The following is a 273,634-nucleotide window of genomic DNA, read 5'->3' on the forward strand; positions in this document are numbered from 1 at the left end:
ATACCCAGCTGGGGCAGGGCTCTTGGGAGCGGGAGTCTCAGCTGAGTCTTGGGCACCTGGGTCCTGGGCAGGAGGGGCAGACAGTGAATGTGAGTCACCTGTGTCTAAGCCTGTCATGTGAGCAGCTCAAACCCGTTCCCCGAGGCAGTGAGGGTCAGAGATCGCACACGAGTGTGTGTGTTTGTGGGGTGTTATGTAAAACCCTTAGCCCGAGCCAGGAGAAGGCAGGAAGTTGAGGCACAGTTGGGTGCTCCTTTCTCCCACCTGGGTGCTTACGTCATCAGCTGGGATCTCTGCAAGTGGACGAGGTCTGCCCTAACGCCTTGTCTGGCAGCCTTTGCTTTTCATCTCTTTTAAATAAGCCACATCACGTCTTCTGGCTGCCACACACTGGCTCCTACAGTCCTTGAAGTTCCCAACACCCTGCCCGGGTAGGAAAGGCCCCTCCGTGGCAGAATCTGAAGCTGTTCTCCTAGCGTCTGTTCTCTCCTCCTTGGTGTCCCATATCCCTCGGAAAGTGGTCCATTCATCAAAATCAGTGACCTGACTGTGCTCTTTCGCACCCTGTAAAATCTTCCATTTTCCTTTAAACATGTCAAAGCCAAAGCAAAACCTGGAAGCTAGAAATGGTGTCCTCGTTAACCTAGAATGACCAGTAAACACCCCACAGCTCTGGATTGATGCAGTTGTCCTGTTGCCAAGGTGGAAGCACTGCAGACCCCTCAATCTTCACAAATCCTCTCTAAAAAACATTCAATCTCATTTTAAATCTCTTAACCCCCAAAGCCAGTGATGGGGACCCGTGCATGATTGATAAAGGGTATTCCAAGAAACCCAGGTCAGCTGAGAGTCTCCTGCTGGCCCCACCCCCTGAGGGTTAGGCTCCTGCTGCAGCCTCGTAGGGAAGGAGGAGGGAAGCTGCTGGCTGAGGAGTTGCTGGAGCCTCTGCCTGCTCTGCCCGCCCTGGATCTGGAAGGTTCGTCTCATGGGAGACATCCTGAATATAGAGTCCTGAGAGACCACCCGGCTCCCAGCTCCCACTTCCAACTGGGACACCTGCCTGGCTTCTAATCCAGTGGCCACGGAGCAGTCCGAGCAGCCCTTTCACTGAGCCTTGCTGTACAGAGAGGGGTTGGACCACATCCTACCCTTTTCACCCCAAAGATGCCTTTTATTATTTCTTTTATGGACTCTGTGTTTTGAAAGATTTTTGTCACCCAAAAACTTCAGGTATGAGTGTGGCCAGAGCTGTTCATCACAGACAGAGATGCTCTCTCCATGACGTTCCTTGACATTTGAAAATAGCCTGCAAATCCCATTACCTGCTTTGGGGCCCAGATAGGAAGCGGAGCTGTTGTGTGTCAGGATTACCTGGGGCGCCCCGAGGCCTGGGAGCGGGGCCGGGGAAGGCCTGAGAGGTCTCCGAGAGCCCTCCCACCGTGTCCCTCTGTGCACGTGACCCTCCTCCCACAAACTCCGCCCCCTCCCCACCCAGCAGCTCACATCCCACAACCCAGGCACCTCAGCACTCATCACCACCCACATCCACCCACCACACAAGGCTGAGTCCGCATCAGGGGCTACATGAGGAGGTGCCCGGGCTGCTCGGTCCCACCATGTCTTGGTGGGACACCTGCGATTTGGGCCTGGCTCTCATCACTTCGGACACATAGCATCTTGCTGGGCAGCTGCTGCCACAGCCCCTGGCTCCCCAGGAGCTGCACAGAAGCTGGGGAAGCAGAAGCCCTGGAGATACAAGTGAGGGGCAAGGGCCTCAGAAGTTATGCCCTGGTTTCGAGGGTCACGTCTGAGCCTCTGCTTCAGGCACAGAGCAGCACGTGAACAAAAACACACGTGAGCAGTCCCAGGAATTTTCACGGAGGTCTGGGGAGGCAATCCTCGGACAAAGACTCAGATTCCTGCTGGTACCATGGGGGGACGGCTCAGAGCCATTTAATTTAGGCGCAGATGTTCCTGTGTCCCTGTGGCCAGGGAGGGTTGGGGACATTCGGTTACGCAGACCCAGAGGACGCCTTGTGCTCGTCCTGTCGGGAGGGCCCGGGACAGGTCCCGTCCGAGGCTGCAAGCCTCTCCTGCCCCTCAGTGCCACCCAGTAGTAGGAAGGCACTAATGCATCCTCGGGCAAGCAGCCTTATGATTCAGTTTGCACCTTCTCCCCTCTCCGTGTAACTCAGTGGGTAAATAGACACTTGAGGAAAATCAGTCTGTCTTCCCGGCTAATCTCAGGGCTCGGAGCCGCGGACTCAACCCAGGCGCACTCTCTGTCGCTCCCTGCTGGCAGCCCGCTGGGAAGGGGCTCTTTCGTGGTCACCGAGAGTCTGCCACAAGGACATCGATAGGAAAATAAAATGCTTCAGGGACACATCGTCATTAAAGCCTGTCCTAGTAAACTCAAACCAGACTGCCCACAAATCCTTGCTAATAGGAACATGACGGGCCCCAGGGATGGGGGCCCCGTGCCCAGAGGACTGGGGGTGGCAGCCACACTTGAAGGCCTGGGTTCATTTTGGATGAGCTAGAATGAAGGGCCAAGACACATGTCATCTGAGGAGGAGTCCAAGAGAAGTGGAGACATTTAGACTAGAGAAGGCTCACAGGGCTGTGGGGATACCTTCAGTTCCTAAGGGGCCGTTACGTGGCAGAAGGAGCAGACTTTAAATAGTTCCCAGGGGGCAACTAAGGAGCAGGTGTCAGTTAATACGAAGACTCTTCTAGCACTTGTGTGTTTCCACGGTGGAATTCATCTGCTTTGAGACATAGGGAACCCGTCCGTCCCAGGGAGCGTGTCCTCTGAGGCTGCAGGTGGGGATCCCTCCCCTGGGGGAGAGTTGGGCAGAAGAAATAGTGCAGATAGTCCATGATTCTGCAAATTTGGGCTTCAGGAAAGTATCTGGTCCATCATTTTCTCATTTACTGCTGATGGGAGGCTATCGAATGATGATTTAGCTATTGAGGGTGTTACCTATCACTATCCAGATTCGCTTAATCAAGCTATAAGGAGGTTTGGCCACATCTCCTAGGGATACTTCTCCAAATGGCATTCGTCATCCCACTCCATTCTCATCCTTGTTCTTGCCAAGGCACAGTCACTGCCCAGTTCTTGAGTGAGGGACACAGGCTGCTGTGTAACCAAGATGGTGCCTTGATGCCTGGGTTTCCCTTGGGCCCTGGGTTCTTTGACCCCTGCCCAGTGTCCAGAAGCCCTTGTGCAAAACTCACGATTAACTCTGGGTCTCTCTTCGCATGCTTTCTCTCCTCTAGGCCACTTTCCCCTCTCTCCATCCACCTTGATCCACTCCAGACTTTAAGTCCATCTCAAGCAGCCATCTTCACTTCAAGGTCTGATGGCATCTCAACTTAGCCCTCTTTGGTCCACTGCCACCCCTGACTTGGTCTTCCTCAGTGAGTGAAACCACCATCAGTCTGGTTACTGAAGCCAGAAGTCATTCTTGACCCCCTGCCCCCTTTTCTTCACACTTCACATCTACTCATCATTTGATCCCATCAATTCTATCTCCAAAACATATTTCATATCCACCTACTTCTCTCCATCTTCTCTGCCACCATCTTACTCAATGTCCTCTAACCAATCTCCCACCTCTTGCTCCACTTGAGTCATTTGTTACAGAGAAGGCACAGAGATCCTTTAATCAGATGCCATTCCCCAGGTGAAAACTTGTTGATGGTTTTCTGCTGTGTTGAGAATAAACAGGTTCCTTCCCGTGGCCCCTGAAGTCCTGCAGCACCTGGCCCCTGCCTCTCCCTCACCCCTGTTGTTCTGGCCTTTGGACCAAGTCCTAGAACCCAACAGGCTCTTTCCCCTTTCCTTCTGCCTAAAGCATTCTTCCCTTTAGCCTTCAAGCATCCTCAGAATTGCTCTCAGATAAGGTTTCTATTCTGTTATTCTCTATTACATTACTCTTTCCTTTATTGCTCTAATCACAATACATAACTATTCTACTATTTGTATAGGTCTCAGTCATCTTTCCCTCCCTCCTCCAAGACTGCAAGCTCCTTAAGGGCAATGACCTTGACAGTCTTTTACATCATTTTCTGTCCAGTGCCTGTCACAGTGCCCGGCCCATAGTAGATGGTCAATAAATACTTCTTGGATGAAGGACTGAGTCTCTCAATCCAATTCTACTGAGTTCTTTGTGCAACTCCTGGTCCTTCATGCTGGTGCTGCAGAGTGTGGTGCTGGTCACCCTGGAGGATAAAGGAGACGTGGGCAGTGGTCAGACGGCTCTTCCCCTCCAGGCAAGCAGAGTGTACGGAGGGCAAGACATCCCTGCCGAGATTGAATATGGGGGTGGGGGACCCAACAATGGTTCATGTTCAGGGACTGTATTAAAAAAACAGTCAGCTGAAAGTTGCTATAAAATTCAAGTGGCTGAACGACTAAGTTCTCTACTGATGGGAGGAAGGATGTCAAGCTACAACCAGGTAACTGCTTCTGGAGGGAAAACAACTCTTGTAAAAAATTACCCATTTCAATGGGCTTTGGGATCTTTTCCATTAGCAGCCCTTTCTATCAAAGTTCCAAAACAGCAATGAGGATCCTGCGTAAGAACTCCCTCGCTCCTCCGGGGACCAGCCGCAGGCAGCAGACTCAGAGATGGGCGGCGGCTGGCAGGTGGCACCACCCTTAGCTGCGGGGCTTCATTCCAGAGCAGATGTTTGCCTCATCCTGTACCCCAGAAGGGGTCCGAGCCTTCAGAAACAGTCTGTGCTCCCTGAAGCAGGGAGCTGTCTGTATGACGAGGAAAATCATCACTCCACCTCGCATTATCTTAAAGTGGTAAGTGATGGCAAATGCTAGAGATACTGGAGAAGGGCGAGGTGGAGAAATGGTCCAGCAGCTGACTTCTGAACTCCATATTTTCAGCTGCACAGCTACACACACTACCTGATGAAGAAATATGGGAAATCAAAACATTTATAGTGATTCTTAACCCCCACTGCCCTGCGATGGGAATTACAGCACTTGGCTCCTGGGAAGCATCAATCTATCATGTTTGCACAGACAGGGCGGCTTGCGTGAATTCCTGAGGAGGCAAAGGAGCCCCTTTTCTTTCTTCTGTCAAAAACATATCCAAAGGCTTCTAAAGACTGTTCCTGACAATGACCTGTTAGAGCATTTAGAACTTATTTTTATTATGCAAAGTCCTGCAGAATGCAGCGCTCCCTGGGTGCGGTTGGGTCTTACTCAAATTTATTAGCATGCAAAATAATCCTACTCTGTTCCGAAACCTCAAGGCCCAAACTTCACAAAATTACCTGGACTTTTGCTGGAAGACAGAGTGTTCATGAACCACTTGGCCTTTTGGAACTCTGAGATTGAACTTTACAGCAGTCTCAGGCCTGAACTACAAATGCCTGGAGACACACTTGAGCCTGCTGCCTACGTTCAAATCTTGGTTCTGCTACTTCTTAGCTGTGTGACCTTGGAAAAATTTCTCAACCTCTCTGTGCCTTAATTTATTCCTCTTTAGAGATAAAAGAACCAACTTCAGGCTGTTATAAGGATTAAAAGAATACATGTAAAGGGCTCAGGATGGTGTCTGGCATGGGGCAAGTGCTCTGTAGATGTTGCTGCTATTATTACATTATGACCCTGAAGAGGGGCTTTAGTTAAGAGACAGTGATTGCTTCCACTAATACAGCTCAAAGTCCAGCTAACAAGGCGACGCTGATCTCTAGTAAACTCAGTGTGAACCAGTGCCTGGACCAGGAAATACTGGCTGCCACCTCCACACAAGAGCTTCCCCCTCAGGGGCCAGGGAGGGTGTCAGCTGCTCATCTTCCACCTGCCTTGCCCCTGGTCAGACTGGAAATGCTGACTCCTGGGACGGTACAGTTGCCCCGGGGATGGAGACAGCTTTCTGTGCTGATGAGAAGAGTCTCTCCTAAACAACAGGGTGATGTCAGGATCTTGTCTACAGACCCCGCCGTGGGTGAGAGGGTCAAAGCTGTCTCAGTCCCCCGAGGGCAGGGAGATTTATGTAACCTCTGTATCAATGCCAAGGATATGTCTGGTCTGGAGATGCTGCAGAGTCCACTTAGGAGAAGTTCATACTGGGGGGAGGGGTCCGCACTGCATCTGTGGGTCTGTCCTCTGTGCCAGGCCAGGAACCACTGCATGTTTTGCGGAGAAGGTCCTCTGAGGTCTTCACCCTGAGTTCACTGGGTCCCTCAAAGATGTCTGGGGTGGCACCAGGCAACCAAGAGGGGAAGGCTCTAAGAGAGCCAGTGGTGACACTGCCATGGGCCTATTAATCTTCCCAGTGTTCCACTGTCCCTTGTGTGTTGCTGCTTGAAGTGAGGCCACTGGGGCAGTGGTGGGAATCCCCATGGCTCCGGCTGAGGGCTGCTCCGGATAATTTAGGGAACAGAGAGAGAACAGAGAGAGCTGATTATACCAGCAACTGAGGAAGGCAGCCACAAAAAAGCAAGACGGACACTGCATATGGTCTTCCTTTGAAGAACAAAAGCAAAGAAAATTGGCTCACCAATGAGAATGAAGTGAGAACCATGTACTGAGCAGAAATCACAAGCCTAAGCCTGCTCACTCAGGAAAGTACAGGATCCTGAAGAATAAAACTGAACTATGTGAGACCTCTGAATAGTGAAAATTTTTACTTTAAAATGCTTTGTAAAGTGATGTTAGCACTTGTAGAGAAGAAACAAATGCACAGCCCAGGGAGACGTCTTGTCTTCAGGCTGCCTGTGCTTGCCCTGGAAGCCTCTGCCGAGCCCCGAGTCCACAGCCAGGAGACGGCGAGGGTGGCTCCCGTCCCAGCCTGTAGGTCCTCTTGGCTGTTACAAGTCAAGTGTGGTTTTCTTTTAGGCTCCCAGAGGCCATGGTTGGAATTTAAGACCTAAATTTCAGCCTTCTGCGTCCACACAATCTCAGATCCAGCTGGGCAATGCTAGATTTATCTCACTGGGTCTAGGTTCCAACCTCAGGAATATCTCCCTTGCCACCCCCTCGCTCAAGCCCCAGTGACCACCCAAGGGCATCAGTCTGTTTCAGGAAGAACCCATTTACGCTCTGTGCTCTTCACCTTACTGTCATTTGGTAGGAGTTTGGCAACCACAGACAAAGCTGCCCCAGGTCAAAACAATGCAGAACTGACAAGGGTCTGGATCACCTTGGGTGTCAGGAGGAGACAGATGGTACTCACTCAAATGGGGTAGTTGAGAATCTAACAAAGAGGCTACTTGTAAAGGTACGAGAGAGTTTAGGGAAACCCATGAAGGAAGACACAGTCCCCAGGGCAATAGCCCTGGTCTTAGCCCGAAGGGGCGGGGAACACAGCTGTGAGGGAGCGCTGCTGGCAGGAGCTGAGGTCTATAGAAAGAGAATGCAGTGACTTCCCAGTGGCCCAGCACTAGGGGACTCAAGGCCTAGACCTCTCCCCTCCCTGAGTGCCTGTTGGTGTCCCCCACTGACAGAATCCCAGCGAACCCAGAGGCCAAGGGAGCCTGTTGATTCATTCCTGAAAGATCACTTCTCTGAGTGGAGAGGGCAGAGCAGGGCAGAGTGGTTCTGGAGGGGCAGATGGAAAATCTCCAGCCCAGGGTCATTTCCCAGAGGCCACAGCTTCTTGGTCTCCAGCCAAGTGCAGCCATTATGGAACACAACTTCCCTGGCCAATTTCAAAGCTCTGCTTACTGCTGGGAATGCATGTTTGAACAAAGCCTTTATTCTCTATTCCAACAGCAGGGCTGGAATTTAAAAAGCTTCATTTTCAAGACTGGCTGCTTTCAATCTTTCTAACCTGGAACTTACATTTTGGAGTCAAATAGAATTATTTAAACAAAGCATTTCAGTGATAAGCACAAAGTGTTTTGAATTTTTTCTCCTTTCCCCTCCCTACGCCGCATTAACATTCCTACTCAAAATGTCAGGACTATTCTGTGGCCACCTCTTACAACCGGCCTCTCTCAGCTTCCATTTCCCCAGGTCTTTGTTTCTTCAGCCTGTGTCCTCACCCAGGTGTGCTGTTGTCCAGGCCACGAGAGGCCAGTCCTAATGCAGACTGGCCGAGGACAGGGACCTCTCTAACTACCCCAGGAGCACTTTCGTCCTCTGACTCCTGCTTCCGGGTTTGGCAGAACCAGGTGTTGTTATCCAACCAGTCTTCCTTATTAATTATACTTTGTTATCTTTTTGCTCCCCTGACCCCAACCCATTTTCCTGTCTTCTGCGATTTAAGTCCGTCTCTGACATCCTCTTGTTCTCCTCAGCTGAACTTCTCCCCAGCCCCCGGCTGGCATTTATCTTTTATCATATTCCTACTGCCTTGACCTGTCTGTTATTCAAGTCAGAGTGTTGACTGGCATTTGCATTCCTTGGAAATAACACCTGCTCTGCACTGTCCTGGGCAGACCGTGTCCCTGTGTGTCATAACGAAGCCCAGCCCTCCATGCCGTGGTGCACAGGAGGTGTCAGAGTGATTATCAGTGCCTTGGAGTGGGCCTATCAGTCACTGAAAACACATCTGAAACAGAAGAGTAACTATTTTCACAGTCATGAAAGTAAATGGAGAAAGCAAGGCCACAGATCCCCAGATAGTAAAGAGGTACACAGTTGGAAAACAAAGCTCAGATATGGCCTGGCCCAAGTGTGTTCCATACAAATAAATAACAAATAGAAATAATACGAAAATTCTCTTTAGAAAGAGTGAGCTAAGTCCCGGTCAAAATGGTTCTATGTAAATCAAGTGAAGTGAGCTAAGTCCCGGTCAAAATGATTCTATGTAAATCAAGTGAAGGTCTGGACAGAGGACAGCTAATAGAATGCATTTTCTGGTAGATGGACAGTTGGCCTGGCCTGGTGCTGGGGTGGGAAAAGGTACAGATGTACTAAAAGGTTATAAAATGACTTCACCTTTCACTTAGTGCTTAGTTCTGGACCTCTGCTCAAGTTTACTGAGCAGAATCACTAATTTAAGACTGAAGAGAATGGTACAGATGAACCGGTTTGCAAGGCAGAAATAGACACAGATGTAGAGAACAAACCTATGGACACCAAGGGGGGAAAGTGGGGGCGGGATGAACTGGGAGATTGGGATTGACATATACACACTAATATAAGAGATAACTTATGTAAAAGAGATAACTAATGAGAACCTGCTGTATAGCACAGGGAACTCCACTTCATTATACAGAAGAAATTAACACAACATTGTAAAACAACTATACCCCAATTAAAAAAAAAAAAGACTGAAATATGGATAGAAATTTGGATACTATTCAATTTAACAAGAGTTCTCCAATACATGATACAGAAGAAGGTATCACCATGAAAGTAAGAGCATTTTTGAACACAGGGACTATCCCATTTTCAGGCCCAGGGGAAGGACAGAATCCAAGCCACTGTCTCGGTTGGCTTTTCTGCTGGGAGACCAGTCACCTCACCTCTGCCTCTGGAAGCACTTCTGGGAAAGGTAAATCTCCACTCAGCTGAGACTGGCTTCTCTGCAGGTGAAAAGAATACGCTCCTCAAAGATGGCTCACTAATCCCGGAGAGATGGTTTATGGGCTCCTGGCAGGACTGGAAGTAATAGGAAGGAGAAAGACCTTGAAGAAGCTTCAACTCCAGTTTTAAAGTAAAGCTGGCAGATTCCCCCGGGGAAGCACATTGAAGGCACTGAGAAAATACTGGCCAAACTACTCAGCCAGGGGCAACATACATCAGTGTTACCTCTGACCCATTTGGAGGCTCGACGGTGTCTTCCAAATTTATCACTAGAAGCACGTCTACTACCTTCAGCCATTGAGGGGATTTATATGCAACTAGTACCTGCTCAGCTGGCCAGGTGTGGGGCATTTTGGAGGCCTAAGTGACAATCCCATGAGGAGCTGGAATGAAACTAGGTTACTACTTTATAAAGCAAAAGCAGATGCAAATTGCTTCCTCAGAGTTTGTCTGTGAGGCCAAGGGAAGCATCTCTTCACCCAGTGTGACCTAGAATGACAAAACTATTTGTCCAGCTGCAAAGGAGAGACCTATAATACTAAGAGGAATGATGTACCTTCCCCTGTGTCCAGCCTCATGACCATCCCCAAAGATGTGTGCCTACCTTTGCAGCAGCAAGCCAAGCTCAAAATTTGCTTTTTAGGGCTTACAGGACCTGATTATAGTCACCTCTTGTTCACGTAAAAATTAACGTGCATGGGTAACATCTGGTTTTTTATTGATTCAATCGATACATTGGGAATTTAGCAGCATGTTAATGGCAAACAGTTACAAAATCTATTCTTCTACATTTAAAATAAACTGTCTTAAACAATCTACAGCAACCTAAAATCACAAGAACACACGTGAATGGCTGAAGCACTTCTGCTGTTACGCTTATAAACAAGTTTATTAGTAATTTCCTAACAAATCTTCTAGTGCAAAGTGCACATAATCATTTGGAACCTCCATTACCATATCTGGCTCTCAGTTTCCCCTATAAATAATTGTGCCTAAATGTAAGAATTTGAAGTACAACTGGGCAAGTGTGCCCACAGCCTTGCTTTGAGGGCATCCACTCCTCTGAACAACTCTCGAAAACACCTTGAGTTGATTTCAGCTGCACAAGCCGTCAAGCCTGTTGCTGGCTGTCCTTTAACCCCACTTTGGAGTTGACTGCTTCAATTTTAAAACAGGTGCAAACACTTGGCAGGGCTCAGAGCAGCTGAAACGCTAAAAGCTCGGCATACTATTGTCCTTTTCCCCTCCTAAACCCTCATTGCACTAGAAAGAGCAGCTCTGTTTCTGTACTGTTCAGCGTTGTTAGAGTTTCTTTTTGGTTCTAGGCAGGGCAATGGATTTAGCAGTGCCTTTGCTTGCTGTTCCTTGGCTTGAAGTCGCGGGGGGTTTCTCTGTTTCTCCCTTGAGTTCAACTGAAGGGAGCCTGCTAGATATGTGACTTGAGTAACTCATGTCCAAGTCGTCCATGTTTTCCTTCTTACTGGGCACAGAAGTCTTCTCATAAGCAGTGGACTAGAAATTAAAAAAAAAAAGGCTTGGATTAATTTTGCAGACACAAAGCAATCCACATCAATTCAAAGAAGCAAGGGGCTACAAAGTTGTCTAGGATGTGCAAGTTGGAGCTCTCTTCCGATGTGAGATATAAACTAATCACACTGTGAAACTGTTATTGAATGCCAAAGAAAGCTCCTTTAGCACCTTCAAGAAAACTGAATTGTTTAGTGTCTGGGGTAGAGCAAACTACAGGCACAACTTCAAATCCACTGCCCTGAAAACTGAAAGTAAATACCTGGTACCATTCACACAGGCAAGTCCATCTGGACATAGTTGTAATCATTCATCTTTACGGATTTCTAGATGAGCTTTGACATTTGTATGGATTCCCTGACAAGCACATCATGATTATTCTTTCTAACCTGGGTATAAAGTTACTGCATGTGGCCCACTCCTCACATGCTCACCATTCTCTACATTGATTCCAGGGACTCGCTTCTAACCCCAGTCACACCACTTGGGCAGGTCTGAAGACCTTTTGTAGTCTTGATGCCTCACTGTTAAATGAGGAAAATGGTATTTGCACATTTACTACATGGGCTTATTATGAGAATGAACTAAGGTGGTGGCCACGAAAGTACTCTGTGAGCTTTAAAGCACGAAACAAGTAGAAGGAATTTTAACAGGCAATTGTGTTTTCTCAGGTCACTGCACCCCACAGTAGAGGAAATGGTCTCTAATCCTGCTGTTGTGAGGGAAGCAGAGTCCATTTTGACCTTAGACCCATTTTAAAAATGCTCACTTCCCATTAAATGAAGCTGGGCATAGAGTTCTAAAACAGCAGAGAACGTCTCAGGAGACCTGCACAAGCAGGATGGGGGATGAGACATGGAGCTATAGATGCAGCGAGTTCTCATTTACACAGAATGAGCTGGGAAAGGGCTCGTAAGTTTAATACTCTGGTTAACTGAAAGCATACACATGAGTTAATAATCAGGTTAACAATTTTCAAAGAATGTGAAAAGATTACATGTAACACAAAACAAATAAACCTGGTGTGTGTGTGTATTGTTGTTTTTTGATCACTCTTGTGATACAAGTGACCATGTTTTATACACAGTAGCAGTACATATTTGTCCAATGAATAAATGAACTCCCAGGGCTGCAGCAAAATCTCAGATCATTTATGGATTTTTGGTACCTATATTTCTAGAAAAGAGATGTTTGCTTACTGCAGACAGTCCTTAAATATGTGCCTCTTCAGACTATCATTTTTGTATGACTTTATAACAGTATATGCTAATTCTTGAGCTGGTAATTTTGCACATTGAAAAATTAATTTGTGTAAATTTGGAAATGTAAAAAGGTCCTTTTCTGTATAGATTCATTTTCTCAGGAAAATTTCTGGGTTGATTCTCTGTGTATTCTTTCAAGAAACAGAAAACAAAATGCGTTAGCCTTCAGTAATACAGGTTGTGTCTTCTCCTTGAAAACTCCTTACGTTTAGCAACAGGGTGAGAGTACAACACCCCTGATGTTCCAGTGTCTGGCTGAAGACAAGCTGCTTTGTTTAGTACAGAACTGGTCCCTAGCTTGGACATTTCAATTCATAAAAATTTAAGTCACTTGACAAACAAATCCTTTTACAAGGTGAATCTAAGTTTAACCTTCTCTCTTTTGACATTTCCACCTCTTGAGTTATCATCTGAGTAGTTGAGGAAATGCTTTTCGTCATGTCCACTACAACAAATAATCTATAGAATGGGAATAGAGACTCAGTCATTTTCTTTTTAACGTGTTCATATTCATATCTGGTTTAACATTTCCATTCTTCTTCACTGTTCCATTTGCTAATTAATGTACTTGAGTCGTTAAAGTAGACTCAGAAGTTGACGTCATTGGGAAGAAATACTCAGAAAGTCTCTATGGGTAGGATTAGTGATATAGATATTGTCTTCTATTTTTTCAAAAACACTAAAGGCTCTGATTTCTTCCTGGATAAGATATCTTAAGATAATTCGCAGAATCTTCTGGCAAAGTGGAAGGAAAAAGGAAACTAAACTAAACTGTATGGTTGCTTCAGTGTAGGAACATGATATTTCTCAGTCTCATTCTAGAGCAAGATGAGAAAATGATATTACTCAGCCACATTTATCTATTTTATTTACTTATATATAATTTTTAAGTGAATCAGTTTTTAAATAGGTAGTACATCCCCATGATTTAATATTCACAGTGTTCAAAATCTCCTCCTTGCCCCCTAGTTAACTCAGCTCTGCCTCCCATCCAAGACAATGAATACTACCAGTTTACAGTGCACATTTCCGAAGAGATTTTATGTAACTTCAAGCAAATATTAGGTGGAACCAAATGGAAGTGGTCATCATTTTTGCAGGTCAAAACAGCCTAATAATGGCAATTTTATATGGTTCAATCTAATCCATACACTGACGCACTTTCCTCTCACTTTTTTACACAAATGGTAGCCCACTGTAAACACTCTTTTACACCTTGATTTTTTTAAACTAACAATTATCTTGAACATCATTCCATGTCAATACATAAAAGAGTTCTCATTCTTCTTTCAGCTATGCAGTGTTCCCTTGTTTGAATGTACCATAATTTATGCAGCCAGTTCCTTGATAATGGACATTCAGGTTGTTTCCAATCTTAACTAGTAAAAAGAATGCTGCTGTGAATAACCTTGTACTTGTGTCATCGTGTACATGTGTAAATATATCTACAGGATATATATTTTAGAAGTAGAACTTCTAAGTTAAAAGTTGTATGGATTTGTGATTTTGAAAGACATCACCGTATTGCCTTCTACTGCAGTTGTACCAACTTATACTCTTACCAGCAACATTATGAGTACCTATTTTCTTATTTCTTTTTCAGTTTGGTATTTAATACATATTAAAACTAATATAGTCAAACATTTTTTTGGTTATCATGAATCTATTTTTTTTAATTGAAGTATAGTTAATTTACAATGTGTTACTTTTATGTGTACAGCAAAGTGATTCAGTTATATATTCTTTTTCAGATTCTTTTCCATTATAGGTTATTACAAGATATGAGTATGGTTCCTTGTGCTATATAGTAGGTCCTTGTTGTTTACCTATTTTATACATAGTAGCATGTATATGTTAATCCGAAACTCCTAATTTGTCTCTCCCCCTGCTCCGAGTATCCCCTTTGGTAACCCTAAGTTTGTTTTCTATGTCTGTGAGTCTATTTCTGCTTTGTAAATAAGTTCACTTGTATCATTTTTTTAGATTCCACATATAAGTGATATTACATATTTACCTTTCTCTGTCTGACTTACTTCACTTAATATGATAATCTCTAGGTCCATCCATGTTGCTGCAAATGGCATTATTTCATTCTTTTTTTATGGCTGAGTAATATTCCATCGTGTGTGTGTGTGTGTGTGTGTGTGTGTGTACCACATCTTCTTTATCCATTCATCTGTTGATGGACATTTAGGTTGCTTCCACGTCTTGGCTATTTTAAATAGTGCTGCTATGAACATAGGGGTGCATGCATCTCTTCGAATTATGGTTTTCTCTGGATATATGCCCAGCAGTGGGATTGCTGGATCATATGATAGCTCTATTTTTAGTTTTTTAAGGAATCTCCATACTGTTCTCCATAATGGCTGCACCAATTTACATTCCTACAAACAGTGTGGGAGGGCTCCTTTTTATCCACACCCTCTCCAGCATTTATTATTTGTACACTTTTTAATGATGGCCATTATGACTGGTATGAGGTGATATCTCATTGTGGTTTTGATTTGCATTTCTCTAATAATTATTAGTGATACTGAGTATCTTTTCCTGTGTCTTTGGCCATCTATATGTCTTCTTTGGAGAAATGTCTATTTAGGTCTTCTGCCCATTTTTTTTTTTTTTAGTAAATTTATTTATTTATTTACGTATTTTTGGCTGTGTTGGGTCTTCGTTTCTGTGTGAGGGCTTTCTCTAGTTGTGGTGAGTGGGGGCCACTCTTCATTGCGGTGCGTGGGCCTCTCACTGTCGCAGCCTCTCTTATTGCAGAGCACAAGCTCCAGATGCGCAGGCTCAGTAGTTGTGGCTCACGGGCCCAGTTGTTCCGCGCCATGTGGGATCTTCCCAGACCAGGGCTCGAACCCGTGTCCCCTGCATTGGCAGGCAGATTCTCAACCACTGCACCACCAGGGAAGCCCCTGCCCATTTTTTGATTGGGTTCTTTGGGGTTTTTTTTGTATTAAGCTGTATGAGCTGTTTGTATATTTTGGAAATTAATCCCTTGTTGGTAGTATTGTTTGCAAATATTTTTAGTCAACCATATTTTAATTGAGCTTCAAAATCAGCCTAAAACTGGCTGCATGGAAACAAATCACAATGTTCTTTCCTTAACTCCCTGGTAACATCAATGCAAGTCTATTTACCTATATGCAAATATTTATTGCAAATGCTTAAAAGCTTCTGTGTATATGTGTGTACCTTGTAAAATATTATGTGTGTATGTACTTTACCATTTCTCTTTGCTAATTTGCAGTTTCGTTAAGTTTAGGATGCCATTATTTAGGAATCAGAATCCTAAGAGCTTTCCTAAAGACTGAGTCTCCCTTCTTAAATATCCCCTCACTAAAACTGTTCTCTGATGCTAATAAAACATGGATGCAGGCTGGCCCACACGGTGCCCTTCAAGCCAAGTTACAGCTTTCTTCACCAAGAGCAAGCCTCTCATCTCCTTGGAATATAAACAGCCAAGGCAAATTCCAACTTCTAGGCTTTTCTCTAGGATTTTTAAAAGGATTTCCTCTGTAGGTTATAGGTTACCTAAATTTTAAGTTTCTATTTTTCTTCTCTCATAGTTGACGGGATTCTTCAGGGATCTATGCTGTAACTGATGCAATTTTACAGTTTTGTAAGTAATAGAACAGAGAAATGGAAAGTGAAATTGCCAAGGCTATAGAAGTTACTAAGATCTTCCAGGTCATGAAAGGCGTATAGAAGGTGATGAGCTCCCATAAGATTGTACAAAGGGGGAGAAAGATGAGAGAGGAATTTCAATATTCAGTTCTAGGGGGAAAGAGTCTATCTAAATGATCATTATGAGACTGTTGGTCATAATTATCGGTCCAAAAGAGGATCTAAAAAACACTGTAGACTGTTTTCCAAGAGAGGATCTAAAAATCATTGTAAACTGTTCTCTAAAGATACTGGTGTAATATACCATTTCACAGTGACCAAGAGAACCTGGCTATCATCAGAAAGCATCTTAGAAATCAAAGAAAAAAATTCTTCTATCCTTATTTATCATGAAGAATTCATATCTGAAATACTGCAACCAGTCTGAATAGATATAAAGGGACCAGAGAAGGTTTACAGACAGGCTACTGATGTGCTAATGGGTGGAGGTTCTTTATGAGAGAGTTCTTCAACCTAAAAATATAAAGAATAAGACGATATATATACATATATATTTATATGTATATATACACACACATACACACATATATATATATATATATATAAAATCACAATTTTAAAATGCAGAAGGGGTAAGATTTCAGCACTGTGAAGCTAGACAGCATCTCTGAGTGCTGCAGTCAGGATGGTTACACCAGGGGCTCCCCCAAGCACCATTTCAGTTGTTCCTCATCTTTGACAGACTCTTACCATTTGGGACTGCTGAAGAATAGTCATTCCTACTAGAGGCACAATGATAGAAAAGATGACCTTACAAGGTTCCCTCTGCTTCCATCTTTTTGTAGTTCAGCACCCTGGGCCTGATTTCTCCAGATGATATTATTAATCTTGAAAAGGGGGCTCCATGTGTGCAAGGGGAGATATAGAACCAGAAAAAATGGGCTAAATACACATATTTCATTATTCACTGGCATAACTTTAACTTGATGAACTCATCTGGTGATAACGGATGCAAAACCTGTAAGCTCTAGGCATATCCCTGCAAGTTAATACCAGTGCACAATTACTAGAAACTGTTACCATTTCTCTGAATTTTGAGTAAAATACATGCTATTTAAGTCAAGTGGTTTATCACCATAGCAACCATTTCTAGAGTCACACATTCAAATTATAGGCCTGCACAAGGTCCAAGTGACAGAATATTCGGATGTAAGTTTTCAGCTATAGTTTTACTTGCAATGGTCACCCACTTTCTCTCACATTCCTGTGGTTTTCAGAAGGAAGAGGAAGGGGGAAAAAAAAGCAAAGGGAAGAAGAGAAATTGACTTCCAAACATAGATTTCTTATATAAGCCTACCCACATAAAGAGCAGGGCCTTCTATGGCGTTAATGAAAATAAAATCTAACTTGTAAATTAGAGAAAGATATAAATATCTCTCTTTTCTTTTTAATTAAAGTATAATTTACATACAGTAGAATGTGCAAATCTCAAAAATATAGTTTGATGAGTTTTGATAATGAATAGAGCTATATAACCAACACCCCAATCAAGAAATAAAACAATTCACCAAGAAGTTCCCTCATGCCACATCCCAGTCAACTCCCTCCCATCCTGGGGCTATAAGTGTTCTGACATTTTTCAACATAAATTACTTTTGTTTTTTCTAAAACTTCATATAAACAAAATAACATACAGTATGTACTCTTTTGTGCCTTGTTTCTTTTGCTTAACATGCTTTTTTTAATTGAAATTTTTATTGAGATAATTATAGATTCTCATAGTATTATACCATTTTTGAGATTCATCTGTGTATTAGTAGTTCATTCCTTTTTATTGTCAAGCAGTATTCCATTGTATGAATATGTCACTATTTGTTTATCCATTCTTCTATTAACGAATATTTGGGCTGTTCCAGCTTGGGGCTCTTTTTTTATATAAAGCTGCTATAAACATATTCTACTAATCCTTTTTTGAACTTACATTTGGAATTGCTGGGTAAATGGTAAGTAAATGCTTAACTTTATAAGTAACTGCCCAACTGTATTCCAAAAGGACTGCACCATTTTGTATTCCCACCAGCAATGTAGGAAAATTCCAGTTGCTCCAATATTTGCTAAAATTTCGAGTTGTCAGTCCTTTTAAATTTTGGGCATTCTAGAAAGAGTGTAATGATATGTCATTGTAACTTTTCCTGATATCATTTGCATTTTCCTGATAACTAATGATGTTGCCCTTTTTTTTCATATGCTTATTGACTACTTACATATCTTTCTATCTGAAGTGTCTGTTCAAGTCTTAACGGCCATTTAAAAAAATGAGTTGTCTTTTTATTATTGAGTTGTAGGAATTGTCTTTATATTCTGGATACAAGTCCTTTGTCAGATATGTTTATTGCAAATGTTTTTTCCCTGTCTGTGGCTTGCCTATTTCTTTTCTTAATATGCTTTAGATGAGCTAATATGTTTACTTTTGCTGAAGTCTATTTTATCCATTTTTAAAGGGCTTTCTGTGTTTTAAGAAATCTTTGACTACTCTCTGACTGGAAGATATTATCCTATGTTTTCTCATAAGAGCTTTATAGTTTAGCTTTTAAACTAATTTCTGTATACAGTGTAAGCTAGGGGGGTCAAAGTTATTATTTTCCCATATAGATGTACTATTATTCTAGCACCATTTATTGAAAAAACTATCCTTTCTCCATTGAATGGCTTTGAAATATCTGTAAAAAATCAATTGACCTCATAAGTGTAGGTCTCTTTCTAGACTCTCGATTTTGTTTCATTGATCTATTTATCTACTCTTAAACCAATATCACACTGTATTGATTACTGAAGCTACACAGTAAATGTTGAAATCAGATCATATAAGTTCTCCAACTTTGTTCTTTTCATGTTATTTCGGCTGTTCTAAGTCTTACATATTCCCAAATAAATTTTAGAATCAACTTGTCAATTTCTATCAGAAAAGCAGGGCTTCCCTGGTGGCGCAGTGGTTGAGAATCTGCCTGCCAATGCAGGGGACACGGGTTCGAGCCCTGGTCTGGGAAGATCCCACATGCCGCGGAGCAACTAAGCCAGTGAGCCACAACTACTGAGCCTGCGCGTCTGGAGCCTGTGCTCCGCAACAAGAGAGGCCGTGACAGTGAGAGGCCCGTGCACCGCGATCAAGAGTGGCCCCCGCTTGCCACAACTAGAGAAAGCCCTTGCACAGAAACGGAGACCCAACACAGCCAAAAATAAATAAATAAATAAATAAATAAATAAATTTATAAAAAAAAAAAAAAAGAAAAGCAAAAGCCCTAGATTTCACTTGGGGTTGCTTTAAAGTTATAAATCAGTTTGGGGAGACATCTTAATAGTATCAAATCTTCCAATCCATGAACATGGTATATCTCTCCATATATGTCAGCCTTCTTCAATTTTACTCAGCAACATGGTGTGGGGGTTGATATATATATTTCACATATATTTTGTTAGATCTATCACTAATATTTTATGTTTTACAATAATATTTTAAATGGTTTAAAAAGCTTTGTTTTCCAATTGTTCATTGCTAGTATATAAAAATACAATTAATTTTTTTGTATACAAATCTTGCATCTTACACTTTAAGTTCAATTTCTGAAGATTCCTGGGGATTTTCTATGTACACAACCATGGCATTTGCAGGTAGCCACAGTTTTATTCTTCCTTTCCAATCTATATAATTTTATTTCTTTTACTTGCCTTGTTGCATTGGCTAAGACCTGTAGTACAATGTTAAAAAGAAGTAGAAAGGACATCCTTGTCTATCTCCTATCTTCAGTGGAAAAGTGTTCAATATTTCACCATTAAGAATTATATTAGCTTTAGAGGGGTTTTCTTTTCTTTTCTTTTCTTTTGGTAAAAATCCCTTAGTACGTAAAAGAAAGTTCCCATCTGTCCCTAATCTGCTGAGGGTTTTTCTCATGCTTGAGTGTTGTATTTTATCAAATGCTTTTTTCACAATTATTGAGATAACTATATGGCTTTTCTCCTTTACTTATTAATATGGTGAATTACATTGATGGATTTTTGGATGTTAATCCAAACTTACATTCCTGGAATATACTATACACTTGATCATAATGTTATGCCTTCCTTATAAATGAATTGGGAAATAGTCTCAAGAGTTTGTGTCATAAGCTTTCTCCTCTTTCCTTCTTAAATATTTGGAAGAACTACCCAGTGAAATCATTTGGGACTGGAGTTTTCTACACCAGCAAGTTCTTAATTACAAATTCAGTTTTTTAAAAATAAGAATAGAACTATTTAAATTTTCTATTTTTGTGTATTTTAAAGGAATTTGACCATTTCATATAAATTTTCCAATGTATTAGCATTAAATCATTCATAATATGTTCTTTTTAAAATTATTTCCTTCCTACTATTTTTGTTAGGAGGGTGCTTAATTTGATGTTCTTTTTCTAGCTTATTGAGATGAAAGCTTAGTTCTTATTATTATTGCTACTGTTTTAAACAGTCAACATTATTTTATATTTATTCACATATTCACTCTTGCCAATGCCCTTCATATTTTCCTACAGTTACTTTCATCTGGGATCATTTTCTTTCACCTTGAAACTTTTCTTTTAGTATTTCTTATAGTAAGATAGGCTGGTAAAAATTCTCTCATCTTTTACATACTTGAAAACCTTTTTATTTTTATCTTTGAAGGAAATTATCACCAGATACAGAATTCCAAGTTGGCAGGTTTTTTGTTTTGTATTGTTTTCCATTTAGCAGTTTAACAATATAATTCCTTTGTCTTCTGGCTTCCATTATTTCTGTTGGGATGTCAAAAGTTGCTCCTTTGATGGCAACGTGCCCCCACCCTCTACCCCAGATGCTTTCACAATTCTCTCTCTCTGATCTAAAGAACTAAAGGATGGAATTCAAAGCAACCACAGACACCAAAGAATAGTGAGGGAATTCCTTAAAGGAGATAGCCAGAAAGGGGGACTCCTAAATTCTGCTCAGCTAAAGATAAATGAACCAACCTAAGATTTGAACTGTTGGCTAAGAGGCAATTTTCAGTTTTTATCCAATCAACTAATTGCCTGCTAAAACAGAAAGGTCAACACTTTTTGGAGGAACATAGTCAAATCAAGAGCCGGTACAACACAACATTCCCAATGTCTAGGATACAATCCAAAATTCCTCAAATTCCTCAACAGAAATAACAATCAATAGAGACAGACCCTGAGATGACCCAGATATTGGAATTAGCAAACAAGGATTTTAAAGCAGTTATGATCACTATTATCAATGATGTAAAGTGAAAATTTATTTGATGAATAAAGCAGCTCTCCATAAAGAAAAATAATAAAAAGAACCAAATGAAAATTTTAGAATAAAATATAATATCTGAAATTAAATATTCACCAGATAGGTTTAACAGGAACATGGAGACAACAGAGCAAAGAGTAAAACTGAAGATAGATCAATAGAATGTATCCAATTTAAAGAACAGATAGAAAAAAATCAATACAGCCTCAGGGACTTATTGAACAATATCAAATGGTCTAACATATGAGTAATTAAGAGTCTCAGGAAAAAATAGGAAAAAGTAATCACAAGATTTCCCAAACTTAGCAAAACACAGAAATACAGATTCAAGAAGTTCAGCAAATCCCAAGCAAGATAAATGTGAAATACATTCCTAGCAATATGATTGTCAAACTGCTGAAAACCAAAGATAAAGAGAGAATCTCGAAAACATTCAGAGAAAAGTGACACATTACATATACGAAAAGAACACTTCAAATTATCAGTGACTTCTTATCAGAGAATCTGGATTCCAGAAGGCAGAAGAATAACATCTTTAAAGTGTGGACCAAAATTACCTGTCAAACCAGAACTGTGTAAACAGAGAAAACGTCCTTCAAAAATTAAGACAGGGCTTCCCTGGTGGCACAGTGGTTGAGAATCTGCCTGCCAATGCAGGGGACACAGGTTCGAGCCCTAGTCTGGGAAGATTCCACATGCCGCGGAGCAACTAGACCCGTGAGCCACAACTACTGAGCCTACGCGTCTGGAGCCTGTGCTCTGCAACAAGAGAGGCTGCGACAGTGAGAGGCCCACGCACCGCAGTGAAGAGTGGTCCCCACTCGCCGCAACTAGAGAAAGCCCTCGCACAGAAACGAAGACCCAACATGGCCAAAAATAATAAATAAATAAATAAATAAAAATTTTAAAAAAATTAAGACAAAATAAAGACATTTTTAGATAAAAGAAAACTGAGAGAATTCATCACTAGCAGACATGCAATACAAGAAATGCAAAGGAAGTTCATCAGGCTGAAGGGAAATGATACAAAATGGAAGCTTAGATTTTCAGAAAGGAAAGAAGAGCATCAGAAATGGTAAATATCTGGGTAAATATAAAAGACAATTTTCCTTTTAATTTCTTGGAAATACAACTATTTAGGGCAAAAATTAAAACATTGTTTTGTAGGGTTTATAATTACATAGATGTAATACATGTGACAATTATAGCATAAAGGCAGGATAAGAGATGAGTGGAACCAAATTAATACATTTGAAACTGAAGCAATATTTTTTATAACCCAACCCAATGGGTTGGTTCTCCACAGGGGAAAATATACATAGCATATACTAGAAGCTATAATCTCTAAGGGGAGCTGAGCAGAAGCCAGGCTTGGGAGAGTAGGGAAATGATTGGAAAGGATTCACTAATATATCCCTTCAACCATGGACGTCTGGCTAAACCCATGGTGAAACCTAAGCCTTACACAGGAGATTCTACTGGGAATAGAAGTACAGACAAAAGCCTTATTGTTTATGGAAGCCTATGAATCCAAACTAGCAACTGGAACTGCCAATAGCATTAGATCAAACAACAACAGGTCAAAATTCATGTTAGCACAATGAATAACTAGTACCTGTATTAGTCAGCTATTGCTGCAGCTATGCTACTGTGTTTGGGAGGTCCCCAGGTTCCATTATTCACTAGGAGGACTCACAGAACTCAGCATATAGTTGTACTCATTGCTATGATTTATTATAGTGAAAGGATGCAGAGCACAATTAGCAAAGTGAAAAGACACTTGAGGAGAAGTCCAGTGGAAACCATGTTTAAGCTTCTAAGAGTCCTCTCCCAGGAGTCACATAGGATGCACTTAATTACCCCAGCAACAAGTTGTGACAACACATGTGAAATGCTGTCAACCAGGGAAGCTTGAAGAGACTCAGCACCCAGGGTTTTTATTGGGAGCTGGTCATGTAGGCAACCTCTGCCTAGCACCTAGCAAAATCCCAGACTCCCAGAAGGAAAGCAGGTGTTCAGCATAAACCATATTGTTTGCACAGTTTAGGCACAATTAATCATTCTTATCAGTTAATGGTAGCAACTGTCCCAAAATCTAAGTTCCCAAAAGCCAGCCAAGGGCCAACCTGGCAAGCAGGCCTTTTCAAGGATAGCAGTTTAGGCCTACTATGTTAACTCTTTTCTGTACAACTACCTAACAAAGAACTATAAGAGTCTCAGTATGTTATAACAATAAACATTAATTTTTGCTTGGTGGTGCTAGGCTAGACTTCAGGCTTTGTATTGGGTTCAAGTCTGTCCACAGATCTTCATAATTCCAGGAACTGTGGCTTCTGCAGTCATGTTCTTCTCATGGCAGGTGGCAGAAATACAAGAGAGCAAGCTAAATCATGCAAACATTTTTAAGGTCTCTGCTTACATCACACCTCTTAACATTTCATTTGCTAAAGTCAGTCATATAGCTAAGATCAACATTAGTGAGGTGAGAAAATATACATCTACTCTAATAGGGAGAAAAACCACATGGCAAAGGGTATGAATGTACAGATCCCTTACAGAGATTTTAAATAATTGGGAAAAATAATCCAATCTACCACAGTGCCCTAGGGATCTCACCAAACTCAGAGGGCAAATGAGGTTGGAAGCATCGTCTTCCCACTTTTGAAAATGATATTTCTTTGTTTGTTCATTAGTTTATTCCCACACCTATGCCCAAAGGAGCCTTAAAACAGACAGGAAAGAACATGCAATTTTAGCAATATTCTATGCAAGTTCTTTAGCAATATAATAATAAAATTAATAATAGCTAACATTAATGAGTGCTTACTATATGTCAAGAGTGTTACATGCATGATTTCATTTAGTCCTTGGTTGATGTCATTATTTTTCCCATTTTAGATATGAGGAAACAGAGGCCTAGAGACTTGCCCAAGGTCCTAAGGCTTATAAGTGGTGAAGCCAGGATTAGAATCCAGGCAGCCTAGATCTGGAGCTTGTGCTTTTAACCAGTAGGATATTTTAAATGGAATGCTTGGGCATATATGCTAGATTACAATGCTTCAATATTGGAGTATAAAAGTGTGCCATAAACATGGAAGCACCACCAAATTTTCACATGATTCACATGGGCTCAGGGAACTAAGATTTAATATGTTAAGAAAAGAAAATTTTTATCTTACTCAACTAAAATACTAAGAAAACTTGACTTTTTCCTCACAGCAACAGGTCAATATACCACATAGTTCAACCGTTTAATTTCAATCTTATTTAAATTCAAATATTCCTTGACTTTGAAGAACTGCTAATGAATACATTTCATTGATCAAAATAACTTTTCAAAGTTTCTAAGCCAGCTTGCCTTTCTACTTTCTAGACTAGATAAAGTATCTGCTACACGTACCATCTCCTATGATTCTGTAAAGGCCATGTTTTTTCAGTCAAGAAAAATGATCACAAAAATCTTCCATTTTCACTAAACAAGTATATTCAAGACTGTGTTCAATAAACAATTTAACAACTAAGAAGTTTTTCCTTTATGAAGCAAGAATTCTGTAATGCAAATATGCTTCTATCACATCCAGAGTTGCTAGTCCCTCCCTCTATGGTTATGGGGGGGGTGCATTTTAATTACAGACATTCATTTCTCTTCAATTGTTTTCTGAGCTTAATGAACAATGAAAGTACTGTACTACTTATCAGAAATCACTAAGAATCGAACGTTGAAAGGCATGTTCCTGCAATAAGCAATGGTCTGCTAAGTGTCTCATTTGAAGATGAGTAAATGCTGCTGTAGGAATTAAGTCTTGGGTCTGTCTGACAGAATAGATTAAGAACCCATTGTAGGGAATTTAGAGGGTTACCAATAACACAAAACGTTATCTAGATGTACTCAGCCTGTAAAATACAAGATATATAAGAGAGAACACTTCTATCCTCAAAAAACACAATTACCTAAAACAGACTAAAGGTTGAGAATGAAAAGAAAAAAAAAGGATATTAACAAATGTCAACTAGTCAAAAATAAGTTTGAAAAAGTGAAGTGTGATACCTTAGTCCAAACATGAACAATGAGGAGATACACACTGTATTTTTCCATAATGCCCAGGGCATTTGGAACTAAGGAACAGTTACTCAGAGAAAGAGGAAGGTGCTTGGTTCAACTGTTTTTGTTTTTAATAATTCCTCACTTTCTCTGCTGGTTTTCAAGTGCTTTGCCACTTATCTAAAAATTATGATGACACTGGCTGTGAGAAATACAAAATCAGGAGCTCTAAATGGATTTATGAGATTCTTCAGAAGAGAGAACAATGATACAATGGAAAGCAGGGACTGCTGGCAGATTTCCATTTAAAGTAAAGCCAAATGTCAAATATTTTAATGGAAAAAGAATCATATACATCTCTTTAATTTCATAAGTGTAAATTATTTATCATATCAAATTATCCATATAATCTAATTTTAACAAATAAATTTTTCCCGTGGGAAATATTTCAATATTCATAGAGTGATTTTTTTCTCTTTTTTAAATATTTATTTATTTATTTATTTATTTTTGGCTGTGTTGGGTCTTTGTTGCTGTGCTTGGGCTTTCTCTAGTTGCGGCGAGCGGGGGCTACTCTTCATTGTGGTGAGTCGGCTTCTCATTGCGGTGGCTTCTCTTGTTGTGGAGCACGGGCTCTAGGTGCATGGGCTCAGTAGTTGTGGCTTGCAGGCTCTAGAGTGCAGGCCCAGTAGTTGTGGCACACGGGCTTAGCTGCTCCGCGGCATGTGGGATCTTCCCGGACCAGGGCTCGAACCCATGTCCCCTGCATTGGCAGGTGGATTCTTAACCACTGAGCCACCAGGGAAACCCTTCATAGAATGATTTTTAATAAAATTAAAATTTCACTCTTAAGAATATTAGTTACTATATGAATCCTGTGTGGACTCAAGACTAAATGGCCTACGCTCTTTTCAGTTATCACGTTAGGCCTTATACTCCACTATTTACTGTTAAGGAAGATTTGAAAAAAATAAAAGAAGTAATTTCTTAACATAAACTCAACTTCAATATAATTAACAAAGTAACATATTTATTCATAAAAATCAGTGAAAAATTTAATATGGATGAGAAGTCTTTCTTTTAAGGGGTAACACTTTTCAGAAAAATTCCCAAATAAGGTAAGGTATTCCTCCCAAGATACCACAGCCAAAACCTAAGCATAGGAAAGTCCCTTAGAGGACATCCAGGGCAAACTCCTACCCATCTTGGAGAAATTCCTGCTACAGCATTTATAACAAGTAGCTTTCCAGAGTCTGCATGAATGCTTCCAATGATTGAAAGGTAGGGTTTACTATCCATGGCCCAGCCTGTGCTACTGCAGGTGAGCTCTGATTGTGGAAAGGTTCTTCTTGTTGATGAGTAGAAAACTATATTCTTAAATTTTCAATCCACTGAGTATAGTTCTAGCATCCACAAGAGCCTCAAATTCCAATTCTTCTGTTCCCTAATTGGAAGTAGCTGAGAACAGCATGGCAAGTCCCATCACTCTGTGACTTGCAGGGGTAAGAGGAGGAGGATAGTGGAGACAAGTGACAGAGCAATGAAAAAGGAGATGGAAGACAACCAAACATTTGGTTCACAAGGATATTTTATGTCAGATTCAGTGCCAAACAGAATCCAAGACTACAAAAGATAATGTGCGTATGCATGTGTATGTATGGATTTGTGTTTGTATATATGTGAGTATACAGTAGATGCATGTATGTAATACGTGTAATGTATGTGTATGCATGTGTGAGTATATATACATGTGTATGTATATGTGTGTGAGTATGTGTACGTATGTGTGCGTGTGCACATGTATATGTGTGTATAAAATGCCAAGTCAGCTAACAGGAAAATTTTCAAACTATAAATGAGGAAATGCAAACACTGGGTTTTTAGGATATTTTTAACAAGAATATAAAATACACACATCTGCTAAGCACTGGAGGAGTTGTTAACAGACTAGAGAGGATGAAAGGGAGTCAATAAACTTATGTTTATATTATGGTAAAAATATGGTTACTTCAAAATATCTGAATAATTAAATGTCCAGCTTATTATCTAGACATTTGCTATCAAGTAGACAAAGAAGTTCCCAATGAGTAAATAAAACTCAGCCAGATCACTCTACTGGGTCCCTTTCCGCAAATTTCTGACAGGATTCTTAGCATGGCAGGGTGTGGGCCAGGCACGCTGCACCTTCTTGGCTGTGGGTCAGGATTTACCCTCTCTGTTCCTTTCTCCACTTGCCTGTCTCTAGGCCTTGGAGAACTGAAAGGCAGCACCTCCTCACAAGAAGTCTGGGCTCTCCGGAGGTAAATACAGCCCCCACTGGCAGCATGTTCAATCATTAAAGAAGAGCTAAAATATGCTGATTAGATCTCAAGACAAGAAAGAGAACAAACATACAGAAAATTTTTCCTCAAACACAGAAACGAAAGAAAAAAAGGGTTTGGGTAAATTGTCACGATATCAGTTTAGCAGAACACAATCTAGAATTAATCAAAATGTTACTAAATTTTATTCACCAAAAATAATAAAACTATATTCAGATCTAATAAGGTAAAATAATAAAACTATACAAACAGTTTTAGCTACCATAAAATTGGAAACGACTAACTGGATAATTTAGTAAGTCTTTTTCTAGGTAATACATAAACCCATTCCAAATTGTGTAGCCTGGTAAAATACAAAAATTATTCATCGTGACTCATTAGCCAAAACTGGCACACCACCTGTCTTTGTAAATAAAGTTTCATTGGAACATGGCCATGCTCATTCATTTGTTGTCTATGCCTATTTTCATGCTATCACATCAGAGTTGAGAAGCTGTGACAGAGACTATTATGGCCCACAAAGCCTAAAATATGTACTATCTGTTCCTTTACAGGAAAAGTTTGCAGACACCTGCCCTATATAATCATGGATCCTAAAATAAGCATGTAGGCCACATTGCTAAATCATGATAGTTTCAAGGGAGGAAAGAACTTTACTGTCTTTATCATGCAGGTCTCCTTTGTTACAAACCATTAAAAACCAACAACAAAAAAGAGTTGCAAAAAAATGTTCCAAGTGTTGTGAAGGTATTTTACAGTTTGGAGAAATGGAACAATTGGTTCTTCCTACTTGTTTTGTTGGTTCTTCCTACCTGTTTTCCTTCCTCTTCATCTGAAGAGTTACTGACATGGATACTTCTGCTGGGTTGGTAACCTTTCAACTTTTCTTGACCGGACCAGTTGTTCTTTTGGTCTGTTGTACTTTCCTCATCACTTCCTGGGTTATTTTTCCATTCTTTCATCATTTCTAACACATTGGTTGGTCTCGCCGAAGAAAGTATATTGCCCTAATATTAACAATGAATTTTTGGTGTTATAAACAGTTTAGAAAACTGAAGGCTCTTACATATTTTAGTAATATAGTCTCACAAATTCAGTAAGTCACATGGAAAAATTATAATGCTGAATAAATAGCAAAACTTTGGATGCCCTTTTGAGCATACTCTTTGTACTGGCATGTCTCAGACCTCTTCACTAATACTTTTACAATATGCTAAAATTTAGGGATGGGAGAATATTCTGGTTTAAAAGAATAATGCAGCATGCTTGTGTGAAAGAACCACTAGATAGGGCAAGTTCCTGGAATCCAAATACCCCCTTACAGTGCTGTTCCTAGAAAATTAATAGGGAAGTTGAAAGAATGAAAGAAGTTGCCCAAAGTCTACTGGGTCCAACACTAAGGGTAAGCCTATATAACATCAAAATGGCTAGGTAAAAAACCTAAATTCAGTTGATTAGTCCGGTGTCGTGTCCAAGAATATAGATGTTTGACTTGAAAGCTCTTCGTTGACTGGAAGATTTCGATATAATGTGGTCATTTGATTGTAATGGATTCCGTGCACTGTTTTAACCCCAGATGTGGCTATACCATACTAAAATTGACCATTTTATATTAACTATATTTGTCTCAAATCTAATATTCCATTTAATGCCAAGAAATGTATGAATGCATTCTTAAATGCCTCCTGCTAGACTAGGTATGCCTTAAATAGTTTTGCTCCTAACTCAGACTAGTAGAGAAAGTTTGGACAAGAAGTTTGGGTCACATTTAGATTAAAACAGGACGTTTAGGTGTGGGAACAACTATGGAGTGATCTAAGTTAATTTGATATGTGGGTGGATTGAAGCATTAAGCAACAGTGATACAGAATAGTATGAGGCCAGGCATCTTAAGGGCAGCCATCTGAGTACACTGTTGAGGATTTGTAGAGTTTAATATATTCGTGGTTAAAGACACAGACAAATATTAAGCATGGAATAGTAATAATTAAGTGAGGATCATTATGCTATTCATTCCCTGTGGTTCTTCTACATCGTCCTGTTTTAAGAAGGTCTATATTCTTACTACTTTCATAGCATCCTACTTTTGGTCGCACTTCTGCAGCCTCTACCCATTTACTCCCAGAATGCCCTTACTATGCCTTCTGCCAACCCGTAGCCTACATTTCCGTCAAGGCTCAAGTTGACAGTCATCTCCGTCAAGTATCCCAGAACTTCCAAAGATGTTGTCAACTTAAATGAAGCACAGATGAAGTCTCAGAGAGCAAAAAGGAGTTGAAATTGTTTAAAACGGCAGATAGTCTCAGAGCTCTCATCTGAATGAGTTCTGATCTTCAGGGCTCTGTCAACAGCCCTGCTTGACCCCAGTGATTCATCTAGCCTCTATTACAACTTCCTGGCTTCATCATGACCTTGAACACTAACCCACAGCGTCCAGGCTCCTGGAATACTAGTACACACAACTTTGCCTCAACTTAATTCTTTCATTAGAAAACAGAGACAATCTGACATCTATGTCTGTAATCCCAGTCCTCAATTGCTCTTCCCTGATAAACTCTCTACAAGTTAACTCTTTGGATCTAGAGTCATTTCTTCTAGGCACATAGTAGAATTTTGCTTCTCCACCTCTTTTGGAACATGATGATATGACTTGTTTTGACCAGTAAAATGTGATTTGAAATAGTGTGTATCACTTCTGGGCAGAAACTTGAAGAGCGAGCATGTAATTTACATGTTCTTAATTTCTGCCTTAGTAACTACAGAAGCACAGAGATGGAGCCTCCCTCAGCCTGGGTCCCTGAGTGAAGACAAAGTAAAACAGAGCTTGCTCCCCTCCTCCCAGCCAATGTGCAATGGAAGGCATAAAGAGCACTGAGATTTGGGGGTCACTTGTTACCACAGCATCATCTAGCCTGTCCTGATATAGACAGATTAAATATTTACACTCTGTAAGTCACCTCCAAAAAGCCTTATAAAGAGTGAGCCCACTATATAATCAGCATACCCAACAAAATTGTAATTACTACACAGATCATATGCAATCAGTGCCATGTGATAGCCAATTTATTTAGGCAGTCTTTGCTTTGCACAGTCCTGATATGCATGAACTTTAGTCATCATGACTTAAATAATATCAGTCCCTCAGCAACACAGTTCAAATTTCAGTCACCATGGTACATTAACTATAATTGCATAAAGTTCAAACTTCACTGCTAGCTCTTCAATCCATGATCACCAGGTAAATTACAGATTTGCATCATGATCAGTGACCAATCACGTCATTTCTTTCACAGTCTGTTGGTGATTGGACACTGTGCATCTGCTATTCAGTTCACACACAGACAGCAATGTGTGCAGTTGTGTTGCCTCCTTGTCTCGCAGGGAATTTGCCAACAAAAATGAAACTGCAACAAAGAAATTAAAAGTGATAATACTGGGAGTAAAATCTGAATCAAATGTAAATGGAGTAATAGAAGAAACAGCTGACTATGGGAATGCTGCCACTGCCACTGTGAGAATCTAGATGCGCAACCAAAGGAACTTAGTGAAGGCAAACTTATCAATATAAATGAGGAAGGATGAAGATGCTTCAGAGAAAATGACACTCACAAAAAACTTGACATTTAAAGAATTTTCAGAGATATTCAAGACATTGAAAAGACAAAGGATACAATGTTGGAAATTGATCCAAACTTGTAAAACAGTATGACAATTCACCAAGGCATAAAAAAGATGCTCCCCTCTGTATGTATGCTAAGAAGAAGGCAAGCACTGTTTAAACTAATCTTGATAAGTTTTTAACCCCAAAATAAGACACTTTAACTCTCAATATTTCTAATGTTTTAAATTACAGTGCAAAAAATTTAGCTTTACTTTTGTTTCATTCTCTCTATATATTTAGAACCAACAGTTAGGGAGTTTTTAATGTTTAACAAAAAATTTTAAAGGGCATGGAAAAAGCACAATTTTTCCCATTGATTATTAAAATCATTTTGCACAGCTTCAATCTGCACTATTTTTATGGTTCTGCACTACTGTGCAAAGCAAGGATTATCTGTGCTATCTTGAATCTGCATTTCTAGCCAGCTTTCAAGTGCTTGGTTCACATATATCAATATATACACCCAAAAGCATGGTGACTGACACGCTACAAATGACTCTATTTCTTATTGCAAAGAGACTGGGGAGAAGAGCAAAAGATCTAGAATAGGGTCATTATCCCATCAAAAACACTCTACCATTTATAAATTTTTAACTATATGCTTCCTATATTCCCTTGTGATATCAAACAGGGCACAAATGTTGGTATAGATTCCAGACTTTCCCTCTTGTCTAAAGTCCAGCCAGTAACTTACTAGACTAGCCCCTTCTTGCCTGCTAACAGTTGGAGGAGGAATTGCATCAGATACTTGGACTGACCAATGAATAAGTGACCCAGAGCTGTGTGTCATGAGCCTTCTAGGCTCAAGAGAAATTACACATGAACCAACCAAACAAAAATGGGTGGAATTGTTAGGGCAGACACTAGAGATTGTGGAGACACCTCACCATCAGAACAGTAACCTCTGAACTCCCTTTACCGGCTGTATTAAGAGGGGTCACACCCTGAACTCATCAACCATGAAGCAGCAAATGGCAAGAAGGAGCAGTAATAGGCTGATAATCTGAGGCTACCATAAGTAGAAAACCAACCTTTTTGTTAATAAATTTCCACTTGTTTAACTAACAGTTTGAGACTACTTTATTTTGAAAAACTGGAAAAATGAACACTCACAGAGGAGAAGCATTGGTCAAATACTAAGATTTGGATTTAATCTTAGTAGACAGGTCCTGCAAATAGGAACCCAAACATACATCCTCATCTAACAAAATTTGCCTTTTCAAGGACAGTGCCTATCAGTATTCTGCAAACAATAAGTCTTTAACAAGTATTTTTTAATGAACGAATGAATGATATGTATGAGTTGGGATAAGAGAGTATGAAACATAAAATCAGCAAAACGAAAAGGAAACATTCTGGGTCTTTAACTTACGGTCATCATTTTCTACTTTTCGTAAATAGCTAGAACTCTTTATTTTGTAATGTTCCAAGGAATAAATTGTTTTAATTAGAAAAATTTTTTATATCTTTATAAAAAAGATATAAAAGGATGCTCAACTTCACAAAATTAATAAAATCCAAATCAAAAACAATGAGTTGGCAATTTTCACCTAATAGATGGACATAAATTTAAGTTTGATAAAACTCTGTGTTGGTGAGGGTATGGGGAAACAGGCTCTCTCATTTACTTGCTTTTTATGGGAGGATAAATTGGCAATAAACTATCAAAATATGTAATGCACATTCTCACAAACCAGTAATTCAACTTTTAAGAATTTATTTTATAGATATGCTGACACAGTATGCAAACATATACTTACAAGAACATTTGTTGCACCATTGTTTGTAACAGAAAAGACCTGAAACAATTTAAATATTCCATATTCATAGGGGCAAAATAACAGTGTATCCATAGTTTTGGATACAATACTGCTTTTTAAAAAAATAAGCATATCTTCCCAAAATACATTAGATGAAAAAGAATAGTCTCCGTAATATAAACCCATTTGTGAAAAGTGAATAATAAAAATGTTCAGAATGATTTGAAAGAATACATAAGAGACTTAACAATGGTTATCTTTAGTAAGAGGGAATGAGAGAATAGAGGGAGAAAGTTATTTTTCCTGCCTTGTTTTCCATTTAAATCATTTACTAAGGGTAATGGCAACTATTATATGACTAAAAATTAATATAAACTATGTAGGAAAAGAAATAATGTAAGTTGCAGATACTCAAAAAGGACTGATAGCACCCAGTAAGATCACCAAACATGCTCTCATGGGTCTCAGTGAGGCCAAGGCAGCAGCATAGAAAGGTAGTAAGGGCTGCTGAAGTAAGCAACTCTGCACCACTTTAAAATTTTTCCTAACAAAGTCATCTCAGTGATTTTGTTTTCACAAGTATAGCAAATAATGAGAGTAGAGAAAGTTGGTGTTGATATTCCTATTCTTTAAGAGGAAACAAACTGAGAAATTGAGTAATTTACCCTTATTCCAGAAGTGCATTTCCAATTGTCTGCTAAGAATTTCTAGGTAGAGGTGTTGCTGAGCCTTCAATACTGTAATGTATATTTGAAAACTGCTCAGAGAGTTTTTCCCACCACAAGAAAAAAAATTTAAACTATGTGAGGTGATGGATATAGTAACTAAATTTATTGTGGTAATCATTTCATAATATATACCTATGTTAAATCACTATGTTGCACATCTTAAATTTATACAATGTTATATGTCAAATTATGTCTCAATAAAGCTGGAAAAATAAAAACAAAATATATTCCAAACCAACATTCTTCAAACGGTTATGTGTACACCTCGCTGTACATGAAGACTTCCTAAGGGCTGTATGGGCAGGGATGGTTTGCAGGGAGTCAGTTTCAAGACCCTCAATTTCCAATGACCTATTCTTTTTCAAAAGCCACCTGCTTGAGCAAGGATTTGTAGTAATTCTTTCCATGTTCTTTTCTTAAGTCAGCTTCTTACAATGCTTGTTATTGTACATATATTTATTTTTGTGTGTGTGTGAGAGACAGAAGGCTCATATCTAGAATATACAACTTCTACAAATCAATAAATTAAAAAAAAACTAATAGAAAAATGGAGGAAAGACTTGAACAGACATTTCATAAAAGAAGATATCCAAAAGGCCAATAAGGATAAGTAAAGTAAAAGTGACCAATTTCATTTGTCATTCAGGAAATGCAGATTAAAACCACAATGAGATACCATTATATATTACCAGAGTATCTAAATTAAAAATATTGATAATAACAAGCACTGGAGAGGATGGGGAGCAAAACTAGAACTCTTACACATTGCTGGTGAGTGGCACAAAGTGAACGGTGGAAAAGGGAACAAAGGAACTTTCTTGTGGGGGGTGGAAATGTTCTGTATTTTGTTCTGGGTGGTGGTTACACAAATGCATAAATTCATAAAAATTCATCAAGCTATACACTTAAAATCTGTGCATTTTACATTAAGTAAATTATATCTTAACAAAACTATGATTAATTTAAAATTAAATTTCATAGATTTGTACATATTATTACATGTAGCTTAATCATTTTCATGGCTGTATAATATTCCATTTTAAGACGATACCACAATTTATTCATTCTCTAGTCAGAGGGAATTTGGGTTGATTCTGGGTTTTTGCTCCTATATACACTTCCACAAACATTATTGTGTATATATCCACATGTATATGTGCAAGAGTTCCTCGGGTATATTCTTAGAAGTGAAATTTCTTGGTTATAAAGTATGCGAGTGGTTAACTTTAAAAGATAATGTCAATCCCTTTTTCCAAAGTAGTTGTACCAATTAATACTCTCACCAGCAATGATTAAACTTAAAAGCTTTTGCACACCAAAGGAACCATAAACAAAACAAAAAGACAACCCACAGAATGGGAGAAAACATTTGCAAATGAAGTGACCAACAAGGGATTAATCTCCAAAATATACAAACAGCTCATGGAGCTCAATATCAAAAAAACAAACAACCCAATCAAAAAATGGGCAGAAGATCTAAATAGACATTTCTCCAAAGAAGACATACAGACTGCCAAGAGTCACATGAAAAGATGCTCAACATCACTAATTATTAGAGAAATGCAAATCAAAACTATAATGAGATATCACCTCACACTGGTCAGAATGGCCATCATCAAAAAATCTACAAACAATAAATGCTTGAGAGGGTGTGGAGAAAACGGAACCCTCCTACACTGTTGGTGGGAATGTAAATTGGTACGGCCACTGTGGAAAACGGTATGGAGGTTCCTTAAAAAATTAAAAATAGAACTACCATATGATCCAGCAATCCCACTCCTGGGCACATATCTGGAGAAAACCATAATTCAAAAGGTACATACACCTCAATGTTCATTGCAGCACAATTTACAATAGCCAAGACCTGGAAGCAACCTAAATGTCCATCAACAGAGGAATGGATAAAGAAGATGTGGTACATATATAGAATGGAATATTACTCAGCCATAAAAAAGAATGAAATAGTGCCATTTGCAGCAACATGGATGGACGTAGAGATTGTCATACTGAGTAAAGTCAGTCAGACAGAGAAAGACAAATATCATATGATAATGCTTATATGTGGAATCTTAAAAAATGGTACAAATGAACTTATTTACAAAACAGAAACAGAGTCACAGATGTAGAAAACAAACTCATGGTTACCAAGGGGGAAATGGGGGGGAGGGATAAATTGGGAGACTGTTATTGACAGTACACACTACTATATATAAAATAGATAACTAATAAGGACCTACTATATAGCACAGGGAAATCTGCTCAACACTCTGTAATGACCTATATTGGAATAGAATCTAAAAAAGAGTGGATATATGTATATGTAAAACTCATTCACTTTGCTGTACAGCAAAAACTAATGCAACACTGTAAATCAACTATACTCCAATAAAAATTAATTTAAAAAAAAGATACTCTTTACCCACATCTATTCCAACACCGGCTACTGTCAGACTTCTTAATTTTTGGTTTATCTCACTGAGGTCTTGGTTTGTATTTCCCCGATCACTAATGCGACTGAACATCTTGTCACGTGTTCATCAGCCAAATGTGGGTCCTCTTCTGTAAAAATGCCTGGCCCTAAAGCAACTATACTCCAATAAAAATTAATTTTAAAAAATGCCTGGCCCTGTCTCTTTGTACATTCTCTACTAGGTTGTTTGTCCGCTTTGTATTGATTTGTAAGAATTATTGAGATTTCATGATATTAACCCTTTTTTGGTTTTTTGGGTTACAAAAGCCTTCTCCTAGTTTATAACCTATCCCTAAAGTGTTGTTTTATGAACAGAAGTTCTAAAAATTAATATTAAGTCAAGTTTATCCACCATTTCTTTTATGTTAGTGCCTTTGGTATCTAGCTTATAAAATCCTTTTCTATACACTCCAAGGTCCAAAAGATTTTCACCTATATTTTCTACTAAAAGTTAAATATAAATTTTTATTATTTAAGTCCTTGATTTGCAGTTGACTCTTGTCTGCAGTGTGAGATAGGAACCCAATTTCTCTCTCTCTTTTTTTTTTCATATGGACAACCATTTATTCCAGCTCCAGTTATTGAATAGTCTCTCCTTTTCCCACTGATCTGCCATACTACCACTGTCATAAGAGTTCCAGATATGCATGGATATGTTTCTGCACCTTCTATTTTATTCTACTGGTCAATTTGCTTATTACTGCAAATGATCACACTATGCTAACTAATACAGCTTCATAAGTCTTAATATCTGGTAGAGCAAAACATTTAGAAATGTCTTGGCTATTTTCGACCCTTTAAGCTTCGATACAAATTTTAGGGTCAGGAAAGCTTGTGGAATTTTGATTGGATTTGCATCGTGTATGTACATCAACATGAGGAAATCAGTTTTTATGATATTAAGTCTCCTGACCTATGATTATGGTATATCTTTACACTTAAGTTTTCTTCAATGTTTTCCAATAAAATTTCATAATTTTCCCCAAATCTTATGTTGAATTTATTTCTAGAAATTATATATTCTTGAATATTATTTTACGTCTTCATTTTTTTACATTTTATATTGTTGCTTGCTAGTGAAAAGAAATACAATGTCAATCTTTTTTTTCCAGGTTTACTGAGATATAATTGATATATAACATTGTGTAAGTTTAAAGTGGACAATGTGTTGATTTGATACACTTACATATCGATGAGTATCAACCTTAAATCCAGCTACCTTACTCAGCTCTTTTATTATTTCAAATAGTTTGTCTAATAATTTGTATATTACTGCAAATAATAAAAGTTTTATTTCTGTTTTCCAATTCTCATGACTTTAATTTATTTTCCTTGTCTTAAGTTGACTAAGATCAACAATGTTGGGAAAAACTATTGAAAGCTGATTTCCTTGACTAGCTCTTTATTTTAAAGAAATGCTTCTCACGTTTCCCATTTAAAACGGTATTTGCTGTAAACTTTTATCAGGTTAAGGAAGTTTTCTTCTATTCCTAATTAAATTATGAATGTATACTGAGTCTTATTACAAGTGTTTCCTTTAAATTATCATATGCTTTTTCTCCTTTAATATATTAATGTGTGAATTTATATTTACAGATTTTTTTTCCAAAATTAAACTATCATTGTATTTTTAGGGAAAATCCAACTAGATCATGATCTTTTTTATAAACACAGTTGGATCCAACTTGCTAATATGTTGGTTAAGGTTTTACATCTATATTAATAAGTAATATGGATCATTTTCCTTTTTCATAGGTTTGGTTTACAATGGTCTAGTTTTGTTATACTAGAGTATACAGAATTAATACTAGACTCAGAATAAATTAGGAAAATTCTCTCTTTGGGGGCACAGGAGGAGAGTTATAAATTTGACATAAAAGTTTGGTAGAACTAATCTGTAAAATCATCTAGGCTTGGTGTTTTCCTGGTGGAAGATTTTAAACTACTGCTTCAATTTCCTTAGTAATTATATAGGACAATTCAAGTTTTCTATTTATTCTTTTTTTTTTTTAGTTTTTTTTTGAGGTGGACCATTTTTTAAAGTCTTTATTGAATTTGTTACAATATTGCTTCTCTTTCATGTTTTGGTTTTTTGGCCGTGAGGCATGTGGGATCTTAGCTCCCCAACCAGGGATTGAACCTGCACCCCCTGCATTGCAAGGCAAAGTCTTAACCACTGGACCGCCAGGGAAGTCCCTTCTATTTATTCTTGAGACAATTTTATGAAGCTGTATTTTTTGAGGAAAATTTTTTTTTGGGGGAAAATATTTTTTATGAAAAGAAATTTTGTCCATTTTTCCTAAGTTTTCAGATTTATTAGTATACAGTTGGTGGTGGTATTCCCTTACCTTTTTAATATTTATCCTTTTAATTTCTGCTTTATCTGTGCCTGTATTCCCTTTTTCCTATTAATAGTATTTTTGTCTTCTCTATTTCTTTCTTATTTTTGTCAAAAATGTATCTATTTGTTGGTCTTTTCAAAGAATCAAGTGTTGGTCTCATTGATCTTCTCTTTTCTACCTTTCCTTTACATTTAATTTATTTTCACTCTTAGTTTTATTTTTCCTACTACTTTATTTGGGTATATTCTGTTGGGATTTTTTCCTGAGATTTTAAGTTGGATATGTAGTTCCTTTTTAGCCTTTCTTCTTTCTAATGTGAATATTCCAGGTGATAAATTTCTGCTGAAACACATTCTACTGCATCTCACAGGTTTTGATATGTTGTATTTTTATTACCATTCAGTTCTACAAATTAAAAATTTGTCCTCATTAGTATTTATTCTTTAACCCATGACTTATCTAGAAGCATGTGATTTAATTTCCAAATATATCTAGATATTTAATCTTATTGGCCTTGACTTTTAACTTAATTGTGTATTGTTAGAGAACATAATCTGTGTGAAATTTATTGAGACTTGCTTTCTTCCTGGCCAGATCAATTTTGGTAAATGTTCCTTCCACATGTGGTTAAGAAAAATGTATATTCTCTAATTGTTGGGTGCAGAATTGTATACATGTCCACTAAAATAAGCTTGTTAATTGTGTTGTTAAAATACCCTTGTTTCTGTTTTCATTTGCTTCACATATCAATAATTGAGAGAAGTGCATTAAAATCTCCCACTATGATGGTGAATTTTCCAATTTCTCCTTGTAATTTTGTCATTTTTGATGTATATTTTTGAGGTTATCTTAGTAGTTGCATACATGTTTAAACTTATATATTTTGTTTGGATTGAACTTTTATCATTATAAAGTGACCTTCATTATCTCTAACGATGATTTGTTTGTGGCAAGGTATATTTAATTGATATTAATTCAGTTACTCAGGCTTTTTTTGGTTAGTGTTTGCCTGGTATGTTCTTTTCCATTCTTTTTCTTTCAGTATTTGTGTCCTTATGCTTCAAATGTGCTTCTTGTAAATAGCACTTAGCTAGATTTTTAAAAAGTCAACCTGACCTTATGTCTTTTAACAGGTATTTCTTTTTTTAAAATATTATTTTTTTCATGTTTATTTTTATTTATTTATTATTTTTGGCTGTGTTGGATCTTAGTTGTGGCACGTGGGATCTTTTGTTGTGGCGCGTGGGCTTCTCTCTAGTTGTGGCACACAGGTTTTCTCTCTCTAGTTGTGGCACGCAGGCTCCAGAGCGCGTGGGCTCAGTAGTTGTGGCACGTGGGTTTAGATGCCCTGCAGCATGTGGGATTTTAGTTCCCCAACCAGGGATCAAACCCACATCCCCTGCATTTGAAGGTGGATTCTTTACCACTGCACCACCAGGAAAATCCCTTAACAGGTATTTCTAACCCATTAACTTATTTGAAACTGTTTCTATTATTTAAGTTTATTACTACAACTGTCTCACTCTTTGTATCTTTTTTAATCCTTTACTATTTGAAAATCCATTGTCTACATCTTCCATTTTAGCCCCCTCTCGTGTACCCATGTTCTCTCTCCGTTCTCAACGCTTGTCATGTGTATATTATCACACATTTTAAGTCTGGGTTATTATGAATATACTTTCTCCTCTTCTTCTTAGGTCTTTTTCTTTTTTTTTGGACACCAACACACTTTACTAAGGTATTTGAAGACTCTTGGTACACATAGCTCTTGCAGTATCTACTGGATTTCTTTGACCTCCTATTTAATTACTTCTATCAAGTGTTTTAAATCTAGGACTTGTGTGGCAAACCTGAAGCCTTGTATATTTGAAAATATTTTTATCATTCCCTTTCACTTGAATGACAATTTGGATGGATATAAAATTCTAAGTTTAAAGTTGTTTTCCCTTTAACACATTTAGAATTATTACTCCATTTACACTTGCATCCAATGTTGCTGCTGAAAAGTAAGATGTCAATGTGACTCTTGTTCTTTTTTATATGATATTGCTCTTTCTCTCTGGGAACATTTAGAATTTCCTCTTTGTTTTTGATGTTCTTAAATCTCATTATGTCTATTTTGTCAGTTTTTCCTTCTCTCTCCTATTTGGTAGTCTATCATCTATTTAGAGCTGAAGTCTTTCTTCTTTCTTTAACTCTGACAAATTATCTCTATTATTTTTTAAAAGATTTCCTTCTCCCTCTTTTTACTTTTTTTCCTGAGACTCCTATTATATGGATTTTGTAACTTTTACTTTCAATTCCTTATAGCTTAACTTTTCTTTATTTTTTCAATTTGTTTATCTTCACCTGTTCCCTTCTATAAAGTTCTATTAAAGTTCCATAATCTGATCATCTAGTTTTTTAAATTCATTCTTCAGCTTCACCCATTTCACTACTTATCCTATATAACTGCATCTCTATTTTAACTATTATACCTAAATGGTTCTACCTGGTTTTGCTTTATCATTTCATTTCTTGCTTCATATTATTAACATCTTCCCTTATCTCTTGTAGCATGTTTACTTTGTTGACTTCTAAATTCTTGAACTGCCTATTCTAAACTCTCCTAATGGTGTGTGAAATGTGGCCTGTTAGCTCATACTCCGCAGGGAGTACTGGCTCCTCAGGAGGACAGACCAGAACCAGGCCTTCAGCCCCAGGAGCTCAAAATCCCTAGGCACCAAAGATCTGCCCCCAGCAAGCAACTCCTCAGTTCAGGGTTTCAACCTTATCAAACTTCTCCTCCAAGAAGAAACAACCCAAGGAGGAGGCACTTCTAAAAGTATAACCCACCTGTCCTAGGGTGTGGAGGCCAACAGGTAAGTCAATGCCTAAATCCAATTCCCACCCATTTTCCTTAGCTTCTCACTCATGCAGGGCCTCAGTGCTGCTCTGATTTTATTACTTCCTACTCCTGTGAGAGGACAGGCATCAGTGTCCCGAGGCAAAGGGGAACTTGGGTTGTTTTTGTCTTCCTATTTTTACTTCCTTCCCTGGCTGTAACCTTACCCACCATACATGCCAGCTCAGAATATCCCCTTATCTTCCCAGGGGTTTCGCACACTATTCTCTGAATCCTGGTATCATGAGGTTTCTCTCTAAAGTTACTCTAGGTTTCATCTTCAGAGAACATGCAGAAGTCTGTGCTAATTCAGTATCTTGTCAGGAACCAGAGCCTCCTCCAGCTGGCCTTTCACTAGGTGGTTTTTGACATATAACTCAAACAGATTTAAAGAAATGAGTGACACTGCTACATCAAAACTCTTTCTACTTGTTTGTAAGGTTCTCAGTGCTTACATCTATGAAAACTGACAACAATAATACAATTGATGCTGAACACTGTCTCTCTCTAACATTAAGTAACATTCAATCATGGATGGATAGCTATTTGGGGGGAAAATGTAGCCCTATCCATCCACTAAAGAGATATTTTTCCAATATAATTTGACTTATGTTTGATAATTATTAACAATTATAATTACATTCCCTTGATCAATTATAAAAGAATAATTAAAGTCACTCAAATAATTTTAAAAAATTTAGAGCCCTAAGGTCACGAGAAATAAAAACAAAAGTATAAATATATATTTGAGCTTTTTTTTGCAAAATGAGACAAATGATAGGGTGATTAGTAAGAAGTCTTTCATGCAAAAATATATATTACATTGGGATAAATGCGGTAGAAGAAATGCAATACAAAAACAAATTCAAAGAAATGAACAAATAATCTAAAGTTTCTTTTTTTAAAAAATTTTTAAAATTTTATTTATTTCTTTATACAGCAGGTTCTTATTAGTTATTCATTTTATACATATGAGTGTATATGTGTCAATCCCAATCTCCCAATTCATCACACCACCTCCCTCCCTGCCACTTTCCCCCCTTGGTGTCCATATGTTTGTTCTCTATGTCTGTGTCTCTATTTCTGCCCTGCAAACTGGTTCATCTATACCATTTTCCTAGGTTCCACATATATGCGTTAATATACGATATTTGTTTTTCTCTTTCTGACTTACTTTACTCTGTATGACGGTCTCTAGATCCATCCACATCGCTACAAATGACCCAATTTCGTTCCTTTTTATGGCTCAGTAATATTCCATTGCATATATGTGCCACATCTTCTTTATCCATTCATCTGTCGATGGGCATTTAGGTTGCTTCCATGACCTGGCTATTGTAAACAGTGCTGCAATGAACATTGGGGTGCATGTGTCTTTTTGAACTATGGTTTTCTCTGGGTATATATGCCCAGTAGTGGGATGGCTGGGTCATATGGTAATTCTATTTTTACTTTTTTAAGGAACCTCCATACTGTTCTCCATAGTGGCTGTATCAATTTACATTCCCACCAATAGTGCAAGAGGGTTCCCTTTTCTCCACACCCTCTTCAGCATTTGCTGTTCGTAGATTTTCTGATGATGCCCATTCTAACTGGTGTGAGGTGATACCTCATTGTAGTTTTGATTTGCATTTCTCTAATAATTAGTGATGTTGAGCAGCTTTTCATGTGCTTCCTGGCCATCTGTAGGTCTTCTTTGGAAAAATGTCTATTTAGGTCTACTGCCCATTTTTTGATTGGGTTGTTTGTTTTTTTGATATTGAGCTGCATGAGCTGTTTATAAATTTTGGAGATTAATCCGTTGTCAGTTGCTTCATTTGCAAATAGTTTCTCCCATTCTGAGGGTTGTTTTTTCGTCTTGTTTATGGTTTCCTTTACTGTGCAAAAGCTTTTAAGTTTCATTAGGTCCTGTTTGTTTATTTTTGTTTTTATTTCCATTTCTCTAGGAGGTGGGTCAAAAAGGATCTTGCTGTGATTTATGTCATGGAGTGTTCTGCCTATGTTTTCCTCTAAGAGTTTGATAGTGTCTGGCCTTACATTTAGGTCTTCAATCCATTTTGAGTTTTTTTTTTTTTTAATTTATTTATGGCTGTGCTGGGTCTTCGTTTCTGTGAGAGGGCTTTCTCTAGTTGTGGCAAGCGGGGGCCACTCTTCATCGCGGTGCACAGGCCTCTCACTATCGCGGCCTCTCTTGTTGGGAGCACAGGCTCCAGACGTGCAGGCTCAGTAATTGTGGCTCACGGGCTTAGCTGCTCCGTGGCATGTGGGATCTTCCCAGACCAGGGCTTGAACCCGTGTCCCCTGCATTGGCAGGCAGATTCTCAACCACTGCGCCACCAGGGAAGCCCTTGAGTTTATTTTTGTGTATGGTGTTAGGGAGTGTTCTAATTTCATTCCTTTACATGTACCTGTCCAGTTTTCCCAGCACCACTTATTAAAGAGGCTGTCTTTTCTCCATTGTATATTCCTGCCTCCTTTATCAAAGATAAGGTGATCATATGTGCGTGGGTTTATCTCTGGGCTTTCTATCCTGTTCCATTGATGTATATTTCTGTTTTTGTGCCAGTACCATACTGTCTTGATTACTGTAGCTTTGTAGTATAGTCTGAAGTCAGGGAGCCTGATTCCTCCAGCTCCGTTTTGCTTTCTCAAGACTGCTTTGGCTCTTTGGGGTCTTTTGTGTCTCCATACAAATTTTAAGATTTTTTATCCTAGTTCTGTAAAAAATGCCATTGGTAATTTGATAGGGATTGCATTGAATCTGTAGATTGCTTTGGGTAGTACAGTCATTTTCACAATATTGATTCTTCCAATCCAAGAACATGGTATATCTCTCCATCTGTTTGTATTGTCTTTAATTTCTTTCATCAGTGTCTTATAGTTTTCTGCATACAGGTCTTTTGTCTCCCTAGGTAGGTTTATTCCTAGGTATTTTATTCTTTTTGTTGCAAAGGTAAATGGGAGTGTTTCCTTAATTTCTTTTTCAGATTTTTCATCATTAGTATATAGGAATGCAAGATATTTCTGTGCATTAATTTTGTATCCTGCAACTTTACCAAATTCATTGATTAGCTCTAGTAGTTTTCTGGTGACATCTTTAGGATCCTCTATGTATAGTATCATGTCATCTGCAAACAGTGACAGTTTTACTTCTTCTTTTCCAATTTGTATTCCTTTTATTTCTTGTTCTTCTCTGATTGCTGTGGTTAGGACGTCCAAAACTATGTTGAATAATAGTGGCGAGAGTGGGCATCCTTGCCTTGTTCCTGATCTTAGAGGAAATGCTTTCAGTTTTTCACCATTGAGAATGATGTTTGCTGTGCGTTTGTCATATATGGCCTTTCTTATGTTGAGGTAGGTTCTCTCTACGCCCACCTTCTGGAGAGTTTTTATCATAAATGGGTGTTGAATTTTGTCAAAAGCTTTTTCTGCATCTGTTGAGATGATCAAGTATGGTTTTTATTCTTCAATTTGTTAATATGGTGTATCACATTGATTGATATGCGTATACTGAAGAATCCTTGCATCCCTGGGATAAATCCCACTTGATTATGGTGTATGATCCTTTTAATGTGTTGTTGGATTCTGTTTGCTACTATTTTGTTGAGGATTTTTGCATCTATGTTCATCAGTGATATTGGTCTGTAATTTTCTTTTTTTGTAGTATCTTTGTCTGGTTTTGGTATCAGGGTGATGGTGGCCTCATAGAATGAGTTTGGGAGTGTTCCTTCCTCTGCAATTTTTTGGAAGAGTTTGAGAAGGATAGGTGTTAGCTCTTCTCTAAATGTGATAGAATTCACCTGTGAAGCCATCTGATCCTAGACTTTGCTTGTTGGAAGATTTTTAATCACAGTTTCAATTTCATTACTTGTGATTGGTCTGTTTATATTTTCTATTTCTTCCTGGTTCAGTCTTGGAAGGTTATACCTTTCTAAGAATTTGTCCATTTCTTCCAGGTTGTCCATTTTATTGGCATAGAGTTGCTTGTAGTAGTCTCTTAGGATGCTTTGCATTTCTGTGGTGTCTGTAGTAACCTCTCCTTTTTCATTTCTAATTTTATTGATTTGAGTCCTCTCTTTTTCTTGATGAGTCTGGCTAATGGTTTATCAATTTTGTTTATCTTCTCAAAGAACCAGCTTTTAGTTTTATTGATCTTTGCTATTGTTTTCTTTGTTTCTATTTCATTTATTTCTGCTCTGATCTTTATGATTTCTTTCCTTCTGCTATCTTTGGGTTTTGTTCGTTCTTCTTTCTCTAGTCCCTTGAGGTGTAAGGTTAGATTGTTTATTTGAGATTTTTATTGTTTCTTGAGGTAGGCTTGTATTGCTATAAACTTCCCTCTGAGAACTGCTTTTGCTGCACACCATAGGTTTGGATCGTTGTGTTTTCATTGTCATTTGTCTCTAGGTATTTTTTGATTTCCTCTTTGATTTCTTCAGTGATCTCTTGGTTATTTAGTAACGTATTGTTTAGCCTCCATGTGTTTGTCTTTTTTACGTTTTTTTCCCTGTAACTGATTTCTAATCTCATAGCGTTGTGGTCAGAAAAGATGCTTGATATGATTTGGATTTTCTTAAATTTACCGAGGCTTGATTTGTGACCCAAGATGTGATCTATCCTGGAGAATGTTCCATGCACACTTGAGAAGAAAGTGTAATCTGCTGTTTTGGGATGCAATGTCCTATAAATATCAATTAAATCTATCTGGTCTATTGTGTCATTTAAAGCTAGTGTTTACTTATTAATTTTCTGTTTCGATGATCTGTCCATTGGTATAAGTGAGGTGTTAAAGTCCCCCACTATTACTGTGTTACTGTCGATTTCCTCTTTTATAGCTGTTAGCAGTTGCCTTATGTATTGAGATGCTCCTATGTTGGGTGCATATATATTTATAATTGTTATATCTTCTTCTTGGATTGAGCCCTTGATCATTATGTAGTGTCCTTCCTTGTCTCTTGTAACATTCTTTATTTTAAAGTCTATTTTACCTGATATGAGTATTGCTGCTCCAGCTTTCTTTTGATTTTCATTTTCTTGGAATATCTTTTTCCATCTCCTCACGTTCAGTCTGTATGTGTCCCTAGGTCTGAAGTGGGTCTCTTGTAGACAGCATATATATGGGTCTTGTTTTTGTATCCATTCAGCGAGCCTGTGGTTTTTGGTTGGAGCATTAAATTCATTCACGTTTAAGGTAATTATCCATATGTATGTTCCTGTTACCATTTTCTTAATTGTTATGGGTTTGGTTTTGTTGGCCCTTTTCTTCTCTTGTGTTTCCCACTGAGAGAAGTTCCTCTAGCATTTGTTGTAGAGCTGGTTTGGTGGTGCTGAATTCTCTTAGCTTTTGCTTGTCTGTAAAGCTTTTAATTTCTCCATCGAATCTGAATGAGATCCTTGCCGGGTAGAGTAATCTTGGTTGTAGGTTCTTCCCTTTCATCACTTTAAATATATCGTGCCTCTCCCTTCTGGCTTGTAGAGTTTCTGCTGAGAAATCAGCTGTTAACCTTATGGGAGTTCCCTTGTATGTTATTTGTCATTTTTCCCTTGTTGCTTTCAATAATTTTTCTTTGTCTTTAATTTTTGTCAATTTGATTACTATGTGTCTCGGCATGTTTCTCCTTGGGTTTATCCTGCCTGGGACTCTCTGTGCTTCCTGGACTTGGGTGGCTATTTCCTTTCCCATGTTAGGGAAGTTTTCGACTATAATCTCTTCAAATATTTTCTCGGGTCCTTTCTCTCTCTCTTCTCCTTCTGTGACCCCTATAATGCGAATGTTGTTGCGTGTAATGTTGTCCCTGAGGTCTCTTAGGCTGTCTTCATTTCTTTTCATTCTTTTTTCTTTATTCTGTTCCACAGCAGTGAATTCCACCATTCTGTCTTCCAGGTCACTTATCTGTTCTTCTGCGTCAGTTATTCTGCTATTGATTCCTTCTAGTGTGTTTTTCATTTCAGTTCTTGTATTGGTCATCTCTGTTTGTTCCTTAATTCTTCTAGGTCTTTGTTAAACATTTCTTGCATCTTCTCGATCTTTGCCTCCATTCTTTTTACGAGGTCCTGGATCATCTTCACTATCATTATTCTGAATTCTTTTTCTGAAAGGTTGCCTATCTCCACTTCATTTAGTTGTTTTTCTGGGGTTTTATGTTGTTCCTTCATCTGGTACATAGCCCTCTGCATTTTCATCTTGTGTATCTTTCTGTGAATGTGGTTTTTGTTCTACGGGCTGCAGGATTGTAGTTCTTCTTGCTTCTGCTGTCTGCCCTCTGGTGGATGAGGCTATCTAAGAGGCTTGTGCAAGCTTCCTGATGGGACGGACTGGTGGTGGATAGAGCTGGCTTTTGCTCTGGTGGGCAGAGCTCAGTAAAACTTTAATCTGCTTTTCTGCCCATGAGTGGGGCTGAGTTCCCTCCCTGTTGGTTGTTTGGCCTGAGGTGACCCAGCACTGGAGGTTACAGGCTCTTTGGTGGGGCTAATGGAGGACTCTGGGAGGGCTCACGCCAAGGAGTACTTCCCAGAACTTCTGCTTCCAGTGTCCTTGTCTTCCCGGTGAGCCACAGCCACACCCCACCTCTGCAGGAGACCCTCCAACACTAGCAGGTATATCTGGTCAGTCTCCTATGGGGTCACTGCTCCTTCCCCTGGGTCCCGATGTGCACACTACTTTGTGTGTGCCCTCCAAGAGTGGAGTCTCTGTTTCCCCCAGTCCTGTCGAAGCCCTGCAATCAAATCCCACTAGCCTTCAAAGTCTGATTCTCTATGAATTCCTCCTCCCGTTGCTGGACCCCCAGGTTGGTAAGCCTGACATAGGGCTCAGAACCTTCACTGCAGCGGGTGGACTTCTGCGGTATAAGTGTTCTCCAGTTTGTGAATCACCCACCCATCAGTTATGGGATTTGATTTTATTGTGATTGCGCCTCTCTTACCGTCTCATTGTGGTTTCTCTTTTGTCTTTGGATGTGGGGTATCTTTTTTGGTGAGTTCCAGTGTCTTCCTGTCGATGATTGTTCAGCAGTTAGTTGTGATTTTGATGCTCTCACAAGAGGGAGTGAGCGCACATCCTTCTACTCCGCCATCTTGAGCCAATCTCTCAACTGCATTTCTAAACACTTCAACTCCTGGCTGTGCCTCCCTGGGAGGATCCTGAGCCATCCCAGGTCCTGTCCACATGGATGTAGCCCCAGGTTGTCCTGAAGTCCAAATCCCAGTGAGTCCTATGGAGACTGAACTCCTGTTGCAAGGACGCTGGCCCTTCAAGTCCCAAAGCGGAGGACCTGGCAGTGCTAGAGGAGACAGAACTCTAAAGTTTCTGTTAAAGGAGAATTTGTTCATAAATTTTTAAAATTGGATGAGATGGAGGTGTTATACATGTAAAAAAAGTTATATTTATTTTTAATTACCAACATTTACAATATATAGGAAATTATATCCCTTGTAATTATTTACATTTATGATGAAAACCTTCTAAGCTCAACCTAAAAATATCTGAAGAGATTCATTACTTTTCAGTCTTTCTGAAATTATTCAAGCACAAACGTTTGAATATACTGTTCCAAAAAGCACCTCACTCTTCTTCCAATCTACAAAACCAGTAATTGTTCTAGACTTTCATCTTACCCCATTTTCCTAGTCACCTGAAAAATAGTTTTTATTCCTTTTACTCTTTTATCTAACATTTCTACTTAGTTGAAAAATTGTGTTGATTCTCTTTATAATGTCTATTTCTCCCCTCTCCTCTGTTCCATTCTCACTGCCCTCGTTCCAATCTTTATTATCTCACCTGAGTCCTATTTCAGTTCTCCAACTTTGCTTGCCACTCTGCAAACCATATCACACACACTGTTGCCAGATTATTCTTCCTGAAGTTCTGTCTGCCCTGGCCAGCAATACATCCACCAACCCACTAACTGAGAGAGTTGACCTGTGAAGAATCTTAGACACTTGCTACTTGTTCCCAACCTGCTCCAATGCCTATCCTGTTCTATCTCCCCATTAAGATCCTGTTTCTGCCCTTCAGCCATGATCTGTGCATAAGGATCCCTCAAATTTATTCCTAGGGCTCTTCTGGCTTCACACTATTTCAGCCAGGATACTTCATTAGAAGAGGAGCTCCCCCCTCAGAATAGCCCACAGACCCCATCCAAGTCCACCCAAATCACTCCACAAGGGTTGAAAGGACAAAGCAGAAAACAAAACTCACATAAGTTCAGCTATGATCTGGTACTTCAGTGCCTTTCAGTAGCAATCCATTGTCAAACAAGTCAGATACAAAGTCTTCTCTATGTAGGTCAAGGTCTAGAGCAAAATAGCCCTAATCTGCCTTTACAGCTTTATTTCCCACTACTTCCCTACATGTCTTCTATGATTCTAAAAAAACAGAACTACTAATATACTTCATTTTTTCTTTCTCTATATCTTTGTAAAGTTCTTTCTATCTAGAATCCCCTGCCTTCTTACCATGACTCCAACTTTAATATCTACTTTTACCCATTCATTTAGAGTCAGATCACATATTACCTTCACTTTAAGTGGTTTTTGTAACCCCCTAAAGGGAATAATAGCTCTCTTCTTAAAAACCTAATAGTACTACCACTATACTATATACTATATAAATACATGTTTTATATATTAAATATAATATATATTTAATATACATTAATAAGTACAAATATGATATAAATATATAATACGTATTTTATAGAATATATATTTTATACAGTATATTTTATATATATATATATATTATATGTATACACACACACACACACACATCATATACTCATTCTCTGCCTGTGTTTTTGTTTTAAACTCTCCACTATGCTGTGGGCAACCTGTAGGAAGGGACTATGCCAGACTCATCCTTGTGTCCTCCATAGCACATAGTAGTTATTCAATAAATATTTGTTTGAATTATTAAGTATATATCAATCACTGAATTTTGAGTAAATGCCCAAGGTTCCTGGTTCATGAGCTTCCAAACATAATTCTTATTTATAAAAAAACCTTCATTAAAGAGGGCTTCCAAAGCATATTCATACACGTAAGATAATTCAGAATTTAAGAATAACTAAATATATCAATAGTAAAATAAAGGTAAGAGCCTTAATATATTTAGGAAGAAAATATACAGTAGGAAAAAATTAGTTAGGTATCAGAATAATTACCAATAATTAGTTAGGTATCAGAAAATTTCAATTCTTTTACATAGAGTTTACAGGGTAAAGGTTAAAAGCTAATGACCAAAGCCTAAATAACAGTTTGTGAATTAGTGAACAAGGACCCTGTTCACACATAGGAAAGAGTGTTCTGAAGTTAGACCCTACAGTTCATTACAAGAGCATTTGTAAAGTGTGACTAAAAAGCAAAGTACACTGTAATTTGTGGTAAATTACTCAATGGGAGAGACTGTGTTTTATTCATCTTTGTACCCATATAGTGCCTGATGAATTAAAATCAAAAGACACTTGTTAAAATCAACATAGACGTTTAAATGACTGTTGTCCCATTTAAAATAAGCCACCCTACAAGACTGACGCACTATAATAATAATTTCCTTCCGTCAAACAGCTTGCAATTGTTCCCCACTATCTATGGCAGGAAGTTAAAACTCTTTAGCCTGGGATTCAAGTGCCCTCACAATTTTCTTTCCTTTTCTAAACGGCTTATTTCCCACTTCTTTCCTTCAGGCATCTTATTCGTCAGTCAAATTGAACTTCCTGATTTCACACTTGCTTGCCTCTGTATCTCTCTGTTCATCTGGCAATTTCTTATGTCATTTATCATCTTCTTCCTTGCTTTGTATCTTATACATAGCTTGTTTTCCTTATTATATTGTAAGTTTCTCATGTCAGAGACTAGGTCCTATATGTCTTTAACTATATTTTATTACCTACCACAGGGCCTGGCACATGGTAGGCACCAAAAAAAAAATCTGTTGAAGGAATTACTGAATAATACCAGTAGAGCTCAAATCCGGAAACTACTTTTTGACAAGCCGTAAAAGAAAAATGCTTTGTTAATTTATGGCAGAGTTCTTAAATATAAGCAGGCATTAAAAATACTGGGGAAACTTGTTAAATATGCAAATTCTTGGTGTTAGTTGTTACCAGGGGACTTAATACCAAGGGGCAACTGTAACTATCTAATAAGGAATGAAGTCCTGAACCACTGTTGAGAATGAAAAGGGCAAAAAAGAAGAAAAGGATAGAGAGGATAACAGGCACACTCTTGGCAGTGGGAGTCATCATCAAACTCTTCCTTTGTAGTAAAGTCATTATTGGCTGTTTTTCCTTGCATCTGATCTTCGACTTTTTTTTTTTAAATACCTGGTTTTTTGTTTTGTTTTGTTTTTTATAAATTTATTTATTTATTTATTTATTTTTGGCTGTCTTGGGTCTTCGTTGCTGCACACAGGCTTTCTCTAGTTGCAGCGAGCAGGGGCTACTCTTCGTTGCGGTGCGCAGGCTTCTCACTGCAGTGGCTTCTCTTGTTGCAGAGCACGGGCTCTAGGTGCGCAGGCTTCAGTAGTTGTGGTGCACGGGCTCAGTAGTTGTGGCTCGCAGGCTCTAGAGTGCAGGCTCAGTAGTTGTGGCGCACGGGTTTAGTTGCTCCGCAGCATGTGGGATCTTCCCGGACCAGGGATCGAACCTGTGTCCCCTGCATTGGCAGGCGGATTCTCAACCACTGTGCCACCAGGGAAGTCCTGATCTTTGACTTTTTAAATCAGGATGACAATATCTGTTTTAGACCCATTCACTTAAATGTACATAGGGAAGCAATGATTATTTTTCTCAGAATACTTTTCAGATATGTACTGTATTTCAAAATGCACAATATATAGGTAAACCGTAGAAACTTTTTATCCAATAAAGCTCTTTGAAAAGAATGTTACTATTTGTTCAGTATTGGAAGATCAGCTCTGGTTATAAAGCAGTAAGGCACTGAGAGAACTAACGTGTTCTCTTTAGATTATTTCAAACAGAGGATATGAATTACAGGAAGCAAGACTTCAAGTGGTTAAGAAGAAAAGAGTTTTGCCTTTCAGAAGTTTACAAAATGCCAGTATTCTAAACTTCATACACTGAACTCCTTAGGATAGTCTGATATAGTACACGCTATCTGTCACTTCTCTATCCATTTGGCAAAGACTACATAGAGACAAATGTTACAGAGGCTCAAAAATGGAGACTTCTGGAAAAATGACCAAAGCCAGAAATAAAGTTGTACTAATTAGAAAACAAATAATTAAATGGCCAAACCCGAATGTTGTGTGATGCTGAAAAGAGATAGATTTCTAAAGCATACCATCTGTTTTACAGTTTTTATTTTGCTGTACTGCAAATCTACTCAGTAGTTTTGCAATGATCTAGCTGCTAACTCATTTGCACAATTACTTTAGGCCAGAAATACTTATTGCACAGAATCATTTGAGAGTTCAACACATTCACAGAAGAGGGCAGATATAAACCATTTTTGAGTGAAGACAATTTCTTTAGCCCTTAAAGAAAAAAAAATGTTATTCAAAAAAATGATTAGAAATTGCCAAAAGAAAATCAGAATGCTATCACTATAAATTTATGGTATCTAAACCTATCTAGGCCTTCAGGGTCACCATCAACCCCTCTGTTGGCCATTCTAATGAAAACTCATTCTCATCTCGACCCCTCGGCAGCATTTACCTGGGAGCTGACTGCTCCTGCTTTCTCAAACACTTTTCTCACTTAACTTCCTTGGTACCACCCTCCTGACTTTCCTTCTTCCTCATCAGCTATTCCTTTTCAGCCTCCACTGCTAGCTTCTCCTCTTCTAAATGTTGTAGTGTTTAAGGCAGGGTGCTGAGGCCTCTTGTCCTTTCTATCTGTATTTTCTTCCTAACTTATCTCTTCAGCCCAATGGCTTTACATGGCATCTATATACTCAGGATTCACAGATTTATATCTCCAGCTCATTCTTCTCGAGTTCTAGGCTCATACATTCAATGATCTATTTGAAATCTCCACTTGAACGCTACATAGGCATCTCAAATTTAGCATGTCTCATATGGAACTCTTGACTCACCACTCTTGCCCCAGAAAAAAAAAATCTATTTCTCCTGCAGTCTTCCACATCTCAGTAAATGGCACTACCATCCAACCAGTTGTTAAAGCAAAATCTAAAAATCATCCTGATTTCTCCCTTATCCTTATCCCTTATCTGATCCATCACCAAGCCCTATCAAATATACCGAAAAAATATATTACATTTATTTCTCTTCAACTCTATTGCTACCACCCTGTCCAAGCCACCATCATCTCTCAACATTACTACTGCATTGTAAGCATATCATGTATCTTCAGTACCTAACACAGTGTCTAGCAAGTCATAGATGTAAAATAACTTTCTGCATAGATAAATATTACTTAGCAATATTCCTATGTCTCTAAGAGAATCTCCAATTTCCATTCTCAGACATTTTCTGACATACCTACAGACATTCATTTACTGAATCATCTACTCATTCAGCAATTATTTATTATTGTATTAATTGGTATTAGGTTTAACTGCATATTTCACAGTATCTCAAAGATGACAGACGTTTGTTTCCTGCTCATATAAAAACGTCTGGAGGTAGGCAGTCAAGGGCTGGCATAGCAGCTCTATATGCTAAGAGCCCTGGTTCCTTGCATCTTGTTGCTCTGCTATCCCGTTTATAAATTCCACTTTATGATCTAATATGGCTACTTAAACTCCACCCATCACAGCTGCATTTCAGTCACCAGGGAAGAAGATGGATGTGAGGAAGGCCATACCCCCTCCATTTAAGGACACTTCCCAGAAATTGCTCCTACCTCCACTTATATCTCATTGACCAGCACCATAACTAGCAACGATGGGGAAGAACTAGCAAGGAAGACTAGATAGCAATGTTACCAGCTAAAAGTCAGGATCCTCATTTCCATAGAAGAAAGAGAAAATAAATATTGAGAGGTAGCAGCATCCTCTTCCAAAGTTCCTGTTGTGACCAGATAATGTTCTGGGTACAGGGATACAAAGATGAGTAGGACATAGGGTCACTGCTCAAGGCGTTAGTCCAATGGGGGAAAGCAATATGTTAATGAATAATTACTCAAGATTTCAAGCCAGGCAACAGACACTGTTAGAAGACCTTGGCTTTTCTGAATCCCTGAAGATTCCTTGCATCCAAAGAGTTGAAAGAGAAGTAGATGGTTCCAGTGCTTTACATCACTAAATTATATAGACTGTTTCAATATTCCACAGCTTTAATAATGGACATTTCTCAGCTCTATTTTACTGGATTTGATACAAAAGAAAAGTTCATTTAAACCTCTATAAACATATATAAACAACTGTGGTAGTACTTTTAACAGTTTGAAAATACCCATTTCAGAAATGTGGCAACACTCAATAATTTTTTTAACTTGTCAGAAGATGAAACTAAATGACTGTTTTAAGAAGACTATATATAAACTACAAGGCCAGATGAGAAGAAATAAGCAATGACAGCATGCCAAAAAGAAAAAAAAGAAGTAATACTGTAACTTACTGTTAACCACTGGTTATCTAGTAGTTCCTTAGCTGTGATTCTATGAGCAGGATCTACTTTCATAAGTTGTTTCAAAACACTTTTAGCTGCAAATAAGGGAAAAACCCTGAAAGTCTGATTTATCTCAACTATAATTAGTACCACACATTTTCCAGTTTATTTAGGATTAGGTCTGTATAATATGAAGGAAACTTGTCAGTTATAAAATAAATATCATCAATACAAATGGCTAATATTAAATAAAGTTTAAGGCCTAAAGTGAGGTTTTATTGCCTGGATTACCTGGTTTATGGTCTATAGTAAAAATTAGCTAGATGATCAGCAAATTTCCTCTTCAATTTTTATTACGCATTTTCTGTTTTTGCTGAAAGTTTCAACTATAACAAGCACAGTGAAGATATCACTATTACCACAAGTAAATAGTGTATTTCTACAAGCAAATTTAATGACTAACCAGAGATCTAAAGTATCTGAATTACTGGCCGCCTTTCTTATATTATGTATACTTGCTTTAGTAAATAATAACAAATCTATACTTACCAGAATCACTTATGGAATCCCAGACTGAATCTTTAAAATGTAGTTCTCCCTTTCTTATTAACTCAAAAAGCTTCTCTTCTGAGCTTGCCATAAAGGGTGCTTCTCCACATAATCTACAACAAAGACAGTCATTTTGTTAAGATTTTTTTTTAAATAATCAGAATAAGGCTATTAAAAATTAAGTTTCCACAGGACTTGGAAGTAGTGGTGCTTCATATTTAGGTAAAGGAGAGAAAGAGGTGGGAACTTCTCTGGATGTAGAAATGGAAGCGAAGGGTTTTTGCAAGATCTGTGCTAGGCTCTTGTATACATTGGAACTTCCACATTTGCAAATGACCCAAAGCTCTTCCAGGTGGAGAAACACTAAGGGGTTAAAATACAGAAAGGTGTGTGAGTTTAAGTGCACAGTAATAGTGGTGGATAATAGAGGAGAAACACTTCAATGTGAGCAAAGGTAAGGTAACGCCTTAAGGTACATAATTCACATTGGACTTACAGAAAGATATACAGAGTTATCAGAGTCCAACAAGAGTTATCAGACTCTAATGACCATGTAAGAGTTTTATCCGTGGTAAAATGCTACACGAATGTTAGTGATAGTAAGAATAACCCTGGGGTCTACAGGCTCTGAGTCAAAACCAAAAATCCATTAAAATGGCCACAACCCTTCAAAAATGATACATAAAATGAAGAAAATCTGAATGAGGAAAATCAGATGAATTTGACCCTTCAGTCTGGAAGGGTGAAAGCTGAGTACATGTAACGACCAACATCAATAAAGCCATGTGTATACAGTAAACATGGGCTTATTTGTAAATTCTGTAGTCCAGGGACTATGAGTCTTTAGAGTCTTTTAAAGGAAGTACTGTGCTATACTTTACAAAGAGCATGGCAAGCCTATGCTTCAATAGGTGATCTAGTCCAAAACTACAAGAACATGCTTAAAAGTTGCAAACGTTAGCCATCATCTTTATCATCAACCCCAACATCTGAGGGCAACCCTGCAGACAACAACCAGATTTTCCCAATGACAACCAGAGAGAAGTTGGACCTGGACTCATCACAGAGGCCACTCTAACTCTGTACGTCTATTCTTCAACTCTCAGGATTATACTTTTCCACTTTATTATGGAAACAATAAAACGGCAGAATTCCATTACACTTCCCAAATGCTGGTCTATTATGTACATAAGTATAATGTACAATGATCTCCAGGTCTCTTAACAGATTTTTAATGATTTTTGTTTTTAGTCATATTTTTCTTAAAGTTCTTCAAAAATCTTTCCCATGAATATTTTTTGAATAAGTCTAAATTTGGTAAATATCTTACACGACAATGATTTTCTGGGGGGGGTGGTGTGGGAGGGGAGAGCTGTATTCATCCTAGTAATTTATCAAACTAGGCTGGACAACACAGCTTTTCATTTACCAATAGGTTCTTGTTAAGCGATAAACATTTATTAACTTGTTCTGCAAACTCTCATTTTAATACTTTTTATTTCTCCAGCTCATTCTGACCCTCCTCTCTCTGATCTTACTTGCCTTACTACTGTTTAGTTTTAAAATGCAATTAAAAAAAGCCAAAAAAATGGTCTTATGGGCAATTACAATCTATTATATCAAGTACAGGCCAGCAAAAGCCCGGCTCATTGAGTCTGTTAACAACCAGTGATATGCACATTCACCAATTTCTTAGCTGCTCCCGCACTGCCTGACTAGCGTGCAACTATATAGCTCAAGGGCTACATTTTAAAAATTCCACTTTTTTCTGTCCTTTACAATTTTACTCACACAAAATGTATCTAATGGTTGGTCAATCAGCAGCATATGAAATTTTATGACAGCAATTTTCTGCACATCCAGAAAAGGGAATCCAAGACATGAAAAATGCCTTTTAAAGCCTTCCTATTATTTTGCTTCATAGGAATCAAAACAGCAAAAGATAGTGTCCATAAAGAGTATTTATGCTAATTTCACCTTGAGAAAGTATGTTATCATCGTCCAATTAAGTAGCCATGAAACAGGGGTAAATGATAAACAAGAAAATAACCCCCCTGGAGAAGATAATATGTTTGTGCCCTTGTTGAAGGAAATTATCTATAAGACCACTGGGCTCAGGCAGATTAATGAATAGGCACTGATTAGCTAAGTAAGAGTCTCCTGTAAAGAAAAAATATGTCATTATTATGATATGCAGTCATGCTCAGAAGCAGAAAAATTAAAATTACATCTTTAAGTAGGAGAAAAAAATTTAAGGTATGTAATACACTATCACTTCCCTTAACACCAAATTCAAACTAAGAAGGCAGCAAATACCACATGAATGGTGTAATAATAGATCACATATATTATGTTTGACCTGTGTTGTCCAGAAAGTCGTGAGAGTATAAAACACTAATTTTAAATAGTTGTATTTTTAATTTAAAACTAAGGCTCAGAATTTTAATATGATTCTAATCAGCACAGAACAATGATCAAAAACTTTGTGAATACATTTATACTTTATGCAATCTAAGCAGTGATATGTCAGCTATCTGAGTTACAACGACGATCACAACATCCAATTTCTACTGCCTGTGTATTCCATTTCACAGGACTGTGAAAATGTAACTACTGTGATGTCAATATTTAGAAACGATCTGGAAGAGGTAGTGCACAGTGAAATCTTCAATATGACCATAAAACTAATGTTGCATCAACATAAAAATGTTCATATTCACCAACAGGCAGAACAGTAACCACTAACTTTTCAGAACATCTCTTAGACAATTCACTTTAATTCAATTTAACAAACATATATTGAGCACTGACTACATGTCTACTATTGTACCAGATACCAGGGATGCAAAGATGAATCATCGCTCTGTCCTTCATGGAACTTAGAGCAAGAAAAACAGGTACAATACATAATACAATAATTATATTCCATTATAATCTAGCTTTTAAAAGTGCAATGAGAACACAGAAAAGTGAACAATTTATTCTATCATATTTACACACGTGCAAACTTTCCTGATTAAATATTCTTATTATTTTGTTTTTCTTTCAACACTACTGTTTTACATGCATCTTTGTCTATTGCCTTAAATTCCAAAAAGTATACACATAATGAATGTAGTAACTCTGCTGGGGTAGAGTAGGACTTAGGGAAATAGAAGTCTTTACTGTGTGAGCTGGACACACCCAGGAAAGAGGTTAGTAGAGAAGAAAAAAGAACATCTAGGCAGAATGAACTGCATGAGCAAAGACCCAGAAGCATGCAATACAGGGTGCCTGAGTCATAAGGAGTGGCCTAGAGTGGCCACCAGCACAGGGTAAGTGAATGGGAACACATATGCAGACCAAGATTAGAAAGGCACTCTGGAGCCAGGCCGTGGAAGCTTTGTGTCACGCCATGCGGGGATGCTCTGAGATTTTTCTACAGCAAGGGAGAATTACCAGAGGTTGTTAATCAGTAAAGTAGTACAATCAGATTTGTGATTCAGAAAGACAACTCTGACAACTGTGTGAAGGATGAACCCGAGGCAGGAGAACTGACAGAAAGACACTGTAATCTTCTAGAAAGGGATCGTAAGGAGACAAGTGAAGAGAAGTGAAATAATAGGTGAGGACACTTCAAAGGAAAAATACAGGCCATGGGGTTTGACTGAATCTTGAGAGTGAGACAGAAGAGAGATCAAGAAAGGCCAACGTTTTCAGTAGCATGAAGAGAAGTAGAAACAACAGAATACTCCCTGGACCCTGGGCTGAACATTTATCTGGTTACTGCCCGCTCCTCACATGTGCCCTGTCCATCAGGTGGCTCTAGTGCCAGGTCCCAGGACCTCCCTCTACCTGATGCTCTATAAGTGAATCTCTTGAGAAAATACAAAGAAGCTTTTGTTTTGTAGCAAAGGATCAGGGAGGTGCTGAGGCAAGTTTTTCATGTTGCTCAGATCATGCAGTGCATTGTAGCATTTATAGATCAATGAAAAGCAAAGCTGAAAGTTATAAATTGATTGTATTAAAAAAATACCTAATGGATGTACCTGACAGCTAATAAGACACCTTTTAGAATGACTTCCCAACTGTTTCTTTAGTCGCTTTCTTAAAACTATATTGTTTAGTTTTAATTTAAAGTCTATGTAATTCTACTGTTAGGGATCATCCATTCATTTTAAGTTGTACATTTAGCAGGGTACTTACAAAATGTACATTATGACACCTATGCTCCAAATGTCACACTGCTGGCTATAGTCGTGGGCATTGATAACTTCAGGAGCTGCCAAACAAGCAGAAATAAAATAATATTAATAATACAATAAATGACTTTTAAATGCTTAAACACAAAGCATGAAAAATGTGCTGATGTGCTGTAATTTATTCCCCCACAGGGAAAAAGAGAAGCAACAGCAGATGTTAAGTGAATAATGTACAGGCCTTAACAATTGATGTCGCTGTATCCTCACCCCTGTTATTTAGCTTCTAATGGAACAATGGCACACACTGTATAGCTAAATGCACAACTCTTCATCTCTTTCAAATTGTTAAGAAATGATTTTACAAAGATTGTGTAGTTATAGTAGAAGACAACAATATCTCAGTTCTTTGCCAAAAATAGAATTGAAAACATGCCTTAAGTAGATTCAATTTTAAAAAGCCCAATATGTAGAAACCTAGATTTACAGAGAAACTAAGATAAACGGTTCTAAATCACTTCAGTAAAATAACAGTAGTAATAATAACATCATAGCACTCCTATGACAGTATGAATTATCTTCCACATTTTCTAAATGAGAAAACTAAGACAGAGAGCTCCTATAACATAACTTGATCAAAAAGCCAATTAGTCCCAGGGTGATGACTAGGATGCAGGCACTCCTGACTCCCCAGCTCTGGGCTACTTACTTACAATGTGTCCACAATAGGGCTCCTTTAAACAATCTTCTCAAAGTAGAACTTTTTTTTTACTTTGAGGTAGCACATTTTTTAATGATTAGCTTTTTTATAATGGCTGGCTTTGTAAAAAGTCACATATGATATTCCAGGAATATGTCTACTATACTTCTACAGCTAGGTAGCACCACACAGGGCCGACTGTAAGTTATACGTGGATTCACCCCTGCGTCGTTCAAGGGTCAACTGCGTGTATTTGAATAGAACTTTAAAATTTACAAAGTACTTTTGTATAGATGATGTTATTTGTATAAATTATGTTAAGAATCATGTGAGACAGGTATGTAGCCATGACTTACTTTGCCAGCGAGGAAATTAAGGTTCAGGTACACATATGAAGCGACTCACCTAAAGTGACACCGTTACACAGCGCCTCCCATGTAAAAGGTGTTTTTACTTTAGAAAACAGTTTCAATCACCCCCCCAACACACACACAGCTTTTATAACTACTAAAAGCAAATGAAATTTCATTTCCTCTGCCTATTGTTAAAGGAACTAAAAAGCAACAACAAAGGAGTTAAAAGGTAAACAGAAGAAAGAGAACAGGCTCAACCGGAGATAATTAACAAACTGAGTAATTCTTCTCCAAATCACTGAAAATTAACTAATTAATATTCTCCTTAAGCAATTACTTGTACTCTTTAACTCTACTTAAACTTTTAAAGTATGCAATCATTAAAGCTCAAGCTGCTCTATGGCTGCATGTCTACGACAAGGGCAGATTCCGTGATCCGATTCCCTGACAGATCTCCATGTAGGTGCATCACACAGCAGGGGCCCGGAATTTGGAGCCCTCACTCCCTCTTTCGGAGCCACCTTAATTATCAGGGGCATTTCTACTTGCACTGGCATCGCAGCTCTCACAGGGAGGCAGAGGCCAGACTGGCTGGGCCAAGAAGCCATTTAGGAAGTCAGCAAAGCTCCACAAACCATCTGCCTTCTCTCTTGCTCTCTCACTTGTCTCACAGTACAGAAAACTAATAAGCAGGCATAAAACTCAGGGTGCTTGGATATATTTTCCCCATGTAACTACAGACCAGATGTCTTTTGCCAACAGGAGGATATGAACAGAATCTAAAGTAGCCTCTTCCCAAATAAGATAAAACAATTTAGAAACTTTATGCATCAAGTAGACAAAAAAACAATGAACTAGGTATACTGCTCAGCCATAAAAATGAATAAACTACTGATATAACAACATGGGTAAGTCTCAAAATCATTACATGGAACAGACGAAGACAGACACAAAAGAATATATACTTACGATTCAATTTATATAAATTCTAGACAAGCAAAACTAAGCTAAGGTAACGGAAATCATCAGTGGTTGCTGGGGTCTGGGTGGGGGATCGACTGAGAGGGACACAAAGGAAATTTCTGGGCTGATGGAAATGTTCTATATATTCACTGGGGTGGTAATTGTACAAGTATACGTATTTGTCAAAACTCATTAAACTTTACACTTAAAATCTGTGCATTTTATTATATGTAAATTATGTTTCAATAAAGTATATTTTTAAGAAATCTACCAAAAGTACAAAAAGAATCTATCAAAGCCCTATGCTGGTGAGTGACTTTAATAACTCTCTTAGAAATCAACAGAGGAAGCAAGCAAGATTAAATAAAAAATATTGACTAGGTGGCCAAGATGGCAGAGCAGGAAGACCGTGAACTTCCACAGACACACCAAAATCACCACCACTTACAGAACAACTGTCTACAAGAATGACCTGAAAACCAGCAGAAAAGAATTTCCACAACTAAAGACATAAGTAGGAACTACAAGAAGATGGATAGGAGGGGCGCAGACACAGTAGAGTTAGCACCTACGCTCTCAGGTTGGCGAGCCACACACAGGAGGAATGTCACGGTCTTGAGGTCCTCCCCAGGGAGTGAGGGCTCTTGGTCCCACATCAGGCTCCCCAGCCCAGGGGGTCCTGCACCAGGAATACAAAGCCCCCAGAACGTCTCCCTCTGAAAACCAGCAGGGCTTATGTCTGGGAGAGCTGGAGCGCTACAGCAAACAAGAGACTCCACTCTTCAAGGGTGCACACAAAATCTCACCCACTCTGAATCCCAGCTCAGAGGCGGTACTTTGAAAATGGGTCAGACCCACTTACTGATCTTGGAAAACCTCCCAGAGAGGGAGGGAGCAACCAGGACTCCCCCTGCAGACTGGCAGCAGCCATTTTGGGGAGTTCATTGTAACACGTGGACACTGGTGCTGGTAAGCACCATTTTGGATGCCTCCCCCTAGCTTATTAGCACCAGGACCTGCCCCACCTGCCAGCGGGCACACACCAGCCCCACACCCCCTGGTAGACAGCTGCCAAGACCTGGCCCGCCCACCAGCAGGCTTACACCAGCACTAAGCCCCCCATACCATTCAGACGCCATGTGGGAACCCAGCGTTGCCCACCAGCAGGCCAGCAGCAGCCCCATGCAGTTAACCCTGCAGTAAGCCTACCCCACCTTCTAGCAGGCCCAGAGCCACTGACGTGACACAGCCTCAAAGCCAACCAGGCTGGGGGCCAGTCCCACCTACCAGTGTGCTCACAGTAGTCAGCCCCACCACAGCAGAAGGGTGCATGCAGCCCACATAGGAGTTGCCCCAAGAACATATAGCTCCAGTGACCAGAGGGGAGCATGCTGCTGGGCCCCACAGGACATCTCCTATATAAGGCCACTTCTCCAAGATCAGAAAATGCAACCAACATACCTAATACATAGAAATAGACACAGAGAATTGGGCAAAATGAAAAAAAAAAAAACCCAAAAAACTGCAAAAAGCACAAACACATGAAGTCTAAATAATATACTACTAAACAACCAGTGGGCCATTGAAGAAGTCAAAGAGGAAATCAAAAATACCTAAAGAGGAATAAAAATGGGAATACAATGATCTAAAATCTGTGGGACACAGCAAAAGTAGTTCTAAGAGGGAAGTTTATGGAGACACAAGCCTTACCTCAGGAAACAAGAAAAACCTCAAATAAACAATCTAGCCTTACCCCTAAAGGAACTAGAAAAAGAAGAACAAAACCCAAAATTAGTAGAAGGAAAGAAAAAATAAAGATCAGATCGGAAATAAAAGAAATAGAGACTAAAATGATATAGAAAAGAACAATGAAACTAAGAGCTAGTTCTTCAAAAAGGTAAAATTGATAAACCTTTAGCAAGACTCATCAAGAAAAAAGAAGACACAAATAAAATCAGAATGAAAGAGAAGTTACACCCAACACCACAGAAATACAAAGTATCCTAAGAGATTACTATGAACAATTATATAACAATAAAATGGAGAATTTAGAAGGAACAGATAAATTCCTTGAAATGTACAATCTCCCAAGACTGAATCAGGAAGAAATAGAAAATATGAAGAGACCAATTACCAGTAATAAAATTGGATCAGTAATTTAAAAACTCCCAACAAACAAAAGTCCAAGACCAGATAGCTTCACAGGTAAATTCTATAAAACACTTAAGAAGAATTAACACCTATCCTTATCAAGCTATTCCAAAAAGTTGAAGAGGAAGGAGGATTTCTAAACTTATTCTACAAGGCCAGTGTCAGCCTGCTATCAAAACCAGGTAAAGATACCACAAGAAAGAAAATTATAGGCCAATATCACTGATGAACACAGATGTAAAAAAAACCTCAACAAAATCTTAGCAAACCAAATTCAATAATACATTAAAAGAATCATACACCATGAGTAAGTGGGATTTAGTCCAGGAACTCAAGGATGGTTCAATATCTTCAAATGAATCAATGTGATACACCACATTAACAAATTGAAGGGTAAAAACCATATGATCATCCTAATAGATGCAAAAAAAGCTTTTGACAAAATTCAACATCCATTTATGACAAAAACTCTACAGAAAGTCGGTATAGAGGGAACATACCTCAATATAATAAAGGCCAAAATGACAAACCCACAGTGAACATCATACTCAATGGTAAAAAGCTGAAAGCATATCCTCTAAGGGCAGGAACAAGACAAGGATGTCCACTCTCACCACTTTTATTCAATATAGTATTGGAAGTTCTGGCCATGGCCATCAGATAAGAAAAAGAAATAAAAGGAATCCAAATTGGAAAGGAAGAATTAAAACCATCACTGTTTGCAGATGACATGACACTGTATACAGAAAATCCTAAAAATGCCAACAAAGAACTATTAGAATAAATGAATTCAGTAAAGTTGCCGGATACAGAATTAATATTTAGATATTTATTGCATTTCTACACACTAACAACAAATTATCAGAAAGAGAAATTAAGAAAACAATCCCACATATGGATCAATGGAACAGAATAGTGAGCCCAGAAATAAACCTACACACCTAAAGTCAATTCGTCTTTGACAAAGGAGGCAAGAATGTACAATGGAAAGAAGACAGTCTCTTCAACAAGTGGTGGTGGGAAAGTTGGACAGCCACATGTAAATCAATGAAGTTAGAACACACCCTCACACCACACACAAAAATAAACTCAAAATGGCTCAAAGACTCCAATATAAGACATGACATCATAAAACTCCTAGAAGAGAACATAGGCAAGACATTCTCTAACATAAATCATACCAAACTGTTCTTAAGTCAGTCGGCCAAGGCAACAGAAATAAAAGCAAAAATAAACAAATGGGACCTGATCAAACTTACAAGCTTCTGTACAGCAAAGGAAACCATAAACAAAATGAAAAGATAACCTACAGACTGGGAGAAAATATTTGCAAATGATGCGACCAACAAGGGCTTAATTTCCAAAATATACAAACAGCTCATACAACACAACAACAAAAAAACAAACAACCCAATCAAAAAATGGACAGAAGACCTAAATAGACATTTCTCCAAAGAAGAGAGACAGACGGCCAACAGGCACATGAAAAGATGCTCAACATCGTTGATTATTAGAGAAATGAAAATCAAAACTACAATGAGGTACCACCTCACACAGGTCAGAATGACCATCATTAAAAAGTCTACAAATAACAAATGCTGGAGAGGGTGTGGAGAAAAAGGAACCCTCCTACACTGTTAATGGGAATGTAAATTGGTGCAGCCACTATGGAAAACAGTATGTAGGTTTCTCAAAAAACTAAAAATAGAGCTGCCATATGATCCAGCAATCCTACTGCCAGGCATATATCTGGACAAAACTCTAATTCAAAAGGCTACATGCACCCCTATGTTCATACTAGCACTATTCACAATAGCAAAGACATGGAAACAACCTAAATGTCCATTGACAGATGAATGCATAAAGAAGATGTGATACATATATACAATGGAATACTACGCAGCAGTAAAAAAAAAGAATGAAATAATGCCATTTGCAGCAATATGGACGGACTTAGAGACTATCATACTAAGTGAAGTAAGTGAGAAAGAGAAAGACAAATACCATATGATATCACCTATATGTGGAATCTAAAATATGACACAAATGAACCTATCTACAAAACAGAAACAGACTCACAGACATAGAGAAGAGACTTGTGGTTTCCAAGAGGGAAGGGGAGCAGGGGAGGGGTGGATTGGGAGTTTGGGGTTAGCAGATGCAAACTATTATATATAGAATGAATAAACAACAAGGTCCTACTGCATAGCACAGGGAACTATATTCAATATCTTGTGATAAACTATAAAGGAAACAATATAAAAAAGAATGTATACATATGTATAACTGAATCACTTTGCTGTACAGCAGAAATTAACACAACATTGTAAATCAACTATACGTCAATTTAAAAAAAAAGACAACAATCCCATTTACAATTGCATCAAAAAGAATAAAATACCTAGGAATAAATCTAACTAAGGAGGTAAAAGACCTGTGCTCAGAAAACTACAAGACAATGATGAAAGAAATTGAAGATGACACAAATGGAAAGATATACCATGCTCATGGACTGGAAGAATTAATATTATTTAAATGACCATACTGCCCAAGGCAATCTAGAGATTCAGTGCAATCCCTACCAAAATAACAATGGTATTTTTCACAGACTAGAACAAATAATTCTAAAATTTGTATGGAAACACTAAAGACCTTCCTGAATACCCAAAATAATATTGAGAAAGAACAGAGCTAGAGATATCATGCTGCTCAATTTCAAACTATAATACAAAGTGACAGTAATCAAAACAGTATGGTACTGGCACAAAAACAGACACATAGATCAATGGAGCACAATAGAGAGCCAGAAATGAACCCACACTTATATGGTCAATTAATCTATGACAAAGGAGGCGAGAATATACAATGGAGAAATGACAGCCTCTTCAATAAATGATGTTGGGAAAACTGGACAGCTACATGCAAAAGACTCAAAATGGACTAGTTTCTCATACCATATACAATTTAAATAATCTCAAAATTGATAAAAGACTTAAATGTAACACCTGAAACCATAAACCCCCTAGAAGAAAACATAGGCAGTATGCTCTTTGACACAGGTCTTAGCAATATTTTTTGGATGTGTCTCCTCAGGCAAGGGAAACAAAAGCAAAAATAAACAAATGGGACTACAACAAATTAAAAAGCTTTTGCACAGAGAAGGAAACTATCAACAAAGCGAAAAGGCCACCTGCTAAATGGGAAAAGATATTTGCAAATGATATATCTGATAACGGTTAATAACCAAAATATACCAAGAATCATACAACTCAACATCAAAAAACCAAACAACCCAATTTAAAAATGGGCAGAGGACCTGAATAGACATTTTCCAAAGAAGATATACAGAGGGCCAACAGGCACGTGAAAAGGTGCTCAACATCTCTAACCATCAGGGAAATGCAAATTAAAGCTACAATGAGATACCACCTCCCACCTGTCAGAATGCCTACCACCAAAAAGACAACAAGTAGCAGGTGTTGGTGAGGATGTGGAGAAAAGGGAACCCTCATGCACTGGTTGGTAGGAATGGAAATTGGTGCAGCCACTCTGGAAGATAGTATGAAGATTCTTCAAACAGTTAAAAATAAAACTGCCATATGAGCCAGCAATTCCACTTCTGGGTATTTTTCTGGAAAAAACCCCAAAAAAACAAAAATACAAATTTGAAAAGATGTCTGCACCCCTATGTTCAATGCAGCATTATTTACAATCGCCAAGATATGGAAGCAACCTAAGTGCCCATTGATAGACGAATGGATAAAGAAGATGTGGTTTACATATACAATAGAATACTACTCAGCCATAAAAAATTCAATCTTGCCATTTGCAACAACATGGATGGTTCTTGAGGTTATTATGCCAAGTGAAATAAGCTAGAAAGAGAAAGACAAATACTGTATGATCTCACTTATATGTGGAATCTAAAAAACAAAACAAACAAACAACATAATACAAAATGGACACAGGTTCATAGATATAGAGAACAAATGGGTGGTTGCCAGGGGAGTGGCGGGGTTAAATTTTCTAGGTGGTTGGGATGTGTTTGATGCTCATGTGAATGTGTGTTAATTTATCTAGCCTTTTGGTTTTTCTGTCTGGCTTTCTTCATTATACTAGGTAATTGTGACTTAAAGGTTTCCAACTTTTAGGAATTTTCTCTGTGATTGAACACAGGACTCATTTTTGCAAATGTTACACTGGATATTTTGAAATTTTCTGAAAAAAATAAATTATCAAAATGATTCAAGAAGATGTGAAAAACTTGAATAACCTAATATAAATTGATAATAGAAACTTTATTCCCCAAAGGGTATCAGGACCAAAAAATTTTAAGGGGAAATTTCATCAAATAATTAATGAATAGGTAATTTCTATTACTTAAGTGGTTCATGAGCATACAAAAAGAGAAAATATTTTATTTTTAAAATGAGGATATTATAATCCTAACATCAAAAAAGACAAGGGCAGCTGAAAGAAAGAAAGCTACACTCAAAGTTCCTAAATAAAGTGGTGACAAATTGAATATGGCAGTACATTAAACCAAGTGGGGTTTAATCCAAAAGTACAAGGATGGTTCAACATTTTAAAAATCTATTAATGTAATTATTTCATCAATAAATTTAAAGAGAAAAAATATATGATCATCTCAACAGGTATAGATTTGAATAGACATTTCATCAGAGAAGATATATGAATGACTAATAAGTACATGAAAAGATACTCAACATCATTGGTCATTAAGGTAATGCAAATTAAAAATCACAATGAGATACTACTTCATAACCACTAGAATGGCTATAATTAAAAAGATAGATAATATAAAGAGTTAGCAAGGATGTGAAGAAACTGGAACTCTCATACATTGCTAGTGCAAAGGTAAAATATTAGAGTCACTTTGGAAAATTGTTTGGCAGTTTCTTACAAAGTATAAACATAAATATATGACCCAGCAATTTCACTCCTCGGTAGCTACCCAAGGAAAATGAAACCACATGTCCACATAAAAACTTGTACACAAGGGACTTCCCTAGTGGCGCAGTGGTTAAGAATCCGCCTGCCAATGCATGGGTCACGGGTTCGAGCCCTGGTCCGGGAAAATCCCACATGCCATGGAGCAACTAAGCCCATGCACCACAACTACTGAGCCTGTTCTCTAGAGCCTGCGAGCCACAACTACTGAGCCCGCGAGCCACAACTACTGAAGCCCGCATGCCTAGAGCCCGTGCTCTGCAACAAGAGAAGACAACGCAATGAGAAGCCTGCGCACCGCAACAAAGAGTAGCCCCCACTCGCCACAACTAGAGAGGGCCTGCGCACAGCAACGAAGACCCAACATAGCCAAAAATAAATAAAATAAAATAAATAAATTTTTTAAAAAGCTTAAAAAAAAAAAACTTGTACACGAATGTCCATAGCAGGATTATTCATAATAGCTCCAAACTGGAAACAATCCACATGCCCATCAGCTAATAAATATATAAACAACATACAACGGACAACTGTTCAGCAATATAAAGAAACAGACTGCAACAGGGATGTACCTCAAAAACGCCATGCTATGTGAAAGAAGCCAGGCGTATAAGCCTACATATTGCACGATCCCATTTATATGAAATGTCCAGAAACAGCAAATCTAGAGAGATAAGGATTAGTGGTTACCTGGGGTTGGGATGGGAATGAGATTGAGTGCAAACGGGCATGAGGCAACTTTTGGGGGTAGAACTGTTCTAAAACTGGATTGTGGTGATGTTGCACAACTCTGTGGATGTATGAAAAAATCACTGAATGGTACATTTTTATGGTATTTAAATTATACTTCAGGAAAGCTGAAGTATAAAAATCACATTTAGAAAAATAGGCAACTTGGTTTATAAAATATATTTAATCAGTACTCGATGAAAAACCACTGGATGGCAATGAAATTGGATAAAAAATGGAAAGAAGCAAAACATACTCATGATTTTAGCATGAATTAATAAAACAATAATTAAGTTTGGGTGTATGATTACCTAAGAGACATAAACAGCTATAAGAAGAGCCCAGAGAAATAATGAAAACTATAATCTTTGAAGATAAGAACTATGAGAAATCTGCTAAAACAACTAAAATTATTTGACCTAAGAAAAGGTAGCTTGATCAGGGCCATTAAGTCATGATGTGAAACTGAACTGCTCAAGTTTTAATCCATACCAGTTGTTCTACTTTTTCATATAGAAAAAAAATCATTTTAAGTCTACTAACTTACCCATATAGATAGGTGTCCCACATGTGGTCTGCAGCATGGCTTCACTCCTTCCTTGCTTCTTCACCGCTAAACCAAAATCAGTCACCTACAAGAAGAAACTCATACGGAGTCACCTGTGTTCCAGTCCCAGAATTCACTCATTCTGCAAATGGGACTTTCACCGCATTGTATTGCATTTAATTCAGGGATTCTTGAGGACGGAGGGGCTTTACTTGTATTACTAATAAGGACCTTGCTTCCCCTCCCCACCCACCCCTCCTTGTGAAGAAGAAACTTAGTAAAGAGAAGCTTGGTTTGTCAAATCTTGAGAAAACACCCATGATGTTGATTGTTCATTCCTTCTAATTAAATTCACCAGTTCAACATAGGAAGTTGTTCTTGCAAGAAGGCGTTTAACTTTTTTTCAAATGAAAAAGTTATTTTTATAAAGTTCTTTCACTGTAAAATACATTCTGGCCTTAGTAAGTTTATCATCTATTTTTCTGATGCTCAAGCTATGTTCCAGTTTAAAGCGCTGTTATAAATGCAAATCATTATCCTTGTCAGCACTCAAGGAAACTCCCCCCTTTAATAATTATTTATAAGACATTATCTCTAGTAAATGCTATCTTTTCTTTACTATTATTTCCTTTGTGTTTCTAGAGTATATTAATTCAAAAAATTATTACACTATTAAAAACTACGAGAAGCAAATTAACAGGAAAAAAACCACAATATAGCTACAAATACACAGGAGGCCTACTGCTGTAACTGCAGGCTTTCTGCTCAGTTCTAAATCTTGGTCATTAAACATCTGGTTATTAAATATTCAGTACGTGCCCTTGGTCTTGTCTCCCAAGTTGGAACAGCCTTGGGCTGAAAGCAGAAAAACAGGCACATTTATTGATCACACAACCAAAGATAGGCTTTTGGTCCACAGACGCTGAATGGAAAGTTTCCAGTACCTTATGGAGTAAGAAAATATTCCTATCAACAATGTGATATCACTATTTTTCTAAAGAGATTAATAAATTTCTCCAGGAGTGTTCACAATGATCCTACTTGGAGCATTATGATACATATCTTCCTCCACAGAAAATTTATACAGATATCAAATATATAAAAGCTTTCATGATCCAATTCAGTTCTTTGGAGAGCATTTATTCCTTTATGCACCAAATATTAATTGAGCACATACTATGCTTCAGGCACTACACCAGGTACCAACAGCAAATAAGACACACAGAATTCCTGCTCTCGTAGAGTTTACAGTGGAAATATTTAAGAACATTTACTTTACTTGGGTAAAACAACAGTGCTGTTAAACCTATTTAAATGCAACAGAGCAAGTTATTCACAGACATTTTATTCCTAAATTAACACATTCATATATTTTGAAAGCAGCCACTTTTAAAGTGCTAAGTAATAAATAATGTATCCTATCATTTATTTGACATTAAAGAACACTTAATTTGAATAAAGTCTTCAAGAATAAATACTTGGCACATTAATTTTTCTTAGGACATAAATATTAATACCCAAATTATTAAATTTGGGTATTTTTAAATGAGAAATACAGACTTTATTTTTAAATGAGAAATACCGACTTTAGCATTAATTTAGTATCAAAGGCACAGCCAAGGTGCACTTTTTCTCTAGATCTGTAACACATGTACATCAAATTACCAGGCATAATTTTGAAATTAATTAGAATTCAGAGCATCTGTTTGTTTGCTATTAACTAATGATTTAGAACTATCCAAATGAATTTGTACTTTAGAAAAATTCAATAGCACCACTTAACTTGTAAAATTATTCTTGCCAGTCACAACCTCTTTTGTGAAATTTTAATTTTTTTAGCACAAGCCACTTAGTTTTGGCTGTTTAAAAGCTTTCAAAATGTATCTAAAAAGAGGATGTACTTTGCCACTTCACTATCAAACTGTTTATAGGCAAATACTTACCACCATTTCTAATATCTTACCTTTATGTTTAAGTTCATTTCATCGTTAGCATCAATAAAGCTGCTTTTAACCATTATGTTTTCCAGTTTTAGATCTCTATGTACTATATCTACCAAGAAAATAAACAACAAATCAAATGAAATGGATAATGAAAAAATTACTAGAGAGGACACAAATAGAACAAATAAATATACTCGACCAGTTAACATCCACTGTTGAAAAATTTGAGGAGGGCCAGGTGTAATCCTGCCCTCTTCTATTCCCTGATATTCAAGTCCCTTTTCTCCATGTTTCTAACCTTAAGGAGCCATTTTCTTTGACTCCCTCACCTCTCCCCAATCCCCTGCTGCTCCAACTGGCCGCTCTTCATGACAAGTGGCCTGGTAAGTGTGGAAGAGGACCCTGTCCAAGGTTAGGTATTCCCTGGAGGAGGGAGACACGTGCAGTTACAAGCCCGGGAAGGTTTCCCATGTCCTTCGCTCTTCAAATAGAGGATTACTTCTTTACTTCTATGCATATGTTATTGCCAGTGTAAACATTTAACATACTGCAACCTGGCAACACGTATACAAACTCCACTTATTTCAGTATATTTTTCTACAACATCAGTACCACTTTCCTACTCTTTATACATCAAAATTAAAAACAAAAACCCAAAAAAAAACAAAAACAAAAAACAAAAAAAAAACAAAAAAAAAAAACCCCTGAGACACAAAATCTCCAGTTGAACATGTCAGAGCTCAGGTAGGACTTTTATGTACATGCAAATACTCTCATGTACCAAATATTTCCTTTGCAAATAACTGATTCAGTTCATATCCATAGCAATCATTTCCCTAAACTTAAAAAGTTATAGGCATAATTTCTGGAAAAATGAAGCTGAATGAGCCCTGGACTGGCAATTATACCTAATTATTTACAGTTCCCTTACACAGTTCCAGCCTGTGTTGGAATTTTTATTGTTTCTATTGGTCTCCTTATCTCTTCTTACATAAATACCACAAAATTTTAATTAATATATCTTTATAATATGTTTTAGTAGTTGGCAGGACAAGTCTCTCTGCTGCCTCTGCTGTTCTTCTTTTTCATTGTTTTCTTTACTATTCTCACCCATTTCAAAATAATTTTATCTAGTTCCATGAAAAATCCTGTTAAGATTTAGTTTGAAATTATACTGAATTTACAGCTTAATGTGGGAGAATCGACATTAGCATAATATTAAGCCTTTGGTTTTCTGCCCTTGCAAAAATTGTTGCCCTCTGCCTGGAAATCCCTCCCTTTTTCGTCTGAGTTTGTATTCCTCAGCTCAAGCTTTGCTTCCTCTGTGAATTCTTCCCTGACTTTCCTAATCAAATGAGGCACTTAATATACCTATGCTCCTTGCACTTTATATGGCTTTCAGAAATTATCATGTTGCATTACAGTTTGTTTTCTGTACTCCATCTCCCATCTGCCTCTCAATTTCCTTGAGGGGCAGGTGCCTTGTCTTTTAACTTCTGTAACTCTAGAACTAACCACAGTGCTGTAGGTGCTCAAGAAATATCTGCTGAATGAACCCCTGGGTTCCAGTACCAGCTCTGCCACACCTAACCATGTCACTTCACCTCTTGGAACAAAGCTTTTTCTCATCTATAAAATGAGAAGTTTCTAAAGTCACATGTAAGCCAAACTAACATTGAAGAAAAAAAAGCAGGGGCATGAGGAAAAACAGTAGCAATAACACCAAAGAACAGTAAAGCAATTAGAAGAATTAGAATAATATTTAAATGTGGATTTTAAAGTAGTGAAATGATTCCCATACGGTGCTACACTGGTGGATACGTATCATTATACATTTGTCAAAATCCATAGAATTTTGGATTCTATGGATCCAAACTATGGATTTTGGGTGATCATGATGTGTCAATGTAGGTTCATCAATTGTAGCAAGTGTACCACTCTGACGGGGGATGCTGATAACGGGGGAGGATGTGCATGCGTGGGCAGAGGCATCTGGGACTCTCTGTAACGTCTCAATTTTGCTGTGGACCTAAAACTGCTCTAATAATTAATCTAAAATTTTTTAAATGCCTAGAATATATAGATTTTTAACATTATTAATATATGTGCTTTTAGAAATTTCACTTTTATTATTGATTGTCTATTTTTGATTTGATAATATTAGCTTTTCAAACTGTTCTGTAGAAACATTCATAATTTCATCTTGTCTGTGTACAATGTAATTGCATACCTGCCTTGCTTCTAATTAAAATATATCTATAAAGTTAAAAAGGAAAATTTTTTTAATTTTTAAAAGAAAATCTTCCGTATTAGTAGGCATTATTTCTGTCACTATGAATCCTGAATACAACTGCCCTTAAACACAAGTGGTATCTGCGCTCATGGAGTCAGTGAGCTGGATGATCCTCTTCTTACCCTTATTGTGAAGATAGGCTATAGCTGAGGCGAGACTTCGAATGATCCACCTGGTCTCATTCTCTGAGAAATGACCTTTCCTATCCAGAATTTCTTTGAGTTCTCCATCCTCACAAAGCTCCATCACAAGGTACATTTTCTGACATTATAAATTTAAAAAGAGAGAGAGCACCAATTATTTAGTTGAGGATCTTTAAAATGTTATACACTGTATATATATAGCAGAAATATGGTTACAATCGATGTATTCATTCAAAACTATTTGTTATCTATCATGTACAAGATACTATGCAGGATACTAGAGGAAAAAGGAAGCATAAGACACATAGTCTTTACCTTCAAGGAGTTCAGAGTTTAGCTATAATCACAATACCATGGGGTAATGGCTAACAGAAGAGGAATGCCCGAAATGTGATGAGGTTACAGAGGAGGGGAGCCTTTGCCTAAAGAATGCTCACTGAAGAGGCGACATACAGGCACGTCTGGATGACTGAATAGGGATTTATGGGTAGAGAATATGGGCAAGAACAGGCACAGCACATGGCATTTGCAGACTCCAAAGCTCAAAACAGCACTGGTGGGACTTCCCTGGTGGTCCAGTGGTTAAGACTCCGCACTTCCACTGCAGGGGGCGCGGGTTCTATCCCTGGTCGGGAACTAAGATCCCGCATGCCAGCGCTGCAAGGCTAGAAAAAAAAGAAAGAAAGAAAGAAAGAAAGAAACCAGCGCTGGCAGTTAAAGAATAACAAGTATCTCAGCGTTAACAGCACTGGGAGTTTGGTAAGTCAGAGAAGACTGAGATGGTGAGGGGTGAGGCCAGAAAGAACACGTTGGTGTCAGGCTGTAAGGAGTCTTGGATGTCACACAAAGGAGCTGGGATTTTTTTTTTTCCCATATGCAATAAGGAGCCACTGCAGATTTTTAAGCTGATGTCTGGAGTGGGGGGAAAGGTATGTGCTACTATCAGTTCTGCATTTCTAAATGAACACTCTAACAGTGATGAGGAGCACAGCTCAACAAACTTTTCTCTGTAAAGGCCATATCCAGGTAGTCAATATTTTCGGCTTTGAGGGACATACAATCTCTTGCAACCACTCAACTCTGCTGTTACAGCATAAAAGCATCCATAAACAATACAACAAAACTGTATTTATGGACTTTGAAATTTAGCTTCATATAATTTTAACATGTCATGAAATATTACTCTTTTACGTTTTTTTCCAACCATTTAAAAATGTAAAAAACCTGGCTTATGGGCCATAAAAAAACAGGCCGCATGCCACTGGCTCACATGCTGTGTAAGCTGACCTCTGATTATAAGAGGGTAGATGTGAGGCACAGAATGGAGAAAAGAAGGAAGAAGAAAAAGATGTGAAAATACCTGGAGGGGGAAATAGTGGGACTTAGTGACTAATTGGGTATAAGTCGTAAAAAGCCACAAATGAAATGCCTCTTCCATATTTGCTGTTTCTGTGCATACATGTTAAGATCACCTTAGGTATTCCGATAGCCAAGTCATCTATTAAGTCAAAAAGATTCACAGTCAACTAAAATGCATGTCTTTTTCATACCTATGCTATTCAGACACAGACTACCCTCCATGTCTCCATTCTATCCTATAGCACATTTTCATTGCTGTTTTTAAGATTCTGGGATCTGATCGTACTCTGTTACCACTACTAGTGCAACTTCTGTGTTCAGTCAGCAAGCACGAATACAGGAGGAGAAGGCTAACAACCTTTCTTCCTAGAGTCAAAATTCTGACTCACCCAACCTCAAGATGTTTAGAATTTCAAAAGTAACTACAGAATTCTGCAAAGTCTAACACATAAATAAGATTTTGAACTAGGCCATATTTTTTCCACTGACAGCACCATAGGGATCATGAAATGAAATGGAAAGTGAACTATCTGGAAGGCAAAGTTATATTAGCAGTGCTTACAATATAAATTGATGTCATTTTAAAATATGTACGTTGATAAAAGTTATATCAACAGAAGTTTTTTACAACTCTTTCTATAATTATTAAAAGTAATTGTGTAGACCTGGAGAACATGTGGACTCACAAGAAACCATACATAGTCAAACTGCATGATCAGCATTACTCCCTTAGCCTAACCCTTCAGGTAGCAATTTCCATTCATCCTTAAGATGGCTTCAATGGAAGGTCTAGGCATTTGTGTGAGTTGGGAAGATGGGGAGTCAGATGTGACCTGTGTGAATCAAGGGCAAACAATACATCAAAAAGACAATCACAGATGATGGTTTCTTTGGCCTTCAAATTATTCTAGATTTGGACTCCCACTTGTGCCCAAGATGAAGTAACAGATCAGACTTACCCTCCCTCCTGAAACAACTTAAGAAATGGACAAAATACATAAAATAACAATTCTCAGACATTAGACATCAGACAGCATAGGGCAGTGATCCCTGAGAGAGGGGAAACCTATGAGGCCAGCCCCGTGATTATCTTAGCTTACTGTCTGGAGAGAGTTTCCAAGCCACAGAGAAGGGAAAAGGAATCCAAACAGAGCCCAGCAGTCTACATGAACTGAGGAGATGGTGCTGGGAGTCCCTGAAGGCCAAGACAACTAAAGTTCACAGAGAAGATTACCAAAGAGGAGAAATCTATGGAGAGAAAGCTCCATAGATTTGCAGACAGCCCCCCCTCGGCTCTTCAGCAAAGTACCAACTAGCACATGTGTATGAGGAAACTACCCAAAGTTGGGAAAAGAACCATGTGAAAAGATCAGAAGGAACAATCACTGGTGCTTACACATGGCCAGGAAGGGTTTGCATTCCCATTAGCCAGAGTGGAAAATCTCATTATTCATGGGGTAGAATACTCAAAAGGGTCTTCCCACATTAGTTAGGAAAAATTAGCCCTAGACCAAAGGCTGCTCTGGTGTCACCTAACAAAGCTTAAAGTAAGCTTGAAAAGTATCAAACTATTTCCAATAACTTGACTATGTCCCAGAATAAAGCTCAAAAATAGTTGTAAGAATATATAAAATAGCCAGCACCCAATCAAAAATTAACAGGCATATAAAGAAGCAGGCATATAAAGAAGGGGGAAAAATCAATCAATTAAAACTGACCTAGAAATGGCACATATGATAGAATTAATAGAAGAGGACATTAAAGGTTATTATAACTATATTTAAGGAGGAGGAAACAGTGAGCATGTTAAGTAGAAACATGGAAGATAGAAAAATGATACAAATCAAATTTCCATTGGAAGGGATAAACAGCACATATGATGTTACAGAAAAAGAGATTACTGAATCTGAAGATATCACAATAGAAACTCTGCTAAATTAAACAGGGAGAGAAAAAAGATTGGAAAAAAATGAATAGAGCATCAGTAAGCTTTGGACAATATCAGGCAATCTCATGTGTACTTGAGGTCCTAAAAGTAGGAGAAGGCAGAAAAAATATTTGAAGAAATAATGGCCAAGATGTTCCTTAATTTGATGAAAACCATAAGCTCACAGATTCAAGAAGCTCCATGAACCCCAAGCCAAGAAACATGAAGACGACTATACCAAGGCACAACATAATCAAATTGGTTAAAACTGATGATGAAGAGCAAAACTATTCTAAGCAGATTTGAGGATAAAATAAGTCACAACTCTAAAACTGAAAAGGTAGAGAAGCCTCCTGGCACCACTGCCATATACTGCTCCCATAAAAGGTAACTGTGGTCTCTAACATTTATCAAGCACTCCTAATGAATCAAGCATAATGCATAACGCAAATTGACTATTGCTGCCTTAGAGACTGTCAAAGGAAACAAAGAACAATAGCTAACAGTCGATGAGATGTATGCTTTATATTCGCTTTCCCGTTTAATCCTTCAACAACCAAATGAGGTTGATACTATCATAAACCCTTCTTACAGATGAGGAAACTTAAGTATAGAGAGGTTGAGTAACTTGTCCATGGTCTCAGAGCTAATAAGTGGTGGAGCCAGGATTATATTGCACAGGCAATCTGACCCAAGAGTCCACATGCCTAACCACTGTATCATACTGCCTCTGAGCAGAGAAATACCCAAGCCCACGGGCATAAACAACTTGAAAGCAGAATGGCAAATAACCTAGGCTTCAGAACAACTCTAAATGAAAATTACAAGCATTGAAAGACAAGAATGAACACATCTAGGAAAGAAGGAAGATTAAACATACTAGTTTAAGACACAGATAACAAAGTATCTTCTACATAGTGCCAAATATGCCCATACCAACTCTACTATGAAGCTAGACTTGCAAAATTATGACAGTATTCCAAGAGACTCTAATGGAGAACCAAGGACCAAAGCAAAAGGAAAGACGCTTCTAAGGAAGCTCTGGTCACAAAGGGGTTATATCTGAGGTTGTTTCAATTTTAAACATTTGTTTTCAACATGCCACCAGAAATATCACTAAAGATGTCAATCTAATCATCAGACACCTAACTATACAATCAACAATAAAAAGTCCTCCAGAATGCTCTCATCAATCTCCAGTGACAGACTCATGCCAAGCACATGAGTCACTATGTCCCAAAAGGATTACTTCTCAAGGGAATGATGTTCATTTTGTAATAATAACAATTTTCAAAATGCAGCACCTGACAAAGCTTTACCTTAGGCGTCTCAAATACTTGTTCTAGATGTATAATGTGTTCGTGTTTCACACTTTTTAGGATGGTCACTTCCCGTTCAAGTAACTTCACAGCAGAGCTTCCAGCCTTCAATGATGAGGAAACATAGATTTCACGTATGAATTTCATTACTGCATACCTCAATATAAAAGTTAAAGTTATTTAATATTTTTCCTACATTTTCTTTAGAAGTTCCTTTTTCAAAAGATAACATGCAACTTACCTATGTGTTAAGAGTAAAGTATGCCCCATCTTATCTTTTGTCCAATTTTAAGAGATATATTATTTGGCCTCAAACCACATCTGTTTCTTGGACTGTTTCTATAAATTAGCTACAACATGGTCTCTGTCATGTCACAAAATTATTGCAATTTTTAATAGGCTTTTTGGAATTTCCTTCAAAATCATATTGATCCTTTGATGTAAGCATAATAAAAACAAAATCTACTTTCCCAGGACATCAATTAGAAAATGGATATAAAGCATCTGTCTCATTAAATGTTAGAATTGTTAAATAAAATGTTTTTGTTTTATTGTTGTTTTGTTTTGATTATATTTATATACATATCAAAAGAAACAATAGGCAGTGAGATTCTACACTTAGCCCTGCATTATATTACTTCCTAGTCCCCCAGTCTCAAAAATTTGATAGAAAGAGAAGGAGAGAGAGCACGCTCGATCAAGATGGAGATGGAGATTTTGCCTGCAGACCAACCTAACTCCAATTTATCTCCTTACATGTTACCTTTAACCACACCTGACCAGGCCTTCATTCAGGGTGTAAGTAACTGACTGTCTACAAGGTCATCTAAGAAATTCCAGAAGGGCTTTCTCCACCCTAACCACCACTACCACCATCCCAATCATCACCCCTCTTGATATCTAAATTACCATCATTATTCAAGGATAAACATTGTCCTCATTCGCATGAAAATATCCCTGAAAGGGATAATAAAGTTCTTATTCCTCCCTCCTTACCCCTAACCCCTGCCCCCGCCAAGTTTGGGAGAGACATAATAGTTCCTGAAGGACTGGAAAGGGATTGATCATAAGGCAAATTTTACCTAGTTAAAATTTTTCCCAGTGTCATCCCTGCTTCCAATTACATTTACCCTTCAACCATTACCATCTCAGGAGGGATAGGAAACTGCCCACCCTCTGTGCCTCACCCATGGAGGATGAAAGTCACAGTTTAAGGTTATCCTAGAGGGTCAAGAGGAATAGTGATTGTGAGGAGTGAATTCCTGTACAGACCAGATATGGAGAGTTATCACAGTATCCATCTCAATCCTCTTCCTACCTCCCTCCACAAATGGTTTGACCTGTATATAATGCAGTAATATACTGTCCAATTCATATATTGACTATATAACTTTATTTTACTATATTAGTGTCCTGAAAACTCTCAGCATCAATAGGTATGTGCAAGATTATGAATTCCTAACGTTGCAAGCAGGCATCCTGACTATATAACTCTAAAACCTGACCCCTAACCCTATCTGACACCAAAGGAGCAAAGGAAATAAAATCCCATTTCGTTTTTTTTTTTTTAAATAAATGTATTTATTTATTTATTTTTGGCTGGGTTGGGTCTTCATTGCTGCGTGCAGGCTTTCTCTAGTTGCAGCGAGCGGGGGCTACTCTTTGTTGCGGTGCGCGGGCTTCTCATTGTGGTGGCTTCTCTTGTTGTGGAGCACGGGCTCTAGGCACACGGGCTTCAGTAGTTGCGGCACGTGGGCTCAGTAGTCGTGGCTCATGGGCTCTACAGCGCAGGCCCGGTAGTTGTGCCACACGGGCTTAGTTGCTCTGCGGCATGTGGGATCTTCCCGGACCAGGGATAGAACCCATGTCCCCTGCATTGGCAGGCGGATTCTCAACCACTGTGCCAGCAGGGAAGCCCCGACAATTCATTTAGTTAATTCTAAAGATTTCTAGAAGGGCTCTGGATCTCCCTTTATTAAGATTTAATGTTACTTTATTAAACTTTAGGGGGAAATGGTATGTAATTTCCTATGGCTTGTTTTAAAGAATACATAAAACCTACTATTTCCTTTTGTAAGTGTAATATTTATCATCGCAAATCCAAGGGAAAAACACCTAATGTTGTCTTTTGTTTTTCCTTGGGCATAGAAAGTGTTTTAAAGTTGATGAAACGATCAGATATAAAGCTTGAGGACTTAGATTCTCCCTTGAAAAGAAGCCCAGTCATTCTTCACTCCAATGAAATCTAGTGAGACATACAGTGCTTACAAGTAAACAGTACAGAAGATAGTTGGGGGAAAAGTGGTTCAAACTGAAAGAGTAGGTAGGATGAATAAACAGAGTTAGCTACCAATGAGGAAATAGGGAATCAAAGGAAAGGCAAAGATAGGGACAAAGTATATCAGAACCACATCAGGAGAGACTACCGGACCCACTTCTCACTAAGACATCGCTAGCCCACAGCCCTACATCTACACATACTGATGATCAGCCCTCACCTTCAGCTCACTCTGGTAAACTTTACCTATATTTGGTTGTGCTGGTTATGTTAGTTAATCCTTTCATTTGCTTTTTAGTACCTGTCTACTTGAGTTTAAGAACTGTTCCCATCCCAGAAGGCTAGAGAAATATCCACATTTCTCCAGGGGAACAGCCTAGGCCCTGGCCCTCAGGGTCAGCTGTGTTAGTGTGAAAAACTGTACTGCCTACCCCACCTTGCACTGGCACTGTGCCCTCAGTAGGATGCTGCTGATATGCCTTACCTTTTCTTTGCTCACTTTTTTAATTGCCCACTTAGTTTCTGTTTCCTTGTCAATAGCTTCAATGACCATTCCAAAGCTCCCTTGTCCCAATATTCTTCCAAAGGTATAGATTTCCTGGATAAAAAATATGAGTTCCTTTGTCTCTCTCTGCCATTCATCAGGATTACAAATAAACATATAATACTGATAGGTATCCACCCAAGGGAAGAGTGATTCTGCTCCAGGGTAAAATCAAATAGAAGACACCCCATATTTGCTTCAATATTAATAAACACATCTTAATTAAACAAAAATAAGTTTTGATGAATTTTATTAAATATCCTTTAGAGGAAAACCATACAAATCCTTACAAAGAAATGTAAAAAACTTCAAAAGCATAAAAAATGAACCTCTTCTAAACTACAATATTAATGAAATGTCTTCATAAGAAAAAGGAGGAATGGAATATTAATACATACATGCAAATATATATGTGTGTGTATAAGATACATTCAACCAAAAAATTATCACCAAACTCTGAGAGCTACACTATAAAATCAACACATATTAACCACTGAACAACTGCTTTCCTGTTTACCAAGTAACCCTTTTTCTTTATCGTCACTGTTTCTATTAAAAAAATCACTTTTGTTGTTTTATTTCCTTTTGTTTTAGGAAAAGGAATATATGACCAAAATATTAATATAAATCAGCACTGTAAAAAAAATAAAAACCATCCACAGTAACACTATCCAGACCAAGGATCCTTCTGCTTATCGGTTTACTTCTGCTTACAAAGACAATGCGTGGGTCTTGACAATACCAGCATTCCACTTCATGTTGTAAAATAACAAGCAGGTAACTCATTTACACTTTCATTTCTTGTGAATTTGGTTGGAGGGAGTCAGTCTCCTTGATCTGAATCAACTCCAGGGCAGTAACAAGAGTTTCTCGACCCATGATGCACAGGGACTAGAACAGGAGAGAACACCTGAGCTAACGCTGCTGGGGGAAGCCTCTGTTGGGTTAGCCAGCCAAAGCCTGCCTTAGAGATGCCACGTTCCCTCTGCGTGACTACTTTCATCTTCATCATGCAACAGGTAAATTACTGCTAGACTTTATGTTTTCTACTGCTTACATTCCTTTCTTACTTTTGTAAAAGAAGATCCGTATCCAACTAATTACTTACCTCCTTATGAAGGGCTTCTCTGCCTAACTCTGCACTGTGGTAATTGTTCCTTTGACTTCCTTCAACATGTATGCATTGGTCCTCAAACACTATTATTACTCTCTTGCTTACAAACAATTTGGCTCATTTTTTTCCTTCCAAGATGGTCTAGAAACACCTTATGAAGCTGTTTCTTTTGTATCCTTTAAAAAGCCTGCCTGAAACCTTGTAGGCAAAATATTCATGCTTAGTGCATGGGAGGAAAAGGGAGAAGGGAGAAGGAAGAAGGGAAGGGAGGGAAGAGAAGGGGAAGGGAGGGAGGAAGAAAGGAAAGAAGGAAAGGGAAAGAAAAAAGAGACAGAGGGAGGAAAGGGGAGAGACAGAAAGGAAAAGAAAGAAGAGAAGAGAAGAAAAGAAAAGAAAAGAAATGTTCAGCTTCAACATGTTAGATTTTCCTTGGATATTTCCTTGTGATACATACTTTGGGGGTTACAAAGATGGATAAAACATAATTCCTGTTTTCTCATAATTTGTAATCTACTCAAAAGACAAGATTATTACTTAAGTCATAAAATCTTAAGTTAAAAAAAAATACAAAATGACACTGGGGCCAGAGACCAGAGCTAAAATACTGGGAGAATAAGGGAAAACGTTATGAAAGACATGGCTTCTGAGATAGGCATGTGAGGGAACCAAGGCAAGAAAAAATAATTGAGAATATTTTTCTATAATCCAATCAAAGCAAGGAAGGCATTTCAAAGGAACAGCAGTGCAAATGTGGAATGAATGAGTGAGCTGGTAAATGAACTGAATCAATAAATCAATCTAGTCAGCAAGCCAGCCAGTCAGGAACCTATACATATGCATATTTGAGAGAAGTGAAAGACTGGGTACATGAAGTTGAACCCTGGAGGAGGAGCTCCAGATCTGAGGTCTTGAATGTTGTGAATGGTGACTCCCACTCAGGCAGGGCACATCCTGTCCAGGGGATTGTCCCCAGGACACTGCCTTCTGATGACTTATAATTACTTTGGCTTTTCCCTCTTCCCATTACCACTTGATAGTGAGAATCAAAGTCAAAAAACTAAGATGATTAAAATAAGACAAAACATTTTATTATATGTACCTGCAACTCCCAACTATACACTATGTAAAATGAGTTAAATCTCAACTTAAACCTTTCATTCCCACAGAACAAAATAATCTCAATAGTCCCTAACCACTTCCCCAACTTTTCTTGTCCTTTAAAAATTAACCTCTCATTTTATCTCTAGACATATAGAACCACAATTTGGACACAGTATTTTAATACCGTTTATAGGATTTTTAAAATGAAGAATGGGTAGAAAAATAGTCCAACTGCCCAACTAGTTGTTTATAAATTAATCTGTTTCTTCAACTAACTGCTTTGGCATCATTACATAGTGATGAAAATAAGGAGAAAATGACTTCTTGTTTGTAATAATTTTAAGAGGATGCTATTACAATGGTAACATAGATCTCTTTTTATTGACATATAAGAAGTCCATGATATAGTATAGAGTGTGAAAGCATGCATGATATGATCCCATTACGAAAAATCTGTATATGTGGAGGTGCTTACATTGATGTCTGGAAAGTTGTTCATCTAAATATTAAGAATAGTTATCATTAGGTAGTAGAACTTTGGATGACTGTAACTTCCTTTTTTATACTCTTCTGAAATGTTTGATATCTTCAAAATGAGCCTGTCTATTTAATGGGGGAAAAGAAACTTCCCCTATACCATTTAATGTTATTTCTTAAAAATATGTGTATATTTGAAATCTTTTACAATTTAAACCAGGAAAAAAACAAAAATAAAAAATAGGGTAAGACTTATACATGGCTAGAAAAATGAAGTAAAGATAACAAATGTTAAAATTGGTTATGTCTGGCTCATGATTTTTATCTTCTTCACTTTTCTATCTATATTTTCCTAATTTTTCAAAACGCATACATTTTGCTTTTATAAAAGCTCTTATGGTTAAATTTAAAACTCAGTAAATTTGTGGATTTTTTAAAAATTCAGGTCTTTTGTTTACAGGGGAAGATTTAAACTTTTCAGGTCAGAAGTTCTCAGAAAGTTTTTCTGATCTCTTCAAGTAAATTGCCAAATATTTCTTAAAGCAATTTTTTAAAGTTATTTAACATTAACACAATTTTCTTCTTGTAGTTGTTCTTGTTGCAGTTCCTTTAATCTGGTGTTAAAGGAACACATTTTAATTTCTAAAATGGTACTAAAATTTAAGTCATATTTGTATATAAGAATTAGAATCCTGGGAAGAATAATATTGGTATTCACTCAATCACAGGCTGGAAAAATATGGAGGGGCCCATGAGGGAAATTCTAGCCTCACTACTGGTCATCAAAGAAGTGAACAGCCAAACCATCTAAGTCACCTGGTCTCTGTCTGCATCTTGAATAAGTCTATACAAAGACTCCACAACTGCCCTCAGCAACAGGCAAGACCTGGAGACCAAAATGTTCTCATTTTGTCTAATAAAAATGCTCTCCACTTTAATTATTAAAGTCCATTTGCACCTCTATGAACAGAAAAAATAATTAATCTGCATTTTCTTTAGTAAAGACTTTGACATACTTAAAAATGGTAAGTTTCCTCTTTCCTTTCCTTAGAGACTTACTTTTAAATCATTTTTGCCATTAACACTGACTTAGAAGAAACCGGAAAATTTCTAGTAGCTTCAGTTTGCTCTCTATATACCTGAATAGCAGCTCCATTGTCCATCCTTATGTGAGGAACTTTTCCTTCTGTAAAGTTGCCTCGACCCCACTGTTGTTGAGATGATTTTCTCTCTACATTTGAGGTTTTTGAGGGCTTGGACCAAAAAGAAATTATAATATTAACTTTAAGATATAATAATCTGACAAATCTTTAATGTGTGTCAAGATATTTACTGTGTACAAGATAGTTTACTGTTTTTTTCAAATTCTAAGCCCTATATAATTCATTCACTCATTAGGCTAAAAGAGGCCTTAAGAAGTTATTCAATCTAATCTCCTGAATCCACGCAAGTCTACATGATGACTTGCATAGAAGATAAATCAGGACTTAAAATCTTTAACATCACAAGAGAAGGCAACTTCACAGCTTTCTCAATCACCCTTGTTTCAAGACATAACAATCATCTCAAATAGGTTATACACAAAAAATTACTGGCCAGACATTCACAAAATATGCTTTGAATGAAGATAACATAGCAATAATTCACTCAGAGACACCTATATGGCAAAAACTATACCATAATACAAATCAGAAATAACAGTTTAGGGTGAAAATGTGAAAAAGGTACAAATTTGAGGGCTGAGAACCTAACTTTTCTTAAACTTACTGCTGTCTCCAAAGTTGTGCTATATCAATGACAATCTTCCACAGTGCCTCTTCACTATAAAGGCGAATATACCAAAACCCGTCCAACTGGGTAGTCATAGATTGTAACTAATGCAAGTCAACTTTGTAAGGTATACTTGATATTCCATCTAGATAACCAGGAACTGTCTTAAGTAATAACCACACTATATTTAACCACAACCATAAATCTCATTCTGCATCAATTGAAGAAAATGCCCCCAAATTCAGATTTAATTCAATTTGAAAACCAATTCATTTCCATATACACCATTTTTTAAAAAAGAAGCTGGAATAACATTCTGAATTATTCATAATCCTGAGAAATCATTAATTTGGGCAGTGGTTGGAAATAGCGTAAAAGAAATTACCAACCAACTTTTCTCACCTCTTATGTAAGAAAGAAATGTTACTTTAATAGTTAAGAAGGCAATGAATTGGCTGACAAGGGTCCATGGGATATGGATGAATCTAGGGATGGGATCAGGGAACGGGACATCCACTTGTGTTGAGATGTACAATCTTCAATATTTACCAAATCTTTTCCAGAGGTAATATCTTTGCTGGTTTGTCTTTCTTTTTTTCTCTCTGGTGAAAATATAAATTCTGAACTACCAATGCTCGATGTCTGTGACATTTCCACCACTGACACTGGAGAAAGCTTTGTTTTACAAGAACATACACAAAGTACATTTTTCTGAGAAGCAGATGAACAGTTGGGGCATTTTGTGGATTTTTTACCACAGCTGCTATCAGCCATTTGCTTAACTCTTCAACAAAAGCAACTTGAAAGAAAGATGTTTCCACTGCTTGAGGAAAAGAACCAGACCAAAAAGGGTAAGGTAAGCTGATGGCGAAAACTGTAACTTCCAAGTGGTGAGGTCCTTAGGTTAATGATGCACTAGACTTCCAGTCACACGTGAGAGCTGCAGGTAGAAAAGAAATCACCATTTAGAAAATTCTTTCTTATCCAATCACCCTCCTAGAAATCAAAGAAAAACTAGCAACTAGCACCAAAAGCATCCTGCCTATACATGAAAGTTAATATTTACAACAAAATTATAACATATTTCTAAAAACCAATACATTCTCATCTTCCAAAATTGAATTCTTGAACTCCAGACATTTTATTTACTTAAGAGTCAAAAGAATCACCCTCTGTACACAATCATAAAACTGCTAAAAAAGCATGGTCTAAGGAAATTTGGTGGGTTGATATCAATTTTTTTTAAATGAAGCAGAATAGAATAGATATATATGAGAGTATTTTGCATTGATCCTTGGTAAGTTTTGTGAAACTTAAAAAAAATTATATAGATATGAATGTACAGAATGTGTGTATGTGCGTGTGTGTACACTTGGTCACAGTTTAAAATGTATTTCTTAATGTGGGTTGTGGTAAAAACAAAAAAGACTTAAAAATACTGATATAAAACGTACACTACTGTGGTTTCAGAAGTTAATAAGCCTTAGTCTACTTATTAGCAGAGCAAAGCCATATCACACACTTCACAAAGGAGTAGATAATTTGATTTTATAAAACTATCTAATTCTAAAAGTTCAAAGGCAATATTAGAAGTATCCTCATTTTTATTCTCAAATAGAAAAACAGGAACTAGTGGGTGCTATTTTTCCCTGAGTGAAGAACAGGTACGCCCATCATTCTACCTAACTAGAGTTATTGCAGCTGTATGGTGGCAAGTCAGAGATGTGAGCTGAGGAAGGAGGGGGATGTGTTCTGCAGCACATGAAAGAGAATACTTTGAGAAACTTCCAGAAGTTACTGGGAGTACATCATTATGGTTTTGTGCCATCCTACTACAGGTATTACTTAAAAGTGTATTTTGAAGTCATAGATTGATAAGGCAGGGGTATATGAACTATACCTTTGTTCTTTGTACTGGAATAAACTTGACCACAATAGGAGTTAGATATCTTTATTTCATTAAAGAAATATATTTCTAGTTTTAATTGTCTAAGACTGATTTTCTAATCAGAAACAAGGGCTAACGATCAAATCTTTATCTATTGTGATTACCATATTTTTTCTTATTAGATCTTTTGATATGCTGTATTGTATTAAAAGCTTTCCTAATATTAAAGCATTCTTACATTTATAGTATGAACCCTACATGATCATGATGGATGATTCTTTCAATGTGCTGAAAAGTTGAAATGTTTGTATTTTGACTTTTCACAGTTATATTCATAAGTTAAACTGGTCTATAATTTTCCTTTTCACTCATCTTTGTCAGGTTTTGATACAAGATCCTGGCAGCTTTATAAAATAAATTGGGTATCTTTTCCATCTCGCAATGCTTTGTAACAATCTGTATAGCATGGGAATCTACAGGAAAATCTCCCAGGCCCATAGGATTTTATGAAAGATATTGCTAGTAGTTTATCCAATATTTATTCCCCCATTCTTCCTTATTAACAGAATCCTGATTTTTGTCTGGGACAGCAGTATGCTAATTAAAATCCTCCATTTCCTAGCGTCCCTTGCAGCTTGGAGATGGCCATGTGACTTTTGACCATGAACCTTACAGAATGAAAGCAAAGTTGTACTTAAAAGAAAACTTTATTAAACTTTATTAAAAACAGAAAAAGAAAGGATAAAAAATATACCACGTGAGCAGTCGAATCAAAAAGAGAAAAACATGATTAAGGGACAAAATTTAAGATGAACAGAAATGAAAAAGAAATGTAGGTTCTGTTGAATCTTGTCTTCCCAAATAAACCGAACCCTCCCTCCCTCCCTCTCAGATTTCAAATCTTACCATTCTCTCCTTTGCTCTAGATACACCTGTCTCCTTGCTGTTCCTTGCATATGCCAAGCATGCTCCCTTCTTGTGGCTTTGGCCCTTCCACTTCCTCTGCTAGGATGCTCTTCCCTCAGACATTTGCATGACTTGTTCCCTCACCTCATGCTGATTTCTGCTCATCTAAGAGACCTCTTCTAACCACCTCATCTGAAACAGCAGACCCATTCACTCTATCCCCTTACTTTGCTTTATTTTTATTCATAGCATTTATCATTTCATTCAGGAAGTTCTATGCCAGATTTCTTTCCTACTTTTAGTGAATAGATGATTCCCATATATGTAAATTGTTTCATAGCAATGAAAGCCATCCAATTCATTTCATTCAGTTAGAACAACCAAAATCAGATCATGGCAGTGTTCTAGAAAAGGGAGGAGTTCTTACAGGCCAATCTCATTTGTGAGTAGATACAAAATTCCTAAATGCTGTACTTGTATTTATCCCAGGTAATACACACAGCATATTCTAAGATTATTAGACAGAAATAAATAAACTCGGCCCAATAAGTATGACCTTTCATCAAAGTCGTATGAAAAAATTCTCCTGCTGTGATTAAAACTCATAATGGTGAGCACTGGAAAAGGTACATAAGGAGTACCCTCCAGACAGGTAGAGGGAAAAAAGAATGCAATTGATGCTAATGCGCGCAGGTGCGTGCACACACACACACACACACACACACACACACACACTCATCCTTTTTAACAAATGCTTGACCTTGTTTTTCAAGTATATGTAGCAAAACAAAGAAAACTCAGAATGTACCCTTATGCACTATGCAAAACGATTTTACTTTAGGCCTTGGAAAAAAATGCTTTGCATTTCAGGTTAAATATAAAAGCCTGTAACCATCAGTGACTCAGAGCAGTAGAGTAGATTTGCAAATAACAGCCTGTTTAGGAAAAATAGTGCTTTCTCTCTACAGGTGCAGAAAAGTCCCATGTCAGAAGTGTAAGGCGTCATTTTATACATGCATTGAGAATACTGATTTTAAAGTACTTTTTATAAGAAAATGAAAGAAGTGTTCATAATGTAAAGGTTTATTTAAAATGTAGCTGAGTTCCTTCATTATAAGCAGTACTCCTAAAAGAATGCTTACCATAGCCTTCAAATTTTACTACAGATATATATATATATTTATCCACAAACTTGCAAATAATCTTTAATTAAATTTCCCATTTTTAAGACAGATTATTTTGTTGATCAAAAAATAGTTATCTTTTTCTTAGCTCTGTTCAGAAAGCATTTCCTTTAGTTTTTCCCTCAATTTCTCAGTAAGTCATATTATCACTGTATCACTGACATTGACACAGACTGACGAGTACTTTTTTTTTATACTGTCAATTTTATTATTTTTTTTAACATCTTTATTGGAGTATAATTGCTTCACAATGTTGTGCTACTTTCTGCTGCACAACAAAGTGAATCAGCCATAGGTATGTATATATCCCCATATTCCCTCCCTCTTGCATCTCCCTCTTACCCTCCCTATTCCACCCCTCCAGGTGGTCACAAAGCACTGAGCTGATCTCCCTGTGCAATGCAGCTGCTTCCCACTAGCTATCTATTTTACATTTAGTAGTGTGTATATGTCAATGCTACTTTCTCACTTCATCCCAACTTAACCTTCCCCTTCCCTGTGTCCTCAAGTCTACATCAGCATCTTTATTCCTGGCCTGCCCCTGGGTTCATGAGAACCCCCCCCTTTTTTTTTTTGATTCCATATATATGTGTTATCATATGGTGTTTGTTTTTCTCTTTCTGACTTGCTTCACTCTGTATGACAGACTCTAGGTCCATCCACCTCACTACAAATAACTCAATTTTGTTTCTTTTTATGGCTGAGTAATATTCCATTGTATATATGTGCCCCATCTTCTTTATCCATTCATCTGTCGATGGACACTTAGGTTGCTTCCATGTCCTGGCTGTTGTAAATAGAGCTGCAATGAACACTGTGGTAAATGACTCTTTGAATTATGCCCAGGGTATATGCCCAGGGTATATGCCCAGTAGTGGGATTGCTGGGTCATATGGTAGTTCTATTTTTAGTTTTTTAAGGAACCTCCATATTGTTCTCCATAGTGGCTGCATCAATTTACATTCCCACAAACACTGCAAGAGGGTTCCTTTTTCTCCACACCCTCTCCATCATTTACTGTTTGTAGATTTTGGGATAATGGCCATTCTGACTGGTGTGAGGTGGTACTTCATTGTAGTTTTCATTTGCATTTCTCTAATGATTAGTGATGTTGAGTAACCTTTCATGTGTTTGTTGACAATCTGTATATCTTCTTTAGAGAAATGTCTATTTAGGGCTTCTGCCCATTTTTGGATTGGGTTGTTTGTTTTTTGATACTGAGCTGCATGAGCTGCTTGTATATTTTGGAGATTAATCCTTTGTCAGTTGCTTCATCTGCAAATATTTTCTCCCATTCTGAGGGTTGTCTTTTCGTCTTGTTTATGGTTTCCTTTGCTGTGCAAAAGCTTTTAAGTTCCATTAGATCCCATTTGTTTATTTTTGTTTTTATTTCCATTTCTCTAGGAGGTGGGTCAAAAAGGATCTTGCTGTGATTTATGTCATAGAGTGTTCTACCTATGTTTTCCTCTAAGAGTTTTATAGTGTCTGGCCTTACATTTAGGTCTTTAATCCATTTTGAGTTTATTTATTTTACACTCCCCACCCCCGCCGCTTTCCCCACTTGGTGTCCATACGTTTGTTCTCTACATCTGTGTCTCAATTTCTGCCCTGCAAACCAGTTCATATGTACCATTCTTCTGGGTTCCACATATATGCGTTAATATACGATATTTGTTTTTCTATTTCTGACTTACTTTGCTCTGTATGACAGTCTCTACATTCATCCACGTCTCTACAAATGACCCAATTCCATTCCTTTTTATGGCTGAGTAATATTCCACTGTATATATGTGCCACATCTTCTTTATCCATTAGTCTGTTGATGGGCATTTAGGTTGCTTCCATGACCTGGCTATTGTAAATAGTGCTGCAATGAACATTGGGGTGCATGTGTCTTTTTTTTTTTTTTCCTTTTTTTTTTTTTTTTAAACATCTTTATTGAAGTATAATTGCCTTACAATGGTGTGTTAGCTTCTGCTTTATAACAAAGTGGATCAGTTATACATATACAATATGTTCCCATTTCTCTTCCCTCTTGCATCTCCCTCCCTCCCACCCTCCCCGTCCCACCCCTCTAGGTGGTCACAAAGCACCGAGCTAATCTCCCTGTGCTAAGCGGCTGCTTCCCACTAGCTATCTATTTTACATTTGGTAGTGTATATATGTCCATGACACTCTCTTACCCTGTCACATCTCACCCCACCCCCTCCCCATATCCTCAAGTCCATTCTCTGGTAGGTCTGTGTCTTTATTCCCGTCTTGCCACTAGGTTCTTCATGGCCTTTTTTTTTTCCTTAGATTCCGTATATATGTGTTAGCATACTGTATTTGTTTTTCTCTTTCTGACTTACTTCACTCTGTATGACAGACTCTAACTCCATCCACCTCATTACAAATACCTCCATTTCATTTCTTTTTATGGCTGAGTAATATTCCATTGTATATATGTGCCACAACTGCTTTATCCATTCATCTGTCGATGGACATTTAGGTTGCTTCCATGTCCTGGCTATTGTAAATAGAGCTGCAATGAACATTTTGGTACATGACTCTTTTTGGCCTATGGTTTTCTCAGGGTATATGCCCAGTAGTGGGATTGCTGGGTCGTATGGTAGTTCTATTTGTAGTTTTTTAAGGAACCTCCATACTGTTCTCCATAGTGGCTGTATCAATTTACATTCCCACCAACAGTGCAAGAGGGTTCCCTTTTCTCCACACCCTCTCCAGCATTTGTTGTTTGTAGATTTTCTGATGATGCCCATTCTAACTGGTGTGAGGTGATACCTCATTGTAGCTTTGATTTGCTTTCTCTAATGATTAGTGATGTTGAGCAGCTTTTCATGTGCTTCTTGGCCATGTGTATGTCTTCTTTGGAAAAATGTCTATTTAGGTCTTCTGCCCATTTTTGGATTGGGTTGTTTGTTTTATTAATATTGAGCTGCATGAGCTGTTTATATATTTTGGAGATTAATCCTTTGTCCGTTGATTTGTTTGCAAATATTTTCTCCCATTCTGAGGGTTGTCTTTTCGTCTTGTTTGTAGTTTCCTTTGCTTTGCAAAAGCGTTTAAGTTTCATTAGGTCCCATTTGTTTATTTTTGTTTTTATTTCCATTACTCTAGGAGGTGGATCAAAAAAGATCTTGCTGTGATTTATGTCAAAGAGTGTTCTTACCATATTTTCCTCTAAGAGTTTTATAGTGTCCACTCTTGCATTTAGGTCTCTAATCCATTTTGAGTTATTTTTATGTATGGTGTCAGGGAGTGTTCTAATTTCATTCTTTTACATGTAGCTGTCCAGTTTTCCCAGCACCACTTGAAGAGACTGTCTTTTCTCCATTGTATATCCTTGACTCCTTTATCATAGATTAGTTGACCACAGGTGCGTGGGTTTATCTCTGGGCTTTCTATCCTGTTCCATTGATCTATATTTATCTTTTTGCACCAGCACCTTGTCTTGATTACTGTAGCTTTGTGGTATAGTTTGAAGTCAGGGAATCTGATTCCTCCAGCTGTTTTTAGCCCTCAAAACTGGTTTGGCTATGTGGGGTCTTTTGTGTCTCCATACAAATTTTAAGATTTTTTGTCCTAGTTCTGTAAAAAATGCCATTGGTAATTTGATAGGGATTACATTGAATCTGTAGATTGCTTTGGGTAGTATAGTCATTTTCACAATATTGATTCTTCCAATCCAAGAACATGGTATATCTCTCCATCTGTTTGTATCATCTTTAATTTCTTTCATCAGTGTCTTATAGTTTTCTGCATACAGGTCTTTTGTCTCCCTAGGTAGGTTAATTCCTAGGCATTTTATTCTTTTTGTTGCAATGGTAAATGAGAGTGTTTCCTTAATTTCTCTTTCAGATTTTTCATCATTAGTGTATAGGAATGCAAGAGATTTCTGCACATTAATTTTGTATCCTGCAACTTTACCAAATTCATTGATTAGCTCTAATAGTTTTCTGGTGGCATGTTTAGGATTCTCTATGTATACTATCATGTCATCTGCAAACAGTGACAGTTTTACTTCTTCTTTTCCAATTTGTATTCCTTTTATTTCTTTTTCTTCTCTGATTGCTGTGGCTAGGACTTCCAAAGCTATGTTGAATAATAGTGGTGAGAGTGGACATCCTTGTCCCGTTCCTGATCTTAGAGGAAATGCTTTCAGTTTTTCACCATTGAGAATGATGTTTGCTGTGGGTTTGTTGTATATGGCCTTTATTAAGTTCAGGTAGGTCCCCTCTATGCCTACTTTCTGGAGAGTTTTTATCATAAATTGGTGTTGAATTTTGCCAAAAGCTTTTTCTGCATCTATTGAGATGATCATACGGTTTTTATCCTTCAATTTGTTAATCTGGTGTATCACACTGGTTTGCATATATTGAAAAATCCTTGCATCCCTGGGATAAATCCCACTTGATCATGGTGTATGATCCTTTTGATGTGTTGTTGGATTCTGTTTGCTAGTATTTTGTTGAAGATTTTTGCATCTATATTCATCAGTGATGTTGGTCTATAATTTTCTTTTTCTGTAGTATCTTTGTCTGGTTTTGGTATAAGGGTGATAGTGGCCTCATAGAATGAGTTTGGGAGTGTTCCTTCCTCTGCAATTTTTTGGAAGACTTTGAGAAGGATGGGTGTTAGCTCTTCTCTAAATGTGATAGAATTCACCTGTGAAGCCATCTGGTCCTGGACTTTGGTTTGTTGGAAGATTTTTAATCACAGTTTCAATTTCATTACTTGTGATTGGTCTGTTCATATTTTCTATTTCTTCCCGGTTCAGTCTTGGAAGGTTATACCTTTCTAAGAATTTGTCCATTTCTTCCAGGTTGTCCATTTTATTGGCATAGAGTTGCTTGTAGTAGTCTCTTAGGATGATTTGAATTTCTGCGGTGTCTGTTTTAACTTCTCCTTTTTCATTTCTAATTTTATTGCTTTAAGTCCTCTCCCTCTTTTTCTTGATGAGTCTGGCTAATGGTTTATCAATTGTTTATCTTCTCAAAGAACCAGCTTTTAGTTTTAGTGATCTTTGCTATTGTTTTCTTTGTTTCTATTTCATTTATTTCTGCTCTGATCTTTATGATTTCTTTCCTTCTGCTATCTTTGGGGGTTTTTTGTTCTTCTTTCTCTAATTGCTTGAGGTGTAAAGTTAGGTTGCTTATTTGAGATTTTTCTTGTTTCTTGATGTAGGATTGTACTGCTATAAAATTCCCTCTTAGAATGGCTTTTGCTGCATCCCACAGGTTTTGGGTTGTCGTGTTTTCATTGTCATTTGTTTCTAGGTATTTTTTGATTTCCTCTTTGATTTCTTCAGTGATCTCTCGGTTATTTAGTAACTTATTGTTTAGCCTCCATGTGTTTGTGTTTTTTGTTTTTTTCCCTGTAATTGATTTCTAATCTCATAGCGTTGTTGTCAGAAAAGATGCTTGATATGGTTTCAATTTTCTTAAATTTACTGAGGCTTGATTTGTGACCCAAGATGTGATCTATCCTGGAGAATGTTCCGTGCGCACTTGAGAAGAAAGTGTAATCTGCTGTTTTAGGATGGAATGTCCTATAAATATCAATTAAATCTATCTGGTCTATTGTATCATTTAAAGCTTGTGTTTCCTTATTAATTTTCTGTTTGGATGATCTGTCCATTGGTATAAGTGAGGTGTTAAAGTCCCCCACTATTATTGTGTTACTGTCAATTTCCTCTTTTATCGCTGTTAGCAGTTGCCTTATGTATTGAGGTGCTCCTATGTTGGGTGCATATATATTTATAATTGTTATATCTTCTTCATGGATTGAGCCCTTGATCATTATGTAGTGTCCTTCCTTGTCTCCTGTAAAATTCTTTACTTTAAAGTCTATTTTATCTGAGTATTGCTACTCCAGATTTCTTTTGATTTCCATTTACATGGAATATCTTTTTCCATCCCCTCACTTTCAGTCTGTATGTGTCCCTAGGTCTGAAGTGGGTCTCTTGTAGACAGCATATATATGGGTCTTGTTTTTGTATCCATTCAGCGATCTGAGTCTTTTGGTTGGAGCATTTAATCCATTCACGTTTAAGGTAATTATCCATATGTATGTTCCTATTACCATTTTTAAAATTGTTTTGGGTTTGTTTTTGTAGGTCCTTTTCTTCTCTTGTGTTTCCCACTTAGAGAAGTTCTTTTAGCATTTGTTGTAGAGCTGGTTTGGTGGTGCTGAATTCCCTTAGCTTTTGCTTGTCTGTAAAGCTTTTGATTTCTCCATTGAATCTGAATGAGATCTTTGCTGGGTAGAGTAATCTTGGTTGTAGGTTCTTCCCTTTCATCACTTTAAATATGTCCTGCCACTCCCTTCTGTCTTGTAGAGTTTCTGCTGAGAAATCAGCTGTTAACCTTATGGGAGTTCCCTTGTATGTTATTTGTCGTTTTTCCCTTGTTGCTTTCAATAATTTTTCTTTGTCTTTAATTTTTGTCAATTTGATTACTATGTGTCTCGGCATGTTTCTCCTTGGGTTTATCCTGCCTGGGACTCTCTGTGCTTCCTGGACTTGGGTGGCTATTTCCTTTCCCATGTTAGGGAAGTTTTCGACTATAATCTCTTCAAATATTTTCTCGGGTCCTTTCTCTCTCTCTTCTCCTTCTGCGACCCCTATAATGCAAATGTTGTTGTGTTTAATGTTGTCCCTGAGGTCTCTTAGGCTGTCTTCATTTCTTTTCATTCTTTTTTCTTTATTCTGTTCCACAACAGTGAATTCCACCATTCTGTCTTCCAGGTCACTTATCTGTTCTTCTGCGTCAGTTATTCTGCTATTGATTCCTTCTAGTGTATTTTTCATTTCAGTTCTTGTATTGGTCATCTCTGTTTTTTCCTTAATTCTTCTAGGTCTTTGTTAAACATTCCTTGCATCTTCTCGATCTTTGCCTCCATTCTTTTTACGAGGTCCTGGATCATCTTCACTATCATGATTCTGAATTCTTTTTCTGGAAGGTTGCCTATCTCTACTTCATTTACTTGTTTTTCTGGGGTTTTATCTTGTTCCTTCATCTGGTACACAGCCCTCGGCCTTCTCATCTTGTCTATCTTTCTGTGCATGTGGTTTTTGTTCTACAGGCTGCAGGATTGTAGTTCTTCTTGCTTCTGCTGTCTGCCCTCTGGTGGATGAGGCTAAGAGGCTTGTGCAAGCTCCCTGATGGGAGGGACTGGTGGTGGGTAGAGCTGCCTGTTGCTCTGGTGGGCAGAGCTCAGTAAAACTTTAATCCACTTGTCTGCTGATGGCTGGGGCTGGGTTCCCTCCCTGTTGGTTGTTTGGCCTGAGGCGACCCAACACTGGAGCCTACCTGGGCTCTTTGGTGGGGCTAATGGTGGACTCTAGGAGGGCTCACGCCAAGCAGTACTTCCCAGAACTTCTGCTGCCAGTGTCCTTGACCTCATGGTGAGACACAGCCACCCCCCACCTCTGCAGGAGACCCTCCAACACTAGCAGGTAGGTCTGCTTCAGTCTCCTATGGGGTCATTGCTCCTTCCCCTGTGTCCCAATGTGCACACTACTTTGTGTGTGCCCTCCAAGAGTGGAGTCTCTATTTCTCCCAGTCCTGTCGAAGTCCAGCAATCAAATCCCCCATTTTGAGTTTATTTTTGTGTATGGTGTTAGGAAGTGTTCTAACTTCATTCTTTTACATGTAGCTGTCCAGTTTTCCCAGCATCACCTATTGAAGAGGCTGTCTTTTCTCAATTGTATACTCTTCCCTCTTTTATCAAAGATAAGGTGAACATATGGGCGTGGGTTTATCTCTGGGCTTTCTAACCTGTTCCATTGATCTATATTTCTGTTTTTGTGCCAGTACAATACTGTCTTGGTTACTGTAGCTTTGTAGTATAGTCTGAAGTCAGGAAGCCTGATTCCTCCAGCTCTGTTTTTCTTTCTCAAGAGTCCTTTGGCTATTCGGGGTCTTTTGTGTTTCCAGACAAATTGTGAAATTTTTTGTTCTAGTCCTGTGAAAAATGCCAGTGGTAGTTTGATAGGGATTGCACTGAATCTATAGATTGCTTTGGGTGGTATAGTCTGTTTCGCAATGTTGATTCTTTCAATCCAAGAACATGGTATATCTCTCCATCTGTTTGTATCATCTTTAATTTCTTTCATCAGTGTCTTATAGTTTTCTGCATACAGGTTTTTTGCCTCCTTAAGCAGGTTTGTTCCTAGGTATTTTATTCTTTTTGTTGCAATGGTAAATGGGAGTGTTTCCTTAATTTCTCTTTCAGATTTTTCATCATTAATGTATAGGAATGCAAGAGATTTCGGTACATTAATTTTGTATCCTGCTACACTACCAAATTCATTGATTAGCTCTAGTAGTTTTCTGGTAGTATCTTTAGGATTCTCTATGTATAGTATCATGTCATCGGCAAACAGTGACAGTTTTACTTCTTATTTTCCGATTTGGATTCCTTTTATTTCTTTTTCTTCTCTGATTGCTGTAGCTAAAACTTCCAAAACTATGTTGAATAATAGTGGTGAGAGTGGGCAACCTTGTCTTGTTCGTGATCTAAGAAGAAATGGTTTCAGTTTTTCACCATTGAGAACGATGTTGGCTGTGGGTGTGTTGTTTATGGCCTTTAGTATGTTGGGGTAGGTTCCCTCTGTGCATACTTTCTGGAGAGTTTTTATCATAAATGGGTGTTGAATTTTGTCAAAAGCTTTTTCTGCATCTATTGAGATGATCATATGGTTTTTATCCTTCAATTTGTTAATATGGTGTATCACATTGATTGATATGCATACACTGAAGAATGCTTGCATTCCTGCGATAAACTCCACCTGGTCATGGTGTATGATCCTTTTAATGTGCTGTTGGATTCTGTTTGCTACTATTTTGTTCAGGATTTTCGCATCTATGTTCATCAGTGATATTGGCCTGTAGTTTTCTTTTTTTGTGACATCTTTGTCTGGTTTTGGTATCAGGGTGATGGTGGCCTCATAGAATGTGTTTAGGAGTGTTCTTCCCTCTACTATATTTTGGAAGCATTTGAGAAGGATAGGTGTTAGCTCGTCTCTAAATGTTTGATAGAATTCACCTGTGAAGCCATCTGGTCCTGGGCTTTTCTTTGTTGGAAGATTTTTAATCACAGTTTCAATTTCAGTGCTTGTGATTGGTCTATTTATATTTTCTATTTCTTCCTGGTTCGGTCTCAGAATGTTGTGCTTTTCTAAGAATTTGTCCATTTCTTCCAGGTTGTCCATTTTATTGGCATATAGTTGCTTGTAGTAATCTCTCATGATCCTTTGTATTTCTGCAGTGTCAGTTGTTACTTTTCCTTTTTCATTTCTAATTCTGTTGATTTGATTCTTCTCCCTTTTTTTCTTGGTGAGTCTGGCTAATGGGTTATCAATTTTCTTTATCTTCTCAAAGAAGCAGCTTTTAGTTTTATTGGTCCTTGCTATTGTTTCCTTCACTTCTTTTTCATTTATTTCTGATATGATTTTTATGATTTCTTTCCTTCTGCTAACTTTTGGGGGTTTTTGTTCTACTTTCTCTAATTGCTTTAGGTGTAAGGTTAGGTTGTTTATTTGAGAGTTTTCTTGTTTCTTGAGGTAGGATTGTATTGCTATAAACATCCTTCTTAGAATGGCTTTTGCTGCATCCCACAAGATTTGGGTCATCGTGTTTTCATTGTCATTTGTTTCTAGGTATTTTTTTATTTACTCTTTGATTTCTTCAGTGATCTCTTGGTTATTTAGTAGTGTACTGTTTAGCCTCTATATGTTTGTATGTTTTACAGATTTTTTACTGTAATTGATATCCAGTCTCATAGCATTCTGGTCGGAAAAGATACTTGATACGATTTCAATTTTCTTAAATTTACCAAGGCTTGATTTGTGACCCAAGATATTATCTACCCTGGAGAATGTTCCATGAGCACTTGAGAAGAAAGTGTATTCTGTTGTTTTTGGATGGAATGTCCTATAAATATGAATTAAGTCCATCTTGTTTAACGTGTCATTTAAAGCTTGTGTTTCCTTATTTATTTTCATTTTGGATGATCTATTGGTGAAAGTGGGGTGTTAAACTCCCCTACTATGACTGTGTTACTTTCAATTTCCCCTTTTATGGCTGTTAGCATTTGCCTTATGTATTGAGGTGTTCCTATGTGAGGTGGATAAATATTTACAATTGTTGTATCTTCTTATTGGATTGACCCCTTGATCATTATGTAGTGTCCTTCCTTGTCTCTTGTAACATTCTTTACTTTAAAGTCTATTTTATCTGATATGACTATTGCTACTCCAGCTTTCTTTTGATTTCCATTTGCATAGAATATCTTTTTCCATCCCCTCACTTTCAGTCTGTATGTGTCCCTAGGTCTGAAGTGGGTCTCTTGTAGACAGCATATATATGGGTCTTGTTTTTGTATTCATTCAGCCAGTCTATGTCTTTTGGTTGGAGCATTTAATCCATTTACATTTAAGGTAATTACCGATATGTATGTTCCTATTACCATTTTCTGAATTGTTTTGGGTTTGTTTTTGTAGGTCTTTTCCTTCTCTTGTGTTTCCTGCCTAGAGAAGTTTCTTTAGCATTTGTTGTAGAGCTGGTTTGGTGGTGCTGAATTCTCTTAACTTTTGCTTGTCTGTAAAGGTTTTAATTTCTCCATCGAATCTGAATGAGATCCTTGCTAGGTAGAGTAGTCTTGGTTGTAGGTTTTTCCCTTTCATCACTTTAAATATGTCCTGCCACTCCCTTCTGGCTTGCAGAGTTTCTGCTGAAAAATCAGCTGTTAATCTTATGGGGTTTCCCTTGTATGCTATTTGTTGCTTTTCCCTTGCTGCTTTTAATATTTTTTCTGGTATTTAATTTTTGATATTTCGATTATATGTGTGTCAGCATGTTTCTCTTTGGGTTTATCCTGTATGGGACTCTCTGTGCTTCCTGGACTTCACTGACTATTTCCTTTCCCATGTTAAGGAAGTTTTCAACTATAATCTCTTCAAATATTTTCTCAGACTCTTTCTTTTTCTCTTCTTCTCCTGGGACCCCTATAATTCGAATTATGGTGTTTTTTTTTAAATTTTTATTTATTTATTTATTTATGGCTGCGTTGGGTCTTCGTTTCTGTGCGAGGGCTTTCTCTTGTTGCGGCAAGCGGGGGCCGCTCTTCATCGCAGTGCGTGGGCCTCTCACTATCGCGGCCTCTCTTGTTGCGGAGCACAGGCTCCAGACGCGCAGGCTCAGTAATTGTGGCTCACGGGCCCAGTTGCTCCGCAGCACGTGGGATCTTTCCAGACCAGGGCTCGAACCCATGTCCCCTGCATTGGCAGGCAGACTCTCAACCACTGCGCCACCAGGGAAGCCCCTATGGTGTGTTTAATGTCATCTCAGAGGTCTCTGAGACTGTCCTCAATTCTTTTCATTCTTTTTGCTTTATTCTGCTCCCTGGCAGTTATTTCCACCATTTTATCTTCCAGCTCACTTATCCGTTCTTCTGCCTCAGTTATTCTGTTATTGATTCCTTCTAGAGTATTTTTAATTTCAGTAATTGTGTTGTTCATCATTGTTTGTTTGCTCTTTGATTCTTCCAGCTCCTTGTTAAATGTTTCTTGTATTTTCTCCATTCTGTTTCCAAGATTTTGGATCATCTTTCCTATCGTTACTCTGAATTCTTTTTCAGGTAGGTTGCCTATTTCATCTTCATTTATTTGGTCTTGTAGGTTTTTACCTTGCCCCTTTGTCTGTAACATATTTTTTTGTCGCTTCTTTTTTTTTTTTTTTTTTTTTTTTGATGGATGGTGCTGTATTCCTGTCTTACTGGTTGTTTGGCCTGAGACGTCCAGCCCTGGAGTTTGCAGGCAGTTGGATAGAGCTGGGTCTTGGTGCTGAGATGAGGACCTCCAGGAGGCCTCACTCCAATTGATATTCCCTGGGGTCTGAGGTTCTTTGTTAGTCCAGCAGTTTGGACTTGGAGCTCCCACCACAGGAGCTCAGGCCCAACCTCTGGCCTGGGAGCCAAGATCCTGCATGCTTCGTGGAGTGGTAAAGAAAAAAAAAAAAGAAAGAAAGAAAGGAGCAGTACAATATTAAAGAATAAAAAATAAAATAAAATTAGAAAGATAAAAAATATATTAGGAAAAATAAAACTATAATTGAAACAACTGCAACAAGGTAAAATAAAACCACAGCAGAAAAAAGAAAAAAGTGGGGGGAAGGGCAACAAGCCAAAAGGAGAGATCACTAACAAAGTATAAAGAATAAAATAAAATTAGATCGGGGGGGAGAGAAGATGGCGGAAGAGTAAGATGCGGATATCACCTTCCTTCCCACAGATACAGTAGAAATACATCTACACGTGGAACTGCTCCTACAGAACACCCACTGAGCGCTGACAGAAAACGTCCGACCTCCAAACAGGCAAGAAACTCCCCCCGTACTTGGGTAGGGCAAAAGAAAAAAGAAATAACAGAGACAAAAGAATAGGGACGGCACCTGCACCAGTGGGAGGGAGCTGTGAAGGAGGAAAGATTTCCACGCACTAGGAAGCCCCTTCGTGGGCAGAGACTGCGGGTGGCAGAGGGGGGAAGCTTCAGAGCCACGGAGGAGAGCGCAGCCACAGGGGTGCGGAGGGCAAAGCGGAGAGATTCCTGCACAGAGGCTCGGCAACGAGCAGCACTCACCAGCCCAAGAGGCTTGTCTGCTCCCCCGCCGGGGCGGGCGGGGCTGGGAACTGAGGCTTGGGCTTCGGTCGGATCGCAGGGAGAGGACTGGGGTTGGCGGCGTGAACACAGCCTGAAGGGGTTAGTGCACCACAGCTAGCCGGGAGGGAGTCAGGGAAAAAGTCTGCAGCTGCCAAAGAGGCAAGAGACTTTTTCTTCCCTCTTTGTTTCCTGGTGCGCGAGGAGAGGGGATTCAGAGCGCCGCCTAAACGAACTCCAGAGACGGGCGCGAGCCGCGGCTAACAGCGCGGATCCCACAGCAACAGGGCCGCAGAGGGAAAAACGGAGAGACTCCCGCACAGAGGCTCGGCGCCGAGCAGCGCTCACCAGCCCGAGAGGCTTGTCTGCTCCCCCGCCGGGGCGGGCGGGGCTGGGAGCTGAGGCTCAGCTTCGGTCTGATCGCAGGGAGAGGACTGGGGTTGGCAGCGTGAACACAGCCTGAAGGGGTTAGCGCACCACAGCTGGCTGGTAGGGAGTCCGGGAAAAAGTCTGCAGCTGCCGAAGAGGCAAGAGACTTTTTCTTGCCTCTTTGTTTCACGGCGCGCAAGGAGAGGGGATTCAGAGTGCCGCCTAAACAATCTCCACAGACGGGCGCGAGCCGCGGCGATCAGCACGGGCCCCAGAGACGGGCGTGAGATGCTGGGGCTGCTGCTGCCGCCTCCAAAAAGCCTGTGTGTGAGCACAGGTCACTCTCCACACCGCCCCTCCCGGGAGCCGGTGCAGCCTGCCACTGCCAGGCTCCCGTGATCCGGGGACAACTTCCCAGGGAGAACGCACGGCGCACCTCAGGCTGCTGCAACGTCACGCTGGCCTCTGCCACCGCAGGCTCGCCCCGCCTCCTCTGTACCCCTCCCTCCCCGCGGCCTGGGTGAGCCAGAGCCCCCGAAGCAGCTGCTCCTTTAACCCCGTCCTGTCTGGGCGGGGAACAGACGCCCTCAGGTGACCTACACGCAGAGGCGGGTCCAAATCCAAAGCTGATCCCCAGGAGCTGTGCGAACAGAGAAGAGAAGGGGAAATCTCTCCCAGCAGCCTCAGAAGAAGCTGATTAAAACTCCACAAACAACTTGATGTGCCTGCATCTGTTGAATACCTGAATAGACAACGAATCATCCCAAATTCAGGAGGTGGACTTTCGGAGCAGGATATATTAATTTTTCCCCTTTTCCTTTTTTTTGTGAGTGTATATGTATATGCTTCTGGGTGAGATTTTGTCTGTATAGCTCTGCTTTATAATAGCTTTATTTTACTTCACTATATTATAGCCTCTTTCTTTCTTTCTTTCTATTTTTTCTCCCTTTTACTCTGAGCCGTGTGGACGAAAGGCTCTTGGTGCTCCAGCCAGGCATCAGGGCCGTGCCTCTGACGTGGGAGAGCCAACTTCAGGACACTGGTCCACAAGAGACCTCCCAGCTCCACGTAATACCAAACGGCGAAAATCTCTCAGAGATCTCCATCTCAACATCAAGACCCAGCTTCACTCAACGACCAGCAAGCTACAGTGCTGGACACCCTATGCCAAACAACTAGCAAGACAGGAACACAGCCCCATCCATTAGCAGAGAGGCTGCCTAAAATCATAATAAGGCCACAGACACCCCAAAATACACCACCAGACGTGGACGTGCCCACCAGAAAGACAAGATCCAGCCTCATCCACCAGAACTGAGGCACTAGTTCCCTCCACCAGGAAGCCTACACAACCCACTGAACCAACCTTAGCCACTGGGGACAGATACCAAAAACAACAGGAACTACGAACCTGCAGCCTGTGAAAAGGAGACCCCAAACACAGTAAGATAAGCAAAATGAGACGACAGAAAAACACACAGCAGATGAAGGAGCAGGGTCAAAACACACCAGACTTAACAAATGAAGAGGAAATAGGTAGTCTACCTGAAAAAGAATTCAGAATAATGATAGTAAAGATGATCCAAAATCTCGGAAATAGAATAGACAAAATGCAAGAAACATTTAACAAGGACGTAGAAGAACTAAAGAGGAACCAAGCAATGATGAAAAACACAATAAATGAAATTAAAAATACTCTAGATGGGATCAATAGCAGAATAACTGAGGCAGAAGAAAGGATAAGTGACCTGGAAGATAAAATGGTGGAAATAACTACTGCAGAGCAGGATAAAGAAAAAAGAATGAAAAGAACTGAGGACAGTCTCAGAGACCTCTGGGACAACATTAAACGCACCAACATTCGAATTATAGGGGTCCCAGAAGAAGAAGAGAAAAAGAAAGGGACTGAGAAAATATTTGAAGAGATTATAGTTGAAAACTTCCCTAATATGGGAAAGGAAATAGTTAAGCAAGTCCTGGAAGCACAGAGAGTCCCATACAGGATAAACCCAAGGAGAAACACGCCAAGACACATATTAATCAAACTGTCAAAAATTAAATATAAGGAAAACATATTAAAGGCAGCAAGGGAAAAACAGCAAATAACACACAAGGGAATCCCCATAAGGTTAACATCTGATCTTTCAGCAGAAACTCTGCAAGCCAGAAGGGAGTGGCAGGATATACTTAAAGTGATGAAGGAGAAAAACCTACAACCAAGATTACTCTACCCAGCAAGGATCTCATTCAGATGTGATGGAGAAATTAAAACCTTTACAGACAAGCAAAAGATGAGAGAGTTCAGCACCACCAAACCAGCTTTACAACAAATGCTAAACGAACTTCTCTAGGCAAGAAACACAAGAGAAGGAAAACACCTACAATAACAAACCCAAAACATTTAAGAAAATGGGAATAGGAACATACATATCGATAATTACCTTGAATGTAAATGGATTAAATGCTCCCACCAAAAGACACAGGCTCGCTGAATGGATACAAAAACAAGACCCATATATATGCTGTCTACAAGAGACCCACTTCAGACCTAGAGACACATATAGACTGAAAGTGAGGGGATGGAAAAAGATATTCCATGCAAATGGAAATCAAAAGAAAGCTGGAGTAGCAATTCTCGTATCAGACAAAATAGACTTTAAAATAAAGACTATTACAAGAGACAAAGAAGGACACTATATAATGATCAAGGGATCGATCCAAGAAGAAGGTATAACAATTGTAAATATTTATGCACCCAACATAGGAGCACCTCAATACATAAGGCAAATACTAACAGCCATAAAAGGGGAAATCGACAGCAACACAATCATAGTAGGGGACTTTAACACCCCACTTTCACCAATGGACAGATCATCCAAAATGAAAATAAATAAGGAAACACAAGCTTTAAATGATACATTAAACAAGATGGACGTAATTGATATTTATAGGACATTCCACCCAAAAACAACAGAATACACATTTTTCTCAAGTGCTCATGGAACATTCTCCAGGATAGATCATATCTTGGGTCACAAATCAAGCCTTGGTAAATTTAAGAAAATTGAAATCGTATCAAGTATCTTTTCCGACCACAACGCTATGAGACTAGATATCAAGTACAGGAAAAGACCTGTAAAAAATACAAACACATGGAGGCTACACAATACACTGCTTAATAACGAAGCGATCACTGAAGAAATCAAAGGGGAAATCAAAAAATACCTAGAAACAAATGACAATGGAGATACGACGACCCAAAACCTATGGGACACAGCAAAAGCAGTGCTAAGAGGGAAGTTTATAGCAATACAAGCCTACCTCAAGAAACAGGAAACATCTCGAATAAACAACCTAACCTTGCACCTAAAGCAATTAGAGAAAGAAGAACAAAAAAACCCCAAAGCCAGCAGAAGGAAAGAAATTATAAAGATCAGGTCAGAAATAAATGAAAAAGAAATGAAGGAAACAATAGCAAAAATCAATGAAACTAAAAGCTGGTTCTTTGAGAATATAAACAAAATTGATAAACCATTAGCCAGACTCATCAAGAGAAAAAGGGAGAAGACTCAAATCAATAGAATTAGAAATGAAAAAGGAGAAGTAACCACTGACACTGCAGAAATACAAAAGATCATGAGAGATTACTACAAGCAACTATATGCCAATAAAATGGACAACCTGGAAGAAATGGACAGATTCTTAGAAATGCACAAACTACCAAGACTGAACCAGGAAGAAATAGAAAATATGAACAGACCAATCGCAAGCACTGAAATTGAAACTGTGATTAAAAACCTTCCAACAAACAAAAGCCCAGGACCAGATGGCTTCACAGGTGAATTCTATCAAACATTTAGAGAAGAGCTAACACCTATCCTTCTCAAACTCTTCCAAAATATTGCAGAGGGAGGAACACTCCCAAACTCATTCTACGAGGCCACCATCACCCTGATACCAAAACCAGACAAAGATGTCACAAAGAAAGAAAACTACAGGCCAATATCACTGATGAACATAGATGCAAAAATCCTCAACAAAATACTAGCAAACAGAATCCAACAGCACATTAAAAGGATCATACACCATGATCAAGTGGGGTTTATCCCAGGAATGCAAGGATTCTTCAATATACGCAAATCAATCAATGTGATACACCATATTAACAAATTGAAGGAGAAAAACCATATGATCATCTCAAGAGATGCAGAGAAAGCTTTCGACAAAATTCAACACCCATTTATGATAAAAGCCCTGCAGAAAGTAGGCATACAGGGAACTTTCCTCAACATAATAAAGGCCATATATGACAAACCCACAGCCAACATTGTCCTCAATGGTGAAAAACTGAAACCATTTCCACTAAGATCAGGAACAAGACAAGGTTGCCCACTCTCACCACTATTATTCAACATAGTTTTGGAAGTGTTAGCCACAGTAATCAGAGAAGACAAAGAAATAAAAGGAATCCAAATCGGAAAAGAAGAAGTAAAGCTGTCACTGTTTGCAGATGACATGATACTATACATAGAGAATCCTAAAGATGCTACCAGAAAACTCCTAGAGCTAATCAATGAATTTGGTAAAGTAGCAGGATACAAAATTAATGCACAGAAATCTCTTGCATTTGTATACACTAATGATGAAAAATCTGAAAGTGAAATTAAGAAAACACTCCCGTTTACCATTGCAACAAAAAGAATAAAATATCTAGGAATAAACCTACCTAAGGAGACAAAAGACCTGTATGCAGAAAATTATAAGACACTGATGAAAGAAATTAAAGATGATACAAATAGATGGAGAGATATACCATGTTCTTGGATTGGAAGAATCAACATTGTGAAAATGACTCTACTACCCAAAGCAATCTACAGATTCAATGCAATCCCTATCAAACTACCACTGGCATTTTTCACAGAACTAGAACAAAAAATTTCACAATTTGCATGGAAACACAAAAGACCCCGAACAGCCAAAGCAATCTTGAGAACGAAAAATGGAGCTGGGGGAATCAGGCTCCCAGACTTCAGACTATATTACAAAGCTACAGTAATCAAGACAGTTTGGTACTGGCACAAAAACAGAAATATAGATCAATGGAACAGGATAGAAAGCCCAGAGATAAACCCACACACATATGGTCACCTTATCTTTGATAAAGGAGGCAAGAATATACAGTGGAGAAAAGACAGCCTCTTCAATAAGTGGTGCTGGGAAAATTGGACAGATACATGTAAAAGTATGAAATTAGAACACTCCCTGACACCATGCACAAAAATAAACTCAAAATGGATTAAAGACCTAAGTGTAAGGCCAGACACTATAAAACTCTTAGAGGAAAACATAGGCAGAACACTCTATGACATACATCACAGCAAGATTCTTTTTGACCCAGCTCCCAGAGAAATGGAAATAAGAACACAAATAAACAAATGGGACCTAATGAAACTTAAAAGCTTTTGCACAGCAAAGGAAACCATAAACAAGACCAAAAGACAACCCTCAGAATGGGAGAAAATATTTGCAAATGAAGCAACTGACAAAGGATTAATCTCCAAGATTTACAAGCAGCTCATGCAGCTCAATAACAAAAAAACGAACAACCCAATCCAAAAATGGGCAGAAGACCTAAATAGACATTTCTCCAAAGAAGATATACAGATTGCCAACAGACACATGAAAGAATGCTCAACATCATTAATCATTAGAGAAATGCAAATCAAAACTACAATGAGATATCATCTCACACCGATCAGAATGGCCATCATCAAAAAATCTAGAAACAATAAATGCTGGAGAGGGTGTGGAGGAAAGGAAACACTCTTGCACTGTTGGTGGGAATGTAAATTGATACAGCCACTATGGAGAACAGTATGGAGGTTCCTTAAAAAACTACAAATAGAACTACCATACGACCCAGCAATCCCACTACTGGGCATATACCCTGAGAAAACCATAGTTCAAAAAGAGTCATGTACCAAAATGTTCATTGCAGCTCTATTTACAATAGCCAGGATATGGAAGCAACCTAAATGTCCATCGACAGATGAATGGATAAAGAAGATGTGGCACATATATACAATGGAATATTACTCAGCCATAAAAAGAAACGAAATGGAGTTATTTGTAGTGAGGTGGATGGAGTTAGAGTCTGTCATACAGAGTGAAGTAAATCAGAAAGAGAAAAACAAATACAGTATGCTAATACATATATACGGAATCTAAGGAAAAAAAAAAAGCCATGAAGAACCTAGTGGCAAGATGGGAATAAAGACACAGACCTACGAGAGAATGGACTTGAGGATATGGGGAGGGGGTGGGGTGAGATGTGACAGGGTAAGAGAGTGTCATGGACATATATACACTACCAAATGTAAAATAGATAGCTAGTGGGAAGCAGCCACATAGCACAGGGAGATCAGCTCGGTGCTTTGTGACCACCTAGAGGGGTGGGATGGGGAGGGTGGGAGGGAGGGAGATGCAAGAGGGAAGAGATATGGGAACATATTGTATGTGTATAACTGATTCACTTTGTTATAAAGCAGAAGCTAACACAAGGCAATTATACTTCAATAAAGATGTTTAAAAAAAAAAAAATTAGATCAGTGCTTTGTGACCACCTACAGGGGTGGGATAGGGAGGGTGGGAGGGAGACACAAGAGGGAGGAGATATGGGGATGTATGTATATGTATAGCTGATTCACTTTGTTATACAGCAGAAACTAACATGCCATTGTAAAGCAATTTTACTCCAATAAAGATGTTAAAAAAATAAAATAAAATAAAATTAGAAAAATAAAAGATGTATTAGGAAAAATAAAAATATAAAAGAATCAACAACAGTGAATCAATAAGGTAAAACAGAACCCCAATCTAAAAGAGGAAAAAAGAAAAATAAAATAAAGCCTTGGCTATGGGGGAAGAGTTTAGGCAGGCGTGGAACTTAGGCAGGGGTGGGGTTTAGGGTGGGGCGGGACCTAGGCAGGTGGGGGCTGACATTTGAGGGTGGGGCAGGGCCTAGCCGGGGCGACATTCAAGAGTGGGGCAGGATCTCTGCTTACAACCTGTCTGGAAGGGAGAGGCAGTACTTGTTCCTGAGTTTGGAGGTAGGGCCCTGGTGGTGGGGGGGGCTTGGGCTCTGCACGGCAGGAGGGAGGCTCCGAGGGCAGAGGATTAGGCCTGGGAGCCCAACAGGCTTCCCGGTGCCTAAGTGGACAGGGAAAGCACTGGCCCGTTCCCTTCTGTTCCTCTGTGCCCCTCCCGCACTGTCTCCCCCTGGGTCTCCCCCTACTCCACTGGGCCCCTAACCGTGGGTGGGTCCTGCTGGCCATAGGAACTCCTCCCCTCCCCCAGCCGCCCCTCAGGGGTGCTGTCCCAGAGGTCCACCCTTTAGTTTTGCTCCCCCTTCACTCCCTCCCACTCCCTCAGGACCCGCGTGGCTGGAGAGGGCCTAGGTGGTCAGGGGAAACCTGGCCACGTTCCCTTTTGATCCTCTGCCCTCCCAGTGGTCACCCAATTTCCCCCTTCTGGAGTGGGATCCCTTCCCCTCCCCCAGCCGCCCCTCAGGGGCGCCAGTCCCGTCCCGCCCCCACTTCTCCTCCCCCTTCACTCCCCCCACACCCCACATCCTACCCGGTCACTGGGGTTTCCTCTTGTCCCCTTATGTGTCCATGGTACCCCACCGGTGCCTGGTAGGTGCCCTAGTTGTGAGGAGACGCGAATTCCACATCCTCCTAATATGCCATCTTGACTCTGCCCTCTGACGAGTACTTTCTTGCTTCAGTTTCTGACATATCCATTGCCCTAGAAGTATTTGGTAGCTATATTCAGAAAGCATAGGAGTTCCTGGTACTCACTGACAAGCTACATTTCTACTGTCCAACTTACCGACTATTATATTTGCCAACATAATGTTCTACTCTCTCACCCCAGCAATTCTAAAACAATAGGTTGAATAGCTGCATGCAAAATTTCTTGACAAGGACTGTATTTCAAGTTTAATTTCTTTTTGGCTGGCTGAATTCCAATTATTTTAGCTTAAAAACCAAAATAGAACAAATGTTTACTCACATTTCTTTCTTTTTCATTTATGAATTTATCTGAAAGATTTGTTACTAAAATAAATCTACTGTCTAGCAGGCCAAATGATGTCATTCATATTTTAGGGGCATAAAATGAATCAGTTATTGCAAACCTAGCATATCTTTATGTAAACACAAAGATGAATAGCTCTTCTTCTATAGAATCATGGAATTACATTTAAACAGGACTTTTGATATAAAAAATATATCAGAAAACCAAAGAAACTTCTAACATAATATTGTTTCTTTGTGTCTCCAAAGACTGGACATGCATAGGTATTAAACATAATTTTAATGCAAATAAATAAAATAAGGTCAAATCATGTCAATGCTTAACTAACATGTGAGCTCTCCTTTGGCTAAGGTTTTCATTTTATTTTCAGGAGTAAGACAAGTCAATGGAACAACTCTGATATGGAAACTCTCTGAGCTTTTATTTAAGCATAAAAAGGTCTCTTATGCACTGGCCCTCTAAGATACACTTACAGTAATTTCCTCAAGAAAATGAACACAAGAATGGTTTTATGAGATATAAATAGCTACAATTTTCTTCCCCAAAAGCAATTTTTTAGTTTTCTTTGCTAAGACTGTGTCTACAAGGAAGCTAACAGTCAGTCAATTCAGTAAAAAATGTGTTCTATTCAAGTGAAGAAAAAAACCTTATGGATTGTCTGACAATGCAGACCAAGCAGAATGACTGTATATTCACTTTTCAACTACTTGTTTTCATAACATGCTTACAGAACCTAAAGAGGGGCCAAATGAGCTTTCTAGAACATAGTGTTGTTAATTTTAAATGAGACCAGCACTTGTTTACTATTTCCATTAAGGTCATGATTAGGGAAACTGGTCTGTGTTGTCTTATAAAAGGATCTACAGTATGTTTAAATTTTACATTATTTCAGACATTTAAAAAATGTTTAACAGCTAATGCGTGCTATCAGTTTTTAAATTTTAATTTGCATAATATTCCTCACTGATTAAGCTCTAATCTGAAGGGACAATCTTAAATGTGGTCCCCATGCTGACAGTTTAAGGTAAGAACAGAGATTTTACCAAGAAAGTTTGGCTTAAAGAGGCTGGAGAGACCCTCTCCCTGATTCTTTCCTGTTATTATCCAGTGTTTTTTCCCCATGTATTGATACATTATAAGCAACCTGAAGTCAGGGACATTTATGCCAGCACAGAATTATCCTTGTACATAATAGACACTCAACGAAAATTTCTGAGTGTTCATTTTGTGGGGAAGAGCCAGAATCACAAATCACTTAGGTAGAAAAATAGGCAGGTGCACAGAAGAGTTACCAAAGAAAGGAGGGGGTCATGTGGAGGAGGAAAAACTCAAAGGGAATGTCAGGGCTCCCTTCATAGATGTGAAGAGGATTAGGCACAGGAATTAGAGTTCTGCATGATTCAAAGAGCCTGCATGTGAATTTCAAGCTGATACAAAGGGCTTCCTAACATTTAGAACTGTCAAAGATAAAAGGAAAGACTATCTCCATCACTACAAGTGTCCAAGTAGAGGCTGGAAGGTCAGCTAGCAAGAAACCATAGATGATATTTAAGCATAGACTAGGATGTCTTGAGGTTCCTAGTCCTAAAAGTCTAAGAAGATGAATCACTCCTTCTAATGATCAACTGAGGTGAAGCAGACATTTAAAGGAAGCGAAGTGGTAGTTGACCTCACCTCCACTGTGGAGGTTTCAATTTTATAATGGGGATCCCGCTTTCCTACCGCAGAGCAGGCCAAACTGGTTACAGCCCCAAAACTCACCTCGGCCAATCTGAATTTCGCCTTTAACAGAACAGCACAGCCAAGATTTACCATGGGGGCAGGGTGATAGTGAGGAGGAGGAAGGGGATGAGGTGCAAGGCTGGAGGAGTAGTGCTTGGCTAGAAAGGAAAAAGCTAAATAAAGTGTAAAAGAAAAGACACTGTAAGAAAACAGAAGTAAGTCTATCTTCGCACTCATGAAATCAGAGGATAATAGGTGAAGAGTGAGTAAATGGGCCCACAGGTAGCTAAGGCAGGCAAAAAACACAACATTGCCAAGAAACTCTAGGAGAGTAGAACCACTCAGAGGACTGTGGCATGAACACTCAGCAGTGCTCCATCCAGGATGCTTAAAAGAAAATACTCCTCTTTTCCCACTTTACTGAGGAATAATTGATAAATAAAATTTTAAGATACTTAAAATACACAACATGATAATTTGATAAACGTATACACTATGAAAGGATTCCCCCTCATCAAATTAATTAACACATTCACCATCTCATGTATTAGATACAAACTTTCAGTTATAAGATGAAAAAGGTCCAAGGATCTAATATATAACATGGTGACTACTGTTAACACTGTATTTATTACATAATTGAAATTTTCTAAGAGACTAGAATTTAAATGTTCTCACACACAAAAGGAATCTTAATCCAATTAGCAACAGATCAATAAGTTTAAGAATTTGATGGCAAATCTGAAAGTTATGCTAGCTTCATTTATCAAGCACCAATTAATAATTTTGGATTAATAAGATCTATTAATGTAAAACCATGTGGCCAGAGATCTTTCCTGTATGTCAAATATTCCCAGGAGTATTGAAAGAGAGGAACTGTCCAAAGCCAGCAACTGTCCATGAAACTAGTTAGCTAAGCAAAGTGTGATATAATGCTCCAGCCCAGATGTTTCATACCGTATGAGAAAAGGCATTCTGACCCTCAAGGTCATTTCAAACACTGGGAACACAATTTAGAGGTATCCAGGCAACCTTCGTCTTGTGGCCAGATGTCTGAAAACTTGACAACTCCAAAGAGTCGGCAACAAAACACCAACAACAGTTTCCATGATCCCCGTTTTCAAGTTTCTGTTTAAGTAATATTAATTTAAGAAAACAGAAAACAACAAGAAAAAATACTTCTCTTAACTGTGAGCCCCTCCAGGGCAGGAACTATGTTCTATTCACCTTGTCATCTTGTATCCAGTAAAGGCCTCCATTATTAAATAAGGATTACTGATTGAAAATCATTCACTGATTGATAGAGACAGTATTTTCGAACCTACAAACATAATATGCAATATAATTGCCTAGAGTAAGAGAGCCAGTAGCTTATCATGTAAACAAATAATATCCTTGAGGAAGTCTCCTGGCCAAAAAACTGCACTACAATCCAACCCTCACTCTATCTTGAAGCTCTCATTCTACAGCAAAACACCAAAACCCCCATACCAAGCCTGACCCCAATCCTGTACTCTAAATTTCCACCTACTTCTGAAAGTTTCCCTATCAGACAAGATGTTATAACTACACTCCCAAACTTATGTTCTATTCCAGACTTTTGGTTTTCAGGAATCTCAAAGGATGCACAGACACAAATATATCAGTGATAAACCATATTGTCAAACTCTAAGGGTTTCTGCTAAGACCAGTCTCGAACAACTACAGGCCTTGGTCATAAACCTTATTATTACTCAGATCCTCATATTCAACAAAAGGTCACTATTTTTGGCAGATGATGTAACTAGCAATAACTGGTTCATGTTTCTTTCATGTAAAACATGCATGTCATAGCCAAGACCAAAAAAATTCACGGGATATATATGTTAACTTTCTCAGGCTCCCTAGTCATACCACCTCAAGTAAGGATACTTATTTTTGGGAAGAAGCTGTTTTCTTCACTCCTAATGATGAGCCATTTATCTGCAGCACACAAACCCCAGACTTATGGCCAGAACAAAAGCATTTAGAGTGTCCTATCTCAGGCGTCAGTGTGGCATGCCTGTTAATTTAAGCAAGACAGGAAAGACAGGGGAAATAAGACCTAAAAGGCACTTACTGGCAAGAGTTCTGTACGACTGGCCAAGAAGAGTGTCCAGAGGGCAGTAATGAGTTAAGCAAAGAGCACAAGAGGTCGAAGTAGAACAGACCAACTGAGAATCCAGCTATCTAACCGTGTATGTATGTATCTAGCAAACATTTTCTGAATAACTGTTATATACCAAGGATTGTATTGGGTGCTGGGAATAAAGAGATTATCAAGACATGGGCCTTACTAATAATGATTACGATAAAGATAATGATCAGTATATACAAAGTACAAAAGTGATATAAAAGAGGAAGTTACCAGGGAAGTAATATAATCAGGTGGGAAACAAAATTTTAGAATGATAGAGATCAGGATTCAAATCCCACCTCTACTAACCAGCTCTGTACAAATCGGGATATGTAAAGAGGAGTTAATAGTAGTAACTATCTTAAATGATAATTGTGAGGACTAACTACAAAACATTTGTAAAGTGCCTAGAACTTTGTCTGGTACATATTACTGCTTTAAAAATCATTATTACTCACTTGCTGAGGGAACGGTCACAAGTTTCATGGGATAAGTGATATTTAAACTAAGTCTTTTTTTTCTTTCTTTTTTTATTGAGGTATAGTTGATTTACAATTACTATAATTAGTTTTTATAATTATTATATTAGTTTCAGGTGCATAATGATTCAAAAATTTTTATGGATTACACTTAAGATAAAATATTGCCTATATTCCCTGTGCACTACAATATATCCTTGTAGCTTATTTATTTTATACATAGTAGTTTGAACCTCTTAATACCCTCACTATATCTTGTCCCTCCCCTCTTCCTTCTACATCTGTGAGTCTCTTTGTTTTGTTATATTCATTTGTTTTATTTTTTAGATTCCACATATAAGTGATAAAATACTGTATGTCTTTCTCTGTCTGACTTTTCTCACTAAGCATAATACCCTCCAGGTCCATCCATGTTGTTGCAAATGGCAAAATTTTCATTTTTTTTTATGGCTGAGTAGTATTCCATTGTATATATGTGTCACATCTTCTTTATCCATTCATCTGTTGATGGACACTTAGTTTGCCTCCATACTTTGGCTATTATAAATAATGCTGCTACAAACATTGGGGTACATATATCTTTTCAAATTAGTATTTTTGTTTTCTTTGGATATATACCCAAGAGTGGAATTACTGGATCATATGGTAGCTCTAGATTTAGTTTTTTGAGGAACTTCCATACTGTTTTTCATAGTGGCTGTACCAATTTACATTCCCACCAACAATGGACAAGTGTTTGCTTTTCTCCAAAACCTCGTCAGCATTTATGATTTGTGGCTTTTTTGATGACAGCCATTCTGACAGGTGTAAGGTGATACCTAATTGTAGTTTTGATCTGCATTTCTCTGATGATTAGTGATGTTGAACATCTTTTCATGTGTCTGTTGGTCATCTGTATGTCTTCTTTGGATAACTGTCTATTCAGGCCTTCTGCCCATCTTTTAATCAGATTCTTTCCTTTTTAAAAATATTTATTTATTTATTTTTGGCTGTGTTGGGTCTTCATTGCTGCGCGTGGGCTTTCTCTAGTTGCGACGAGCAGGGGCTACTCTTCGCTGCGGTGCTCAGGCTTCTCATTGCGGTGGCTTCTCTTGTTATGGAGCACAGGCTCTAGGCACACGGGCTTCAGTAGTTGTGGCACACAGGTTCAGTAGCTGTGGCTCGTGGGCTCTAGAGTGCAGGCTCAGTAGTTGTGGCACACAGGTCCAGTTGCTCTGTGGCATGTGGGATCTTCCTGGGCCAGGGCTCGAACCCGTGTCCCCTGCATTGGCAGGATTCCTAACCACTGTGCCACCAGCAAAGCCCTGTTTTTTAGATATTGAGTTGTATGAGCTGTTTGTATATTTTGGATATTAACCCATTATTGGTCATATCATTTACAAATATTTTCTCCCATTCAGTAGATTGTCTTTTTGTTTTGTCAATGGTTTCCTCTGCTGTGCAAAAGCTTTTAAATTTAATTAGGTCCCATTTGTTTATTTTTGCTTTTGTTTTCTTTGTTTTAGCAGACAGATTAAAAAGAAATGTTGCTACGATTTATGTCAGAGTGTTCTGCCTATGTTTTCTTCTAGGAGTTTTATGGTTTCCAGTCTTAACATTTAGGTTTTTAATCCATTTTGAATTTATTTTTGTATATGGTGTGAGAAAATGTTCTCATTTCATTATTTTCCATGTAGCTGTCCTGTTTTCCCAGCACCACTTATTGAAGAGACTGTCTTTTCTCTATTGTATATTCTTGCCTCCTTTGTCACAGATTAATTGACCATAGTGTGTGGGTTTATTTCTGGGCTGTTTATTCTGTTCCATTGATCTATGTGTTTGTTTTTGTGCCAGTACCATACTGTTTTGATGACTATAGCTTTGTAGTATAGTCTGAAGTCAGGGAGCATGATACCTCCACCTCTATTCTTCTTTCTCAAGATTATTTTGGCTACTAGGGGTCTTTTTTGTTTCCATATAAATTTTTAAATTATTTGTTTTAGTTCTGTGAAAAATGTCATTGGTATTTTGATAGGGATTGCACTGGATCTCTAGATTGCCTTGGGTAGTATGGTCATTTTAACAAAATTAATTCTTCCAATCCATGAGCATAATATTTCTTTCCATCTATTTCTGTTGTTTTCAATTTTTCATCAGTGTCTCATAGTTTTCCAAGAACAGCTCTTTTACCTCTTTAGATAGGTTGATTCCTAGGTATTTTATTATTTTTGATGTGATGGTAAATGGAACTGTTTCCCTAATTTCTCTTTCTGATAGTTCATTCTTAGTGTATAGAAATGCAACAGATTTCTATATATTAATTTTGGATCCTACAGCTTTACCAAATTCATTGATGAGCTCTAGTAATTCTTTTGGTGGCATCTTTAGGGTTTTCTGTGTATAGTATCATGACATCTGTAAACAGTGGTAGCTTTACTTCTTCCTTTCCAATTTGGATTCCTTTTATTTCTTTTTCTTGTCTGACTGCTATGACTAGGACTTCCAATACTATGTTGAATAAAAGTAGCAAGAGTAGACATCCTTGCCTTGTTCCTGACCTTACAGGAAATGCTTTCAGGTTTTCACCATTGAGTATGATGTTAGCTGTGGACTTATCCTATATGGCCTTTATTATGTTGAAGTATGTTCCCTCTACACCCACTTTCTGGAGAATTTTTATCATAAATGAATGGTGAATTTTGTCCTGTTTTTTTCTGCATCTATTAAACTAAGTCTTAAAGAATGAATTGGAGTTCACTTGGTGAACAAATCAAGGAAAGGCTCTCTAGACAGGGACACCAGCACATGCAAGGGCCCAGAACCTATGGTTCAAGAGGAGTAGAAGAAGGTGATTTCCGTTTGAAGGCAAGAACAATGGGAGAGAGAAAGCCAGGTCTGTGCTAAGATAAGAAGAGGGAAGAAGCACTTCCAGGAAGTATCAGGGTTAACAAGAGTGTCTTCACTGAAGAACAGTGGCTCCACTAGGCACAAAAGACAGATGAAGTAGCGTGGAACGTGAGGTTCTCGTTCTGAGAGAGCTGCCAGAAAGAAAGGGCTGCTGCAAGTAGTTTTAGGTGAGACTTCCAACCCTGACACTAATTAGCCACAGATTTGGAGTGAAGAGAGAGTAGCCACCAAACTGCCAACACTAAGTCCTCCAGCAAGCATTTGCAGCTTAGGCATGGAAGGGACAGAGGACTTCAACGTATGCTGAAAATATAAACTGTAAAGTTCTAAAGTATGCAGAATAAGTCCTAGACAGTACAATCAATCCAAATCTACTGCCATATGAACAAATTAGAATTTAGTGACAAATTAACTAGAGTCAGTGTTTCAATGTGACGGAAATATACGGCTTATTTCTAATTAGTTCCAGAATAACAAAAAATACCAAGGGAACCTTCCCACTATAACTTCCACAGAAAAAGAAAAATATTAAGTTATTTATTTTATACACACACGCATACATCCCTACTCCAAATTCAGAACTACTGCAAACAAAGCTACATCAGTCCCAAAAAACAGAACAGCAGTGTTCTACCATTTGGGTCTAAAGACCCCAAACTTCAGAACAATTTATGAGCATTTAAATCTCAGAAGTCTTCTCAGACAATGGTTCCATTTTACATGTACAGAATATTTTAAATGAAATTCGTTTGCCCTTGGTAGTCAGAAAGAACCTGAGCTTTACCATTAGACCAAGGTTCAAATTCCTCATCAGTGACTTAACCTATGTGGTCTCATCTTCCTTATATGCAAAGTATATAGATGGTGTCTATATACCTACACGGCAGAATTGTTATAAGGATAGGATATAATGTATGTAAAACCCTGATACATTGTAAGCTTTTAATAAGTGGAGGTTTTTATGATTATTATGAAACTCTGCCAAAACCCAATAGATGGTAGCATCAGAAAATTATTTTATCAGTCATAATCTCTCAATCTAATGCTCCAAATATTGTTCTACATGGTTTCCAAGATACAAATTGCCATCAAATCAGCTCATAGCTAGCTTAGAATATAACCTTATGGGAGCTTGCTCTAGATATATGCAATTGAGTTGTAGAGGGAATGGCTTGCTGGATTAGCCCACAGGCAGCTTGTTAAATGTTAAATTCTGAATGCTACAGGCACTCAAATATCACATTTATAAGAATTTTATTTTTAAAATATGTAGTGCTGAATATCAAGAACATTTCAGCCTAGCCAAGACCACAGCCTCTCAAAATATTACTACTCTGTGTTATAACTTAGCAACTGATCAAGAAGGAATAATATATAATTGGTTAGGTTTTCAGAGAAAAAAAGAGGTGTCTGTATCCACAGATTTATTTACTTGGTGAGTTTTCCAAACACTGCAATGGAACTGTAAAAACAATGTGATTAAAATCGATAGAGCACATCATTTGCTGATACTGTTGCCCAAGAAAAGGCAATAAGCCTTAGGCATGTTATTACTAGATTACACAATTTCACTGACAGGTTCAAGATTTTTAAAAGCAACTGAGAATAGAGAGGATTTCTTTTTTGGAGCCAAGGGATTTTTTGTCTTTAATTAAAAGGAAATCATCATTTCTCTCTTTTTTTTATCATGAAGATTTTAAATGTCCTCTATAACATTTAAAAAATAATATTAATATTAAATTTTCATTTATTTCCTAAAATAAAAATAGATTGATGATCCTGATTAAAATTAAACTGAAAGCTACTTTTGTTTAACAATACCATATCCAACCACACATCCATTTCACAAATATTAGAATAGTTCAGGGAATAGTGGTTATGGGATTATTATTTCTTCAAAGTCCATGCAGAAGAATATGAACATCCAAATACATGAATTTCCAAACCTCTTCTGCAAAAATGATCAATGACTCTTTTTTCAGGCCTTAGTGATGAAATGACAAACTTTAAAACACGCCTTCAAATTCAAAGAATGCTACATTTCAAAGTATGCTTTTTAATCAGATAGCAAAAGTTAGTCATGTAGACATAAATTCATTTGATAAAAAGTGACCAAATAAAACTGAACCTAAAATCAGTAAGACTTTTATTCTAGTCAAATGTTCTACTATACTACAAACAGAAAATTGCAAAAGTTTTTGATTGCTTTATACTGAAAATTCCAAAGTAGAAACATTCTTCTGTAGCATGGGAAAGCTGATGGTATCGACTATGTAGTTTTATCCTTATGATAAAAAAAAAAAAAAGTTGACCTGAAATGTTGAGATAATTTTAATCATGAATCCTGATAGGAAATACAAGGCTAGGCTCACAGAAATAAATTGACCAGGCATTAGGTCTACATTTACTAGCTTCTACCAAGTGAACAGTAAAGTCTATTCAGGGGAGCTTAGGTCTTAGACTTATACCAGACGTAGATAATTTTACAAAGAAAATCTACAAAACACCACATACTTTCTTGTCACTGAAGTGCATACATACTTACATACATATATAAAAGCTTTATGTTCTAAGGTACATTAAAAGATGCTCAGTATTGCTAATTATTAAGAAATGCAAATCAAAACTACAATAAGGTATCACCTCACTCCGGTCCAAATGGCCATCATCAAAAACTCTACAAATAACAAATGCTGGAGAGGGTGTGGAGAAAAGGGAACCCTTGTACACTGCTGGTGGGAATGTAAATTGGTGCAGCCACTATGGAAAACAGTATGGAGGTTCCTTAAAAAATTAAAAATAGAGCTACTATATGATCCAGCTATCCCACTCCTGTGCATATATACAGAAAAGATGAAAACTCTAATTCAAAAAGATATATATACCCCAATATTCATAGCTGCACTAGTTACAATAGCCAAGACATGGAAGCAACCTAATGTCCATCGACAGGTGAATGAGTAAAGAAGATATGGTATATATATAATGGAATATTACTCAGCCATAAAAAGAATGAAATATTGCCATTTGCAGCAACATGGATGGACCTAGAGAATATCATACTGAGTGAAGTCAGACAGAGAAAGACAAATATTATATCACTTAAATGTGGAATCTGAAAAATAATACAAATGAATTTATTTACAAAACAGAATCAGACTCAAAGACATAGAAAACAAACTTACGGTTACTGAAGGGGAAAGAGGGTGGGGAGTAATAAATTAGGAATATGGGATTAACAGACACACACTACCATATAAAGAATTGATAAAAAATAAGGATTTATTGTATAACACAGGGAACTATACTCAGTATCTTGTATTAACCTATTATGGAAAAGAATCTGAATATATATATATATATATATATATATATATATTCATATCAGAATCACTTTGCTGTACACCTGAAACTAATACAATATTGTAAGTCAACTATATTTCAATTTTTTAAAAAAGCTCTATGTTCTAAATAGCTATTGGAATAGATAGCTTTATTAACTGAATAATACAATTTTCCTTAGTTCCTCTCTCTCCCTTGGTCTCCACATTCAACAATTCTATTTCCAAAACACTTCTCAAATCGATCCGACTTTCTCCATTCCAAATGTCTACATCAATATTATCTCTTGCCTGGAATACTGCAAGAGCTTCCTAACTGGTCACCCTGATTCCAAGTCAACCCTCTCATGCAAAGCATTCTCCATACTCTAGCCAAGGTGCTTTTTCTAATATGTAAAACTCATCATGTTTCTTCGCAATAAAAATCGCTTCAGTATGATACGGCCCCAGTTTACCTCTTCAGGCTTAACTGATTCTACTTCCTCAATGTAAAGTTTTCCAACATACAGAACTTCTTTCATTTCCTGCAATTCTATGCTTCCTCTAGGCCTTCCTACATGCACTCTCAGCCTGGAATACTCTTTCCCATTCTTCCCTTCATTGTTAAAATTTCTGCTCTACCTGCAGATCTCAGCTTAGACATCATCTCCTTTGAAATTTTCTTGATGTCTTGAGTCTCAGTTGAGTGTATGCCTCTCCTTTGTGCACTGTACTTGCTCTAGCACACTCGGAATTGTATGTGTCTGTGTCCCTCCCTATACCCAAAGTTCCCTGAAAGCAGGGATGGTGTCTATATTGCTAGCTATTGTCTCCCCAGTGAAGGAGTGACAAAAAGAAATGCGTTTTTTAGAAAGCATGTTCTACCTGCAGTATAGAAAATGTATGAAAGGCAGAACAAGACTGGAGACATAGAGACAAGAAAGTATTACAATAGTTTAAGCAAGACAGAAATGTGGTCCTAATTAGGAAAGTAGCATCAGGGATGGGGAAAATAGATTCTACAGATATTCAGGAAGTAGAGTGATTGAACTTGGTAACTGATCACCTATGACCATGCTAAGAGACAAAGTCAAAGAGGACACTGAAGTGGAGATGTCTAAGAGGCAGTGGTTACATAAGTCCAAAGATAAAAAGAAATCTAGATTTAAAACTTGGAGTTAAGAGTTATGTCAAAGAAGAGGCAACTGAAATCACAGGTATAGGTGAGATCAACCAGGAAGGATGTGTGGAATGGAAACATAAGAGAGTCAAGGACAGAACTTTCAGAAACATCAAATTCTAAAGGATAATCAGAGGAAGAGAGTCCACTGAACAATGGAAAAGAGTATCCACAGAGGCAGAAAAGAGGGTATTTAATGAAGGAAAGACTGGCAAAAGCCAAGTGGCTCAAAACTTTCAAGGAAGATGACGGCTGGAAAGTTTTATTTTAAAATTAAGTTACGGGGTATTGTTGGCAAAAATGGCAGACTAGGAACCTCCAAAATTTTGTTCATCCATAAAAGCAATATAAAAGCTGACAAAATTATTAGAATAAACTATTCCAGAGCTCTGGAAATTAACCAAACCTTGCAGCAACACAGGAAGCATTTATTTTTAAGTCAATAAATAGTTGTATCTCAGGAAGAACAAGAAGCTTTGTGACATTTTAACTTCCCTTACTCCCATCCCCCATTCTCATCTCTGCAATAGTCTTGAAAAATAATAGCCCACATTCCTGGTACAGCCTAGTAGTCACTGGGTAGAGCAGAATGGAGCTGGAGCCCTTTCAAATCCTCATTCCCAAAGAACTGTCATTATTTGACCTTTCTGATGGTTCCCTGGGAGACCCCACTTATAAGTCAGTCTGTACTTGACCTGACTCAGAACTCACCTAGTATAAAAAAACCTCCCAAGGGGCATTTGTTGAAAACAGTTACAAGCAAGTGTTCTAACTTCACAGCTGCCTGAGGAAGTAGTTACTACTTGGAGCAACAATAGACTAACCAAAAAGCTTAAAAGAAACAGCTGAGAAATATTCACCCATAGGGGCTTTGAAAAGCTCCAACACAGAAGAGGGTGTGGAGAAAAGGGAACCCTCTTGCATCATTGGTGGGAATGTAAATTGATATAGCCACTATGGAGAACAGTATGGAGGTTCCTTAAGAAACTAAAAATAGAACTACCCTATGACCCAGCAATCCCACTACTGAGCATATACCCAGAGAAAACCATAATTCAAAAAGATACATGCACCCCAATGTTCACTGCAGCACTATTTACAATAGCCAGGACATGGAAGCAACCTAAATGCCCATCAACAGAGGAATGGATAAAGAAGATGTGGTACGTATATACAATGGAATATTACTCAGCCATAAAAGGAACAAAATTAGGCCATTTGTAGAGACGTGGATGAACCCAGAGACTGTCATACAGAGTGAAGTAAGTCATAAAGAGAAAAACAAATACCATATATTAACACATATATGTGGAATCTAGAAAAATGGTATAGATGATCCTATCTGCAAAGCAGAAATAGAGACACAGATATTCAAAGGTATGGATACCAAGGGGGAAGGGGAGTGGGATGAATTGGGAGATTGGGATTGACATACATACACACACTACTGATACTATGTGTAAAACAGATAACTAATGAGAACCTACCGTATTAGCACAGGGAACCCTACTCAATGCTCTGTGGTGACCTAAATGGGAAGGAAATCCAAAAAAGAGGGGATATATGTATATGTATAGCTGATTCATTTTGCTGTCCAGTAGAAACTAACACAACATTGTAAAGCAACTATACTCCAATAAAAATTAATTTAAAAAAGAGAAAAGAAAAGCTCCAACATAGTCTTGGGAATCTAGGAGACCACACACACACACACACACAGGGCTGTACACATGCAAAAGGAAGACGTGAGAAGCCCCTAAGCTCTCATCTCTGTCTGACCTTGAGGCTCTGCACAAGCAGGAAGTGAAGGTTAAGACAGAGCTGTCATACACCTTGCTAAGTGTTGAAGGTGCACCCCAACATGCACATAGAGCTCCTCAGCAAACACTGGTGATTTGTTGGTCACTCTTCCAATCACTAGCTCACTACTAAGCTAAACAAACAGAGACATCAGTGGCCACACAAAGCAAACAATACAGACTTCACATAATTAGTTCAGAAAAGTCACTAAACAAACAACTACTACAACAACAACCAATAGAAAAAAAAAAAAAAAACCCTGGGGATGGGAGAGTATCTGATTTCCAAAGTTGCCACATTATCTAAAATGTCCAGTTTTCAACAAAAAATTATGAGCCATGCAAAAACAAACAAACACACAAAAAACCCAAGGAAGTATGGCCATATAGAAGAACAAAAGCACTTAATAGAAACTGGCCCTGAGAGGCCCAGATGTTACTAGACAAAGACTTTAAATTTATTTATTTATTTATTTTATTTATTTATAGCTGTGTTGGGTCTTCGTTTCGGTGCGAGGGCTTTCTCTAGTTGCGGCAAGTGGGGGCCACTCTTCATCGCGGTGTGCGGGGCTCTCACTATCGCAGCCTCTCTTGTTGTGGAGCACAGGCTCCAGATGCGCAAGCTCAGTAATTGTGGCTCACGGGCCTAGTTGCTCCGCGGCATGTGGGATCTTCCCAGACCAGGGCTCGAACCCGTGTCCCCTGCATTGGCAGGCAGATTCTCAACCACTGTGCCACCAGGGAATTCCTAGACAAAGACTTTAAATGAGCTAATTTAAATATGTTCAGGGCTTCCCTGGTGGTGCAGTGGTTAAGAATCTGCCTGCCAATGCAGGGGACACGGGTTCGAGCCCTGGTCCGGAAAGATCCCACATGCCGCAGGGCAACTAAGTCCGTGCGCCACAACTACTGAGGTTGTGCTCTAGAGCTCAGAAGCCACAACTTCTGAAGCCCAGGTGTCACAACTACTGAAGCCCACGTGCCTAGAGCCCATGCTCCTCAACAAGAGAAGCCCCAGCTCGCCGCAACTAGAGAAAGCGCATGTGCAGCAATGAAGACCCAACGCAGCCAAAAATAAATAAATTAAATAAATAAATTTAAAATAAATAAATAAATATGTTCAAAGAGCTGCAAGAAACCATGTCTAATGAACTAAAAGAAAGTATGAGGTTATCTCCCCACATAGAGATTATCAATAGAGATATATAAATTATTTTTTTAAAAATCAAACAAATTCTGGAATTGAAAAGTATAATAATTGAAATGAATATTTCATGAGAGATGCTCAATAGCAGATTTGAGCAGACAGAAGAAAGAAACAATGAACTTGAAGATACATGTCAATGAAGATTATCTAGTTTGAGAAACAAAAGTAAAAACAATAAAGAAAAATAAACATAGTCTCAAAAACCTGTGGAGATACCATCAACTGTACCAATATACGCATAATGGGAGTCTCAGAAGAAGGGGAGAAACAGAAATGGGAAGAAAGAATACTTGAGGAAATAATGGCCAAAAACTTCCAATTTGATGAAAAACATTAATCTCCACATCTAGAAGCTCAATAAACTCCAAGTAGGATAAACTCAAAGAGATCCACACCTTGACATATGTTAGCCAAACTGTCAAAAGACAAAGAGAATTTTGAAAGCAGCAAGAGAGAAGTGACTTATCACATTCAAGAAATGTTCAGTAAGATTAACAGCTGTACTCTCATTAGAAACAGAATGAAGGAAATGGAATGACATATTCAAAGTTCTGAAGAAAAAAAATCCCTGTCAATCAAAAATTCTAAATCCAGCAAAAACTACCCTTCAAAAATGAAGTGAGTAGCCTAAGGCCAGAATTATATTGATAACAAAACAGTCAAAGACATCACATAAGTGCACACACACACACAACTAGAAATCAATATTCCTTATGATTGATGATAAATGCAAAAATCCTCAACAGAATACCAGCAGCATATATCACCAAAATACTGAATCAAGCAGCATATGAAAAGGATTACACAATACTATGAGAGGAGGTTTATCTCAGGAATACAAGGTTGGTTCAACATATAAAGTCAATGTAATACACCATATTTATAAAATCCAGGGAAAATAAACACATGATCATCTCAATGTCTGCAGAAAAAACATTTAACAAAATCCAACACTCTCTCAAGATAAAAACATTCAACAAACTAGGAACAGAAGGGAACTTTTTCAAACTGACAAAGGGCATCTACAAAAAACCCATAGCTAACATCATAGTTACTGGTGAAAGACTGAAAGCTTTTCCCCCAAGATCAGGAACAGGTCAAGGATGCCTACTCTCACCACTTCTATTTAACACTGTACTGGAGGTTCTAGCCTGGAGAGCACTAAACATGAAAATAAAATAAAAAGCATCTAGATTGGAAGGGAAACTGGAAAAAAATACCTCTATTTGCAAATGACATGATCCTGTATATAGAACATTCTAAGGAATACACACACACACACACACACACACACACACAAGCTAATAAACAAGGTTAGCAAGGCTGCAGGATACAAGATCAATATATATAAATCAGTTGTATTTTTATACACTAGAAATGAAAAATCAGAAAATAAAATTAAGAAAATGATTTAATCCAATAATATCAAAAAACAAGAGTAAATAACAAAATAAGTACAAGACCTGTACACTGAAAACATAAAACTCTGTTAAAAGAACTTAAAGAAAAAAATGAAAAGACATTTTGACTTCATGTGTTGGAAAACCTAGTATTGTTAAGATGGCAATACTCCTCAAATTGATCTACCAATTCAATGCAATCACTATCCATTTCCAAGTGTCTTTTTTTTCTGCAGAAATTGACAATCCTAAAATTCATACAGAAATGCAAGGGACCCAGAATAGCCATAATAAAATTGGAAAAAAGATCCCTTCAATATAAAAGGAAATAACATGGAATATTTACATATAATTTCAGTGCAAGGCAGAAAACAAAGATATAAAGCACAAGATGGAAAGAACAAGCTCTTCCAACTTGGGTAATCAAAAAAACTCTAATTTATCAAAGAAGATATACAAATGCCAGTAAGCACATGAATAGATGCTCAATTTCTTCAGTCATTATTGTAATGCAAGTGAAAACCACAATGAGGGACTTCCCTGGCAGTCCAGTGGTTAAAGCTCCGTGCTTCCAATGCAGTGGCCGCAGGTTCAATCCCTGGTTGGGGAACTAAGATCCTGCATGCTGCGTGGCACAGCCAAATAAAAAAAAAGAGGAAAAAGAAAACCACAGTAAGATACTAACTCACACTCACCAGGATGGCTACAGTTAAACAAATAAACAAAACCAGAAAATAAGTGTTGGAGAGAATGTGGAGTAACTGGAATGCAAAATGGCATCGCTGGTGGGAATGTACAATGGTGTAGCCATGGAAAACAATTTGGTAGTTCCTCCAAAATTAAACAAAGGGTTACCATATGACCCAGAAATTCCTAGGTATAGACCCAAGAGAATTGAAAACATATTACACAAAAACGTATACACAATTGAATAAAGCAGCATTATTCACAATACCAAAAAAGTTAGAAACAATCCAAATGTCTATCAACTGATGAACGGATAAACAAAATGTGGTATGTGATACACATATAATTTTTATATATTTATATATATAAAATTCAGCCACTAATACATGTACAATGTGGGTTAACCTTGAAAATATTATGCTAAGTAAAAGAAGCCAGATTCAAAGGCCACATACTGAATGACTCTATTGACATGAAATGTCCAGAATAGGCAAATCCATAGAGACAGAAAGTAGATTAGTGTATGTTAGAGCCTAGGGGGAAAGGAAAGGGTGACGACACAAAGTGACTGTCAATGGGTCTGAGGTTTCCTTCTTGGGGAGAAGAAAATGTTCTCAAATTAGAAGGTAGTGATGGTTGTACAACCATGGAGTAGTACACTTTAAAGTGGTAAATTTTTTAAAAATTAAGTTGTCCCTGAAAATTTGCCAAGATTAACTTAAGTAAATTGATGGGGGCAGACTAAATATGAATTTTTCTTGAAAGGCAAGGCATTTGGCCACTTATCTCAAGCTTTGTCCACACAGCATCAAAATATTAATTGAAAAGCAGGGGAATTCCCTGGTGGTCCAGTGGTAAAGAATCTGCCTTACAATGCAGGGGACATGGGTTTGATCCCTGGTCAGGGAACTAAGATTCCACATGCCACAGGGCAACTAAGCCCATGCACCACAGCTACTGAGCTCGCCTGCTTCAACTAGAGAGCCTGCATGCCTCAAACTACAGAGCCCATGCACCCTGGAGCCTGCATGCCACAACTAGAGAAGAGAAAACTCTCATGCCACAACTTGAGAAAAGCCTGCATGCCGCAAGGAAGAACCTGCACACCACAAAGATCCCGCATGCCTCAATGAAGATCCTGCGTGCCGCAACTAAGACGCAACGCAGCCAAAAATAATTTAAATAAATAAATAAATAAAAAATAAATCTTTAAAAGAAAAAAAAAGAAAAGCAGGAATTCAGTCTATCTTACAGCTTTACCTAATTTCAGGGCCCAGTCATACCTATGTGAGGTCTTCTGTCTAGCAGCCCTGCCCAAAGAAAGAGCCTTACTGAGCAAAATTCCCTAGGCCAACTAGCCCTCTAGCTTAGCTCTCTGCCCTTGAACAGTGCTGTGTTCTTTCCATTACACCATGGACTGCCTAGGTTCAAGTCCTGGCCACTTATTAAATCTGTGATTTAAATCTACTTAATCTACTTTTGTGCTTTAGTTTCCTCATCAGTAAATTGGGATAATAAAGCATCTTCCATAGGTTATTATGAGGATTAAATGAATTAACCCATGTAAAATGCTTACACTAGTGCCTGATAAATTGTAAGCACTCAAAAAACACGTTGCAGGGTAATGGAACAGGGAATGAGTCTAAATCATGACCAAACCGTTCACGTTATGCCCCAACAAAGATTCTTTGATAAGTACTATGGTAAAGATAAACGTAAAGGTAACGGTGAAGAAGGAAAGATAGTATATATCCATGTCAAACTCATTTGACCTGATCCACAATAGCAAATATATTTTTACATTATGACTCAGTACACACACATACACACACACACACACACGTATATATATGGTGAAATTAATGTTTAATAAAAATACCCTTAGTATTTATAACACTCTACTTGTTATTCTTGTATTCTTGTCTATTCTATTCCCAATTTTTAAAAAATCTTGTCACAGCACCCTACTGCCACTCCACTAAATTGATTTTACTACCCAGTAAAATTTGGTCCAAAGTTTGACCAAATCGTTATTGAAAAATATGAATCTGGACATGTGACCAACTAACTTTAACACAAAGAAGAATGAATTAAGTGCCCAGTAAAGGTTGCTATTGTGGGAACACAGAAGAAGTTAATAATTTTGACTGGGCCACCCAGGATTCACTGCATACAACTATGGACACAAATGGAAATTCAAACAATAGGAATTAAGGATTGGTCATAGTTAATCTGCTTTACACTACTATTTTCCCAATCTGGGTGGAAAACAAGCTGTTAAAATATTCGATACACTAACTAATGGCAAAGCTTAGACATAAACTTGAGAGGTGTTATCTGATTTGTCAATTAGATAATGTTGTTGTTTCTCTTGTCCCTTTACTCTCTTCCTCTGGGATGAGCACCCAACCCCATGGAGTCCCCAGTGCCCAGTCCCTAGTCCACTCACTGTCCAAAGCACCTGCCTTTGCCCCTATCCAGGTTTCCAAGGTGCCCAGGTGCTCTCCAGTCCCCAGTTTTGCCTCAAGTCTGCCACACAGTTTCCCCACTTCCCCACCACTATATGGCATTGGTAAGCAGTATCAAAACTTGGCCAAAATCTGTTCTATATGCTTTGGAGAGGCAAAAGGAGAGGTGCTAATTTACCACATATGCAATTTTCATCTGCACTGAATGGGTAAATTACTGCTTAATTCATTGATCTTGCCATATCCAGATGCTGAAAGAACTATCAAGTATCTAAAGATATTGAGTTTCACAGATGAATAGGCTTCCCAGAATTCAGCTTTGTATGTACTATATGTACTATGTAGTATATTTTGATTATATCTAGAAAATAATTTTGCTCTAACAGGATAGTCTATATAATTAAAAAAAAAAGTTACCATGGTAAATTTGTAGGACCACTACTAAAATCACTTTACCATTATCACAATGGCAGTTATATCTATTTATTCAATCATTTATTTAATAATATTGGTCAAGTTCTACTATGTGCAAGGAATTATGGGCCCTATATAGGAAACAAAATAGTGAAGTCCTGGATCCTTTCAGTCTAAAAGGAAATATCAATAATACGGCATATATACAAATAGTTTCAGTGCAAGGCAGAAAACAAAAGTATAAAATACAAGATGGAAAGAGCAAGCTTTTTCAACTTGGGTAATCAAAAACTAATTTATCAATTCCAAATTATGGTTTACCAAAGTTTAGATCACGTTTAACTAGTAACAAATAGTTTCTATACCCTTGAAATAAGAAAACAAAATGTCTCAACAGGGCAATTCAGCAAAAATAAGACTTAAGATGTGGGAAAGCATTTCAGCCCAAGGCAATAGGAAAGAATATCCATTTCACTCCAGAAGAGGGCAGAAGTTTCTACACAGGAGGTCAGGAAATGTGGAGAAAAGATTCCTCCCTAAATAGGAGCTTAAAATGAATGAGCATCAAGATCCTAACCAAGTTTACTATTTACTACAACATATTCAAATATTAAATGGCATGAACTGATCTACATTAACTATAATTCCTATTTAAAGGATAAGGGTTTAGCTATTAAATCTTATCTTTTGGGGGAAATCTATAAGAAGAGACATTTTTAATGAAAAACTTCCATGTTAACTGTAGTTGATTTCCATTCTTTATATGTGTAGGAATATTTCATTCCAAAATTTTCAATGAAATCAACACTCCAAGCAGAACATTTAAGCCATAAAAATACACACAAATAAAATAGGGGTAGAGTTAAAATAAGCATATTATTTATTAAGCATTTTCCATTAGGTCCTGAGGCTGGTGAAAGTGGGGGCTGAAAAGGTATGCTACATCCCTCCTGCTCCCTAGGATGGAAGAAAGCCTTTGCCTCCAAGGAGACAAGACTGTGGGGAGCATCACGGTACCTTGAAATGGAATGAGAATGTATAATAATCAGCACTAAACAAAGAATAAAAAGCTAATCATAGTCTGCAACAAGTATTACTAAACTATTTTTTTTAAAGCAACTTAGGTTTGAGAAGGTCAGGCCTGAGGAGACAGCAGAAGGAAAAGCATTTAAAGCACTTATGTGGGGAATCAGGAAGTAAAAGCACCCTAAAGTAAAAAGCAAACTTACTGGTAAAGGAAGAAGAGAGGGTCTTGGTGTGGAAAATAGTTAGAATTTTATTTTCTTATAGTAGTAGAGAAATATGTACTTATTATATATGTTGGAAAAATGAAAGACCCTCCCTCCCCACCAAGAAAAAAAAACTTAACTATTTGGAAATTTAGAAATATTTTCCAAAATGCTTTGATAAAACGAAAATTAAAACTGAAATACAAACTCTCAAGAAAACTGTGGGGCTTCCCTGGTGGTGCAGTGGTTGAGAATCTGCCTGCTAATGCAGGGGACACGGGTTCGAGCCCTGGTCTGGGAAGATCCCCCATGCCGCGGAGCAACTAGGCCCGTGAGCCACAACTACTGAGCCTGGAGCCTGTGCTCCGCAACAAGAGAGGCCATGACAGTGAGAGGCCCGCGCACCGCGATGAAGAGTGGCCCCCGCTTGCCGCAACTAGAGGAAGCCCTCGCACAGAAACGAAGACCCAACACAGCCAAAATAAAATAAAATAAAATAAATAATAATTAAAGGTGCTAATAATTTTTTTAAAATCTTTTAAAAAAAAAAAGAAAGAAAGAAAACTGTGAAGAGGAAAATGTTTCCTACCAAACTTACGGGGAACAGTGAAGGTTATACTCAGAAGAAATCTGATGGCTTCAAATGTATTTCTTATACAAGAAGAAAAATGAAAAAGAAAATTAACCTAGTGCTCATGTTTAGCAACTAGGAAAAGAACAATTAAATAAACAGAAAGTAGGAAGAAAAGATGAAAAAGGGTAAAGCTTCAATTAATGAAAGAAATATCTCAAATAGTAGAATGAATAAATCTAAAGACTGATTCTTTGACATGATTAATAGAATAAATTAAAGAAAATTAAAGAAAATTGAGAGCAAAAATAAATATGTAAGATTCAACTTGATCATGGTGTATGATCCCTTTTATGTGTTGTTGGATTCAGTCTGCTAATATTTTGCTGAGGACTTTTGCATCTATATTCATCAAAAATATTGGCCTGTAATTTTCTTTTTTGGTAGTATCTTTGTCTGGTTTTGGTATCAGGGTGATGGTGGCTTCACAGAATGACTTTGGATGTGTTCCTTCCTCTTCAATCTTTTGGAAGAGTTTGAGAAAGATAGGTATAAGTTCTTCTTTGTATGTTTGGCAGAATTCTCCCGTGAAGCCATCTGGTCCTGGACTCTTGTTTGCAGGGAGTTCTTTTTTATTATTATTACAGATTTTATTTCACTTCTAATGATTGGTCTGTTCAGATTATGTTTCTTCTTGGTTCAGTTTTGGCAGGCTGTATGTTTCCAGAAACTTGTCCATTTCTTCTACATTGTCCATTTTGTTGGTATATAACTGTTCATAATATTTTCTTATGGTATTTTGTATTTCTGTGATATTGGTTGTTATTTCTCCTCTTTCATTTCTTATTTTGTTTATTTGGGTCCTCTCTTCTTCTTGGTGAGCCTGGCCAGAGGTTTGTCAATTTTGCTTATCCTTTCAAAAAAATAGTTCTTGGTTTTATTGAGTTTTTCTATATTTTAAATCTTTATTTTATTTATTTCCTCTCTGATCTTTATTATTTTCTTCCTTCTGCTGACTTCAGGTTTTGTTTGCTCATCTCAATAGATGCATAAAAAGCGTTTGATAAAATTAACCATCCATTCATGATAAAAACTCTTGCCAAAGTGTGTATAGAGGGAACATATCTCAACATGATAAAAGCCATTTATGACAAACCCACAGCCAACATAACACTCAACAGTGAAAAGCTGAAAGCCTTCCCACTAAATTCTGGAACAAGACAAGGATGCCCACTCTTACAACTTGTATTCAACATGGTATTGGGAGTGCCAGCCACAGCAATCAGACAAGAAAAAGAAATAAAAGGTATCCAAATCGGAAGAGAAGAGGTAAAATTGTTCTTATATGCAGATGACATGATACTCTATACAGAAGACCCTAAAGACTCCACACAAAAAGTATTAGAACTGATAAATGAATTCAGCAAGGTAGCAAGATACAAGATTAATATACAGAAATCTGTTGCATTTCTTTATACTAACAATGAAATATCAGAAAGAGAAAGTAAAAAAAACAATCCCACTTAAAATCACATTAAAAAAAATACCTAGGAATAAACCTAACCAAGGAGGTGAAAGACTTATATGCAGAGAACTAAACATTGATAAAGGAAATAAAAGATGATTCAAGGAAATGGAAAGATATCCCATGTTCTTGGATTAGAATAATTAATATAGTTAAAATGGCCATACTACCCAAAGCAATCTACAGATTTAATGTGATCCCTATCAAATGAAAATTTTCACAGAACTAGAACAAATAATCCTACAATTTATACGGAATGATAAAAGACCCAGAATTGCGAGAGCAATCCTGATGAAAAAGAACAAAGCTGGAGGCATAATGCTTCCGGACTTTGGATAATACTACAAAGCTACAGTAATCAAAACAGCATGGTATCAGCACAAAAACAGACATATAGATTAATGGAACAGAATAGAGAGCCCAGAAATAAACCCACACACCTACATCAATTAATCTTCAACAAAGGATGCAAGAATATACAATGGAGATAAGACAGTGGTGTTCAGAAAACTGGACAGCTGCATGTAAATCAATGAAGTTAGAACACTCCCTCACACCATACACAAAAAATAAACTCAAAACGGCTTAAGGACTTAAATATAAGACATGACACCATAAAACTCCTAGAAGAGAACATAGGCAAAACATTCTATGACATAAATAGTAGCAATGTTTTGTTAGGTCAGTCCCCCAAGGCAATAGAAATAAAAGCAAAAATAAACAAATGGGATCTAATCAAACTTATAAACTTGGAAACCATAAACAAAATGAAAAGATAACCTACGGACTGGGAGAAAATATTTGCAAGTGATATGACCAACAAGGGCTTAATTTCTAAAATATACAAACAGCTCATACAACACAACAACAAAAAGCAAACAACCCAATCAAAATATGGACAGAAGACTTAAATAGACATTTCTCCAAAGAAGAGAGACAGATGGCCAACAGGCACATGTAAAGATGCTCAACATCGCTGATTATTAGAGAAATGCAAATCAAAACTACCACGAGGTACCACCTCACTCCAGTCCGAATGGCCATCATCAAAAAGTCTACAAATAACAAATGCTGGAGAGAGTGTGGAGTAAAGGGAACCCTCCTACACTGTTAGTGGGAAGGTAAATTGGTGCAGCCACTATGGAAAACAGTATAGAGGCTCCTTAAAAAAACTAAAAACAGAGTTGCCATATGATCCAGCAATCCCATTCCTGGGCATATATCTGGAAAAGATGAAAGCTCTAATTCAAAAAGATACATACATCCCAATATTCAAAGCGTAACTATTTATAATAGTCAAGACATGGAAGCAACCTAAGTGTCCATCAACAGATGAACGGATAAAGAAGATGTGGCATATATATACATACACATACACAATGGAATATTGCTCAGCCATAAAAAAGCATGAAATAACACCATTTGCAGCAACATGGATGGACCTAGAGATTATCATACAAAGTGAAGTAAGTCAGACAGAGAAAGACAAATATTACTGTATATGATATCACTTATATGTGGAATCTAAAAAATAGTACAAATGAACTTATTTACAAAACAGAAACAGACTCACAGGCATAGAAAACAAACTTATGGTTACCAAAGGGGTAAGTGGGGAGGGATAAATTGGGAGTATGGGATTAACAATGCATGCTACCATATATAAAACAGAGTAAACAACAAGGACCTACTGTATAGCACAGGGAACTATATTCAATATCTAATAATAAACTATAATGGAAAAGAATCAGAAAAAGAAGAAATATACATATAAAAGATTCAGAATATAAAAGAAATCATAAGCACAGATGAGAAAGCCATTAAGATAATTATAAAACAATAGTACTTGCAATTCTACGGTAATTTTTCTAGTTACAATTACTGCATAACAAACTACCCCAAAATTAGTGGCTTAAAACAACAGTTATTTTATTATGCTCACAGATTTTATCAGTCAGGAAGTCAAGGAGGGCTCATCTAGGCTAGTGTTTCTCATGTGACGTACTGAGATGCCAGCTGGTTTGCAGTCCTCTGAAGGTTCAATTAGACTGTGTGTCCAGGATGGCTTACTTACCTGGCTGGCAATAGACGCTGGCTGATAGCTGGGAGCTTACACATGGCCTCTCCAGTATGGTAGGCTCAGAGCAATCAGACTTTTTACGTGGCAGCAGACTTCTCCCAGAGTGAGCATCCCTGAGAACTGGATAAAAGCTGCATGGCCTTTTCTGAACCAGCTTTGGAAGTTACCTAGTATCACTTCCACCATACTCTATTGGCTGAAGTAATCATAAGCCTGCCTAAATCCAAAGGGAGTGAACATAAATCCATGTCTTGATAGGAATGTCAAAAAAATTGCAGAAATGTTTTAAAACCACCACAGCAACAAATCTGAATTCTAGAGGAAATCAAGTTTCGAGCAAAACATGAATTCCCAGTCATGACCCAAGAAGAAGTAGAAAGCTGGAACAGATCAAATGCCATAGAAGAGATAGGAGAAGTGATTAAAGATCAGCCACTAATTAAATGCATCAGGTAGTTTCACACTTGAGTTATATGTAACTTTTAAAGAGAGAAGTGCCATGTTATTTAAACTTGAGGATCTCGAACTTTAGTGAGCACCAGAATCACCTTATCAACTGGTAAACATGCAGATGACTGGGCACCATCCCCAGAGATTCTGATTCACTTAAGTCTAGAGTATGGAACAAGGATCTGCATTTCTAACAGGTGATGTTGATACCATTTTTCCACAGATAAATTATGAGTAGCAGCGATTTAAACCAGTTAGCAAACTATGGCTTGTTGGCCAAATGTGGCCCACTGCCTGTTTTTATAAATAAAGTTTTACTGGAATACAGCCATGCTCACTCATTTACATACTGTTTATGCCTACTTTTGCACTACAATGAGAGCTGAGTAGGTGCAATAGAGACTGACCCACAAAGCCCAAAATACCTACCATCTGGCCCTTTGCCAAAAAAGTTTGCTAACCACTGTATTATTCTACCTCATTATATTTTCCCTTTTCCAAACTTCAGCAGACTTTTGGTATCTTCTGTTGATACTAAAGGTTAAGGTGCAAAACAAATACAACAAATAGCTTTCATGTCACATGCATTCAGTTCACAACCTGGACCACCAGGTTGAAGAGGATGTGAGACTGTCCAAGCTCACTGAGGAAGAATATTGTGATTGATTAGAGATGTCTTCCATGGGCATCTACTTGCTGAGCCTGATTATAAAGTATACAAGTTTTAAGAATCTTCTAAAAAAAACTGTTGGATAACAGCAACAAAATATGGATATAATGCACACATTTTTAACTACACCATTAACAATGTATCAGATTTTGTTCCAACTGCTGTGGAAGCTATTGTAATAGTATGTAAATATTTCACATTCATAAAAAAGTGAAGAAGAAAAAAAAAGTGAAGAAAATAAAATCATTTTGTGATTTTATTAGAGTGTAATACAGACCAATTTTGTCATTTTTGTACACAAGATTTCTGAGATTGATGTCTGCTCTTGAAAGAATACTAATACTGTTTCAAATGCTATGAGCCTATATTTTATCAGTTGAAAAACGTCCCCGTTATTAAGATATCTTTCAAAGATCCTCTCAACTTTGGGGGTGATTTTTGCACATTAACACCATTTTCCCATGATGTTATTTCTAAAATAGTGACCCAGAACATACCAATAAGGGAAATGACATTTTAAGATTTGCATATTTACATTATTGTTTAAAAGGAAAATACGTATTTTTTTTTGTTCTAGGCAAAAGAAAAACTGTACAAGAAAATATATGTGTATGCTTGTTGTTCTAGGCAGGAAAAAAAATTGCAGATGAAAATTTCCAATGTGGGCAAGAAACAGTTAAATACTAAACCCCAATAAAGCAGGAAGTAAGCAGCAGTGCTGCCATGAAGCCCAAGGATGGTGGCACAGGAGAACTAACCACAGAGCAGAGGTCCTAGAGGAACAAGGCACGGGTAACCAGGCATACCCAGACGTGAGTTTTTCTTACCACTGTATTATTCCTTGCATTAACAAAGCGTGGCCCACAGAAAAAAACTCAATAAACATTTGTGGCAGGAAGGACAGAACGCATGAAAGGTGAAAGGGAGAGAGGGCAGAAGTTCACACAACAAAGCTGTGGCTCCATTCGAATTACCAGATGGTGGTTATAAAGAACAGTTGGGGAAGGTAACTGGTAATAAATAAGTTTCTCCACTAAAAATGAAGACGGCCGGGTAATCAGCCTCCAGTTGCTAAGGGTCTGATGTGCTAAGGTCCTAGCGAAGGAGCAGCTCTGAAAAAGACACAATGGCTCCTGACATATCAGAAGCAAGTGTTTGTCTCTCCAGTTCCTGTGCACTGACTCTAAATACTATAAAGACAACTATATACCCAGGAAGAATAAGGATCCTCTGAGACTTTTAACCTTGATATGCAAGAGGAAGTTTTATTTATTATGTGGGTTCTCTGGTCTACAACACTGTATCAACAATACCTAGCAAGATAAAGGGAGGAAGGGCAGAAGATCTACTGTGCAGTTGATGATATTTGGTATGCTGGGTGACATGTATCAGCAAAGCTAGATAACTCCAAATTTTATATGGCATAGAAGTTTTTAGAACTGGGAAGTCCATGTATATGCCTAAAGACTGTGAATCTCCTGAAAATGTATACAAAACATGTGTATGTGCATTTTTCTGAGAAGAGTCCAATACTTTCATCAGAGTGCCAAAAGGTCCACAATCTACCATACCCCCTTCCCAAAAATATTAAGAATCACAACTGCAATGATTCACAAACTAGATCATTTGTGGGATACAATATTCTAAAATTAAATATAAAAGAATATATGAGAGTATAACACTTGTCATAAAGGTATTATTTCTTCAAACTTGCTTCAGGTGTGTGTGTGTGTGTGTAGCAAGGTAAATTTTTTCACACTGAGGTCTGGGTCAAAATGTTTGAAAGCCACTGCTCTAAGGCATGAGAAATGTATATACACAACTCTGTAACATATTAAATCATCACCCATTGAAAACAATTAGGTTATTTGTGGTTCCAGTGGGTATTCTAGTGTTTTGAGTGACACATGATCCACCAAAACAAAATTGCTATTATTAGAGAACTGCAATCTGCAATACTCAGAAATGAAAGTATATCTTATACGGTCCTATTGATCTTAAGGAGACCAAGGACTACAAAGAGGTTGCCTTTGAAAGGACCCTGCACACTGGGTGTTTCTGAGAAAATGTGAAAAACTGAATTAAGTGTTTAGGAATGAGAAAAGTGCAAATATTTTTCCTGGGATGACAGAATCCTCTAAGCATCTCAGAAATATATCAGGGAAGGGAAGAGTATGGAAATTCATCCCTAAACATGGTACAGCAATGAGATTTAGAAAAATTATTATTCTTTTATACAAAAGAGACAAAAGAATATGGTAAATTTGCCATGACAGCTTGGGTTTGGGGGTGTCACTTTAGTCCCAATTACCAGTAACTGGTACTGTCCACTAGTCTCTTCTAAGCCTCAATACAAGAAACATAAATGGTCCAGGTATTGAATTACTTGGCTTATTGTCTGAAATACTACTAAAGCAATCTGTAGATTTGAGTTGTCCCAATCAATGCAAAAATTTCAGAAGTATCACTAGATTCTGCACAGCCAGACCACTACCTTCCTCAATCTACAAAAGACTAAAAGTTACCCCTCTCAGATAGGTTCTGGCTTGTGGTTCAAGTATACCTGAAATCAAAAGTGAAGTACCATACTGAAATACTCCATCCCTCTTCCCCTGCTTACCTCCCAGAATGCTTGGAGCCAGGCTTATATCTCCTGGGCAGGAGACTAGAGCCAGTGAGGAATCACTGGAGAAACTGCCTGATATACACGAAAAGGTGCACAGGTACTGACATATTGGGATTCTTCCCCTAATCCCAGCAGTCCCCAGGAAAAGAGCTTAGATCATTACCAGGTCACCTTTACTAGTTGACACAGATCTTGTGATGCAATTTTAATACATCATTCTCAAATAGGAAAACATACACAAGGATAGTTAGACATTTTATGAAAGTCTCAAATGTGAAAGAGAACAAAACAAATGGAGGAAAAGGAACTCAAAGAAAACAGAGAGAAGGCCAGGAGCAAAATTATACCATATATTAAAAAAAATCCTCTGAGAGTTAAAAGATACTGTGTCCATGAAATAAGAAGCTACAATAAAAGAACATGCAGAAACCAGCAGGAGTCCTTCAAATCTAAAGAGTTTATTTTAAAAATTAAATAAAGGAGTTAGATGATAAATTTGGAAAATGTCTTAGAAAACAGACCAAAATGACAAAAAGATGGAAATGGGAGTGAATAGATGAGAAAATTAAGGATCAGTCCAGGAGGTCCAACATTTGAATAACAAGACTTCAAGTAAAAAAGAATATAGAAAATGAAAGAGAAGAAATTATCAAATAAATAATACACATAAACCTTCCTAGGAGTAAAGAACATCAATTTCCAAATTGAAAGAGCCCACAGATTTCATAGAAAAATTAATGAAAAATGATCCACATCAATAATCATAAAATTTCTTGGGGGCTTCCCTGGTGGCGCAGTGGTTAGGAATCCACCTGCCAATGCAGGGGACATGGGTTCCAGCCCTGGTCCGGGAAGATCCCACATGCCGTGGAGCAGCTAAGCCCGTGTGCCACAACTATTGAGCCTGCGTGTCTGGAGGCTGTGCTCCGCAACAAGAGAGGCTGTGATAGTGAGAGGCCCGCGCACCGCGATGAAGAGTGGCCCCCGCTTGCCGCAACTAGAGAAAGCCCTCGCACAGAAACGAAGACCCAACACAGCCAAAAATAAGTAAATAAATAAACAAATTTTGAAAAGTGAAATTCTAAAAAAAAAAAAAATAAGGTGCTACGTATGGTCACCTTATGTTTGATAAAGGAGGCAAGAATATACAACGGAGAAAAGACAGCCTCTTCAATAAGTGGTGCTGGGAAAACTGGACAGCTGCATGTAAAAGAATGAAATTAGAACACTTCCTAACACCATACACAAAAATAAACTCAAAATGGATTAAAGATCTAAATGTAAGGCCAGACACTATAAAACTCTTAGAGGAAAACATAGGAAGAACACTCTGTGACATAAATCACAGCAAGATCCTTTTTGACCCACCTCCTAGAGAAATGGAAATAAAAACAAAAATAAACAAATGGGACCTAATGAAACTTAAGAGCTTTTGCACAGCAAAGGAAACCATAAACAAGATGAAAAGACAACCCTCAGAATGGGAGAAACTATTTGCAAATGAAGCAACTGACAACGGATTAATCTCCAAAATATACAAGCAGCTCATGCAGCTCAATATCAAAAAAACAAACAACCCAATCCAAAAACGGACAGAAGACCTAATTAGACATTTCTCCAAAGAAGATATACAGATTGCCAACAAACACATGAAAGGATGCTCAACATCACTAATCATTAGAGAAATGCAAATCAAAACTACCATGAGGTTGATACCTCACACCAGTCAGAATGGCCATCATCAAAAAATCTACAAACAATAAATGCTGGAGAGGGTGTGGAGAAAAGGGACTGTTCACTGCACTGTTGGTGGGAATGTAAATTGATACTGTCACTATGGAGAACAGTATGGAGGTTCCTTAAAAAAACTAAAAATAGAACTACCATATGACCCAGCAATCCCACTACTGGACATATACCCTGAGAAAACCATAATTCAAAAAGAGTCATGTACCACAGTGTTCATTGCAGCTCTATTTACAATAGCCAGGACATGGAAGCAACCTGAGTGTCCATCGACAGATGAATGGATAAAGAAGATGTGGCACATATATACAATGGAATATTACTCAGCCATAAAAAGAAACAAAATTGAGTTATTTGTAGTGAGGTGGATGGACCTAGAGTCTGTCATACAGAGTGAAGTCAGTCAGAAAGAGAAAAACAAATACTGTATGCTAACACATATATATGGAATCTAAAAAAAAAAAATGGTTCTGATGAACCTAGGGGCAGGACAGGAATAAAGACACAGACATAGAGAATGGACTTGACACGGGGATGGGGGAGGGTAAGCTGGGACAAAGTGAGAGAGTGGCATTGACATATATACACTGTCAAATGTAAAACAGCTAGTGGGAAGCAGCTGCATCGCACAGGGAGATCAGCTCGGTGCTTTGTGACCACCGAGAGGGGTGGGATAGGGAGGGTGGGAGGGAGACGCAAGAGGGAGGGGATATGGGGATATATGTATACATATAGCTGATTCACTTTGTTATACAGCAGAAACTAACACAACATTGTAAAGTAATTATACTCCAGTAAAGATGTTAAAAAAAAAAAAGAAAAGAAAAGATGCTAAAGAGGGGAGGAACTAAAGCTATAAACTCCTAACAGAGAGCCTCTAAAAGTTAGGGGTCAGGAACTGTTTCAGGTGATAATGATAGGACAATGAACCACTACTGGTCAATTAGTCATTCTGACAACAGGAAGGTATATAAAAGCTAAGAGAAATGTTTCCAAATATACTGATGATATAAACTGGTATGATTGAGTTTAAGAATTGTCCAGGGACTTTCCTGGTGCCGCAGTGGTTAAGAATCCGCCTGCCAATGCAGGGGACACGGGTTCGAGCCCTGGTCTGGGAAGATCCCACATGCCGTGGAGCAACTAAGCCCACGTGCCACAACTACTGAGTCTGCGCTCTGGAGCCTGCGAGCCACAACTACTGAAGCCCACGCACCGCAACGAAGAGTAGCCCCCGCTCACCACAACTAGAGAAAGCTCGCGCACAGCAATGAAGATCCAACGCAGTCAAAAATAAATAATAAATAAATAAAATAAATAAATAAATAAATAAAAAAGAGTTGTCCAAAATCTGTTCTCCCTTTGATGTTCAGCCATATCCAAGAAACGTCAGATCTAGCCGGAAGGATTTCACTACTGAATGATACGGCAAGTTCACAGAAAAGGCATTCTTATATTGATATCAAGCTCAGTCCTCCAGGGACTTAATGACAATCTCTGGACACTATGCTGCATCTCAAAAGTTTTTCTTTCAGTGGAGGTGATGGACCTCTCTGTCCCAGTCTGATGAGAACATTAATAATCATTTGGGAAACAGCGTATCAGTGAATAAGGTGGACTAAGACAGCTGGCCAACATGGTGGAGATTAAAAACTGACTTGGAGACTCACCAAACCAAACTCTCAGCAAAAATAGGTTACATTCCACAAACAGGCGAGGATATTTTCACTTTTAGCCTAAGCAATGGAGCACCCGTAAAACATCAATACCAGTAAGGGCAAACTACCCTAGGTTTGGATTACAACAGGACAGCAAAAGATTTGAAGAATCTACCTGCAATTGTTTCTCTATGTTAAAGAATGCCTTAGCAACTCATGCAATAATTACTTGACATTAACACAGTCATGTGATTTATTTGGCACTTAACTAACATGAATATGTATAAAACAACTTGGGGAGGTTACCGTATCTCTTTTATAGCTAACTCATAACTAAAGTAATACACAAACAGAGGCTAATATAAATTTTAAGCTTCTATAGATTAATAAAGAATATTTGATATATCATCCTTCAGTGAGCCATAAACTAAAGATTATATGATCAATGTAGGTTCTAAACAACGTTTTACAATGGAAAATAGACAAAGCAAATCAGGGCCCCTAAAGAATTCAATTCAGCTTTATACCTTTAAGATAGGAATGGGATTAAATTATATCAATTACTTGAGAAATGTGTACATTTTTCAATGAGCATATTATTTTAAAACTAACCTAATTTGCTAATGAAAGAACAAGAGGCTTTTCATCTCTCCTTTTCCACAGAGGGTTTTTTCTTAACTAGTTTTCAGTTTCTTGACTCAGTAGTGTAATACAATTTTACATTTCCTGCTTTATCTGCTGAAGCAAGATAACTCACTAGCTATTGTCCAGATAGATTTTCATTTCACCCAGTCCATAGTTTTGTACAAAGTGAACTTCCTAACTTCAGAGAACTTAACTATTCCCAATGAGAAACCCTTTAGGCAATGCCAGGAACCCCATGCAACCCCATGAAAGAAATTCTGCTCAAGTACAGTATGAACAACTCCTTACTAAATAGCTTTTTTCACAAACTTCAGTGCATTAGGTATGTTCCATGCGTATCTTTCTATCATTGTATATTTTGAAATTTAAAAATATATAAAATGATACAGTCCTAAGTCAGTTGCTCTTTTACTTTCCATTTGTTTCAAATGTTTCACAACTTAAGTCTGTGATATTACAAGCCCCTCCAGAAGACTTAAATAGTATTAAAATACTGCTTTCAATTTAAAAGGCTAAATATCTGGAAAATTAAGGTCACAATGTTAGAGAGTCTAATGGAGTATGGATTTCTGCTTGAAGTACTTCAACCAGAAACCTCAGCAATCTTAAATCTGTCTCTCCTGGATATAATAAGTTTTAAAGCTTTGAATGAATTTTCGGAATATGTTTCACATCTCTCATAACTTTAGAAAAGGATGCTGCAGAGAAGCAAAGAGAACAGTTTCTACAATAATAGAATTTTTATGCAGGACCAATAAGTTACAGAGCCTTTAAAACAAAAGATGAATAGGATCATTTTTAAAGGAGGAAAATAAGCATTAGGTTTCTTTGTAAGAATTTGTTTGTAGGTACAAAGTACTTTTTAAAAGATCAAGAAATAGTAGATTATTTGATCCCAGGTGTCATAAATCCTATAGAATCATGATTAAATCAACTGTTAATTTTAAAATATATGGTTTTTATTTCAGTTATTTCTATAGGTAATACGGCTAGTTTCATATTCCATTATAAAACCTAAGTCATTTTTCCAGATAGGGCACTACCTGGGAAGTATTGAAAGATCAAATCACATGAAACATGTACAATATTTGAAATAGGGAAACAATGCAAAATACATTTCAAAAAATTTGCTTTTAAAATGTTCATTTAGAATAGTGGTTCTCAACCAGAGGTGACTTTGCCTTCCTGGGGACACTTGGCAATACCTGGGGATATTTTTAGTTGTCACAACTAGGGGAGTGCTACTGGCATCTAGAGGTTAGAAGCCAAGGATGCTGCCAAACACCTGCAATGCATGGGACAGGCCCACAAAGAATTATCCAGCCCAAAATGGCATTAGTGCCAAGGTTGAGAAACCTTGATCTAAAACAATACCAAGGACACTATCAAATGTGCTTGAACAATGAACAAATATTTGCTGAATGAATGAATGAATCTTAATAAGCAAAATTACTTCATTTCTACTTTTTATAGCTTCTTATTATCTCTATCAATCTGATTCTGCCTAATACAGACTCTATTTCTATTCTCAAGATCTTCAGCTACTCATTCATCAGATTCCCCTGTGATGTCAAATATGACCAAATGAAACCACATGTCTATCAAGGATCTTGCCCTGTGATATGGTTCCAAGGGAATCCAAAAGAGGGACACTATACAGACCATTTAATTGTCATTAAAATTAGCAGATGAAAACATTTTCAAGTGCCTTCAGTGATTAAGAGCTCAAAAATACATAGTTTTTTAACTATGGGAATTAAAACACTTATTTTATTTGGCAACATTTGTTGATAAACCAAGGTATTTCAAATTTATATTTCAAGACTAAACAATTAAAACAAATAGTCTTCAGCAAAAACTCATCATGTGAACAATGTAACTAGGAAAGGTTAAAAGGCCCATATGATCTTCCTAAATAGTAATTCATAATTCCCAGGTCAAAACAATCTTAAAGAAATATTTTAAACTCTAGGGTCCCCAATTTAATCTAATATGAAAACTGCATCCAGAGAGGAAATCAGATTTTTAAGTTTTTAAATCCAGATTTATATGTATCCTTAACTGGTATTTATTTAGAGATTTCTTTTTATTAACAAATACCTAGAATCATGATTGTCTCTGAAAAGAAGAATTACAGATATTTTATTTTTTCCTTATAACTTAAAAATTTTTGTTTTACTACATACCTAATAATTTTGTAAGAAAAGTAAATGATACAGTCAAAGAAAAAGAGCCTTTGATAATTCACATATACTCCTCAATTTATATAGAATCTTATATTATTCAAGGGTTAAATTTTAAGAATAGAGTTAATCATAAAGACATGAAATTTCTAAATGATTTCTTTTTAAAGAACATGCCACTTATATAAGGGGGAGAAGTGAATAAAACTGAAAGAGACTTATAAAGAAATGCTTCTAGCCAAAACAATAATGTTAAATGAATTACAAATACTAAATCAATCATAAATATTTACACATTATTCTGCAACTATACTTTGTTTTACTTGTCCTTGGAGACAAATGTTTCTATGAGAAATCCTGTATATTTAAATATTGCCTGAGATAATGTTATTTCAAAAAAAAAAAAAACCCAAGAATTACATCAACTAAAGCCATGACATGGTCCTATAGTCATAGATTGAAGAGCAATCTAAAAGCTGTTCAAATGTTTATTCAGACAGAAATAAAGGGCACAGCTTCTCAAAGGGAAATGGCTTTTAATAAAAGCTTATAAACAGAAAGTTGTCCACCAGAGGTATAGGTCCACATGAACCAATGAAAAAGGAAATTCTATGTGGGATTATTCCAAACTCATTTAAAGTCACACGTACTTGGAAAACCCAAAACAATCAAAATAAGTACATTATCTAGACATGCTTTCAAATCTATTTCTCCCCGCTGGGTATCAACAACTGGAGAGGGTGTTGATTTGTTCTTTTCGTTCTTTTTTACAGCTAAATGAGCATGCAAACCTTCAAAAGAGTGGCAAAAATGGAAATGACAGCACCATTTCTGAATCTAAAGTAATCTCTGTGAATCAGTGCCAGTGAAATGGCCAAAAAGACATGTAAACATCCCAAGTGAGTAGTATCTCTGTAAGAAAATCAGAATTTGGGATGACCAACATTACAAAGGATTTTTGTATATATCAATCCCTTGAAGCATTTGTTTAGAGGCCACTAACAACTGTTTAAGAGCAATCTAGCAACCAACAACTAACTCATAAACCCCTTCCAAAATTTTTTATTTAGACCCTACCATATGCAAGGGACTCTGTTAGGCACAGTGAGAGAAGCAAAGACTTGTCCATCACAGACTGGCCTCAAGAAGCTTACAAGCCTAGTGGGGAAGATAAGACATGACTAGAAATAACTTCAAAACAAAATAAAAAGGGTGAAGTGCTTAAAGAGCAGTAAAAATAAAGTGTCTTAAGAAGCAGAAGAAAAAGAAGTGACTTCCAGCTGGGGTGATCAGAGAAGACATTATGATTAGGTGCTAACATCTGTGATAGGTCTGGAAATATACGTGTGATTTGGACAATCTCAGAAGGAGGTAAACATTGTAAGGGAACAGAAACAATACAAGTGAAGGTGGACCTATGAGAAAGCATCCATGCTCATCCAGAAATTCTACTGGCTAACAGAGAGTACTGAAGAAAGAGGAGTAGTTAAAGATGCAGTAGGACATTGAGACTAGGACCAATTTGGGAGGGCTGAGAAGTCTGAACTTTGTTGGGTAACTGGGAAGCTGGTAAAGACTTCTAAGCAGGAAAAAGCATCATCAAAGTTGTGCTTTAGAAAAATCAGTCTAGCTGTAATTGATGTAACTGAACATCAATCAAAGGCAGGCGATATAGCACACTGAATATAATGTAAGCCTGCAGGAATTCAGGAATTCATTTATAAAAATGTAATTTATATGCATCTTTTCAGTAACACAGCCCTATAAACTGTCTTGCTCATAGACTAGTACCTAATTATGTAAGCATCTAAAAAGGTCATAAGTACTATAAAATGATATCACAAAACCTCCCTCTGCCTGGAAAGCCTTCCACCCCCTTTCCCTTCCAGTAAACTCCTTATCCTGTAGGTCTAGTTTAAATGTCACTTCCTCAGAAAGGCCTTTTTAAATCACTTATCCAAATTAGGTCTCCCTGTTTTTTCTCTTTCTAAGGAATTTGTACTTTTTCCACATAGCATTTATCACAATTTATATATTTTGGTCAGTAATTGATTAAAATCTCTCTCTCCCACTAGATTGTGAAAGGAAGGACAGTACTATTTTTGCTCATCATCATATTCTCCAGAGCCTAAAACAGTACAACACAAGGTAGGCATCTAACAGATATGTGGTCTATGAAGAATGAATGAATGAAATAGAACAGATTTTAAGGTCACTACTGTAACGCCCTTCTTTGCTAAATGTGCCATTGGCCAAGACACTTTCTTTCAAAGGGAAAATTTAAAGAAATCTTAAATTTCAACTTAGAAGAATGTGAAATTCCTATCTTCTAAAACCAGAATAAAATTTCTGACTTCTAAAATCAGAATAAAAGTCTATACTTCTATAAGGAAAACCTTAAACCAATTATTCAAACCAGAATATACATTTCTACTTCTTATATTCTTACAGAAATAATTAATAAAGCAACTACTAAATGAACTGGAATAAGGAACAGAATCTGAGTACAAAGTAAGCATTATAAGTCACGTAAAAAAGGTGATCACATACTTGAGGTGACTCCTTGATCCATGCATATCACGTCAGAACCTCAAAGAGAACTTCAGCATTCAACAGGAAAGATTTTATGCTAACCTAAATCATCACTGGAGTAGATAAAACCCTCAAAAAAAGATGGCTAAGCTTCTTCACAAATAATTCATTTCCACATTAATAAATACGTGGCTTTGAATCACATGCTACTTGTATCTTTGATCTCCAGGCCATACACGTGGTATAATGTTTTCTTCATATAATAATAAACTCATAGAAGATTAGCAATGTAATGAACCTTGAGTCACAGAGGTCTGGAGAAGTCCAAAGGAGTTCAACATGTGGCATTTGGGACCTTATGACAAGATGCAGCCCTTATAAAAATTTAGAAAAATCACCCAATTCATTCATATACGTGAACTAGGAAGGCCTAACCAACTATCAGTAAGGAACTAAAGAAGTTGGCTGAACTCTGGAAATGCTGAGCTAACTTGGTACAGTGGAGCACCTAGAACAAAGGGAAAGCATGATTTCCATCATTCTTTTGGGGCTCTTTGTGCAACTAAATTTTGCAAACCAGATGCACTATCCAAACTTAAAATGAAAAAAGATCAGCAGAGATTTGTTCAAGGAGGTAGTTAGTTTTGCTATAAAGAGACACCTGCATTCCCCAAAATCACTACAATATGTAAAAATCACAGAATAGAAAACATAGGCCTTACAGAGAAAATGCAGTTAGGGACACAACACTCAAAAAATTTTGTCAGAGACACACACACACACACAAGATAGGAACCCAATACAAATGGTAGCATAGTTTCACACATGTTAAGTGGTTAGGAAAATACATAAATACGGCAACTTATCTTGAAAAAGACCTGAAGTTTGCTTGTGGATGTGAACATTTGAAAGGTTGTAGCTTGTGAATTAATTGTTAAGTGGTGGAAAGAAGGTTATCTGAAATCACAGGGAAAGGTGTAACACCAGCTGTGGGTGGGTGTGGCCCATAGCACACAGTGAACTGAGGGAGCTGGTAGATATTCCAGGTGTGTGTATATGTGTCCATTTTGTGTATTCCTATATGGCTCGGTTCAACTGGGTGCAATATTCTGTGTTCACCTGGTGCTTCTTGCTGACAAAATCATACATAAGCAAACATGAAATTTACTTATGCTCAAACTGCTTCCTAATATATCAATCGTGTTGCAACAAATTCAAGTTTTCAAAACAAGCATTAATAGCAGAACTGACTTTATGGATATTTAGAATCAAACAACCAATGCCAACTTGATACTGCAATCATTTCCCATTGCTCAAATGTCTTGAGCTCACAAGATTTTGAAGAATCACAGAGTCTCTCATAGAAAAAAGTCACAATTCCTAAATAGATCTGTATAAATCACATGGCCAAACTCTAGAAAACGTTGGAGTCTGCTTGGCTCCATGAAAGTACAGTCTTCTTCATAAAATCATTGCCTTTAAAGCAATAAGTATATAGTGACATAAAATCTTAACATCACTGGTAAATATAGCATTTGATCAAATCTAGTTTTTACTCAGAAATTAGGATCTTCTTTTCCTATCATCATCACTATTATCATTAGCACACCTTCTCACATTTTTCTCTTGGTCTTCAGCAGTCACTACTGTGATAACCAAGGCACAAAAGCCAACACATTGGCATAGTTCACAAACCTTAGCAACAGCATTGTTCTTGCCCCTGGTGCTAGTTTCTAGGTTGGTTATCATAACAATTGTCATGTAGTGAAAATAGTATCTGTGAACAGATACCATTTCACTTTGATTTAATTAGGAAAACCCAACCTCTAGGAGAAATGTCTGAGCCTCTACTTTCAGCATTTATAAAGCATTACCTATTCCACAGGCTTGTGAGCATCAGGAGCACTCAGGTCAGTGCTTTATAAAAATTAGGGGCTTACGTAATTTTCATTAAATAAATGTTAGTTGAGCTTACTTGATTTGTTTTGCTATTTATCCAAAATAATTTTAGTCCCAAAATATTAAATTCCATTTTCAAAAGCAACATAGTCACCAGTCACCACTAGTCAAAGATTATTTTTGTTTGTTTTTAATTACTATCAAATTAGAAGATAATTGCTGTAAAAAAAAATTGGAAGAGTCAAGAGTGTACCAAAAGTCCACAGCATCTCCATTCCTCACCTGAGAAAGAACTAATTTTAATGGTTCTCATGTAATATTCTAGAAATTTTCTATTCATATATCTAAGAATAAATTATGTATTATTTTTAGCAAATAAGACCATACTATACTCTCATATAACTTACGTTTCCCCTAAATATTATAGCCCAGCCATTTTTCCATGATCAGTAATATATATATATACAACTTTCGCTTTAGTGGCTCTATAATATTCCAAGGTATATAAGCACCTTAAATTATTTAACAAACTCATATCAATAGTCAAGTAAATTGTTCCCACATTGTTTCTATTATAAGCAATGTTATAAAACAACATCTTATTACATATATCTTTGTACTCTAGGATAAATATATTTGTAGAATATATTCTTAGAAGAAGAACTGCAGAAATAAAATATATGAACATTTATAATTTTGATAAATGCCAAATTGTCTTCAAGAAAGGATATGAGAATGCCTATTTTATTACATCCTTTTCACCAGTAGATATTTTCAGTTTTTCACCTTTGTCAAATCGATAAATGAAAAATCGCATCCCATTTTCATTTCTACCTCTTTAATTATAAGTGTGACTAAGTACCTTCTCAAATTTTTAATATTTTTATTTTTCTGTAAAATGTTTGTTCATATCGATTACCCACTTTTATACAGGGTTGCTTATATTTTCTTGTTGACTTAGCAGTGATCCCTCAATATTAACAACATCAATCCTTCTTCTGTCAAATATTTTGCAATTATTCTTCCCCACTTGTGTATTTGTTCATTGATTCTTATCATGGTGATTTTGCCATGCAAAGGCCTTTATTTTTTATGAAGTCAAATTATTAATCTTTTCCTTAATCATCTCTGGGTTTAGAGTTATACTTAAGAAGACCTCTGTCCTAAGATTATAAAACTATTTTGCCCATATTTTCTCCTTAAAATAATTAATAATAATAAGTAATTTTTATTGAATGCTTACTCAGGGCCAGGCACTGTTCTAAGCACTTCGTATACATTATTGCATTTAATCCTCACAACAAGCTTAGTAGGTGGGTAGTGTCATTATCATCATGATACAGATGAAGATTCTGTGACTACAGATGAGGTTTAAACTTATCTGAGGTTACACAGCTGGTATGTGGCAGTGTCAAGATTTCAACTCAGACCAGTAAATTCATCAACTTTAAGCTGTACCTACTGATTTTCTCTGTCTCTCCACTAAGAAAAATGAGTTCACATACTTATACATAACTTTACCTCTTCTTTCTTCCCCACCTTATATTTATTATTTAATTCCTTTTTTCATTAATAATTGTATAGCCTTTACATTTACTTCTGTTTTCATAATATGCAGTTACTTAGATTTGACTTAGTTCCATATTTAAATGGATTCCACATACCCTGCCAATCCTTTAATAGATCTGCTTCTCCACTCCCAAGTTCTTTTTCCTTATTTACCACTTAACAGACTAATTTTATTCATGAGGCAGTTTGTTGGGAACTAGATCCTAGAATGGTTGAAAATATCACTTGTTACCTTTATACATAAACCACTGCTTGACTAGGTATCAAGTCTGCCCACATGTATCCCACCAAGCTCTAGAGACACTGCTCCACTGTCTCCTGGCTTTAACTGCTACCATGATATCTGAGGCCAATATGATTTTCCCACTTTTGGGTAACTTGCTTTTTCTGCCTGTAAGCCTATAAGATCCTTTTCTTAACCTTGTAGTACACTAACTTTACTATTATATACTTACCTGGTATTGATCATCCTGTCTCAGTTTTTCTTGGAACTGTGTGCCCTTTTGATCTACAAATTACAAATTTCCTTCATCTCTGAAGGTTTTTTTCCTCCATTATATACCTAAATATTTTCCGTCCATTTGTTCTGCTCTCTTTATTAGGCACACCAATAATGCATATGTTGGATCCTCTCTGCCTATCTTTATTATTTGTATTATATTAGAAATTTTAGTTGCAAGCCTATGGGAGAAGCTTAACTTGAACTAGCCTAAATAAAAGGAATATACTGAAAGGACACTAGAGTACCTCATATAACTCCAAAGAGCAGCTGTCCCTCAGGGATAACTAGAACCACAGACTTGACCACCAACACCACCAGGCCTATTAATCTACCAGGAGTGTCTCTCTCATCTTTTATTTCTTCTACGTGTTAACTTGGCTCTTACCACCACAGACAGACTCGCTTCCTTCACGAGGCAGGAAACACGGCCAACAGCTCCAAAGTCTCTCACATCCCATGATTCTCACTAGTGAGTGACTGCCCTGCTTTCCTTAATCCCAATTGTTAAAAATCTTATGTTCCCTTCAAATTATTTAAGTGACTATAGATGTATTTTTAGAGAATTTCTGTTTCCCAAAATAATTCTGAATCTGAAATGTATGCTTAGAGTAAAGCAGTTTAGCCAACTTTGGTTTGCTAATTTATTGTTTATTCATTTCTGTTCATTTGATTCTAGTCAACTTCTACAAAGCTCATTGTCATTTCTTCCCCCTCACTTCATTATACATTAGAAGTCAAGCATAAAAAGGTACCATTCCCTTAGCCTTATTTCTCCCTCTATTCTAAGATATGGAACTGGCTCCCTTGAGGATTTTCCAATTTTTCACATGGCCTGCCCCAATGTGTAAACCTCAAAGGATGGGGCATTCAGGGCCCTCCACTGACTTTCTGAATTTTTAGAAGTAATAGTTACTATTAAAATTCTACTTTGGAAAATTTACAATCCATTCACTCATCAAACATGCATGGAATGTTAACTATGTGCAAGACACTTTGAGAGGCGCTAAAGATACATCAATGAAGAAAGCAGAAACAGTTCCTCACTGTAACTATTCCTTGTAAATAGTTACAGTGAGGAAGACAAACACCTAAGCAAATAATCACAAGGATAATAGATCAATAAGTGAGTAAAAAAGTGGTTGTTAAAGCAGAGATTAAATAGAGGGTCCAAGAGTTATGGATTAAGTTATTTAGCTATAAATTCTCTGGGACTTCCCTGGTGGTCCAGTGGTTAAGAATCTGCCTTCCACATACAGATTGCCAACAAACACATGAAAGGATGCTCAACATCACTGATCATTAGAGAACTGCAAATCAAAACTACCATGAGGTATCACCTCACACCAGTCAGAATGGCCATCATCAAAAAATCTACAAACAATAAATGCTAGAGAGGGTGTGGAGAAAAGGGAACCCTCTTGCACTGTTGGTGGGAATGTAAATCAATACAGCCACTATGGAGAACAGTATGGAGGTTCCTTAAAAAACTAAAAATAGAACTACCATATGACCCAGCAATCCCACTACTGGGCATATACCCTGAGAAAACCATAATTCAAAAAGAGTCATGTACCACCATGTTCATTGCAGCACTATTTACAATAGCCAGGACATGGAAGCAACCTAAGTGCCCACCGACAGATGAATGGATAAAGAAGATGTGGCACATATATACAATGGAATATTACTCAGCCATAAAAAGAAATGAAATTGAGTTATTTGTAGTGAGGTGGATGGACCTAGAGTCTGTCATACAGAGTGAAGTCAGTCAGAAAGAGAAAAACAAATACTGTATGCTAACACATATATATGGAATCTAAAACAAAAACAAAAACAAAAAAGGTTCTGAAGAACCTAGAGGCAGGACAGGAATAAAGACACAGACGTAGAGAATGGACTTGAGGACACAGGGAGTGGGGAGGGTAAGCTGGGACGAAGTGAGAGAGTGGCATGGACATATATACACTACCAAACGTAAAAGAGATAGCTAGTGGGAAGCAGCCACATAGCACAGGGAGATCAGCTCGGTGCTCTGTGACCACCTAGAGGGGTGGGATAGGGAGGGTGGGAGGGAGACGCAAGAGGGAGGAGATATGGGGATATATGTATATGTATAGCTGATTCACTTTGTTATAAAGCTGAAACTTACACACCATTGTAAAGCAATTATATTCCAATAAAGATGTTTTAAAAAATCATAAAAAAAAAAAAGAAAGAATCCGCCTTCCAATGCAGGGGACGCAGGTTCGATCCCTGGTAGGGGAACTAAGATCCCACATGCCGTGGGGCAACTAAGCCCGTGTGCTGCAACTACAGAGCCCACACACCCTGGAGCCCACGCACCACAACTAGAGAGAAGCCCGCACGCTGCAACGAAAGATCCCACGTGCCGCAACTAAGACCCAATGCAGCCATAAATAAATAAATATTTTTTAAAAAAAGAAAGAAAGAAAGAAAGAAACTCCCTGAGTTGCTTCTCAGTATGGGGAGAGTCAAAAGCCTCCTTGTGGCTAATTTTATTTATTTTGTGATGTCACGTAAGTTGCCTCCCTTAGTGACAGATTGCAAGATGAGGACGTACCCTATAACTGGGTATAATAGGACCTTTCCTGGGGAGGGTCCAACTTAAAAATAACTACCTTTTTTCTTGGTGTGCAAAGCCCATTGGCCTTCTGGGAGTATTCCTTGGTATTCAAAGTTAGGGAAAACTGTTGGGATAAACCTGACATGGCACTTACCAAAGTCTTCTGTCAAGAAGGGATGCAAATGTCACCAAAAGAGTACTTGCTAGGCAGGAGCTGTCTGAGTTGGTGACCCAAGCTCAAGCCAGCCTAAGGGTTTATGGAGGAAAGGTGACTCTAGCCCAGCCTATAATCACCATGATACAAGATTATGCTCAGAGGAACAATGGGTAAACGAATGTAAACTAATGATACATTCTACAACCTGAGCAGGTCATCACAGTGCAATAGATAATTGTGCAGGACCATCTTCAACATCAACAGTCTTTTTCAGCAACAGCTATATTGTACTTACCAGATTTCCAGTTCACTCCCCAACTGGTACATGAACCTTTAGGCTCTTAGACAACACACAAAGTGAAGGGAGAGTCCTCAAAAGGGAGATACTGACCTTTCTGGCAATAAAAGCATGTAGAAAATAATGCAATTAACTTGATAATTAAAAGAGATATGACTACATTGGGATTTCTCTCTAAGACTGACACTTGAGCAGAGATCTGAAGAACAACAAGCAGCTATCTCGTTGTAAAGAATGCATTCCAAAAGAAGGATCAGGAAGAAACTTGGAAGATTTGAGAAAATTAAAGAGGGTCAGTATGGCTGGACTGTGAAGAAGGGCTACGCTGTTGACAGTCAAAGATGGTGAGGTAGGCAAGGGGCTGTCTCCTATAGGGCTTTGTAATCTACCTTGAGTATTTGAGGCTTTATCCTAAGAGCAATGCGAGGTAATAATTAAGCTTTAAGAGTGACATGACCAGATTTGTATTTGTAAAATATGACTTTAGTTGTAGGATGTAAGAGAACAACAGTGGAAACGAGTAGGAAAGCCAGTTGGGAAGTTATCTGAGGAAGAGTGGGTGGGTGCAGGTGCAAGTAGGTTTATAGATTTAGTTGTAGGGAATTCCCATCAAATGTCTTCCTTCTCTATGATATAGCAAGTAGAAGAGTAAGTTGACTTTGGGCATTCATAGGATTCAAGGGATGAGTAAATTCAATCCCAAAAGTCTCTTGGAAGAAAGCAGACACTTTGGCCTTACAGAATTCTGCTAAAGGCTTAGAAGGGAATTCTGGCACTTATGGATTTAGTGTTACATTATACTGCTAGGTTAAGGATTCTGTGTTATTTTGTCAAAATAAATCAAAGTTTTACCCAAGAGATTAAAAGCTATATAAAGAAAAGAACTTTCCATTTGCTTGCCCTTGTACAGCAAGTGGATGTACTCTTCTTAAGTATCACCTTCAAGCAACTTCAGATGAAAAAAGTGAGAGAACTTAGGAAATACTTTTACAGTTGACCATAGATAGACCCTGGCTAGACCATAAGAAAAGAGGGCCTTATTAAAAGCATTCTTAGCTGATGGCCCTTTCAGCATTTACCAGTCACTTAGGTCAAAAAACAAAAGATAAATGCTATTCCCCAGGTCTAGTGCCACCATCAACATGGAGGAAATGATGAAAGCCCTAGATTATAGGGGAAATTCAGCAACGGGTGCCTTTGGGAGAAGAAAGCTGACATTCTGTCCTCATCCCTTCAAAAACATATCCCAAGCAGAAAGAGATCTAGGATCAAAGCTATCTTTAAAGGACTAAAAGGTCTCAGAAGCACTGCTGCCTGCAGGTGTAAAAATAAAGTGACAAAAGTATACTGACAGACCAAATTAGTGATCCCTAAACTTCCTTTTAGGTTGGCCCACTACTCTTCTTATTAAGACTCTAGAAAGTCCTTGAGAGGGCACCTCCAGGAGTGTCATTTATGAAAAACCAAGGCAACAGAAAGAACACCTAGTAAGATAATTAGTGGATTTTAGGAGAGGGAAAAAAAACAACAAAGTAGTGAGAAGTACAAAGGATAGATTCACCACCATCTAATCACTGCCACATAAAGAATATAGGTTTTACTGTGATTTATAGGCAAAGGTTAAAAAACTTCACATTTTTAACAAAAATATCCCCACCCCCATCTCCCTGGAAGTTATAACCCTCTACTTTTGTTGTAATTGGGGTTTACCTGTGGGGTTAATTTCCCACTGGAAGTAAGCCTATGAGCATCCCTATACTGCAGGCAGCATAAAACTGGGGCAGAAAAAAAAAAAAAAAACCTTCTGCATCAGGAAGCAGAGTTTCATAGCTGGAGTCACAAAGCCCTGGGTTCAAATCCCAGTTCTACTATTTACAAGCTATATGTCTCCGGGCAGGTTACTGAAACTCTTTGAGCCTCAGCCATCCTGTTTGTATAATAAGATTATTATAAAGAGAACATGAGACATAAAGTGTCTTAGCACAGTATCTGACACACAATAGTACACAATAAGGGAAAGGTACTGTTAGAATTAGAAATCATAAATCCTTACCTTCATGTTCTTTTGTTCTTCTCTGCTGCCTTTGAAGAAGTCTTTGGTCTCAGATGCAACTTGTCTACCTGGAACCCCAATATCCTGTCTGCTTCTGCCTATTTATCTCTATCTACAGGACTCTGTTGTTCCTCACTCTACCAACAATCCTTGGACTTAACTTATTACCTATCCAGACCTATAAACTCTGCTGACTCACCCCTGCTGTGTATTCCCTCCCCGGCCTCCTCTTCTGCATGTTGCCTTTCGTTTCCACTGTGACAAATCTGAAGTCAAGTCAGATTGTTTCCATTACTTTGAAGGCTGCCTGAAAGGCTTTATTTAACCTACAGTAGCCAGAAACATTAACTTACATATAACTAACATCATTGATCAACTGATAAATCACTCTGTACACAGGACCACACTAAACTCCCAAAATAACTATATTTGATCCCTCCAAAATGTGACTCTCTCCTTTTACAATCACAGAAGTTGCCACAAAATGTTGCTTCTAAATGAAGACTCTTGGTTTCTGCATCTTAACTCAATACCTTAACTATTTTGAAAACTAGAAAGATGAGAAACAAAAGTCTCTAGGCTACTTTAAAAAAAAAATCTTAGACCTATACTGCTTTAAAATTACCAGAGAGTGTCTATTAGGGAACATTAAATAATTTCACTATCTCATTACTCTCAGGTTATAGTCTAAGTCCTTGATTGAATTAAGTGAATCAAGAAAGGGAATTTGGAGTACTAGTAACCCAAGTTTGGTTTAATGTTTAATGTGTGGTTAGTTTAGAGGCAATAAAGAAAGGTCAAGGTCATTAGCCTTTTCTATGCTGGATATCATCTCACAGGACATCTTGATTAAATTCCGCAAATACAATCTATTGAGTCTACTGGGTCTTGTAATAGTCACGTATGCTTTTACTACTACAAAGATGACTCTTTGATTATATTTATAATTCAAAAATTACTCTATTGCCCAAGTCTCTTTCACAGCATAATTCTTTAACTTAGTATACTTGAAATTTTGTACTTCCAAGAACAGAAAGTATTGCTAGATAATGTACATTAAAAAAACTAGGTGATAGACTGCCCTCTAGTGGAAAGTAAAGAAATTACTGAACAAGCTTCTTGGACAGAGCTCTAATACAGAGTTACAGCTGTCTAACTTATGACATTATTTAAATGATGTTTAAAACACTGAATAAAATTTACTTGGGATTTATTAATCAATTCAAGCTATGCAGAATAGAATAGAGTAAAAGCAGAGACTGGTTCATAGCTCATCTCTGTTACTTTCTAGCTGTGTAATGTTTGTCTCAGTTTCCTCACCTGTAAAATGGGAAAAATAATATTACCTACCTCATAGGGCTGACATGAGGAGTAAATGAGTCAATATATGAAAAGTATATAGAACATTGTGTTACAAAGTTAAGTGATATAAAATTATTGGTCATTATTATCTGTAGCTATTATAGGAGGGATTATGGCTGGAGGCAAATCATAATTTCAGAGGATATGAAGAAAAGTGAAAGAGTCCTGGTAGGAACACATTTCTTTAGGGATTAGGCTGTAACATACTAGTAGAGCATCAGCTCAGTTTGTCCTCCCATTTTCAGAAATGCATGAGCTATGCCTGTATATAACAGAACACAGGGGGAACTCAGAAGCAAGTGAACTGTATGTGGATAACACTTTGTGGGAAATACTGGGAAGTTTTTTTGTTGTCCCAATGCAAACACGATGAAGAATACCGCATACTCTTTTAAACCAAAAACACTTGCAGCTTCAGTCCACCTAGATCTTTCAGGCTTTGGACTCCTTTTGTACCTAATGTCTACAGCATATACAATTAGTACCTTGCTGCACACTAACCATTAGTCTCAGATTCTCTGAATCACACATGTAGCACTTTTCTACAATCAACTTATTCACTGATTGGGCATATATTACAGAATTCTAACTTTTAAAAATAATATTCCGCTGCATCTAGAACAACATATCTAATTAACGACTAAAAGATGACTTCCTACAAAGTTAATAATATAATTTCTACCTCTTTTTCCAAGGAAAGCCCAAATCAGTAATTTTTTTCAGCTGAAAATAATGCCCATAAAATTGAAAAATGATCTATAATTCCCAGGTACTTCTTTACCACAAATAATTGTCATCCAGAGCAAAATGGCTTGTTTTTCTCATAAAACAATATGATCACTCTAATAAAATCAATATAGTTCTTAGTTATTTCCATCACTGTCCTGAGGTGCCCTAATTCATTTAATTCAAGTTTTTTATTCTGTGAACACTCCAAATTGAAATTAAAAGTTGCAATTCAGTTATTCAATACAAACACGAACCCATTAAAATGACATAAAAGTTCCTCTAAGATCTTATTCATAACATTTCCATGTATTTACTGCAAGCGGGTAAAAAGGACCAATTTATGTAATTGGAGTAATAAATTGCAGATAATGTCTTATATATGTAAAACTGCAACTCAGAAATAATTACAAAAATGAATACTACAATATGGTTAGGTAAATTCTAGAAAACTCCATACCTACTGTAATATAATTCTCTCTGTAATTTGAAGTCACTAAGAAATGTAACACTATTAAAGCATATAGTATTTGAAGATAATTGCAAAAAATAGGCTGTTTGAAGTTTTTGGAAAATTCAAGTTTATTTGGAAATATAAAAGCAATAAAGCTACTCCATTACAGTATTTGATATTTCACTAAGCACAGTGCCATAAATATTGTGTCCCTGAATATGTCCCTGATACCTGTCTAGAATATATAATGTAGCAGAAGGAAGATCAATTGTGATACTACAGAGGAAAAAAGCTCATTCTGTTACATATCCTTTGTAGACGTACTTAATCAATGATGTGCCTGCTGTGTTGTCTTGTTTTTCTTGTACTAAGAAAAACACTTGTATTTCTTAAGACTGAAACAGTAACAATGCAGTTCTACCAAAGATGCCAAAATACACAAGGCACCTATGTACCCAAAGACCTAAAGAAAAGTATTTATTAGTATAAGTTTCCTTTTTAGAAATTAAAAGATTTTAAAGTTCAAATAGAATAAAGCCCAGTTCTCCTAAAGACTATTTTCTAGAGAAGGCCCACAGGATGACTTCTAAGAAACATTACAAGGCATAGATTTACCAAGGTCTGTTCTGTGATTCTCAACCTTGCTGCACATTCTATAGAAATTGGCAAACTGATTCCAGAATGTATTTGTAAAGACAAAGGTCCCAGAAGAGTCAAAACAATCTTGAAAAAGAAAAAAGCTGGTTTCAAGACTTGATATAAAGCTACAGTAGTCAAGACACTGCGGTACTGGGGTAAGGACAGACAAACTGATGGAACAGAACAGAGGTCAACTAATTTTCAACGAGGGTGGCAAAGTAACTCAATGAATTAGAAAAATCTTTTCAACAAATGGTGCTGAAACAACTGCATATCCATATGGAAAAAAATTTTTAACTTCAATTCCTATCTTCCACAACATACAAACATTAACTTGAAATGGATGATATGCATAAATGCGAAAGTTGAAACTAAAAAGCTTTTAGAAGAAAATATAGAACATTTTCATGACTTTCAGATAAGTTAAAGATTTCTTAGAACAAATATAGAAAACATTAATAATAAAAGAAAAATTGATAAATTAGACTTCATCAAAATTAAAAACTTCTGCTCTTCAAAAAACACCAATAAGAAAGTGAACACGCAAGCCACGGACTGGGAGAAAATATTTATAATACATATGTTTAACAAAGGACTTATATCCAGAATTATAAAGAGCTCCTACGACTCAATTATAAAAAACATAAATAACCCATCACAAAAATGGACAAAAGAACAATACCTTACAAAGGATATATGAATGGCCAATAAGCATATGAAAAAATTCACAAAATCATTAGTCATTAGATGGATGAAAGTGAAAACCACAATGAGATATTCCTACACACCCTTCAGAAAAGTTAAAATTAAAAAGACTAACAAAACCAAATACTGGGGAGGATGTGGAACAACAATAACCTTCTCATGTTGCTGCTGAGAATATAAAATGGCATAATCACTTTAGGAAACAGTTTGACACTTTCTTATAAAGTTAAACATACATCTATCCTATGAACAAGAAATTCAATTTGGTACATCCTAGGTATACACCAAAGAAAAATAAAAACATATGTCCACAAAAAGCCTTATACAAATATGTTCTCAGCAGTTCTATTTGTGATGGCCAAAGACTGCACACACCCAAATGTCCACCAACAGGTGAATGGGTAAATAGATAGTGGTACATCCATACAATGGAACACTGCCCAGCAATAAGAAGGAATAAATGATTGATACAGACAACAACATGGATGAATATCAAAGTAAATACACTGAGCAAAAGAAGGCAGACCCAGAAAAAGCATACTATATGATTCCAATTACAAAAATTCCAGAAGATGCAAATTAATCTTTAGTGACAAAAAAATGATCAGGGGTTGCCTAGAAATGGGGAGTTGGCATACAGAGGCAGGAAGAAGGTATTAAAAGGGGCATGAGGGAACTTTTGAGGGTGATGGATATGTTTATTATCTTGATTGTGGTGATGGTTTCACACGTGTACACATATATCAAAATTAATCAAATTGTACACTTTAAGCACATACAATTTATTATATGTCACTTATATATCAATAAAGCTGTTAAAAATATACACACACATATGCACACACTGGAGATTTCTACTTCCAGTCAAGATGGAATAATGGGTGACATATTTACCCTTTTGCCTTAAACTGCAAGAAAACTGGACAAAATATGTGATACAACAGTTTACAGATATCACACAACAGACAACACAGGGTTGTGTTAGCTGGGAGAAGGAAAACAAACACAGTGAGTTCTACAATTGTACCAGCTTACTGCCTAGAAGCGGTTTCCAGAATGCAGTACAAGGAGGAGGAACCTCCCCTGCCCCCCAACCAAAAAAAAAAAAAAAAAAAAGCCCAGCAGTCCAACTTAGTTGTAGGAGGAAATTCACAAAAAGAGAGCTCCAGAGATTTACAGAAAGGTCCATGTGAGTCTGGCTAAGAGCTGACATGCACATGTGTGAGACCCAAACTACGCAATATAGATAAAGCTGGAAGACATTATGCTATGTGAAATAAACCAGATACAAAAGGACAAACATTGTATGATTCTACTTACATGAAATACCTAAAACAGGCAAATTCATAGAGACAGAAAGTAGATTAGAGGTTAGCAGGGGCTGGGGGAGGAGAGAATGGGAAGTTATTGCTTAGTAGTTACAGAGTTTCTTTGGGGTGATAAAGCTTTGGAACCACATGGTGGTGACAGTTGCACAATATTGTAAATATAATTAATGCCATTTAATTGTACGCTTAAAATGGCAACTTCTATGTCGTATGTATTTTACCACAATAAAAAATTAATTTTTTTAAAACCCTACCCAAGGCTGAGGCGGTGGCTGGGGTTGGGGGATGGAGGGGAGAGGCAGCCTTGAGAAGAAAAAGCAGAACAACTTCCAGAGCTCATACAGGATTGGGAGCAGTTCTTGTTCACCCCAGCCAGAATGGAGAGACCTCAAAATACACAGAGCAGCAAAGAGAATTCTCAGAAGGGGCTCATCTTAGTAATAGAGACCAATCAGCCCTACACTAAAGGCTGCTCTGGACTTCCCTAATTAAGCTTAAACACAAGTCTCAAAAGGCTTCAGCTGACTCCAAGCAACTTAACTGCATACCAGAACAAAATCCAACACCGTGCAAGGAAGTCAACTAAATCCATCAACCAACAGCATGAAAGTCACAATATCTCTCATCCAATTAAAAACTGGCAGGCATGCAAAGATTCAGGAAAATGTGGCCCCAAAATGCAGAGATCATAGAACTAGCAGACAAGGATGTTAAAATAACTGTTATAAATATGCTGTACATGTTTAAAAGGATAGAGAAATACATGAACGTGAGTAAGAGAGAAATGGAAGATACTGTTTAAATGATCCAAATGGAATCTCTACAGATAAAAAAAAAAAAAGAAATAAAAAATAGAGTGGATAGGATTAACAGCAGATTAGATACTTACAAAGGAAAAATCAGTTAATTTGAAGACACAGAAAAAGGAACTGCCCAAAATGAAGCACAGAGAGGAAAAAAAAAAAGGCCACAAAAAAAAACAAAACAAAAAAACAGAGCTTCAGTGATCTGTGGGACAATATCAAGCATCTAGTATACATATAAATGGAGTATCAAAAGGAGAAAAAGGAGGGCAGAAAAATAAATAACTGCTGAAATTTTTCCAAACATGATGAAAACTATACACCACAGAACCAAGAAATTCAACAAACTCCAAACTGAATGCCAGCTTTTTCAAAATAAAACAGATAAAAAGAAAAAACTGATATGTTAACTTCACCAAAATTTTTAAAATTTTGCTCTGTGAAAGACCCTGTTAAGGATTAAAAAGACAAATTACAGACTAGGAGAAACTATTTGCAAATCACATATCTGACAAGGACTTGTGTCTAGAATACATAAGAGCTCTCAAAACTCAACATTAAAAAAAATCCAACTAGAAAATAGGAGAAACACAAGTAGACATTTCACCAAAGAAGATACACAAATGGCAAATAAGAACATGAAAAGATGATCAGCATTATCAGCTGTTAGGGAAATACAAATTAAAATCATGAGATATCACCAATCAGAATGGCTAAAATAAAAAACAGTGACAATACCAAATGCTGGCGAGAATGTGGAAAAATTAGACCATTCATACAGTGCTGGTATACAGTGCTGGCTACAGATATAGCCACTCTGGAACATAGCTTGGCAGTTTTTTTAAAAACTAAAAATGGACTTCCCATACAACACAGCAATTGAACTCTTGGGCATTTATCCCAAAGAAATGATAAATTATGTTCACATAGAAACTTGTACATGAATGTTCACAGCAGCTTTATTAGCACCAGTCAAAAACTGGAAACGACCCAAATGCCCTTCAATGGGTGAACCATTAAACATCCATACCAGGGAATACAACTCAGCAATAAAAAGGAAACAAACCTCAAGGGAATTATGCTGAGTGAAAAAAGCCAATCTCAAAATGTAACATACTTTATGATTCTATGTTTATAACATTCTTGAAATAACAAAATTTTAGAACAAATTAGTGGTTGTCAGGGGTTACAGAGTGGGAGAGGTGGGTATGGCTATAAAGGAGTAGCACAAGGGAGCCTTATGGTGGTGGTATAGTTCAGTATCTCGACTGTAGTGATGGTTACACAAAACTATACATGTGACAAAAAGGTCTACAGAACCATACACACACACACACACCCAATAAATGTACAGAAATTTCCTGGTATTGATACTACACTACAGTTATAAGATGTTAATGTTGGAGAAGGATGGGTAAAAAGTGCATAGGAATTCCCTGTACATTTCATTGCAACTTCCTATAACTCTATTATATGGGAGGGAGATATTACAGAGACTAACTCAATCTAAAGAGTTAGCCAATCAGTAACAAACCAACATTTGCAGATGGTGTAGAAAATGTTTGTAGGACGATGTGCCAGAAGGCAGCAAGCAGAAACCCGGCATCTGAGATGGAGAGGATGAAGAGAGAGCTCTAAGAGGAGGACTGAAGGGGAGCTAAAAACAAACAGCAGTAGCTTCCTAATCCTTCTCACTCTCTCACTATCGGCATTTAACCAATGCCTGGCAAATTCATACTAGTGATCATAATTTGCATGGACAACAAAAGAACAGTCTCTATTCTGAAGTGATCTCTCTCATTCAAAGCAAGAATTACAAGCAACAATCAAGAAAGTATATGTTCCTAGGCTTTTAAGCTTTCTTTTTTTTAGTACTTTCCAAACTATTTGATGTCCATGAAACCATCTGATGTTACAAGAGGAAATAAACCTGGAATCCATTTTCCAATTATAGATAAAACTCTTATGATACATTACTATATGACTAAATGTATGCCACAAATTGGTGTTATTTCAACTGCTTGATATGTGAATAAAACAGATATTAACTTTCTCATACTGAATAATAATAGCTAACATTTATTAAACATCTTTTATGTGACAGGAACTGGTCTAAATACTTTTGGAACACAGTCTCACTTAATTCTTATAACAATTCTATAAAATAAGCTCTAATGTTATCCCCATTTTACAGATTATGAAACCAAGATATAGAGAGGTTAGGTAACTTGCACAAAGCCACAGAGCTAATAAATGATAGAGACAGGCTTCAATCCCAGGAAATCTGCCGCCAGACCAAACTCTTAAGAGTAATTCGATAAAATGAAACCAGTGCTAGATGTTCTAGAATTCTATCAATTCACAGAAGACTACTGGATGGCTTTAGACAACCCTGAATAGGATTTGAAAAGAACTGTTCTACCTCCCTGAGATTTAATGTTCCAAACAAATCATTGGTGGACTAAATTATCATAAAATGATTCAGACATTTCAGCAATATACACCTAAACTCAGGCATAGTCAGGGCACCATAACAAATTAAAATTTATCATCAAAGTAAAAAAACAAAACAAAACATGGGCTTAGAATATATGTTTTCAGACTCATGAAATGCATTTCATACCGTAACAGCATTTTATGTATAGGTACCACGCTGGGCACTGGAAACATGAAGTGGAAAACACAAATAAGGTCCCTACTCTCATGGAGCTTATATTTTAAGAGGGTAAAAAGGGAGAGAAAGACAAATATATAAACAATAAAATGAAAATAAGAGGACAATGAGATCAAGAGTAACTTGGGGGCTACTTTAGTTTGAATAATCAAAATAGTCTCTCTGAAAAGGTGATAGTTAAGTGGAAAGCTGAATTAAAAGCATTTTTTAATGTGTCAACTACACAGATTTAGTAACTCAGCATTTTAGTATATGAAAACTATAATTTATGCCCAGGGAAAGTAATCTACCTAGAAAACATTAAAGTGATTATTTTCCTATCAAAGAGAACCTTAGAACATCTAACAATGTAGAAGCAAACATTAAGAATCCTTTGCCCTTTTTCTTGTAGCTGTTCTTATTTTCAGACATCATGCATATGTAGGGAGAAAAATAATAAGGGACTTGTATATAACATTCTTGAAGTGACAATATTCTAGAGACTAGATTAGTGGTTGCCAGGGGTTGAGTGAGGAGAGAGGGAGGAGGTTGTGGCAGGAGGGATCCTATACACACACACACACACACACACAGGCATGTAAAACTGGTGAAATCTGAACAAGGTACACAGATTGTATTTATGTCAATTTCCCAGTTGTAACATTGTACTATGATTATACAAGTTGTTATCATTGGGCTTCCCTGGTGGCACAGAGGTTAAGAATCCGCCTGCCAATGCAGGAGACACGGGTTTGAGCCCTGGTCCGGGAAGATCCCACATGCCGCGGAGCAACTAAGCACCTGTGCCACAACTACTGAGCCTGTGCTCTAGAGCCCGCGAGCCAAACCTACTGAGCCCATGTGCCACAACTACTGAAGCCCGCGTGCCTAGAGCCCATGCCCTGCAACAAGTGAAGCCACGGCAATGAGAAGCCAGTGCACCACAACGAAGATTAGCCCCCGCTTGCACCAACTAGAGAAGGCTCGCGTGCAGCAACAAAGACCCAATGCAGCCAAAAATAAATAAAAATAAAAATAAATAAATTTTTTAAAAAATGTTATCATTGTGAGAAATTGGGTGAAGACTCCAAAAGAATCTCTGTATTACTTATTACAGCTGCATATGACTCTACTGTTATCTCAAAATAAAGTTTTTTTAAAAATATAAGGTGAATGTCAGATACACATTTAGGAAGCATCAGAATACTGCAAAGAAACAGCTTTCAACAAATTTCATGCACTAATCCATTGATCTAACTTAAGAACTAATCCTCACATCCATTCTCTACATCTGCCTTTCTATTCCTGCCCTGCAAATAGGTTCATCTGTACCATTTTTCTAGATTCCACATACATGTGTCCATCAAAAAGAGTAAATTAGACTTTGAGGTTTATAGACCAAAAGTTTAGAAAATATGCATTTTTTGTATGAGGCATCTGTAATCTCAAATTGTGACCTAACTGTAAATGTACTTTAACCTTCATCATTTTCAAACCAGGACTCAGAAAATAAACTTATACAGTTAAAAGTAAGCAAGTCAAATACACTAAGTAAATAGCAGCAACAAGAATTTCAAGTTTCCTGTATGTATTTTGAAATTAAATAATGCTAATAATACATTTTTGGGGGGGAATACATTCTTGAAACTAGAAATTAAAGAGGTTAATTTAATTTTAAAGTGAAAATGTTTCCCAATTTTCAAATGTAAAAGCTATTATTCTACATTTTTTTAACATCTTTATTGGAGTATAATTGCTTTACAGTGTTGTGTTAGTTTCTGCTGTATAACAAAGTGAATCAGCTATAAGCATACGTATATCCCCATATCCCCTCCCTCTTGAGTCCGCCTCCCACTCTCCTTATCCCACCCCTCTAGGTGGTTGCAAAGCACCGAGCTGATCTCCCTGTGCCATGCAGCTGCTTCCCACTAGCTATCTATTTTACATTTGGTAGTGTACATATGTCAGTGCTACTCTCTCACTTCATCCCAACTTAACCTTCCCCCTCCCCGTGTCCTCAAGTCCATTCTCTACATCTGTGTCTTTATTCCTGTCCTGCCCCTAGGTTCATCAGAACCTTTTTTTTTTTTTTAGATTCCATATATATGTGTTAGCATAAGGTATTTGCTTTTCTCTTTCTGTGTTACTTCACTCTGTATGACAGGCTCTAGGTCCATCCACCTCACTACAAATAACTCAATTTCGTTTCTTTTTATGGCTGAGTAATATTCCATTGTATATATGTGCCACATCTTCTTTATCCATTCATCTGTCGATGGACACTTAGGTTGCTTCCATGTCCTGGCTATTGTACAGTGGCTGTATCAATTTACATTCCCACCAACAGTGCAAGAGGGTTCCCTTTTCTCCACACCCTCTCCAGCATTTACTGTTTGTAGATTTTTTTGATGATGGCCATTCTGACCATTGTGAGGTGATACCTCATTGTAGATTTGACTTGCATTTCTCTAATGATTAGTGATGTTGAGCATCTTTTCATGTGTTTGTTGGCAATCTGTATATCTTCTTTGGAGACATGTCTATTTAGGTCTTCTGCCCATTTTTGGATTGGGTTGTTTGTTTTTTTGATATTGAGCTGCATGAGCTGCTTGTATATTTTGGAGATTAATCCTTTGTCAGTTGCTTCATTTGCAAATATTTGCTCCCAGTCTGAGGGTTGTCTCTTTGTCTGTTTTACGGTTTCCTTTGCTGTGCAAAAGCTGTTACGTTTCATTAGGTCCCATTTGTTTATTTTTGGTTTTATTTCCATTTCTCTAGGAGGTGGGTCAAAAAGGATCTTGCTGTGATTTATGTCATAGAGTGTTCTGCCTATATTTTCCTCTAAGAGTTTTATACTGTCTGGCCTTACATTTAGGTCTTTAATCCATTTTGTGTTTATTTTTTGTTTATGGTGTTAAGAAGTGTTCTAATTTCATTCTTTTACATGTAAGCTGTCCAGTTTTCCCAGCAACACTTATTTAAGAGGCTGTCTTTTCTCCATTGTATACTCTTGCCTCCTTTATCAAAGATAAGGTGACCATATGTGCCTGGGTTTATCTCTGGGCTTTCTATCCTGTTCCATTGATCTATATTTCTGTTTTTGTGCCAGTACCATACTGTCTTGATTACTGTAGCTTTTTAGTATAGTCTGAAGTCCAGGAGCCTGATTCCTCCAGCTTCATTTTTCCTTCTCAAGATTGTTTTGGCTATTCAGGGGTCTTTTGTGTTTCCATACAAATTGTGAAATTATTTGTTCTAGTTCTGTGAAAAATGCCATTGGTAGTTTGATAGGGATTGCATTGAATCTGTAGATTGCTTTGGGTAGTTTAGTCATTTTCACAGTGTTGACTCTTCCAATCCAAGATCATAGTAAATCTCTCCATCTGTTTGTATCATCTTTAATTTCTTTCATCAGTGTCTTATAGTTTTCTGCATACAGGCCTTTTGTCTCCTTAGGTAGGCATATTCCTAGGTATTTTATTCTTTTCGTTGCAATGGTAAATGGGAGTGTTTCCTTAATTTCCCTTTCAGAATTTTCATCATTAGTGCATAGGAATGCAAGAGATTTCTGTGCATTAATTTTGTATCCTGCTACTCTACCAAATTAATTGATTAGCTCTAGTAGTTTTCTGGTAGCATCTTTAGGATTTGCTACATATAGTATCATGTCATCTGCAAACAGTGACAGTTTTACTTCTTCTTTTCCGATTTGGATTCCTTTTATTTCTTTTTCTTCTCTGATTGCTGTGGCTAAAACTTCCAAAACTACGTTGAGTAATAGTGGTGAAAGTGGGCAACCTTATCTTATTCCTGATCTTAGAGGAAATGGTTTCAGTTTTTCACCATTGAGAATGATGTTGGCTGTGGGTTTGTCAAATATGGTCTTTATTATGTTGAGGTAGGTCCCCTCTATGCCTACTTTCTGGAGAGTTTTTATCATAAATGGGTGTTCAATTTTGTCAAAAGCTTTTTCTGCATCTATTGGGATGATCATATGGTTTTTATTCTTCAATTTGTTAATATGGTGTATCACATTGATTGATTTGCGTATATTGAAGAATCCTTGCATTCCTGGGATAAACCTCACTTGATCATGCTGTATGATCCTTTTAATGTGCTGTTGGATTCTGTTTGCTAGTATTTTGTTGAGGATTTTTGCATCTATGTTCGTCAGAGATATTAGCCTGTAGTTTTCTATTTTGTGATATCTTTGTCTGCTTTTGGTATCAGGGTGATGGTGGCCTCGTAGGATGATATGGGGAGTATTCCTCCCTCTGCTATATTTTGGAAGAGTTAGAGAAAGATAGGTGTTAGCCCTTCTTTAAATGTTTGATAGAATTCGCCTGTGAAGCCATCTGGTCCTGGGCTTTTGTTTGCTGGAAGATTTTTAATCACAGTTTCAATTTCAGTGCTTGTGATTGGTCTGTTATTATTTTCTATTTCTTCCTGGTTCAGTCTTGGAAGGTTGTGCTTTTCTAAGAATTTGTCCATTTCTTCCAGGTTGTCCATTTTATTGGCATATAGTTGCTTGTAGTAATCTCTCATGATCCTTTGTATTTCTGTAGTGTCAGTTGTTACTTTTCCTTTTTCATTTCTAGTTCTGTTGATTTGATTCTTCTCTCTTTTTTTCTTGGTGAGTCTGGCTAATGGTTTATCAATTTTGTTTATCTTCTCAAAGAACCAGCTTTTAGTTTTATTGATCTTTGCTATTGTTTCCTTCATTTCTTTTTCATTTATTTCTGATCTGATTTTATGATTTCTTTCCTTCTGCTAACTTTTGGGGTTTTTTGTTCTACTTTCTCTAATTGCTTTAGGTGTAAGGTTAGGTTGTTTATTTGAGATTTTTCTTGTTTCTTGAGGTAGGACTGTATTGCTATAAACATCCCTCTTAGAATGGCTTTTGCTGCATCCCACAGGTTTTGGGTCATTGTGTTGTCATTGTCATTTGTTTCTAGGTATTTTTTGATTTATTCTTTGATTTCTTCAGTGATCTCTTGGTTATTTCATAGTGTTTTGTTTAGCCTCCATGTGTTTGTTTTACAGATTTTTTCCTGTAATTGATATCTAGTCTCATAGTGTTGTGGTCGGAAAAGATACTTGATACGATTTCAATTTTCTTAAATTTACCAAGGCTTGATTTGTGACCCAAGATATGATCTATCCTGGAGAATGTTCCATGAGCACTTGAGAAGAAAGTGTATTCTGTTGTTTTTGGATGGAATGTCCTATAAATATCAATTAAGTCCATCTTGTTTAATGTGTCATTTAAAGCTTGTGTTTCCTTCTTTATTTTCATTTTGGATGATCTGTCCATTGGTGAAAGGGGGTGTTAAAGTCCCCTGCTATTATCGTGTTACTGTCAACTTCCCCTTTTATGGCTGTTAGCATTTGCCTTATGTATTGAGGTGCTCCTATGTTGGGTGCATAAATATTTACAATTATTACATCTTCTTCTTGGATTGACCCCTTGATCATCATGTAGTGTCCTTCTTTGTCTCTTGTAATAGTCTTTATTTTAAAGTCTATTTTGTATGATATGAGAATTGCTACTCCAGCTTTCTTTTGATTTCCATTTGCATGGAATATCTTTTTCCATCCCCTCACTTTCAGTCTGTATGTGTCCCTAGGTCTGAAATGGGTCTCTTGTAGACAGCATACGTACAGGTCTTGTTTTTGCATCCATTCAGCCAGTCTGTGTCTTTTGGTTGGAGCATTTAATCCATTTACATTTAAGGTAATTACCAATATGTATGTTCCTATTACCATTTTCTGAATTGTTTTGGGTTTGTTTTTGTAGGTCTTTTCCTTCTCTTGTGTTTCCTGCCTAGAGAAGTTCCTTTAGCATTTGTTGTAAAGCTGGTTTGGTGGTGCTGAATTCTCTTAGCTTTTGCTTGTCTGTTAAGGTTTTAATTTCTCCACCGAATCTGAAAGAGATCCTTGCTGGGTAGAGTAATCTTGGTTGTAGGTTTTTCCCTTTCATCACTTTAAATATGTCCTGACACTCCCTTCTGGCTTGCAGAGTTTCTGCTGAAAGATCAGCTGTTAACCTTATTGGGATTCCCTTGTATGTTATTTGTTGCTTTTCCCTTGCTGGTTTTAATATTTTTTCTTTGTATTTAATTTTTGATAGTTTCATTAATATGTGTCTCGGCATGTTTCTCTTTGGGTTTATCCTGTATGATACTCTCTGCGCTTCCTGGACTTGATTGACTATTTCCTTTCCCATGTTAGGGAAGTTTTTGACTATAATATTTTCTCAGAACCTTTCTTTTTCTATTCTTCTTCTGGGACCCCTATAATTCGAATGTTGGTGTGTTTAATGTTGTCCCAGAGGTCTCTGAGACTGTCCTCAATTCTTTTCATTCTTTTTTCTTTATTCTGCTCCCTGGCAGTTATTTCCACCATTTTATCTTCCAGCTCACTTATCCATTCTTCTGCCTCAGTTATTCTGTTATTGATTCCTTCTAGAGTATTTTTAATTTCAGTAATTGTGTTGTTCATCACTGTTTGCTCTTTGATTCTTCCAGCTCCTTGTTAAATGTTTCTTGTATTTTCTCCATTCTGTTTCCAAGATTTTGGATCATCTTTACTATCGTTACTCTGAATTTTTTTTCAGGTAGGGTGCCTATTTCATCTTCATTTATTTGGTCTTGTAGGTTTTTACCTTGCTCCTTCAACTGTAACATATTTTTTTGTCGTTTCTTTTTTTTTTTTTAACTTTGGGTTTTATTTATTTATTTATTTATTTATTTATTATTTATGGCTGTGTTGGGTCTTCGTTTCTGTGCGAGGGCTTTCTCTAGTTGTGGCAAGTGGGGGCCACTCTTCATCACGGTGTGCGGGCCTCTCATTATCGCGGCCTCTCTTGTTGCAGAGCACAGGCTCCAGACACGCAGGCTCAGTAATTGTGGCTCACGGGCCTAGTTGCTCCGCGGCATGTGGGATCTTCCCAGACCAGGGCTCGAACCCGTGTCCCCTGCATTGGCAGGCAGATTCTCAACCACTGCGCCACCAGGGAAGCCCCGTTTTTTTTTTGTTTGTTTGTTTTTTTGTTTTTTGATGGATGGTGCTGTATTCCTGTCTTACTGGTTGTTTGGCCTGAGACGTCCAGTCCTGGAGTTTGCAGGCAGTTGGATAGAGCTGGGTCTTGCTGCTGAGAGGAGGACCTCCAGGAGGCCTCACTCCAATTGATATTCCCTGGGGTCTGAGGTTCTTTGTTAGTCCAGCGGTTTGGACTCGGAGCTCCCACCACAGGAGCTCAGGCCCAACCTCTGGCCTGGGAACCAATATCCTGCATGCTTTGTGGAGTGGTTAAAAAAAAAAGAAAGAAAGAAAGGAGCAGTACAATATTAAAGAATAAAAAACAAAATAAAATTAGAAAGATAAAAAATATATTAGGAAAAATAAAACTATAATTGAAACAACTGCAACAAGGTAAAATAAAACCACAGCAGAAAAAAGAAAAAAAGGGGGGGGGGGGGAGGGGCAACAAGCCAAAAGGAGAGATCACTAACAAAGTACAAAGAATAAAATAAAATTAGATCAGTGCTTTGTGACCACCTAGAGGGGTGGGATAGGGAGGGTGGGAGGGAGACACAAGAGGGAGGAGATATGGGGATGTATGTATATGTATAGCTGATTCACTTTGTTATACAGCAGAAACTAACAAACCATTATAAAGCAATTATACTCCAATAAAGATGTTAAAAAAATAAAATAAAATAAAGTAAAATAAAATAAAATTAGAAAAATAGAAGATGTATTAGGAAAAATAAAAATATAAAAGAATCAACAACAATGAATCAGTAAGGTAAAACAGAACCCCAATCTAAAAGAGGAAAAAAGAAAAATAAAATAAAGCCTTGGCTATGGGGGCAGAGTTTAGGCAGGGATGGAACTTAGGCAGGGGGTGGGGTTTAGGGTGGGGCAGGACCTAGGCAGGTGGGGCGGGGCCTAGCCAGGGTGACATTCAAGAGTGGGGCAGAACCTCTGCTTACAACCTTCCCGGAAGGGAGAGGCAGTACTTGTTCCTGAGTTTGGAGGTAGGGCCCTGGGTTGGGGGGGTGGGGGCGGGGCTTGGGCTCTGCACGGCAGGAGGGAGGCTCCGAGGGCCGAGGATTAGGCCTGGGAGCCCAAGTGGACAGGGAAAGCACTGGCCCCGTTCCCTTCCATTCCTTCATGCCCCTGCCCCCCCCGTCTCCCCCAGGGTCTCCCCCATCGCTGCTGGACCCCTAACCATGGGTGGGTCCCGCTGGATGTAGGAGCTCCTCCCCTCCCCTGGCCACCCCTCAGGGGTGCCATCCCAGAGGTCCAGACTTTACTTTTGCTTCCCCTTCCCTCCCTCTGACTCCCTCAGGACCCGCCTGGCTGGAGGGGGCCTAGGTGGGCAGAGGATCAGGCCTGGGATCTCAACAGGTTCCCGGGGGTCCAAGTGGGCAGGGGAAACCTGGCCACGCTCCCTTTTGATCCTCTGCCCTCCCAAGGGTTCCTAATTTCCCTCTTTGGGCGTGGAATCCCTTCCCCTCCCCCAACCTCCCCTCAGGGGCACCAGTCCCATCTGCCTCCACTTCTCCTCCCCCTTCACCCCCCCCACACCCCACGTCCTACCTGGTCGCTGGGGGTTCCTCCCGTCCCCTTAGGTGTCTGTGGTCCCCCACCAGTGCCTGGTAGGTGCCCTAGTTGTGAGGAGACACGAATTCCACCTTTTAAAAAATTATTGGGAAAAAACAGAAATTAAATAAGCCTAGAATCTCCTTTAATAAAAGAGAAAAAATAATCCTACCACACCATTTTGGCAAATTTATGAGAAGCAATCAAAGCAGAATGTACCATGCAGGATAACTTTAAATAACTAATCAACTATTTTTATATAATACAAATCACTATCATCCATTACCACTCCTTGATTAATAGTAAATGACCAAGAACAAAAGAACAGACTGCTGTAGCATCACCTGAAACTACTTAATCAGAGAGACTCAGAGAAGTATGATCCCATTGGTGGAATAATACTCAGATCCAACTCCTACTGTGCCATTGAACATTCAGTATTCCTGAGCAAGCTATTTAACCTCTGCACCTCAATCTTCTGAGCTGTAAAATGAGAACCATGATAGCTGCCAATTCATAAACAGGGATGCTGAAGCTTAATGTAAGATGCTGCATCTAAGCTACCACAACCCAATAGATTCCAGCAGTTCTTGCTCAAGTAAAACTTCCAAAAGTGCCAAAGTGAACCCCAAACTCTTATTGCTTTCCATTTTATCTCCAAATATGTGGACGAACATGAGAAGTTGAATATTATCACTAGAACATTTAAAAACCAATGCCTGACTCAGAGACATAGTAACTTTGTAACAGTAGCTGATTTAATGGTTATTTTATAAATGCATTAATTTGTTATATCAGACTAAATATAAATATAAGCATTCCACAGAAGTGTCACAACCCATAAAAGAATGAAATAGTAATAAGATATATCGTATCACATCATAAAATTTGTTAATTCTTATTTTGTTTCTTCCTTCTCTAGCAAAGAGAATGTACAGAACATACAAAGTGAGAGGTGAAGATGCAGACAGATACAAAAAAGGGTATAGCCACTCTAGGCCCCCCTGAACTATATGCTAAAGAAAAGCTGCAGGTGTAACCTCAGCGCCAATATTGACAGACTTTGAAAAAGTGTGGGAAATAAGAGAAGTCCTTAGATATTGACAGTCAAGTGTTATAAAAATGAGAATATCTGATCATTTCACCTTTACATACCAAGGAACACAGGTCATACACTGCTGGAAAACCTAAGTATCAAATCAGTTAGCCATCTCTGGTCTAATCACACTTTCAGGGAGGACAGTTGGCTATGCCAAGAACTCAGATGTGTCAGAACAGAGGTTGTGGGACAGGAAGATTCATTTAGAAAATGCAGGAGGACAGGAGCCCAAAAAATCTAGTACAGAGTTAACAGAGAGTACTATAATAGCTTATATGATACAACTATAAAAATATGATAGCATCACTCTGTTACATGCAATAATTATCTATGAAACACAATACAAATAAACTAAGTTATATTTCTGGATAAGAGATTTTAATTTTTTCAACAATTAAAGTGACTTTAGTTTGCATTCTAAAGTTCATTAACTATAGATTCTAGAGCTAATAGCTAAGAAACAGAAAATAGCCAGAAAGAAAAATCAATAAAGATATTCCAATGCATAATTAATAAATTAGAATATTACAGAGCAAATCAAACTCAGTCTTGCCTCTAATTTCAAAAGCCTATATGACTTTTCACAAACTTCATTTATTATTTACTATTTATCATGTGCTATAAGCAGAATAATCTTAGATATGTTTCCTGATTCTACCATGTTACCCTCCTTAAACTTGTTTATCTGGGCATATAAATATATTTCTATACTCTTCATGATTATTTTAAAATATCTAGTACCACTCCTGAAAAATAGTAATTGCCTACTCAGTAACAGAAAAATAAAAGTACTGCGTAATATTATTGTTTATCTTCATAGTCACTTTTTTTTTTTTTTTTTGGCTGCTTTGGGTCTTTGTTGCTGCGCGCGGGCTTTCTCTAGTTGCGGCGAGCGGGGGCTACTCTTTGTTGCAGTGCGCAAGCTTCTCATTGCAGTGGCTGCTCTTGTTGCGGAGCACGGGCTCTAGGTGCACAGGCTTCAGTAGTTGTGGCACTCGGGCTCTGTAGTTGTGGCTTGCAGGCTCTAGAGTACAGGCTCAGTAGTTGTAGTGCACTGGCTTAGTTTCTCCGCAGCATGTGGGATCTTCCCGGACCAGGGCTTGAACCGGTGTCCCCTGCATTGGCAGGCGGATTCTTAACCACTGCGCCACCAGCGAAGTCCCCTAGTCACTTTCTATTCTACCAATGCAGAAGCTATGAAGATGTGAGTATGTATTCCACTCGCACACCTCTCCATCTGACAGCTCTGCAGGTCTTTCCACACAAGCTTACTTTAGTTCTCTTCATTTCACATATGGATCTTTAAAATTCCCTTTTGCCTATTTTCTGGATATACTCAATGGCAACAGAGCCATTACAGCCATTTTTATATGGCAAATTTCTTGAACAAGAATCATACCATAATCCTACCATAATCATACCATAACCATAAAGGTCAAATGCATCAGTGCTTCTCCAGGGAAGTCTTTCCATGCGGTAATAAGCCATTTTTCTTTAGGAATCAAAATTTCACTCTGTTGAGTAAATGACTGCTCACATGCAGACGTTTCTCACTCTGAGTCAGTCAACTATGCCATAACCTTCTCTTTTCTCATTTTTTTTTTGAAATCTGCAAGCTTTTACATATATATGATTGCAGTGCTTGATGTAGAGCCCTGCTGATGGAAAAGCACTCACATATTTGTTGACTTGTCATACATCTGTACTTGGAATTTTAAAAACTTCCATATTAGTAATAAATAGAGCTCTTCCTATAGTGAATTTCACCATATTCAGAGCAATCCCTTTGGTTCTTGTTTATCAGACACAGTGGACTCACACATGTACAAAATAACCTAAATTCAAAGTTATTTATTATAGCATTGCTAGCAAAATATTGGAAACATTCAAATGCCCTTTGATAAAGGACTAGTGGTACATCCATACAGTGGAATACTATGCAACAATTGAAAAATGAAAAGATTTTTTTTAACTGAAACAATCTCCTAGATATTGTTAGGCAAAAAAAATCAAGGTATAAAAGAGGAGTGAAATTATATTTATCTATAATATACCAAATGTTATACACTAAATATATTTATATATAATATACTAAATGTTATTATATATGTATATTTTATATATTTAATTTATACAGACTCATACATCTCTGAAAGGATACTCATTGTAGGGAAATAAGTGTCAAGAGGACAGGGACAAAAGGAAGACTTTTTCACTATATACCCTTCTATTTTTAAATTATGTACCAAACACAATTATTATCTATTCAAAAAATAATTAAACTTTAAAAGAATATATAGTGTGGTAGTTACATACAAAGGCTCTGTAGATAAAAAGACCTGAGTTTAAGTCCCAGCTCTACCATTTACTAGTGTGTGACCTTAGGCAAGTTCTCCAAGCCCCAGTTTCCTCATCTGTAAAATGGGGGTAATGATAGTTACTGTGACAATCAGAGCAAATCAAGTATATAAATCACTTAGCACAGTTCCTGGAAACTATTATTATTCAATGTTCTATTTAAATGGTACTGTAGACTTGGAAGTCACAAAGTTACAGTCATCATGAATCATTTTTTCTCTTATTCTCAGTGAGCAAATTTTGTTAGTTCTTCTTTCAAAAAGATACAGCATCCAACCATTTATGTCCATTGTATAACCACTAGAGATTGGCCCAGACCCTGAAGTATTAGCTAAAGACTTTGAATTTCATAAGAAAGTCAGTTAGAAGCCCCTGCACATTTGCCTCTATATACAGACATATCTATATAATCTCTACTCTACTAAATACCAAATGCCATCAATTGATATCTGTATTCCCACTTTACTGTTTATAAAGTATTTTCAAACACTTTAGTTCAATTCCTGGAATTGCATCTTGGAAACAGAAGGTCCATTAAAGGACATTCTAATTTTTCAACCACTATGAAACAAGCAGAGCAGGCATTTTTGTTCCTCTTTTGTAGATAAACATTTTTAGTTGAAGAGTAACCTATTAAATATGAATTTAAATGATTTTTAAATAATAAATTAATTAAATGAAAGCCAAAGAAGAGGAGTGACGTGCCAAAGGCCACATGCTTTACAAGAAAAAAAAAAAATGCCTAGATTTCAGATCTTCTCATTTCAGCACTCATTTCACCTACAGTCTTGACAGGAAATGTCTCTCTTACCAGGACATCATCAAGCATACTGTTCTTCCCTTACCTAGAAGGCTCTTACCTATGCCAACCAAGACATTGTTCACAGAAGCTTCCCTGGATCTGGTAGCCCCAGGTCTCTGAATTCTATCTACTACCACAGCAAACAACTTAGGCCCACACTGATTATATCTACAAGGATGACCTACAAGCACCTCAAATTCAACATGTTCACAGCAGTAACATATCCACGGCAGTAACTACCTTGCCTCATTCTTCCACCCTCAACCCTTGCCTGGACTTGCTCTTCCACCTCCCCCTCCACCTCCTGGGACCCCTACTTCAGTGAATTGTCCCAGCATCACCCACATGGGAAACCATAAATCTAAGAGTGATGCTACTCTCCTCCCTCTCCCTAAATCCACCAATCCTGCTTCTACCTCTAACTATCTATAGAATGAATCCGCTTCTCTTCAGAATGGATGTAGAGCAGGAGAAGAGAGAGAACTGGAGAAGAGGGCCCATGCCTAGTGCCCCAGACTTCCAGGACTGGAGAGCAGTGACTGAAAGGTCTGACCCAGGTACCAAAATAGCATGGTTCAAATCACAGCTTAGGCACTTACCAGCTCTCTGACCTTGGGCATATTACTGAACCTATGTCTCATTTTTCTCATCTGTCCAGTTGAGAAAATACTAGTAGCTATCTCATAGGATTATTGTAAAGTGCAAAAGAATTAATATAAAGTGCTTAGAATAATGTCTGGTATACTTTATAGTATACACTACTATTTCCAACAGAAGCATGTTTTATTTTTAATGTCATAAGATATTTGTTCCACAATGGTGTAAAATCCAAATGTTTTTCATCAAGACAGAAAATCAAAACATAGTCCAATGTCCAATTAATCTGAGTCTCCATCCCACTTAAAGTTTTAGTCACGTTGTGCCTATGGCTATGTCCCTACTGTACAACTGCAATATCTCTTACCTAGATTACTATACCAGCCTCCAATTAATTGATCTCTTTATCTCTAGCCCTCTCCAATATATTCTCCAAACTGCAGCCAAAATGATTTTTCTAAAATGCGTATCTACGTATGCCGTTCTCCTACTTAAAGCCCTTCGATCACTCCCTATTACTTTGAATTAAAGTCTAGATTTTTTTTAACATGGCTTAAAGAGCCCAATATGATATGTGTGATATGGTCTCAAGCTTCATCCTTATCTACCTTCCCACCCCGCCATCTAGGCTCCTGTCATCACTCTTTCCATTCCTAAAATTCTTTCAGGTCCCACACCTCTCAGGTCTAGGCTTTTATATATATTATGTCCTCTGCCTGAAACACCATGCCCCATCACTCTTCCTCTTACCTGCATAATTGCTACCTACCCTTCAGTCTTAATTTAGATGCCGCTTCATCCAAAAAACACATCTCCTGGCCCCCAAATCTGGACTAGGTGCCCTTCCTATGATTCAAGCAGTACCATATACTTCCCCTATCAGAGCACTTTTCTCAACTGCCTATTTGCTTATCTATATTCCCCCATCGAACTATAAGCTGTACAAAGGTAGAGACCACACCTCTCTTTCATCCCAATGCTCACCACAATGCCTGCCACGTGGCAGGTGCTTTATTAAATATCTGTTGAATAAATTAATATTACAAATGGGGCTCCAGAAGGTTCATGAATATTTTGCAAACAACATTAAGTGTAAGGATTTTTTTAAACTAAAGTAAATCAAGTAAATTTATTAGTAATTAATACAGAAGTTGAAAGTCTTACAGAGACACTTAATATGACATAGAATCTAATCATTATGACTGTCCAGTGACCAGGTCAGAATATTTGGGAAACAGCAAAAGAGGCCTCTATGAAGAATATAGGTAGAAATAGTTTCCAGTAATACAGAGGTAAGAAATCATGAGCAACGATGTATCTCCTGCTAAGCCTCTGGAAACCAAAAAAAAAAAAAAAAAAATCTATCATAGGAAATCTTTTAAAAATATAAAATACATGCTTTAATCTCCTGGCCAACTGTAAGTTCTACCACACTGAACTGAAAAATCAACGCCTAAAATCCATGCAGATTAAACACACTGACAAGTAAAAAATTAATAAATATTCAATCTCACCTCTACCTTAACAGGCAATTTTCAATTCTCTTATTTTCCCCACCTCCATACACAAAGTAAGCTTCTCCATCCTCTATACCTGGTAGCAATTTATACACAGCTCTGGTATTACTTTCTTTTTTTTTTTGGTATTACTTTTATCACACTCGATCGTTATTACTTAAGTACCTCTCCACCACCAGACTCTCAGGAAGACAGAGGTGGTGTCATTAATTCATCATTGTATCTTTAAGGCTATCACTGCACATAGTAGGTTTTTGGTGTTTGTGGAAAGGAGAAAAAGGAAGAAAGAGACAGGGAGAGAAAGAGCAATCTATTTATACAAGTATGTCAAAAGGTAGTAGTTGAAGTGGTAGAGAACTCCCACAGATGTAAGGAAAAGAAGCCTGAAAGAAGTTAAATTTCTAAAAGTTAACATGCAGATAATTCAGTGAACTTTAATATTAATTAATAATAGAAATAAAGACTACTCATTCTCATCCAATGGCAGTCTACAAGAAAGCTTACAGAGTAAGGAGCTCCACGTAGATTTCTTTATGTAGCCTATGTAGAAGCACAGAGCGCCGCCCCCAAAAAAAAGGAGGAAGAGGAGGGGGGAAGAGCAGAAATGGGAAGAGAAAAATAAAAAAATTGTTCCATGCCCCACTCGGTGTCTAAGAAGTCAAAGTGATTCAAACACTTCAAAAATGGTTGTCCATGGCCAATGTTATTAACATTTTGAGAAAGATGCATGAGGATGTTTTACTATTGGGGGAGAGAAAAATGTTGGATATTCTCAACAGAAATTCATTGTCATATTTTCACTTAGCAACATGACTCTAAAATGTTCAAACATGAAGTGAAAAATTCATTTGTTCAGTGTTTGTAACAGATACTCAAATATTTGAAAAATCATTATTTCAACATTAAATATCACTATTTACACTACACAGTATGCAGGCTGGAGTTAGAAGAAAAGACTATCATGTGGAAGATTTGCTTTTAGCAGAGTCAGACAATCTGTTCATTCTCCAAGATGCCAAGAATTTACCTCGCTCCCCAATAAACTTAAGGACATTCCCCATATACTCTAATACCAATAGCCCAGGCTGTGTAAGAGTTCGTGGAAGAGAGACGTAATCTGCTATCAACACATATGCAATGAAAAGTATAAAAGAATTCTAAAAGTCCTATAAAACTTGTATCTTTCCCACCAGGGAAATTCTCCCAGCACAGTGACTTCCTTTTTCATAATACCAAATCAAAGCTTTAATAGCATCCACGTTGTGCTTAGGTTCAGCCCAGAAAACAGACTTCTCTAAAGACTTTGGAAAAGAGACCCAACACTTAGATGGAGCCTTATCACTTCAGAAGAAGGTCTATTCCAAAAGAGAACCATCTGTCCCTGAAGGCTGAGCTCATTCCAAAGAGAAGATATGTAACTTCCCCCTTTTTATTAATTTACTGGCATCATAACTCACATCAATTTAAAGGCATTTCATCCACAATGAGCAAACTGTTTGAAAGCTAAATGCACTAAATCTTCTTTCACGGGGCCTGTAAGTATTTTTTGAACTCTTAGTGGTTTGCACTTAATGTTTTATTTTAAAATCAGTTTAATCATTTCCTAAAACCAGTATTTCTTCAGGAAGATGGATTTCATTTTACCTCCATATCTATTACCCCAGGTCAGAATTGCAATGAATTGTGATTCCATTTGAAACCACTAATACTGCACTCAAAAATCCAATCAGTAAGGGAGTCTGAAAACACAATTTTCCAAAACGACTATAGTGCTCCTACTTCCTATTCTTAAATATCTAAGACACTAATTGAATGTCCATACTATTTTATTTATAGATCTTTCTCAAATACTCTCACAATAAAATCACCAGTTTTTAATTCCCACTTCCACAAAAGCTCTTTTTTTTGGCTTTATTTTGAAGACTTAACAACTGTATTTTTTAAATCAGTTTGATAAATAAATGTTCAAAAAAAAATGTTCTTATGAGACTCAGAAGTCTCTACAGCATATAGCTTGATATGTTTTATAACAGCAGGAAGAGAGGACAAAACTATGAAAGTATAGTAACACTCAATTATACAAAACAGATGTATGAATATGTGTATAAGTATACATGTGCATGGGATATATATCCACTTTGTGAATTATCTACGAAAACAATTTAATGTCAGGCAGCTTTTATCCACCATGTCTTCTTGGCTATGGTATGATCATGAATATAAAATCAATCATATAAATCACTAAAGCAAAACCTAGAATGGAGAAGTAGCCACGTCATAGTATCAGGCAATCACAGAATCCTGGAATTGGAAAGAACATCAAAGGACATCTGATACAGCACGGAATTTCTTTCATAGATCTAATGAATGCTGACATGGACATTGTTAAAAGTTTTCCAGCGACAGGGAGTGCATTCTTTACTTTCCCCAAGAAGCTCATTTCATCAGACTCCAGTGACAGGATGTTTCTCCTCATATCAAGCCAAAATTATCTCCCTATAAATCCTCCTGTCAGGTAGTGCCTAGTCTGTTCTTACAGATATTCCTAGTCCATCTTTAACAGGTCTCTGTGTTCTAGATATGAAGGAGATGAACATGTTTCCCCTGGTCATATTTCCTAGAGGCTAGCCATTTTTTCTACATCCCCAATACCCTCAGCTGTCCTTCATATCATTTAAAGACCCTTAACCATCCCAGGCACTTCAGTCTCCTCTTGGTGAAATTCAATTTGCCAGTATCTCTATTAAAAAACGGCATCTAGAACTAAAAATCATACTCCACAAATTATTACCAACATTTATTCACTAGGAAATAGATATTTGGGAAAGAGTCAAACCAAAGAACCCTCTGCTTCCTAGGGAGCAAGTCTTAACGTATACAATGGAAATGGCTAGATAAACAGAAAATATAAATCAATGCTATCCAAAGACAGTGATGAGAAAAATGGGGGCGGGGGGGGGAGTTTAAAATACAGTGTCATCAAGCTATTCATTCTGAAAGAAATTAAACCACACTGTGTGCTAGTCCACAACCTAAATTACCTGAGAACTGGTAATGCTAAAGTAATATGACCAAAACTTTCTAAATTTGCAATAAGCACGGTTATATATAGTCATAGCCTTTAAAATAAATTACTTTTAATCTCATCTAAAGAATCAAATGAAATCAAAATACTGGATGTAATTAAGACTGTTTAGTTTCCCTGGAGATTATACGAATCAGACATGTTAAGCATTCTAGGAATGAAACATTTGATACAATTAAGAAAATCCTATTGAAAAAAATTAGTCTGTAAAACAGAGATAATATGGGGCTAAGGAATGGCTTATTAATTACTCATTCAATTCTGAGTATAATAAATACAGCCATTACCATTTCAATTCACTAGTGGCTGAGCTCAGAAAGCTAAAACACTGCCACTCAATCTGCCTCCAGAATCTATTGATCTAATCAGTATAGTCACTGCCTGCCTCATTTATTGAATCAGAATTATTTTAGGCTGAAAGGAATTTAGATGAAAAAAAAATGTTAGTAAGAAGGAGGACCAAAATTAAAGACCAAATCTGGTACCTTGTCTCCTATACTTGAACAACCCTTCAAATACTTGAAAGCAGCTGTCATACCCTTCCTTCCCGCCCTAACCAATCTTCTTTCCAAGGCCAGTTCCTTCAATGACTTATACTATAGGGAGGATCTCAGAACAAAGTCCTATATAAGTGACCTCTGGAAATTCAGACATGTTCTTTCATGTCTGACGGGCCAGCTTAGACTGTGTCTTGAGGGGACAAATGAGTGGCTATCGGGAGGAGGCTGCCCCCAACAAGATGAAGCCTCTTGAGCCCCACTCTTCAACCCCTCAGTTACTCTGCATAAGGCAAGCAAAAGGGACCTGAGACACACAGCCCTGGAGCAGAGCCAATCAGTAAGTGACTATGGAAGAAGATCAGAAGAGACGCTATGACTATGCCAACATCAGAAACACCAGGGGACAGCACCTCCAGTTCAGGGGCCTTCCCCTATACCTGGCCTTTCTCCAATAGCGCTCTCTCCACTAGGTCTCAGCCAACCTAATGGGTCTTTCCTGTTTCTGACTAAGCCCTGGGGCAAACAGGACAGAGACTCCTCCAGAGAGTATATAGCCACAGAGGGAGCTCTCCATGAGGATAAGGTCATAATCCCAAAGTAGACAGGCAAGTAACCTAGGATGATATTAAAGTGGCAGGATGCTATAACAAGAGAAGCAGGATGGCAAAAGCCCACAATATTAGATGCTTGGGGGAAATGCTAAAGACAAAAGACAAAGAAAAGCATTTTTTTAAGCTAGGCTTAAAATAAGAAGAATAAAACCAAGACAGTTGTTAGTTCTTAACTACAAATTATGCTTCTGTCTTCTCCATCCAAACTGACCTCACATCTCAGCCCAGCATAACAGGCTCTTTGTAAAGCTGGGCACTGCTGGCCTGTCAGTCATTGTCTTCTATTATTCCCCTGGATATCAGCTTCCTTAACGACCTACACTCTTCCCCACCTCCAGGCTTTTGGGTCTGCTGCTCATCCTGCCTCAGATTCCTTTCCCCTTCAGCTCATCCTCCCCTGACTGCCCCAAGCAGACTAGGGAGTACTCTCCTCCAGCTCCGATAGCACCAATCCATGTGTCTCTTCCAGCACCTCCCACGGGATATGATCATTTCTTGGTTTGCTTCCCTCCAAAACAGACTGTAAGCTCTCAAAGACTGTATCTTCATATTCCAAGAATCTAGCATAGTGTCTGGCTCTTAATTTAGTAAGTGAATGAATCAAATGAGGGAAGTAGGATAAGTAAGGTGACAATCATGTGCCAGGCTTTGTCTCATGTATGTCTTTTATCTCTTCTCTACTGACTAATGACAGACATACAGAGAACAGTGCCTGAAACACATTAAGTGATCAATAAAAACCGACTGAATAAATCAAGTGAATAAACATGAAAAGAGCTTTGACAGATTCAGCAAAGTGATATAGTCATGAGTATGAAGGTCCCTTCCAGTGCTAAGATTCTATGGAGTTTTAAAAAACTGTACTTATACAAATTTCCCAGAAGATTTGGAAAAGAAAAAAGGGAAACTAGCATTTATTGAGGAGCTATAAATTTGTTAGGCACTTTATATATGATATTTGATCTGTTTTTCATAATAATCCTGGGAAGTTGGGATTATAATCCCCATTTTACAGATAAAGAAACCAAAGATAGAGATGCAGAGACAAAATTTGAAATCAGGTGAGCCTGACCCCAATCCTAATATTTTCCCACACTGCACACATGAATCCCTGGGAGAAACACAATTCTCCCTTCCCTATCACTCCATTCCAAGGAAAAGGAGTTCTGAAACAAGCCAAGGCTCAATCAGGTCATAATTCCAGAGGGTAGAGCTTTCAATGGGAAGTATGAAGAGGTGAAAAAGCTCTACCTTCCCTTAAGAATACCCCTCTTTTCCTTGTCAAAAGGTTCACAACTCTTCCCATGTTCCTCCCATGAGTCTGGAAGGAAAATTTTAGGACCTCTCCAGCTTATAAAGGGCCTCTCCAACGCCTCTTTTACTCTTCCCGGTCCCCAAAAGGTCAAGTGGCAATCAAGTTATAATTCAGAGGAATGATGGCAAGGAGAGAGCTATGGGTCTACTTGAGAGGCCTTAGATTAGAGGGGGAAGCAGCCCTGAAGCTTACACATCCCCTGCAAGCCTATTCACCAAGTTATAAGCCTACATACAAATGGTAACCAAAGTCCTAACTAGCAATACAGATATTTCTTTGCCTAGGATGTCTTCTGTGTAGGATGGTGGCATCTAATTGAGGTGACAAGGAATCAGCCAAATTTTGTTTCCCCAAAACATGACTCACAAGTTGACTTAAACAAATAACGTGAGGTGTACAACAAATGGTCCTGGGACAACTGGTTATCCTCATACAAAAGAATTAATTTGGACACCTACATCACACATAGACAAAAATTAACTCAAAATGGATCAAGGCCTAAATACTAGAGCTAAAACCACAAAACTCTTAGGAAAAAAACATACGAGTAAATCTGACCTTGAATTAGGCAACAGTTTTTTAGATATGTCATCTAAAGCCAAATGACCAAAGTAAAAACAGATAAATTGAACTTCATAAAATTAAAACTTTTGTTCCTCAAAGGACACTACCAGGGACTTCCCTAGCAGTCCAGTGGTTAAGACTCCGTGCTTCCATCACAAGGAGCATGGGTTCAAACTAAGATCCCACATGCCACAGGGCGAGGAGGCCAAAAAAAAAAAAAAAAAAAAAGACCCTATCAAGCAAGCAAAAAGACAACCTACAGAATGGGAGGAAATGTCTGCAAATCATATGTCTGATAAGGGTCTAATATCCAGAATATATAAAGAACTCCTCCAACTCAAGAATAAAAAGAGAATCCAAATTTAAAAGATAAAGAAGTTAAATAGATACTTCTCCAAAGAAGATATACAAATGGCCAAAGATGTTCAACATCATTAGTCATCAGGAAAATGCAAATCAAAAGTATAATGAGGTAACACTCCACACCTACTCAGATGGCTATAATCAAAATGATAGACAATAACAAAGCGTTGGGGATGGTATGGAAAAATGAGACGACTCATACATTACTGATGGGAATGCAACATGGTGCAACCACTTTGGAGAGCAGTTTGGCAGTCTTCAAAACATCACACATAGAGTTACTGTATGACCAGCAAGCCTACTCCTAGATATATACTCAAGAGAAATGAAAAGATATGTTCACACAAAAACTTACACACAATTCATAGCGGCATCATTCATAACAGCGAAAAAGAAGAAACAACCAAAATTGCCATCTACTGAGGAATGGATAAAAACAATGTGGTATAACCATATGATGGAATTTTATTTGTTTATAGAAAAGAATGAGGGACTAATACATACTACAACAGAAACGATTCTTGAAAACATCATGCTACGTGAAAGAAGCCAAATGCAAAAGGGCCCATACTGTATGATTCCATTTATATAAAATGTCCATAATAATAGGCAAATTCATAGGGAGAGAAAGTAGATTAGTGTTTGCCAGGGGCTGGGGGAGGGGAGAATGAAGAATGACTGCTAACAGATGTGGGGTTTCTTTTTTGGGGCAATGAAACATTCTAGAATTAGATAGTGGTGATGGTTGCAAAACCTTGTGATATACTAAAAACTTAATTTTACACTTTAAAAGGATGAATTATATGGTATGTTAATTATATCTCAATAAAAAAGGTGAGCTGCAAGTATAAAAATGAGCTAAGTGTACACATTATAACATATGTACCATCAAAGAGATAAAACAGAAAAGCAATTAAGTTAACTTGAAAATCACTGCTGGACATTGGTGTTTACTTTCATAATAACAAATATGAGAAGTATTACATTTTATTGCCATAAACTGCACACCAACATCAAGAAGATTGATAGGAAAAATTAATTTGATTCCATGAAAAACGTCCAAGGATAAATATTTGCTTTCTTCCCAATATCTCAGCTGGTTGGAAGCTGAGCTCCCTGGAGCAGATATAAGAGCCTCTATGTTAGATTTGCTGACAGCAAACAGACTTGAAAGAATTCAAGTATAAGAAACTGAGCCTCAGACACGCTGCCTTTGGTAAATGGTAAATGGATTCTCTCCCAGCAAGCTCTGTCACTGCAGACAAGCATTCCACCATGATAACGACAAAGTAACAGAGTAGAACTTTCAATTACCAGCATCTCAACCTTAGAGACTGGATGAACATCTTCCATAAGGCTTTTCTCAGATTCTCTGAATGAATATGTGTCAGTCCAAATGACCAGTTTTTCCAGGTGAACACAGTTCATGTTAAGAATACTGAATCACAAGCACACTTTGTACACATACAATGTAAAAGTAAAAACATAAGACAATATTCTAGAACTATGCCTGGAACATAGTAGGCACCCAATAAATACTTGTTGAATAACGTTTATATAGTTAATAATATCTACTACATAATTTAGATCAAATACTAAGGCAAACAGTAGCAGTATTTCTAAATCAACTTATCTTCATCAATAAAGCTGTTTTTTTCTTGCTTTATTCCTGATGTTATACCACACCCTTATTGAGAGTCAAACTGAAAAGTCAATGGTTCTTAAGAAAGATAATTAGTCTATCATAAGTAGAAAGGATATTCTGATTAATTCTAAAAGTTACTGCCCCTCATCTTACAAACCTTCCTGAAATAAAACAACTTTGGGTTAATAAAACTGCAGGAATTTGTGAGGTGGTTAGTCTTTCATGTACCCTAAGATTTATTTTAGTTAATAAACTAAGAAAAAGATATATTGATACAGTTTAATAATAAGTTGTTTACTCTTCACATTCTGGAACCCTAAGACAGGTCCAAGCAAAACACAATTCACCTCATTGATCCCTATTGGAGCTCAGTAGGAAGGGAAATTCTTTCTGAAGCACATATTAAAGCACACTAACTTACCAATGCCTAGAAGGTCAGCAATTAATTCTGCATTACATTTTCCCTTTTTAAAGCCTCTTTTAAAAACAGGGAAATAATTTCTTAGAATCTAACAACTGTGGGTGCTTGAAATACTATATAGAATCATCAGATGGATAAAAGAAGTAGAAAATCTCTTCAGAGATCACATCTTTTCCTCTTTCAGGACACTTCTAAAAGTCTCTAAGGATACCATTCTACAAGTTCACGATCTATGACAGACTGTCAGAAAAAGTCTTCGTTAGTTTCTTTTACAGCAGTATAAGCTCTTATCTTCTATCTTCAAGGAGACATGAAGATGACATGAGTATCACCCTTTACATCATCATCTTTTAGGTTTTTTATTGGAAATCACAATGCTCAATTCTCTTTCACTTTCATTAACTCTTCCTTGATTTGCTGACATCACAAAATAACATTTTTAAAGAAACTGTAGTTTGTTAACTGGTCTCTGCATGAAAAAGACTTTCTAAGCATAAAAAGCAATGAATCAAAAAAGAAAAGGTTAACAAGTAAACAACATAAAATTGTTTTAATTTCTATAAATCAAAAGCCATCATAAATTAAAAGAAAAGGCAACTGTAGGAGAAATGCCCCAATATGACAAGCAAGGGATAATATCCTTACTCTATAAAAAGTTCACACAGATCAGCGTCTGGCCAAGACAAGTGCCCCCTACCCCGTCCCGCATTCCCCTCCTCATCCGTACAAGAAATTGCTAGGCCCCTACAAAAAAAAAGAGGTTACAGCTTCTTTCTCCCAGCTTTCAGAATCACTGTGCCTTTCTTCTGCCTTAGTCCTTTGCCTCCTACCCGGATGCCCTTTTTCTTCTCAGCCCTGTTAGCCAGGAGATTCAGATAAACAGCCTGATCTTGATTTCAGATTTTCCCCAAGATACAGCCTCTGAAACACTGCTTTCTACATTGCTCTGTAACCAGTAGGCAAGTAACAACTCACCCCAGGCTCCAGGGATACCTTATCCAACTAATTGCAGCCAAAGCCCAACATACTGGCTCCTGCCTGGGCTGGGGAGGCAGAAATCAAACAATTAAACAATTAAGAAAAAAATTGAGACTCCAATATAAAAACCATCAAAGAGCTTGTGCAGGCAATCTAATAGCTAATAAGATTTTTAATGCTTTAACACATTAATAATGGAAGATGTGAGTTACAATGAGGTACTATTTTTAATCTGTGAAATTTGCGAAGATTTTTAAAAAATAATAATGCTAACACAGGTGTCATAAAACTGATAGCAGGATGGTAAACTGGTATACTCTTTATAAAAGTGGCAGCATGTGTGAAGAGCATTCATCTGTCCTTTGACCCTGTAATGTCATTTTTAGGAATTGATCTTCAGTAATCAAAAATCTAGTCAAAAGATTTAAGTATAAAGATATTCATCTCTACATTTTTGTACGTGAAATGTAACTATCCAACAGTAAGTAAATTGCAAATAAATTATGCTTTATCCACAGTGTGGATTATTATGGAGCCAATAAAAATGATATAGTAAGAGCTGACTATTCTATAGCACTGATTAAGGACCACTGACCGTCCTAAGCAGTTAACATGTATTCACTCATTCACTCCTCCAACAACATAAATGGAAACTGTGAGGTAGGTAGGTGCTAGTATCATCTCCATTTCACAGGTGAGAAATCGGAGGCACAGAGAAGTTACGTAATTGGTTCAAGGTTACACTGGCACAGACTCACATACCCTTTTCTGAAATTCTAAAACCCAAAAAGCTCTGAACACCACGTGTTCTCATAAATTTGTGGCAAATTCATTTGTTGGCAAAACCTGACCTGAACTGAAGCAAAAGTATGTATAGTCTTTACTTACCCCACTTTGAGTGGTTATCTTGCTAAAGAAAACAATGCGTTTGATTACAGAGTGCTGCCCCAGACCCCACGAGAAGGGATGCAGTTTATACACCATGTTGTCTTTCTATAATCTGAAAAATTCTGAATTTTAAAGCACAGATAGCCCCACGAGTTTCATATAAGGAATTGTGGCAGAGCTGAAATTCAAATCTATGCATCTGCTTGGCTCTGGAGTCTATGCTCTTAACCACGATGGTTATTTTAAGAGCCTGTTTAATGGCATGGGAAAATTCTTATAATTAAAATATTTAAGTATTTATTAACTACATACTACGTGTCAGACACACAGACAAAATTAAAATTGGGACAATGCTACTAAGGACAGATAACTGGTGTCAGAAGAGCCTACACCCTAAGGGGGCTTGTCCTAGACAGACTGGTTGGTCAGTGGCAGTTTTCCTGAGGAACCATCTGATCTGAGAAGTGAAGAATGAGCAAGAGTTAACGAGAAGAGGGAAGAGCATACCTGGAAGGAGAAGAGCATATGCAAAGCCCCTGTAGTAGGAGGGAAAACGGAGACAAAGGACTCAGAGTCAGTGTAACTGGAACACAGAGAACCAAGGGAGCCTAGTGTAAGATAAGGCTAGAGAGGAGGTAGATGCTACAGGACCTTATAGGTGGAGTACCCCAGTTTGCCTGAGGGACAGTCCCAGTGTAAATAATAGCACTCTCTTTTACTCTCAAAGGTATATTGGTTTATATGATAAAATATATGGCCATCCAATTTATCGGCCACATTAAAGAGTTGTACTTTTATCCTAAGAGCAATAAGAAATCCTGATGGATTTTAAGCGGCAGGGGGGCAGAAGAAGGGTATCGTAATGAAATTTTAATTTTCAAAAGATTAGTCTTGCTACAGGGCAAAGAATAGACAAGAATACTGAAAGGACAGGGTGAATACCTTTAGACCAGTTTGGAGGCTACAACAGGAGACCAGGCAAGAGACAATGGCAGCTTGGTCTAGGGTGACAGTGGTAGAGACAGAAAGAAGTGGATGGAATTGAGTTTGGTTTGAACATAAACAGACCTTGATGATGATTTGCACATGGAAAGAGAGTCCAAGACTTCTGGCTTGCAAACTAAATGGATGGTGTTATGATTCACTAGAGATTTACATGAGCTAGAAATTTAAATATGTGAGGCATCTGCATAGCAGCTGTAATTTGAAGCGGGGGAGCCTGGAAGAGTGTCTAAAACAAGAAAAGTTTAGGTTCAAAACTTGCTGATGCTTCTTTCCATTGGCAGAGCCCTCTTCCGATGCATGACCCTATTTTCTGGTTGAATACTGGAGCTGTTTGGTGGTTAGACAAAAGAGAAGGTCCCCCTTGCCTGGTGATACGGGACAGGGGGAATCAAACCACGTGCAGCATGTAAACACCCGTTACAACTAAACCCCAAGTGCTTGATATTTACTGTTCACAACGCAGTCTCACATACAGGCTCCTTGGAGCCCACAACACTTTGTGAGAAAATGTGGTCTGCAATTACGGATGAGGAAACTGAGGTAGAGCGCTTAAATTACCTGTCTACACAGAGGCTGCTCTTATGCCATGCTATCTCCTCAAATGTGCCATCCACTGTGTGCAAGCAACTACACTAAGTGCTGTAAGAACTACCAAATAATGAGGTCCTACTAGGTGCCAGGCTCTAGGAGATTAAAAAGAGAAAGAGAAAGGAAAAAAAAAAAAAACAACGCAACTTCAGAACTTTTAAGGATGTGTTACACTTACCCTAGAGTAAATTCGCTTTAAATTTCAAAAAGGTTCACGTCCCAAGCTGGGGTTGAGGTGAGAAGGTGGAGATGAACCGGGACAGCCAGGGACCACCCCAAACACCGACCCAGGGGGAAATGAGGTCCCAACGTCTGGGCCCCGGGAAACACTAGGAAGGGACGGCGGGGGCCACCAGCCGACTGAGCGGCGGAGGCCCAGCTGCCCGTTTGCCAGCGCGTTGCCACAGCAACGGCCAGGTCGGCTTTAGCCCGGGGCCTCCCGCCCACTTCCGCGGGGTCCGCCCTGCACCGCAACGCCAGGGGGCCACTCACCCGGGCCGTCGAGCGGGCTGGCTCCCAACTGGCGCGCACACTCCGCGCTGGTGGTCGCCAAGTCCGGAATTCCGCACCTGAAGAAACTTTTCGGCCGGCGGGGCAGCCGCAGGGAGGTGGACGGGGGCCGCGTCGGGACAAAGCGCGTCGGCTTGGCGCGAAGCCCTTCTCCCCGCGGCGGGGCTGGCGAGGAGGGTGCTCCCAGGTGCGTTCGGAGGCGTTCCCGCGAGCAGCTCCTCTTAGCGATGGACCTGAGAAGCCTGTCTCGGGGACAGAGAAGCAGACACATGTTACACTTTATAACAGTGATATCACAGTGCTGAGGTGATGTCCAGGCTAATATTCTCGCTCAGGGCTCGAGGCCTTGTGGTCCAGCCGGTTGGAGCTGGGGCTGTAAGCCTCGCACTGGAGTGGGTTCCGAGCTGGCCTAAAAGTCAGGGAAATGAATACCAGTGCTGGGGGGACAGACCCCGGAGTGCAGGGTGTTTGTCCCCACGGAGGCGCTGAGAAGGCTCTTGAGAGATCAAATGACAATTACCAGGAATATGTTTTAGCCACAGAGCTCTGTGGAACCATCTGAATGCGTGCCCCCCTGCAATAGAGGCTAGAAATGCGGGCTCCAGCTGTATGCTAATGTATTTCTGACCTGAACTAGGAATGGCTTCTGTGGACACGGGTCTTGTTCTCTAGCAGCTGCCGCGGGGGTGGGGGGACGAGGGGTGGGCTCAACTCTCCAGATACTAGCCTAATTATTCAGGCAGATATCCTCTAAAATTTATTTGATTAATAGCCAAGAACTTGGTACAGCAGGTCGATTCATTTTATTGCTTAGAGGTAGAAGCCCACCTTTGGCAACGGGTTCCTCCCGTCAGCTTCATCTGAAAACTCATAATGGCCGTGGTAAGCAACCGGTAACTTCAATTTTGAAAATTTTCCGAACACAAAAATAACCCCCACCATGTCCTGTACTCTAGAACTTTGGGGTATTGGCCAGACTTTGTTCTGAAGAAGTACAGAACTGTTGTCTAACAAGGGTCTGGAATAGCCTGCAAGAATTATCTCTCTGTCTCTCTCCCCGAACCCTGCCTCTATCCAAGCATGAGTGTTAGTGCCACAATGTCCAACAAAAGAAGATAAACTCTACCATCTGCTTCACTGAGCTGTGAAGTGTGTGGATCTGCCTTTAGTCAGCAGCTGTGTAGTCTTACACTCCACAGCCTTACCAAGAAATAACTTTGAACTGTCCACTTTCTCATGGCTGTGAAAAGCCTGGTGGAGAGAAACTACAGTTACGGAGAATTGTTTGAAAGGCATGCAGATGACCCCCTCCTCTACATAGTCTCTGGGTCAAGTGAGTTCCAAACCTGCTACATATCAGAGACATCCGGGGAGTTCTGTTTGTTTTGCTTTGTGTTTAAATACAGATTCACAGGACACGCTTCCAGAAATTCTGATTAAGTAAATCTCATGAAACCATTTTTAAAAGATCTTCATACGAGCTTGATACAAAGCTAGATTGGGAACCACTGGGCTATGTTTTATCCTGAATTAAGCCAGACCATCAAAAAGCTGTTTGTACCACTTTTTCTTCACCCTTACAAAATTGTCTCTACCAAGTCATGCTTCACCCTTATGCCATCTGCTTATATTGAGATGCTATTAAAAAAAGATACGCATGACACCTCTGAATTTACTGGAGGGATTATTTTAAGAATGATGTTTATTACATCCCAGTAGCAGAATCCTACCATATTGCCCAGCCCAGGGTTTTTCAAGTTTTTTGGACGATAATCCACCAAAAGAAATATGTTTTACATTATCACCCAGTACACAGGTACCTACGCATTTAATAACTAAAACTAAAATATTACCCATTCCACATGCATTTTATCGCTTTTTAATGCTGGTTTCCACCCGTTAAATGATTTATTGACCCCTAGATGAGTTGCAAGTTGCATTTGAAAATCAGCAGTATAGGGACTTCCCTGGCGGTCTAGCGGTTAAGAGCTCACTTTCCAGTGCAGGGGGTGCGGGTTTGCTCTCTGGTCGGGGAGATAAGATCCCACATGCCTTGCGGCCAAAAAAAACCAAAACATAAAACAGAAGCAATATTGTAACAAAGTCAATAAAGACTTTAAAAATGGTCCACATCAAAAAAAAATCTAAAAAATTAAAATATAAAAATAAAATCAGCAGTATAGCCAGATATCTTTTTCTGGAAACTAGCCCTGATCCTCAGACAAACCAGGCCACCTGTCCACAGTCTATTGCTCCAACAGCAATACCAGAGCCAACCCAATCACATCTTTCTCCCAGGAATTTGGAATTAGGACTGAGAGATTTTAATTTTTCTAAATCTAGGTAGCTGACATAGAAACATAGAATGCTGTAATATTGAAAGTCAGAAGCTATCCACAGACATGCCTTCCCATAATGTGGCCTGGAGAAATGCAGAAAACCAAGTTGCAGGAAAAATGTGAAAAGAACAGGAAGTATGAAAGAGATTCACAAAGAGGAGAGAAGAGACCAAAAGAGTTGTGACAGCTTTCCATCCCTGATCATTTTATTTCTTGAAATGAGCTGCATTCCTGCCTTTGAATTCCACGTAATATTCCAAATCTTTATAATAAGATGCACTCTTTTGCTTAAGCTAGTTCAAATGGCTGAGTTTCTGTTATTGCAACCAAGATGAATCTACTTATATTGGTTTTATATGGCTTTTGTAACAAATTACCACATACTTGGTGATTAAACAATGTAAGTGTATTATCTGGCAGTTCTATAAGTCAGAAGCTCACTGGACTAAAGTCAGTGTCAGCAGGGACTTGTTCTTTTCTGGAGGCTCCAGGGGAGAATCTGTTTCCTTGCCTTTTCCAGTTTCTAGAGGTTACCTACATCCCTTGGGTTCATGGCCCTTTTCCTCCGTCTTCAAAGGCAGCAATATTGCATCTTTCTGACCGTGCTTCTGAGGTTACATCTCCCTCTGATTCTAGCTAGGAAGGTTCTTAGCTTTTAAGGACCCAAATGATTAGATTGGGTCCACCCAGAAATTCCAGAATAATCTCCCCATCCCAAGGTCCTTAGCTTAATCACCTCTGCAAAGTGCTTTTTGCATGGAAAGTAACATTCACAGCTTCCAGGAATTAGGACATGGACATCTAGGGGGAAGGCGGGGGTGGATGCACACTAACATACGATCACTCTGTGCCTTAATGTATTTCAATCCTGAGTGCCAGGGGAAAAAATCTTTTTCTCCTTGAAAAACTGATTTCCTTATAAAGAAAGCAAACCATGAAATTGATCACTTTTCCCTTTTCACCTTCGCTTCTAGGAAGACAGGAACCAAATTTGCAGCTCAACATTAGTAATTTTGTCAAACTCTACTGCTTGCATATCAGTGTTACAACTTTCTTCTGTTCTCTCTCTCTTCCATTTTCCCTCATTTCTACCTTTTTTTTTTCATTGTATTGACTGTATTATTTTAAGCTGCTTCAGATATTTTGACTTGTTGTTTCCTCTGCCTATAAGTCTCTGCCCCCATACCTCCACAAGGCTGGTTCCTTTTAATCATCTATATCTCAGCTCACATGCCACCTCCTCAGAGAAGCCTTCCCTGATCCCCCTATCAAAAGTAGTCCCTCCCACAGTCTATCACATTACTTTACTTTGTTGTCCTAGAGCACTGAACACCATCTAAGACCATCTGATTTATTTTCTTTCTTCCCTCACTGGAAGTTAAGCTTCAAGACAGTAGGGACCCAGCCTCTTTGTTTATTGCTTGCTCCCAGTACCTGGAACAGTGGCTGGCAGTTAGTAGCTATTTAATAAAAAACCATGGCATTAGTAAATGAAAGAATGAATAAAGGAAGCGCAGGAAGAAGGAAAGAAGAGACTTTGTAGAACATGTTGATATATAGATGGATAGATAAATAGGTAAATAGGCTGACAGATAGACAAATATTCATTTCTAATGTGCAAATGTCACCAATATTTATAGGGAAGAATCAGAGAAACCACACAAGGAAGTAAAACATAACTCCCTACAATATGTTCATAGAGCTACTGGGTTTTCTTGGGGAACCCTTTATGTAAATGCCTTAGACAGAAAGTTTCTTGAAGTTTTCCAGTGGCTCAAGGCAGCTATGTTAAATATCCCGGCTGGTTACCATGTCTGAAGTCATCAGTTCTCAGTGAGGTGATGGATTGCAACACCATGACCCCTAACAACAACAAACTGTTGACACTGCCAAGGGTGCTCAGTCTATTCCAGGGGTCATTACTGCACAGCAATGGGCTCTCATCCTAGTCCAGTAATTATCAAAGTCACCACTGCCAACAAGTGTTATATGCTGTTTACTTAAACACTCTATGGTAACATCATTGTTACAATGCAATATCAAATTGCTTGACATTTAAGAAGAGAGATCAGAATCCAAGTTTGTCAATGTAACAAAACATAGAAGCAATTAGTATAGTTTGTTCCAGGGTTTGTTGACCCTGTTAGTAAAAATACCAAAGTCTTGGAGGGAAGAGATGGACTTCAGTTTTCGTAAGTCAAGAAGCAGTTGATTTACACATTAATTACAATTTATCTCTGTTATTCAAAAGACTCTATATCACAAAAACATCACTCCATAATTTTTCTGTTCTATAAGATAAATTATGATATTTTAAAATCATTATGTGTTATATTAAGATTTCTTAAACTGGGGGACATGTCTTTGAAAAGTGTATAATGCAAAATGTAACTTTATCCTAATGATAGCTCTTTGATTATTGGTAGGCTCTACCAATTTATACAAAGTCTTTCCACTTTTCTCTTCTCCTACCTTGACAAAAGTAAAACTGTACCTTATCCCCATAGCTCAAAAGGAAATAAACATTTAGCAATTAACTCAGTTTTTCTGATCAACTGTGGATGTCTGACACAGCCCCCTTGTCAGATAAAACTAATAGAGTTCAGGTTAGTGCAAGCCAAAACTAAATTAATGGTTCATAGAGTGGAAGACTTGATACTGTTTAGATGGAAATACTCCCCACATTGATCTACAAATTCAATGCAATCCTTACCTAAATTTCAGCTGCCTTTTTTGTAGAAATTCACCATCTGATCCTAAAATTCATATGGAGATGCAAGAAACTCAGAGAAGGCAAAACAATCTTAAAAAGAAGAACAAAGTTGGAGGACTCACACTTCCGGATTTCAAAACTTACTACAAAGCTTTAGTAATCAAGACTGTCATATTGGCATAAGGATAGGCATATAAAACAACAGAATAGAAATGAGAGTCCAGAAATAAATCCATGCATCATTGAACAACTGACAAGGGTGCCATGGCAATTCAATGGGTGACAGGATAATCTTCAACAAATGATGCTAGGAAAACTGCAAGAGAGTATATATGAACCTGTACCTCACACCATATACAAAAGTTAACTCAAAATGGATCAAAGACCTAAACATAGGAGCTAAAACAATAAAACTCTTAGAAAAAACACAGTTATAAATCTTCAAGACCTTGGATTAGGCAATGGTTTCTTAGATATGGCATCTAGAGCAAAAGCAACCAAAGAAAAAATAGATAAATTGGACTTCATCAAATTAAAACTTGTGCTTCAAAAGACTATCAAGAAAATAAAAGACACCCACAAAATGGGAGAAAAATATGTGCAAGTCTTATAAGTGACAAGAGTCTAGTATCTAAAATATATTAAGAATTCCTACAACTCAACAGTAAAAAAACAAATAACTCAATGTAAAAGTGGGCAAAGAATTTGAAGACATTTTTCCAAAGTAGATATACATAAAGCCAATAAGCACATAAAAAGATGTTCAATATCATTTGTCATTGGGGAAATGCAAATCAAAACCATAATGGGTACCACTTAATACCCACTAGGATGGCTAGAATCAAAAAGACAGACAATAATATATGCTGGTGATGATGTGGAAAAATTGGAACCTTCATACATTACTGGTGGGAATATAAAATGGTATAGCTGCTTTGGAAAATAGTCTGGCAGTTTATTAAACAATTAAGCATAGGGTTTCCCTTGTGGCGCAGTGGTTAAGAATCCGCCTGCCAATGCAGGGGACATGGGTTCGAGCCCTGGTCCGGGAAGACCCCACATGCTGCAGAGCAACTAAGCCCGTGTGCCACAACTACTGAGCCTACGCTCCAGAGCCCATGCGCTACAACTCCTGAAGCCCGGCGCCTGGAGCCCGTGCTCTGCTACAAGAGAAGCCACTGCAAAGAGAAGCCCGCGCACCACAACGAAGAGTAGCCCCCACTCACCGCAAACAGAGAAAGCCCGCGCACAGCAGCAAAGACCCAACGCAGCCAAAAATAAATAAATAAAATAAATAATAATAAAATTTAAAAAAAAATTAAGCATAGAGTTATCATACGACCAGTACCCAAGAGAATTGAAATTACATGTCCACACAAAAAACTTACACACAAATGTTCACAGAAGTATTATTCATAATAGCCAAAAGTGGAAACAACCCAAAATGGCCATTAAATGATGAATAGATAAACCATAAATGGTATATCCATACAATGGAATTGTATTTGGCTACAAACAGGAATGAAGTACTGATACATGCTACAACATGGATAAACCTTGAAAACATTATGCTAACTGAAAGAAGCCAGATGCAAAAAGCCATATCTTGTATGATTCCATTTATATGAAATGTCCCAAATAGGCAAGTCTGTATAGAGAAAAAGTAAATTAGTGGTTGCCAGGAACTGGGAAGAGGGAATGGGGAGAGACTGTTAACAGGTATAGAATTTCTTTTGGAGGTGATAAAAATGTTCTAAAACTAGACAGTGGTGATGGTTGAACAACCTTGTGAATATACTAAAAACCATTAAATTGTACACTTTTAAAAAGTGAATATTAGGTATATGAATTATGTCTCAAAGAGTAAAGTAAAAACAACTAAATAATACTTTATATTTCATGGATTCTAAAACCCACATATTTTTCACTTTTTAAACTTCTTTGAAATTGGGTTGCATAATTGATTACATATTACTATTGCTGTCAGCCAGGTAGCAGTCCTGACATGTGTAAAAGTCTCCCTGAAGGACCAAGAAAGTGCCAGCATCTTGGTGTCTTAGTTTTCACAAAATACAGGTGATATTCACTCACCTAATATCATCAACTCTGTTCCAGGCACTGTCCCAAATGCTTTCTGTATTTTAACTTATTCAATCCTCACAACAGCTCCATGAGATAAGTACTGTTATTATCCTTATTTTACAGACAAAGAAACAAAAGTACAGTGATTTCTCCAAGATCACACAGCTGGTACGTGTGAGTCCCATCCAGGCTGTTCTGGTCCAGAGTCTGTGCTCCTAACCATTAGGTTTCACTGCCTCACTTACCTGTGAGTGCAAGACAGCCATTACTGTCAACGGTCTTCAAGGTTTCCTACCAAAGTTGGCCAAAAGAGTAACGAAAGCTAATAATGAGTCTTGCAACGGTTCAGTGATTAAAAACACCATTCATTTGGAAGTTTGACTGGTTCATTCAAACATCTTTTGGCTATGTCTAAGGGAGTTCACAGCCCGGAACTTCATTTACAGAGCTCAGATAAGAGGGAGTAACCGCTTCCTGCTTGACTTACAAGGTGAGTAAAGGGAGCTGGAGCTTTAGTCCAGACCCTCCTCATTTTTCCCAGCTGACTGCAGAGACTGACCTCCTTCTCCTATGAGCCTGACTGGGTAAGGGACAGGGCAGGCCAGGTCCCAGCATGGGGATGGAGGGATGAAGTCTCTTTTACTCATACGTGAAGAGTGTGGAGCCAGAGGAAACACCACCAGAAGCCATCTCAGGAAGAAGTGCAGGATCAAACCTGAGGCAAATATTCCACCTCCCTATTACCTGACATCCAACCTTGCTGATTTAATGCAAAGTCAATCGTTGGAAGATTGGAAGGACTCCTGAGGATTCAAGGGTGTATAGCATTCCAGGCTCAGGAGAGAAGATGGATTGTATCACTTCCAAGAAACCACAGGCAGAAAGAAAGGATAGCTAAGCCCTCCCTGTCCCCATTCTGCCAAGGCTCTTGCCACACCCACCCCAGCTGAGCCCCTTGGATACCAGATGCCTCTTTAAGCTGACTGGGGAAACCTAGCCGAAGCCAGATTGCTTCCAACAAGCTGACCCCAGACACCCTCAGTTCCTGGAGGCCAGAGTGAGGATGGAGACTAAACTCAGAGCCCTTCACTGCCTCTCCACATCCCCTTACAGAGGCTAGCAGTAGCATTTTCCAGCCATGAGGTAATTTCACCTCCTCCAGCTTAGGCCTCTGCCTCAGAGTCCAGAAGCCAAACACAATCCTTTCAGTAGAGAAAAGACGGAAGCAAAGAGGACAGCAGAAGATACACCCAAATAAGGCAGGGTACCAAGCTCTGAACTGTTGCATAATGGAAAGAGGAATGGGTGGGCAGAGGAGATGCCTGGAATCACCATCCTTTAATTCATTTTTTTCTCTTCTTAAATCTTCATTTGGTAACAATTTCAAACTTACAGAAAAGTTGTGAAAATAAAAATAGTAGAAAGAATACCCATATACCCTCTAAACCCAGATTCACCTATTAACATTTTATCCCATTTGCTTTATTTGTATCCTGTATATATTTTTCTAATTTTTTCTAATTAGGTATTTTTCTAATTAAATATATAAATATATTGAAAAATACAATATAGATAAATTATATTAAAATATATTTTTACATATTTAAATTATAAAAAAAATATATTTTGCACCGTTTAAAGGTAAGTTACATACACTATGGCCTTTTACACCTAAATACTCCAGTGCATATTTCCTAAAAAAAAGGGTAATTTATTATATAACCACAGCACAGTTATCAACTGTAGTGTAGTTAGCATTGATACAATACTGTAATCTACTATCCATATTCCAATTTTGTCAGCTGACCCAATGATGTCCTTTAAGCATTTCCCCCCTTCCACTACAGGACCCAGTTTAGTCCTGGATATTGCATTTAGTTGTCATGTGTCTTTAGCCTTTTTTAATGTGGAACATTTTCATAGCTTTTCTTTGTCATTAGTGACACAGACATTTTTCTAAAATCCAGCCCCCTATCCCCTGACTTTAACATAACATTCCTCATTTTGGGTTTGTCTGATGTTTCTCCATAATTAGGTTCAGAGTATGCATTCTAGGCTGCGATATTGGATGGGTGATGTTGTGTCCTTCTCAGGGTATCACTTCCGGATGCACAATGTGTCCACCTGTCCCTCACTGGTGACGTTATTTTGATCACACAGTCAAGGAGTTGTCTTATTTCTCCACTGTTTAATTACTGTGTATTTTTTTCTCCCTCACAACTAATGAGCCGTCGGTAGAGAGGCAATTTAAGGCTGTGCAAATATCCCGCTCCTTATCAAAATGTCTCCCTAGCACACTTTCCTGACTTTGCCAGAGAGCTAAATGAGCACCGCTGGCGCCACCTATGGGGCTTCTGGCACACTGCAACAAAGGGAATGGGCTGTGGATCCTCCCTCACTCCTGCCACTTGTCTGGTGCCCAGGAGCTATTTTGGCCTTAGACATTTTGAAAGAAGAGCTTTTTGAGACTTAAGTCACAAGGCTTGAGTTCTAGCTCTGACATCGCCACCAACTCATGAGGAAACTGGGACAAGTCCTTCCCCTTCTCAAGACTTCAGTGTTCCCAGTAAAATGGGAGGTTGGATGACAAAGACCTGATTTCATTCATTCATTCAACAAATATTTGTTGAGCAACTACAGGCACTGTTCTAGGGTCTGGGCAAGATTTCTGCTTTCAGGGAGCTTACACCATATGAGGGGCGACCTAGACAATGTACAAGAAAACAAATTAAGGAAATGGATAAATACACATAGTAGTAAGTGCTATGCTGACAATAAAACAAGATTGTGAGAGCGAGTGCCTGGGGTCCACTTTAGATTGGGTAGTTAGGAAAAACTCTTGGAAGAGGGGTTTTGGCTAAGACATAAAAGATGATATTTGAAATATACCATGATAAAAGTTTAAAAATACATATAAAAGTATTTGTATAAAAACAGTACAGCATTTTAACACCAAAGTTTGGGAAAAAGACAGAAAAATTATGCATAATGCTACCACCCTAATATATTTTAGGATAATAACATTTTATATATTTGTATTTGTATCTTTTTTCTTTTATTTTACATATAATTCTGTTTTGCTTTTTTCAATTTAGCATCATCTCCTAATTATTTTCCATGTTGTTATTCTAGATGCAAACATTGCATGCCTCATATTCCATTTGTTAAAATTATTTGCCCTTTTCCCTCCCAAGAACAGTGTAATAAACATCCATGTCCCCTTCATCTAGATTTACCAGTTGTTAACTTTTTGCCACATCTGTTTTACTTCTAATAATGTAATATGTAGTTTTTCTACCCCTGAGAGTTAGTTGCAGACATCATGATCCTTTGTCCCTAAACACTTTAGCATGTACCACCTAAAAACAAGGCCTTTTTCCTCTGTAACCACAGCTCAAAGTATCGCTCTCAGGAAGCTTAATATTAATACAAGTTATCAGCCCGTATTAAAATTTCCCCACTTGTCCCAATAATGTCCTTTCAAATGAGCTCGATAATTATTTTAACTGATATCTCTGCTTTCTGAAATACTTGAGAGGTTTCTCAAGCCAGAAGAAGTTTAGAATTTCTTTCTCCCTTTATGTATCTTCTGACTCTGTTGGATTCCTAATTCAAACAAAGACTTTGAGAGTCTTTGTCTCAGTTCAAGTATGCCTATAGACTCTTTAAATATCATTTTAAATTATATCATATTAATTATTTAACCATCTTCTGTAGGCTTTTCATTGTTTCTAATATTCTACTGTTACAAATCTTGATCACACCTAAAAAGTAACATAAAAATTAAAGATAATATAAAGTAATAATAACACTAAAAATAATAAATCCTAATATCATCAAATATCCTGAGTTTTCATCTATTCCCAATCGTCTCATAATATTCTTTAAACCAGGATGCAAATAAGTTCCATACTTTGCAATTGTTTTATATGCTTTTTTAAGTCTCTTTAGTCTGTAGGTTTCCCCCCCCATCTCTTTTTTTTTTTCCTTGCAATACATTTGTTGAAGAAACCAGGTCATTTGTTCTGTCATTGCTCACAGACTGGATTTTACTGATTGTATCCTTGTGATGTCATTTTAAATGTTCCTCTGTTCTTTGTTTTTCCTCTCAATTGGGAACTACATTTGTAAATTGGTAGTTAAATCTAGAGACTTGATTAGATTCAGGTTCTATTTATTTGCAAACACTTCATAGATGATGTTGTGTATCAGGAGACATGTAATGTCCGGATGTCTCTGTGATATGGGTAACCTTGGAGGGTCACTGCCTAGATCCATTCATTCACTGGGGGTTGAAAAACGGTGATATTCCAGTTTACCAACCCTTCCATTATTAGCTAGAAAACTTCTGAAAGAGATACTTCCCCTTGCAAACAAAGAAGAACAAAGAGCATCGCTCACCACCCAGTTGGACAAGGATTAAGCTATCAGTCACAGCAGGCACTGACATGCACCCTGAGAGGAATTCAGGATGAAAAACAGGATGAGGCACTCTGTGCTTTGGAAAAACAGGGCCTACCTAGATAGTTAGGTCAAAATGAATGACAAATATTCATTACAGTGTCCTTAACCCCCACAATGGCTAGAAACCATTGGGCAGAGAGGAGCACTAAGGTTAGGTAACTGGGGGATATCACTATATAAAGGATATTCCTAAAGTGTTTAACGTCCAGAAGTGGCGGGCATTCTTAAGATGCTTTTCCCCCTAACTCTCCTTCAGACTTGCTGCCTGTATTTTAAAGAACAGGATGTGTTCGTGCAATAAGAAGCAGAGAGCTGAGTTCTTCCCTAGAGAGGAAGCTCCCCAGTCTACTCTTCCTCACCTTGTGTCTTAACGATGTTGGAGTCTGAGGGTGAGAAGACCATGAAGCATGTTCAACCATCTCCACTCAAAAAACACTCCAGGACACAATTACTGGTAAAGAAAAGTGCTATCTTTTAATTTGTTCTAGAATGTGTAGGTCCTATTAAGATCAGTGACACTTCCCCTTATCATGTTCTTCCCTCATGCCCCCAACCACTTGGGATCCAACATCCACTTCTAGAAAAGGCCTAGGAGGAACTCACCCTACATAGCCAACGAAGGGGTGCAGTTTGAGGAATGGGTATATGGCTCCAGAAGCAGCACCAGCTACTACAGACTTTCCTCAAAGCAGCTCATTTTGGCCTGTGAGTCCCTTTGCCCTGCCTTGGTCAAGACTCCCTAGCTGTGAACTGCTCCAGTGTTCCCTTGCTCCCTGTGTGGCCTGAGCTTTAGAATTAGAATCACCATTACCATCTTTAGAGCTGGAGAGCCTCTGAGAGAGCACTGTTTTCACCATCCTTCCTCCCCACAACTTTATAGATGGGGAAACTGTACCCAAGGTCACACAGTTCACAACTGGCAGAGCCAAAATTTTGGTGTTTAGCATCTCAAATCAGATATCTTTCTACCATACCCTCCTGCCTCCAAGAAAACAACCGGCATCTGCTTCTAGCTCCAGGAACAACTGGAGCAAGCAGGTGGTGGTGACCAGAACAGACGGGAAAGACCCAGCTAAAGGGGCCAGGCTGACCCCAGCTGAACCCCAAGCAAGTGATGAATCACAGCACTGCCCAGTTTCCCTCCGTCAGAATGTTATCAGTGGCAGACACCCACCCCTGCCCCCGCCAGGATTCTCCCCCTGGCTAGCAGAACTGAACCATGCATGGAAACATGCTTACCATGATTCCAAGACCTTACCGACTAAGGCAGGCTCTAACTGGTATGAGGATCCTGGTGAAGAGCTGCCCACCAGCTGGGTAATCCAGCTTACCAAGTTTCTTCTTGGTAAGATCCAGTCCACATTCTTGGGCTGATTTATATGGGGCCTCTTAGCAAACATGGCTAAAATCTGTCTCTGTGCTGCACTGGGAGAGACAGACAGAGACAATCACAGATGGTGTCCTCCCAGCAGAGCTCATACACATGCTTGGCATGAGGAGAACTGAGTCCAGGAGAAGAAATGAACTCAAAGAGAACAGGCAGACACAGAGGGTAGGGAGCAGGAGCAGCTGTGCTTCCTCCTGACTATCCTACCCCTAAAGAGGAGAGACCACAGAAAGCTACAGATGTGTCCCCCTGTCAATATTTCAAGGAAGGCTCAGCCTGTGTGGCTGAAAGGTAAGAGGATAATCCAGAGAATTGTGCTGTCATGAAAGCCAAGTGAAGAGGGTTTTTCAAACAGGAAGTGGCAGATGATGTGAAATGCTGTAGAGAGTTCAAGACAGTTGAGGACCGAAAGGTATTCGCTTGATTTGGCAACTGGGTGGTCACTGGTGACTTTTATGAAAATCTATAGAGGATTGGAAAGTGATGAAGAAGAAATCAATGGAAAGATTTTTTTTAAAGAAACTTGGCTATTGAGGAAAAAACTGTAAGTGCGACAGACTCTAAGAAATTTTGTTTTAATCTTGGGGAGAACTTTGTTTGTTTGTAAGCTATGTGGAGGTAATCAATGGAGAGGGAGGTTGAAGACCCTGGAAAATGGGAGCAGTGGGATATGCAATGGAGCAAAGTCTTGGAAGATGTATAGCAGGATTCAAGAACAGAGCACCAAATAGGAGCAACTGGAAAGGACCTGAGGAGGGATACAGACACAGAGGGATGGGAGGGGGAGAGGAGCACACGGACAGGAAAGTTTTTGCTTTAGGGCCTCTCTTCTGTGAAGTAGGCAATGAGGCCAGTCATTTGCTGACAGCAAAGATGAAGGGCATGGATAGAAAGCAGAGTAGTAACAAGTCAAAGACACACCAATCAATACTGAGAGCCCAACTGAGACTGTCTGTCAACTCTGAATTTTTCATGCTTAGGGGCCCAGAGAGAGGGAGCAAAAAATAGGTTGATGCAGAAAATGGAGAATGGTTGATAGTTTCAGCAGAAGTTGGAGGAGATGAGGAAGTTCAGGATGCTGACAAAACCGTCAGTGTGTCATGGGCCATGGGTTTAGGCTCAGGAGAGGAAGAAGTCCAGGAGAAAGCTGAAAGACTGGGAGAACAGAAAGCTAAGGTCTTGGAACTGGGCTAAAGGAGCAGGCAATTTATTTAATAGCAGTGTTGGAGTGGGAGAAGAGGAAGCATAGGGGATGGTAATCCAAAAGGAACAAAGTCTCAGTTCAGGAGTTCAGAAGAGAAGACTATAGGTGACACCATGGAGTGAGAGAGAAAGCAGAGCAGAGCCCAGGAACAAACAAGAAGAGGTCTAAGTCTTAGAGGCAAGGCAAAGACCTGTTGCCAGAAATGGGTACAGAGAGCCAGAGTCCGCCAGGGTTGATGGTAGGGTCTTCTGTGGAGCAGAGCCTGCAGAGGATCTGGTGGCTGCTGCCGGGGGGGCGGGGGGTACCTGCAAAGACAGGCAGGGTGTGTAGCTGGCAATCGCTGGAAGTTAGGCAAGGCCGACCTACCCATTTCTAGAAGAGTGCACTAAAATCTCCTTTGCATCAACCGAAGCCACTCCATTCTTCTGTTTCTCAGTATACCCAAGAAACCCAATTTCTCTTCTAGGACTGCATTCTATACCATAAGAATCCAGAACTCATTGTATTTCCATTTCCTGACTTTGTCAATGACCAAAGGACTTAACTGACTCCAAAATGGGGCCATTATGGGAATAAGTCAAAAACAGGATTAGCTCAAATGTTAGCAAAGAGCCAGTGAAGTCAGTCACTCAGCTAGTAGCCTTTTGTTCAACTTCTGAAACATCATGTTGTTTTCTGCATGCAAAAACAAAACAAAACCATCAGTTAAAACACTGGTGCTAGGTACACAGGAAAAGCCAGGGAGAGGGCACTGTTGTGGGGTAACCAACGTAGGGATGGTGGGCCAGGGCCTCGCACCCTTGGAGGAAAGGACACCCTACCTCCCACCCCTCCCCCACTGCTCAGGTGCCTAAAGGGAGCTTCTCAGCATGCAGGGTCTCTGCAGTGGGAAGGGGATATGTGACTCTCTACCACATTACTAAGGTCCACTGGCCCAGCAGGCTACACCCAAGCTGGGAACTTCACTGATAGAAGAGAAGCCAAGCACTTAACTAGGTATTTTGCTTCATATTTGTGGTTTCTAGCTGGTCTTGGGGAAAGATGTCAATTGGGTTTGAGCCTGTCATAGCCCTCACCCAGCTGCCCAACACAAAACACTGGTGAAGCTCATTCAGAGAAGGTGTGAAGGTGGGCCACACAAAGGAAAGATGACCAAGAGGAGGAATTAATGAGGTAATTACAGAGAGAACCTTGCCAAGCCAACTAAACAGAGAAAAAGATTTGAAAATTGAAAGGGAGGTGGTCAGAGCCCAAACCATAAAGTCAGGTGAGCTCCAAAGAGTAGAGGGTTACATGCAAAGATTGCCTGGCTACTGGATTATTCAAGACTTAGTTACCCCAAACTAGAAAATAGGATTATGGAAGTTCATCTGCTTAGGAGAGCTTGGCATGTGCTGGTGAAAGAATGGCAAGTCAGTGGGCACAGTCTGCTTTGAAGTGAAGATGCTCTCTCAGCCTGGGTGGAAAAGAAACGAGCAGTCCCATCCACTCACAAGGAGAGAAGAAATGTTTTCTCTGATCAAAATTATCCCATTAACAAGGGCCCTACAAATAAGAACTTCCTGAAACTGCACCTCTTAGCAAAAGTAAAGCCATGACCTACAGCCCCCTTGAAATTAGCTAAGCCATGACAGGACCAGGGAGAGCTGTCCCCAGGCCAAGCCAACATCAGCAATAGGTTCCTTCTCAACCAAGCCCTTGCTCGTGAGGTGGCCTGACCCCCAGCATCATCTGCCTATGCCTTTTCCTCCCAAACACCTTGCACAGACCACAACAATCCATCCGAGATGCAGCCTGGAGCTCCGCTCCTGTGCCTGTGACCTCCAGAACACTTCTCTCTGCATTCTAGGAGAAATAAAGTCCTGAAGTTGCTTCAGGGTCACCAAAGGACACCAAAGAGGCTTCTCGCCTCTCAGTTTTCCCCTTTTCCACCCCAGATAGAACTTCCACGAATGCTTAGGTCTGGCTCCTGCTGGTCCCTCTGGCCTTCTCCAACCTCCAACAAAAAAAGGGCTGCCAGCAGAGTCTTGGCTTTTTCTGGGCTGTGGACAGCCTGAGGGCAGGCGAGTCAGAGGACTCACTTCTGATCTTTGGCTCTGTGAAGTGGAGAAGTTGAGAACTAGGATCTCTAAGCAGGAGGAGAGACCCAGCAGAGTGAGCTGGTTGTGGGTCATTCTCCTTGGCCTGGAACCTCTGTATGTGAAGCAGACAGCAGCTTCCTCATAGTTTTCCCAAGCAGAACTCAGGGTCTGGACCTCTGAATGGACATAATGAAGGGGTGGCCACCAACAATCACTTCTAAGAAGCAGGTTCTGACACCAAAGTAGTGGCACAGATGGCACGCTCTGAAGTTAACATCTTCTTAAGCCTGCCAGTGAAATCTGAGCCTAAAGATGTAAGTGGTCTCTGCACAGCCACCCAGCCCCATCAAGAATGCCACACTATCCAGAGCGTCACAGAGGCCACCTAAGTCAGCATCAGGAAAGGGGGCATGAAAAACAAATACCCTGAAAACCGTTAGAACCCGAATAGGCACCAGTTGAGACCTATGGCCTCTAGAAGCCTCATTGCCCTGTCCAGGGCAGGTGCCTCTGTCCGAGCAGGCCAAACAAAGGCAAACAGTGACAGTCTTTGGCTGTGCTGGGCCAGGGATCACAGGCCTGCCATATGTCAGAACCTCTCTCCCTTCTTTTATCCTCTTCTGGGCCCAGGAGGAGTTCAGATATATACATTGCTCCTGAGCCCTGCACGCTGAAAGGTGAGAAATGTCTGCCTTCCTCAGCAGAAAGAACTCACCAAGGAAGTTTGGTCCTCCCAAGCCTAACTGGGCTTGGTCTTGTCAAGTGGACCCTACACATCTGATGGTTCTGGTAATAGGGAACACCCCCCTCTTTGCTGTTTATTCTCTGTAGTGGATGCACTATGGCTCCAAAATAAATGCTGTAAGATGCAAACGGCAAAGAAGGGCACTATGAGCTCAACAAGACTTGTCTCACATCCACAATCCAAAGAGAATGAGCTGAAAGGTGGGGAGGAGTGGTCAACAGGATGGGGCACCAGCCGCCAGAGTACTTGGTCTCCTTCCAGCCCTCACACCTGGGAGATGCTGTTGGCCAGGCGGAACGACACTCGTTTTGCTCTTTCATTCTCCTGAAAGAAGAAAAAAATATTTGGAATCAGAATGGCCCAGTGTAGGGTTTATCAACGTGAAAAGGCCAACTGTCCCGACTGGGATTCCCCAGAGCCAAAGTGTTTTATTCCACCCCAGGAATGCAACAGCAAAATGCACTGAAGCCACTGAACACTGTGTGCCAAGTGCTGCAAACAACCGGGGATGGCTAGTCAGACCCTGGCACACAGTGGGCAGGCAATACATTTCAGCGGAAGTAAATAGCACTGAATTGATGTTTCAGGTCTGCACAGGTGAGACCAGACAAAAGGTCAGATCAGATGTCTTTCCTGCAAGCAAAACCTCTCCTTCCTTCTCTACACCAAGGGGCTGAAAAGACTCTCCCTTTCTCCCAAACCCAAGTTGAGATCAGGCACTGAGACCAGGTCCTTCTCTTCTTATGGGCGTCACAGTGTGGAGTAACCCGCACTGAGCTGGGAGTCAGGAGGCCTGGTCCTGCTGCTAATTTTCTGGGTGGCCCTGGGCAGGTACACCCATGTCTCAGGGCTCTGAGCCTCAGTGGCCCTTGGAGCTGATGAGCCCTGCACTGCCTTGCCTTTGTCTTAGGCTAAGGGGTTGCAAGTGAGGGCTCATTGTCACCACTCTCTTGTGCCATCTGAGCAGCTTCACTTCCGGTTACTCTGTACATGCTGCGTGGGTGCCCCCTGCCAGCCCGATCACCCACCCACCTGCCTGCCAGCTGGCAGCACCTCCTTACCATATGTCGCCGCCGCCTCTTGGGTTGGATGCCCTCCTGCATGTAGTGGGGCCATGGAAAGCCCTGGGGAGTGGAATTCCCACTCTCACTAGACTCCTCCTCAGAGTCTGAGTCCTCCTGCCTTGGCTGAGCAAACCGTTTCTCCGGGTAGATCTCCTTCAACCAGCCCTCAAAGAACACCTCCAGGCAGCGGCCTGCCTCTGCAACCTCTGAGTCGGGCTGAAGGGGGAGGGGAGCAGTGAGGGTCTGGCCCCCTTCCACCAGCCCATCTCTTCCAGGCCCCTCAAGAGCTATACAGAGAGCGCAAAGCCTGGCTGGGTCTCCTGGATGTCTGGAACTTTACATTTTCTCCTCAGGGCCCAGGATAACCAGTTTAGTATCAGCTCTTAAAGCAGACGTGACCCTGACAGTTACCCACAGATGGCCAGTCACTAGCAGCCCCCATATTCCTCCTGAGTCCATGCTGAGGCCCAAATGTGGGAAAGAGCTTATAAACATTCACTACGGTAGGCCCCAGGAGGCCTGCTCCCAGTTCCTCATGGCAGCCCAGGCCCAAACCAGACACTTCTGCCCAGCCATGATAGTCTTGGGGGTCACTGGAAATAGGGGAGAGGGAAAACAGGGAAGACATACATAATTGAACTTAGCACAGTTCCAGAACATGAGGCGGACGTCTGATACCACCTCCTCCGGGGTGGTGTAGTGAGCTGGGTCCTTCTTTTGCAGCTTCCTCCGGATGATCGACAGGTCCATGGGTCTCTTGATAATCTGGTAGTAATGCCGGGCCTTGCGGGAGGAGAGAAGAGGAAGCAAATAGGAAGAGAGAAGTAGAGGAAAGAGAGAAGGATAAGAAGGAAGGAGAGAGAGAGAATGAGTTGGAATGGAAATAACAGAACATAAGACAAAGGCAGCAAGAAGAAACGTGTGGAGGGAAAAGAGAAAGGGAAAAGGAGGAGTGGTTTACATGTCAAGTCAGGTCTGACGCAGCAGCAGCTGTTGGCTGGGGGGCTGTAGTGGCCACGGCCCCCGGGTCCCCTACGCAATGCACAAATTACTCCTGCTTCCAGTGGCCACGCTCTGAGCCCACCCTGGGGACCGCCACGACCTGCTCCAGGCCCAGGGCGCTCTGAGCAGAAAGTCCAGTAGCCGGCAGAAGCGGTGAGGCTTTCCTTACCAGCGGGCTGACAGGCTCGTGGAAGGGCAGGCTGAGGCTGTTGCAGCACAAGGACAGTACCAGCTTCTCACACTTCTGCAGAAAGCAGAGTTGGCAACCATGTTACTTTGTTCTGGCCCCACCTCAGTAAGGACTAACAATAGTGACCCTGATGGCTCTGTCCCACATGGTATGAGTCACTATACTAAGGCACAGTTCAGCCGCCCAGGCCAGAGGGAAACAGCTGGCAGAAGAAAAATCACAGTCAACCCCCATAGGCATAGCCCAAAAGAGAGGGATCCAGAGAGGCCTCTCACACCCTCAGAAAAGACTCAGCCCCCATGGGCACAGGCAGGCTGCCCCAGGGACCCCTCCCTACCTTCTGGTCACACGCGCTCAGGCCAGGAGGGGCCCGCACTCCAGGCTGGTTATAGCGGGCATTCTCGCAGTCGTACTCCATCTCAGGCTGGGTCAGGCTGCGGCACAAGGTACACACCCAATCTCCCCTGCAGAGGCAAGTGAGGCCAAGTTAGCCCTCAGCACATTGCCCAGAGCCCCCTCCCTTGTCCCACTACCCCAAGACAAGCTTGGGGGGTGGTGACATGAGAAACTGAGTCCCTAGCCCTGCCCTGTAGAGAATGGCTTCCTAGCCACAAGCTTGAAAGAAATTTAGTAACTCAGGATTTAGTGAATCCAGAAAACTAGGAGTTAGCAAGGGCCTGGGAGAGGGGTATAGGGACAAATCTGGACAGGAGGAAGCTGGGAACAGAGGAGGAAGGGAAGCATCCACCTGTCTGTGTGCAGAAGACACACAGCTATAGCGCCACGAAGTCACAGACCTGTAATTCATGCAGGCCCAGAGAGGGGAGGAAGTCCACCTGAGGGAGCTCTGTGGGCCTGGCCTGGAATAATCTCCCTTGGAAGATCACCATGCTATGCTGGCCAGGGCCTGGGGTTGGCGTGACTCACCCTGGGAAGCTGAGCAAGGCTGGCAAGTGGCAGGAAAGGTGGTACACTTTGGGGCAGCGGTCACAGCACAGCAACTCTCCCCCGTTGAGGCACACAGCACAGAAATCCTCATTCTCTATTGGTACTGGGGGCCCCTTCTTGGCTCCAGGGGTTCGAGGAATGAGCCTGTGTTCTTCAGGAGATGCACTCTCCACTTCTGGTGGCCGCTGCCCAGCCAGAGATGTGACAGTGACCTTTCTTCCCCCCAGGTTTGGGGCCTGGATGGCATCAGACAGGTGGTTCTGGCTGACCTTGGGGAAGAAGTGAGTCTGAGCAGTCAGAGCACGGCACCAAGTGGTGGAGGGAGGGAGAGGAAAGATGACAAGCCCTGGGCACCGACTTATTAAAGGACCCCAAGACAGCCAAGCCCCAGGAACACTAGGACAGCTCACTCCTAGTGCGCATCTCACAGACTACTTGTAGCAGGGTACAAGGTCTGGCCAAGCTACAGCCCCATTCAGAGACTCAGAACAACGCCAGAGCCAGAATTCTCCCAGTAGCAGAGAGGAAAGAGAGGCTCCTAGGCTGGGCCAAGGTTCAAGGAGAAGGCAGAGAAAAGTGGTACCTTAATGGACATGCTGGAGGACTCAGTACCACATTCAATGATCAGCAGCAAGCTCCCATCCTGCTCATTCTTCTGTGGCTTCAGCTTGAACACAGGCATCTCTCCTGAGGAGGCAGCACAGATCTTGAGCCGCTCCAGTCGCACATAGGGAATCTTGGGCTCACTATTGAAGGGTCTAGGGCAAGAACGACATCCCTGGGTCTCGGTGGGAGCCTCCTCTGGCCCCAACCTCTAAGTCAGGCTCATCCATGATCCCACAACTGAATTGCTGCTCAAGATCTCCTCAGTCCAACCCTCTACAGGCCCCTATTCCACCCTGCTACCAGCTCTGCCTGGCCAGGTCCTGCCAGCCCCTGGGAGCCCTTTGATCAGAGAAAGGGGGGTCCCTGAAGAGGGAGGACTGCGCACAGACCGCATGCCTCACGGCGCAGGAGCCAGGACATCCTCCCACAACCATCCCAGACGCCCAACCACACACCCGACTCCAGGGTCTGGGGGTTGAAGAAGACAGTTGCAGGCAAACTTCTGCTTCTAGTTAAGTCATCAAGGATGCTCACTTCCTGTGCCAACCTCCCAGGACATGAGGTTGGAGGGTGAGAGAGGGAGGGTGGACCCAGCGTCTGTTACCTGATGCTCTGCTTCCCTTTTGTACCCAGGTCTAGGGCTCCTTGTTCAAAATTCTCACAGTCTAAGGCAAAAGACAAACAAATACACTTATGATAACACATCCTGTCACCCACACCTTCTACTCATATCTGCTACTCATACTTTGGCCACACACCTGTCACACCATTGTTACCAACAATGTAATCACTCATAGTGGTGACAATCCTACCATATCTCCCCCTCCTGAGGGGGGAAGACGTCCACTTTCTTTTAAAATGATAAACAAAGGTTAACACTCAGAGGCTGCCTGGGGGTGAGGGTTTGGTCAGGTGCCAAGGGTCCAGCTTCTTACCCTCAAAATGAGCTCAGAAATCACTTGTTCCCCATACATGCACTGGTGTCACCTGCTCTTAGGAGTCATTCTGTCCAACCCCTGCCTTTTCAGCCAAGTGCTGGGATTTCAGCACAGCCTGAGAATCCAGCTCACCCTCCAGGGGCAAGAGGCTCCCAGGAACCCTCCCCTGAGAAGTGCAGTCTGTGTAGATGGGCAGGGAGCAGTGAGGGGAAAGAGGAGCACACTAGCATTTACTGAGCGCCCACTCAGCACCAGACACTGTCCTGAGCACTTTCTATGGGCAAGCAGGGTTCAAAAATTTAATTGCTTAAAATTCTGGGTTACATTATTGTGTAGTTAAGAAGAACCAGTGTGAGGAAAAAAAGAGAAAGATTGTTTCATTTTCATCTATTAAATATGTAGGAAATAGACTGATCATTACACACCAAACATTTATGAATCATACACTGAAATGAGAAGGCCCCCAATGCTCACTAGGCAGTTGCTAACTTCCCAACTCCCTCACTTTCTCCAGAAGGAAGGAGCCTTAGCCTAGCCGCATTTGAGAAGGGGTGTGGGTAGCTGAGAAGAGAATCAGAGCCAACCTCCACCAGTCCAAATTCCCTTTACTATGAGGCACAAATCTACATTAATGCCAGGTGCAAGGCAAATTCTTGTTACTACAGAGTAAGTCATCAAGTGATTTCACTGTAGTTATTTGTCCCAATAGACTATGAAGTAGCTATGATTAGCCCCATTTACAGAGAAAGAAACTAACTCAGAAAGGTTAGGTATCTTGCCCAGGTTCAAACATAAAGAGATAGAGCAGGTCTGCTAACTTAGATCTATCACACTCCAAAGTCAGACATGCGCTTTCCCCTAAAATATTTTGCCAAGGCTAGCCCTTCTGGGATGTGCTCTTCCTGTTTCCCCCTACCTATCACCCAGACCCCCGAAATTTTGCATGGGGAATTTTACAAGGAGGCTAATTTCTGGCCATGCCTGGATCAGTCATGGCCACAGTGAGGGAAACAGAACAGGCATCAGTAAGTCAGTTCTGGGGGGAGAAGTGAATTTAGCCCGAGAGAAACACTGCTTCCTCAGGCTCAGAGCAGCTCTGCTGACCTCTTTCTCACGGCAGTGCTGAGCCCATCTGCTCAAGTGTGTGGTCAGCACGAAAGGCAGGCTGCTGAGTCTCACCTTTTGGGCTCCGGTACTGCTGCAGGGCCACGGATTTGTTGACCACTGGGACCAGTGCAGGTTTTTTCACAGAGAGGTTAATTGGCTCCTCCAGTTCTGAGGGGATAGCCAAATCCTTGGAAGTGTCCGGACCAGGGGCTGTGGGGCCTTGTCCCAGAGAGTCAGTGAAGCGGGTAGAATCCTCATTTTCCATCTTTCAAAAGTTAAAGGCCAACAAGAATCAAAGAAATCAGACGTTTTTCCTGTCGGTGGTCACAGAGCTGTTAAGCTAAGGCCAGAATAAGGCCTTCAGGGGCTACCCTTTTGCCCAGCGACGAGCGGAGAAAGTTGAATGGCATTTCCCCAAGACCTACCTTACACAGGGCATTCCCCAGGGAGGGGTCAGCCCCATCCCCAGGGCACAGGCTCCCTGAAGTTCGGCCAGAGCCAGGACTGCAGCTGGATCCGGTTTCCAACTGCATGTTAGAAGCCGGAGGCACGCTCTGCAGAGGACAAGTTGCCAGGCTTGGTACACTGTGGGTGGGACCAGACTTCAGGTTGGGCCCAGTCTGAGAGTGATCACTTGCCAGGCTTGTGATGGCCTGGGAGGGATCACTCGTCAGGTTGGGCATGGAGTGGGGTGTGCCACGCACAAGGCTGGGCATGGTCGGCAGGTGACTGGCTGTCAGGCTGGGCATAGCCTGGTTCTGACCGCCCACCAGGCTGGACACGGTTGGTGGGGGGCCACTCAGCAGGCTTGGTACCACCTGGGGTGGGGCAGCTGTCAGGCTGCTCGCACTCTGGATCTGTGGCTCTAAGGTCCTCGCCAGCCTGGTAGACGACAGTTCCATCTCCAGTGTGTTGGAAAAGCCCATGACGCTCACAGAAGTGGAGTGCTGCAGGAGCAAAGACAGGGGACAGTCAGGCTGTTAGCTAGGAATGGTGGGAGGGAGAGGACAGACGCAGCCCACAAGAGTTCCATGCTCAGATTTCACTCTGCCTCAGAGTCTGGTAGCTGCAGGGAACTCAGACAGCACATGAAGTCCTATTTCCATTCCCCTACACCAAGGAGGCTGGTGGGCTAAGACACAGAGAGGCAGGCACGGCTGAGGACACTGGTGTGCATGCATGTGTGCATGTGTGTATGTGTGTGTGAGAGGGAGAGAGAGACAGACTGACAGACGAAGAGAGGGAGAGAGAGAGGGACAGCCTACCACCTGACCTGAGGGTGGTACACACTCACACACACACACACACACAATCAGCCACATCCCTCACCCCCTTTCCAGTCCCTAAGCAAAGGGTCAGACTGTAGGACTACCCTCCCACTTCACATTCCCCTCTGACTACAGCACTAGTGGCCTCTCTTCCCTTCTGGGGGTCCTACAGGATAGTTTCTGCTACATAAAAATGGGAGGAAGTTCAGAAGGCTCAAACCCTGATCTGCTGCAGACATTCTCTGAGATAATGCCAAGGCTTGGGGAGCTCCAGTCAGTCCTGGGTAACCTGGGTCAAACTCCAGAGCCTTCTCACAGCCTTGTTCAGATCAACTCCAGCACCACCAGCATCAGATTGAAGACTTTGACCAAGAGATGTGAAGGTCTTTTCTAGCCCTGCTATACCTGCCGAAGACATTCTAATCCAGGGGCAGAGAACATCAGAGCAGCTAAATCTTAATATGGACAATCTGGACAATCATTGGATGAGGCAATAATATTCCAACCCCCATAATCCCTTTCTCATTTCTAACTGCTTGGTGACCTAGGCAGAAGAGACTTAAAAGCTTGATAAAAAGAAGTTAAGGACATAGATACTGCACTGAATCCATTTCAGTTTTTCAGGTTGGAGAAAGAGATTTGATGGAAGGGAGACGGTGGGAAGACTGGTTCTAAATGCAACCTTCAGGAATTTATAAGTTTGATATCCTTGCCTTTTTTTAAGACAAAAGATATAATAAGTTGACATCTTTTGAAAATCGAAGGGGAAACAAGGAGTCAATATCTCTAAGTTTCCAAAATCAGTGTCATAAACCTGTCTTTCTTTTTCCCATGAATAAGACATTCAGATTTCCACAGGAAAAGAAATACTTCAAATACCCTCTCAAGTTTCCATATTAAGTTAGTAAAGCTAATTAACAGTGAAGAAAAGACTCCTCACCTCAGTGAATGTCACCCTAGTCACCCAGTTCTTCCAGCTGAATCCCAGGAGGAAGACCTCAGTGGAGCATCCTTCCTCCCTCACCCAAGCTGACACCAGACCTCATCAATTCCACCCCTTAAACATCTCTCAGATATTCCCACTATTCCTCTCTGCTGCTGGTGTCCGAGCCTGGGTTACACATTCATATTTTCCCAGACTACAGTAGTGGTCTCCTCAGCGGAGGAGGAGTTTCAAAACACAAACCTGACCACATCAGTCCTCTGCATAAAACTGTACTGTGCTCCACTGAGAAAATGCTCCGCAAGGCTCCTAAGGCCTTGATGCCCTCTTCCCTGTCCTGCCTTGCAGCCACAGTCCATACAACAGCTCTCTCCTCATTCTCTGAACTCCAGCCACTCAGACAATTTTTCAGTTCCTGAAACATGCCAGCCTCTCTCTTCAGACAGACTGCTTCTTCTGCATGGAACATTCTCCTAGCCCTGCCCCTGTTCCACTTACCTTCTGAATTCAGCTCACCTGTGAATTTTCGCTCTAACCCAGACCAGCTCCCCCCTTTTATGCTCTCATAACTCCTGGACCTTATTCTCATAGCACAATCTGTGATACCATTTGGTTAATATCTATTTCTCCTACTAAACTGTAAACTCCATTAGAGTGTGGATGTTGTCTGTTTTGCTTATCCACTGTATTTCTAGACGCAAGAGCAGTGCTTGGCTGAATAAATGAATTAATGAGCTATTCACAATTTTTTTAAAACAACAACAATGCATGACTGTTTATTCCACAAATTGTAAGCCAAATGAATAGCAACTTAGTTCTACTAACAACTAAGTCTATGAGTTTCTCTAAAATAATGCCTATTTTTTAAAAAATTAATTAATTAACTAATTAATTTTTGGCTGCGTTGGGTCTTCGTCACTGCGCGTGGGCTTTCTCTTGTTGCGGCGAGTGGGGGCTACTCTTCGTTGCGGTGCACGGGCTTCTCATTGCGGTGGCTTCTCTTGTTGCAGAGCACGGGCTCTAGGCACGTGGGCTTCAGTAGTTGTGGTGCACGGGCTCTAGAACACAGGCTCAGTAGTTGTAGCGCACAGGGTCAGCTGCTCCGCGGCATGTGTGGTCCTCCGGGACCAGGGCTGGAACCTGTGTCCCCTGCATCGGCAGGCGGATTCTTAACCACTGCGCCACCAGGGAAGTACCTGCCTATTTTTATATAGCTAAAATTTATTGAGAATTTATTATACACAAGGCAATTTGCTAAGTGTTTTACATATATTTCCTCACTTAATCCTCACAGCAAACATTAAAAGGTTGTGAAGGTTAAAAGAAATAATCCATGTAAACATTTACAGCAATGTCTGGCAGTAGGTACTCAATAAATCCCAGCTGCTGTTGCTGCTATTATTGTTATTGTTATTTTTGTCGTAGCCCTAATTTTACACCTGAGAAAAAATGAAGCTCAGAAAGGCATCTGAAGTTTTTTATGTTATTGAAAACATAATTTTATAAATCTCCATTTCTCTTTGTGTTCATGAACTTGCATCCAGGGACCTTACTAAAGTCACTTTGGGATTTTCTGTGCATACAAATCATGTCTCCTATGACTACTGAGTTTTATTTCTCCCTTTGCTTACATTTGTTTTTCTTGCCTTACTCCACTAGCTAAGACCTCCAGTATGAGGTTGAATAGAAGTAGTGACAGTAGCCATCCTACTCTCATTCCTAATCTCAGGGGGATCCTTTCACTATTCACCACTAAGTATGATATTTGACATAGGATTTTTATAGCTTTAGACTCCAGATCTCTGGCACCAAAGCCACACTCTTCATTCTGGCCTGCTTGCCTCTGCCCTTCTCTGTGCTCACCCCCTTCCCTGATCTCTCCCACATTCTGTTCTTCCATCTCTTTGTCCTTCCTTCACCTGCTCTTTGTCTCTCTTGACCTTTTCTCTCTTCTTCTCCTCTCTTTTTCTTTCTTCTCTTCTCTTTTTCTTCTCCCTCCAACACTTTTCCCTTATTATTTGTTTAACTGCTTTAGTAAAGCTTATATTTTCTATTCTTAACTTTCAGTTTTAAAAGTAGATGAGCTAAATACCCTTTATTTCTCCAAAGAAAAGTTTGCTTTTTATATGTTTCTTGGTATTTCAATGGTCTTCAATAAAAAGCCTTCAATTTGCTGTATAGTCTAAATCCCAAGATAAAAAAGGTGAGGAAAAAGAGCAATGGGGGGGGAATGCTCAAACCAAATGGGATAAAGTAGGCATAGAGCCCAGCTTAAGGGACTGAGCCCAGCTTAAGGGACTGAGGCCAGAGGCCAAGGGCTATCTCAAACATGCCCTGGCCTGCATCCCTTGGCGTCCTCTTGTTGTCCTGGTAATGCACTAACATAGCTCTCTAATATTCTGTATTTCCTTATCTTTGGATAAGAATAACCAATGATCATTGCATTCCCTTTTGTAATATATGACTGTCTAATCCTTTGAGCTGGACTCTTTCACCCTTTCCCTATTTTACATGTATATTTAATGCAGTCATCTCATCTACACAGATGACTCTCAGTGAGGTCCTTGGTGCCAAGCATTAAGAGCACCAAAATCCCTCTGGGACCCTTCTGGGTAATAATGGTCATGTGCTGTATGTCACAAGATATGCACAAGATTAAATCCCCAAACACAAAACTTTCCAGATTAGGGGTAGAGATCACATTTGTATGATACCGACTCCCCTTTCCTGATCACTTATTGCACATCATGAAATGTGAGTTAGTATAATGATAGAGAAGAGAGGGCATGCAAATTGAGCCATGGAAGAATTGTGGAAACTCTGTTGCAGCTTATTTTGAGCTGGGCCTGCTGGACCTGCTCCCACAACACCTAGCAGACAGCATGAGGTCCGTAACATGTCCTAAGATACTGAAGAGTAGACTGGTCTCTTTCCTGTCCATATCTACAGCCAACCTCAAGGAGGCCAAGGCTATCAGTAAGTGGTGCAAAGCTCTGGTAACAGTAACAAGAACCTGGGAAACATCTATAGGGAAATTCTGAGAAGGGACTGAGAGAGAGTACTATGAGGAAGCCGGCCCCAGTCCCATATCTATAGGCTATGCAAATACAGTGGCATTTCTGGAACCTATTATGCTGTGTGTTAGTTATTTTTGATACTTCATCTGGCTCTCTGGAGTGAAGAGCTACAAAATACTAAAACAAAAGGTCCTTATTTCATGTACAGGAAGAAAGAGAGGAGTTGAGACCCTCCATCCTACCCTGCTACAAGGTGAGTAGGGGTAAGGGGAGGGCCAACTTTCAGGGCCAGGAAAGCAGGCTGAGTCTCTAGGGCCTGGAAGGAAGGAAAGGTCTTCTTGAGAACATACTAGGGTTGGAGAAGGACTTGGGAATGTGACCAAGTTGTCTGACATTTGGTGCCTCACACACAGGAGGAGCTCATATGTCAATGGAGATGATGCCACCTGCCCTCTCCAACACCCAGGATTGTTCAGAGGTCAAATGAGAGAAGGTGAAAGGGTATGGCCAGCTGGAAAGTCTGTATAGGGCAATCACTGACACCGCCAAGCTTAACTGGCACCTTGACTTCATCTTCACATATAAAACCTTCAGATTTCATGAGGGAAAATAAGTATTTTGAGGTTTCCAAGTAAAAATAAACTATTTTCTAGTTCAGGGAGGAAGAAAAGTCAAAAATGCAAAAAACATACTCTGGTAATCAGCTCAGGTCATCTTTGACGTATGAAGGGAGCTCCCTCTTACCTCCATGACCTAGTGTCTCCTTACTTGCCCCTAATTTTCTCTCCTCCCAAATTGTATGTCCCTGTGCCTTTGTTCTCCTTGTCTCTTATCTCTTTATCTCTGTCTCTTTATCTGTTTGCCACCTGCCTGACCCGTGACCTGTCTGAATCGTATGACCTTCAACCTCTTCTCCTAGTCACCTATGTAGTCCTTTACCCATCTAATCCTGTTGATCTGTGCTCTGTTACCTGCTGCCTTTCCTCTCCCCATTCTCACCACCCAGATCTTTTGCTGGAGTTCAATGTGCCTATATTGCCATTCCAATGATTGCCACAAGATGTTGTCAAAATTCAGAGAAAACATTGTTCTTTCATTTTAACAGGAAGGGAAACTGAGACACAGAGTGATTACCCAAATTTTCCAAGCTTATAAAGGAATCCAAGACTGGGCCCAGCCTTAGAAATCTGCTGGCTGGTTTTGATTTTGTGCCATTAGGTAGAAAGCTAGTGCCCTAGTATGATGTGATTAAGAAGTCAGTAAACAGACACTTGGTGCACATACCCTGAGTTTAATACAAATTTCAGGTTGTTACAGCAAGATAATATTGCTGGGGATAAAGTAGCACAGATAGGGTGGTGTTCCACAGAAGTCAATTTTCCAGATATCTGAAACATACCTCTTTCGATAACAAAATGCAGTTAGCTTTAAAATATTATTTTGAAGGGGAGTATTTCTAAAATGCTTTGCACACTACCCTGTCTTACTAAACAGAGCACATGATGCCTAATGAGACCATTTCTTCGTGATGTAAAAGAACTTTGATGGGGGCTTCCCTGGTGGCGCAGTGGTTGAGAATCTGCCTGCCAATGCAGGGGACACGGGTTCGAGCTCTGGTCTGGGAAGATCCCACATGCCGTGGAGCAACTGGGCCCGTGAGCCACAATTACTGAGCCTGCGCGTCTGGAACCTGTGCTCCGCAACAAGAGAGGCCGCAATAGTGAGAGGCCTGCGCACCGCGATGAAGAGTGGTCCCCACTTGCCGCAACTAGAGAAAGTCCTTGCACAGAAACGAAGACCCAACATAGCCATAAATAAATAAATAAATAAATAAACATTGCTGGGGTGTTCTGTAGTTCACTGGTGCTTTAGGGAACTTCTAGGAATGCAGGGCTTAGCTTGTCCTTTCAGTGAATGACTTCACATCGTGGCACATTTCCAGGTGAAGTTTCTTGTCTTCTCCCTTGTTGTTAGCTGCCATTATAGAAGTCCTGACTTCCTGCTTTTACTCTGCTTACTGCTATAATATAGGAAAACTAAAAATTTCCAAAGAAAACCATATAACTAAGCTTGCTAGACCAAGAATGCTGAATAGATCAGGCTTATAGTCTCATACAGAATATAATGAGTGAGGTTTGTGACATCTGTTCTTGCTGCTGCTCTGAAGCCTTGCCTGCTCACTTCTGCTTTCAGGTTTTTGTTCTAGAAGTTAAACTTGTCAAAAACTCATCACCATGTAAATGTACAGTAGAAGAAGAGACCAATGTGCCATGTTTTGGAAACATACTGAAGGCCTTCACCCTGGCTGAAGGAAACAGATAAGGAGACAAGGATGGAGGTAAATAGACTTGTGAATTAAATCCTTGGGATATTTGAGAATTTCAACAGCTTCAGATTAAGTAGACTGGTTTAACAGCAGCAGATCTTGACACAGCTGAATCAGATAGCTGAGGGGGAACTAACTTTTCTTGCAAGTGGTTTCACAAGTTGATTTTTAATAGGAAAGTTGCTCTTGCTGATGGTGAGTGCCCCTCTAGCTCAACAAAAAACTCTTGTATGAAGTAAGGCTATTGCTATAGATGTAACTATGTTGATATCTGCTAACTGACCAAAGTCAAATGGGAAAACAATCATGGTTGGTGAAGAGAGAAGAAATGAAGACTGCCCAGTGCCCTGATGATACAAGAAGATGGAAAAAAGCAAAGAGGATCCCAGAGTCTGAGGTGGAAGGAAGAGGAAAAGAACAAGTGGATTCCAGTAAATCTGAAGTGAAAGCCAGAATGAGTAGAATCCTCAAAACCCAAATTTTGGAGACTAGGAAAAATTAGGCCAGAGGTATTTTTCCCAGGCTGGGTTAAGGAAATTTAAGGCCTAGGAACAAGAACCTGTTTTCACATGAACCAGGAGACCTAGACAAAGATCTTGGGTTTGGTCTGTGAATAAAATCAGGTTAGAATGAAGGAGACAGGCTTCCTAGAGAGTACAAAATTCAGGGAGCCAGACCTGGGGAGTGTTAGCTCTGTAGGACAGAACACATCTCTGTACAGTTCTGCACATGCTAACTGGGACACAGGCTATGCCCTAAGAAAGCCTCACCAAGCTCTGGGAACATTCTGAGAAAAGCTGCTGTCAGTGGCAGACTATGAGGAAAAGACGGTTGCTAAGGTTGAGAACCCATGACCTGGTCCGTAGCAGTGTATTTGGAGACTGTGAAGGCGGGATGCCTAGTATTCACTTATGTCAAGGTTTGGAATATGTATTTAAGCAAATCATTTTCCATCTCTGGGCTTTAATTTCCTCCTCTAGAGGTTAATGTAAATCTCACTGAGTTTTAAGAAGCAAATCAAGAGCTCAGGCATCAAAATGCTTTGATAATGGCATAAACGCTATTCATCTGAGTCATTATCCTTGACTCTTCTGCATCACTCTTAATAATCGGGACCACAGGAGTGCCTACTACTTCTGTATCATTTGCTGAAAATACATCGAAGGCTCCTCTCAAGCCTTGAGCAGCATCTTGGTGGCCTCAGTGTCCTTTGTTGAAGATCTGGGGCCACATTATGAGCAGAAAAGAGGTCCCTCTTGCAAGTGAACTGGGATTCAGATAGGGCTCTCTGTGATGTGTACAGCCTTGACTCCATGAGTGTTCTGAGGAAAGGAATGTGTGTATTTTTCAGCAGTTGACTAGTTAAGAAGTATGAAATGAAGCCATCGAAATGGCTTCCAGTTTCACTTGGGATTTAAAGGGGTTCTGTTCCAGAATTGTCTTTCTTCATCATCTTTCTTCAGAGTGGCTGAACCAAGATTAGGAAGCTTAGGCAACAGCTAGTGCCAAACAAATGTCCAAGTTCATACAAAAACATCCTGCTGGAGGCAGGGAAGGTGGTGGGATAAAATGCTCCCGAGACTGCAGAGCTCAAGCCGCTAGAAAACCCATTCTAGGACTTCCACTTCTCATTTTCAGCAGCAATCTGTTTTCACCATCAGCTTATTTAGTACCAGCTCCTAGGTACTTGTGCACAGCTGCTCACCTGTAACAAAAGTCCTCCATGGGGTGACACAAAGCAGCTCCGAGCATGAATAGGTCCCTGTGGAACACACAGAGCAGTGCCTGGAGCCGCAGGTTCCTCTCGTCTGTGGCCTCAGATAGACTTCTGACGTCCCCTGGCACTCACAGGCCAGTACAGGCTGAGGAGTGGGCTGGGGGCTAAATGCCTTTACCAGATAAAGATAGCCAAGACCAAGCCAGCCTGGGTCCTAAGACCTCTCCCCAGCAAGGCCTCAGGCTACTTCAGAGAGTATAAAGATAGGAAAATCCAGCAGGTGAGAGGCCACATGGAGTCCTACTTCTCCCACTGCAGTGCACAGAGAGAGGCAATTTAACCTAATCATTGAACACAGGGCTGAGGCAGGAACCTGTGCTCTGGTCCTAACACTGCCAATAGTTGGCTGTGTAACTCTTAGTTGATCACTGAAACTCTCTGTGTCTCAGTTTCCACATCTTTCAAAGGGGAGTAAGAAAGTGGCTTCCTCATAGTATTGCTAGGATAAACAAAGAGATAAAATGGAATAATCCATGTAAGAACCTATGAAAAAAGTAGAAAATGCTATACAAAGTATTATCAATCAATGATAAGATGCTCAAAATGTTGTTTGGTAACCTTGACCTTCATACCCCCACCCTGCCCGATCCCAGATTCAAGGCAATGAATTCCCTCAAAAAGAAAGCCATTTTTCTTATTTCAGGAGCTTTGTGTATAAGCAGTACCTCTCTCAGTCAAGACCCAAAGGTTCCTCTGGGCCAGGATGGCAACCTTGAGGTTCCTTTTTCTGGGAGTCCAAGCCACAAAGAAGCCTACAAAACATCTGAAAAATGTCAGGCCACTTGCCCCTCCACACCTCTTCATGAACCCAGGTTAACGGCCGGGGACAGCTCAGAATGAGAAGTTAGAGCTCTTAGGATCTTCATTAACCCCACTGCCACCCTGCAGCCACACAGGAGGGCAGCATCCCCTCCCCTCACTGCTCAGAGCGCCCTGTGGGCCACCCACACAGGCAGCACAGACTCCATGCTTGCATGTGGCTCACCTCCTTTCCTCTGTACTGGGTGGAGGAGCAGAACTGAGACTCATTAAATAGGCAGAAGCATTTTCAGCATGGCTCCCACTACCAGTTGAGCGCTGGCAATGCCCATGCTTCCTACTGACCTCTAAAGCTAGATGCCTTCCATTCATCTTATAATGTAACTTCCACAGGAGAACACCAACAATTCAAAACTTAACTTTTTCCTCCCCCGCAAATATGCTTTTCTTCCCATGCTCCCATCTCAGGTGAATGGCAACTCAGTGAGCTAAGACACACCTTGGACTGTCTTTCCCTCACTTCCCATTGCCAATCAGACTCCAAGTCCAAAAGCTCCTGTGATCTGATCTCTTGAAGTCCTTGCTGCCTCTTCATTCCCATCATTACCTGATTTCATTCAACTTCTCCTATTTCTCCTCTGTACTATTTTGGTCTCTCTTACTACAACTAAAGTGACCTTTCTAAAATTTAATTCAAACCATGTCCCTCCTTGCTAGAAATCCTTCATTCACGCCTCACAACCCCCAAGACTGAATCCCAACTCCAGAGCATAATTTACAAGGCCTTCCAACCACTCTGGTTTCAACCACTCCCATTCCCCAGTACATCTCATGTTCCTACCAAGCCAAATCATCTGAAACCCCCTAAGTACCCCAGGCTTTCTCTCACTTCTGGACCTTCCTACTTGCCATTCCCTTTGACTATTTATTCTAGCCTTTCCCCCATCCCTTCTTCACCAGCCTAACTTCTCCTCCTTCAAATCTCAGCTTAAAACCATGTCCTCTAGGAAGTCTGTGAACAGTCCCTTCTCCCAGAGTTAGGTGCTCCTTCTATACACCCCAATGACTATCACAGCACTTTATCATACTTTATTGTTGTTGCTTGTTTAACTGTCTCTCCCACTAGAATATAAGCTCCAGTGTGAGACTCTTATTCACCAATGTGTGTCTGACACCTAGGAAAATATTTGGCATATAATAGGAGATTAACATATATTTTTTGAACATTGAGTGAATACATAAATGGGTGGATAGATGGATGGTTGGATGGATAGGTATCTACCCCAGGTGTAAGAATGTAAACCATTAAGAGCCACAAAGGACCAATTTACAGCATTTCTATGGCCTCTAGGCCAGACAATTTTCAAAAGGATAGGGCAGGATGGGCATAGACAAAAAGCCATTAGTACCAGAGGCCTGCCCAGACTTCAAGGGATTTCCAAGTTAACATTTCATTTTTGCCATCTCTTACTTTTTAAAATTCTCTTCTCAAGTATCACTGAGTTAGACTGATCTAAGACATATATGGCAATGGTGCTGCTGGGAGAAACATGATGAAGGGTAGGTACACAGAACAACTAGTGGAACTGGAGTTATATAGCCTAAGGGATGCTGCAGGACCGAGGGTGCAGGCTGGAAGGATACAGAATAGCTGATAGAGCTTCAGGTACAGGGCTGAGTGGAAGTACCAGGAAGGCTGAGGGGACTAGACCAGAAAAGGCAATTGGATAAGTGGAACAGGGCCAAGGAATACAGGGAGGGCTGATGGGAAGGCATGGCACAGCACTGAGGTTCCAGCTAGGAGGATGACCAGGGTAGGGATGAAGAGCAGGGGTGAGAGTAGGACAGCTGAGGAGTCGTGGGATTCTGGGTTATTGCCATGAACGCTTCCACCAGCAGGTAGGTAGATGGACAGGAAGGGCTCCAATAGCTTGTCTCCAAGAGATCCCAGTGCCCCTAGATGCTCAGCTACCTCTGCAGGATATCCCTGCAGAGCACTCACCCAATAAATTCCATTAATCCAAATTCTAAGGCCAACGAACTTTGGATTGTGGGACCATATAAAACATTTTCCCCATTTTCATTCATTGCAGACAGGAGAAAGTTCAGGCTTTGGATTCTCATTTTAAATAAACCTTAGCCCTATGTACTAGCTGTAGGACCCTGGATCTCAGTTTCCTTAGCTATAAAATTGGGGTGCCCACCTCACAGTACTGTTGGGAAGGTTAAGTGAAATCACCCTGTGAAGCACCATGCACAGTTCTAGGTACAGAGTGAGTGTTCAATAAGTTGGCTTTCTTTCCCTTTCTCTTTCCTCTCTAAATGAAGCTCAGTTGCTCCCATTTTTAGTGTATGTGGGTGGAAATGGGGTAGAGGAGGACCTTGCAGACTCATTAGGACAGAAGGCGTGAGTCAGGGCTGTGCAACATCCAGGGATGGAACAGGGACACTCCTCCCCCCACCCAATCATCCTCATCCAGGTCCCTGGGGTCTTGACTGGCAGTGGGTCCCGTATGGTCAGCGAAAGCAGGCTCCGTTAGTACCTTTCTCACCACATTCGGAGAGGAGTGCTGGATGGCGCTGTCCAGTGGGGGAACACTGTGAGGAGTTTCTTCCCCAGATGCCTGGGGCAAGTTAGCAGCAGTATTCTTGTCAAGAGGGAGAACTGGCTTTGGGCCTTCAGATGCTGGGGACTCATCTGTAGCCTGGAGAAGAAAATAAGAACTTGGGTGGGTTTTACCGCAAAGAGTAGCAGCAGCAGCAAAGGCTAATGCCCACCCTGCACTGCCCATTGTTACCACCTACACATTGTCAACTGCTTGAAATTTTTTCAGAAAGAAAGTTAGTCTTATCTAAATTCTTCCTAATATCACAATCTTAGGATAGAACACAAACCAAGAATTATGAGCTAACTCTGTCATAGTCACCTTAGCAATCATAACAGTTTTGACTTACATTTAAAGAGTTTATGGTCCTCTATAAACCCTAGACCCTTCCCTGCCATCATAAGGATTATTCCCTATCCCCTCAAAGGAACTGAGCCTCAGAGGAAGACATTTGAAGCATGATCTGAAGCTGTCAGTGCTGAAGCATAAATGTGAGGCCTTGTATTTTGTAATAAAGTAAAAGTCTGTAGAGCTGCTTTGAAGATATAAATGTGGTTACATGTTTAAAGGAGACACCACTATGAAAAAAGTGAGAGGGGAGGAGGAAGGGGCTGGAACAGGAAGCTCTGGGAACAAAGAAAAGCAAGAGTTAGGGATGAAGATGTGGAGTGCTGCAAAAATCCCAGAGACACAAACTGCACCTCTTCAATTGTCTTTTAGCTGAGAAAAGAGAGGAGCAGCCTTCATAATCCCCCTAGGGAGAGAACAAGGCCTCCTCTGTGGCATTTCAGTCAGCAGGCCTGGATCCAAGTCTTGGCTCTACCACTCAACGATTTATGATCTCTAGGCAAACTGCTTGCCCTCTCTGACCTCCACTTCTGCACCTAGAAAAACAGATGGTAATGCCTACATAACAACACTGTTGATAGGACAAATGACATAGTGTATATAAAACATTCCTAGCTTAGTAGGCTTGGAATAAACTCTAAGTCTCTATCTGCTCAGTGTTATGAAGTTGCTGCCCACTAGCATGTAGGGCACATCCTCACTGCCCTTCCCCCCATCTGGGATACACAAGTTACAGCAAGGCAAGTGAGGTTACAAAGGTAAGAGACAGCCTCCCTTCTGCCCTGGCACTAGCTAGAATCCAGCACAGCTCAGGAAGTTCCATTCATGGACAAGGTCCCTAGTGTCACCCAGGAGGACAGGACTAAGCCAGGCCACTGGACAGTATCAAGCCCAGATCTATGTTGGGGCTAAGTACTCTGTTCTCTGGAGCTTTCCGGAGATGGGAGGTGGAGCCCAGCACAGTTTTGAATTGTGAGGGCTGAGTTCAAGGCCACCCTAAAATGAAGAAACTGTGCTCTTGTGCCACCCTGTGATTGGGAGGCTGTGTTTCCTGCACTGTCCTAGGGAGAATATGTGTTCCAGGCCACCCTGAGGCTCACCTGCACTGTGTCCTCCTGGCTCTGGGACTGGACGGGCGCCGGCTGCCTCACAATGTAGTTGATCTGCCCCACGATGGTTTGCTGAAGATGCTGAGGCGATTTGGTCTGACTCAGCTGCAGGCTGGGCTGTTGAGCCTGAAGGAGAAGCTCCAGGTCCTTCTGCATTTCCTCCAGCTCAAACTTGTGGTGCATTATGTCCACATTCTGGGAACAGGCAGGCCCAGGAGGGCTCTCGTGCTGACTGGAAGCCAGATGCTGGGATGGAGGGAGAGGTGGGGGTGGCTGCTGCTGGGGCGGAGCAGGCGGCGGCGGCGGCTGCTGCTGAAAGTGGCTGAGCTTCAGCTTCTGGTGGTGGCCCAACTGCACCTGGACAGAGGGTGTCTGAAAGGTGGGCGGGGCGTGGGCTCCTTGCTGAACATCCTGCGGGGGGACGATGCACACGGGCTGGGAAGTCAGCTGCTGCCCCAGCCGATGGGATGTGCTCTCTTGCTCCGCAGGGGGCTGGGTTTCCAGCCAGGGTTGAAGTAGCTTTGGTGGATGAGGACGGCAGGGCAGTTCCTTTTCCCTGGGCAGCAGCGGGGAGCACTGCAGTGACCTCAGCTGTTGGGGCACCGTCTCAGAGGGCTGCCTAAAGCTGTGGGCTGGGTGTATGCTGGGTGGCGGGACCTGGCCTTTGAGGGAGGGCGAGACTGGGGAGCAATGGGAGCAGCACACAGACGAGGAACACAGTGCTGGAGACTGGAACCTGTGTGAGGGAGGGCTGAGAGTCTCCTGCTGAGCCCCTGGGGACTGGTGGCTTTGATAGAAAGATGTTGGTCCCTGTAAGCTTCCATAAGCAGGAGTATCTGCCGGGGACAGCTGTCCACCCTCAGTAGTTATACAGCCTAAAAATTCAGAATAGAGAGTGTTTCCAAAGGTAATCTGCAGCTGTTCCCCCTCTACTACCTCCCACTCCTGGGACCGAAGGATAGCATTCAAAAAAACTTGTACCAGATGCAGAGATTAAGAAATTCAACCCCTGAGCCCCAAGACTCAGTCTAGAATGCTTCCAGCAATAGGACCTATATAGATCTGCTTTTGGGGCTTGGGACACTTAGAAATTAGCTCAGCTTTTACTAGATGCTTAGTCCTGACTCTGTTTGTATCCCACTAGAGAAACCATGGGCTCCCTCAAAGAGCACCTACTTCTTTTTTAACAGAATAGCCCAAGAGAGACTCAGACCAAAAAAAATCAACACTGGGGGAGAAGAAGGAGTGTGCTGGAAAGTGGCAAAGGAGATTCATCCCCAGGACAAATGAGCAAGTCTTCAAATATGGTTCTGGGGAACTGTGTGTTGGGCAAGTAGGATGGAAGAGAGTGGGGAAGCTCTAACACCAGGGTCAATGCCAGGCGCCAGTGCTGCTGACTGAGGCCCCTGGGCCCTCATGCATGAATAGATGATATCTATTGCTGTTTCAGGCTAACGGCTCCTTCAGCTCATCTGAGGCTTATTTAGGGGAAGACCAAGTGTCTTGAGGGCAGGAGGTGTGTTTTATTCACCTTTGGTCACTTGGTGGCCAGAGTGGGGCCTGACTCAGAGCAGGTGCTCACCAAAGGTCTGTTGAATTAAATCAAAATGGTAAGGGAAGCAAAAAATAAACCTAAGTATATCATTTATCACTCTGTTAAGTTCAAAACACTTTCACTGAGAATAACAGCCCAGATGAAGGTAGCAGTTGGCCATTAGTTTAACAAACCTACCATTAGGTTGTCAACACAGGCACAACTTCAAGGTGTCTACATTCTGCCTAAAGACTGAATGCCAGCAAGTTATTGCAGCAGGGAAGAAAAATGCACAAGGTCATGAATTATCTGCTTATATCTCAACTCCAAAGGACACGTGTGACATTGTCTGTCTGTCTCCTCTCTGTGTCACTGAAATATCTCTGTTTGTGCCCACACACACGTGCACTGCCATACAGCATTCTGGAGAGTAGGGCCACTGTCTTGTCTCCTCTTCTAGGAAGCTCAGATTTCAACTGGTCCTGTTACAAAAGTCCTGTATTGCCATTGCTATTTAAGCTACCAACTCTCCCCACCCACACCCCAACCCTACCCTCATCACCCCCAGAAAAAGGTTTGCTGAATGACTCCATGACCACTGGCAGTCTCAGGGAGTGCTTTCTCTTGGGCATATGCTGATCTACCCAGTAAGCTAAGCAGATGGTCTATATGTGTTCTTAGCAATCATGCACAGGCCCACAGAGTAGGCCCTGGGCTCACCAAGGGAAGCCAGCTGCTTGGTCCAGAAGTTAGGCTCCCAAGTGAATCTGATACTCCAAGGGGAACCAGGGTCTGTGTTACAGTTGGTCTCCAGCAATCGCTGCATCTGAAACACAATCTGACAACAGCACCAAAGGTCATTTCTTTGGGCATCTTGTGCCTGAATGACAACACCCTCTCCCTCACTCTTTGGACAGGTTGAAGGGCCAAAGTCATGGCTGTTTAGCCTGTGGTCCTCCCCCATATGCTTGCTTATTTCCTTACACCTTAGTATCTTCACATTCCTCTACTTTCCCCCACCCCTACTGATCCCCTTCTTCTTACTGAGGCTTATGGAAAGCCTACATTCTTATCTCTTCCAGGCCTCAAATGATTTTAATTCTCCCTCAGAATATCACTTGCCTGGCAGCCTCTCAAGAGTGTTCCTTTCATTCTACCATAATCTCACATGAAAAGCCAATGGGGGCAGACATTCTCTGAGTTCCCCATAGCTGTCCTTCCATCCACTTGTAAAACTCCATTACATCCTAGTCAACTGCCCTCTTCCTCCCTCATCCCTTTCACCTATCTCCTATCACCAACTCTCCCATTTATCTAGGACTTTGGCAAGTATCCAACTACCCTGCCAACACCTAGTTAACCAATGTCCTAATCAACATCTTGGCCTCTTACTTCCTTGATCTCTTTAATGTAAATCACCTTCACCTCTCTTTTCAGTTCAGTCACCATATCTAGACCATTTTCATCATCTAGAACCATTCTACCTATGAGACCTTAAACTCCAACAACCTACTCCCTGATCATAACCAGCTCTCACTCTTTCTGAGCATGCTCTTCAGCCTCACTGAACTCCCCAAGCCCTGATCCCGCAGTCCATAGGGCCGTCCCAGCGTCCCATCATTTTCAGTAACAATGTCACTAGTGCCCTAGTTCCCTTCCCATCCCCAGTGTCTGACCTTGGGTCAATCCAGCCAGCCCAAAGCCATGTTATCTGGGGTCGCTACACTGATCATTCCCCTCAGGGGTACCCTTCAGTCCTTCTTCTTGTCACTTCCTATCTTGTCAGCTTCCTCTTCCATGGTCCTTAATGATTATCTAAAATTTTACTTCTCTCCTCAATGTCATTTACCCAATGCCTAACCCTCTCATTATCACCTCCTACTTCACAGAGGGTGAAAAAAACCATAAGAGACAAATTCCCTCAAACTTGTATCCCTCCTATCTCCAAACTTAACTACATTATATTGACACCTTCCTGTCCTCCCATCTCAGAGAAAAGGAGTGCCTCTTGTTTAAGGTCAACAAGTTCACTCTAGATCCCACTTCTTTCTGCCCTTCCAGTATGCTTCCTCTACCACACATCTCTTCTACCTTCAACCACTTCTCCCAAATAAACATGTGCAAATGTCTTCCTTACTTTAAAAAAGTATCCCAACCCTGTCTCCTTCTCAAGCTACCTTCTTATTTCCCTTCTTTTCACTTCTGTCTCTACTTCCTCACCTCCCATCCTCAGCTTCCTCATTCTAGCTTTTGACCCTTCTACTTTGCGGGAATGTCTTTCAGAAGATTACCAGGGACCTCCTGATTCCCAGATCTCAAGGCTTCGCTTCACTACTCATGCCCTTTCACCTATGTAGCAATGATAACACTGATTACTTAAAATTTGAAACTCTGTTAATTTCTGTGCACCACACTCTCCTATTTCTCCTCTCACCTCTGATGCTTGCTTCTCATCTCTTTCACTCATCTTCTTCCTCTGTCTATGTGAAAATGACGGCATTTCCCTGGGCTCCAGATTTGTTCTTCTCTTCTTCCTTCACACACTCTTCCAATATCACTGATATCCCAGTGACTCCCACATCTCTCTCTCTCTCTAACCCTGACTCTTCTTCTGACTTCCGGACCCATCTATCAAAACAGATTTGGGACAGCTCCCTTTAGATGCCCTATAGGCACCTTCGCTTCAACATATCCAAATATAAACCCCATCAACATCCTTCAAAATTCTTGCTTCTTTTCCTGGGGATCACCACCCTCCCAAGCCCAACACTTCAATGTCATCCTCAACTCCTCCTTTCCTCTTAGGCCCCATTTAAACCCAGTAACTTCCTATGGAATGTTCAGTACACTGCTAGTATTAATGCCTGGATCCATGACCTAAGACAGAACTACAGAAGTTCCCAGCTGAGTTGCCTGGAGGAAGGCAGGTCTATTCCAGCACCTGGGTCCTTTGCACTGTGGGGTTTGGTCAAAGATGGTTTTCACTTACTAACCCAAAGTCAGTGATTGAGGAGTGGGAGTTCTTCTTACCAGCTCTTTGCTGAAAAGGAAAGGGATGCTGGTTTTGCTGCAGACAGCCCAATTAATGAAATTCTGCACATGCTCAAACTGACGGTTGAGAACCATGATGCTCTGTAACTGCTGCTCCAGCTTCCGCTTCCTTTCATTAGTAATGCCCTGGTTACGAAGAGAGAAGACAGAGTCCCTGATCCTGTTCTTGGACTGCAGGCCACATGCCTGGGAAGTCTGGTGGTCTGTGTGTATCAGTGTAAACACAGATGGAATCAGATGAAACTGCACCCCTGAGAGGAGGACATGGGCTGCTGAGGGATGGAGGGAGGGAGGGAGGGAGGGAGGGTAGGTAGATTTTATACTACAAACATGGAATGGCTAATAAATGAATGAGGAAATGAATGAATGTCTGCATCTCTTGGGCATAGCTTGTTTCATGTCTCTTTCAAGGCTATAACCCTGCATAGTCCAGGAAGGCAGTTGCCTTACTGCCACAGCATTAATGGGAGTTGGATCTGATTCTCTAGCCCTTAATGAGCCAACTTCCCAAAATTAGACTGGACATTTTAGGATACAGGGAGCAGCAGAGAGCTACGGAAATTACACATCTGAATTGTAGCCCAGGCACCTCTGAGCCCTGAGACAAGGTTGCTATGTGCCTGGTTTCTGCCCCAGGGAGAGAACAGAACCCATCCATCTGCTCACATATACCTCCAGCTCCTCTAGGAGCCCATTGGCCTGTTTGTTCAGCTCGTTCATCAGAACCATCTTGGCCATTTTGATCTGGTTTTCCACCTTCCTGTGCTGATGCTTCACCTCAAAAATCCTGTAAACAACAGGATGAGACAGAGCATGGTGAGCCCTTGCCCCGAGGCCTATGAGGGCCTACAGAGAGCAAACGTAAGAGCCTACAGTGTGGAGGCTGCCTACTGAGATCAGGGCCCACCAGGTACCAAATGTAAAGAAACAAGAACCTTCCTCCACCACCCAACCCACTCTTTGTACAACCCAGCCCACTTGATCTAAGTGGGACAATGGCCCAAAGTTCAGCGCAGTTTTCTCTAGGTAAACTGCAGGGCCACGCCCAGGTCAACCCAGTAGCTCACCAGTTCACACAGCACTAGAGGCAGGACAGAGGGAGTGAGTACAGATATGACTTCATGTAATCTGTTGTTTTATTAAAAGGGGGAATACTCCACTAAACAGCATCATACAGTAAAAAGAGCATAGGTAGAGACAGAAAGTAGACTAATGGTTGCCAAGGGCTGGGGATGTTGCAGGGTGAATGGGGAGTGACTACTAATGTGTATGGGGTTTCTTTTTAGGGTGATAAAAAGGGTCTTTCAAAAGTAGACAGTAGGGGACTTCCCTGGTGGCGCAGTGGTTAAGAATCCACCTGCCAATGCAGGGGACAAGGGTTTGAGCCCTGGCCCGGGAAGATCCCACATGCCGCGGAGCAACTAAGCCCGTGCGCCACAACTACTGAGCCCGTGCACCTAGAGCCTGTGCTCTGCAAAAAGAGAAGCCACCGCAGTGAGAAGCCCACACACCACAACAAAGAGTAGCCCCTGCTCCCCGCAACTAGAGAAAGCCCATGCACAGCAGTGAAGACCCAACACAGCTAAAAATAAATAAATAAATACATTTATATATTAAAAAAAAAAAGTAGACAGTAATAATGGTTGTATAACTCTATCAATATGCAAAAAAAACCTCACAGAATTGTACATTTTAAAAGGGCAATTTTATGGTATATAAATTATATATAAAGTCATTAAAGCCATTTTAAAAAGCCATTAAAAAACAAACAAACATGGGCTTTGAAGCCACATAGACTTAGCTTCCAAACCCAGCTCAGTCTCTGACTAGCTGTGTGATCTCAGACAAGTCACCTAACCTCTCTGAACCTTAGGCTCCTCATCAGTAGAATGGAGATAACCCCAACTCAAAGAATTATAAGAATTGATCAAAATGATGCATGCATGATGCCCAACGCAGTGCCTGTCATGATGATCTCTCAGTACATACTTATTTCTCTTTCCACAGAAAATACTGACGATTTCATGTCATGTGTAGGTTTACATGGAAAACACTGGGAAAGGGGTGATAAAGGGTAGATTGCCACTGACTTGTACCCACATGATAAGCAGCACTCTCTTCCCCAATATCTACTCTATACCCTTGTTCTTAAGCACCTACCTTTGGCTAGTTCATGGCCACTTTCAGAAGGCATGTACTTTAGCCCAGGCTCACTGTGATCATCCTGACCTAGCTTGGCCCCATGCACCCAGTGATGACCCAAAACCCCCTTCCTGGCCCTGAGACCTCTAAGGCCAGGACATATGCCAATGTCTGCATGTCTTCCTCATAAGTACTCCATCCTAGTACTGTGACCCAGGATGAGAGGGACCAGGGCATTTCCAGGGCTGGCAAGGGGCTAGCCGATGTTACCTGTCCTCAATTTGCTTTGCAGATGTCTGTAGACTAGATTTCTTATGCGCCACCTGTGTAGTCACACTTTCCAGAAGCATCCTCTGGTTTTGCAAAACTTCTTCAAGATGTCTACACCTAGAGTAGGAGGCAGAGAAAAAGCTGAGGAGGACTGAGTCTTACCCTGAGCCTGCCAGCCAAGCGAGAATCCCCACAGTGCACTGTCTCAGCCAGGTCCACGGAGGCTGGGGTTACATGTAGTGAGTCAGAGACTCTTGGCCCTTCAGGCCTTCTCCAGAGAAAGCCCACAACAGGAACAGGGAAAAACTTCAGCCCAGGGGCTGAAGGTTGGCTTGAGCAGGGAGAGGATTTTGATGTACTGGGAGCCCAGCGCTCTCATAGGTAGAGAGTACAGAGCCCTCCCAGTTCCCCTTTGGGCAGCCAGCCGGCCCCACCTGTGTTCTTTGTGTTCCACCATGAGGCAGCTATGGCATGTGAGCACATCACAGGTCTCGCAGAATAGCTTGAGCACTTCCTGTTTGTGTAGAGGACAGTACAAGGCGAAGTCTCCAGAACCACCATTCACTCCTGCCAGAGAAGATGGAGAAAGTGGGCTTCTCTTGCTCAGGAAGACCTCTTAGTTAAGTTCCACTGAGCAGCCCTCAGCCCTCTATGGACACAGGGAAGACACAGAGCTTGGAGGGAAGGTGGTGCAAAGTAAGAGAGGCCTCTCTCTGGGCCAGTGAGGTTCCAGGAACACAAGGAGGAAGGCAGGCTTAGACTGGCTGGATTTGCCCAGCTGTCCAGAAATCACTGGCCATCAAGCCCCAGGCATCCCACCCCCTGGTGAGCCTGAGGAAGGTGCTTGCTACCTGCTGCACATGGATCTCCTGCAGAACAGTGAGTCCTCTAAAACTCAACCTAAACCTCCTCATTAACCAGGATTCTGTTATGGTGAGGCTGAAACAAGCTACCCAGCCTTGCCAGGCTCCAGACCAGATCACATGGGTCATGAACTTTGGTTCCTGTCTGACGAAGGTAAAACCTTTCTCACAGTTCAAGGGCCTTGAGAAAAGACTTTCAAGAAGACTGTCACTTAAAACAGATGGTGCTGGATGGATAAATGGACAAACCCTGATCCAGGCTGTTGAATTAATCAAGTAACTAAACAGAAGTGAGGGCTGCTTGCTTGAAACAGAGGTAAAAGATAGGGAACTCAATTAGCTTCCGTGGTAATTCAAGATTATTCCTCCCTGCACCACCTCACCCACCCTCACCCACTCCCCCTCCGCCCCCCCAGCAGGGAGAGCCTAGAGTGAGCTTACATTGTGATGTGACTCTGCAGGGGACAGCTTTCCTTCAGGAAAGGCTCTGAGACCACCCCTACCCTCACCCCCAGCAGGGAAACGAGGTCAGAGAGCTATTCTCCAAATATTCTATGGTTCGGTACAACTTAAGGGCATGTGAGCTAGTGGAGAGGGTGAGGAGTGATACCTGGAGATCCCTTCTGGGTCCGGGGAAAGAGTGGGCCCCCAGGGGCAGGGCCATGCCGGTGCTCCTCCGTGCAGGAGCTGCACAGCCAGCGGTTGCAGTAGGTACAGAGGATGTGTGCCGCCCTCTTCTCCTTGCACTCGGAGCAGTTCTAGAGGTAGAGAGTTCTGGAATTACTGACAGTATCTTCATCATTTGGGCCTGCTTTTATGAGTGGTAAATACTCTAGGGACTGGGGTCCTGCAGGGCTGTTCCTCCACTATTTTGGAGTGCAGTCAATTCTGGAGAGCTGCCTGGGAGTGACATGCAGGGGCGTGTGAAGGAAAGCACCCTTTGTGACTAAGAGTACTGCCCTCAGGAGCTATTCACACAAGTCCTGTGCTGAAGCTGAGGATACACAGATGAATAAGGCAAGGATCTGCTCTCAAGGTACACACAGCCTGGACGGGGTGGCAGACATTCAGTGGGTAATGCTGTGATGAAAGAATGCACCAAGTGCTAAGGAAGCAAAGCGAGGTTTCCAGGAGTTCCATCTAGGAGTGGCCAGGAAAGGTTCCATAAAGAGGTGACATTTGAGTTGGATACTGAATGACAAGTAGAAGTTCACCAGGCAGACAAGGGAGGAAAACGGAAAGCACAGGCGAAAGCAAAAACTTCAACGTGCCTATGGAGAGGAAGAAGCTGCAGCTGTATGAGTACACAAAAAGATGATCATATACAGCCAGGAAAAAGTAAGATGGACCAACTCTCAGAGCTGTGTTTCCACTGCTGCGGCTTGCCAGGACCAAGAGTCCCTAGCCTTCTTCTAGTACAAATGTTCATTCATTTGGTCAGCAAATATCATGCAGGGCTGATATAAAAGAAGAAAAATTAGTCTGTCTGTGCCTGAATAATACAGGCCACCAAACTGATGTGGATTCTGACAGCTTTGTCCTCACACTGGGATCTGACAAACCCACAGCAAGAAAAAGAAAATAGAGGAGAAATACAAGTTTTACTAACCAAACTATGAATTCCTTGAGGGTAGAGACATGGGTCTCTGTCTTCCTAGCACCCAGAACAGGCCCTGGCATATCAGACATTCAGTAAGAATTTAATACAGGTGCAAGTAAGTAAAATGGCAAATGAATAAAATGTAGTGGCAAGGATACCCCAGTGGAGAAAGGAACAGAAGGGATACCAGTCAGTAAGTGATGTGAAATTTCAGAAACTCAGGCATTAGTCGTTAAACATAAGCATAACTGATGAACCCATTTAACCCAGGCTGGTGCATGAGTTTCAACTCAGTGCGCCGGGGTGGGTGGAGGGTGGGGAATAAAAGCTCAGTATCCATAGTTTTCAGTAAGAGCTATAAGAGAGAGAAAACAGCCCAATTTTGCTTCCCCAACTGAAACATTCTGATTCTCTTCTGGACAGAAGTATGGATGGATGGATAGATGGATGGACGGATGGTTGGATGGATGGATGGATGGATGGATGATTAGGCAAACTGGTGGAAGGTAACAAGTCAGATGGAGTGATGGGTGGACAGACAGACTTATGGACAGGGGTCCCATAGATTTCTGAACAGGATCAGCTGTTTCTTTGCTTGTCCTGACTTACCCTGGCCATCTTGGATTGCTCAGAAGAAAAGCACTGCAGCAAAACAATGTTCAGTTACATCCTTGGTAAGGTATACTCGCTTACACCCAGGACAGGAGATGAGCTCTGGGAGAAGGTGGGAAAGATAGCAAAGTCAGGGCAACATTGCAGATTATACATAACATAGGACCTAGACACAAGGCTTTCTAATACACAACACCAAGGTATGTACCAATACCACTTGTGCCAAAATGAAATATGTTCGATGCCATAGCCTGCACTTACCATCTAGGTACTCTGGACATGACCATCCTGTTAGCGGCCTGCCCTACAGAACTTCCCACATCCTCATCTTTGCCTGATCCTACATTCCTTTCCTCCCTACAAGCCATGTTACTACAGGCCCAACCCTGCTCCAGTTCTGATAATTAGGTGCCTTCCTGCTGCTCCCACTCTGCATTCCACAGTCCTGAGAGCCTAGTTCCCACTACTGGCTAAGTTCAAAGGGGTCAGTTTAGCCCAGGGCACAGCTCCAGCCATTTACATTACTGTGTAGTAGAATCACTTTAAAGAACTCAAAGCTAGAGCTTCCAAGAAGGTTCTAGCCAGAGAAAGGCAAGGACTCCCTGCCTGCTCATCTAGGAGGTATTTTTCTCTTGTTACAACCAATACCAATTGGTCTGCCTCTGGGGCTCAGAGAGGTTTTGCTGGGCCTTCTCCACACAGTCCATGTTGGGTGCACCACATATATGTATGTTTCACCCGTGAACATGAACATCTTGTCCTACTCCCCTCTCCCCAGAGAAATGCAGCAGTCTCCAACACATTCAGCAGCATGGTGGACTCCTGAACTACATAAGCAGCATGACACTGCCACCCTGGAGATTGTAGTACTTCAGGTCCACCCCAGTGGCACTCAGCCCACTGGGTACAAGGAGATGAGCTTCCTGAGGAGGGCCAGGTGCCTGCGCCCAGGGATGAGGACAACCTGAAAAGGGGCTGGCTATGCCAGTGCATGCAGCAATACCACCACAGTCTTCTCTGCCCCATATCACCAAAACGATACAATGGCAGTTGCTCTAGACTTGCAGGCAGACAAACTTAAGCCCAAACACCAGGTCTACCATTCAGAGACCTTGGTTGGGCAAGCCACTTAATCTCACTTAACTCCTCTGTGCCCCAGTTTCTTCATATGTAAAATAGAAAGGAAAAACAAGAGTTGCTATGAGGACTGAATTAAACAATACTTGAGAATTCACATGATCCTCCATGAATGTTGACTTTGAATTCAAAAGATTTCTCATATCCCATTCATGGTAGGGCAATAACCTCAATTATCAACTCTCCCAGGTGATGAAAGTCAGACAGTCTGAGAGAGAGACTGAAAAAGTGGTCACAAATTCTTCTCCTCCCTGTGTCCATGCCTTGCAATCCTATCCATTAAAAGTGGAGTCTTCTCTATCCTTTGAAGCTAGGCTGCCCTCATGACCTGCTTTGGCCAACAGAATGCAGCAAAAATGACACTGAATAAGTTCTAAGCCTAGACCTCAAGTGGCTTTATATGACTCTGCTCTCGCTCTCAGAACTCTAAGACTGTCACGTGAACAACCCCAGGTTAGACTGCTGGAAGATGAGAAAACATGTGGAGAGAGGCCTCAGTTGTCTCAGGTGTCCCACCTGCAGCCGTCACAAACCAGGTAGCCCCAACTGACCCACCAGCTGAACACAGACATGGGAAAGCACAGCAGAGATTAGCCCAGCCCAGCCCAGCCCAGAAGAACTACCCAGAGCATCCCAGCCCAAACCCTCAACCTGTAGAATCATAAATAAAGCTTGGTTCTTGTTTTAACCACTAAGTTTTGGAGTGGCTTTTTATGCAGCAAAAGCTAACTGATATATTCTGGAAAAATCAAAATCTACAAAATCATGCAAAATAATATTTTAATACTCTTCTTTCCCCCACCTACCACTCCGCTCCCCTGCCCCCCAAAAAAACCCTCCCCTAGCCTCCAAGAGTCATGGACTTTAATGACAGAACTGGATATGCAATCTCCTAGATACTCTCCTGCCTGTCAAGAACAGTGCCCACGATTACTGAGCCTGCGCATCTGGAGCCTGTGCTCCGCAACAAGAGAGGCCGCGATAGTGAGAGGCCTGCGCACCGCGATGAAGAGTGGCCCCCGCTTGCCGCAACTAGAGAAAGCCCTCGCACAGAAACGAAGACCCAACACAGCCATAAATAAATAAATAAATAAATAAATAAACAAACAAATAAACAAACAGTGGCCAGAGGTGGAGAAGGATGCTCTCTACAGGTGGCATCATCCAGGGGCATCACGTGACTGTCCCTCCCTACCACCTGGCTGCCCAGGGAAGATCCTCCTCATCTACTCCCAGGTCAGAAATGCTGTTCTAATTGGTGAAAATAATTTCCACAAGGCTTCCGACTCCCTGGTACCAGATGCTCAAACATTTGTCATAGTCACACAGCCTCATTATCATCATGAGAAAAAGAGAAATAACTGAATAGATCAGACAAGGCCCCATCACACATCCTGTATCTCCCCTGGCCTTAAGGACCAAAACCCTCAGCCTGTCACTCAAGGCCCTTTCCAAGTTGGCCTTAACTCTCTCTAGTCTCATCTCTAGCTTCACCTGCCACACACCCTATGTCCTTGCCATGCCAAATACCTCTGCTATCCCTAAATGCACCAAACCTTCGCATAACTCTATGTTTGTGAAAGTACTGTTCCCTCTCCCTAAAATACTCTGTCTTGCTGCCCCACTCCTTTTCAGATAAACTCCTATTCATCCTTCCAAACTTGTTCAAATGTTCTACCTTTGAGAAGCAGGGTTGATTTCCCTTAGGAAGAGTTAATTATTCCCTCTTTGGGGTTCCCACAGCATCCTGAACATCCTTCTAGTAAAACAAATATCACATTGCATTTTAACTATCTGTTCATATGCCTACATACAAAAATAATCCACAATTGATACTAAAAGATATTGCATGATTTTTATGTTTCTTGTGGGTTTGAGTATTCCACGTGTGTTCCTTGCACTCACAGCCAATGAAAGTAGTCAAAAGCCATTTGGAAGTTTTCGGGGTGGTGGAAAAAACCAGCCCAGGAAAATAAAGGAATCAGGTCTGATCCAGAGCAGAGGTGTGCGGCTTGGGAAAGGCTGTGAACTGGGAGATGTGGGTTCCAGGCCCAGGACTGTCACTAACTGTGCAACCTTAGGTAAGTGACCCCTTTTCTCTGAACTGTACTTTCTACATCCTTAAATGAGGGGAATGGGAATAAAAGGGAAGTATGGATTATCCAACCCTCCTCCTCTGCCTACTGCAACCAGGCTTCAGAAATATTCCCCTGGGCAAGATGGGAAGGGACAGACAACCACCTTCGTCAGCAAGTCAGGGACAGGCTTGTGGCTGAGGGCAGCCTGGATCTAAGACCTCCTCCAGTCTGAACAGGGGCTGCTGCAGCAGACAGCAGGGCTGGAGAACCATGGCAGTGATACACACAGGTACCAGGGCAACTGTGGGGACCAGAGTGGACACAGAGGACATGGGCTCTCTTTGTGTCACAACTTTTGCCCAGAAATTCTTATCTTCCCTCAGAAGGTCCCTAACCCCCATCGAGCTGTGTCAACCTTGAGCTCTTTGTTTTTTAAAGAGGGTTCCCCATTTTTCAATGAGGATACCAAAACAAAGTTTTTTTAGACAACTAGAATACATGAACTCTTAGGGCTCTGGATATATATAAAACGACCAAACATTAACTTATAATATTTAACATTAATTTAGTTTTTAATACATATTTAAATCACATAAAATATTATTTAGATATATTGCTTTTTTCTTTCTACTTGAATTATTCAAGCAACAGCATTGAGCTTCTATTTCATACAGAGGAACATCAGTTCTGAGAAATGTAGGACCAGGGCCCAGAGGCCACACAACCATCCCCAAAGGGGGTGGGCTTCTGCTTCCAGAATGAAGAACACACAGGCACCAGAGGTTCTCTGAAAACTGAAGATGTTCAGTCCATCTGTCACAAGAGTGAGCACTTCTGGTCCCTGGGAGGTATGGGGCAAATTATTCTTTTACCACCACTCCCTATATTAGGCACTTTACCTGTCTTATATAATCGTCAAACCATCTCTTAGAGGTAGGCATTGTCCCCATTTCATAGTTGGATAGACTGAGGCTCCAAGAAGTTGTCACCTACCAAAGATCATAGAAAGCAGAAGCAGAACTACAATTGGAGCCCAAGTCTGTCCACCTCTAAAACTCAGCCCTGTCCACTACGCTATACTCCTAATTCAAGTGTAAATAAACAAGGTAATTTTATTTTAATTAACTAAATGATTTGATTTTAAGTAAAATATTCCATAATAATGATCAGACTCTAATGATGACCTGGACCCAGCTTTGAACTTGGAATCGAGAAGGAGCTGGAAGCCAGCCCCAGCTACGCTTAAAGTTTTAAGAAATATGATCTTTGAGAAAAGGCAAATGAAGCAAGAGTTCTTCTGCCTAGAAAAAATAAATCTGGGGGCAGTTTCATTCTACAGATCAGTGGTTCTCAAACTTTGTTACATATTTGAATCATATGAGGTATTTTTAAACATCCTGACGTCCAGTCCACATCCCATTATCAATTAAATCAGAGTTTCAGGAGGTAGGAGCCAGGCATCAGTATTTTTTAAAATTCCCCAGGTGAGGGGACTCTCTGGTGGCGCAGTGGTTGAGTCCGCCTGCCGGTGCAGGGGACATGGGTTCGGGCCGTGGCCCGGGAGTACCCCACATGCTGCGGAGCGGCTGAGCCCATGCGCCGCAGCTGCTGAGCCCGCACGCCTAGAGCCCGGGCTTTACAAGACAAGCCACCGCAATGAGGGGCCCCCGTACTGCAACGAAGAGTGGCCCCTGTTCGCTGCAACTAGAGAAAGCCCACGCCCAGCAATGAGGACCCAACGCAGCAATCAATCAATCAATCAATCAATAAATTTATTGCCAAAAAAAATTTCCCCAGGTGATTACAATGTACAACCAAGTTTGAGGACCAGTGCCAAAGAGAGAGTACCCCTTTCCCCTGTGGCTGAGCCAGATAGATCTGCCCCCTGTATCATGCAGCTGAGAAAGACAAGCTCACCCAGTTTTAAAGAGGCTCCAACAAGTTAAGAAAGACTCTGAATGCAGCCGTCATGTATTTCCCCTCTGGCAGAGAAGAGAAAAGGGCAGATGCCCAACAGACAGAAGGGTCCTGATACCTAGGTACCCTGGGGGTTGGTGGGGAATTGGAGGACAGCTTTTGCGTCCCCTAACTCCCAGCTTCACTGAAGGACCCATGAGCAGGCTTAGGGTGCAGCCTGAGGTTTGGCACTACAACGACTGCTGCTGGGGCCTAGAGAGTGTGCTGAGCCCAGGACTTAGTGAGGCAGCAAGGGAGGTGGGCCAAGACTAGGCAGTCCACCCTTAGACATGAACGGCAGTGCCAAGGCAACCTGGGCATAGGGCTGGGGTGGGAGAGAAGTCCCAAGGAGGTCTCAGAAAACTAGCATGGGTCAGCTCAGCCCACCAGGTAGGGACACATGCACATAAGCCTGAGCTCAGTGCTAAGCAACGCTCTGAGGGTTAAAAAGCCCTTCATTCTAGAGCTCTTGCCCAGGGCTCCATGAAACTTTGCCGCTGGGGCCCGAGCTCTGACTCCAATAGAGCAGTGGCACCATCTGGAGAAGACTGATGCTCCACTGCCAGCTCTCACCTGTAGAACCGAAGCTGGGCAAACCTAGTTTCCAGACCTAGCTTTTTCCACTGTTCATCGACCAGTTCCCTCATCATAAAGATGGTGACACAGAGGCCCAGAGAGAGGGAGGGACATAGCTAAAAACCACAGATCCTTGTAAATCACAGGTGGCACCTTGAACCACTGAGCAGTCCCTGATTACCTCTGTCAGGGGTATGCCTCTATCAGACATTATGCAAGGAAAAAAACACTCCAGTTATATTCTCTGGCAGGCTGGCCATCCTCACTAACCATTCCTGCCCTCCCACCCAAGGCAGCCCCAGGGTACTGGGCATCAGCTAAGGCCCCCACCACACAAGCCCCCGAAGCCTTCCTTTAGCCCATAGCTCAGAGCAGCACCACCTTTGAGAAACATGTTGCACCCACTCCCCAGATGCCCAGTCCCTGCTAGAAAGACAGATTTCCATCCTAAGGTGATTCTGCTCCTGCCCCTGGCTGCCAGCAGGCTCACCTGTGGGGCCTGCTGCCCTGTGATTAGAGCAACACCTGGGGGAGAAGTCAGAAGAGCGACAGGTGAGACCACCACAGGTCCCAGAGGATGGTGCTTACCAAGTGCCCAGGAACACCCACCCTGCACTCTGCAGCCAGCTGGGCTGCAGGGCCTAAGCCTCAGGGAGCTGGGTACGGGGTGGGGAAGGGGGAGCAGCCTGGGTCCTCTCCTCCTTTCCCTGATGCATCCTCAGCCAGGGCTGCATTTCGCCAGCTCACCTGAGACGCTTCTGCAAGAAAGGGCTTGGTTGGCTCCTCCTGTTCCTGTTTATCTCGAAGGCTCTGCAGTATTTTTCCCAAACTGAACAGCAAGAGGGAGACCTCAAAGAGGCGACTCTCTTCCTAGCTGCATCTCCTTCCTAATCCTCTGGGTGCCTTGGAACAGACGCTCAGAAGGAAGAAAACGAGATTTTCAACTTTCAGGAACTAGCTCTGTCGCCCTCTGCATAGCTCAGGAGGCCATCACTCTCAGCCTTTTAGGACTCGATCCAAAAATCCTTCAGCCCTCCATGTTCCCCAAAATGACAGTGCTCATGTGTGGCTGGAACCTGCCCCGATCCGGCAGCTCATTTAAATAGAGCTCATCACAACAACAGTGTTGGTAGAGAAGTGAGTAGCTGCAGGGCCCTGGGGACCCCCTGTTTATACGTAGGGAGAATGATGCAATCTGGGTATCAAAATAGCAATCCGGAATGGAATAACAGGCTCACGCAGCAGCGGTGCCTGCACAGCCAGAGCTCAACTTGACACACTCTGTCAGCCCCACACTACTGCAGCACGCAGATGCCAGGCACACACTCTCACCACAGCATTTTAAAAATCAGCAGGAGCCCGAGATAGCCCTCCATGCCCCCGGCACTGAAGGAGGGTGGGGGTGAGGGGGCTTCGACAGACATTAAAGTCTGTCTCCTACACACTCACCTGCTCCTGCCACTTCACCTGAAGTCTTTATCCTGTGATGTCACAGTCAGTTGCCATAGTGACCAATTGTCCGTCACAGCGGAGGATTAGGACTTCAGATGGAGAAGACACACATTTATAATGCACAAAGGTCCTGAGAGGTGTCCCTCGGCAGCTAACTCTACCCCTCCCCCCAGGGAGATACAGTCACACACAAACTGGGAGAGAAAGAGGCAGGAAAAACAGGGTCAGGTTAGAGGAAAGATATTAGGATGGGGCAAGATTACGAGTCCAGGATAATTGCAAAAGCCCAGAGTACAGGCTAATTTCAAGAGCACAGAGGGGAAGTGACAGGGAATGAACTTGGAAAGACTGGCAGTAGAGTAAGTGCCTGAAGAGCCCTGGATGCTAAGCCAAGGAGCTCGACATTTATCCTAAAAGCAAAGGCCACCCAAAAAGGTTCTGGCTTTATGACTATCTTGATGGACTGGAGATTGGGGGCGGGGGGCAGGGAGGAGGCTTGTCCAGTTAAGGATTAATGGGATCCTGAATGAGGGTAGAAATGGAAAAAAAAAAAAGGGACAGAAGAGTTGTTTCAAAGAGAACCAAGAGGACATGACCAAAGTAGGATGCTGAGGGGAGTGGTGGTGTGTGAAGGAAAAAGGGTCACGTGGATGGGCTGCCATGAACAGAGGTAGGTAACAGGAGGAGGAAGAGGGCAGTTGCCAAATCTTATCGTACCTGTATCCTACTTTCTCTGGCATCCATACCTTCTTAAAAGGATCAGGCCTCATTCTGCCTTGCTGGACCAATGATTCACAAATCTGGAGGGTTTGTTAGAAATCCCAAATCTACCAAATCCAAATCTCTTGGGTGTGGGTATGGGACCAGGAATCTATATTTTTAGCAAGTTTCCCAAATAATTCTTAGGCATCCAGACCAGCACCGGTTCAAGGACCAGTAATCAGCAACCAGTGGCCTGGACAACTACAGTAGCTTCCTAGCAGGTCTTACTGCATCCAGTCTTGTCTCCTCCAATCATTCTTCTCAGGAAGCCAGAATGACTTTTCAGAAATACAGATCTGATTATATTCCACTGACCCAAAACTTTCAGTGGCTCCCCACTGTCTACTGAATAGCCTAAATTGGTCAAGACCCTTCTGTTTGGAAAGGAAATTTGGCTCTAAATTTCCTTTTCAAACAGAGTTCCTACTTCTCTCCTTCAAGCAATCCTATATTCCAACCAAAGTTAACGCCCTTCTGTTCCTCCTGCCCTCTCCTCCCTGTGCCTCATGCTAACACTATCCCCTACCTGTGATTCCCTTCCATATTTTTCTGGCCCTGCCTGGCTCCTACACAGCTATTCCTACTTGATGCCACCCACGGGTTCAAATCCACCAATTTCCCCAGGCAGAGCCTAAAACAGGGGTCAGAAAACTACAGCTCACCTGTTTTTGTAAATAAACTTTTATTAGAACACAGTCATGCCCATTCATTTCCATATTGTCTATGACTGCTTTTGTGCTGCAGTGGCAGAGTTGAGTAGTTGTAACAGAGCCTCTATGACCTGCAAAGCCCAAAATACTTTCTATCTAGTCCTTTACAGAAAAGGTTTGCTGACCCCCGAACTAAAGCAACAGCTACTTTGTTTTAGTCTCTCCCTTTGAGGTTCCATTCTGGTAATGGGGATCCTGCTTATTCCCAAGTCAACTCCCATCCCTGTGTGCTCCAGTTCTGCTAACTGGCTCACATTTGAGCTAGAACTTCAGTTTGGGGTAGGATGTAACAAACAAGGAAAGGACATTTCAGAAGGGGGGAACACCATAAACAGAGGATTACAGGTGACAAAATACGAGGCCCCTCAGGGAATGAGTGATGAAGCTAGCTCATGCAGAGGAATGACAGATGAGGCTCTGAAATTAGCATGGGGTCAGACTGGGAAGAGCCTTAAAGGCCATGCTAAGCTTCTGTTCTGAACTGCAAGCAATTAGGAGCCCTTTAGGCAGCTAGAAATTCAGGCCCAGGATAGGAGAGAGTGATCAGAGTTGAAGCTAGAGGATTTGGGAGCATAATCCACAAAGGCAATAGGTGGAGTAAGGTCAGGCAGGGGGATCCAGGGACTGTGGGGCAGGGCCAGGTAGCACATCTAAGCCAAGAGTCAGAATCTGGGCATAAGAGCCAGGTGACAGATTGAAGCTGGAGATGGATGATCCACAGCCTTCAGAGCCCATGCTCCTAGGAACCACCTGACTGTGAAATAAGCTTTCTGTGTCAAGAAAGTACCCATAGTGGAATGCAGAAGGTATGGGTAGGATGACCCTGGATTCACCTCATCTGATAGAGTGGTACCTTTATCTCTTTTCACTTCCTATCTCAAGAGTCAATCCAAGGGCTGATGCATTGACATACTCCATGCAAAGCCACTGTCTCCATTTCCAACTGGGCCTGGACAGAGGACCAGTGGGGGAACCAAGGGCAGCATCCTACTCTAGGCCTGTGGTTCCTACTGTCCCTGAAGGCCAGACAAGCCCCAGATTGGCAGGCAAGGGAGCTGGATTTTTTTTCTGGCTCTCTGTGACCAATTACGTGACATTCAGCAGAATTCTAGAACTTTCTGGAATCCTGATGTCCCATTTATTCAATGAGGGGTTAGAAATATACTCCAAGGGCCTTTCCTGCTCTCCAGCCATCATAGCAGTTAACCAGTGACTGGTCCCTCTTGAATGAGAGTTCCCGCAGACAAGAGGCCCCTCCAAGACCGTGTCCATCAATCACATCTACCTTGAACTCCCTCCCTAGCTATAGCTTTCCAAGTAGTGCCAGCAGCAGCAAGCACATCCCCCAAAACACTGCCTGCCTCCTTCCCATCACCAGGGGAATTGCTCTCCCAGTAACGGTTCTGAGGTACCAGTGCTACTCCCAGGGCCCTAGAGGGCCAATTAAGGTGGGGAAACTGTTCATGAACTAAAAAACCATCCTGCTGATAGGGCTCTGGAGCTCCAGCTTCTGCACCTGCTGCACACCCAGCTCAGCCCAGCTCAGCAACCTGCCCTCCACCTGGGAAACTTGGGTCACTGGCCACAACAGATCCCACAATAGTTGCACACACTGTTCATCACCTGGAGCGAGCAAATAGCAGTCACCTTGCCTGCCAAGCTCCTGGTGCTGAGATCTCATCCCCTCTGCCTCCCGCTCTCACCCCAGGCCATTAGAGCCCCTCCAGCTGAGCTGCTCATTAAGATAAGTATCATTTCCCTCTCTGACTCTGAGGTTGTAGCATCTTGCATCAGGTCCCTCTCTTTGGATCTTCCCAAAGCCCCAAAGCCTGCCCACTGAGGAACAGAGATTGTTCCCCCTTTCAGCATTTGTAGTTTTCAAGGGATATGCTGTTACATCACTAGCTTCAGGAAGCAGGAGGCTATGGTGGTTATTTGGTGTTCTTAGAGCTCTTCAAGTCCAGGCCCAGAGAATACCCAGGATCACCCAGTCAGTTAGTGCTAGAGTCCAGACCGAGCTCCAGGGCCCATGACTTCCAGACCAGGGCTCTGCCCATATGTAGACTGCATCATCCACACTGAGATTGGGAAAATTAAGATACTAAACAAAGAGATTCTGGAATCTGGACCTCAGAGTCAAGGTCTCCCATCTAGGATATGTCTTTTAGTAGATTTGAAGAGAAAGAATAATGTTCCTTTTATTCACATGGGGAAGGAAATATTCAAGTAATGGCCTTCCTCCCCTAAAACAACACATAAAACCATAGGAGTCCTGAGAATTCTGAAGACAGATCCAGCACAGAGTAAACAGTTTCAGGCATGCCAGCTTCCTTCAGAGCTTGCTACATTTATTTAAAGTATCACTTGGGGACTCAATGGCCAACTTTCCAGGTAGAATTTGACCTGGGACCATTTTCAAATAGGCTTAAAAGCAAACAGTCCCAAGTAGATATTCTCATTGGTTGAGTAGATCCGTTTCCAATATCCAGCCTTTCTGGAGCCTTCCACTCCAGTCATCACATAGCACAGCTAAGACATTGTGTGCTCAGCATACTACTGCCTTTGCTTTGGTCCCCATCATCAGCTTTCAAAGACCTGGTCCAGCTGGTCCCCTCAGAGCCTAAGACCTAATGCAGACCTACTTCCTAGTGTGATGGAGTTGCTGGGGAGAATCTCAGTTAGGCTGTGGCTGCATTAATGGAAGATCTGCACCTGATGGCTCGGGCTGAAGGGTTGGTCCTCTCGTCAAAGATTCTCCATGGAGTCTCCCCATCAGTTCAGTGATTCCAGGTGAGCGTGGAATCTCCTCCTGAGCAAAGTGCTACAGTGCAAATCACAAGCTTTAAAGATGGGTGAACTTGAGTTTGACTTGACCTGACCTTACACTTAGACCTTACACTTAGACCTTAGACCTTACATAATCACAATTCCCAGTGTTTTTTATCTGTAAAACGGGGATAATACCTACCTTATAGGGTTGTTGTGAAGTTTAGAAAAGATAATACAGGCATAAGCACTCGGTACAGCATCTGCCAACCAGAAGGTGCTTGATAAATGTGTTTCGCACCTCACAACTTGAGGACTAGAAAGGGGCAGTGTCATAAGTGAAAAAAGTTTTCCTTCCAGGCAAGAGCCATGGGAGATCTTTGTGGATCCACTGATTAAATCATTTGTACAATAAATATTCACTTAGGCCCTCGTCCTGTGTCAGGTTCTATGCTGGGCTGTGGCATTGTAGAGATGAAAGGCACAGCCCAGTTGAATGAGAAGATGCCCACCTCACACCCTCCCCCAGTGCTGAGCCCCACTGCAAACATGCAGGCCTGGGGAGGCTCCACTGAGGGATCAGAGTTGAAAACCAGCTGGACAGACACTGAGCTCAGGCACAGCCCCTCTTCCATTCAACTCAGCAACTTCTCAGTTCTGCCCAGCAACAAACAGGAACAGATTTATGGAAATGGACTCATCCCCATGCAATGTGGCCGCAACTGGCTGGAAGCGTTGATGCTAAGGACCTATTTAATTCTTCAGCCTCTATCCATCTCCCCTGCCAACCCTCTACCTATTCCCATATTTAACTTTTGAAAGCTCCGGACTGGCAGAAATAGGATAAAGCCTTTTAGCAAGTCTGTACTCCTATTCTGCTGGATACAGTGGCAGTGCTAAAAGCTCTTTCCAAAGAACCAAACTCCCAAAGCATGGCTTCTCAAATTACAACAGGAATCTAAGTTCAGGTATTGGGTATCTCACTGGACTTGCCAGAGATAGGTGACATCTCTGCTTTTCATCAGTCAGCTCATTTGAGTGACATTCTTTTAGTCCTTCAGAAAACATTCAGTGAGCAACTGATATCCACCAGTCCTTGTGCATGGAGAATCTCCCAAAGGTATTGCTCCTTTGCCTAAACTTTAAACAGTCTTCTCTTCACATTCTTACCACACTGTATTATTATCATCTGTTTAGTTATCTGCCCTTCAATAGAATATGAGTTCCTTGAAGGCAAGGGCCCTGTCTTTTCATCTCTGCACCCTAAATTCCATAGGGCCTGGTACATAAAAGTCAATAACTACCTGTGAAGGAGATAGACATACAAACCAACAAATACCACACAGCACAGAATCCTAAAACCTCCAAGTAGCAGAGGAAGCTTATTCCACTCTGATCCACAAATGCAAATATGGAAGGTAACAATAGCCTGGCCAGACCGCAGGACATACTAAATAATGTAAGATGCCACATATTCAAGAAATTGCCTCTCTGGTTCCAAGTCAAGCATGTTTGCATCTAACAGATTTTTTTCCACTTCAGTTTCACAAGTTCTAAATAATGGTATTTTTTCACATTTCTTGGTCTCTTACTATATCCTAAGCACAGTACAGAATGTTTTATGTGTATGTCCTCATTTAATCTTCATAACAATCCTATAAGTTAATTACTACTATCATCATCCCCATTTTACAGGGAGGAAAACTTACCAAGCTATACAACTACTGTATTAAGTGGCAGGTAGATTAGGACTCACACTCAGATGCCCAGATATACTGACATCAAAGCTTATGTTTTCATTCTCCCTTGCACTTAGAATAACTTGGCAACAAACACTATGATTCTAATAATTGTCACTAGTATGAATTTAGTTTTCTGACTTTAGAGTCAAACATATCCTTGAGACATGCATAATTAGTTCATGTTTAAAACCTTTTTTTTTTTTAAAGCATTCTGTTGTGTTTTTTTTAATGTATTTTATTTGTTTATTTATTTTTTCAGGCTGCACCAGGTCTTAGTTGCGGCATGCATGCGGGATCTAGTTCCCAGACCAGGGATCGAACCCGGGCCCCTGCATTGGGAGCACAGAGTCTTACCCACTGGACCACCAGGGAAGTCCCTAGTTCATGTTAAAAATCTTAAGTGAGATCAAAGACCTAAACATAAGAGTCAAAACTATAAAACTCTTAGAAGAAAACATAGGGGAAAAGCTTTATGACAATGGATTTGGCAATAATTTTCTGGATCTGACACCAAAAGCACAGGCTTTTGGAAAAAATAGGTACGTTGGACTTCTTTAAGATTTAAAACTTTCACTATGTTAACAGGACACTATCAACAAAACAAAAGGCAACCCATGGAATGGGAGAAAATATTTGCAAATCATTTATCTGATAAGGGCCTAGTACTGAGAATACCTAAAGAACTCAACAACAACAACAAAAACCTGATTAAAAAATGGGAAAAACTTGAAACTAACAACACTGTAAATCAACTATACTCCAATAGAAAAATAAAAATTAAAAAAAAGGCAAAACTGAAACTCTATATCATTAAACAACTCCCCATTCCCTCCTCCCCCCACCCCTTTGCAACCACCGTTCTACTTTCTATCTCTATAAATTTGGCTACTTTAGGTACCTCATGTAAGTAGAATCATAGAGTATTTGTCTTTTTATGACTGGCTTATTTCATTTAACATACTGTTCTCAAAGGTCATTCATGTTGTAGCATGTGTCAGAATTTCCTTCCTTATTAAGGCTGAATAATATTCCATTATATGTGTATACCACAATTGTTTATCCATTCATCTGTCCATGGACTCTCAGGTTCCTTCCACCTTTTGGCTATTGCAAATAAGGCTGCTATGAACACAGGCATAAAAATATCTCTTCTAGTCCCTGCTTTTAATTACTTTGGGTATATATCCAGAAGTGGAATTGCTGGTAATTCTATATTTAAATTTTTTGAGGAATCACTTTACTGTTATCCATGGATCCTGCACCATTTTATATGCCCACCAACAGTGCACAGGATTCCAATTTCTCCACATCCTCACAAACACTTATTTTCTGTTCTTTTTTTTTAATAGTAGCCATCCTAACAGATGTGAGGTGGTATCTCATTATGGTTTTGATTTGTATTTCCCTAAATATTAGTGATAGTAAACAATTTTTCATGTGCTTGCTGGGCATTTGGATATCTTGTTTGGAGAAATGTCTATTCAAGTTCTTTGCCCAGTTTTTAATTGGGTTGTTTGTTTGTTTGTTTTTATTGTTGAGTTGTAAGAGTTCTTTACATATTCTGGATAATAACCCAACAGTGCTGGAACTTTTAAGACATATTTAAGATTCACCTTATTTATACATTTAACTTACTGTATTTCCAATAGTTCTTTAAGTAATTTAGAATGCTTATTTGCTGGACAATGGAATTATTTTTAAAAATTTAGTTTATAAAAGCAAATATTAACTGTAAATATGTTTAAATATTAATGAAAGGCCCTTTAAAAGTGATTGTTAAATTTGCTATATTTATAAATAGAACAAGATTTGCAAGTTAAAATTAAAAGCTTAAGGAAGAACTAAGTCTAAGTAGTAAGTTTAAAAATCACGTATTAATTTAAAAAATCAAAGTATACAATACCTATTCTGTACTCTGAACTCTCAACAGAGACTCAGAGAGCTTAGGTAGCTTGCCCAAGGGTTTAGAGGCCTCGAAATTCAGATCTAAAGACAACTGCAGTGCTATAATGCCTCAAAGATAGCCTAGACTTGTGCTACAAATCACTTTGAAAATACTGCAGACAACAAAACAAACAACAATGATGATGTTTCTGAATGCTGTCAACTTATTTGGCTTTTTCATCCCACGAGTTCATTCAGCAGACACTCACTGCATCTCTGTTACATGCCCTGTGCTAGAATACTGAAACGAACGAAGGGACTTGGCTCTTGTCTCCAAGGACTTCACAGTTCTCAATGAGACTGTTTCCTAGGAAACCTGATGTTCAGAAGAAAGACAGAAGCTCCTCCCTGCTGGAGGAGGGAGCAGCTTAGATGGTGAATGGTTCATTAGTCAGTGCGAGTCTGTTCAAAATCTGTTCCTGACTGACCCTAGGAGCCCAGCCATTCTCCCCCTGCCTTGGAAGTTCAGTGGGTCAGGACATGTCCTCTCCTTCTGGGGAGTCAGCCAAACCTTGAATCAAAATCTTCCCAGGTTTCTTAGCCTGCCACCAATTTAAGGAAATCCCAAACATGAAAAATCCCAGCTTACACAACATATATTAAGCATCAAGAGGATTTGCTTTGTCTCACAGATTCCCCAAAGAGTTGCTTTCAGCAATGAGTATCCCTTGGGCTCTTACATTCTGATTCTTTCTACACCTGAAATTCAGTACCTATGAAATGGGAAGAGACCTGTTATACAGAAGGAGGTGAACCTGTGGTGTTTTTGTACTTACCATCTGGGACAGTGCCATGAACCCCAGCAACCTGCCCTAGCTCCTGGATCAAGCCCTGGAAGCAGTCCTTACAGAGCAAATGCTGACAGGGTAGGAGCCAGGCACCTATATCTTGCAGGTCCTGTTGGCATAATGAGCAGATCAGTACAGCCTCTATCTGTCCACTTCTGTGTTTCCGGTCAGCTAGTGGTCGCCCCATAAAGCTCACACCTATATCCATGCCCATGCATGTGCCCAGAACCGGGGCTTTTCCATTAATATCCTCAAGCATGAAGCAGTGTGTACAGCGAGCAAGCTCCACTCCCTGTAAGTGAAGCACAAAGCAGAGTGATTTGCTTCTTTGGGGAGACAGATATTCCTGGACAGGCCAGAAAGGACTCAGAGACCAAGGCCTCAGAAGTCCAGGCTATGTCCCTCTCCAGAACTGGAGGCTCATGCCCTACAACAGGGCACAGACTCAACCTCTCACTTGGGCCCAAAAGACAGTCCAGCATCTTTGCTGTGGAAAACAAAGCCTGGAGGGGTCTGCTAGGTTGTGTGTTTATTACAGGGTTTGTTTGCCTTCAAGTGTCCCAGATCTACCTGTGCCTCTCTTTATAAGTGGACAAGCTTGATCCAAGAGTTCATTTTGGAAAAGAGAAGGAAATTTATTAAATGCCAAGTTTATGCCAGGTGCTTTATATACTTTATCTCCATCCTCACAATTACCCTTGGAGATAGGGATTATGATATTTTTAAAAATTAAATAAAACCGTCAGAGACAGGATGAGGAAACTGAGGTTCAGAGAGGTTGGGTAATTGCACAAAGACAGACAGTAAACAGCAGAGTTCAAATTCAAATTCAAATCCAGGTCAGTCTGATTTCAGACTCCATACTCTAAACTGAAATGATTCTCAAGCTGAGGTCCACACACATGTCCTCAGGAGCTCTCTCTGCCAACATTTTTAAATTAGTGTTTCATTCTGATGAGTTTTTTAAAGTATAAATATTCCGGATCATCTATATATTCATCATGATGAGATTTTAGAGGCAGTGTTAAGAGTTAGGATCTAGTTCTTACCAAGCAGTATTACTTTGCCTCAGGCTAATGAGAAGAGAAAGGAGCAGACAATATGTAAATGATGCACTCCTGCCACATGAAGCTAAAATGAGATTATGGCACACAATGATGAATGCTTCACAGTACTTGAAATAGACAAAGGTGGTGGGGAAAGTGGGGCACCATCATTGTGGCACAAGTTTGCTAAACTTAGCCACAACAGGGTCCACCACACTTAAGCTGTAGTGACAGTTTCGTTTAGCAACACATCATCTGCAAATGAAATTAACATTGTTAATTTGATTGTTTTGGTTTTTTATAATTTATAAACTGTATTAGGTTTTGTCATTGTATAAGAGCAGAAAGAGTGCACCTAGTTTTATATTTGTACTTATTTAAGAAAAAAACCAAAGATCATTTAATTCAAATCCGGAGCTCTGTAATTATGCAAATTTGAGAGAACTTTCACCTTCAATCCACAGTCTTTCAGAGCCAAGCCCATTAAGGACAAAGGACGAGGGGTTGGGGGAGACCAGGCTTCTTGCGGGCCCAGCAAGATGCCACTAAATAAAGTAACGGGGGGGCTTTCACCGCTAATTCATTCTGAGGCTCAAAGGGCAGTTATTTCCCAGAGAGCAGCCATAGTAGGCGAGGTGAGGGCAATCTCTCTTAGAAGGTTTAAACGTGGTTGAGTTTATTTCATTAGACTTTGAGAATATCAGACCTTTTAGTCTTAGAACTGCTTTACATATTTTAATTATTGAGCACCCCAAAGAGATTTTGTTTATGTGGTTATATCTACTGCCATTTACTATATTATAAATTAAAACTGAGATAATTTAAAAATATTAATTCATTAAAAAACAATAAACCTATTACAAGTCAACATGAATAACATACTTTTCAGGAAAAATTAACTACTTTCAAATAATAAATTTAGTGAGAAGAGTGACATTGTTTTTCCCTTTTTGCAAATTTCATTAATGTCTGGCTTAACAGAAGACTTAATAGAAGCTGGCTTTCCATACCTGCTTCTGCAGTCAATCTGTTACATGCTGTTTTGTTTACAGTATATGAAGAAAATCCAGCCTCACACAGCTATACAGTTGGAAAAGATAGGAGTATTTTAGTAGCCTTATCAGATAATTGTGGATATTCTTTGATACTACTGCAAAATTTAACAAGCGGTAGTTTCTTAAAGGTTAGTTGTAATGTGGAATCTGAAACTACATCAGTGAACTTTTCTTACTCTGTTATATTAACATCCACTGGTCTGTTTTACACTTTGAACTGCTCTTTTACCCAGGCATAATTTTTATAACACCAAGCATTGGTGATTTGGAAAATACTGGTTCAATGATTTACACAGATGCTGCAAATATTGACATGTTTCATTATAGAAAAAAATCACACTCTTTAATATCACCTCTAATTGCATCAGAAAATTCTGTAACTATTATGAAGTTGTCAAACTCATGGAGGCAGCTATAACTTCACCCGAATTCTAATTCTTGCTTGCAAACTCAAGTTTTATCGTTGGCAACAAATATCGTCAGTTTTCTTCCTTGAAGTGACAGGCTCACTTCATTGAGAAAATATCTGCCAAATTCCCAAGCCTGAATAATCACAGTTTGTCAGTTGTTCTTTCAAATAAAACTATTGTTCTACAATAATAATAATAATAATAAGGCTAGTGCAGCGTGCAACTCAAATAGTAGCACAAGTGCAGTTCCTCACTTTGGTAAGTAGCAGAGGCGCTTTTTGCATACTTCCAATTTCTTCACATAGAATATTAAAAAGACTTGTATTCAAGAATTGAAATTTAGGAACTTCCCTGGTGGCGCAGTGGTTAAGAATCCGCCTGCCGGGCTTCCCTGGTGGTGCAGTGGTTGAGAATCTGCCTGCCAATGCAGGGGATACGGGTTCGAGCCCTGGTCTGGGAAGATCCCACATGCCGCGGGGCGACTGAGCCCGTGAGCCACAACTACTGAGCCTGCGCATCTGGAGCCTGTGCTCCGCAACAAGAGAGGCCGCGACAGTGAGAGGCCCATGCACGGCGATGAAGAGTGACCCCCGCTCGCCGCAACTAGAGAAAGCCCTCACACAGAAACGAAGACCCAACACAGCCAAAAATAAATAAATAAAAATAAATAAATTTATAAAAAGAATCCGCCTGCCAATGCAGGGGACATGCGTTCGAACCCTGGTCCGGGAAGATCCCACATGATGCGGAGCAACTAAGCCCGTGCGCCACAACTACTGAGCCTGCGCTCTAGAGCCCGCAAGCCACAACTACTGAGCCCGCGTGCCACAACTACTGAAGCCTACGCGCCTAGAGCCTGTGCCCGCAACAAGAGAAGCCACCACAATGAGAAGCCAGCGCACCGCAACAAAGAGTAGCCCCCGCTCAGTGCAACTAGAGAAAGCCCACGCACAGCAACGAAGACCCAACGCAGCCAAAAAATAAAATAAATAAATAAATAAACTTATTAAAAAAAAAAAAAGAAAGAATTGAAATTTAATAAAAATGGACATGCTTCAGTGAAACTGGCTCTTTTCTTTTTCTTTTCTTTTCTTTACAAGCAAATGCCTGGCAGTGAAGAACACACTGACTCGTCTTTGGCTTTGGCTTTAGCATCATCAGTGCAAATGTCAACCCAGTGAAAAGGGCAAATAACATCTTAGTATTACTATGAAAATTGTTTTGACCTTGTGGAACCCCTGAAAGGGTCTCAGGGACCCCTGATGGGCCCTCAGACCACACTTTGAGAACTGCTGCACTAGACTCTGAAAAACAATTCTGGGCATTTGGGGGCGGGGTGGCACAGCTTTCCAAACCAGTGGGTACTACCCAGGGTAAGAATATAAAGAAATAAGTATTTCATTTCTGTCTTAGAAGAGCAATTGAATTAACTCTATGAGGGTAAAGGTTAAATTAAAGGCACAGCAATGGGTCTCTGATTTGAGGAGAAGGGGGGAAGGTCAAATGATCTCTTTTTTATCCCCTTCCTCCTTTTCACCATAACTTAGCTCTTCCCTCTCCTTCCTATCTCCCCTGACCTGGGAAAGTGAAGGGGATAGTTTGGCAGAATGTACTTAAGCCAGGAGTAGCCAATTCAAATGCCTCCAGGGGACAGCCATATAAAGAGTGTGGGTCCAGTGTTGCCAAGTCTTAGTTTTTTCAAGACACCAGAAATCCGGATTTTTATTTAAATTTTTAAACGTTGGCAACCAATTAAATTTTTAAAAACATAAGAAAACAGCATGAGTCAAACAGAATATACCAGCAATCAGTTCTGCTTTAAGTCATGAAGAGACCTGAACTAAATGAAACATCAGGTGAAAGACTGGAAGGACGGACAGGAAACCTCACCTATATTACCTTGCTTACAAACCACCTCCTTTAATATCCCACACCCAGATGTGAGAGAAGGGAGATATTAACTGGGTTTCTGTAACCTTGCCAAGGAATAACAGAGCAGGTCATTGCATGCCACATTGGGAGTTAGAATTTCAAAGATTGTTTGCATGGGTAGTACAGAACAAATTATCATCAAAATTGTACACATTTTAGGGGAAAAAATGGGAGGGAGAAACACCAAGTAATGGGAGAGCATCTACTCTAATGCTAGACTGTGTTGAATGTGATATATTATTTGTTTGTTTACTTGTTCACTGCCTGTTTTAGACACAGTCCTAGGTCAGGACTTTGTCTTTCTTGTTCACCATGGTACCTTCCCCTCTTTGCCTGGCACCTATATATAGTGCCTGAACATAGCACGCACTCAATAAATATTTCTAAAATGAACAAATGAATCTCAGTATTTTTTCACTATACAGACAAGAAAACTAAGACTCAAAGAGAATATGCTACTTGTTCAAAATCATTCAGCTAGTGAAAACAGAGGTAGGAAATGAACCAAAATTTTTGTGTTCTTTCCATGAATTTTATCATCTAAAATTAAATTAAAACCGAGGAGCAGTTGAATTTGTTGTGCTATTGGATGAACTGCCCTCAAAGATCCTGGCATTCCTCCCTTCACATTCTGCTATTCTGAGTTTAATGGCAGCGGGGTTTTCCATCCTAGCTTCCAACAAAGCTGTTAGGAATGCATTTGCCACGTAGTACAATGAGACTTTTGAAAATCTATCCAACACAGAAAGGAAGGACTCTTAGTCCTCGAGTTATATTTATTTTTACTTTGTAATGAAGAAAATCTTGTGTGGTCCTATGAATTTTCCCCTAAATGCCATATTGCCGTATATCAAAAACTACTGATAAAAGCAAAAACAAAACAAAACAAACAAACAAAAACCCTGAACCTGGTGTAGTTTAAATTGGAAACTATACATGCTGCTGGTGCATAAATTGGTACAGGTACAATCCATTTGGGGAAAAAAAAAAAAAAAAAAAAAATATATATATATATATATATATATATATATAGCAACATAAAATGAATCATAAAAATGTTTATACCCTACAATACAGCAATCTCACTCCTGGGAATTTATCCTAGACAAGTTATTCAACAGAAGAAGAAAAAAGCCACATATACACAAATGTTCACTGCATCATTTTCTCCAATAGCAAAGAACACAATGAGAACAAGAAAAAAAAAATACATGAGAAAATGGCTTAGTAAATTACAGTACGTGCTGAAGATAAATTACTCTTCAGCTGTTAAAAATAATAATCATGGATACTGGGTAGTGATACAGAAAAAATGTAATAGTATTAAACAAAAAGCAGAATACAAAAGGATTTGCATACTATGATCATCAGCTTTGAAGATAGCTACGTCTAGATGTAAATAAAAACTGAAAGGTAATATTCAGACATGAAAACAGCATTGTAAGGTATTATAATTTGAGATGTTTACACTTATTTTTTTCAAAATTTTCTTTAATGTTTTCCTGTCTTTTCTATTACGTATAAGTTTTAAAATTCCTTCTGAAGTAAATTTGGATTTCTGAGTTTTTCTCAAATTCTCACTTAGAAAAGACATCCTGACTCTTCCCATCTTAAATTAACAATCTTCTACTTGAAAAAGGAAAGCAACATAATATTTCCAAATGTCCAAGTCTAAAGGTGGAGAGCAAGAAAACAAGGCTGGGTGCGCCCATGCTGTTGTTGCTGTCTGAAGGACTGCTGATGAAGTCAGGCACCCAGAGAGGAGAGGAAGAGAGAGGGACCACCAGGGCCCTCTACAGGGTGGCAGTATGTTTACAAGGCCACCTGGAGAGAGGGCTGAGGGAGCAAAAAGGTCAGCACTGCATATACCTGCCTCACCAGGCTGCTGCCTGGCATCCTCTCCCTTCTGCTCATTTCACAGGCATTTTTCTGAGGCCCTGACCCTCTGGGGGAGCCCAGATGTCTGAGATATCACAAGGCCATGCTTTACTTTAGAAGAGATGCCACAGAGAAAGAGGCCTCTTACGGGTCATGTCCACCATCACGTCCCGTGTGCCTGGCGAGGAGGGACAGATCACCTAGTGCCTCATGTCTGGTTGCTACTTAACTTTGTATATACAGAATTCAGCTTTGTTTGCTCTCTCAGAGCTGGCTGACCCACAGTGACAAACCCCACAGGAGCCTTACGTTAAAGCTACATGATTTCCTCGGGAAGAAGAGGGAGCTGGCTAGAAAACCAAAACCAGACAACTGTCCGGGGCACTCCCCCTACCCTGGAGATCAAACCACCAAAGAGGAGAATGTTCGGTGAGCACAGAACCCAACACAGAGTGCTAGTCCGCTCAGGGAGGCCTTCCATTCAGAAGGATGGCCTGAAGGATAGGATGTAGCCCCTCTGTAACCAAGGAACCTGACAAAACTATCCAGAAGCAGCGTCCCATCAACCAGGCTCTACCTCCATGCCCTGGGCAGTCTTGGTCCTTACTTCAGTCCCTATTTACTAGACACCTGAAGGTAACCTTTCATTCCCAAAACTCTGCCCAGCTTACCTCCATTCACAGACCATCTTCCCAAGGGTAGTTTCTAGGTAGCTCAGTTCATCACTTGTGCACTTACTGGCCAGTTTTGATGTCAAATAGAGGACGATCTCTTCCTAGGCCTTGCCCCCAACTCTCAAGGCCTCTCTTTCTGCTGGTAACAGACAATATGTGATTAAGGACTGAAGGAGTGATGAAGCCCATAATGCTGTGAGGTCAGAGAGGGAGGAGTCGCTAAGGTAAAAGCAGGAGATCCGGAGAAAAAAGACTAAAGGCTAGGCCCAGGCTCTATATCTTAGCAGCTCTATAGCCTCTGGCAAGTCTGTCAACCTTCTGTGCCTCAACTCTCTCATCCCTAAAATGGGGCTAGTAGAGTTGACCTCTCAGGCAGACACATTTTGTAAACTGCAAGGTGTATTTGGTTATTCTCACTGTGGGCTGGAGTGTTCTGGGAACACTCCAGAAGAAGAAGAATATAAGGTAGGGCTTAAAGGTTGAGGAAGCTTCGGGACATCTGGTCAGAAAGAAGATGAGTACTCCAGGCATGAGAAATGGCACTAGCACAGGAAAAAAGGTAGAAGGGATGTACCAAGTTTGGCTGCAGTAGAAAGCTTGTGTAGGGAAGAAGCCGAGGTTAGTTTGGAAAGGCAAGTGGGCTGTATTCTGTTGGTAATAGGGAGCTATCAGACTTTTTGATCAAGTAAGTGAAAGGATGAGAGTCATGTTTTAGGAAGATCAACCTGACAGAGGTGTGAAGGACAGAGGGATGGGAGGAGGGTTAGAATACAGGCAGGGTGATCACAGGAGGGTGTTGAACTCCAGATAAGAGATAAGATGAGGGCTTTAATGAAGGCTATGGCACGAGGGCTAAAAAGGAGAAAGCAGATTTGAGAGATAGGTATAGAAAAACGGACACGGTGACAGCATATTAGAGGAAAAGAATGCTTGGGGACAATTTTCAAGTCTCCCTGACATCACTATCTGGGTGGACAAGGCTGCTCACCAAGCTATAGAATAAAGAAGGCACCAGAGAACTGGGAAGATCAAAGTCTTTGGATATGTCTATCTAGGATGTCTTAGAATGTCCAAGGAATACTAACCAGAAATGAAGTGAATATACGAGTCTGGAGCTCAGCAACAGAGATGTGAATTGAAGTCACCCAAGATGAGTTCACCCAAGAACACTGCGTACTAGGAAAAGTTAAGAGAGGCAAGGACAGAAGGTTGAAGAACACCAACACTTAAATGGTGGACAAATTTAGAAGAACCTGAAAGGAAGACAGAGAAGTAGCCAGAAAGACAGGAGGAAGGCAAGAGATTAGCTAGAAAAAGAAGTCAAATGGGTAAAGTACAACAGAGAATAAGTGGTATGAAGAGTACATTCAATTCGGTGTTTAGTTAATTGATGACCTCGGTAAGAGCAATTTCATTGAAATAACGAGGCTGAGAGCTAGACTGCAGTGCATTAAACAATGAATGGGAAGCTAGCAAATGGACAGGATTTGTTGACTATTCTTTTGGGGAGCTTGGCTGAAAAGGAAAGAGCAAGGGTAATAAATAGAAACAGGGAGAATTTAGCATATTTTAGCTAAAATGTATTTTAGCTGAAGGGAACAAGGCACAGAAAATACACCCAAACACACACTGAGTAACTGAGGGAATGTGATCTTGAACACTGGTTGAGACTTAAGACGGAAAGGATGTCTCTTGCACTTTAGTTTAGAAAGGGAGGTGAGGGTAGGTGCATTCATTCACTTAACGATCAACTGTTGAACATGTACTACATGCCAGGAGCTAGGAGTCCATGGATAAAAGAAAGTAATCCTCCAGCCTTTAAGAAATTTGGTCTAGTAGGAAAGACAAATGTGGATCAACAATTACATAAGAGCTCTGTACTAGATTTTGAGGTGGAACAGTGGGGGAAGGTGAGCAACTATGGCTGAATGGGTCAGAGAAGTATTACAAGAGGAGACCCTTGCATACGGTCCAGAATGAGCAGGGGCTCTCTGGTCCAGGAGAGGAGGGGGTCACGGGCATGCCAAGTACGTTGCAGTGAAAATTAAAACTTTGCGGGGAGAAGATTTACAGGGTCTGGAGAATAAAGAATCCTAAAGCGACCAGGCGTAGAGGTCCCTGAACTGAGATTGTTCAAACTGAGGACGCCCGGGACGATGGCACAAGGGCAAAGGAGAAAGGAAACCTTGAGCCCACTCAGTAGTGTGGGTGAGCAGGTCCCAGAAGGTGGTAGAGACATCTAGAAAGACTTTAAAGGGAGCAGGAAGAGACATCGGGTGGGCACACAGGGTCAAATAGGGCCTTGCGGTTTCTCACTGCGGCCAGGGGACAAGCAAGCAACCGCTACCGCCCGGGCCGAGCCGACCACCAAAAACAGCGAGACGCATGGGGCTGCTCAGCATGCGGCAGTTGGTGAGCAGCAGAGGAATACAGCGTCCCCGGCAAACTCCTGGGCCGTGGCCCCTGGAAAACCGCCCGGCCCACCTGGACCGCAGCTGCGTGCACTACAGCGTCCCAAGCCCCGCCTTCCGCGCCAGCGCTCCGCCTCCGAGCCCGAGCGCACGCTGGACAGCACGGAGAAGGCTCTCGGCCCCCGCAGCCTCCGGAACAACGCTATGACGGAAAGTTCACCCCACAGGAAGAGGAAACAGCAAATCCTGCAGCCGCTCAAGACCCGCGACGCCAAAAAAGCTCCGCCCGCGGCCCGGCCTCCGGACCGGAAGTGAGGCGATTGGCTCCGCCCCCGAGCTCGATAGCTCGCGAGACTTTGCAGAGCCCTTCCTTTTTCGTATCGGTCGCTGACATGGTAGGTGATTTTTCTAATGCGTCCGCATAGTTGCTGGCCTAGGCCGCGAGCTTTACTCACCTTGCACCCCAGCCACCTACTCCCGAGCTTGGCCCGGTTCTCCAGGCCGCGCATGGCCAGCCGCAGGGCGGGGTAGCCGGCGTGGGTCCGGGGCGGGGCGAGGAGCCTGGGGCCGCGTGTTCATCCTGGGGTTCGGTTTCTCGAGACACGCGGTCCGGGGTGTCCGGGCGCTTCCCTGATGAGGCCGCACGGCCCCGGGCCAAGCCGTAACCTCGACTTTGCTGAAGGCGCAACAAGCACGTCCCTTGACCCCTAGGCCTACAGGCCACTCACAGACTGGCACGCTTCGCCCCCTGCCCCTCTTCCCTTAGGCCTTATCACCAAGCATCTTTTCCCACACAGCCATCCAGACTAAGGAAGACCCGGAAACTTAGGGGCCACGTGAGCCACGGCCACGGCCGCATCGGTAAGTGCTGTCTCCCCATCCTGGTCGGCCTTGGGCTATCTCTGCACGGCGCTAGCTTGTCAGGAAGTAGGTAGCTTAGAGAAGTGGGTTAGTCAGAGCTCTGTGCAGTCGAGTTGGATTGAATTTGATCATTAGCTGTTGGCTTTTTCCTTGAGAATTCTCTAGTGTTCCAGTTTTAGAGAATTTCACATCAGTTGGGGGTTTGGAAATTGAGTGGGGTCCAGTATTGAATTGGTTGAAGGCATGGAGTACTGTGTTAGTGTTGTGATGTGGAACACTGTAAAGTGATGATTATCCCAGAGTCTTGAAGGAACAGCATTGCTGGAAGAGGTATGAAGCAAAGGCACAGAAGTATGGGGAAATGCTTTTGCGAGAAGTAACATCGAGGGGTTGGAGAAGGCTGTTTTAGCCATGTAGCTTTGTGTTCCTGCAGGCAAACACCGGAAGCACCCGGGAGGCCGCGGTAATGCTGGTGGCATGCATCACCACAGGATCAACTTCGACAAATAGTGAGTGTTTTTTGGACTCTGCCTTTACTGACACTGACAGCTTTGGATTTAGGGGTAGAGGGTAGTTAACATCTTCAACGGGAAGCAAACCTCTTACCACTCAGAAACCTTGCCTGTGGCTGGGTTTTGCCAAGTTAATATTTGATGTGAACTGAGAACTTGTCACCGAGGCTAGAGTCACGCTTGGGTATCGGCTATTGCCTTAGTGTGCTAGAGTCCTCGAAGAGAAACTGCTGACCTTATTCACTGGCTGTGGCCCTCATGGCATAGTCAGTCACCGGGTTAGTGACATGCATCATATTGACTTACACAACTGTTAGATCCATTTAACGCCCACAAATTAGGGGGGGTTGTATTTTAACTATTTGTTTAGGAGACCTGTGTTATAGGAGTGTGGAGAAGCTGTCAAGTGACCTGAATCCTAGTCTTGGCACTGCCTCTGACCTTTTCAGTGACTTACTCTGGTTCCATGGAATAAGGCTAGTCTTTTCCACCTGATAGTCTTTGGTGGCTTTTTAAAGATTTGTTTTATTCGAGAAGTGGAGTACCTGCTATGTCACTCTTCTGCATGAGTGAACAACGTACACTGTAATGGGGGGAGATGGACTGTGGAGATGGTAAACATAGCTTCTTAGTTGGAGTGAGGTAATGGAAATGGTTGCCTTCTTTTCCCAGTCACCCAGGATACTTTGGGAAAGTTGGTATGAGGCATTACCACTTAAAGAGGAACCAGAGCTTCTGCCCAACTGTCAACCTTGATAAATTGTGGACCTTGGTCAGTGAGCAGACACGGGTAAATGCTGCCAAGAACAAGACTGGAGCTGCTCCGATCATTGATGTGGTGCGATCGGTGAGTGAATTGAATATTTTTTGCCTTTATGTGGACCCTTGCCTCTCAAAATTCTGGATAATATACTTGCACCTGAAGTCTGTACCCAGCTGCCTACTAGACAATTCCACTTTCCGTAGCATTTCCACGGGTACTTACTGACCAAAATTGAACTCTTGTTCAATTGTGATTCATGCAAAACATTTGAAGAGTAATTCTTCCACTCCCTCGTTCATTTACTTCGTTTTTCACTTGAACATTTTCCAATCAGTTATCTTATTCCTAGTGTTAGTGCCCTGATTTGTATGGGTTTCTCACCTGAACTATTGGTAGTAATTTAGGTCAGCTAGCTCTGGTCTGTTTTACACAAGACTGCATGAGGCACAGCCCTTGACCCTTTATGTTTCTTACAGAATAAAATCTTAATATGTTCAGTTGTTATTTAAGGCCTGACATTATCTGAAGAGAACCCCCCCCCCCAAAAAAAAGGCATTTTGTTTATATCATTAGGAGTTCTGGTCCTTGTGTCAGCCTTACCCCCTGTGGGTATGGAGGTGGTGGGAATCCTGAGGGGGCTTTCAGTAAAGTTTTAAAATTCCCTTTCTCAGCCTCTTCTTTGAGCATTTCTGATGACCATGACTTCTTGGAGCATTGCTGGAAATGTGATTTTCCTTTTTTGCTTATCAAGTCGTAACTGAATAGGAGAAAGGGATTTGAGCTCTGCCCGAGACTAGAGTCACATCCTGACAGCTCTTGTCCTGGTGTGCTAGAGTCCTCGGAGAGAATCTGCTGGTCTTGATTCACTGGCGAGGGCAGTCAGTGCCCCCGGGAGTGCCCAGATCAGAAACATGCCCTCCCTGGCTCCTAGATGGAGTGGCTTGGTAGGCATCTTTCTTCCTACCCATCACGGAGTTGGTGACTGCCACGGTGCATTATAAACCCTTTTCTCTGTTCTTCTAGGGTTACTACAAAGTTCTGGGGAAGGGAAAGCTCCCAAAGCAGCCTGTCATCGTGAAGGCCAAATTCTTAGCAGCAAGAGCTGAGGAGAAGATTAAGGGTGTCGGTGGGGCTTGTGTCCTGGTAGCTTGAAGCCACATGGTGGGATTCATTAAATGATAAGCGCTTTTCTCTTCTGGTCTGAGTGAGGGTTCTTTGGCACTTCTACCTCCCTACCTGTACAGAAACCCACCTAACAGGTTCTAGGAGTAAGGGTGTGAGGACCTGGGCTCTGCTACCAACTCCCCTCAAAGTATGGAAGAGATGGCACCAACACTTAGAATAAGGCCTTGGCTGGTTACCTAATTTGAGGCTTCTCACTCACAAAGTGAGAATGATACCTGTTGATAATGTATATATCGTATCATTGAAAGGCCTAATGGCATTGTATGCTCTGAATTTATAAAGGAGTGGGAGAATGTGCCCTTAATTGTTCCATGGGGCTCAAGGGGGGGAAACTCATGATCTTTACAAGATTTTGATGAGTCGTATTGGCAAGATGAGTCAGTGGTAGGATAGAAGTGGTTCTTTGGAACTTACTTCCTCAGTCTAAGGTTCTTCCAGCTGGCTTCCTCATCTCAGACCGAACCATTCTGGTCATAATCAAAATGTTGGAATGGGGCCCAACAGGCTGAATTTTAAACACACCAGGGCTTTTATACATCAGAGTGGTTTGGATTCTAGAAAGCAGTTGTCAGGATTTATGTGTCCCTGTGCATAGGAGTCTTAATGTTCAAAGAAATAACGTCATGAAATGCTAATGATTTTCCTTCCAGTGTGAAATGTATCTAATAGAGAAATTTGGGGAATGCTAAAGGCCAGAAACCAGAATCAGGTTTTCTAGGGTTTGTTACCTCCTGCAAAACCAAGATGAGCAATGCTTGTGTGCAGATAGGACTCTCTTAGGTCTTGGTAAATATTAATTTGCTATAGTTTTCCAAGCTTTTGAAAGTTATTTTTGACCCATAATAGAACTTGCAGGCTAGAACCCTGACCAAAGATAGTTAAGATTGGCACCTTACTTAAGCCTACTGAAACTCTACTTATGTGTTTAGTTTGGTAGGTAGAGGGTGGTTCTGTATTGCTTTGTGGGATCATAAATGGACTGGGAACTATGACTTTCTGTGAGACTAATTGTCATGACAGCCTTCAGAAGATACTGGGGATGGTCAAATGTTAAGGAAGCACAGGGAGGAAGGAAATGTAATTGATTTGTATAATGGAGAGTTAAAGATGTCAGAAGGCACTCAGTTGGATAAGCGAATAACTGGATCATTTACATCTTCTGTTGATACTGGTGAAGAAGGTAAAAATCGGTTTTCCCTTAATGTCTTTTGGAGAGACTTATAATAGGGGAAGCTTTGATGCCTTCTAGACACTGAGGTACAGAAATAGGTAAATACAGTGCTTAAGATTCAGGCCGGATTTGAAATTTATATCTAACCTAATAAGCTGTGTGACTTAGGCTTAGTCCAGTTTTCTCATCTTTAAATTTAGGTAAACGTACCACTTGAGGATTGTGTGATTAAGTGAATGGAAAGCATTTACTAAATTTTGGTTTGTAGCTCTTAGTAAACTAGCATGTACAGTTGAAACCATTATTACCCGAGCAGACAAGTTCACTTAACCTTGGTGTGATTCAGTCAATGGGAAGTGGTCTTAAACACAGGAAAGATGCAAACATGCATTTTAGGAAACCCAGTTGGAAAGGTTAGGCAAGTTGGGAGGTGTTTTATGGGAGATGAGCATGGAGCGTGAACAGGTTATTCTGGCCCGGCTGTAGTTTAGGCACAAGGTCTACAGTGGAAGGATGGAGGCGGGACCATGAGGATGGAAAGACAGGATTCAGAAGACAGAAGGGACAGGACAGGACTTGGTGACTGAATTGGGGGGTGGGGCTGGCAGCAAAATATGGTTCAGGGGGAGGATAGGTGGTCAGTAGTCCCTTTATGGCTAGCTTCTTCCAAGGTTTCATTGTTAGAACCTTCCAGCATAACTATCCTGAAACTGGATGGGATAATGCTCATCCCAATCCTATATGGAGGTGCTGCTGTTGGACATGCATGCTAAATATGAAAGTCAGTCACTAGTACAGCCATTCTGAATAGGGAGGATACCTCAAATACCATCTCCAAGCCTGGAGAGTATAGCTACTGATCTGTGTGAGCTGCCATGTTCCGGCTTGCTCACTCACCATTATCTACAGGTAATAACTGGGCAGATGCTCTGATTACTCCCAGGTAATACTGTTGCCAAAGGAAGCTGGGTTACTGGTGAAAAGCCAAACATGTTCCAAGATAATGGAGGACACGGACCTAGAGCAAGCGCTTATCTTTCATAGGACCTAAGGCAAACCTTACGCTTTGATTTTATATCTATCATCTGAGAGTGAAACGTGCCAATGCTGAAATACAAAATATAGCCCATGCATAGGAAAAGCTCATGCATGAGACTGTCAAGCTTTGATTAGCTTGTCCGGTAGGCACAGACCCATACTGCCACTGCCTCTTTAGTGGCCGATGATAAGTGCACGGTGTTGATGAGATTCTCCCATGTAGGGGGAGCAGGTGCCCCCTAACTCAGGTTAACGGCTAAATTTTCTATAAGCTTGAGTTGCTAAGGATATTTCTAGCCTAATAATATAGCCTAATAATGTATGTGCTTTAAATACATTGTTACTCAAACCTCGGAGCTGCCGCTGTAACTTCCAATTTATGGGAAATGTCCGCCACATAATTAATTTGCAAAAGCCCTCGTTGTCAAAACCAGCTAAATAGGATTTTAACTTTTCAATTCAAATAAACATTACTATTCGATGGCTAACTAGCCCAGTAGCAGCCAGCCCGGGATGAAAAGCAGCCAAAGGCGTGCGCCACCGGCGGGAGGCAGGCAGCACTCGCCTACCTGCGCTGCGGGGCGGAGGTTACCGGGATACCGGCGGCTGGAGCCCTGCGGAGCTGGCGCCCCAGCGGCCGCTCTCGTTGGTCCCTGCCGCCTGACGTCCTTGGCGCCCTCAAAAACCGTCCGCACCGCACAGCCCTCTCCCTTCCCCGCCCCTGAGCCACTTCCGGAGGTGTGAGGTTCTGGTTCCGGCGTCACTTTGATCTCTGTCCCACCCGACGGCCGGAAAGCATGATCGGGCGCCGGTCCACCATTTTCCGGTAGGGGCGGGGCCGGGCCCGTGGCACGCAGACGAGGCTGGGAGGTTTTAACCCGGCCATGGTCCAAGTGCGGCGTGGTGGGCGGAAAGCCCAGGTCGCCAGCCTCGCCGCACTTAATTTCCGCCTTGGCCGCGCGGAAGAAGAGATGTGGCCTTTCGATGCACTTTCAAGATGGGAATTTCCATATCAGATTACGTTGCCGTTAAAAGAGTAATGAGTGTTTGACTGGTAACTTTAGAATTAAAAAAAAAAAAAAAAAAAAAGCTTGTACGTGCATGGGAAGGTTCTGGAAAACACGCAGAAGGGATTCTAATGAGTTTTGGATGGTGAGGAAGATGATGTATGCCTTTGGTACCAGTTTGAGTTTCTTCCTTAACCAAATGCATATTACTTTTCACCGTTAAAAAGCAATCTAAACTAGACAACTTTAATAGTTATGGTGGGGGCTTCCCTGGTGGCGCAGTGGTTGAGCGTCTGCCTGCCCCAATGCAGGGCACACGGGTTCGAGCCCTGGTCTGGGAAGAGCCCACATGCCGCGGAAAAACTAGGCCCCGTGAGCCACAAC

General features: G+C 40.0%; 3 protein-coding genes and 2 non-coding genes across 11 annotated transcripts; 3 read left to right on the forward strand and 2 right to left on the reverse strand.

Moving 5' to 3' along the window:
• Positions 1-10,221: 10,221 nt before the first annotated feature.
• STK33 (serine/threonine kinase 33) lies at positions 10,222-194,395 on the reverse strand. 6 transcript variants are annotated; one of them, XM_036860122.1, is made up of 12 exons: positions 86,926-87,198; positions 85,746-85,859; positions 81,855-81,968; positions 79,093-79,197; positions 74,467-74,605; positions 72,072-72,160; positions 70,109-70,193; positions 59,702-59,777; positions 55,517-55,629; positions 54,977-55,062; positions 28,404-28,598; positions 10,222-11,017 (listed from the first exon to the last, which is right to left on the reverse strand). In XM_036860122.1, exons 1-12 carry the CDS (start codon positions 87,148-87,150, stop codon positions 10,808-10,810), a joined length of 1,551 nt encoding a protein of 516 aa, XP_036716017.1. In that variant the 5' UTR covers positions 87,151-87,198; the 3' UTR covers positions 10,222-10,807. The 6 variants fall into 6 exon arrangements, with proteins under 6 accessions (XP_036716017.1, XP_036716018.1, XP_036716020.1 ...); XM_036860124.1 differs by lacking the exon at positions 10,222-11,017 and adding an exon at positions 194,284-194,395 and having other exon boundaries at positions 27,749-28,598; positions 86,926-87,316; XM_036860123.1 differs by lacking the exon at positions 81,855-81,968.
• Positions 194,396-209,062: 14,667 nt separating this feature from the next.
• Positions 209,063-266,918, reverse strand: TRIM66 (tripartite motif containing 66). Of its 2 annotated transcripts, XM_036860120.1 has the most exons (22): positions 266,787-266,918; positions 264,300-264,438; positions 241,394-241,498; positions 239,795-239,942; positions 238,756-238,888; positions 238,322-238,438; positions 236,582-236,696; positions 235,889-236,035; positions 233,579-233,696; positions 231,316-232,199; positions 229,805-229,966; positions 217,597-218,118; positions 217,244-217,436; positions 215,731-215,791; positions 215,104-215,278; positions 214,500-214,789; positions 213,910-214,036; positions 213,552-213,626; positions 213,011-213,163; positions 212,378-212,596; positions 211,587-211,640; positions 209,063-209,165 (listed from the first exon to the last, which is right to left on the reverse strand). In XM_036860120.1, the coding sequence occupies exons 3-22, from the start codon at positions 241,400-241,402 to the stop codon at positions 209,154-209,156; spliced, it is 3,714 nt and encodes a 1,237-aa protein (XP_036716015.1). In that variant the 5' UTR covers positions 241,403-241,498; positions 264,300-264,438; positions 266,787-266,918; the 3' UTR covers positions 209,063-209,153. The 2 variants fall into 2 exon arrangements, with proteins under 2 accessions (XP_036716015.1, XP_036716016.1); XM_036860121.1 differs by lacking the exons at positions 209,063-209,165; positions 264,300-264,438; positions 266,787-266,918 and adding an exon at positions 247,891-248,261 and having other exon boundaries at positions 211,505-211,640.
• A 73-nt stretch (positions 266,919-266,991) lies between these two features.
• RPL27A (ribosomal protein L27a) lies at positions 266,992-270,046 on the forward strand. Its single transcript, XM_036860128.1, has 5 exons — positions 266,992-267,108; positions 267,511-267,574; positions 268,008-268,083; positions 268,759-268,933; positions 269,873-270,046. Exons 1-5 carry the CDS (start codon positions 267,106-267,108, stop codon positions 269,999-270,001), a joined length of 447 nt encoding a protein of 148 aa, XP_036716023.1. The 5' UTR covers positions 266,992-267,105; the 3' UTR covers positions 270,002-270,046.
• On the forward strand, positions 268,248-268,377 carry LOC118900283. The gene has a single exon (XR_005021067.1). It is a non-coding gene; the product is annotated as a small nucleolar RNA SNORA3/SNORA45 family (small nucleolar RNA).
• Positions 269,636-269,764, forward strand: LOC118900282. The gene has a single exon (XR_005021066.1). It is a non-coding gene; the product is annotated as a small nucleolar RNA SNORA3/SNORA45 family (small nucleolar RNA).
• Positions 270,047-273,634: the final 3,588 nt, after the last annotated feature.

Source organism: Balaenoptera musculus, chromosome 8 (genome assembly GCF_009873245.2).
Source record: "Balaenoptera musculus isolate JJ_BM4_2016_0621 chromosome 8, mBalMus1.pri.v3, whole genome shotgun sequence".
NCBI classification, from domain to species: Eukaryota; Metazoa; Chordata; class Mammalia; order Artiodactyla; family Balaenopteridae; genus Balaenoptera; species Balaenoptera musculus.

Excerpts from the sequence above, each read along its gene's own strand:
- STK33 (XM_036860122.1), bottom strand. The coding sequence starts at position 87,150 with ATGGCTGATAGCAGCTGTGGTAAAAAATCCACAAAATGCCCCAACTGT. Across the intron at positions 70,194-72,071 it reads AAATGAACTTAAACATAAAG|GTGACTGATTTTGGTTTAGC; the intron begins GTAAGATATTAG and ends TTCTTCTTGTAG. Across the intron at positions 11,018-28,403 it reads ATGAAGAGGAAGGAAAACAG|TCCACTGCTTATGAGAAGAC; the intron begins GTAGGAAGAACC and ends TTTAATTTCTAG.
- TRIM66 (XM_036860120.1), bottom strand. Across the intron at positions 218,119-229,804 it reads CTCCGAATGTGGTGAGAAAG|CACTCCACTTCTGTGAGCGT; the intron begins GTACTAACGGAG and ends TTGCTCCTGCAG. Across the intron at positions 212,597-213,010 it reads ACTGTGCTAAGTTCAATTAT|CCCGACTCAGAGGTTGCAGA; the intron begins GTATGTCTTCCC and ends CTCCCCCTTCAG.
- RPL27A (XM_036860128.1), top strand. Across the intron at positions 268,084-268,758 it reads AGGATCAACTTCGACAAATA|TCACCCAGGATACTTTGGGA; the intron begins GTGAGTGTTTTT and ends TTCTTTTCCCAG. Across the intron at positions 268,934-269,872 it reads TCATTGATGTGGTGCGATCG|GGTTACTACAAAGTTCTGGG; the intron begins GTGAGTGAATTG and ends CTGTTCTTCTAG.